This window comes from Ictidomys tridecemlineatus, chromosome 6, assembly GCF_052094955.1.
Source record: "Ictidomys tridecemlineatus isolate mIctTri1 chromosome 6, mIctTri1.hap1, whole genome shotgun sequence".
NCBI classification, from domain to species: domain Eukaryota; kingdom Metazoa; phylum Chordata; class Mammalia; order Rodentia; family Sciuridae; genus Ictidomys; species Ictidomys tridecemlineatus.
This window is the reverse complement of record NC_135482.1, coordinates 132,735,308-133,023,665: the sequence shown is the minus strand read 5'-3', so window position 1 is coordinate 133,023,665 and position 288,358 is coordinate 132,735,308. Positions and strand designations below refer to the sequence as shown.

Below are 288,358 nucleotides of genomic sequence, written 5' to 3'. Positions count from 1 at the left end.
TAACATTCCTATATTATTCCTATGTGCCACACAATAATGTAATCTCTACACAGCCTTATGAAGTTAAATACTATTATTACTCCCATTTTAAACATGAAGAAACCAGGGTACAGAAAGGTTAAGAAACTTGCCCAAGGTCACAGAGCGAATAAGTGGCAGAGCCTGGATTCAATGCCAGACTTTTCTGCAAAATTCGTCTTCTAGAATGAGAAGGGATTAAAGCGCTCAGATGGGAACAGGCACAAAGTAGGCAGGCATTCCTTATTGAGAGACCTGTACACACGAGAGAACAGTTTGCAAGGAACTGCGGTTTAATTGCTGGGTGAAGCTGGTGCTTTCATTTAGCTGCATCATAGCGGGTGGCAAAGTGCTGTAAGAAACTAAGCTGAAGGGATGGGCAGGAGCTCTTAGGGAGAACTTGCAAGATAGGAATGGGACCTGGGTCTCTCTGAGGGAAAATATAAGGGCAAGAGGGGGCTCTAATCCTGGGAGCCAGGGCTCAGTGCAAGTATCACAAACTAGCTATTTAAAACAGAACTCCCCCCACCCCCACCATTATTTCTTTATTGGTAAAACATCTCTTTCAGCTACTTTGAAATATAGATCATGAATAACAAAAGTCATCATGTGTGCTGTTTATCAGAGCTGATTCCTCCTGGGTAACTGATTTTGTCCCTGTGAACAAACAACTCCCTTCTCCTTAGCCCCACTCTATCCCACCTCTGGTCACCACATTCTCTCTCCTATGAGTTTAAACTTTGAGATTCCACCAATACGTGAGATCATCTGGTATTAGTGTCTCCATGCCAGCAATCCACCTCTTTGGGTATATACCCCAAGGGATTGGAATTAGTATTGCAAATGAGCTCCCATGTTCATTGCAACGTTATTTATAATATTCAACAAAGGGAAACAACCCAAACGTCCATCAGTAGTAGAAAGGATTTTAAGAAGCATCCTGTCCACCATGGGATGGTCATTTGTCTCATAGAGATGGATAGACTAGAAGGAAAAATTAGGAAGAGATGTGGAGATGGTAGCAGAGGGCTTGATGAAAGACTTTGGTTTCGGCAGAGCTACTGGTTTGCACTTGGCAGATTTTCGGTGAACCTCATATCCAGGGATTAGAGGTAAGTGAGGGTGTGGTCTGTTCTGCCACAACCTTGCAGGTCAAGACGTTGTGCTTTACCAAATGGCTCGCCATGGCATCAGGGGGTCGTCCTTTTTTCTACTCCACTACCATTTTCCTAGTTGCACCCCGCTTGAGGGCTAAGCCGTGACGGGCCTTTTACATTTCACCAGAGCAGCACTTCAGGTCCCGCGCTTCCGTTGTGTTACTGAAGACTGATGTATTAGCTGGGTTGTCTCCCAGAGCGGATCCTGAGACAGGTGGTTAAGTTGGAGGTGCAGGAAATGTACAGGTGAGGTGGGGGGAATTGAGAGATGACTGGGAAGGAAGCAAAGGGTTATATAGTTTACCCCAGCGGGCAACTGCCAATAACGCCCACAAGGAACTTCTGAGAAATGGTAGGCACACCTCAGAACTGTCCCATTCAGGAGTGGAGGTATTGGTACACCACCTCTCGTAAGGGGAGGGTCCAGGGATGCCCCTGATGGGGAGTTCCTGTTGGATGGCAAAGCTGCCTTCCCCAGTTCAAAGCAAGCTCTCAGCTGGCTGACAGAATCTTCCACAGCTCTCTAGGTCAGGGTGGGCCAACTATGGCCCATCCTTCAAAAATCCACCTACCTCTTGGTACAAGCTAATAATGGTTCTAATTTTTATAGTTGTTTTTAAAAAATATTGTGGAGGAGGGGCAAGATGGCAGATGGGCGTGAGGCCGCATTTCTCCTGGCTTGGCTACCCAAAACTCAAACAGCAGAAATGCCACATCTCCCCAAGGCTCAGAGGGATAAATCCTGAGACTGGAGGGGCAGTCTGCCCTGGCCAAACCAGGGACAGTTTGACTCATTAGTTGGGTATTTAAAAAACAAAACAAAAAAACAGAAAAAACTCTCCCAGAGTTTATAGCTGATCTGGGAGCAGCATCTTGGGACAGCAAGATGGAAGAGCCATGGAAACTAGAAACCCGTATCTATGAGTTTGCAGCTAGGTCTGTGTGTGCCTGTCTGAGCCTAGCAAACCTGTGGAAAATCAGAAACTGGGAGCATTTCCCCCCAGAGATCACAAGTTCGAGAGGCTGGAGAGAGCTGGGCTCGCCCAGCTCCCTGAGTCTTGTAGCACTCAGGGACTGTCGGGTGGGCTACAGCGGGTCAGAGGTTGGAAGAGAGGATGGGACAGTAATTTGCTGTCAGCCCGCCCAGCCCCCACTGGGTTCCTGGAGCCCCCAGACTGGCACTCAACTGCGTCCCAGCACCAGTGTGGTCCTGGACTCCCTCCCCAGTCCAGCATCCACCAGTCCCCAGGACATGCTAGGTCTGACACCCAATAGGGCCCTCTAGCTCCCTAGTCCCCAATCTCCCAACCCTGCCCTGGCCCCCAGCCCAGCCCATTGCTCCAAGACTAGGCCTGCAGCTAGCACCAGCCTATAGCCCTGTATGCCAGGTCACTGCTTCCCCGCCAGACCCACCTAGTCCAGCACACAGCTTCACCGGCTGGCCTGCCAGACCTGGTGCCCAGGCTGGAGCCACCTGGCACAGAAGACCTGGGCTCCCAACATGGCCAGGCCCCATCTTGCCCCACACACCACTTAGCCACCAGACCTGCCCAGCCCAGCACATAGCCTTGCTGTTGGTCCCCAGGATCCAGTGCCAGGCCCTGAATCACCTGCCCCTGAGACATGGTCAACTGCTTTGCTGCCCACCCACAACTCAGTTTCTTATGCACTTCACTTCACCTCCAGGCCTGCAGCCCAGCCTGCCCACATTACTCTTCCAAGAAGTGAAATTAGGAAGTTATAAACCCCAAACTTCAACATAGTGAGCCACACAATAAAAGGAAGGATGCACAACCCCCTGTTCATACTCCCAAGCTTAGATCATACCTCAACAAGAAAGCCAGATGGACAGTCAGTGAACACATATATTCGCTCACTATTTTGTCCACCATAGTAGATACAACTCCTTAATTTCTTACCATTTAACCAAGATTTTTCTTTCTTTTCTATTTTTTTTTTGTTGTTGTTGTTGCTTGTTTGTTGTGGTAGTAGTTCCGTTTTGCTTTTTGATTTTGGGTTTCCATATTGGATTTTTGTTTTATTTGAATGTGTACTGACTGATTCAAGGACTCCTACATGTATTCATATCTGTCTCTCTCTTCATTTCTAGCCTTGTTTTTCTTTTTTTCTATTTTCTTTCTTTTTTTATTGTTGTAGTTTGTTTTTTTTCAAAGGTGTTATTTTTTCATGCTCTGTATTTTGGAGGGCTAGGGCTTATAATGATAGAATCCATCAACAGTGCAGTAGATGAAATGTCAGAGAAGGAGTTCAGAATGTACATAATTAAAATGATCTGTGAATTAAAGAATGACCTAAAAGAGCAAATACGGGCAAAAATTAATCACTCCAGCAAAGAGATAAGAGAGCAAATACAGGTAGCAAAAGATTACTTCAAGAAAGAGAGATTTTGAAAAAACAAACAAACAAACAGAAATCCTTGAAATGATGGAAATAATAAACCAAATAAAAATCCAATAGAAAGCATCATCAACAGACTAGATCACTTGGAAGACAGAACCTCAGACAATGAAGACAAAATATACAATCTGGAAAATAGAGTTGACCATACAGAAGATAGTAAGAAACCATGAACAACAACAACAACAAAAATTCCAAGAATTATGGGATAACATCAAAAGACCAAATCTAAGATTTATCAGGATAGAAGAAGGCACAGAGTTTCAAACCAAAAGAATGCACAATCTCTTCAATAAAATAATATCATAAAATTTCCCAAACATGAAGAATGAATTGGAAAATCAAATACAAGAGGCTTACAGGACACAAAATATACAAACTACAACAGATCTACACTAAGGTACATTATAATAAAAATGACTAGCATACAGAATAAGAAAAGAACTTTAAATACCACAAGAGGGAGGCATCAGATTACATATATGGAAAGATCAATTCAGATCTCAGCAGTTTTCCCAGTCCAGACCCTCAAGGCCAAGAGATCCTGAAACAACATATACCAAGCCATGAAAGAAAATGGATGCCAATCAAGAATTTTATAATCCAGCAAAAGTAAGCTTCAGGGTTGATGACAAAATAAAAACCTTCCATGATATACCAAAATTAAAAGAATTTACAACAAGAAAGCCTGCACTACAGAACATTCTTGACAAAATATTCCATGAGGAGGAAATAAAATACAACAATGAAAAGCTGCAAGTGGGGGAACTACACTAAAGGAAAGGCCAATCAAAGGAGAAATCAAGTCAAGTTAAAAACCAGAAATAAACCAAAATGACCAGGAATACAAAACATATTTCAATAATAACCTTGAATGTGAATGGCCAAAACTCATCAATTAAAAGTCATAGACTGGCATATTGGATTAAAAAATTTAAAGACCCAACAATATACTGCCTTCAAGAGACTTATCTCACAGGAAAAGACATCCACAGACTGAATGTGAAAGGATGGGAAAAACATATCACTCACATGGACTGCATAAACAATCAGGGGATTCCATTCTCATATCAGATAAAGTGGACTTCAAACCAAAGTTAGTGAAAAGAGATAAAGAAGGACATTTCATACTACTCATGGGAATCATACATCAACAGGACATAACAATCATAAATATCTATGTGCCAAACAATGGGGCATCTATGTATATCAAACAAACCCTTCTCAATTTCAAGAGTCAAACAGACCACCACACAATAATACTGGATGACTTTAATATACATCTCTCAGCACTGGATAGACCTTCAAAACAAAAACTAAACAAAGAAACTATAGAATCAATAAAACAATCAATAATTTAGACTTTACAGACATATATAGAATATTCCATCATCAATGAGCAAATACACTTTTTTTTCTCAGCAGCACATGGATCCTTCTCTAAAATAGATCATATGTTATGCCACAAAGCAAGTCTTAGCAAATACCAAAGCATAGAGATTCTACCCCGCATTCTATCTGACCGCAGCAGAATGAAATTAGATATCAATGATAAGATAAAAAATAGAAGATACTCCAATACCAGGGGACTAAATAATATACTACACATGGATAACAGAAGACATCAGGGAAGAAATAAAAAATTCTTAGAGGTAAATGAGAACTCCAATACAATTTATCAAAATCTCTGAGACACTATGAAGGCAGTGCTAAGAGGAAAGTTCATTGCATGGAGTTCACCCGTTAAAAGAAGAAAAAGTCAACAAGAAAATGACCTGACATTGCAGCTCAAAGCCCTAGAAGAAGAATAACAAACCAACACCAAAAGTAGTAGAAGACAGGGAAATAATTAAAATCAGGGCTAAATCAATGAAATTGAAACAAACAAACAAACAAACAAAAAATTCCAAAAATTGACAAGACAAACATCTAGTTCTTTGAAAAAAAAATAAAATTGACAAATTCTTAGCCATCTTAAGGAAAAAGTGAGAGAAATCTCAAATTATTAAAATTCGTGATGAACAAGAAAATATTACACAGACACTATTGAAATACAGAGACAATTAGAAACTATTTTGAAAATTTATAATCCAGTAAAGTAGAAAAGCTTAAAGACACCAACAAATTTCTAGAGGCATATATGATCTACCCAAACTGAACCAGGAGAACATTTACAATTCAAACATATCAATTTCAAGCAAGGAAGTAGAAGACGCCATCAAAAGCCTACCAACCAAGAAAAGCCTGAGACCAGACAGATTCTCAGCCAAGTTCTACAAGACTTACAAAGAAGAATTAATACAAATACTCCTCAAATTATTTCATGAAAGAGAAAAGGAAGGAACCCTTCCAAACTCATTCTATGAGGCTAGTATCATCCTGATACCAAAAACAGACAGAGATACAGCAAGAAAATTTCAGACCAATATCTCTGATGAACATTGATGCAAAAATTCTCAATAAAATTTTGACTACTTGCATACAAGTATATATTTTAAAAATTGTGTACCATGATCTATGGGGTTCATTCCAGGGATGTAAGGTTGGTGCAACATATGGAAATCAATAAGTGTAATTCATCATAATCAATAGACTTACAGATAAAAATCATATAATTATATCAATTGATTCAGAAAAAGCATTTGACAAAATACAGCACCTTCATGTTCAAAACACTAGAAAAACTAGGGATAGTAGGAATATACCTCAACATTGTAAAAGATATCTATGCTAAACCCAAGCCCAACATTACTCTAAATGGAGAAAAACTGATAGCATCCACTCAAAAAACTGGAACAAGACAGGGATGCCCTCTTTCACCACTTCTATTCAACATAGTTCTTGAAACTCTAGCCAGAGCAATTAGACAGATGAAAGAAATCAAAGGGATATGAATAGGAAAAGAAGAACTCAAACTATCATTATTTGCCAATATCATGATTCTATACTTTGAGGATCCAAAAAATTCCACCAGGAAACTTCTAGAATTAATAAATAAATTCAGCAAAGTATCAGGATACAAAATCAATACCCATAAATCAAATGCATTTCTATGCATCAGTGATGAATGCTCTGAAAGAGAAATTAGAAAAACTACCCCATTCACAATAGCCTAAAAAAACAAAACAAAACAAAAACAAAAACAAAAAACCACCTTGGGATTCAATTTAATAAAAGAGGTAAAAGATCTCTACAATGAAAATTTGGAACACTAAAGAAATTGAAGAAGACCTTAGAAGATGGAGAGATCTCCCATGCTCCAATATAGGCAAAATTAGTATTGTCAAAATGACCATACTACACAAAGCGCCATACAGATTCAATGCAATTCCAATTAAAATCCCAATGTCATTCCTTATAGATATAGAAAAAGCAATCATGAAATTTATCTGGAAAAACAAGAGACCCAGAATAGCCAGACCCTTAGGAAGAAGAGTGAAGCATGAGGTATCACAGTACCAGACTTTAAACTATACTACAAAGCTATAGTAACAAAAATGGCATTGTATGGGCACCAAAACAGACATGTAGACCAATGGTACAGAATAGAAGATACAGAGACAAACCCAAAAAAATACCATTATCTCATATTAGACAAAGGTGCCAAAAACACACATTGGAGAAAAGATAACCTCTTCAACATATGGTGCTGGGAAAACTGGAAATCCATATGCAGCAAAATGAAACTAAACCCCTATCTCTCACCATGCACAAAACTCAACTCAAAGTTGATCAAGATCCTAGGAATTAGACCAGAGACCCTATACCTAATAGAAAAAAAAAGTAGGCCCAAATCTTTATCATGTCAGATTAGGCTCTGACTTCCTTAACAAAAGCATAAGAAATGAAATCAAGGGCTGGGGATGTGGCTCAGGTTCGATCCTCAGCACCACATACAAACAAAGATGTTGTGTCCGCCGAAAACTTAAAAATAAATATTGAAATTCATGAGAATATCATGCTCATAAAGAAATTCTTTCTATCTCTTAAAAAAACATTTAAAAAAAAGAAATGAAATCAAGAATCAATAAATGGGATGGATTCAAACTAAAAAGCTTCTTCTCAGCAAAGAAGCAATCAATGAGATAAAGAGAGAGCCTACATTTTGGGAGCAAATTCTTGCCACACACATGTCAGATAGAGCACTAATTTCCAGGATATATAAAGAATTGAAAACACACACACACACACACATACACACACACACACACACACACACACACACACAAAAGCCCAATCAATAAATGAGCTAAGGAGCTGAACAGACACTTCTCAGGAGAAGATATACAATAGATTAACAAATATATGAAACAAAACGTTCAACATCTCTAATAATTAGTGAGATGCAAATCAAAACTGCTGTAAGATTTCATCTCACTCCAGCCAGAATGGCAGTTATCAAGTATACAAACAACAATAAATGCTGATGAGGATGTGAGGAAAAGGCACTGCTGGTGGGATTGAAAATTGGTGCAGACTGGAAAGCAGTATGGAGATTCCTTAGAAAACTTGGAATGGAACCACCATTTGACCCAGCTATCCCACTCCTTGGTCCATACCCAAAAGACTTAAAAACAGCATATTGCAGTAATAAAGTCATATTAATATTCATAGCAGCATAATTCAGAATAACCAAACTATGGAACCAACCCAGATGCCCTTCAATTGATGAATGGATAAAGAAACTGTGGTATATATACACAATGGAGTATTACTCAGCAATAAAATAGAATAAAATATGGCATTTGCAGGTAAATGGAAGGAGTTAGAGAATATCATGCTCAGCAACATAATCCAATCCTCAAAAACCAAAAACTGAATGTTTTCTCTGATAAGTGGATGCTAATTCACAATGGGGGTGGGGGCATAGGATGAGTGGAGTAACTTTTGATGGGGTAAAGGGGAGGGGAGAAAGGGAGTGGGGGTAGGAAAGATGGTGGAATGAGATGGACATCGTTACCCTAGGTACATGTATGATTGCACTAATGGTGTGGCCCTACTTTGGGTACAATCAGAGAAGTGAATAATTCAGCTTCATTTGTGTACGATGAATTAAAGAGCATTCTGCTGTCGTGTATAATTGATTAGAATAAATAAATAAATAAAATATTTCGTGAAGAAGAAATGAAAAATAAAAGTGAAAAGCAGCAAAGGGAAAAGCTATGCTAAAGAATAAGAGATCAAAGGAGAAACTAATTCTCCTAAACTAAAATCAAGAAATAAATAAAAATGACAGGAAATAAAACTTATATTTCAATAATAGCATTGAGTGTAAATGGCCTAAACTTATCAATCAAAAGACAGAGACTGGCAAATTGGGTTAAAAAATCAAGACCTACAATATGCTATCTCCAAGAGACTCACCTCATAGGCAAAGACATCCACAGACTGAAGCTAAAAGGATGGAGAAACACATCATTCACATGGATCTCATAAACAAGCAGGCGTTTCTATCCTCATGTCAGATAATGCGGACTTCTAGCCAAAGTTAATCAGAAGGGACCAAGGAGGTCATTTCATACTGCTTAAGGGAATTACACATCAACAAGATAGAACAATCAAAAATATTTTTGCCACTACAGTGGAGTACCTATGTACATCAAATGAATCCTTCTCAATTTCAAGAATCAAACAGACCACAAAATAATATTTGGTGACTTTAGCATGCCTCTCTTGTCACAAGATAGAGCCTCTGAACAAAAACTAAATAAAGAAGCTAGAGAACTAATGCATATAATTAATAATTTAGACTCAACAGACACATATAGAATATTTCATCCATCAAAGACTGAATGCACTTTCTTCTCTGCAGCACACTGATCCTTCTCTAAAATAGATCATATCTTAGGCCAGAAAGTAACTCTTAGCAAATACAAAAAAGAGATAATACTTTTATCAGATGATAATGGAATGAAATTACAAATCAATGATAAAATTAAGAAATAGAATCTACTCTAATACCTGGAGACTAAATAATACACTATTGAATGATCAATGGATAGTAGAAGAAATCTGGGGTGAAATTAAAAAGTACTTAGAGATAAATAAGAATTGTAACACAACTTATCAAAGTCTCTGGGACACTATGAAGGCAGTTCTAAGAGGAAGGTTCATTACACTGAGTGCCTGCCTTCTTTAAAAGAATAGAAAGTCACTAAGTAAATAACCTAACATTACATCTCAAAGCCCAGAAAAAGAAGAACAAATCAACACTAAAAGCAGTGGAAGACAGGAAATAAAGTCAGAGCTGATATCAATGAAATTGAAAAAAACAACAACAATAAAAAATTCAAAAATAGATGAAACAAAAAGTTGATTAAAAAAAATAAGTGAAATTGATACACCCTTAGCCAGGCTGATGAAGAAAAAGAGAGAAAACTCAAATTGCTAAAATTCATGATGAAAAAGGAAATATCATCAAGGACACTGTTGAAATACAGACGATAATCAGAAACTATTTTGAAAATCTATACTCCAATAAAATAGAGAATCATGATGACATCAACAAATTTCTAGAGACATATGACCTACCGAAATTGAACCAGGACGACATAGAAAATTTAAACAGATCCATTTCAAGCAATGAAACTGAAGATGCCATCAAAGGCCTGACAAAGAAAAGCCCAGGACCAGGTGGATGGATTATCAGCCAAGTTCTACCAGACTTCAAAGACGAATTCTCATCAATACTCCTCAAATTATTCTATGAAATAGTAAAGGAGGGAACCCTTTCCATTCTATGAAACTACTATCACTCTGATACCAAAACCCGACAAAGACACATCAAGGAAAGAAAACTTCAGACCAATATCCCCCATGAACATAGATGCAAAAATTCTTAATAAAATCCTGAAAAATCATGTACAAAAACATATTAAAAAGATAGTGCACCATTATCAAGTGGGGTTGATTCCAGGGATGGAAGTTTGGTTCAATATAGGGAAATCAATCAATGTAATCCATCACATCAACAGACTCAAAGACTATCTCAATAGATGCCAAATTATCTCAATTATCTCAATAGATGCCAAAAAAGCATTTGACAAAATTCAGCATCCATTCATGTCCAAAACACTAGGAAAACTAGGGATAGTAGGAACATACCTCAACATTGTAAAAGCTATCTATGCTAAGCCCAAAGATAACAGCATTCTAAATGGAGATAAATTGGAAGCATACCCTCTAAATACTGGAACAAGACAGGGACACCCTCTTTCACTACTTCTATTCAACATAGTCCTTGAAACCCTCGCCAGAACAATTAGACAGATAAAAGAAATGAAAGGGATAGGAAAAGAAGAGCCCAAATTATTCCTATTTACCCATGACATGATTCAATATTTAGAAGACCCAAAAACTCCATCAAAAAGCTTCTTGAACTCATAGCCGAATTCAGCCAAGTAGCAGGATGTAAAATTAACACCCATAAATCATTTGCATTCTGGTACCCCAATGATGAATCAGCTGAAAGAGAAATCAGGAAAACTATTCCATTCACAATAGCCTCAAAAAGAAAATAAAATACTTGAGAATCAACCTAACAAAAGAGGTGAAATGAAATGAAATGCAAGGAAAACTACAGAGCACTAAAGAAAGAATTAGAAGACTATGTTAGAAAATGGGAAGACCCCCCATGTTCTTGGATAGGCAGAATTAACATCATCAAAATGGCCATACGATCAAAAATGCTAAACATGTTTAATGTCATTGACTTAAAAATTCCAATGACATTCTTCACAGAAATAGAAAAAGCAGTCATGGAATTCATTTGGAAAAATAAGAGGCCCAGAATAGCCAAAGCAATCCTTAGTGAGAAAATAATGCAAGAAGCATCATAATACCAGACCTTAAATTATACTACAGTAATAAAAACAGCATGGTATTGGCACAAAATAGAATTGAAGATCGATGGAACAGAAAAAAAGACACAGAGACATACCCACACAAATACATTTATCTCATACTAGACAAATGTGCCATAAACATACATTGGAAAAAAAGATAGCCTCTTCAACAATGGTTCAGGGGAAACTAGAAATCTGTATGTAGTAGATTGAAATATATCTTACCCTGAACAAAACTCCACTGAAAGTGGATGAAGGACCTGAGCATTAGACCAGAGACCCTGTGCATACCAGAAGAAAAAGTAGGACCAACTCTCCCACATATTTGCTCACAAACAGACTTCCTCAATACAATTCCTAAAGCACAAGAAGTCAAATCAAGAATCAATAAATGGTCTGGCCTCAAACTGAAAAGCTTCTTCACAGCAAAGAAAACAATTAAGAACACGAACGGAAAGCCTACAGAGAGGGAGAAAGAGCATGAATCTCCAGGATATACAAAGAACTCAAAGAACTTAACACTAAAACAAACAAACAGACAAAAAACAACAAATAACCCAATTAATAAATGGGCAAAGGAACTGAACAGACACTTTACCAAAGAAGAAATACAAATGGTCCCCAAATATATGAAAAAATGTTCAACATCTCTAGTAACTAGAGAAATGCAAATTAAAACTACACTGAGACTTCATCTCACTCCACTCAGAATGGCAATTATCAATAACACAAGTAACTATGAATATTGGTGAGGATGTGGGGAAAAAGATTCTCTCACACAGTTCTGGTGGGACTGCATATAGGTACAATCACTCTGGAAAGCAGTATGGAGATTCCTTGGAAAACTTGGAATGGAACCACCATTTGACCCAGTTATCCCACTCCTCAGTTTATACCCAAAGGACTTAAAAACAGCATACACTACAGTGATGCAGCCACATCAATGTTTATAGCAACTCAAATCACAATAGCCAAACTATGGAACCAACCTATCCATTCATCCATCCGTGCCCTTCAACAGGTGAATGAATAAAGAAAATGTGGTATATGTACACAATGGAATATTACTTGGCCATAAAGAAGAATGAAATAATGGAATTTGCTGGTAAATGGATGGAACTGGAGAACAATATGCTAAGTGAAAGAAGCCAGTCCCCAAAAAACAGGGGTTGAACGTCCTCTCTGATATGTGGGTGCTAACCCATAACAAGGAAGGATAGGGAGGGGAAGTGTAGAAGTTCAGTGTATTAGACAAAGGAGAATAAAGGGAAGGGAATAGGGATGGAAATAGGAAAGAGAGTAGAATGAATTGTACACAATTTTCCTATGCTCATATATGAATAGATGACCAGTGTGACAGCACATATGTTCAACCACAAGAATGGGATCAAAACTGTAACGGGTTACACCCCATGTATGTATAATATGTCAAAATATGCCCTACTGTCATGTATATCTAAAAACAACAAATTAAAAAAAATCATCTGACAGACTATGTGACTACAAAGCCTGAAGACTTATGTGACCATTTACAGGAAAAGTTTTCTAATCCCCGGTGTAGTTGCAATAGCAACCCCCAAATCTCAGGTTAAAAGCAACCATTTGTCACTCATACTATGTTCAACAGAAGAGGGTTTTACTCCCTGGAGTCATTCCTCCCCTTACGATGCTGCTCTGTGACAGTGCTTAAAACTCACGAGGGCAGCAGGTAGAGACACAGACTTGTGCTTTAGACTGAAGAGGACATGCGTTACCTCATGCCTATTGCCAAGCCGGTCACACAGGCAGTCTCTGCTGCGGAGGTCGCAGGAGCATTAAGTTCTGTGTCCAGGAAGGGGGCACTGGGAACCCTGGTGAGCACTGCTCAGCTCTACACCTCCCCCCCTCTGCTTCCCCCGGAGCATGAAACAAACTATGGCTCCAAACAATGGCCACTGATTTAAGATATTTCCCTATATCATATAGCATGTGAATATAAACATATATTTCCATGTACTGCAGTGTTAGGAAGTGTCCTGGATTTCTCAGAACCTGCAGCTGTTTGCTACATTCTCCACAGCACTGTGAAACACTTCTCTTCCCCAAAGTCCAACTTACCAGAAAATCTCCCAGTTCCATTATCATCCGAGGCTTTCTTCCAGTTGTAGAATGGCTAAGATATAATTACAATAGCTCCATTGTTTTTCTTTTTGGACCATATTCAAGGGACTTATCACTCAACACTGTGCATGCCCAGGTGTCTCATTTACTTTGAAGTGCAGACGCTTTCAGTTTTAAGAATAGTTCAAAAACCATACACCCAACTCTGTCCTTTGTACTGGGTCATCAATAAAACAAATATTAGAAATATTAGAAGATACTCTCTTCTTCTTTTTCTATTAGTTGTTCAAAACATTACCAAGCTCTTGACATATCATATTTCATACATTTGATTCAAGTGGGTTATGAACTCCCATTTTTACCCCATATACAGATTGCAGAATCACATCAGTTACACATCCACATTTTTACATATTGCCATACTAGTGTCTGTTGTATTCTGCTGCCTTTCCTATCCTCTACTATCCCACTCCCCTCCCCTCCTCTCCCATCTTCTCTCTCTACCCCATCTACTGTACTTCATTTCTCTCCCTAGTTTTTTTTCTCCTTTCCCTTCATCTCCTCTTATATGTAGTTTGTATAACGATGAGGGTCTCCTTCCATTTCCATGCAATTTCCCTTCTCTCTCCCTTTCCCTCTCACCTCTCATCCCTGTTTAATGTTAATCTTCTTCTCATGCTCTTGCTCCCTACTCTGTTCTTAGTTGTTCTCCTTATATCAAAGATGACGTATGACATTTGTTTTTTAGGAATTAGCTAGCTTCATTTAGCATAATCTGCTCTAGTGCCATCCATTTCCCTGCAAGTGCCATGATTTTGTCATTTTTTTAGTGCTGAGTAGTACTCCATTGTGTATAAATGCCACATTTTTTTTTATCCATTCATCTATTGAAGGGCATCTAGCATCATCAAAATGGCGATATTACCAAAAGTTCTCTATAGGTTTAATGCAATGCCAATCAAAATCCCAATGACATTTCTTGTAGAAATAGATAAAGCAATCATGAAACTCATATGGAAAAATAAAAGACCCAGAATAGCAAAAGCAATTCTAAGCAGGAAGTGTGAATCAGGAGGTATAGGAATACTAGATTTCAAACTGTATTACAGAGCAATAGTAACAAAAACAGCATGGTACTGGTACCAAAACAGGCGGGTGGACCAATGGTACAGAATGGTACACAGAGACCAATCCACAAAATTACAACTATCTTATATTTGATAAAGGGGCTAAAAGCATGCAATGGAGGAAGGATATTCAACAAATGATGCTGAGAAAACTGGAAATCCATATGCAACAAAATGAAACTGAATCCCTTTCTCTCACCATGCACAAAAGTTAACTCAAAATGGATCAAGGAGCTTGATATCAAATCAGAGACTCTGTGTCTGATAGAAGAAAAAGTTGGCTCCGATCTACATATTGTGGGGTCGGGCTCCAAATTCCTTAATAGGACTCCCATAGCACAAGAGTTAATAACAAGAATCAACAAATGGGACTTACTCAAACTAAAAAGTTTTTTCTCAGCAAAAGAAATAATAAGAGAGGTAAATAGGGAGCCTACATCCTGGGAACAAATTTTTACTCCTCACACTTCAGATAGAGCCCTAATATCCAGAATATACAAAGAACTCAAAAAATTAAACAATAAGAAAACAAATAACCCAATCAACAAATGGGCCAAGGACCTGAACAGACACTTCTCAGAGGAAGACATACAATCAATCAACAAGTACATGAGAGGGGGGATAGTAGGGGATAGGACTGGGAATGTGGCTCAGTGATTAATCTCGCATGCCCACCCCCCCACACACAAAAAAAGAAAATGAAATGGATTTCATGAGCCATAATTTGGAAAGCACAGTCTTAATAGAAAAATTTTGTCTTAATAATGTGGAAACATTTTTCCTTTATAGAAAAAAAAACACCAAAATATATTTATGAAGATATAGTTATTTCTGAATAAATTAATATGGACTAAGCTATAGGTAAAAATGGACTAACCTACTAGTCTAAACTACACGGGTCAACAACTGTGTAAACTTCAAAGTTGAAAAACAACATTACAAGATAATCAGCAATACCACTACTGTCCTCATGAGGGCAGCACCTGCCCAAGGGATATTTGAGGCTTAACTTGAATATGCTGTTTTCTAGTGGGTAGGAATTCTGGTAAGTGAATTACTTCATAGCATACTAGTATAGGCAGAAAGTGGTTTATGTTCAGCAATTGGGCTTGTCAAAACAAAAAGAACTGTAATTTTTTTTTCTGATCCAAGAGAATTTGTTTGTTCCTAGCTTCTTTTTTTCTCTTATGTATATTTTCCCCCCTCTTGTCCTCTCTTCATCTCTGGACTATATTCTCAGCCAGGTGGTCCAGGGAGGGTCCAATGACCATGGGCCCTGAGGACAAGTGATCATCAACCTTTTATGTTGGCTCAGATCCATTGAGAAGTCTCTTTGAATTTCCACACTGACGCACTCAGGCCTCTTGCCACTCATGCTCACTGGTGGCCCTTGCAGCGTGAGCCCCTGTGACTCTTGATCAGTGTGCAAGAGGAAGTCCTGCCTGCAGAGGAGTCAGCATGTTCTCTTCCAACTTCCAGGTGCTGGGGAGAGGCTTTTCCTACCCACAAACAACAAAATCAAGCTGACCAATCAAACGGTCTTAGACTGTGGACTTTTTTTCTGGCTTAAATCTGTGACGATGGGAAGGAAATATGCTATTTTGAATCCCTTCTATTCTGAACAATAGAGGCATAATAACAAGGCAAAATCTCAGCTTAAATTTGTGCTCTGAGTTGACATCACTGGGTGGCTCGATCAACAGGAAAGAGGCAGCAGGGCTCAGGCAAGCCAGTTAGATATGGAGCAAAGACGGACCCGCCCTTTGATTTACTTGGGTCTCTCTTGTCACATGATAGCCCTGGCCTACATGTGTATTGGTTTCAAATAATTCTGTTTGGGGAGGTGTTGTGTTGATGGGATCATGTTGCTGCATTTTTAAAGGGACTGAGGTACATGGAGATGTGATTGTTTGATGGGAAGAATGTCCAATGTGAGTGAGGTGAGGTCTGATAAATGGGGAATGTAAGCTGGTGATGGGCCCACGTAGAATCTGAAGACATCTGAAGAGGTCTGGAAAGGTGTGGCTTGCAAGTATAGCTGAATGCTTGGGCTCTGGTAGGAATGGGTGCAGGCCTTCACCTTGTTTTGTTTTGTTTTTTCTCCTGGTTGCCCTGGTCAAGGGGAAAGCACAGTCAGCCTGAGGGCTCCCTGGGTGTGGGAGGAAGTGCAGACTCAGGAGGGCAGCCCTCAAGAGCATACAGCTCTCCTTCTGTGCCATGTGCCATGTGCTGGGCTGGACCCTGAGTAGAATGTGAGAAGGAAATAGCTCAGATTCTGGAGGAGAGGAGGAGTACCACCCTGACGGTGGAAAAACCCAAACAACACGTTTGTTGGCGCTCTGCGCTCCTGGTTCTGGTTTTATTCCAAAATACATGCTTTATTTTCTTTTTTTTTAAAAAAAAAACAAAAAACTTATTTTTAAGAACTCTAAATCTCTCATTAAGAAAAAAACTATGGTAACTATTCAGCATCACATTCCTTTCTTCACATACACGCTTCCAGATCCCTTTGCCTTAAAAAGCAACCTCAAACCATCATCTCTGCAGCTGCTTGAGGTCTGGCTTCTGGAACAACCCAATGGGATCCAACCTCAGTATCACGTCTTTCCTAGAAGTGACTAGAGCCACTAGGGTGGCTGTGGCCTGGAGTGTCTGAGCAAACCAGGAGCCAGACTGTTACCCCAGAGCTCGAAAAGAAAGTGGTCCTGTGTTTGTTTGGAGGGAAGCAGCTCTGGTCCTCCAAGGCTGTAAACAGCAAGTTGCATATGTGTTGATATTTAGAATCCCAGTATCAAGCATCATTTTTAGACAACTTAGAAAAATCTCTTAATTTCTAAATCCCAGACTTAAGCCACGTTCTAAAACTTGGCTAATTTCTTTGCCTTGAAGGCAGCTACTCTCCCATTTGGTTATGGAATGGCAAACCCTTGGAAATACAACTCAGTCAGTGCATCAATGAAATCTGGGTTGCTTTGCTGCTATCGTGGAGGATACTACAGTTAATGAAAGCACATCATGTTTTTATTTTTTTTTCTCATTCAGAACAAATGTTTGGTAAGGCAGAGAAGGTTCCATTATGGCCACACAGTGGGCCTAGAATGAGGAGCTAGTTGAATGTTTCTCCTTTAGATTTCTTTTTTATTAGGTTTTTCATAATCATACCTAAATCATAGCTAAAAAAGCAAAGTGAACATACAATGTATAAAAGATCCAAGTATAAGGTCACTCACGGAAGTATTCATATAACAGTAGAAAATAGGAAGTAATTCCAGAGAGCTTCCAATAGTAGCCTGGGGAAAGAACCACAGTACACTGTTAAACCAAATAACAGTCATATGGACCAATATGGGAAAGACTTTTTTATTTTATGGGGGGGTATTAGGTATTGAACTCAGGCACTTGACCACTGAGCCACACCCCCAGCCCTATTTTGTATTTTCTTTAGAGACAGGGTCTCACTGAGTTGCTTAGTGCCTCACCATCGCTGAGGCTGGCTTTGAATTCATGATCTTCCTGCCTCAGCCTCCTGAGCTGCTGGGATTAGAGGTGTGCACCACTGTGCCCAGCACAATATGGGAAAATCTTTAAAACATAATTTTAAATGAAGAAAGCAAGTGACAAAAAGGTATGTGCATAGTTAGAGCATCTAGGAAAATGTCAATATTGAAACAAAATTATAAACAATATATAATTATAATAGCACTTAAAAACACAAAAGGATAAATCTCAAACTCAGGGTATTGATTTTCTAGCATATGAGAGGGGCTGAAAATAGATGATTGACATTGTAACTGCAAATATAAGTTCATTTTTAAATATAAAATTCTGAAGCCAATATGGCAAAGTTTTAAAATTTATTAATTTTTTTCAGATGTGTCTTATTTTTTTCCTTTTGGTGGTCTTAAAATATAAAAATAAAATTAAAGCAATACAAGAGTGTAAGCATCCGAGAAATACACTCTACACAAGAATAGTTGTTGCAGGGCACAGTGGTGCATCCCTGTGAGCCCAGCTGTGGAGGAGACTGAGGCAGGAGGATTGCAAGTTCAAGGCCAGCCTGGGCAATTTAGCAAGACCCTGTCTCCAAATAAAATAAAGGAAGGAATGAGGCTGTAGCTCCATGTTAGGCCTAGCATGTGTTCAGTCCTGGGTTTGATCTGCAATGTTACCAAAAATAAATAAATAAACAAACACATAAATAAAAAGGAAAAAAAAATCAAAAGACTCAAAGGTTCAGCTCAATTCATCAGTTCTTCGCCTTTAAAAAACAAAAACCCTATTTCCTAAATATGTGCCTACCCAATGCAATACTTCTGTGAAGAGATTGCAAGAAAAAGAAATACATATAATAAATATATAAATAAATACAAGTCTTTGGCTACCAGCAGGCTTGTATTTTCTCCCAAATTGTGGCTCTTTGAAGGAAAGGAGCCTTTGATCTTCCTCTGACAGTCTAGTGCATCCAGCCCACAACTAGGAACACAAAGACAGCTAAAATGTACTAATAACAGAACTCGGTTGTTCTGAGGAGCTCAAAGCAGGTTCACACGGATTCCCTCCTGTTGCCTCACCGGGGTCCTGGGAATCCCATTCAGGTCACATCACCAACGCCACTGCCTAATCGTGCTGGTCTTGTCCTTTTCAGTATGGAACTGGAAGGGCTTTGTTCTATGAAAGATGACCTGGGGACTCTTGCTGAGATAGGTTAGTCCAGATTGCGTTTGCTTCATTACTGGATTGGTAAATGTGGAGAACAATGACGGTGTGTTTCTCTGTTGGGTTTGATTGAAAAAACTTGCATTCACTACTTCCGACTGACAGAGCCTTACTGTCTTTTCTCTCAGAGCTTGCCATAAGATCTCTGAATGTTTTCATGGTTTTCTATCCATAAAGCAGAGTTTCGCAGATTTTCTGTATGAAAGAAACAGTGAGTTATGTCTAAGTGATGAAGGAAAACTGGAAGTCTTTCTTTTATTCTTCTGTATTGATGCTCATGGGTCCAAGTTAGCCGTTTTCCCTAGGCAAAAGAACATAAGCGCATATGAGTGGCACTGTCCATTGGGGCTGGTTATTTATATCCCTGGTTAGCTATTGAAGCAGGAGCCAGAGAACACAGAACACACTGTTTACTCTGCAGAGGTCTGTAGCCGCTTACATCTTAATTTCTGATAGTTGCCTTTGATTCACAGGAAATGGCTTGGATTGTTTCCAAAGGATGAAGAAAAAGCCCTAGATATGATAATGCAGGTTTCATAACTTCCTGACACTGGTAAGTGGCACTCCAGTAAATATGGGTTCCACCCTAGGCCTCACTACCTCACCAAGAAAACAATTCTAAGAATACAAAGAAATTAAAGACATCACTGTGTTGATTATAGATAGCAAATTATTGACAAACTGTAAGCCCACGAACCAAGTCTGGCCCATCATCTGATTCTGTAAATAAAATTTTAATGCAACATAACATGCTCTTTTGTTTATCTTGTGTCTAGAGCTGAGCTGAGTAGTTGGCAAGGAATCCACATGGCCCACAAAATCTGAGGTGTTTGCCACCTGACCTTTTGCAGAAAAAAAACTTGCCCGTGAAATAGAAGTGGATGATTAAAGTTTTGAAACAAAAGCTTTGACCTTAAATATAAATTCATTTTTAATCACTGTTCTGCCTAGAAGCTAAATAAAGCCAAATTAGAAATGGATAGAACCCAATGTCTCATCTCAATGATCATAAGTCAACTTTTTAATTAGTACTGTGTATCTCATTACCTCAAATCTTTCTTATCAATCTTTTCTATGTCAAATAGGAGGTGATGAGCAGGCCAAAGAATCAGCATGGAAAATAAATGAACCAAATAGCCAATATTATCTCCCTGCCTGAGCTGTGACTTCTGGACATTTCTCTTTTCCTTTACCTCATCTTCAGGAACTGCAGAGTTTCAGCTGTCTGAAAGCCTTGCCTGGATCCTTAGTCCATCCTGACCAATTTGGCCTCATTCCTCCCCCCAAAAAGTGTTGGTCTTTGGAGTGATTTTAGGATTTTGTCTGTTTGAAGTCCAGATTTGTTCTCCACTGTCCCGGTGAGAAGAAAGCTGCAACCCCAGTCTACAAGACTAGGATCGTGACCACTTTTTAAACTCTCACCTATTCTTATACCTGCTGATACTCCATTTCAAAAGGATGGTTAACCTCCTTTCAATCAAAACTCTCTAGGATAAGGATCCCATGATCTGAAACAGTTCAGACCTCTTAACACGTCAAGTATTAACATTTCTGCTTGTCCTCAGTCAAACTCATCTACTCAGACCTCTGAGCAGTTCAGTAGCCTGGGGGACAAGTGCATTTCTACATATTCTCAGACATTGTGCCACTGGTCTACCGGGTAAGACCCTTTCCACAGGGTGAACTCCACCCCATTCTCTGCAGATCTATCCTCACTTCCCCGTTTCTGACAGCCCATTCTGGATGCACCAGTATGTCTAGTAACTAAACACATAAGGGTTTTGAATGTGGTCTTTCTAACTATAAAGTCCAAGTTTCAAATATTTGTAATAAGCAGGGTAACATTTAGCCTGTTAGGAGATAAATCAGTCACAACTAAGATATTTATCTAACGATTAAGCATTTTGCCTAAGAACATAGTTCCTCGTGTAAGTTTCTGAAAGATTTCTTCACCTCCTCTAAGACAGAGGAGTTGGTAAGAAGTCTGAATCTCCCATCAGAGAATGATCAGAGATGAATGGCTCCCTCCAGCAGTGACTCGTGAACCCACTGGAGATGGCCTTGCGATGCCACTTCAGGCCTCCTGTGTTCCCACCAGGATCCCTGACCCCACAGTCACTGTTTAGTCATGTGTTTTTTGTTTGGACTTCCTCTAGAGAAAACTAGGGTTTTAGTCAGCTTTTCCACCGCTATGACTGAAAGATCTGACCAGAACAACTTTAAAGGAGGAAAAGTTTTTTTGAGGGCTCATAGTTTCAGAGGTCTTAATCCATAGACAGCAGGCTCCATTCCTCCAGGCTCAAGGTGAGGCAGAACATCATGGTGGAACCGTGTAGCAGGCGGAATCAGCTCCCATCATGATCAGAAAAGAGAGAGAGTCCACTCTCCAGGTACAAATATATACCCAAAGCCATGCCCCCGATTCCCACCTCCTCCAGCCACACCCTACCACTTCAGTTACCACTCAGTTAATTCCTATCAGGGGATTAAGACTCTCATAACTCAATCATTTCTCCTCTGAAGCTTCTTGCGTTGTCTCATATGTGAGCTTTTGGGGGATACCTCACATCCAAACCACAACAACTAACCATCCCCAAACTCCTCTGGGATATAGACTTTGTAATTCTTAGAAAGACTCACCACTTGGTGGGGGACGACTTCAAGAAGATGGCTGGTCTTGGACCTGTTCTCCCTCCTTCCACTCTGGTTCCTCTAGTCAGGCGGATACCTCAACACAGAGGTCAGATTATACCCCTTCTCTGGTCGAAAGCCCTTGTAGTAACCTTAGTGCTATAGTGTGACTGTTGAATATCCCTGAAGGTCCACATGTTAAGGCTTGTCCCCAGGATGGCAGTACTGAGAGGGCTGGTGAATCTTTAAGAGGTGGGGGCCTCGTGGGAGGTCCTAAGGTCCCTGAGGGTGTGTCCTGGAAGGGGATTGTGGGGCCCTGGTCTTCTCCTCTTTGCTTCTTGGCTGATGAGGGAGTGGTGTTGTTCTGCCAAGTGTTCCCACCACAGAGTGCCACCTCGTCAGAGTCCCAAAGCATTAGGGACCACTGGATTCGAATCTCCAAAACTGTGAGCTGAATAAACCTTTTTGTAAGTTAATTATCTGAGTTATTTTTCTATAATGACGGAAAGCTGGTACACCTAGCAATTATTAGAGTTCATAGGCCCTGCACAGTGTGGCGTCTGGCTTACTCTCCACACCCTCCACCCTCCTGTCTACGCTCCAGCCACATGGGATTGCCAAGGTGAACCCATTCCCACCTAGGATCTTTGTGGTTCCTGATGCCTCTGGATGGAATGCTCTTCCCCAGGATTCTTGTGTGACTATCTCAATCATACCGCCATGTCTTAGTGAAAGTTTCACCTCCTCAGAGAAGATTTCCTGACCACTCTAGCTAAAATAGACACATCCAAGACCCATTCAGTTTCTATTCCATGACCCCACTTCACTGTCTTCATAGCCTTTATGACTATGGACTTATGTTCATCTATATTATTTACTTCATATTATTTGTTCACTCACTCATCCATCCACTTATTCATGTCCTCATCACCAATATGTAAATTCCATGGATTTCTAAGTTCATTTGTCTTGTTCACTACCTATGTTCCGAGACTAGTAGAATGCACCCTACATATATCTACACACACACACACATACACATACACACACACACACATATTTATACGGGGTGCGCCACCTTGCCCAACATCAATAAATATTTTCGCATAAAAGAAATGAAGAGATGAAGTATTAACCAGTTTTCTACACTATTTCATCTCCATTAGAGCCTTACGCACATCCTCTCAGTCAGGGCCCACATTTCATGTAAGCCTTCTTTAAAACCCCTAAATTGACTCTGAAGTCAAGGATCTGCCAGTTATCTATAGACAAATAGGACATTCAGCAAGATAGCCCTACTGTTTATTACAAAGTGCTAACAAAATAGTTTCTCTTTAATACCATCAAGCATGCCCTCAATTTTTTATGTGTCCCTGCCTATCAGACTTACTCTATTAAATGCTTGCCTATTCTTACAAATTGATCAAATTAAATAATGGGGGTGAGCAGGTTCTGAAAAGTTCATACTATTATGCAAATTGAGGCTATATGTGCATTTCAGAGACATCTTTTATTGATTTTAGAGAAATATGCAATCTTGAAAAAAACTATCTAGATATACAATGGTAGCCAAGAATCTTCCAAATTGTCTGAACTGTACATTTTTAATTGATTTCAGCACAATTGTCCATGCAGGTATATCAGCATAGGTTCAGTCAGAGAAGCAGAACCACACTAAGTAATAAGGTGAGTTCGCTATTGGGATCTGACTTCATGCAGTTGTGTTTTCTGGTCTCTGCTAAGTCAGCTGTAACTGGTCTTTGGACTTTTCTCCTCTAACATGCTATTAACATATATTGCTTCTTATCATCTCATCTATAATTATTTTTGTTCTTATTGATTAATAATATTTTATGAAGACATGAATTGGTGTGAATATACCTTTTATACAACCAGAGATATGAAAAATGTGCTCTATATGTGTAATATGAATTGTAATGCATTCTGCTATCATATATTAAAAAATCAATAAAAAACAAACCAAACAAAATAAAGAAATAAAAATAGATTTACTGGAAAGAACCTAGAAACTCACAATTTAATTTGGGGATTTTCATTTATACTTCTTAATAATAATAATAATAATAATAATTATTATTATTATTATAGAGAGCCTACACATACAGAGAAACATATTCTTTCAACCACATGTGAAACATCTACAAAAATTTTCAATGGACTGAGCTACTAAATCTCAAAAAGCATCTTCAGCATAAAGAATCTGTTCTCTGACCAAAGTGCAATAAAAATTAGAATTTAAAAACCAAAAAAAAAGAAAAAAAGAAAAAAAAACAGTTTTGGGGTTTGAGAGGGTATTGGAGATAAAGGGATTTATTTAATCCAAACCTGTTAGCTGGAAATCCCTGCTTGCATGTGCCAGCTCAGATCCCTGTATTCCTGTTTTCATAGATCTCATTCAGGAATCCTACATGGATCCACAATTCTTCCTTTTTTCCTCTACGTTAACTGACTGTTAATCTCATATCTCACATCATGCCCGCCTGGACTTGCAGCATCTGTCAGGCCCTTCTGCTGAGCCAGATTCCTATTTTTAGAATCTTTTGATCAGTCTTGTCTCTCATGACATGGGTAATGCTCCATTGGATAGAATTATTTTTGTAGCTTAATCGAATCACTTTGAGTGATTATTACCATCAAAAGCGTCTAGATTCACGGTGGAAGAGTGTACTTACCTGTGTTTAAAAGCAGTACCTTGACTAATTCTACCTTCTGGAAGGTTAAAATGCCCAAATCCTCTTTAAACAATATGAACAACTACAATGATTTTAGTTGTGTTTTTTTGGAGGTCCAGAAAAAAAGGATTTCCCTTTTGTTACAGGGGCCAATAGTTCCTTCTTGTCATCTCCTAAGTAGTGTTTAAAGCATAGTTGGAGGAGGGAAAGTCTTCTGGAGGTGGTAGCCATAGTTGTGCATTGCCCGAGAGCTTTGGTGGATGAGGAAAGCCAGGAAAAGGAGGAGCCAGGTCATTGGTAGGGACCTTGGTAAGTTTTTCAGGGTCCAACAGACTGGAGCTCCTGCCTCTTTACTATATCATTACCTATATTTGCAAGCTCTGACCACAATCTGAATTCTGTTGCAATCCACTAGGAATTGTGACCAAGTGCCAATTTGCAAAGTTGCACATAAATGTGTACTTTAAAATCTCTGCTTGGATTTGGACAGTGTCTTAATTATAAGGAGAGTGGTTTTGACTTAGGAATTAAGGCCAAATACTGAAATAAAGAAAACTCCCAAATTCTGTGGACCTGTTTTTGCCTGTTTACTTCTCATTGCAAGATCAGAAATAAGGCCTCTGACAATAGCACTGACTTGCCTTTCTTTCCTTTCTTTGTTTCTGCTCCTTTTCTGCTTCTCCTGCTCAATTACTATTATCTAACACTCAATCACATTTTGGTATTAGTGTTTTTTTTTTCTTACATTGAATTTTAACTTTATTCAATCAACCATTATCTATTCTTTCATTTCATGACTATTCAGAAATAAAGTTAAACCAGAGAATATGTTCTATTTCATGTATCATGGATAATTATATTCCCCAAGTGAAAAAATTTAAAAATCTAAATTTTAAGAGTATATGGGCTTTTAATACTATCACCATAATTAATAACACAGTAAATAGGTTTTCACAACATTAGAAGGAACCTAGAGTTAATAAAATATAATCTGTTTGTCATGTGTGATAAGACCTAAGAAAGAGGGCTTCCTTATACATTGTATTTCCCATGATATAGGGGCAGAGTCCTTAGGTATGTCAGGTACAGCAAAAGACAGACTTGAGATGGGAACAGATGGAACAGGAAGGAATACTGTATATCAGAGAACTTTGAGCTATGTTCATAAAGCTCATGGTTCTACCTTCACAATCCAGGAATGTTCCTATTCAGCCAATGGACCTTGGTACATATTAAAGTACAAGTGGGAGGTGGTAAAGAGAGTGTAATGGGTACTCTCCTTAACACATCCAAGAAGAAAGAGCCTCTCCATCTCATCCATCTTGTCATGCCTGTTGTCTTTCCAATCTTTACACATTTCAAAAGCCCAGTTCCGAGAGTCTTCCACATCCACCTCCCAGTAATATCTGCCAGTGGTAAAATCCTAAATACCCCAGGCAAGAAAGCATTCTGACTTTGGAGTGATCCAGGAGGCACCTTGAGGATTACATCCAACATTCATACTTCTCAACTCTCCATAGAGGAAGACTGTTGGCTCTCTTGGATACAGAGTAATATCAACTTGGAAACAGTTAAGCCTGTTGATTAGTCTAGTGATGGGCCCTGCACTGAGTTCTGGATTCACAGGCTGGGCTGCATACAGCTGCATGGATTCAAGACTCTGCAGTGTGTCTCCAGGGGCATGGAGTAACTCCACATCTGGTATATGGCATATGTCCTTCAGCTCCTCATACATTCCTCTTTTTTTTTTATTTTTATTTTTTTATTGATTGTTCAAAACATTACAGAGCTCAAGACATATCATCTTTCATACATTCGACTCAATTGGGTTTTGAACTCCCCAAATACATAATACAGACTCACTTCTGTTACATACTCACATTTTTACATAATGGCATATTAGTGACTGTTGTATTCTGCTACCTTTCCTATCCCCTACTATCCCCCCTCCCCTCCCCTCCCCTCCCATCTTCCCTCTCTACCTCCTCTGCTGTTGTTCAATGGTATTAGTGTTTGGTATTAGACATAGTTCCTGTCTTGAAGGCCCTTACTGTCAGTGCCATTATTTTTAATATTGAGATTATTGTTTGGTTCAGAAGAGGAGAAAATATTTCAACCAGATATTCATTTTCCATTTTCTTCTTCATTTAAAACTGCATTCTTCTATTCCCTGCTCTGCTTTACTTTGTGTTTGAGCAGAAACGAGGTCATCATCAAATTCCTCATTTTTTTTTATAACTCACATACCACCCACATTTGCTCAATTTCCCTAAATTTTTTTTTCAAAGATGTGTCATCTTTGAATGGGTGTGTTAGACCTTAATAGGAAGTCTGCCCCAAATCCACCCATCCTTTCCCCCAAAATACAACCGACAGCAAATAAACTCATCTGTTTTGTATTTTCATGTGCACGACTCATGGGGTTAGAGTTGGTTTCTCCCATTATCTTAATTGAATCCATCCTCTACATGTAAACATTTTTAAAGGAAATGTCAATTGTGCCAGTATGGGCTAGGCTATTGAGTTTGAAGCCTCTTTCTATTACTAATTGTTTGGGTATCCCACAATATTCATCATGTTTTTCCCTCAGTTTCCCAATCCTAGGAAATGAACAGAGCCAACAGAGGCAATTCCTAGGCATGGAATGTTGCCATTGCTGCTTAAAATATTTTGATTCCACTTTAAGAGTGTGCATTATCACAAATTATGCCTCCTTGTGGCCATAATCCTGAGCAAAAACATGCCGTGTTTTATATTTCTTCAATGTCTGTTTTGAATTTATTAATCAGTCACATGCCTCCATTCTTACTCTGAAAAGGGGGAAGTTATATTATTCGGCTGAGATAAAATAAGTCTAAGTGAATCCAGCTTGGGAAGACAACTTCCTTTGGCATCTACTTCCCTCTCTTGACCTTTCTACACCATGATTTGCTTCAATATTCATATATTATTTTCCACCTGTTTACCGGGAAAAGTAGTTTTAAGAAGTCTGAAAGTGAGTTAAATTTTTCTGCTTGCTCAAGCAAACCATAAAAAAATCTAGATTTCTAAGTTTACATGGTGGATACAAAGAATAAATCACTTTCTTATATTAAGATTTTTTTTTCCTTTTAAATCTACTTCATAACTGGAATTATTTTAGCTACTATTCCATCTTAAAAGGACAGTCTGTTTCCAAAAAAAGGGCAGCAGTTCCATTGCTCATGGATTATTTTATGAAACTGAGGATAACTGTCATGCCTTAAAAGTAAGGTTTGACTTATCGAAGTCTCACATGCACACAGGCCTTTAAGTCATTACCTGAAGTCATACGTATCTCCCCACAAAGCAGGCAGCCATCTTTTAAAACACAGGTCAGATGATGTCTTGTCCCTCTTAAGGTCCTGCAGAGATGTCTTATTGTGTTTAGAGTAGAATCCAAGCCTCTTACGGTGACCTATAAGCCTGGTGTCATTTGTCTTACCACTTCAGCAGAGTTTTCACTTGATAAATATTGGGTGGGGGGGTTACCTAATATCTATTACATATTGTTCTAGAAATACCACTGAGAATGAAGGCAGTGAAGTTCTTGCCTATATGGAGTTTACATCCTGGATAATGAAGAAACAACACGGATTTGTGATAAATCTAGTGAAACCAACTGTGGAATGTCATGTGGGCCAAGATGGAGAAAGATATCTGTGAAAGGCATGAGTGAAATGAGAGGATGAATTGTGAGATTAGTGGAGCAGCAGTCTCTGTAGAGAGAACAGTCAGGGAAAGGGCCCTGAGGTAGGAAGGAGTTTGGGAATTTGAGAGACAACAGGAAGAGATTGTAACTGGAAAGGTATGAGGAAAGATAAAAGGGAATACCATGAGATTGTGGAGGCAGGCAGGGAAAATCAGGTAAGAAACTGCAGGCCTTAGCAAGGAGTTGGATTTTGAGTGTGCTGGGTGTAGACTTTAAAGTTGGGAGAAAAGAAGTTGAGGATGGGCAGGGGGGTTGTTGCAGTTGGTACCTGAGATTAAGAAAAAGGGATCTGGAGAAGTATTTAGATTCTAGACACATTTTTTAAGGTTGGGGTCAACATTATTACAAGTGGATTTAATATGAAATAAAGGGCAGGCAACTGAATTAATAGACGTCCCATTTACTAACTTTGGAAAGATTGAGGGGGGAGGGATTATGTTATGCATGGGTTTTGTTTTGGGATGTGGCATTCTGAGCTACCTGTGTGACGTCTATTGTGTGTAGGATGTTTAAAATGTTTCTCTGAAGCTTGTGGGAGAACTTGAGATGGGGACAGAGAGATGGTATTCGAAGTTGAGATAGTGGATTAATTCAATTAGGGATTTGATGGGGATAAAGTTAAGAGGGCAGCAGCCTGAGCCCTGGGAAGCTACAGGAATCACAGGTTAGGAAGGAGAGCAATTCCCTACACAGACACTGTAGGGAATCATTGGCTGAAGCAGGAGAAACACTGGCTGATGAAGTATTCTGGAAACCAAGTGAATAAAGGTTCAAAATGGTGGAAACAATCCACAGAGTCAACTTCTGTCAACTGCGTTGAGAGGAGGATAGCTGTCACAACTGGATTTGCCAAGATGAGACCACTGGCCACCTGGACAGGAGTGACTGAAGTGTGGTAGGGGGGATGAATGGAGTAATCTAACATTACTGCACAACTTTGCAGTTGGCTAAGAAATGCATTGACTATAAGACTCCAATATTCTGATGCTTAACCATGTACTTAGGTTAAGAATAGAACAGCTGGGGTCCCCGAGTTCAAGGTTAGGTTTTATGAAGCTTGAGTTCATAAAATAAATGAAGGTGGAGATGAGATGGGTTCTTGAGATAAAGCACTTAGACCCACAGCTAGGTGGGATAAGGAAATAATATACAACGTCCAGGGCCATGTGGTTGCAGTTCACATCCTTGTTTTTTAGCTATTCACTAAATCAACCTCTTGAATTTGTCTGTGTACAAAGCAGGAATATGAATGTCCACGTCAAGAAACTGCTGCTAGAATTTACTGTAATCGTATATGCAAAGGGACTAATAAGTGGCACAGTTGTTTAGTTTTTCCTTCTCTAAGTTGTTACCAAAAAGTTGAGTGAACTTTACGTCGATGTCATTGAACATTGATGCTTACACCAGAGAGGGACTTGTGTCTCATTGCATTTCTTTTATCCTAGAGAATTATCCTGGAGGGATCATAGCAACTTAACAATCTCAGTGTATTGGTCATCTTTCTGTCATGGTAACAAATATCTGAGATAAACAGTTTATAGAGAGGAAAGGTTTACTTGCCTCACAGTTTTGGAGGTTTTGGTCCATGGTTGGTCGGCCCTATTACTTTTGGGTTTGGAGTGAAGCAGACAAGTGGGGAATACACAGTAGCAAAAAGAAACTTCTCAGCTCATGCCCAGACACAAAGGAGAGGGTAGAGACCAGGGCCCCACAGGCCTCTTTGAGGACACCCATCCAATGTCCTAAAACCTCCCACTGTAATGCTACACTTCTTCCAAATAGTACCTCGGGCTGGAGATCAAGCCGTTAACAGATGATCTTTTGTGGGTCCTTCCAGAGCCGATTACAGCAATCAGCTTCCACTTGATCCAAGTGGAAAAGTTGATGATAACCATGCTCAGAACCCTTCCTTGAAAAGAGCTATTTTTTTTTATATCTCCATCTCTGTCTTTTATCTTTCTCTTAATCTTCTGTAGATCCCTCATTTCTTCTTCCTGATTTTTATTACCTGTATCTTCTGACTTCACAAATAATAGTTGTTCATTTTAGGGGGAAAGGGAACTTTTTCTTAAATTCTCAAAAAGAAGGTTTAAACCAATGATGGCAGTTCCAGGTTACTTTTTGCTATAAATGTCCTACTAGGTAACTTCCTGACTCCTTTCTGATGCTCCAGCCTCCATTTGGTTGAGCGCAGGGAGAACTCATCCAGTTCTCTTTCAGCAGACAGTGAGTAAACATAATAAAAGACCCCTTGGGAAACTTTTTCTTAATTTTGTGATCTCTTTCAAATCCTCCCCTTTTCCCACCACTATCTTCTTTCTGCATTACTATCTTGGTAGCTAGGGGATTTAAATCCTCAACAACTATTTGATGACTGGGTGCCTACGCTTCTTGCCAAACTGACCAGATGTGGTTTAGCTCTGATGGTCCTTCATATCTGCCTTGGTGATGCCTTCCAACAGCTGGTCCTGTTACATAGCATGATTACTCCACAGTCATTGCTCAGAAGGGAAGAGACTTCCATGCTCGGTGACAAATGATGACATTCAGGAAGCTGATTCCCAGAGCGCTTGTGGAAGCAATTACTCTCCTGGAGGAGTTGGTGGGTCAGACTGCCTCTTTCATTTATTGTTTCATGGAGGAACATGAATCTGTAGAGACAGGATGTGCTCCAAGGCGTCCCTTGAGCAAGGTTACAACCCCTGTTTTAGCCTCCATGTGTTTGTGACGCTCAGCTGCTGCTCTGTGAAGAAAAAGGAGACAGATTTTCCTAAGGACTGGTTGAAGGGTGCAGAAGGAAGTAGGAAGTCCACACAGCCCAGAGCGGGGCTCTTTTTCTGTTCTTGGAACCAGGTGGTTCTTCTGTGCATGTGTTCCTGGGGAGCCTTCAAGTGCTTACTGAACCCAACAGGCACCTGTGATTTATGTTTTGAATGTTGCCCAAGTTTGTGCAACAAACTTTTGGTTTAGTCTGTGGAGGAGCTTTTGAACTTACTGTGAAGAGGCTATTGGAAAACCCAATGATGTAAATTGGTGTGCAATTGCTTTGAGTTGTTTTTAAATGAAATAACTATGATGTTCTAGAAACACATACTCAGCGCTGGAATTGACGTTCTTGGCCAGGGAGCAGAGTGGAAGGATAGCAGAAACTTGTGAACTCTGAAAAACTTTGTCTATCCAGCTTCCATTTTTCAACTGTGCCTTAAAGTATCTGCCATATAAACCAGAAAAGTCCATCAATGTTATTGAATGTGATAGCTCCTATCAGTCTCAGCTGCAGGGGTGAATCCAAATGGAAATGCTGGGTTTTAATTTCATAAAAATCCTATTAGACTCATCTTGGCAAAGTATATTGTGTTCGGGGAAAAAAAAAAACTTTTGTTTTATTCCCACAACAAAATTAACTAAAAATATTTTGAATTTTTAAAATAGTTTCAGCCTTTTACCAACAAGAACTTGATGGTATTAACTTCTCTTCATTTTATTAAAGAATCAACCAAAGGTATTCATTGTTCTAGGTGAATCATTGGATCATGTAAAGTGTATTTTTTCAAAATAATTTTTAGGTAGTATTAGTAACTTTAAATATGTCAAGAAAATTCACTCAACTCTGTTTAGAATGCTAGAGTTTTTGTTCTTTCTATAACCCCATGATGAATCAGTTTTCTCTGTCCTGTGTGAAAGTTCTAAAGTTTTAGAGGAGAATGTTTAAAGCAAGATTTCAAGGGTCACTCTGACTGATATTTTTCTACATAAAATGAACAACAATAACAACATCATAAAAACAAAACCAAAATCCCAACCCCCAACTATCCAGCAACTGCCAGATGGTTCTTATCTCACAAAAACTCATGCAGCTATCAAGAAATCACACCAGCTGAGAACCCTGTTTCTTTTTTGTCCTTTCTCCACTATTTGTTATCTTATCATAAATTTTTCCTGAGTGGAAAACAAATAATACCCTTCCCTTCACATTTGTATTTACTCTAGCAATTGAGGGAAATACTGTCATTTTTCTCATGAGATGGTAGAACATGATGGTTGGTGAAAAGAACTCAGTTGTAGATCATCGGTTCTACTAGACACTAGAAGCAGATGATTTGGGGTCCTTGAACCACTTCTGATGGAAGTGTTGGGCAAGTACTGGTCTAGGAAGTTCTTGGAACTGTCAGGAAGATAAAACCTTCTGGTGCCAGAAGATTAATCATCTGTGAAAAGTGACGCTGTTGCTTTGTCTATTCACAATAAGCCAAGACATGGAATCAACCTACATGTCCATCAGTGGATGAATGGAAAAAGAAAATGTGGTATATATGCACAATAGAGGACTATTTAGCCTTTAAAAAAGAATGAAATTCAGTCGTTTTCAGCAACATGAATGAATCTGGAGGGCGTTATGTTTAGTTAAATAAGCCAGGCAAAGAAAGCCCAATACCACATAATCACATAATCTCAGCCATATTTGGAATCTAAAGAAGTGGATATTTTAAGTACAGAGTGCAATACTAGTTACTAGAAGCAGGGAAGGTGGTGGGGAGGTGGGGTAAGGAGAAGTTGGTCACTGGGTATAACATCATGGTAGATAGAAGGAATAAATTCTTGTGTTTTCTTGCACAGTAGGGTGAACTATAGGTAACAATATTGCATTGAATATTTAAATAGCTAGGAGAAAGGACTTTGAATGTTGTCATCACAAAGGAATGATGAGTGTGTAAGGTGATGAGGATGCTAGATAACCTAAAGTGGTAGCTGCAATGTAGACATGTATCAAGACATCACATGATACCTAATAGGTATGTGCAACAATTATGTGTCAATCAAAAACAAGATAAATACAATTGTTGCTTCATTTTCCTTGGTTGAGATAAAAAGTTTTCTAACACAAATAAGTTTACCATTGGGAAAGGCCACTCTGAATGGCAGCAAGAAAAAAAAATCTAACCTAATTCTAGGTGTTTCTAACAGTTCAGTTATAGGAATTTGGTCACTAGAGTTTTCTCACTTAACAAACAACAGCCATTTGAGTATTTGAAGCTATTAAGGATGATAGTTGTAGTAAGTGCCTAAAAATGATCAAAAGGCTACACTACATATTTTTCCCCAACTCCCCTAGGATTATGTTAATTATTATGATAAATAGCTATTGCCATTCTAAAGGATTAATATGTGCAGAGTTCTCCAGACTTTCCCCCCCATCTATGCTCCAAAATTAGACTGGTTGCTGAAAATGGTATATGCAGCATGTAGCTATTTGGCCTTCAGAGTGAGTAGTGATTGTTTCCATTGGACTGTGGCAGTTTTCAGTTTTTCTTGTGTTATTGCCTTGGTAGTTATCAAGTACCTAAAAAGGGGAGGCAATATTATAGCTGTCTTTAAGCATTTTTTCCAAAAAGGCCAGGAAGGTGAATCAGCTCCTACTGAATCAGGACTGAGGATGAACCCTCTCCCGCTCTCAGAACTGGTTTTGTATCCTGATCAAGAGTCTGGCTCTTCACAATGTCAGGATTTTGTAATGAACTCTGGGGGGTTCAATCACTTTCTGCTTCCCAGTCATTGTTCAAAAATGGTGCAACATAATAATTGACGTCTATCACACACAGAGACTGACCTCGTGCCAAGTACAGAGCAAGTGTCAAATATATCTCCTCTCCTCTACCCTTCTATCCTCACTCACCACAGTCAGCCTCAGTGGCCTTTTTTCCCTTCTAAGATGGCAGCAATTACGTCTCCATCTCACAGCCCCTGAATTTGCTCATGCCTTTGCCTGCACTCTGAAGAGTTCTTTAGCTTCCTATAACTGATACTGTCCATCATTCAAGTCTCAGCCTAGTGTTACCTTCTAAATAAGACTCACAGGATCAACTTTTCAATCACAGCATTGATAGCATTGACTACTATGTGAAATTATTTTTTATTGGCTCACTTATTTATTTTTTGTCTCCCCCATGACAGCGCCCACTTGCAAGGAACAGGGACCTCTCCTACATTGCTTTCTGCTCTATCCTCAGCACGCAGAGCAATTTGTTATACATAGGATAGTAGCTACTCTACTGGATGAGTGCATGATGGTTCATATCATCTAATAGTCAAAAAATGTGTGAGATATCATCTTTTTATTTTAAAATGTGGCTCTATGACACACTTGATGTCACAGAGCCAGAAAATGGAGGGATTTTGCCCATCCCTGACTTCCTATTCTCTTCAGGTTTGCCAGAATCTGTATCCTCATTCTTACCTTCACCCTGTTCTACCATCACAAGAATCACCTTGGAGTGTGAACCACGAATGAGCTCAACCTCAGGACATTTAATTGTCTATTTATTTACCCCCTAACCTGCTCTAGAGAAATTTCACGTGGCTCAAAAATGCATACCTTGAAGCTTGATGTTATTCCTGGTTAAATAAGTGGCAAGGGGAAGCATCCCCAGAGTAGATGAGATTAACAATGTAGGATGAAGCCTGGAGTGAGACTAGTTCGCAAATGCTTATCAGAAGCACTCACAGTTTCTACGTGTGAGCTGCAAGTTTGACTTTATGTTATCTAGAAGAGAAAGACCAATTGCTTCTTCACAGTGTGCCCAAGACAAAAAAAAATATCCAGCAAAGTATTCTTGGCTTTACTCACACACAAAAAAATATTGAATGATATGAGAAACTATATTTTCTCTACAATGTCTGCATAAAAAATACCATCAATATTTTCATTTTCCTCAGTAATACGGTAATTCTTCAAAGCTCAAGTTAGTAAAAAAAAATATATCAATGAGGACTCCAAAAATAATTCTATGAAAGTACTCAAAAAGCAATTTTAGGAGGTCTCTGAAATGTTGCTGCTTGGTTTAAACAGTTGAAACTGAGGTGGCTTATCTCAAGGAGTATATACATCTGACATCATTTTGGAAGGATCACATTTATATCAGATCATAACTATTGTTTTCTTTAACCAGGCTGACCAGCATTTTGGGTAAGTAGAATGAAACACACATACACCATTTGCTACCCCTATCTCTGATGCTTGTGACCTCTGACAACTACCTGGAGTGCAGAGAGTCTAATACTGATTAATAGGCAGCCCCACGCTTTGATGGTGAAACTCAGATCAAACTGGAAGATCTGGCATAGATGCATGGAACTAAGGTAAGAAATCTTAGGGATTGTCCCTAAATTTATTAATTTATTAATTTTTATGATTTATTAATGTTAAATTAAGCTGCACAGTGGGGAGTATTTGTAGATACTGTAATTTTGTTTTATTGGACTCTTTTCTATAACTTTGTGACATAAACACTGGGGCCATCTGCTTGGCGTTTCAGTTTTGAACGGTTGCTTAGTCCTGCTATAGTTTACAGAAAGTGGAACGTTTAATCGTGAGCTTAAACTGACAGTTCATCTAATCTTAGGTGAATAATGATTTAATTTTGATCCAAATTTATTGAATCACCTGGATGACTCAAAGTATTAAATAGCTCTAATAATATTTCCATACACCAGTAAGTCATTTTCAACAGTGGATTGATTACACAAGATGGAAAATCTTTGGCGTGTCAAGCCTAAGTACAGTTGCTGGGAAATAAGTCAACGAAACACTAATCAGTTCATTTAGGAACTAATAACATCAGCCCCAAGGCTACAAGAACCATTCAGACGAGGCTTCCTCTGTGAGGGGCACATGGTCTCTCTGAACTAGTAGTAGAGTGGATTTCATCAGATAAGCTGTCAAATGCTTCATAGAACATGCCTTCGAGAATTAGGCTTCCACTGTTCATACAATTTTATCAGACACTGGCAAAGTAGATTTTCCAGTAAAACAGGAAATTGCCCTAAGGCCAGGCTTTTGAACATTTATTCAAGATGTACTTTAAATGCTGTTTCAGCTGTCACTTTTTGCTATTGGCAGAAATGTTTTGCTTTTGTTGCAGATGAACAGTTCTCTTTAATCACCAAAATCAACTAAAGTGCAGAGAAAATAAGAGCTATAAAATGAGAGTATTTGCAAGAAGGGGTGAGGATAGGTAGGTTTTGACGCAGAAGCAATTTGAGCTGATTTGGAACCATGATTAAGATCTCAATTGTCAACAAAGAAGCTGATTTTTTAAAAAAAAATAAAGTTAGTAAGATATACTAAATTATGATATATAAGGAGGCTGTATGCAGTGGTTAAAAGTATAGACTTTGGGATCAGACTGCCTAATTTCCATTGCCAGTTTCAACAATTCTAATTTTGTGGCTTTGGACAAATTATTTAACTACTTCATTCTTTAGTTTCCTCAGGAATAATTACATAACACACAGGGAAGAGAAGGATATTGAGAAAAATAGGTAGGACATTTAGAAAGCATTTTATAATTACTTGCTATCATTACTATAGCTCTTTATGAAAATAGTAAAAGATATCGACTATATGGTAGTTGAAGTATCTGAGTCAATAACTTCTGAAAGGTATAAGATTTTAAGAACAAATTAAAAATTTCCAGTTTTAAGAAGTACATATCTCAAAAATAGGGAATGCATGGTTACAGCAGGAAATGACCTGCAAGTAGTAGACATACTTGATTATACAGATATCCTTATCATAGCCAATAAATGAAAAAGACTCTGCTATTTCCCATTTTTTAAAATTCGTGAATCCAAACCAGAGTCTCAGGAAATGACTGGTTGATCTCATGTGGTATTCATGTGGTTCTCTACTTTCTTCTGTCTGAGAATAGAAGAGCCATTAAAGTCTTTTCCCTCAAGTCATTTTTGAGGAGCATCAGTTCATTTCCTCAGCAGAGTAAAAGAAATGAAGCTGCCTCCTTGACACTTGTCTTAAAAGGCAAACTTAATATTAAATTCTAGTCCAGCTTCGTATATATCTATATTTTATTACTGAAGAAGAAAACTGCTTCAGGACACATCATTGACCGGCATGGAAAACACAAGTAATGCTGACCTTTAAATGACCAGCTATTCGCATGAGTAGTTGATGCTATAAAACTACATTAAGAAGAAATTTATAAGAGACCCTTTCTTTTTATAACATTGAAATTTTTTTTTGTAGTTGCAGATGGACAGAATGCCTTTATTTTATTTGTTTATTTGTAAATAAACCACTGCTGAGGATCAAACCCAGTGCCTCATGCATGCTAGGCAAGCACTCTGCCACTGAGCTACAGCCCCAGCCCATAAAAGATCCTTTCTGAATATGTACATATACATAATTTGAAATGTGACTATTTTAGAAATGCTTTGTGTTCTGTTATTGATACATCATTTGAATGTACCCATCAAAGAAATAAATAGGAGGTATTATAAATATAGAACAATTGTGATTTTAAAATTTTAGATATTTTTGTATCTTACTAATGTGTTCTGGTGATTTTATTTTTATTTATTTATTTATTTATTTATTTTTTAAAGAGAGAGTGAGAGAGGGGGGAGAGAGAGAGAGAGAGAGAGAGAGAGAGAGAATTTTTAATATTTATTTTTTAGTTCTCGGCAGACACAACATCTTTGTTGGTATGTGGTGCTGAGGATCGAACCCGTGCTGCACGCATGCCAGGCGAGCGCGCTACCGCTTGAGCCACATCCCCAGCCCCTGTTCTAGTGATTTTAGTACTTCATAACAATCGCCATGGAGTTGAATCAGGAATAAGGAGATAACCAAGAAGTAACTGATTTTTGTTGAGCTTGAGCTTTTGGTCATTTTAGTCTTAGTGGTTCCATGAACTTCACACAGTTGTTTCCCAGCCTTATTCATTTCCTCTTCCTGGGCCCTCAGGAAGACTCTTTCCCAACCTCTGTTGCAGTCAGATGGGACCATGTGACTGTTATGATGACATGTGACCATATGATGCCTATTCCCTCTGGGTCTTTTAATAAACCTCTCTGCACAATCCTCCATGTTCTCATTTCCTCTTCCTGTGATTATGGAGACCATGTACTAGAAATGCAAGAATCCCCAAGTCATGGGCTGACCTGTATAGGGATAAATATTAACTCATGAAATTTCAAGATCTGTTTGTTACTTCAGTATATCGTAGCTTATCCTGAAAAACATACCATGACAACTCGATAAAAATTCAAAGCAAATATGCTTATAGATAACAATGAACAGGACCAGAATCTTCTTCCTACATGTTTTGAGAAAATTCCCTAAGAAGGTGAACAGTGGTTTTGGTGCATGCTGAGACTTTCATTTTTAAGAAAGTTTTTTTAAAAGCACTGGATTGTAACTCATCAAGTAGCTTATAAGGTGATATTTATTTTAGAATCATAGAATATTTTATCAGCAGGACCTCAGAAGTTATCTGGTCAGTGAGAACTTCAACCCAATACCTGAATCTCACCCACATCTGTCTTATACTAACTGCTTCTGTAATTCAGATTGCTGTCATATGTTCTACTTAGGGAAATTTGAGTGATTTTTGTAAATTTCTTCTTTTTGCTTTGTATTTGCTTGAACAGAAACAAGTATAATATTTTTTAAAACTTGGAAAAAAACAGCATGATAAAGAACCAAGAGAAACCTATGTACTATATAATTCTGCCTGGGATCCAGAAATGGGTACATGTGTATTTGTTTATGTTACATTGTTTTCTGTATAAATCCTTGTCAGATGAGAAGAAGGTAGAGAACATTCCAGTCAACATGGGTAAAGGCAAAGAGGACTGGAAAGATCATGGTAAATTTAGAGATCCTTAAGAGGGCAAGTCTGGATGAATTGTAGAGTTTCTGGATGGATTGTAGAAGGTGTCACAACAGAACAATACTGGGAAGTGAATAGAGGGAGCATTTTTACCTGCACTATAAAAGGAAGAGAGAGGGAAGAACCTGAGATGTGAAGGTAATAAACCTTGCATCTGTCTAATATGTGAATCAGTGAAAGAGCCATGTGAAGTGAATTTTGAATTCAGGCATGGAAATTGGGATGAGTGGTTGACTGTAACAGTCACTGCAATAGAAAATTAAGAAGCAGGATCAGATTTGCAGGTGTCTGTGTATACATGACAGGTTGTGTGCAGGGTACAAGTGTGTATCTTCAGGCAAAGAGGAGGACAAATTGAGTTGGGAACAAATTGATTTTGATATGCTTGTGGAAGGTCTGTGTGGAGACTTTCACAAGGGAGTTGTATATAAAGATGAGGAATCTTGGAAGGAGGTCTAAGGTGAAAACAGAGATTTGGACTTGAGAGTCACTAGACTGGCTAGATAACATCTCCCAATTAAAGCAAGAAGAATAAAGGTGTCATTCAAACTTTGGTGTAACACACACATTTAAGGAAGGGAAGAAGAGAAGACATTGGAGAAGTCTCAGAGTGACCACAGAACCAGGAAGAAAAGCAGTTAATAGTGATGCCAAAGAAAGAAGTTTTCAAGGTAGTTAATAATATAGTGTGTTACAAACAAATTGATTACAAAATGACTAAAATGGGATTTAGAAGTATGGTGAACTTGAGAAAGAGGAAGCTCAAACATAGATACAGAGACATTACTGAGTGGTGAGGAGAAGGGCAAGATGATGAGGGAACCAGGGTCTCAAGTATGGTAGGCAAGTCTATATGTACAACTGAACTACATCCCTACCCCAAGAGATTTTTTTTTTAAAACTGGCTCTCCTGCAAAGATTTCAGAGAAATATTTAGATTTCAGTTGAAGATAAGACATTAATATAATAGTCATGAGCCTACCATGTTGCATGCTTTTCCTACGGAAAGTGGAATGAAATTGACTCCCCCTAGGGTTGGAATTGCACTGGATGGATGAACTGAGGAAATGAAATAAGGGAGCTGAGCCTATTTATGAGGTGAAATAAGGAGGATGAAATGGATTCTGCATAGATAACTAAATAAAGGGAATGACGGAGAATAAGAAAATAGAATGTATTAGTGATGGTGGCAGGACTCTAAGAAATTTTGGGCAATAGAAGGTGGTGGTTAGAATCTAGGATATTAGAGCTTGTGATATTCAGTTTGTAAGCTGAAATGTGGTCCCTCAGAGATTCCCACATCATAATCCCTGGAACCTGCGAACACTCTTTATATAGGGTCTTTGCAGATGTGAATAAATTCAGAATCTTGAAGATTATCCTGAATTATCTGGGTGGCTCTAATCACAAGTGATCTTATAGGAAAGAAGCAGAGGGACACTTGACACAGACAGAAGAGAGAAGATGATATAATGATGTCAGCAGAAAGAGAATTTTGAAGATGGAGCCATAATCCAAGGAAATAGGCTAACTAGAACTCTCAGGCAGAAGATTATACACACACTCACACACACATGTATATATAAATACATATGTGTACATGTGTACATATAAATATGTGTGTACGAGTGTGTGCATGTGTGTGTGTGTGTATACACACACACACACACACACACACACACACAGCACTAGCTGCTGAAAAAAAAGAATGAAATTGATTTTGGACTTGTGGACTCCAGAGCTGTAAAGTGAGATAAAAAAGTTTTACTGCTTGAAGCCACCAATTCAATTTGTGATAATTTGCTACAGTAGCTATAGGAGACGAATTAACTAAGTATTTAAGAGTTTAATGTTGTAGAAGTGGTTTGGGTTGGTGTTATAGAAGCTGAGGGAGAAAATTCAGTGAGTCGATTGTGTGAATGGATTGTCCTCACTCAGGCTTCTTTGAATGCCCTTGGACAGTGGAAAAACTGAAAAACTGGAGAATATTTGGGGCCTGAGCACTGAAGTCTTCAATTCAATGTGGAATTAGTGTCAAAAGTTTTGGGGGAAGACTAGGATAAAGTGGGAAAGAGGCTGTTACTCCTAAGTTTTATTAGCCTCGAAGGAGCAGGAGAGTCAAGAATACCACCCGGGTGGCTAGTGGAGCTGCCTCTGCAGTATGGAGCACTGGGAGGAAGATCAGTCTCAAGGCCTGGGACCGAGGGAGAAGTTAAGCTGCAGATACTGACCCAGGTGTCATTTCCAAGCAGCAGGTGGAGAGCAGAAATCTTCCCTGATGTACATTTCAGATCATTTGCTTATTAGCATTCCCCGATATGGATATTTTCAGTATTAGAGTTTATGTCTCTCTTCACATTGCCTTTTTTATATCTTCCTTTTAAAACACCTTTATTATGTCTATTTTTCTGTCAAGCATGTTAATTTTTAATATCCTTATAAAAATGAAGTTAAAAGCCATAGAAACTCAAGACAGGAGAAGCTGTTACATAAACATGTTGCTGACACCATGTAAAAGCCACTTTCTCCCTTGTTTGCTTTGTTAGGGCCACAGAAGCAAGTTGGTGATTATGTTGTGTGAACAGCTGGCCATTGTTGGACATGAACAAATGAATGAGGAGTGAATTGTCTTTAAACATGCACAACTGGACCTGTATACTTTATACAGAAATGTTGACTTTCACTTAACTATTAAGCCTCTTACCGACATTACAAACAGATATGTTGACATAGCTCAGTCTTTGATATGCAAAGAATATAACTTTGTTATGAAGTTTATAAAAAGCTCATTCTTTAGAGCTTATCAGGATGGCTTTCATCTTCAATGGTCTGTGGAAATATTATCTAGTCTTCACATTGCACCTGTCTGGTAAGGAGACAACATGTTATCCCCATTTTAGAGACTGTAAAAGATAAATGGAGTAAACCCAAGGGATTTGCCCACATTAATTACATCCTAAAAGGAGATCATAGCCCTTATTTTTGACTTGTAACCTCGTACTATCATTTTATTTTTTCTTTGAAAGCATTGAAGGATGTGTTTTGATGTAAAGTTTGCTGCTTGTTTTCAAATCTAAATCAAGAATATTTCTAGACAGTATGGTAAATCAGCTCTGCTATAACACTTTGAAAATGTAAATTTGCTGCACCCTAATTAATGGAGAACAATTTGAGCTCAGGAGGGGGATAGTATGGAAGAGTCTAGGCAGAGGGAAAAATAAGTTGGCTTTTCGCCTATGCTGAGTTTTAAAGGTTAACAGTAGTTCATTCCATGCTGATGTTTGGAACTCAGGGAAAGATACAAAATTGTTGTTCTGGTTTACATCAGAACACTAAATTACATTGGCAGACACCTCCATCCAGGTCGGGTCAGTGTTCCCAAAGACTGAGTTCCATGTTCAACCACCAATGGACCAGATTCGTCAGCTGTTTCTGTTTTCGTGGGTCCTGATTTTTATCAGATTTTTTTCTAGAAAGTTAAAAGGGATATATAATTTTCTTAGAAATTTCTAGGAGTTTGAAGATAGCCTGGGGCCTCTACAATTTTTTGCCTTTTTATTGGTTTTGCTGGTTCTCCTAAGATTATGTGGTTATGCTGTTTCTTTCCTGTTTCCCTCCTTGCCAATCTATCTTCTTCTCTGCCCATCTTTGTATTTTGTCATATTTCTTTTCTTTTTTTTTTTTTTTTAAACCTGTAGTGCTGTGGATAAAACCGGGATCTTGCTACATCACCAGCACCTTCTGCTCTGCTTTGTGCCCCGGAAAGCGGACACCTGAAATCAGATTCCCTTTCTGAATTCTATTGCCAATAAAATAGGGTTAGCCAATGAGAAACACTGGTGGGAGATCAAAGGGCAGGAGGACAGACTATCAGGGATTCCATCTCCACTCCCTGGCTGCTTTGGTTCCACATCTTTGGCAGTAGCTGAAACACAACACTTGCCCTTCCAAGGAGGACTCTCCAGAGTGGCTACAGTTTTCTTTGCATTCTGATAGCACTATTTTCTCCCTTCTCTTCTTTATCCAGAGTAATAGTGTTAACTCCATTTTGTTTGCTGTCAGTGCCTTGTTGGTTCCTTTAACCTTGTCCTTTGCTCTGTAAACAGTCCCTTATTTTAAATTAAATTATTTATTTATTCTAAATTGTTATACATGATGACAGAATGCAATTCACTTTAAACATTCCCTTTGTTAAACTTTCTTCATTTAAACAATCTGGAAGGGTTGATGACTTGTATTTCTTGCAGGAACCCTGCCTCTTACAGTTGTCCTAAGAATGAACGAGTCTCAGTCCTTTCTTAACTCCAAGTGAGATCTTAGAGCCTATAAGAAGCCAGAATTTGAACATGAGATCACTCCTTCTACCGGTGGTTCTAAAACTTAATAATTTAGATCATTTAGCGTGCTCAGATCTATTATTTTCTTTCTTTCCTTTTTTGGTACCAGGGATTGAACCCAGCATATATCCTCAGCTGCCCCCTGCCCACCCCACACCACCTGTTTTTAAAGTTTAAGACAGTTTCTAGCTAAGTTGCTTAGGGCCTCACTACATTGCTTAGGGCCTCACTAAGTTGCTGAGGCTGGCTTTGAACTTTTGATCCTCCTACCTCAACCTCCTGAGTCACTGGGGATTACAGGCATGTGCCACCATGCCTGGCTATTATTATATTTCTTACTTGCAGGTTAAGAGCATCCCTGAGTATTCTTGATGTTCAAATATAAATTATATTACTTACAGTCATAATAGGATAGTGAAATATCTGAAAGATCTTTTCTCTGACATGTTTTACAATGATTTGAACATGGGAAAATTATTAATACACTTACTTTTTTATTTTTATTTTTTATTAGTTACACATGACAGTACAATGATATTGACATATCATACATTTGAATCAAATGGGGTATAATTTCTCATTTTTCTGAGTGTACAGGTTGCAGAATCACATTGGTCATATAGTCACATATATACATACAACAATACTAATGTCAATTTTATTCTGCTGCCCTTTCTACCCCCCCTACCCCTCCCCTCCCTCCCATCACTTCTCTCTATCCAATCTAATGTGACACTTCTTTTTTTTTTTTTTTTACTTTTAATGATATGCTAACAACCAAGTATAGACTTACTCAATATTTTTCTGTAATGGTTATTGGAAACAAGATATTTATCTTATTTTATCTAATAAAACAATAATCTCCCACCCTGTACGGTTATAGAGAACAGCCTGATTGATTAATGTGTTATTATTTATAGGTAGGTAACTTATTCTTGGGCTTTACCAAAAAATGATGTAACTCAATGAGTCAATCAATCAAGAATTATAATTATGGTGCACAAGAGCTGGGGCTCTATTTCTTTCTTTCATTTTTTAACCGTTTTTTGTTTATTTATTTATTTTTATGTGATACTGAGGATCAAACCCAGTGCCTCCCATGTGTGAGGTAAGCACTCTACCACTAAGCCACAACCCCAGCCCCTCTATTTCTGTACTATTATAATGTGTTGTTCCTCATTTGGAGATGCAGAACAGATGTTTAAAAGTCATAAGAAATTTATAAAAATGACTAAAACAGCAGAAGAACTTGCTGGACTTCTTAAACGAGTTAGCATTGTGTTAAATGAAAACTGAAGGATGAAGAGTCAATTAACAAACACGTTATCTGGTGACAGGTAAGGTTGATTCATCTCCACTGAGGAAGTAACCTGAGGTGGAGAATGTTTGCTCTCTCAGCCCCTCTCTGATCCCCTGCTGGAATTTCTCCTATCTAAATCATCTTTTTTTTCTCTCTGAATAACTCCTCTGGGCTAGGATGGTGACAGGGGGTGGGGCAGAGCTCATCCTGAGGAACAAACAAGACAGATAATCCACCTGCGGCATCAATCTGTGACTGCCATCTACCAACCTGACCACAGGCGAGGCCCTGGGCTACCTCAGAAAGCCAGAGAGCTCAGTGCTCAGGGTAGCAAGTTCTTTCCACAACTGGTCATACCTAACTTCCTATTTGCCCTGCCTGTGTCACCCCAGGGTAGATTTCTTGAGGCCAGGATTTAGGTCTTCATTTAATTCCCTAAAGCATCTCATAGGGCGCTCGATGCTTATATTATTCATAACTAACTTATAATCAAGTCAAGGTTAAACTGTAGACACTAATGCTGACATAAATTAATGGAATCTTTTTTTTGTTTGTTTGAGCCTAAGTCATCTTTAGTTTTATGTGATGAAGGAGGACTAAACTTTCTTTAGAATGATGTTTGAATGAGATTATTCAATAAGGTCTTTTCTAGTTCTAAGATTCCAGAACTAAGAGAAGCCCCACAATATTGATTGCAAAAAGAATTAATGTCTTTGATTTAAGATGCATATGTGGAGTAGAATGCATGTCAGATATTGAATTCCAGTCTAGACAGGCATTCCTTTTCCAGAAGTCTCCTGAGTAGTTTGCACATGGGTTGGGTGGGATTGGGCTTCCTAATGGGCACAAGAGGCAAAAAGTAAAGTCTTCCTTCCCAGGATTCATGTAATTGTTACCAACCTTCAGGGCTCACAGCAATAAGCCGGCTGTAGAGTTGATGAGGGGGCTGGTTGAAAGGCCCTATTAGAGGTGAACAGGGTCCTCTCCCTCTTACTCATTTGCACCGCTGGTAGAGTTAATGTTTTGAGTCTGAAGGACACTATGACTGTTATCAGTTTTATTGGACAAGTGACTATAAACGTAATTAAAGAGACCATGCCTAATAACCCAACTCTTACAATTTAAAAGTAAGAAAGAGGCCTGATAGGGTACCAGGGATATACCTATCATCCTAATTAAGTGCTAACAAGACAGTTGTCCTCAGTTTGGTAACTTTAGCGTATTCCCTGTGTTAACTGTGTCCATCCGGTGGATTCATCTACAATTCTTAATTCTTCTCTACAGTCACCCTTCTTCATTCCCCACACCAGCAACGTTTCTATTGGTTTCAGTGTTTAGCAGGTGGTGTCCCCAAAGCACTCACCCCAAATTGTTCATCCAGTTTATTCATTCGTCCACCTTTTCACACTTTCCCCCTGCAGTTCAGATTTGGTCAAATTGCCACACAGTTTGAACTTGTCATCTCTCCTAGCTTTTCTACTTTATTAAGCAAGCACATCTCATAAATGAAAACAAGAGGAGTTGCGAGGCAAGCCCTTTCTCTTTTTGCTTAAATTAAAAAATCACCTAGCCAACTCGGATTGCTTCAGGGAAGTAGGTAATAATAAATCAAATATTTAAATGAATCAGATGAGGATAGACAAATGAACATGCATAATCAAGTGGCAATTTTCTAAATCAGGAAAGCCTCTGGCTCTAGCTATATTCCAATACCTCAATATTTTGATTAAATGTGCCAAAAGGCAACAAATGTTGTTTTTTTAGAAATGTAGAACAAAGGTTTGTGATGTACAAGTCAAATAAAAATTCATGTTACCTAATTACCTACGACATACCAATTTTATTTGAAAATTTATATAGTTTCTTTTTTTTCCCCCTCTTTTTAATTATTTGAATTCTGGGACAGATCAGATGCACATCAACATTTTCTGTGAGGCATATTAAAAAAGTGAAATCCAGGGAGTCCAATCAACCAATATTTGTTAAATGTTAAATTCAAGAAAAAATGGACTGACATTTCTACACAACCATGGACCCAAGTGTAGTTACGTGGACATGGTATTGACCTCAATAGAGGGATCAGTGGTGAAAGAATGACATTCAGTCACACTTGTAGTTTGCAAAGTATAATTTCTTTTAAGTCTAATAAATTGTCATTGTATATAACGATGTAAATGGAGATTATGATTTTAAACACAGGAAATGATTCCTGTCTTCAGATACGTCTCACTGAAGCTACTCTTTCATTTTCATTGTCCACCTATATTTTCCTGTGACTTCTATATTTTAATTTCTTTATAAGAGCTTTAAAATAATTCTTCTATAATTTTTTGACTTTTAACATGTATAAGTAGAAATCTGTTTTAAAACCTTTCTAATATTTCACTGAGATCTTTAAAAGATACTATCTGAACAGGTCTGATATATTTCTTGGAAAACCAGTCTGCATCAAAGAGAAGAGGTATTTGATTCCATATGTGATAATTGCTTATGGATACAAAATAATCAGTCAAGATCAGCTATGCAGGGTACAGTAACAAGTGGTAGCTGGCTTGGAACTGTTGTTGATCAGTTAAAGATGATTATGGGATTTTCTGAATAAAGAAATGACATTTTACATTAATCTTTTCATGCAGTGTAATATAGAAGGAAGAAACTCTTTTAGTTTTTTGTACTCAAAATTAACTAAGCATGCAGAAAAGGCAAACCAAGGACATTTCTATAAGAAAGATGAAACAGACAATTTAAGATACTCACCAGTGATTGCAAACAAATTGCCAGGTTTGGCAAAATTTGTATTTGTTTTGAAAATACCTACTAAAATAGGAATAAATAGCTATTCCCTAAAATGATAAAACATGGTTTAGATAAAAAGCCAGTATGTTACTTAATGGCCAAACACTAGACTTTCCCACTAAAATTTTAAGTAGTACTATGCCCACTATTTCTACTATTATTTATATTATTTTGTGGCATTTGTCAAAAAAATTAGAAAAGCAAAAGCTACTAGAAGTTAAAGGAAATGACACAATCACTTCTACTTGTAGGTGACAAGAAATAGAGGAAAAAGTACTAGGCTATAACAGCCATCATAGATAGAAACAGAGTCCATGCTAAAAGTATGCAAAAGCCAACTTCAATAAGTACTTATTGTTTATAATTTTTTTATTGGTTGTTCACAACATTACAAAGCTCTTGACATATCATATTTCATACATTAGATTGAAGTGGGTTATGAACTCCCAATTTTATCCCAAATGCAGATTGCAGAATCATGTCAGTTACACATCCACAATTTTACATAATGCCCTATTAGTAATTGTTGTATTCTGCTACCTTTCCTATCCCCTACTATCCCCCCTCCCCTTCCCTCACATCTTCTCTTTCTACCCCATCTACTGTAATTCATTTCTCTCCTTGTTTATTTTCCCATCCCTCTCACGACCTCTTAAATGTAATTTTGTATAGCAATGAGGGTCTCCCTTCATTTCCATGCAATTTCCCTTTTCTCTCCCTTTCCCTCCCATGTCATGTCTCTGTTTAATGTTAATCTTTTCTTCCTGCTCTTCCTCCCTGCTCTGTTCATAGTTGCTCTCATTATATCAAAGAAGACATTTGGTATTTGTTTTTTAGGGATTGGCTAGCTTCACTAAGCATAATCTGCTCTAGTGCCATCCATTTCCCTGCAAATTCCATGATTTTATAATATATATTTCCATTACATGAAAATTATTTATGATATGTTGCCTAATATGAAAGGCTGGTTACTGAACACTATAGTACAGTACTATTTTTAAGAACGAAGAGTTTTACTCCAAATGTTAGCTGTGGTTATCTTCATTCTGTAGGATTACAACTAACTTAACGTTTTTCCTCTTGTTAATCTATTGTCTACAATAAGCATGTGTTATTTTTTAAAGGTACTAAAAATTATTGTGTTAAAATGCCTCCTTTTACAGTTTAAGAATTAAAGAAGATGTTATACATGAAAAAAAAATAAGTACTTATTGGCCAAAGACAGAACGATTTGAATATCAGCAAGAATAATGAGTCTAGATGACTGAATCAAATCAAATATACTTAAATTTATGAATTCATTATAATGCTAAAATTTAAAACCCCTTATTGGTCATCACTGAAGAATAGTGGAAAACAATTAACTATTGGAAAACTAGCAAATGGAAGGAAAGCATTTATTCTGCATTTCTTATATAAATTATAATCAAAAAGTATAAAAGAGGAAGTTTGTTTATAGAAGTATTTCAACCAACAACTAAAGAGAGAATAATAGAAGAATACCGTGTGTAACAACTAAGGAACTAATAGATTTAGGCATTAATCATCAATACCTTTACTTTAAAATATATTTTTTTAGTTGTTGATGCACCTTTATTTTTTTTATTTATATGTGGTGTTGAGAATCAAACATCAATACCTTTTAACCCAAAAATGTATGTAATCAGAAATTACAGGCCTCCTGATAGAAAAAATACAATGCCATTTATAAAGCAATTTTGCCATTAAAAAAATAAGCATGAAACTAATTAATTCTCAAAGCACTTGCTTATTGGTAGCAGCTGGAGAAGACAGAAGAACCTATTAAATTACACCACAGGGATGCCATCAGCAAAATTCAGGCTCAGAAATTCTACAGGACAGGGTGGGATTTAGCTCAGTGGTAAAGCACTTATAAAGCATCTCATATATGTTCAATACCCAGTTTCCAAAAAGAAAAAAAAAGACAAAGGAATTGTACATAACAAAGAGTTTTTTTCCAACTGAACTGGGGGATAATCTTGTGGATTAAATGAGTTTTATAGCTGGTTGCAGTGGTACATGCCTGTAATACCAGTGGCTTGGAAGGCTGGGACAGTAAGATCGAAAATTCAAAGCCAGCCTCAACAAAAGCAAGACACTAAGCAACTCAGTGAGACTCTGTCTCTAAATAAAACTCAAAATAGGGCTGGGGATGTAAATCAGTGGTGGAGTGCCCCTAAGTTCAATTCCTGGTACTCTCCCCCACCAAAGAGTTTTATATATCAATCAATTGCAATAAAGGTGTACATTTTTATCCTGTTTTAGAAAGAGAATAAAACCAATAATCCTATAAACATCATTTTCAATTTGAACATTAACTGGGTATGTTAGTATTTTAAAATTTATATTAGTTTTTTAAAGGTGTGTCGATAGCTTTGTGCTTATGTCAAAAAGTGAGTCCTCTCCTATTACGGACATATATAAAACATTTATGTATGATATTCGATATGCTAATGTGGGAAAATGGATGGAAATGTAGATAGGGCAGGATTGGTCATGAACTGATTTTGGCAGCTGACAAGAGAGGCTTATGAGAACATGGTAACCTGTATGTTTTTCTACATTAAAATTCCCCTTGATAAAATACTAAAGAAAAACTGCAAATCAAGTCTTTATGAGTCAAAGTTGTTAATTTAAAGCAGTTGATTCATCCTGACTGGTTTAAGTGGATCAGAAATTCATTAAAGGATATTGAGATCACAGATTCTTCAGAAGGATAAGATCTTAGAGGACATATGAGCAGTGGCATTACCCAAGTATCCATAAAATGTGATTTCTCCAAGACTTTATTGTCCTGCCACTGGATGAAGCTCACAAATGGTGCCTGGTCCTGAGACTAGATGCCACAGACCTTACCTCCCTCATCTGTCCAGAAACACATGGCAAGTGCAGGGTCTGCACCCTCACAGTGCCTCTTCCTGAATCTCTCTAGGAGAGGGCAGGCCCAGGTCATGTACATAGGCCTTCAGTTATAGGAAGGCAAGAGAAGTATCTGGCTCTTCTTAGGGAGAAAATCCTCATAATGTGGGCAATTTTCCCCCAGAGTAAGGCATTCAAAAGACTAGACAACACAAAGTGTGACAAATGTCCACTACTAAGTCCGTATTTTAAGAGAAGCTCATAAGAAAGGCATGATCATTGAAAACAAGCTCAGCTTTTAGCTCAATGTTTGGTTATTGAAGCTGGATTTCTGTCAGTTACCCAGAATTCTAGTTAAATTCAGAAAACTGCAATGGATAAAGGATAAATGAATGAAATACGAATTTTACCTTAAATGCTCTTTCTAGCCATCTTGATCTATACTGATATATTTTCAAATATGATCAATAGATGTTATGATTTTAAGTGTCTCAATAATTTTTAAATCTTTTAAAGTATAAACCAGTTTTTAGTTTTTTCAAAATGAAGCATACTGATGATTAGTACTGAAATATAATACAGAAGAGTTGCCTGCCATCTATTGCTCTGCTGGACTTTCAGTAATTTTTTTCTAGTATTTATGTCTATTTTCAGAATCATGAACACATGCTGATTTCACTCTTTAATTTTAGATGATAATTTATTGACCTTAATTATGATGAATTGGGATTTTAGTCTCCCAGTCTCTTTTTCCTCATTCTCATCTAATTCTCACAATATGACCATATTACAGTCTTGGGTTAAATTTTTATTTAGTGGTTTAAAAAAACATGATCATGTTCATTTTTAAAAGTCATATATAAGAATCACATTTCCATCATTCCCCTCTTTTTGTTTTTATTAGAGATTAGATTTCCCTTTTAAAACCTTTTTCTTAGTCTTTTGAATGTAAGCCTAAGTTTCCCAGACTCCAACTGCTCTGTAAAATGACTCTGAATTCAGTTCTGCTCATGGTCAAAACCACCAAATAGTCTGTTTACTTCTCTTCTTAATAAATCCCTCCTAGAGCATTCTGAAGCAGCCCGAACTGGTTGCTTTCCAGCGTGCTGCCTAGTACTATCTCATACTTGCTAATATCTCATACTTGCTAATAATAAACACATCAAAACATTGATGAGAGATGTTCATAGGCTGCACCCTATATAAAGGATTTGGCATACGTTACTTCACACAGTTCCATTTATTCAATTCATATTTGTTAGAATTTACTAAATACCCCATGCTGACTAAGAGGATGGAATGCATGATGAGTAAAACAGATGTAGTCCAGAGTCAAATGGGATGTAAGGTGTAGGAGGGAAAGCAGACATAAGTCATACCCTGGGATAAGTGCAGACAGTGACCAACACATGTCAAGAAGGGATCAGACCTGGTGGGGTATGGGGGGTTTGGAAAAATCTTTTTGAGAAACTGACGCTAGAGTTGGTATCTGAAGGACTTGTTGAGATTGATGATGCAAAGTGAATGATAAGAGAAAAGAAAGTGGAAAGGAATCTTCCAGAAATAATGACAGTCCCTGAACATGCCTCTGGCAGGTTAGAGTTCCTCATTTAAAGCCCCGGAGGCTTAAGGGACTCAGAGGCATGGGGTATAGCTGGACAGGTGGGGAGATCACTCAAGGTCTTCGGTACTATGTTTAGGATTTAGTTTGATATCTACATCTTGTTCCTGTAAATTAACCTCTTTAGGTTTACTGGACATTGGTCACCTTCTTTTCTCTTGCTTTGGACTTTGCTTTCTCTGCTTTTTGTACATCTGATGTTCTTGGGAAAATAACTCCATGCTCCAACCTTGATTGTTACATACCAACTTGCTGATCACCAGGCTGTGTACCCAGCTGTCTTAGAAACAGGGTGAATATCTGAGATCTAGAACATCTAAATCTAAAACACCTGATATCTGGCTGATGCTCTCCACTCGTGAGGTTAGTGCTTGCTGCCAGGATTCCAACATAAATCCCTTGGGATTTATGGCAGAATTTATGTCTATTCCAACTAGTAAAGCTCTCTGGTGAGGACTGGGGAAATGTAACAGAGGCAGAAATAGATGATATTGAGCTACTAACCATAGTGTGCTTTTCCAGAGATGAATTTAAGTGACTCCAAGTGGCCTGGGCCAATGACATCTTCTTACTCAAACTACTTGGTTAACAAATTGTCAGGAAGAAAACTCAAGCAGATGTAACTTCTTCTAAAAGAAGAAGGGATCAGAAGAGCTTGACTTGTTTAAATTCATGACAACAAGAAAATATCTGACTGTCAAAAATTCTTCTCGGTAAAGCAGTATTGAATCACAGTGCTATTTCTAAAGGCTTAGATCCTAAAAATCTTTTTACCCCTATATTTTTTTAACAAAGCCATCTGTGATTATTCCACTACAGAGAGAGTCCATTTGAAGAAAAAATGCAAACGCAATAAACATTTTAACTGTTGGAGTAGTGGACTCATGCTAAAAATCAATTTCACTTTGAAATTAAGCTCTCCTTTGTGTAAGTAATTGGGATTCTCATGGTCTATCGTTTGTAGGTGAGGTTTTCCCCCTCACTTTCTTACCAATGATGGTCAGTTTGTACGAAGCTTCTGCCATCCAGGTTGCAAGCCAAGTATGTGGTTTGTGGTTCCAATCAAAATATATGTTGTTTTAATCTGAATGACGTTTGGTAAAACGTTCTTTAGCTCGAGGAAAAAATAGTTTGTGCTCTGTCACACTTAATAATAACTCCCATATGTCTGAGTCACGTTGTTGAACACCTTCAAAGATTCGATGAAGAGTTTGTTTTTCTGTGACCATGGTCAATAATAGGATGCAGGAGGACAGCTAGACTCTCCACCTGAATTCTGACATTCTAAGAGAAAATAAGACTCTCACGGGGGAAGAAGAACTTACATCATGTTATAGCCTGGCTTCTTGCATCTTGGTTTTATTTCACTGTCTCCATGTGTCTTCTGGCTGTCTATATTGACTATCTCAAAGGACAGTCTGTTAGAAAGCAGGGACCTGGTTGATGTCATGCAGACCCAAGAACAAGAACAATGAAGCACTTATTAAAGCGATTAGATGTGGTGTCCAGAATTTTCAGTCTGGAAGTGCCAGTGGAAATGCTTATGGCTGTTTCAGCAGAGAATCTAGGGGCAGTTTAGTTTTTGAGGCATTGGAGCTTAAAGTTAGCCTTTAGATCCTACATCAGAATTTCCCTGATTTTAGAGGTAGGTTTTGATGGATTTACCCTAACTAATCAGATGATACCTATATACATGTCAGAACATCAATTTAATGATAGAAATTATACATTTCCTTTTTTTCCCTCCATCCCTTTGTTCTGAAACCATTTAGTAAATTCCTCCTATTTGTCCAGAACTTTTGATTCTCTTATTTATGAATGTCCCCATTTTATGTGATAAAGAAATTGATATTCAAAAATATGTGAAACACTCATGTTCAGGTATTTCATATACAGCAGAGCATAGTTACGAATGGAGGTCTGTATTGGCTTCAAATCTACTGCTGTTTTATTCATTTGTTTTTACTACATTGGAATACCTAGTCTTTTGGTTCGCTAACTGCCTTATTTCCCTATGGGAAAATTTTCATGGAAAACCATATTTTAGCAAGAAGTTTTCAAAATCAGAGTAAGAAATAAGTGGGATGATCCACTTACAGGACTACTGTAATTGAGCAGTTTCACTAGATTATTTTATTTCTTCTAAAGGATATATCTGTCAATGGAAACCAGAGTATAATTTTATAAGTCCAAATGCCTTTTCAAAAAGTGTTCGAGTATCTCAAAAAGCATTTGAGAAACCGAGAAAAAATTCTTCTTCTTTGGATTCTTTTTGTAAACCTGGTGACCTTCAGATAAGACACAATATTAGTACCTAGATGAGAAGAGAGATTAAAGACAGCCAGAAAATGGCAGAGCAAAGGAGCCGCTGACCCCATGTTGGTCCTGCCTGTCTCCCAACTGCTCATTACAAGAATTAGAACAAACAAACAAAAGCAACAACAAAACTATATTTACGGCTATGTCACTATTGAATTTTCTGAAACTAGAAGCTAAAAGTGTTCTGGAGACATTGCATTTTATAGAGGTGCAGAAGACTCTACCTAAATGAGTCAAATGCAAACTCTGGAAAACCACATTTGTGATGATTTTGCATTGTTTGCCTTTTTATTAGCCCCAAAATATGGGGTTTCAGGCTGAAGAATAAAAGTTTTTTTTTCCCCCAATACCTGGATTAGAGATATTCCCAATCCAGAAAAACTTGCTGCTTCTAGAAGAACATGAAGAACCAACCTTCCTGTCTCTGGATTCTCAAGAGGAGGCAGAAAGACCAGCTGCCTAAGCTTCTGCTCAGACAAAGTCTATGTTGGCTGGCAGCTTGGAGAAGATGTACTTCTTAATGATTGTGATTTTCTAAGTCTTAATGTCTTTAAATGGATGTAGCCTCATTAACATACAGAATTTTCATTGGAAAGAACTCAGGTGTTTTGGTTTGAATGTGACATGTTCCCCAGAAGCTCACGTGTGAGACAATGCAAAAAAGTTTGAAGAAATGATTGGGTTATAGCCTTCAACTAATCAGTGAATTAATCTCTGATGGAATTAACTGAGTGGTAACTGGAGGCAGGTGAAGTATGGCTGCAGGAAGTGGTTCATCGGGAGCATAATTATGGGATATATATTTTCTATCTGGAGAGTGGAGTCTTTCTCTCTCTGCTTCCTGATCATCATGTGAGCTGCTTTGCTTTACCACACTCTTCTGCCATGATATTCTGTCTCACCTCAAACCCCAAGGAATGGAGCCGGCCTTCTATGGACTAAGACCTCTTAGTGAGTCCTTAAATAAACATTTTCTTCTTTACAGTTGTGCTGGTTGGGTCCTTTAGTCACAGCAGTGAAAAAGCTGACTAAAATATTGGGCAAAGGACCAAAGTTCAGATTTGTTTCTGCCTCCATCTAACTTTGTGACTTTGAGAAAGCAGTCCTCCAAATCTCTTTTTTTTCCTATAAAAATTAGAGAATTTTCAGTGTTTTAGAAAAAGTAGTTAAACACCCCCTTCTTCTTTTCTCTTTAATGGTTTATTACATGGATCCTAGCATTTAGACGCATAAAAGTAGAGAGGCTCTGGTCTTGCTGAGGCCAGGATGAAGTGTACTCTCTGGCTTTACCCACTTTACCCCTGTTCTGCCAGCCCCGTGAGTTGCGAAAATCTGTAAATATAGCTTTAAAACCACCCATCTAAATGTTCCCTAGTTTTTTTCTAATTAAAACTCTCAATGACTCTACTGCAGGAGGAGTACAGAATAATAGCAGTAATAAACTGAATTCTGCCTATCAGGAGGAAGCACACTGGCCTCTTGCTTTCCCCACCTCTATTGTTAATGCTGACTGAAACCATTTTATTCATTGGCCCATGAAAGTAAAGAAGTTTTATCAAAGAATTAAATACATGAAGTCATATTCTTCAGCCTTATGCAAATTAGAATATGTAGCTCCTTTGAATGCAAGTTTTCAGACCATTCTCCAAAACTGCCAATCTCTCTTTACAAATGTTCACACACAAAAGTGTTTGCCTACTTTTCACATAATGAGGCTTTTTAGGCCTCATACAAATGATGCTATTCTTACATTGGGAAAAAATAACCTGCTCACATCTCTTCTTTTGTCTGACCTAGCCCTTGCCCTCTTCCTGAATGTGTGCTTTGAAATAAATATGTAAAGTAAAAATTAGAATTTCATTCCTAAAGATATATCTTTATGCTTTTTTTTTTTTTTTGGTTTTAGTTTCTTACTTTGCTTGCAAGTTAAAGCCATAAAATGCATAGACATGGCCTTTATTAAGCTTTGAAGATCTGGCATCCTTCTATGTGAATATCATTTCATCTGTAGCATTTGAATAGGGAAAATCCTTTGTGTGATTTCAACAACCTTTTGTCCAGAGAGTTAAATGCACTGACAGAGCTTTTTGACAGAGCCACAGAAAATTCTCTGCAGAATGCTTAATCAGTTCCTAAGCTGGCTTGCTTCCACTTTTTCTTCTTCAAGACAATGTAGCTGAACTCCTAGAGATTTTTACTTGTGACTGAGAGTTTAGACTTAAATAACTCTAGGCATAGTCTAGATTATTTTTATCATACACATTTAATATTTTATACAGCTAAATGGGGGTATGTGAACTTTTACACTTCTGAAAATTTGTTTATGTTTTTACTAATACATTTTTTAAAATACAGTAGATTATTCTTAATTACATAGTAAGATGATTATGATATCTGTAAATATTAATACAGACATCTAAATCAGATGAGATCCTATTTCTAGGGATCAAATATAAGAAGATGTTTGGGCAATGAAGAGTTCATCAAGTATTGCTATCATACTGAATAAAGAATGATGGAAGACAGTCAGTGATATTCGGGATTTTTTTTTTCTTTTTCTAATGTTTTACAGCAGCAATTGCCAGATTTGTAAATTAACTCTAGCAGATTTTGTAAACCAAGAAAATCCTCTAGGGTAAATTCTCATTCTTTGAGTATCTGGAATGAAGGGAGTGCACCTTGACTAGTTGACTGATTCCTGCTCCTCATCTTCCAAGACAATTAAATCAACCATATGTTTACTTACTGTAGTCTATATAGAAATAGGCTCCCCTTGGCTACCATATGTCTTTTGAAGAAGTGTCAAATCTTGCTAACATTCTTTTCTTACAGACATGGGCAATGATGATGGCCAATATCATAATTGGCCAATATAATAAGATCCAAATTCTTTCTTTGGATCTTAATTTTAATATGGAGAGAGTTTTTTGTTGTTGTTGTTGTTGTTTAAACGAAGACTAGATTTTGGAAAAACATTGCTTTGAGAGACACAACAGGCATTACAACATCATAATGTAGTCAGCCAGATGTCTGCAAGACAGAAAATCACATGGCCGAGTAAGCCGTGTGAATGTTCTTAAAGGTGGAAAAAAATAGAAAAGAGAAAATAAACATGTGTCAGAAATTTCCTTTTTGCATTGTATTATTCCAAATCATATGGATGGCTTATGTTTGCAATTTGGAAATTATGATTACCCCCTATGTAAATTAAACTCAGGATCACATTAATTTTACTCTTGTATCACTATCTTGCTCTATTTGCTTATATGTACTTAATTATATGGTTCCAAGAGAATACAGCATCCAGGGCTCTTCAAATATCTGTTAGAAAATTGTGATAACTATTTTTTGCCACTCTTGACAAAATATATGAGTTTGAATTTACTCTCTTGGAATCCTGGCCCATATATTTGAAAAGTATATGCACTTGAAAATTCTGAGCAACACTGGAATCATTTGAATTAACTTCCCCCCCACCCAGAGGTAGCAATTTCATGCTCAGTATGCCAATAAGTGTTCACTGAGTGACCACTGTATAGATCATAGTGTCTCAATCATACAGGAATGGTTGAGTTCCTCCAGGGATGTCTTTACTCAAAGATAAAGGATCAGAGCCCTTTTTAGGAAAGAGAAAGACAATGTCAGGTGGAAAAAAATGGTCATGAATTTACTGTCACTTTATTCTATTTTTAACAACCCAATCACTTGCCTTGTGGGTGTTGCTCAACACAATCTATGGCCTATGATAGGTGCTCAATGCATAATTCCGAAGGAAAGGATGGATTCAACCTCCCGGGCATGTACTTCATTTTCTCTGCAGCTACATCTTTGGAATAGCCACAGCCCATTAAGCTTGTTATTTTTATAATTTTTTCTTTGTAATTTTCTTAAGATAAAATATATTCTATACATATTTTAGTGATGTACCCCTGTTATTTAGGAAGTTTTGTATATGAGTTCCCCAAATACATTGTTTTATAAAACAGAATGAGATTAAGTTAAAACAAGTTCTAACATTTTATTTTTGCATTCAAGCAGATTATTTTGCTTACCTCCTTTGCTCACTGTATTCTGGAGACTGCAAATCATGGTAAATTATATATGGAGAATAGTGCAGTTCCTGCTTTTGGAGAGCTTACACTTTACCTGATAGACCAGCTGAACAAAGTATAGAACAAAGAGAAGATATTTTATGCCATGATGTTAGAAAAGGGTCCCTGTACATAATTTTGCTACAAATACAGAATTTAAAACATATTTCACTGTTTATAACCTTTGATTTGTAGAATGATATTTCTTATATTGAATTGAGTTCAAGAACACTGACCTTTTTAATAAGTATGCTCCATTTGCTTGGAATCATTCAGATCTAATATTAAGAATAATTTTCTGTACTTTAGCGTTTCCAATAATTTATTTCTGTCCTGAAAACCTGTCCCCCTGAAAATGATCTTCTAATACCCTAGCACAGTAACTTTTACTTTTATTTTTTTTTAAAAAAAAATTTTCTTAGTTGACAATGGACTTTATTTTATTTATTTATATGTGGTGCTGAGAATTGAACCCAGTATCTCACACATGCTAGGCAAGTGCTCTGCCACTGAGTCACAACCCCAGCCCCAACTTTTACTTTTTGGGGGAACTCTTTTACCTGAATTTTTTCTCCGAGAAAAGGATAGCATATGCGGTAGATATCTCATAAATACATTCTAGTTCATGCACTTCAGGCCTGCAGGATGATGTAGCAATGTTTATGGGTCACAAACATAAGCACAGAGATTCTGTAAATAATCCAATAACCTCAATTTTCTTGGCCAGCCATCTAGATACTGACATCACAGGAAATATTTCAGTTTGGTGTATACATGTCTCTTCATCATTTTCTGCCTGATGTTCCATCTTTTTTTTTCCATCCACACTTTGTTTTTTCTATGACTTTAGGTCATATTTATCTATTTTCATCAATTCAAGGTAACCATTGAATGGTAGAAAAGGTCAATTATTTTCAGTAAGAATACTATCCACATAAAAAGATATACAGTTGCTTAAAGAGCATTCCACCCTAAAAAGGGCTTAAAAATAATTTTTTCCAGGTCTCTACATATACCCAAGTGAGTTAGGTATAGAGTAAGAGTTATCTACTTTTTTTTTTGTGAAGAGACTTAACTATTTAAAATAGTTATGCTAACAGAAGGATTATAGTCTGCATAGAACTGAGAGGGGGAAAGGAGAACCTCAAGAACTACAATTGGTAAATACATCTCTAGGAGTAATTGTTCCAGGTACTCTAGGCAGCATGATAAGTACTCATCTCAGTAAATTAATATATTGGAATTTTAAATGCATCTTCTGTGAGTTTGCATAGTCATTTGAGTAAAGTCAGCTTCAGACCTACGATGCAGAGGGCCAAAACCAGCGTCATGATTAATCCACTAAGAAATTGGGTCTGAGGCTCCAGCTACTGCAATGACCTACTTTTTTAGCTTTATTAGTAACCCAGTACTCCAGATGTTGACTTCTATAGTAAATATATCATGTGATTAATTTATTTTATATATCACTTTCTGTCTGTGAATAATTATAGAATATTTGCCATGTTTCAGTTATGATAGTGCTAGCTGCTGTGAAATACAAATTCCCAAACGTTATGGTCATTTAACATGCTTTATTCTCACTCATGTAACACCCCGATGCAGATGTTCTTGGGGGCAAAGGGGTTGCTTTGCCTGTGCAATGTGAGGTCCAAGTTGGTGGGGGGCTGCTATCTTCAACACATGGCCTTCCAGGTCATCTTGAGTGTTGACATCCAACAGGAAAAGAGGGTTTGTGGCTAGGAAAGGCACACCCACTTCTTAACCACCTCAAAGAGAAGGGGCTTGCATCATTACTGTTCAACTTCCACTGGGACAAGTCAGTTATGTGCCCATCTGTAGATGAAAAGAAGATGGAATTAGGAAATGCCATCTCAGAAGGAGCCGTCACTTCCTTACAATAACTCCACAGTAAGAAAGGAGAACGTCGAGCCTGAAGGAACAGCTAAGCCCTCTCTGCCACAGCCCAGAGCATTGTCAACTGTTCCTAAGTACAGGAGAAACTTTCATTGAATTATCAAAAATCCTCCACTTTGCAAAGTTAAACCTTTGATGCAATGTTTTATCCGGAAGAATAAGGCAGACATCGTATATTAACAGTGAAAGTTTACATTACAGAGCACAGTGTTTAGACTGCTTTCAATATACAAAGTGATGGTGAGATCTAACAATTGCCTACGTAATTTCATCAGTGAAAATTTCAACTGACTCATATATATCCAATATAGCTATTTTAACCAAACTATCTAACTTAGTTTATTACAGTCTTAAATACTAAGTAAAACAATCTCTTCCCTTGTTATATTACAAAAGTGTGTTCTTTTTTCTTCCCCAAATCGTTTCTAATCAATTGAAAGAAAAATGTTTGAATTTTTCTAGATATGAAGTAGAGCAGAAAAATAACTCAAGACATTTTTTTTAAATCGTTTTAGGATCTGTTCATAAAAATATTTTATTGGGTGGAAAGAGATTCTATATGATTTATCAAGTTACAGAAGATATCATTCAAAGTTGAATACACTTTACTTAACACATGGTACTTAAGAAAAACAGAAATATTTAATGGACAAGAGATGGGCTGGAATAAATATAAAGCTACTTTTCCATAAAAGGACTTGAATTTGGTTTGATATGTAATCTTAGGTGTGCCTAGTCTTGTTAATGCAATTTTTCCTTGAAGTTTTTTTTGATGTTATTAATTCTACATTCAATGAAATAAAAAGCAAACACAAAACCAGACAAACTATTGTAAAAACAACTTTTGATTGCAATCATCTCTTCCTGTCTTATTTTGTTTTACAATTTGTGTTCTTCAAATAAACTGAAATGCTTTCAGTACTGTAGGTAGATCTGATTGTTAAAACATTGTGCTAAGATGTGGCAGTTTGGTCAGGAAGAAGAATCCTAAGGAAAAACCTCTGTGACATTTAGTTAAATAGGTGAGGGCTGCAGTGTCAGGTCGGAGGGGTGAGAGGGCTGTGCATGAGTGCAAGGAGACTACTGTAAGATTTATCTGGATGTTTCATTAATATACGATTAGCAGTGGGGTATAGGATAGCGAAACTGAGTGTGTTCCAGTGATCAGGGAAGATTCTGGGACTGCTTTCCTTTCCACACCTACATGTACTGAATGGCTAGAATTCCTGAAATAACTCAGTGGTGTCAGTTAGGATGTTAATGCAATGATAGAAATAGTATCAACTATTAAGTACCTACTACTAGGCACCATATTAGAGGCTCAGAGTATCAAATATCAGAATATCCCTGCAAACAAGATTTTATTATTCCCTTTTTTGCATATATGGACTCTGAAGTTCAAGGAGGCTGAATGACTTGCTCAAGCTCACAGGATCATTTGCAGGACAGGCTGGATTCAGCTCAGCTGTGCTGACCTCATAGCCTTCGCCCTTTCCCCTGGGCTAATCTTCCTCTCTCCATAAGGTATCCACAAGAAACTTTTTGGGTGTATAGGTAAGTTTACCGTCAAACTTTTGCAGACTTCACTTTTCCCCTTGCTCTGACATTAGCGACTGCCCCAGGCACCAGAATTTCACTGCACACCACAGCAATTATTTATGACTCCGAGATTTGCAGCCTGGGGCTGGTTTTCCAGAACTGTTTTGAACAAAAACAAAAGGAACTCTTCCCTTGGTTGCTCCAGGATCCTTTGATTCTTTGATCCAAAGGAACTCTGTCTTCTGTAGGAGACATGGAGGAGGAGTATACACAGAAGAAAGGCCTTTTCCAGGCCAGTGACCTTGTTTGTTTTGTATGAGTTTAACCTTCATAATAAATCTCATCAACTGCAGTAATTTCCTTGTGGTCACTAGAAACTCCCTGTGAGTGTTAGTATGAGATAGAGAGAACCCAGGGGTGGGCAGGGTGCTCTCTAGGCAATGGCTGGTGAAATGTGTACTACATTTCAAGTAAACATATTATAATTTCATATTATGATCACATCATAAATCTTTATCTGTGGAAGGTTGAGAGAAACGTACTGGTCATACACATGTCCCCATTCAGCTACCCCAAATGCCACACCCTACCTTTTTAGTTCTGACCCATTGTTTTAAGACTTAACTAATGCCTCAGTTTCTCTAGGAAGCTTTGCTATCTTTTTCTGCCAGGGTTAGATGACCAGGATCTGCTCCCATACCACTCTGTTATTGCATTTATCATATGAGTATTACAATTAATGTTTATTTCTGATAATAATTTATAATGTAGGACCGGGACTATTTCTTATGCATATTTGTACTCCTCGTGCCAGTTTCTAACACCCTGAAACTTCTCAGTAAGTCTTTCAGAAGACTTGAGTTTCACATTTTATTTCATAATTTCATATTTAGTGAACAGCTTCTATGTCCAGATACAAGGAGGAAGAAAATCAGAAACTTTCTGCCTTTCCTTTTTACTCCTAAAACCCATCAGATTTTACATGCTAGATTAAAATTTGTGTTGGAATTTGATATCTAAAGCCATTCTGACTTTATAGAACTGTTTTTTTCAATCAATTAAGCACAAGCCTTATAATATATCCTTATATAAATATCCCAAATGTGGACAACTGAGAAAGATGATACTCAGTAAAATAACATACTTAATAAATAATCAAAAGATAATAATTAATCAGTTATAACTAACATATATATGTATATATATGAATATATATATTTAAATATAGAACCACTGTAGTATATACAAACACACTTATGTATCAAGTAGAAGCAAGTGACTTCTTATGAATTTCAGATATTATCAAGATCTTCCCACTCACCCCCAAGTCTAAGGAGAAAACTTTCCAAGAACTTTTTCTGACAATCAAGTTTTTCATTATCTGGGAGTAACTCTAATGTAAATCTGATTGGCTGTATTAATCTCCTGTTAAAAATTCCATGTTAAATCACTGTCATAATAAATTTAAAACTTTTTTTGTTGTTGCATGGTATAAAAAGCCTCACATCCCATCCTACCCTCTTTGGGCCCTGTGAAATGAATCCTCTATTTTGTTCTTTGCATACTATAATAGTACCATGCTAAACCATTTATAGTCCCCCAACCAGCCAGCAGTTCATCTCTCCACACTTATGCAGTTTGTACGCTTCTGTCCTTGGAGAATCACCTAACCTCTTTCTTGGTCTTAGGAATTTTCCCTTGTCTGCACCTCAGCCTCATTCAGAGTTCAGCATCCAGTGCTTGTGTGTGTAAGGTCCTTGCTTAGTATCTGGATGGCCATCTTAAGTGACAGCAGCAATTTTAAGAAAAATTTCGCTTTCCCACCCAAGGGCGTTTCTGAGAAAGGCTCACCACTCCTTCATAACAACCCCACCCTTAACCACCTGCAGTAGGACCCGCTTGGCTCTAATAACCCCTGAGCCTGCCCTAAGTGTGTTTTGCCTCTCTCTGTTTAGTGAGAGATGCGCCTTTATTTGTCAGCTCTGAAAATAAACTCTCGTGTATATCTCTGCCTGGTCTCTATTTTTCATTTCTTGCTCTCCCATCTCCTGGTTCCTTGCTTTCCTTTCAGTGTGTACGAGTCTCCACTGCCTTATACACACCTCTTAATACTACACACATCCCAATTTTGCACTCTTTTTGTTTTTTGGTCATCTGCTTGATTTTAAGATCTAAGAAGATGAGGACCATGTCTTACCTTTGAAATCTTACTGACTGTTGACTAATGCTTAGATCATCCTCAATAACTATTTGTTGAATGAAAAAGTGCATTTTGATTTAGGTGTCACTTAACTATTTAAACAGAGAATATTAATATTCCTTTTGAGGGCTTTATTTTCTTATTTACTGAGGTAGTATTTTTAAGTGTATACAATATGGTATTGTTATTTATAAGCAAAATACTGTACAGCAGATCTCTGGAATTTATTCATCTTCTAGAACTGAAATTTTAGAACTTTCACTGGAAACTTGCCATTGCTTTCTGCCCCAACACCCAGTGAACACTATTCTATTCTTTGCATCTATGAGTTTGACTACTTTAGATCCCTCTCATAAGCAGAGTTAGGCCAGTATTTATTCTTCTGTGCCTGACTTATTTCACTTAGTATAAGGTCCTCAAGTTTCACCCATGTTCTTGCATATCACAAGATTCCTTTTTTCTTTAAGCCTGATTGCTTTTCCGTGTACATACATACATTTTTTTATCCATTCATCTGTTGATGGACATTTATGCTCCCATATTTTGCCTATTGTGAACAGTACCACAGTGAACATGGAAGTACTAATATCTTTTGAAGATATTTATTTCGGATAAGTACTCAGAATTGGAATTTGTAGGTCATATGTGTTATGGTTTAGATGTGGTTTCCTCCAAAAGCTCAAGTGTCAGACAATGCAAGAAGATTTGGAAGAAAAATGATTAGGTGCTGGGTTTCTGTTTTCACGACTAAAAGGCTCAGGGGTCACTCTAGTTAAACTGGGCGAACTGGGCTGCATGAAATAACTACCCAAGAGACACAAATACCTTTTTCTTTGGGGTCACTGTGACGGCTCCTCTGACCTTAAGGGTCCGAAGAAAGAGAAAGAGCGAGAACACTCCCTGACCCCTTTTATTGAGGGAAGCTATTCAAATGAGACAAGGGGTCAGGTTTCAGGGGGCTGAGTATCTTCATGATGTTCAATGTCAGCAGGTTGATGGACACCTGGGTAGGCCACACCCAAGGGCACAGTAAGAGAAGGGGACACACACAAGGCACTTCCATGGAAGATTCTATCCTAAACAGGGCAAGGGGTTATATTACAAAGGAACAGGTGAACATAGCTTCACCCATGGGGCTGTCGCAAGACACACCCATGCATGAGACACCAACCCTCACACCCAAGAAGGGTGGGGAAAGTTCTGCCACATTTCTGCAACTGAGCGCCTCAACACCCAGCCGGGGAGTATAACCCAATCACGTGTAAGGTTGGCCTCCCACAATTGGGTTATAGCCTTAACCTGATCAGTGAATTAATCCCTGATGGGATTAACTGAGGTTGACTGGAAGTAGGTGGGGTTTGGCTGGAGGAAGTGGTTTATTGGGGCATGCTGTGGGGTATGTATTTTGTGTCTGGAGAGTGGGGTCCCTCTCTGCTTCCTGATCACCATGTGAACTGCTTCCCTCTGCCATGCTCTTCCACCATGATGCTTTGCCTCCCCTTGAGCCTGGAGGAATGAACCTGGCCTTCTATGGACCAAGACCTCTGAAACGGTGAGGCCTCTAATAAACTTTTCCTCCTCTACAATTTTTCTGATCATATCTTTTAGTCACAGCAGCAAAATAGCTGACTAAAAAAATATAACTATTTTAAATTCTTTTAGGAATATCCATACCATTCTCCATAGCTGCTATATATTTTGCATTCTCACAGTGAACAAAGACTCAATTTCTCCTCATCCTGACTGACATTTCTTAACTTCTGTTTCTTTGATAGTTGGCATCCTAACAGGTGTGAAGTAATATCTCATTGTAGTTCTGATTTACACTTCCCTGATGGTTAGTGTCATTGAGCATCGAATCATATGACATTTGTATGTCTGAATTGGAGAAATGTCCATTCAAATCCTTAGCACATTTTCAAAATTGGGTTATTAGCTATTTTTGCTATTGAGCTGTAAGATATGTTTATATATAGATTTATATACAATATTATATTATCGAATATAATAATATTTAATTATAAATATTATTAATTATTATTATTTAATAATAATATAAAATTGTTTGATATATTAAATAATAAAATATTATATGATATGTTATATCACATATAATGTATATTATTCTAATAGTTGCAAACTATACATATACATAGAAATAAATATATATGATTATATATATATGAGTTCACTTTTTTGCATCTTTTTTATCATGAAGTATATTATGCTCAAGATTTAGCTACCTCAGGGGCTGGGGTTGTGCCTCAGTGGTAGAGTACATGCCCAGCATGTGTGAGGCAATGGATTCAATTTTCAGCACCAAATAAAAATAAATAAATAAAATAAAGGAATTGTGTCCATATACAACTAAAAAAATACTAAAAAAAGATTCAGCTACATCAGGAATATAGAGAAAGAGTGACTACTCCGTGCTCACCCTCCCCCCTCCCCATTTGCAGGTCTAATACTCCCACCACTTTCACAACTCCTGCCATTCTCTAGGGACGGGCTTCCATGGTAATAGTACTTTGAATGAGCTTAGAGCCAGAGTCAATCTGCAATATTCTCTACTGCTCACCATGTATTAGTTCTCCAACCTCCCTGAGCCTCAATTTCCTTCCTTCTATAATGAAAATAATAATGTCTTCTTCATGGAGTCTTTGTGCTTTTTTTTTATGTATTAGAGGGACCAGTGAACAGAAAATGCTTGGGCTGGAGCCAGGTTCCTGGGCACATTTAAAATTCTTATCTCTTCTCTTCTAGGTCTTTGCATACCCATCTTGTTTATTTTTTGTTGTATTTTTACTATAATGTTTGAACAATAGGCACTGAATGGAGTTAGGCTTTCTATGTACTCATCTCTAGAATACCTACTACTGATTAATGTAGTAAACTAGGATCTGGTTTACAATTGTCTCACGCCACAGTGTTGTTGTGAAGACTAAAGCAATGCCTTCCTCTTGAAGGAGTTGTCATTGCACTATGAATTTTTGCCCCTATACTTACATTTTAATACAGAGTTCAAAAAAGGCACAGTGGTGTGTTTCCCTTTTCAAATATATTGTTGTTTTTATTTTACTCTGGAATCTTAGAAAGGCTGATTTCTGAACCTTTCTTGTAAAAGAAGTTTTATAAATGAGCTCAGTAGTAAACTGTTTGCCTCACATGTATGAGGCACTGGGTTCAATCCTCATCAACACATAAAAATAAAGATACTGTGTGTTCATCTACAACTAAGTAAAAACATAATGTTTTATTTAAACCAACTTACTCCAAATATTACCATTCCAACTGGTTATAATTATAAAAGCTATGAATGGCATTTCTATGCCATTTGTTTATAGTAAGTGTTTGAAATTGTGCACTTTACATGTACAGCATTTATCAATCTGAACCATGCACATTACAGGTGCTTAATGGCTGTGGTATTGGACAGCACATGTCTAGAGAAAACCTCTAAACTTGGAAGGATGATCTGGAGACACAATGGAGACTAGGCAAAGAAACTAATCTGCAAGATTAAGCCAGCTCTTCAACAGGGAAAATAATAGAGGGGAATTTTGAGAGCTTCCTTAAAATCAGGGAACCAGAAACTAGACTCTCTTCGAAAGAGTCCACCATGTTGAGTTAGGCATGAATGGTGGTGATTACATGCACGCTGATCCTGTTTGGACAACATTTAATGTCTCCATTTAATTTTGGTGTGAACAAATAACTGATCATAAGCAACTACAGGAAAAACTAGAATGTTTTAAAAGTGGATTTCTTGCTTTGTGTATACTTAGGTATTTGGGAAGTATCATGGGAATAGGAAGTAAAAATTTTGAAATACTTGTTCCAAACGTGAGGATATTTGAGAAAAAAAATGTACCTCCTTTTTGTTTATTTAAGGAAGGATTTTGAACAGTCTATTAATAATAAAACACAGGACAATACTGCTCCCTGTATCCGTGGAGGAGCATCATAAAATAGAATGTTTGTTTACTTACCCTGAGTCTAGAAAAGTTTAGGAAAACAAATTCAGAGGTAAGAGAATAACTGTGTAGCTCTATGCTTGTGAAGTAACAACCAACAGTTTCAAGAAACAACAGTAACCAAATAATATGTCATCCAAAGTCATCCAGAGTAAAGACTCTTAATGTCTAGTCTGTATTGCCTTCCAATTAGCAATCACCCATGTACCTCTGCTGAAGAGTGACAACAATGAAGATGTCTTCAGAAACTCGAGTGAAGATATTTGAAAAGAGAAAACTGCCAAGACAAAGAATAGCAAGCTGTTCATGTAGGCAGCAAAATGGGGGTAATAGATTTGAATAGACTGGACAATTTGCAGTCATTGTATAAAAGCCTGAAGGTTTTATAAATCAGTACTAATAGGAAGATGGTGCATGCATCTGTTTATGGAAAAAGTTTACAATCTAAAAAAGCATGTGCCTGACTATAAGCTCTTTTAAGAGCTCAGAAACTTTTATTTAATAAAGTTGTATCAGACTGAACCATATGAAATTTTTGAGGTCACTAGTGATCCACTATCAGCAATATCATATGGACTTAAAATATCAGCTGTTAAAAATGATATATTGTCAGGAATATAAAATAATTTAGAAAATATTTCATATCTCAAATTGTTAATCTAAATAATCCAGATGAAGGAAAACAGGCTGGTTATTTATTGGGAGAATATTTGTGCAGTACTTTAAAAACAGAAATCTAAGGCCAGTCTATTGGCGTCCTGACTCTAGTAGTTATATGCCACATTTTGTTGGGCAGATCATTCAAGTTCCATTCTCAGCACCGCATAAAAATAGATTCATAAAATGGTGAGAGTAATAGATTATTTTATTTAATCTTTCAAAAATGGGATTTTAAATCTTCCACAAAATAAAACTTTCAAATGGGGGTTATTGAACTACCTAAAATGGGATTAACTTTTCATAAAGTGAAGCTTCATCCATTAAAAGGAGCTTTTAGTAAATGATTTTACATAATCTTCCCCAAAACATTATGAAAGTGAAAAATATAATTTATGCAAAGTGATTAACATTGTTATTTGCATTTAGTAAATACTCAGTAAATGTTTTTTTAAAGTTTTATTGAGGTTTAATTTACAGTGTAAAATTTAAGTGTATTATTCAGTGACTTTTCATAAATCCACAGAGTTATGCAATAACCACCAAGATCTAGTTTTGGAATATTTTCTTGTTGGCTGTTTGTAATCAATTCCTATCCCCATTCCCAGCCTAAGCACACTATTCTGCAGTCTCTATAGATTTGTAGTTTTTCAAAAATACATATAAGATGAATCAACAATATGCTGTCCTCCATGTCTGGGTCTTTTTACTTGGCTTAATATTTTTGAAGTTCAACTATGCTGACACACTGCTTTTAAAAAATTTACTCACCAGTTGTGATGGTTAATTTTAGCTATCAACTTGACTTTATTAGAGACACCTAGCAAATTGGTAAAACACAATTCTGGGTGTGTCTGTAAGGTGTTTCCAGAAATGACAGGCATGTGCCTCAGCAAGGGGAAAGACCATGTGAAGGTGGGCAGCACCACCCAATTGGCTTCAGGACCTAATGGAATAAAAAAGTGGAAGCAGGAGGGGAAGCCATGCGCATGCACTGATGCATGCGCATGCTCACTTCTTCTGGAGCACTGTGGTGTATTTCTGCTGCAGCCTTTGTCCATGGATCTCAAGACTCCAGATTCCTCAGCCTTTGAACCAAAGTTTATACCAGTGACTCTCCAGAGAGCTTTTAGATCTTCAGCTTCAGACTGAGGCTGTATCTCTGGTCCCTTTTGTTCTGAGTTTTCTAGCTTCTTGGACTAAGAAGCTACTGCTTTTCCCAGCTCTAGAGCCTGCAGACAGCCATATGGGACCCTCCAGCCTCTGATTGTATAAGCCAAGCTAATAAATTCCCTCTTACAATTATATGCACATTTTATTGGGTCTGTTCCTTTAGGGAACAATACAACAGTTGACCAATACAACAGATAATGGGTGAAGCACTTGGGATGTTTCCAGCTTGGAGATATCATGAATGAGACTGTTATGAATGTTCATGTCCAAGTCTTAGGTGAATGCTTGTGTTAATTTCTCTTGGGAATTGCAAGGTGAGTGGTAAGCTTATATTTAACTTTTTGAGAAATTGCTAATGTGGTTTTTTTTTTTTTTTTTTTTGTATCAGGCATCAAACCCCAGGGATCTAACCACTGAACAACATCCCCAGCCCTTTTTATACTTTCTTTAGAGGGTCTGGCTAAGTTGCTTAGGGCCTCCCGAAGTGCTGAGGCTGGCTTTGAATTCAGGATCCTCCTGTCTCAGCCTGGCAAGTGATTGAGATTAGTGGGGAGCCTCGGCCAGGCTGCTAAATTGTTTTCCAAAGTGACTGCATTGTTTTATTTTCCCACCCAAAATGTATAAAGGTCACAGTTTCTCCACATCTTTGTGAACACTTGTTATCATCTATCCTTTTGATTACAGCCTTCTGTGTGAAACAGTACTTCATTGTGGTTTCAAGTTTTCCTTAAAGACTAATGATGTTGAATATATTTTGATTTGCTTAGTGACTTTGTGTGTGTGTGTGTGTGTGTGTGTGTGTGTGTGTGAAATATCCATTCAAAAAGTTTGCCGATTTAAAAATTGGATTGTCTTTTTATTACTATGAATTTATAAGCGTTCTTTCTATATTCTGATACAAGTCCTTTGTGAGCTATAACTTAAAAATATTTTCTCCCTGTCTATGGTTTGCCTTTTTTATTTTTTAAAAATATTTTTTTTTTTGGCTGGGGTTGTGGCTCAGTGGTAGAGCTCCCACCTAGCAAGTGCAGGGCCCTGGGTTCGATTCTCAGCACCACATAAAAATAGATAAATAAAGATATTGTGCCCAACCATAACTAAAAAATAAATATTCAAAACAAAAATTTTAAAAAATATGTATATTTTAGTTGTAGATGGACACAGTACCTTTATTTTATCTTTATGTGGTGCTGGGGATTGAACTCAGTGCCTCACACATGCAAGGCAAGCACTCTACCACTGAGCCACAACCCCAGTCCTACCTTTTCATTTCTTTAATGCTATGTTTTCAAGAGCAAATTATTTGTAGTTATACGAAATGAAGTTTATCTATTTTTAAAAATATTTTTATTAGTTGTTGATGGGTCTTTATTTTATTTATTTATTTATTTTAAAGAGAGAGATTTTTTTAATTTATTTTTTTATTGATTGTTCAAAACATTACAGAGCTCTTGATAAATCATCTTTCATACATTTGACTCCATTGGGTTTTGAACTCCCATTTCTACCTCAAATACAGATTGCAGAATCACATCTGTTACATACTCACATTTTTACATAATGGCATATTAGTGACTGTTGTAATCTGCTACCTTTCCTATCCCCTACTATCCCCCCTCCCCTCCCACCTTCCCTCTCTGCCTCCTCTGATTTTTAATATTTATTTTTTAGTTCTCGGCGGACACAACATCTTTGTTTGTATGTGGTGCTGAGGATCGAACCCAGGCCACACGCTACCGCTTGAGCCATCCCCAGCCCGGTCTTTATTTTATCTATCTATCTATCTATCTATCTATCTATCTATCTATCTATCTATCTATCTATCTATCTATTTCTGCTGAGTTTCCAACCCAGTGCCTCACATATGCTAGGCAAGTGCTCTTCCACTGAGCCACAACCCCAGCCCAAGTTTATCAGTTTTTAATGGGTCATGCTTTTGGTGTCATGTCCAAGAAATTTTTGTCTCATCTAAGGCTATAAAGATTTTTCTTTTCTAGAAAAGTTTATCTTTTTCTAGAACTTTTATAATTTTAGTTTTCATATTTAGTTGTATGGCCTGTTTTGAGTTAATTTTTGTGTATGTTGTGAGGTAAGGATCTAAACGTTCTTTTTTCTCTTTTTTAGTACATAGATATTCTGTTGCCTGAGAAGTTGTTGAAAACACTATCTTGAATTGCATAACATCTCTGTTGAAAGTGAGTTAACTTTGAATATAACTATTTATTTTCTTTTGGCTCTCAATTTTGTTTTTTGATCATATTTCTTTCCTAATGCCAATATAACCTTAGTTTTTATTGTAGCCTTATAACTACAAAATGGGATTATTCTGATATTCTCCACCTACATTTTTCTTTGCAAAATCGTTTTGGCTATTCCAATCCTTCATATTGCCATAATTATTTTACAATCAGCTTATCAATTTATAAAAAAAAATCCTACCAGGATTTGGTCAGGATTATATTGAATCTATAGATTTATTTTCAGAGCATTGTAATTTTAACAGTATTTAGTCATTCAACTGATAAACATGAAATATCTTTTTATTTAGATATTTAATTTTTTTCAGTAGAGTTTTGTAGCTTATTGGACAACTCTTATAACTTTCAGATTTATTCTAAAATATTTCACTGACCTGACCATAAAGTTGTCCTCTTAATTTTATTTTTGGATTATTTGTTGCTAGTGTTTAAAATACAATTGATTTTTGCATAATTTTAACTTGTGACATTCCTAAGCCTGTTTATAAATTCTGATAGTTTTATTTTTTTTTCCAAAGGAGTATAGATTCCTTAGGGTTTGTAAATATATGATGATGCTATCCTCAAATAAAAAGAGATTGTTCATTTATTTTTTCTAATACATACATATCTTTAATTTTTTTCCCCTCATTGCTACAGCTAGAACTGTTAGCTGCTAAGCAAGGCAGGCTTCTATACTTAAGGGTGAAAAAGATGATACCTTGTTATAAGACTGTTAATATGTTTCAAATTTGTCTTTTTTCTTTTTGTTTCAACTTAGACTCTTTCGAGAAACTTATAAGGAAACAATCAAGGTCATTGAGTCACTCTGATTCATTCTTTTAGTTGAACTGGAGAAAACTTTGTTCACTATAATACAAATTCTCTGCCCAGAAGCATTTGTGTCTGCCATCTTTCTCTTTGAAAGTGTGATTTATGAACTTAAATTGAGCAGACTTAGGAATGTGCCCATCCCTACACGTGACCTCCTCTGTGTCTGTCTCCTGTGTAGGTTCCTCAATAAAATTCCCTTGCTTTGTTTGAGGAGAGAACTTCTTTGCAAATAACTCTACTGTTTTCTTGCTGCAGGTAATAAACTTCTCTCCACTCTTTTATCTTTTGGTTGTGCCATTGGCTTTCCACTCACAAAGAGGAAAACCCATTGTATTCAGTTTCAGAACCACAATTAGAACGTTGAATAGAAATGGTGAGAGTGGACATTTTGCCTTGTTTCTGAGGCAAAGCATTTGTCTTGTGCTAGTAAGTAAGATAATAGTTGTATTTTTCCTTTTGTATTTGTCCTTTACCAAGTTCCTTTGTATTTCCTTTCAGTTTTTTTTTAAGAGTTTTTATCATGCAATAGCTATTGGCATTTGTTAAATTCTGCTCATGTCTATTGGAAAGATGATGTGGTTTTATCCTTTTTATATTAGTATGGTGTGTAACATTAATTGACTTTCAGATTTTAAGCCTGCAAACCTGGGATAAATCCAGATTGTATTGTTGAGTTCTCTTAATATGTTGTTGCTTATTCCCATTCTTTGGTTTCACAATTGTGCGAAATCCTCTGAAAGCAATTAGACAGTCACTAGTTGATTCCTGTGGATGATTACTTCTCTCTAGTATGTTCTATATCTAAGAATGTTTGGGGGTACCAGGAATGTCTGTTTATTATTGTTAATCTCTGCCCCTTCTTCAAACCAATATATGCTCGGTGGCTCTTGTCTTACTTCTCAGTGAGGATTCCTCTGCATAAAGTTGGGGTAGAAGGAAATTTGAAACATTTTCTCCCCAAACAATGACTTGCTATTAGCAGCTGTAACTGAAAATTCAAGCCACTTTTTGGATCGTACCTTGATATCTTGTGTAATACATGAATAGTATCTTCACCAGTTAGCTGACTTTGTGGTTCGGCCGCCATTCTCCTTGATCCGGTAAATATTCTGACCATTGCTCATGGCATGTTAACCATTTGGAATCAACAGGCTACTCTCTGATATGCTCACACATTTTTTGTTCCCACTAGTTGAATTATAGGCTAGCGAGAGTCAGTTATACAGGGCTGAAAATGTAACTCAGAAGTATAGCACTTACCTAGCATGTCTGAGACTTTGATCCCCAGCACCACACACACACACACACACACACACACACACACACACACACACACAAAGTCAGTTGTACAAGTTTCTTAAACTGTTTGTTCCAGATGTGCTTGTTATTGTAATTGGATAAGTTAATTAAATATTTAAACTAATGAAATGCAAAAATAAAGAGTTTTGTGGGAAATTAGTATATTAAAAAGACACAACAAAGGGGAGTGATTTTTTTTTTAGAAATTATTTTGAATTTCAAGCCAATGAGGTTATTTTAAAATATTGTGAAAAAATTTTAGATTTAGGCTTCTGCATTAATTTGCCTTGTAAGCACATTTAAATTTTAGATTCACTTAAAAGAATTTAAAAATTAACCCCAAATTTTGTGCAGAAATCAAGTCTAGTCAGCACATCCAAATTAAAAAATCAAGATCTTAGTTCAATGTCATAAGACTGGAGAGTGATTGTGCAATATTAAGTTAAAAAATATTGTGCTTACGTGAAAAAATATATATGTATGTTTCATACATTAACTGGCTTTTTAAAATTAGTGACCATATGTAAATCCCACTTATATCAGGTAAGAGGTCTTGTACTAAACTTCAAATACCCTATCATTTGGAGGTTGGGACCATTACTTTAATTATTTCATGTCTAGTATAGTATTAGCATATAATGTGCCTTCAGATGAGGAGGAGGAGCCGTGATAGAGACAGGTGATTCAGAGAGAATAAGCTGTTTTATTTTATTCAGTGTCCATATTTTAATTTGAGAAAAAAATGTTAGGACAACTAACTAACTTACAGATTAGATGCATCTGTGGCCCTCTGAAGGGGGAATTGTTTTCAAGGACCATGATGAGCTATTTAAGTCTCTCTGTGCAGGCAATAGTTGGTGGAAACTGATGTAGAGAATGAAAGAAGAGAATGAAGAGATCTGAGAGCATCAACAAATGACGAGAGATAGGGTTAATTTTTAATTAGAAACAAGATTCGGTGAAAATAAATTGCCAACCAGCTGAAAGGGTCAAGCTACCCCATGGTAATAAATTACTCCAAGAAAAAGAAACTTGGCCTAAGAATCCATTTTGGTAGTCTTTCTGTATTGTGTGGAGAAATATTCATCTGTAGCCAAATTCCTATTATCTGTAGCTTTGAGTATTTGCTTTTTCTGCTGTAATTTGTCCAAAGGCTTTTTGGTATGTGTACAGACTTGAGAAAAAGACCATTCTGTTAGATGACTTCTTCCCATTAATTAGAAAGCAGCTATTAGTCTCCTTGTGATCTGATTTGGCTACTGTCTTAATATGATAAAGATAGAAAATAATTGTTAAAAAAAAAAGCGCCAAGTTTCTGGGGACAAGGAAAGACCCCCTTTCCCTTAGTTAAACTTCCATTAACAACGCGTGAAGGAGCAGTAACAAAGCACCCAGTGTCCCCTTCAGAGGGTCCTTAAGAGCCTGGTCTGTCCTAAGAAGCTTTCTTTTGCTAGTGTGGTCTGAATCGCTGACAAAGGCCAGTGTTAATGATTGGCTTCAAGAATCCACTCTCTGGAAGGGAAGCGTTTCCTTGGAAAGCTGTGTAATGCGCTTGTTAAACATTTTAAACCATTTAACAGGAAGAAGCATTGTGGTGAGGAGACCCAGCACTGCCAGTTCTCTAGATGCATCTGCAATGGGGTGATTCTTAAACTGTGTGAGTCAAAACGAATTGTCTAGACCTGGTTGCAAGAAGTAAATTCTCCAGAATAGATTATTCATATTTTGTTGCAAACAAACAATATCTCTTCTGGTTTAATCGTAAACTTCTTTTGGAAGGCTAGTAAAATCCTGATTGCAAACAGGTCTTGTTAAAATCTCAGAATGACACAGGAATATCGAATAAGAAAGCTGGATAGAATCTCCCTTTCTTTTGCCAATAGAAGATTAATTTTTCAAGCATTTCTTTCCAAGCCAAATACACTCAATATCCTGTTAGTTCCTGTCCATCTAGAATACTGAATCTAACACTAATTTATTCAGGGGATTAATGTACCTATTGTTCTGACTTCACAATGCCTTTTCTTTATGGCTGCCAAGTATTGCTCTAAGAAATCCCATCAACCACACTATGTATGATGATTGCTAGGTTCAGATAGGACTTGCCATAAAAGCAACACCCACTCCCCAAATCAAAGATGATATATACTTTTATCCTTCTTTTAAACACATTGAAAGAGAAAGGTGAGGGGAAAAAGATTTTAGATTTGCTTCTGACCAGGATTTCAGCGCACTTACTCATAGACCTGCTTGGTCACTCTGGTCATCCTCACACCATGTGCAAGAACTTGGAGGAGTGAGGTAGCATTATGACTACTTGCCTTTGGTCACAAAATGCATTATTAGTGTGGAGGAGAAAGGTGGCTGATGGTGGGAGGGGTAAGCTCCAGAGCCACCAAGTTTTCAGAAATGCTCTAATAAATATTCCAACTCTCTCTCTCCTCTTTTCTTTCTCTCCTTATTTTTCTTCTTTTTTTTACCATATTTTCTTCCCTTCTATCCTGGCTGTCACATTTCCTTTCTTTTGTTCTTAGTGGAATTCTGTCTTCCCCCCATGTGTCCTGTGAATGTTGCTTGGTTGTTGCCAACACTGGAGGCACAGTGGCTACTTACTAACCCTTGAGACTAGACAGATCTGTGCCTTTTCCATTTAATCTACTCCCTGTCTTATTTTTGTATGTGTGTGTGTGTGTTGGGGGGGGGTACCAGGGATTGAACTCAGGGGCACTTGGCCACTGAGACTTGTCTCCAGCCTGCTTTGTATTTTATTTAGAGAGAGGGTAGTTGCTTAGTACCTTGCTTTTGCTGAGATTGACTTTGAACTCGAGATCCTCCTGCCTCAGCCTCCCAAGAGCCGCCTGAATTACAGGCATGCTCCACTGCACCTGGCTCAACATTACCTTCTATCCTGTCACCATTCTTGGAACTGAGAGTCATAGGAAAAAGTGTTTGGAGGGGGGGTCTTAATTGATGTGTTTCTAATAAAACTAATTAAAAATGCTTGCAAATTATGTGCAATTTAAAAAGTATTAATGCAAAATCATTCACTAGCTTTCGCTTGTTTTCCTGAACTAGCATGTCAAAACAATTCAGTTGATTTTACTGGTGCTTGTAACCTTCAGAGAATAAGTCACTCACCCGTGAATATTTTATTTAAAAATAAATCTGAAAATCTCTTAACTTTAGTCTTCGGACTTTGTAGGAATATTCTCAGCATCCCAGGAAAGTGTCAAACAGGTGTTCCTAGAATTGGTTTACTTCACATAGGCAGTCCATGCATATTACTTGTAGAATGAATGAAATGCAAAGGTCCTCAATTTATGTGTTTTGGGGTAAGAGAAAACATGGAAAACTGTTACCCTGTCCTGTGTGCTTTTGATAATACTTGGCTCATATTCATGTTACTATCATTTATTATTCTAAAACTAGACTAAAATTCCCAAATACTTTTTTCAAAAGTGTAGGTGTCCTTGAAGAGAAAGCCTCCTGTCCCCGTCACCTGTGTGTCCTATTGGCTGTTTCTTATAGGCTTACCTCGCAAATCTTCTGTGTGTTTCTTCTTTAATTTGTGGTGCTAGGGATCAAACCCAACACCTCACGCACCCCACTTTATTTGCCTCTGAGCTAAACCCTAGCCCCTTCTTTTTACTGTTTTATTGGTAGCCTCTTCTGTTAGGCGAGGTGGCAGCTTGTGGGGTTGAGAGATGCCTCCTTCACCTCATGCTCCCAAAGCCTACAGTCCTGACCGAACAGACTTTAGTGGTTCATGAACATTTTATTTTTGGAGTCATCTCGACATGTCATTGTAAATGCATTCCAGTGCACCTATGTTCCAACTCCAAATTATTATTTTAATTTTAAAAATTTGAGTTCAAAATTTCTTGACTATAAATAGCACCATTAAGTTTATGATTGGCTAATATAAGAAGTCCAGTCATTGAGACTTCTCCGGAAGTTTTATGAAGCAAAGAAGTGCCAAAACCTAATCTGCAAGATTTTGCAAGCAGAATGAAATTTTTATAAGTACTAATTTACTTGAATAATTGATTAAGTCGAATAGGTTGTATAGGCATTTATTTCAATGTCTATTACTTCAACTTTTGTTTTCCTTTTTGCATTTTGGAGATTATAAAACTTTTTTTCAGATCTGAACATTGTTTTAGGCCCTTTGCAAGCTCACTGGCACTAGGCACTGAGTCCAGGGTTCCTAATGAATGCAATGGGCCCGCAACTTACAGCTCCAGAGACACCTGACATCCAAATAGCCAAAAAGGTAGAGCACTCATGAGTGGTTGCTGGTTTTGAACATTGCATTTTATGGGGAAACTTCTGTCTACAGTGCCTTCGAAGGAGGAAGATTTCAAAGAGAGCAGTTAGGAAAGGAGATGGAAACAGATTTCATTGTCTGAGAAGCACAGCTCTTGCTGAGCATGGACAGAATGTATAGGAAGGAGATCTCGGTTTTTTTTTTTTTTTTATTCATACCAGACAGCAAATCACATAACTGCATTTGAATGGTCAAATGGAAATAATATGTCTATATAGAGAAAGGACTGTCATTGCCCTCATTGTTTATTTTAGTGTCATCTGCTAGTTTCAAGGTTAGGAGAGCTGGATGGGAAGTTCAGACCAATGCTTTGCTATGCTTAGATACTATTGTATATAAGCTTGGTGACGAATAATTCACTGACTAGCTACAGAAATACAATTCCATAGTTTGGAATATCTTTTCCTCATATCTGTGATGTCATTTTTCCATTCTTGTACAAACTAATGATCCTTTTTTTTTTTTTTTAGAGTGAGAGAGAGGGACAGAGAGAGAGAGAATTTTAACATTTATTTATTTTTTCTTAGTTCTCGGCGGACACATCTTCGTTTGTATGTGGTGCTGAGGATCGAACCCGGGCCGCACGCACGCCAGGTGAGCGCGCCACCGCTTGAGCCACATCCCCAGCCCCAAAACTAATGATCCTTATCTCTGTGGTGCAATACTAATAATGTTAATAACTATCAGTGCTCACCAAGAGTTGGGCATCGCAACATGCATACTACATTTACTTATTTAGTCCTCACAACAAACTTGTGTTAGAATGCTCTCTGTTGTTATTAAAAAAGATACCTGAAATAAGCAACTTAATAAAAGAAAGCTTTTGTTATTTTACAGTTTTAGAGGATTCAGTCTAAGATTGAGTGTCCTTGTTGCTTTTGGTCCTGTGGCAAGGCAGCACTTTGTGGCAAGGATTGTGGGGGTAGAGCGAAGTTGCTTACCTCATGCCCAGGGTGCAAAAAAGAGAGAGAAGAAGAAACCAAGTTCCTGAAATTCCATTCAGTGACATGTCCCAGTGATCAGAGGATGTCCCAATAGACTCCACATTTAAAAGGTTCTGTCACCTCCCAATAGTGCCATGGGCTGGTGACCAAACTTCTAACATGTGGGCCTTTGGAGCACATTTATCCAAACCAGAGTATAATTTTACTGGTAGGTAAACTAAGGCTTAGAAATATTAAAGTAACTTAATAAGGTCACATAATTAGGAAGAAGAAGCAGTAGGTTAATTAGCATGTGGTCACATAATTCCCATTCCTTCAGCCTGCCTGTAATTTCCAGACATATTTTGTTGAAGGAACTCCTGTCTTGAATTATGTTGGTTGTATGAGCTCCTTCAAAATAAATTTCCTTTTCGTTTCACTTCTTGTTACTATTTAGGTCCTGTCTTTCTGAAAGTTTCTATTCTCAGATTCAAAAACTTGAAACTAAATTTTGGGAAATAAATACATGGAATTGCTTCTAGGATATTTAAAATTTATGTAAAAATGGGTATTAATGTAATTTCAGTAGAATTAAAAAACCATTTTCAATGAAATTTTAATATACCAAGATAACAAAATATCTTAAAATTTGGATTCTACTAATTCTAATTTCATGAATATTTCATCCAGATTGTTGGAATTTACCTTTGCTTAATTATTAAAAAATGCTGGATAAATAATGCAATGAAAAATACTGATACAATCTTTTATAAAAGAGAGTAAACTGTTTCAGTTATCTTTGATATAATTTATTCATATACTATTAAATGACCTATTATTAAACATTTTTCCTGGCAACATTCTCGGAGCTCCAAATTTATTAGCATCCAGATCAATTGCTATTTTTAGATGAAAACTCAGAAATATATGTCTTTGAAACATAAGTGTTATTCAGATGGATTTTCTATACATATTGCCCTAAAGTAGTCATATGTAAATCCATTTCAAGAGATAACTTTCAGTGAGATTATCTTTTATTCAGACTACTATTCTGGAAAAATAATTTACCAATTTGTTTCCTGAGAAACATCAGCCTCCCTCCTCCGTCAATCATCCTTGTGAACCTTCGCCCCACCACACTTCCCAAAAAACAAGCAAAAGTCTCAAAAAGTGTGCTTTTGTTCATTGGATATGTACAAAATTCAAAGAACACACTCTCTCTCTTTCTCTCTCTCTCTCTCTCTCTCTCTCTCTCTACTTAGGCTAATTCTGGCTCCTCACTCTAACTTCTTTACTAGTCTTCTGTTCAACAGTCTTCCCAAGGGTGCAGTGCACCTGGATCTCCTTTAGCCAAAGCATAAGCATGAGCTCAAACAAGTGTGGTCCAATGCTCTAATATTTGTGTTGAGGATACAGCGATGGAGGGATGGGACATCTTTAGAACTGATAGATCCCACCTGGGAGAAAGTAACCCTTAGTTTATGTCCCCATTCCTGCTGTTTCCAAATCTTGTCTTTTCTTGCTATTCTGTGTCCAATAAATTTCTTTTTTTTTCCCCTTGAAGTTATGTGGAGTCAGTTGCTGTTGCTTACAGCTAATGATCAACCCCTCATCTATTTGCTCTTTTGCTTCCCTTCCTTTATCCTCCTCTCAGACTTCCTTCCCCCTTTCTTACTATTCTCATGGTTCTCTTTTTCTTGCTTGGAGGCTTTTAAAGATAAACAAAGACTGAAAAAAGCTAATACAAAAATAGAAAAATGAAAATATTTGGAAGGTGTTTAATCATAATTGTTTTTCTTTTCAGTTTAAAACTGATGATATATTGTGTATCATTCCAAGTCTTATCTGAGAGCATATAAATACTATTATTAATAGCAAAAAAAAATGAAAAGGAAAAAAAAGCAACTTAATTCCCCTAAAAATTATGCAGTGCATCCAACGATGTTATAGTTTGGGCCATTAAAACACAGTTGTGGCTTGTCTAAACTAATTAGATGATTAGATCCATGCAGTATTTATTTTCAAAGGATCTGCTGCCAGATTTATGTCTTATGAAAGCAATTAACCAAGTTATTTTTGGAAGTAAGCATCTAAAATGTTTTCTCTGCAGCAGGCTGAAAGAATTTAAGTTTTCCTCTCCAGACTGAGGCTGTCATTAAAGGTAAATTCAAATACTGAGCTCAGGAGTGGAAGAGCTGCTGCTGCAAAGTTTACTTGAAAACGCGGTGAGTCATTTCATTGAGTCATTGGTCTCTTACACTTGCATGCAGGATCAACTCAAGTTTGTGTTCTGTCCTGAAATCCCTTCTCAAGATGTCTAGCAGCTGTTGCTTTCCTCAAACTGTAAACTCCATCTTCCTGTTTTACCTTCACTGTGTTTCCCAAACAGCCTTAGATGTACATAATGGCAAATCAAAATCTACAGTTTTTGTATCATAGCAGTTACCAGTCAGAATAAGGTAGGTGGTATTAGGAATCAAACCTGGCTTTACTAACATCAACACGATTAATTCAGGTAGTGTTTCCAAACATAAACCACTTTAAAAGAGTAAAATGAGCCTTCCCTAGAAATAGTCTTCAGAGGTGAATCCAGTGATTTTCTCATCTGAGGAGAATGTAGCAGACTGATAGCTGAATTCTGCTGAATCCCTTTTTATGTTAGCAAACTAATGTATATCCATTATATTGATCACAAAAGTTAATAAGTACATGTTTTTTTTTTAAATTTGTATAGTGTTTATTCTCTTTGAACTTGTTTTCATACTTAATATACTTACTAATCATGTTCTAAATATTCTGGCTCATATTTTAAGTTATTATAAAATAGTTATATTTGCATATTTAAAAGTGGGATATATAATTTAGATCTAAATGTGTACTTAAAATGAGGTCTTATATTCCCTTGCATATCACACTCTTCCTTTTCTGAAGAATGTGCTCATTGCCTTGGGGTATTACACATATTATGGCAAAGAGCATAAGAAAAAGCGATAGTCAGGGCTATTCCCTTCAGTCTTATAATAGCAATTGGACCTAAAAGAAAAACAAAAATCTTTAATTCCAAGATTTTTGATTTTCAATAAGAGGACTTTTCAATAGACATAAGGTTTTTGAGCAGTAAAGGTTTGGTTTTGAGATAAAGAGCAAAGTCCTGGAGGAATCAGGAAATAATTTAATAGGTTCATGAATATTTTTGGAAGAGACTAGAAGAGCCAGATAATTTTGCGTAAGATTGCTTATGGGAAGATAAGAGATAGGAAGGAATCCCTCATTGAAGTCCCCATCTCCCTTCCCCCAGGCCAGACAATGCACCTCAGGTGGCACTAGCAAAAATGGATACTGAAATCCTGAATGTGGAGAAGAGGAGGAAATCATGGTGACTTATAAAACAGGATAAAAATTCTGTGTTTTTTTCCACATTTCATACTTTTAACTCTGAAATAATATTTTGGAAGAGAATAGAAGAAGTTTCTTCACATTAATGTGATAATGTGGATTAAGATATAACAGGTTATTTGTCTCATTAACAGCTTATTTTTCTCATTAATAGAATATACCAAATCATATCATACTTTTGCACAAGTTGAGGAAATGTACAAATAATTGCTGAGCATTTTGTCTAGGGCAGACTCCTGAATTATCTATGCATTTTCCTATTTTTTTAAATTATTATTTTAGTTGTAGATGGACACAATACCTTTATTTTATTGATTTAATTTTATATGGTGCTGAGGATGGAACCCAGGCCTCAGACATGCTAGGCAAGTACTTCGCCATTGAGCCACAACTGCAGCCCAGCATTTTCCTATCTTTAAGTGAATTTATAACTTTAAGTTTTAGAAAAATGATATTAATTCAAGTCATGCTTGTCCAAAGAAATATAAATGGATTTTATCACAACTTTATTGTCCTGTGGTTACATGAGCGAATTTTGAATTTGCGCATTCATTTCAGCACTCTTGATTGCCTATGTATGTTTTTATGAAGGCCTTTTTGAATGAGTTGTTAACATCTTCCTAGTTCTCTTATTCATTGAGTTAAATATATTCTTTGACATGTTAATTTTTATCTGAGAGTTGCTTTTACCCTTTTAAGAATTATCTTTTAATGTTTATTTTCTAGTGAACAGAGAATTTTTGGAGATACTAATTAGCATTAATTTATTTTAAATCTCTGTGTAGAGATGGTGATTATAGGCATGTTCCTCAAAGGTAGAAACAGTTTCAACAATAAGTGGTAGTTTTATATTGTCATTCCTCCATCGTACCACATAGATGTTGTGCATCTATGGACAAGCTCCTTTCCCTTGGCTACATATTTTTATAGGGCACTTTCCATTGTAATACCCCCATGTCCCCCAGCCATTTAGGCCTCACTAGGGGAGGTGAAATGACTTATCTGATTGGGAAGACAGGAAGAAAGAGGCAGACAAAATTCCAAAGGAAGATAGCTCATTCCCCCCCAAAAAAACTCTTCAGAATCAGCAACTTTTACCCTAGAAATGTTATAGAAGTAGGCCATTTATCTGCATTCCAGTGAAGTTCATAGGACCAATGTATAATGTCCTTCGTTTTCCAAGAACAATGAAGAGGTAACAATAGAGCAAGATGCTCTTACACTGAATTCTCAAGTGGTTTAGAACTTGGAGGAGAAAAAAGCGAACTATTTATTAATCCCTCAAACTCTAGCTCCAAGAAAAAGAACTGTTCCATCAATCCTCCATATATTCATACCTAAATTTCTCTTTGCATGGCTTAACATGAGTTAATAAGATATGTTCCATAAATGTCTTAATAGAATTGGGGTGATTTCAGAATAAAGCTACATGACAGAGCAACCTTGTGGAACAAGACTGGTTGATTTTTTTGGTCATTCAATGTTAGAAGTGAAAAAACATATTTTATTTATATTACATCAGAATATATGTGATATTTTTTTAATAGTTTGTAAATGATGTTACCGGGTGAGTCCAATGCCCTTGTATACCTTCTGTAAGCAAAGTGAGTACTGTGGTTTAGATGTGGTCTTATTGTGTCTCCCAAAGATTCACACACCAGAAAAATAGAATAATATTTTAAGTTAATCAAGTTAGGAAAGTTGTAGTTTGCCGCAGTCTGGCTGGGCACAAATAACCAGGAGGTCACGAGCCACTTGTAGATTCAAGCAGAAATGAACTTTATTCCCGAACCCATGTGAACTCCCGAGAACTCAAGGAAACTTCACGAGAACTCAAAAGTAGCGGGCATCAAGGCAGCAGGAACCGCCCCTTCTGGCAAAATACCAGGCACCATCTTGACCTGGCTGTGGCTCTCAACTTTTTAAAATATAGTGATAATAGAAGAAGATTACTAGATAAAACAATTCAGGACTGAAACTATGAAGAGCCTCCAGCTTATTTTATATCCTGTAAAAAAGCAATCAGATGATTTTCTTTTTTTTTTTTTTAATGTAGTACATTTTAAGATTTCCTGTTGGACTTGTCTCCATTATCCATTTAAACACTGATGGGGAGTTGTTTTAATTATAAAAGCAGTTCATAAATGGGAATAACAGACATATTTAATATCATTGATTTTGTAATATAAAGTAAAATTATTTGAAAGTTTGCATTATCAATTTCAGAGTCAGTGAATTCTTGAAAAGACTACCAAAATAACCTGTTGATACAAAAGAGATGAGTTATTTTTCCTGGGGTTTGAATCCAGAGCTACATGCTTTGGGGGAATAGCATTCTACCACAGAGTTACATCCCAGTCCCAAAGCTGAGTTATTACTTAAGTAAGAGAGATTTCTTAAGTCTTTGTAGCTTCTTAGAAGGTAGGATATTTTTTAGATATTTGCGTTCTGCTTTAAGATCTATCTTTCAATGTAGTGAGGAAGACCTATTAGGATGACAAAATTTCTAATAAAATAGTTTAGAATTGGTGGACTGGAATGGTCAAAATAATTGTAAAAAGTAGAGTGCTTGGATTATTTATTTATTTTGGTGTTAAATTTTTTAAATTCTTTGTATATTCTGGATATTAATGCCCTGAGGAGTGGGTGGCAAAAATCTTCACCCATTCTGTAGGCTGTGTCTTCACACTCATAATTGTTTTCTTTGCTGTGCAGAAACTTTTTGATTCCATCCCACTTATTGATTATTTATTTTATTTCTTGTACTTTAGGACTCTTGTTAAGGAAGTTGGTTCCTGTACCAGCATGCTAGAGTGTTGGGTCTACATTTTCTTCTAGCAGGTGCATGGTTTCTGGGTTAATTTCTAGTCTTTGATTCACTTTGAGTTATTTTGTGCAGGGTGAGAAATAGGGGTTAAATTTCATTCTGCTAAACCTGGATTTCCAGTTTCCCCAGCACCGTTTGATAAAAAGGTTATATTTTCTCCAACATATGCTTTTGGCACCTTTGTTTAGTATCAGATAACTGTAGGTATGTGGGTTTGTCTCTGTGTCTTCTATTCCATTGTTTTTCAAAAACAGTACTAGGCTGTTTTTGTTAATATAGCTATGTAGTATAATTTGAGATCTGGTATTATGAAGCCTCCAGATTCGCTCTTCTTGCTAAGGATTGCTTTGGCTATTCTGGATGTCTCAATTTTCAGGACTGGTTTTTCTCATTCTGTGAAGAATGTCATTGGTACTTTGATGGGGATTATGTTGAATCTGTGAAGCATTTTTGGTAGTATGGCCATTTGACAATATTAATTCTGCCTATCCAAGAACATGTGAGGTCCTTCAATCTTCTAAAGTCTTCTTCAATTTCTTTCTTTAGTGTTCTATAGTTTTTATTATAAAGGTCATTTACCTGCTTTGTTAGATCTATTTGCAGATATTTTATTTTATTTTCTTTTGAGGCTATTATGAATAGGATAGTTTTCCTAGTTTATTTTTCAGCAGATTCATTATTGGAGTATAGGAATACAATTGATTATGTACCCTGCTACTTTGATGAATTCATTTATGAACTCTAGAAGGTTTCTAGTGGAGTTTTTTTGGGGGGTCTTCTAAATATAGGATCACGTCATCAGCAAACTGAGATAATTTGAGCTCTTCTTTTTCTTTCGGTATCCCTTTATTTCCCTTCCCTTGCCTGATTGCTCTGGCTAGATTTTCAAGGACTGTGTTGAATAGAAGTGGTAAAAGTGGGCATCCTTGTCTTGTTCCTATTTTTAGAAGAAATGCCGCCAGTTTTTCTTCATTCAGTATAATGTTTTCCTTTGTTTTGTCACATACAACTTTTATAAGTTGAGGTAAGTTCCTTCTATCCCTAGTTTTTCTAGTGTTTCACACATGAATGTAAAACTTTGTACTAGGTCAAATGCTTTTTCTGCATCTATTGAGGTGATTATGTAATTCTTTAAGTATATTTATGTTGTGAATTACATTTATTGATTTTCATGTGTTGATCCCAGCTTGCACCCCTGGGATGAAACCCACTCCATCATGGTGCACTATCTTTGTAATGTATTTCTGTATGCAGTTTGCTGATATTTTGTTAAGAAGGATATTGGCCTGAAGTTTTCTTTTCTTGATGTGTCCTTTTCTGGTTTTGGTATCAGGGCGACTCTGGTTTCATAGAATTAACTTGGTAGTGTTCCCTCCTTTTCTATATCATGTACTAATTGGAGGAGGATTGGTATTAGTTCTTCTTTAAAGGTCTTGTAGAACTCAGCTGAGAACCCATCCCATCCTGGGCTTTTCGTTGTTGGAAGACTTTTGACAGCTGCTTCAATTCATTAATTGATATTGATCTGTTTAAGTTTTCTGTACCCTCATGGTTGAATTTGGGCAGGTCATATGTCTTTAGGAGTTTGTCAGCATCTTCTAGCTTATTGTAATATAAATTTTCAAAATAATTTTTGATAATCCTCTGGATTTCAGTAGCATCTGTGATGATATTTCCTTTTTTATCTCTAATTTTGTTCATTTGAGTGTTTTCTCTTTTTTACATGGTTACTTTAGCTAAGGGTTTATCAATTTTGTTTTTCCTTTTAAAAAAACAATTGTTTGTTTCACTGATATATATATGTGTGTATATTTGGCTCTGATTTTAATGATTTCCTATCACCTACTGATTATGGTGTTGGTTTGTTCTTTCTTTAGGGCCCTAAGATATAATGTTAGATTATTTATTTGGAATCTTTTTATTCTTATGATGTATAAACCCAATAATATAAACTTTCCTCTTAGAACTGCCTTTATACTATCCCAGAGATTTTGATATATTGAATCACTATTCTCATTTACTTAAATAACCCAATCAATAATAGGAAAAAGAACTAAACAGACTTCCTGAAGTAAAAAAATACAAATGGTCAACAAATGTATGAAAAATGCTCAATGTCTCCAGTATTTAGGGGAATGCAAATTGAACTTCATTGAGATTTTATCTCATCCAGTCAGAATGGCAGAAATCAAGAATACAAATAATAAATGTTGGTGAGAACGTGGGGAAGAAGGTACACACGTTGTTGGGACCACAAATTAGTACAACAAGTAGATGAAGGGGATCGAGGGGAGGAAGGAGGGATGGGAAAGGGAACAAGTGTAATGAGTCTGACTGAACTTTCATATGTACATACATGAAGATAGCAAGTAAATTTCACATAAAGTATATTCACGAGACATCAATTTTAAAAAACTATAAACAAATCACAGAAAGATCAGTAGAGTAGAGGGTGGGGAACAGGGGGAGTGGGGGAGGAAGGGAAAGTGGTGGGGACTGACTTAGAAAAAATTGTATTCCATACTTTTGTGATTATGTCAAAAGGTCTCCTCATATTTATTATACATAACTAAAAAGAATTTTCGAAAAAGAAAAAAGAGTAGATTGATGAGCTAGTAGAGCAATCCAATGTCTTGAGGTTGTGGGTTTCCTTGATATATATGAAAAGTAAAATATCTGAAAAGTAAAAATGTTAAGTAGTCTCTATAATTTGAAAAAAAATGGATTTATGGAAAAGAGCCTCATAAAAACCCAATTAAATTATTTGTATTTCATCTTCCCAGAAAAGCGCCTACTGGTGGAATAGTTAAAGTCTTGTTAGAACAGCAAATTGCAAAGTCATTTTAATGCCAACTGTATGCTATGTGGTAGCAGATGATGTAGGTTCTCCGCAGCAAGACTTGTAATTTTCAGTAATATATAATTTTATAGTCATTTGTTGATTGTTTCAGAATATAAGTAACCAAAATTTATTGGGGTGGTCAGTTCAGAAAACATTGTTTAGATTTCAGGAAGAAATGGAAGCAATAAAAAAGGAGATTTATTATTAAATATTTCAAAATAATCCTAAAAAGGTGAAATGGGGATATGTTTTGATAGAATTGTTTTGCTAGCTATTTTCCTTGGGAGTAATTTGTAATCTGTGATTCATGATGGCTACCAAAATAGATGTCACCATTGGGGATGGTACTGGGGATTGAACCCAGTGGTGCTTAACCACTGAGCAACATCCCCAACCCTTTTAAAATTTTTTATTTGGAGTCAGGGTCTTGCTGAGTTGCTAAAGCTAGCCTTAAACTTCAATTCCTTCTCCCTCAGACTCCCAAATTGCTGGGATTGCAGGCATGCAACACTATGCCCAGCAAGATGTCGCTTTCATTGTACCTTCCTCAAAAAATCTTTATTGATGGTAAACTTATTTGTGCTTTTTTTTTAAATTCGTGTTTCCTTGTCAAGAGTTAACATACATAGATGACATTATTAGAGCTTTTATAAATTTAGAATTGGTATTATGGCAAGCCATTTAATTTTGAACATGGCTCAACTGGTTCTGTAATACCTATTGATAAATTGGCTAAAATTATTATAATATCTATTTCAGAATCCTGTAGGTAGTTTTGGTGTAAACATTATCTCAGAGAAGTGAAATAAGATCTGTGAACCTCAGGGAATAATTTTAGCATTGTTTTAACTGCACAGCAGGTATTTCTGGGTCATGTTCTGTCTCACTTCCCTCTTTACAACTTAACTTGAAAGCTTTAATTCCTTTCTTCTCACTTTATTGAGTAGCCTAAGAACCTAGCTCTGCTCTGCCCTTCTCTCCCTCCTTCCCTTCCTTCCTAATTTAGGTGGGAAACATCAAAAACTTAGGGGATAATGAGTTTAATAGTAAAAATACATACTCTGTGTTATGCTATTTGTTTAACATTTTACTGTTCATCATTTTCTTTTATGTTTTCCAGTTGTTACTGTTCAGACGCTAAGAAATAATAAGCACATAAAAATAATCCTGGGGATGATGTATGTTGCTTTTGAAGCTTTCTGGGGATTTGGGCTGAGTCTCAGTGATGAGGAAGTAATGCCATAATACCTAAACAAAAATCCATATTATTTTCACAGAAGACAAAATATAGCCATAGTCAAACATAGGCTCAGTTTTGGTAATCTTTTGAGTCAATCCCCCATAAGAAGGGGGCTGTTAGTTTTTAAAGAAATCAGGAGTACTAAAACTGAAGTAAGTGGTTCAGGGGATGAACTACATGAAGAATTTAGATGCTACACGACTTATAAATATTGTTGGTTCTGAACTTTTGGGTCAGTTCAAAATCTGGATAGTGAGATGTGGATCCAGAAGAGAGATCATGATGTAAAGAAATGGATTCTGCCAACAGATGGTCTAAATCATTGGGTTTGTCAAAAGTATGATCAATCCATAAGGCCCACACTCTCACCAAGAAAAATGAATGAGTTTCCCCTTTCTTTCCAGGCTTCTGTTATGAGATATTATATTTCTTTCTGAGATGAACATTTATTGTAATTGTAGTTTGATTTCTTGATATTTTAGATTTGCATTCACTCCTAAGGATGGCCTAGTCTTTAAGCTAATTTCAAATTAGATGTTCACTCAGGATTTTCAATTTTCTATAAAGCCTCCAACTATATTAATGTGCTGATACCAGTTCTTACTCTCAGTGTATGTTCATTCAGCTATTAGTTTGGCTGTATCCCATATGCCTAGTCTGATAGGTGCTGAGGCCAAACGGCACCCACATCCATGGAGCTTATGCTCTGGATGAGAAGACTGGTATTAAACCACTGTAGTCAGATTGATAGTGTTCCAAGGTTAAATGTGGAACGTGATCAATATGAAGAAAAACTGTGGTTCAAGTATTGCCTGCCAGTTTTATGTCTAGTGATGGGCAATCTCATTTGATTTTGCTTATGTGATATAATGAGAAGAAGATACTTATTATTGGGTGGAAACACAGAAAAATATATTTACTTTTGGTTTGACAAAGCCACTTCTCCTGTTCTTGGTAAATAGTGTAGAAGCTACTGAGAATTTGCATACAGGTCTAAGAATCTTCAGGGAAGGTGAAGGATTCCTTTTCTGAGACTCAGTCCTAGAACTTCGCTAATGAATCAAGATGTTTCTGTCACAGGCAAATGCAGAGCTGAAGCCCCAAGCTGTGGTTCTTATGTCCCAATCAAAGAAAACTTAAAAGTTAGACATGAAAAGCTGAGCAAGAGAATTTTACTATAAGTGAAAGTAAAGCTCAAGCAAAGAACACTCTCAAGAGAAAGAGAGTGGATTATCTCTGAAAAGAGAACAACAAAGGAAACCTAGGGCTACTTCCAAATTCATTATTGTTTGGCATTATCCAGGAAAAGTGGGGTGCACCTTCTGCAGTCTTCACCAATACAGAGTTTAAACTCCTCCTTCACTTTGGGTGGGGGGAGTTTTTGACCCTAGTTGGTCTTTTCTTGAACTGTCATGGAGACCATTCCATTAGGGTTGGGGCTTCATCTACAAGTCAATCCTTCCTTCATGTGGGTGGTAGGGTCAGTGACCAGGAAGACTTTTCTTAGGACACCTCTGCTACCAGTGAAATTTTCCCTTCTAAAATATGTTAAAAAGATTGTGGCCACAAATCCTAACTTTACAATGATCTCAGGAGACCCTGTTAGGATTTGGCCCCATGGATCTTTCCTTTTTGACACTTTTCTTAGTTGGCTCCCTTTGTTTCCACCTGTTACGCTCAGAGTTGTTTGTCTACAAGTTACTGATTACTCCTTAAAGGTAATTGAAAGAAACCTGGGCACCCTGCTGCATTATTGGTTTGCATTCCACAGCTCATTATGACTGGCTTCCCATGGCAGTCTTAGGAGCACCATAGTCCTCTTCCTCTGGGGTGAAGACTCTTAATCAGTGTAGAGAATTGTGACCTAACATTCATAATACTTACACACATAAAATAAAGTAGTTTCTGGAAAGGGCCTTAAGAGCCTACAGAAAATGGAGACACATTTATTCAAGAAAACCTGTCTCAGTAAGAATAGTAAGAGTCTGTGGCACTTGAACTACAACCTGTTCCTTCTCCCTGAGTTCCTCAACTCTCGGTAGGTGTCATCAGGAAGAGAGGCCACCTTTGCTGCTCCCAGCCCCAACTCTAGTACCAGTCATTGTGTTTTTCCCAGAAGGGATAGTCCATAAGCATTTTTTCATTCTTCCCAGTGCAGAGGTTGAAACTTCAGCAAGCTGTAGCTGAAAGGTTGAAGGTTCACCTTAATCTATATGGTCAAGGCTCTAAACCAGGGATGGCAAACTGGAATACTGGGTCTCCTAGGACCCTTGCCTAAACTTGCTCATAGGATGGAGCAGACCCCACTGGAGAGGCAAGTAGAAACCAAAGACTACAGTGCTGCGTACTGCCTTGATCATGAAGCAGGCGTATCTCTGAGAGCAGCAGGCACTGTGCCAGCCTTGAGCTCTGGTGCGTCAGAGATTTTGCCTAGGTAGAGAAGTGGTTTGTAAAACAGAGGGGGCTGACCGTCTCCCCCAAAGTGATCGATTTAGGTAAAACAGGGCAAGAATTCAAATCTAACAGCGATCTTGAAAACAATGGACAGTTTGATGGTAAACAGGAGGAGCCTGTTGGCTTCATAAGAGCAACAAGATAGATTTTAGGTTAGCTACTTTATTAGAGGGAACCAGAGAAAAAGGTAAGGGCTCTTCTAAGGAGGGAACAAACATAAAAAGCTAGCCTTAAAAACTGCCTCTGCAAAGGGGCTTACATTTAATTGGATCAGACTAGGGAGAAATTTATGCCCCAACATGTCATCTAAACAGCAGAGCAATCAGTCAGCAACTAGAGGAGCCCAACAGAGGCAAATAGCTTAACAAAGAGATCAGGAGAAAAAAGAGCCCCTAAAACCACCATCATTTCGGTTGCGTCTTGCCTAAGGCATTATCCTCTGAGGAGAAATGTCAGAGGTTTCAGTGTGGGGCAGCAGACTTCACTAAAATAGTATAGCCACATCAATTAAAAAAATAACTAGGCTAGCAGTAAAAAGCACTTGGGGATCATTACCCAGATTTGCTATAATTATTACCTAACGTACTCACAATCAGGAATAAAGCAAGCAATAGGATCCACCTGTAAGAAGCATCAGTTGTTGGATTTATCAGAAACTTCAGAGCAGCCATTATAAAATTGGTCTAAAAATGAAAAGAAATCATGCTTTAAAAATGCAGCGGAGTTAGACTAGTTGTGTTTTCATATCTGAACATAGGAAAGTCATGTCTGATTCATTCTACTGCCTTTCCTATTCCCATGTACAACCACAAGAGTGGGAAGTTATACTCCACATGTATGTATAATATATCAAAATACATCCTACTGTCATGTATAACCAAAAAGAAGACATAAATTAAAAAATGCAATGCAAGGTATGATGATAATGTCTCATCAAACAGAGAATAACAATCAATGACAGATTTTTTTTTTTTTTTTTTTTTTTGGGTACAGGACCAAATGGAAATTCTCAAGTTGAAAGGTAGAGTAACTGAAAAGAAAGATCCTTACAGTTGCTTAATAGTAGATATGAACAGGCCAAAGAATCGGCTAACTTAATAATAAATCAATAGAAATGACATAATATGAAGAACAAAGACAAAAAAAATCAAAGAAAAATGAATAGACTCTCAGAGAAGTGTGAGACACTAGTAAGCATACTGTCCTACACACATGTAGTAGAAATACCGGGAGAGAAAGAAAGGAGCATAGAAAATATTTGAAAAGAATTAAAGGCTGAAAAATTAGGAATATACCCATGAACTCCCCAGGGAAACTTTTCATGAGGGAGTCAGACTTGGACTGGCATTCTTTTTTGTTCTTTGGTACCAGGGTTTGAACCCAGGGGTGTTTTACCACTGAGCCACATCCCCAGCCCTTTTTATGTTTTATTTTGAGACAGGGTCTTGCTAAGTTGCTGAGGGGCTCGCTGAGTAGCTGAGACTGGCTTTGAAGTTGCAATCCTCCTGCCTCAGCCTTCCCAATGACTGGTATTACAGGCATGCACCACCATGCCCAGCTCGGACTGACATTCTGGACCCAAAACCAAGTCTTGAGAAGGCTGGCTCAAGGCTCAGCATGATGGATGCTGGCAGTTCTTCTGACTTGGCTTCCCTTGGTATGGGAAATAGCTCACATCCTAGAAGAAATGACATTGAAAAGGAGAGCTGAATCACTGGGATGCAGAGCAGGATTTGTGCCCCCACTTTGGACAGAGGGACTAGGTGCCATTTCTCTGGAACAGAATGGAGAATTGTGTGAATGTAGAGAGTCTGGGGAAGAGAGTCCCAAGTGAGGTTGAGGATACGTTGATGTTAGCCCATGCAGGGATTTTTAAAAAATCTTCTCATTTGGGACAGGTCAGGCTCAAAGATGTCCTGTGCTTCAACCCCTTGAATGGGTTGAAGAAGGTTAAGACACAATTTTTGTATTCACTGGATTATCCAACCTTCTCCTGAGATGAAATTTGTTTTGTAAATGAACAGATACTATTCATAAGGATTGTTTTAGAATATGAATTTAAGAAAGAATCAAAAACTAGAAAGTATAAATGAAAGTTATAGGTATGGAAATATATTTTAGTATAGAAAATTAGAAGGTCAAAGAAATATTTCTGGATGAGAAAGTATTTTGTCTGGCAAAGTAATATTCTTGTGCTAAAGTCCAATATGAAAGAGTGGATAAAACTGAGAATGTTACAAGTTGTGAATGTCTAAATAATTCACAGAAGGTTTGTAATAGGTAATCTCAAAACGTTTGTGTTTGTGATTATATTGGCTATAATTAGCAGTCAGTCAAAATTATTTGAATTTTAATGTATTGATATGAAGCAAAAGTTTTATTACTTAGGAAAAATAAGGCTTAAAGGAATTAGGGTTTGTACCTGTTTTAAAGCCTTTTAAATGATTAATTTGTAACAAGTTAAATAAACAACTTATTTTAGGTTGTAACAATATAGTTGACGCCCTAAATATATGTTACTTGATGTATGTATGTCTCTGAACCTGTCTGTAAGCCTTGTCTAAGTGTTATGTAAAAGTTTATAAGATGAAAATCTATGTAAATTTACTAGCAAGATAACCAATAAGTGCTCTCTTTTATACATGATACCTTGACATGGAAGGGCTACACTGTCTTTTGAAGACCTGTCTTATATTTGTTTGCTTTGACTAAGTCCATTTCTGACCATTAACAGTGTTTCCTAAATGTATAATAGAGTTAAAGCTATCCTTTGGGGTTTTTAAAAAATATTTATTTCCTAGTTGTACACAATACCCTCATTTTTTATTTATTTTTATGTGGTGCTGAGGATCTAAGCCAGGGCCTCAAACATGCTAGGCAAGCACTCCACTGCTGAGCCACAACCCCAGCCCTATCCTTTGATTTTTGCTAGCACTGCTAACCCATGCAAACCTGTGATTTGTTGTTACCATACACTCAGTGTTCTAAAGTGTACTTTAAAAGTTAAACTTAGTTAAGTGTAAAGCTTAGGAGAGAGCATCTTACCAAGTAGCTTTTTTCCAAACTAAAATTATCGGTAGCAATAGTCTCAGATTTGAATAGAAATAACAGATTTGGTTGGTATTTATTCATGTCATTTGATGTTTCATAGCTGGATAAAGTAACCTGTTGATAAGTTATATATACAATTTTGTGTTACTTTTCACTCTGGTATAGGAATTTAAATGTATTTTTGGAAGCTAATAAAAACAGCCTGATAAGTTTAAAGGTTACATTATAAAATGTTTGAAAGCATTTGCCACTTTTTACACAAAAAGAAACTTAAAAGCTCTCTAGGCCTTTGTTTGATTTGTGTTTTAGATGTAATGTGTATTGTGTTATTTGTCAAGAGCCTCTCCTTACCTGAGGTAAGGCTTTGCCTTCCACCTTATTCCATGTTAGAATGGCTCCAAAATTGTCTAGACTTGAGTTCACTTAGAGTTGTGTTCAAAAGACCGAATTTTGTTGTAAAGATTACTGGGATCTCAAAATAACAGGAGATATAATACAAGACTAAGTAAAGGTCAAAGATTATAAAAATCATTTTACTTGGCTCATAGCTATCACACAAACTGAATATGTTTTTTTTTTCTGTTAATTTCATTTTGTATTTTCCTTATAAACTTTGTAACTGCTGCCTATTAGTGTTTTAATTTATTTTTATTACAGCATCATAGTTAAACTCTTCTTTAAATTTGTTCTAATTAGTTAGACATGATAGTAGAATGCATTTTGACACATCATACAGAACGGAATATAACTTCTCATTCTTCTGGTTTTATGTGATGCAGAATTATACCAGTCATGTAAATGCACATAGGGTGATAATGTCTGATTCATTCTACTATCCTTCCTATCCCCATACCTGCCCCCCTCCCTTTATTTCCCTCTGTTTAATCCAAAGTATCTTTATTCTTCTCTAGCCCCCTGACCCATTATTGTGAATTACCATCTGCACATCAGAGAAAACATTCAGTCTTTGGTTCTTTGGGATTGGCTTATTTCACTTAGCATAATATTCTCCAGCTCCATCCATTTATGGGCAAATGCCATAATTTCAGTCTTCTTTAAGCCTGAGTAATATTCCATTGTGTATATATATCACCTTTTCTTTATCCATTCTTCTGTTGCAGGATACCTAGTTTGGTTCGATAGTTTATCTGTTGTGAATTGAGCTACTATAAACATTGATGTGGCTGTGTCAGTGTAGTATGCTGATTTTAGGTCCTTTGGGTATAAACTAAGAAGTGGGATAACTGGGACAAATGGTGGTTCCATTCCAAGTTTTCTGAGGAATATCTATACCTCTTTCCATAGTGGTTGCACCAATATGCAGAAATTTATGAGTGAACCTTATCCCCTACATCCTCACCAGCACTTATTGTTGCTTGTATTCTTAATAATTGCCATTCTGACTGGAGTGAGATGAAAACAGTGTAGTTTTAATTTGCATTTCTGTAATTGCTAGAGATGTTGAACAGTTTTTCATATATTTGTTGATTGATTACATTTCTTCTTCTGCGAATTATCTGTTTAGTTCCTTAGCCCATTTATTGATTGGGTTAATTTTTTTGATGTTAAGTTTTTTGAGTTCTTTATACATCCTGAGATAAATGCTTTATCTGAGGTGCATGTGGTAAAAGATTTTCTTCCATTCTGTAGGCTGTCTCTTCACGTTATCAATTGTTTCCTTTGCTGAAAAGAAGCTTTTTAATTTGAATCCATTCCATTTATTGATTTTTGATTTTACTTCTTGCACGTTAGGAGTCTTGTTAAGGAAGTCAGTTCATAAGCCAATGTGATGGAGATTTGGGCCTACTTTTTCTTCTATTAGGTGCAGGGTCTCTGTTCTAATGCCTAAGTCCTTGATCCACTTTGAATTGAGTTTTGTATAGGGTGAGAGATTTCATTTTGCTACATATGGAATTTCAATTTTCCCAGCACCATTTGGTGAAGAGGCTATTTTTTTTTTCTCCATATGTTCTTGGCGCCTTTGTCTAGTATGAGATAGTGGTATTTATGTGGGTTTGTCTCTGTGTCTCCTATTCTGTACCATTGGTCTATGTGTCTGTTTTGGTGCCAATATCATGCCATTTTTGTTACTATAGCTCTGTAGTATAATCCACTCAGAGAGAAATTAGTAAAACTACCTCATTCACAATAGCTTAAAAAAAATTGTGAATCAACCTCACAAAAGAAGTCAAAGACCTCTACAATGAAAACTACTGCACACTAAAGAAAGAAATTGAAGAAGACCTTAGAAGATGGAAGGATCTCCCATGCTCTTGAATAGGCAGAATCATTGCTGTCAAAATGGCCATACTACCAAAAGCATTATACAGATTGAATGCAATTCTTATTAAAATTCCAATGCCATTCTTCATAGAAATAGAAATAGCAATCATGAATTTCATTTGGAAAAACAAGAGACCCAGAATAGCCAAAGCAATCCTTAGGAAGAAAAGTGAAGCAGGAGGCATCATAATATCAGGCCTGTTAGTATTTTACAGAGGCGCTACTTATAATAAAACAACCTGAGTCAATTTCAGATAATAATCCATCACCTATAGAACAGATAAGATATAATTCTGACTGACAGTGCTGATCCTGACCTCTGGGTGTTTAAAATAAAAAAACTTGGAGACCAAATTCAAGGAAGTAAAAGTTCCAAGGAAAAAGCAGTCAGCATTTTGGCCTTTGCCCTCTATAGTCAGCCAGGACCCAGACAATGACCCCTCTGGGCCCTCTCTGGGCCCTGCAGCTCTGGTGAGTCATCCCGTCTGCCATCAGAGGATTGAGAGGACCCTAGAGAACAGGAAGCCAACCAGGGCACATTCTGCAAAGAGGAGGGTCACCGGAGATGGAAATATCCCTGATGATTCCAAGAGAAGTCACATATGGTCAGCAAGACCCTGACCCCATTCTGGCAGATGGCACCACTGGTAGAGGAGAGCTAAAGGGACCAAGAGGCTTTACACATGTCCCCAAGAATGATCTCTGAGGAATCTCAGCTGACTTTTAACAGTAGATAGGAACAACGTTGGTTTTGACCAACTTGGTCTTAAACACCTGGTAGAAAAGTTTAGCCTAAGCACAGTCCTATATGGACATTTAAAAGGAAAAACAATGCTGTGTGTGCTTACTGTGCCTTAAAATGTACACTTGGGTCAGCCCTACCAAAAGTAAGGAAAGCTGGAGACTATAAAGGAAGAGTTCTTGTGTGGAAGTGCCTAATAATGATGAGTTGCAAATTTGTCCTGAGTTAATTTGAGCCTGATGTCATAGACTTACAAATCTTCCTAACCTCCTACATTGATAAACTCCATCTGTTTTTACTGGTATGATTATGAGTTACCGGTCTTCAGGTTTTCAGAGACTGGATGAAATACTAATTGCTTCTGTGTGAAATGATGAATTGTTCACAACAACATAATGCTTTGCCTTGTTTACTCTTGTCTTAGCATGATCCTTGCCCTAGGTATGCCTTGTCCAGTCATCTACCATCTGCCACTGTGGTCCTCTGGACTGCTCTGATGCTGAATACCCTTAACTATCCATGCCCCACATGATAGAGAACAAGTGCTGGCGAGGATGTGGAGAAAAGGGTACTCTTGTACATTGCTGGTGGGACTGCAAATTGGTGCGGCCAATTTGGAAAGCAGTTTGGAGATTCCTGGGAAAGCTGGGATTGGAACCACCATTTGACCCTGCTATTGCCCTTCTTGCACTATTCCCTGAAGACCTTAAAAGAGCATGCTACAGGGATGCTGCCATATCGATGTTCATAGCAGCACAATTCACAATAGCTAGACTGTGGAACCAACCCAGATGCCCTTCCATAGATGAATGGATTAAAAAAATGTGGCATCTATACACAATGGAGTACTATGCAGCAATAAAAAATGACAAAATCATAGAATTTGCAGGGAAATGGATGGCACTAGAGCAGATTATGCTTAGTGAAGCTAGTCAATCCCTAAAAAACAAATACCAAATGTCTTCTTTGATATAATGAGAGCAACTATGAACAGAACAGGGAGGAAGAGCAGGAAGAAAAGATTAACATTAAACAGAGACATGAGATGGGAGGGAAAGGGAGAGAAAAGGGAAATTGCATGGAAATGAAGGGAGACCCTCATTGCTATACAAAATTACATATAAGAGGTTGTGAGGGGAATGGGAAAATAAACAAGGAGAGTAATGAATTACAGTAGATGGGGTAGAGAGAGAAGATGGGAGGGGAGGGGAGGGAGGATAGTAGGGGATAGGAAAGGTAGCAGAATACAACAGTTACTAATAGGGCATTATGTAAAATTGTGGATGTGTAACCGACGTGATTCTGTAATCTGCATTTGGGGTAAAATTGGGAGTTCATAACCCACTTCAATCTAATGTATGAAATATGATATGTCAAGAGCTTTGTAATGTTGTGAACAACCAATAAAAAAAAATTTAAAAAAAAAGAAAGAAAAAAAAATGGACATGTTTCTTTCTCTTCCTCTCTTCCTACCCCTCCTTCATCTTCCCCCCAATCTCAAGGGAAACAGGATTACCTTTCTCCCCCATTTTAGGCAGATTATCTGTTCTTGCACACACCCACTATAGGAAGAAGTAATCCAGACTTTGGGGCTGGTACCAGCAGATCTCAGAAATGACCATCTTCCAAATTAACAAGTGAATTACAACTCCAACAGAGAATACATGGAATGTAGACTTTGAATCACCTCTTTAAAAGCCCCCTGTTCCTTGGAGAATCACAGCCTCAGGGACAGGAGTCCCTGTGTTTCTCCTTTGCTAGCAAAGCGATAAACTTTCTTTTTACTTCTTCTCAAAAACAAACAAACAAAAACCCCTTTTCATTTGGAGATAACTGTAGATTCACTTGTGTTTGTGAGAAATAACAGAAAACCTATTTACCCTTTACCCCGTTTTCCCCAATGGAAATTTCTTGCAAAACTGTAGTACATTCAGAATATTAAAACCATATCTCAACACTGATAGAGTTAATATATAAAATATTTCCCTTAACAAGTCCTTATATAGCTGCACCCACTTTCCTCTTGCTCCCACCTCTTTCTTTTCTTCAGGAGATACCTGGATTGAACTCCACATCCCCAGCCCTATTTTGTATTTTATTTAGAGACAGGGTCTCACTAAATTGCTTACACCTCACTTTTTGCTGAGGTTGGCTTTGAACTCTCAATCCTCTCGTCACAGCCTCCTGAGCCACTGGGATTACAGGCATGTGCCACAGTGCCCGGCTTCCCACCTCTTTCTTATCCCCAGGAAAACACTAATCTGTGCTCCATTTCCGTAAGAGCAATGGCAAATCATTGCAATGATTGCATTGTGAGATGGTAGAGTTTGAAAAGCAATTAATGTTCCAAGTAGATGTTTTGTGGTAGATAGAGATGTCAAAAAAAACTTACACAATTGGACCAATATTAGTTAAATGATATCAAATAATATAGATAAGTCTTAAAATCCAGCTGTCAGTAAATTAGAAAATTGAAAAAACAATAACGTGAATTGAATAAGTGAATTGAAAAGTGAATAAGTGAATTGAAAAGTGAATAAGTGAATTGAAAAGCAAAATTCATGAGTCAGTCCAAACTTAGCTAAAAAGATGTTTATATACCTCCTCCAAAGCTATCAGGAGGGGTTGCAAAAAAAAAATAAAAATATTTGGAAAAAATAAAAGAAAATTGAAAAGAGATGCACTCATTTAGTCAGATCTTAAGAGACTAGAAGCACTAGCAGTTTCTGTGGGCTTGGAACATACTCCCTGAGAAAGAAGGAGATACATGGTGAGGTGGGGAAGTGCCCCTGGGGCAGGCTTGAAGGGTACCAGATGCTCAGAGGCATCAGAGGCAAAGAAGGGCCGCAGGAAGCTTTGGTTGGAAACTGAACATCAACTTGACTTGTTTAATAATTTCATCCATGAACAGTGCTTGTTTTAAGACATTGATAGGAGGGGGGAGAAAGTATAGAAAAGTTAATTTTCTACACAGTAAGATCAGCTGATGAGATTTAAAAATTATCAGTGCCTCAATCTCAGAGATGATGACTTACTTGAATCAAGGTAAGGTCTGGGCAACAGGAGTTTTAGCGGTTTCCCACGTGAATTAATGGACTGGCAAGGTTGAGAAAGACTGCTTAGATATAAATCTGTCCAGTATTATAAAATTGATGGTTTATGCATTTATGGTTTTTGGGGATAAATAACTTAGTGTACAAATAAGACAACTGAAATTAAAATAAAGACCAAAATAATTCACTTACAAGTGGTCATTCAGCCTTACAGGTGGTTCTTGTTTTTCCCTTGAATCCCCTTGGAAAATATTTGAGATATTCCAGTACCTGGGTCCCAACCCTAGGCTCCATTGAAGACGTTTGAAACAGGGAAAATTTCTAATGTGCAACTAGAGTTGGTAGTTTCAGAAGCAACCTGGAGTATTTATAAGATGCTAGCAAGCCCTTAAACTTATTACTTTATTTGAATATTAAATTGAGTTCAAAGTCCTTGGCAAACACATGAGAAGGTTTCCGTTTTCTGGATGAAAAAGTCTATAAAACTCTCCTTTAAAAAAGATATATCTCTGGAACAAAAATTAAAATGGAAATCTCCCAGGTTGACCCTCAGGTAAGCTCTTGAAATAGTGACTTAGAGCTTTAGCCAAAGCCTTTCAGGAGACACTGGCTTACTGCTAAAGCAAACAGTTCTTGTAGAGACCTGTTATGAAAGCAGATGCTACATCTTTAAAGTAAGTGAAATAGTGTGTGGCTAGCTAAAAAAATAAGGGGATCTGAGAGAAGGTCTTTTATTGTTAACCTATTTTAGATAGAACTCAGTTACCCTTTAGAATTAGTTTTCATATCTAGCTGGGAATCATAGACAGGCCAGAATACTCCTGGGACTTCATTCACGCAGGTACTTCAGTGTTCCCGGAAGAGATAGTTATAATGATCTATCTCAATTTGGGTGAAGTTTCTTAGTTGCTTATAGTTCATTCATTGCCTGGGGAATTCTGATGGGAGTGCAGTGAAGAGCTTTAAGGGAAAAGCTATTTCTGAGACACAAGACAGGTAAGAACCTGAGTCTTGCTTTAAGGCATAAAGAAAACAGAGCTCAGAGGCCATCCGGAAGCCTGACACTAAACCTAGTAGGGCATATGTGCCTTAGAGCATATGTCTCTCATTGTGACCCATACAGAATGTCTGCTCTATAGCTCGCAGAAAGAGAATTCATTCATGAAATAACTTCCATCTTGAACATGTGTAGTGACTTATGTCTGGGCATAAAGAAATACCTGAGAAGCAGCAAGGAATTTAACAGACAAATTTATCTAGGCGTTATTTAGTTTCTCATGTTCTGTGCCTAAGTAGCTCTGTTGGGAACACTCTGTCAGCCTACTTACTCTAGGATTTGTATTTGTTTGTGCAAGAGATTCCTGAGTTTCTGGGTGTCTAGTCTCATTGGGATTCATGGTAGGAAGCTGTCAGACCCTTTTCTAAGGATGAATAAGAAATCAATAAATTCCACCACTGTTAGGGTTCATATTGTGAACCCTCAACTTTCTAGATGAAAGTTTGTAAGTGGCAAGTTACTTAACTTCTTTGTGTCTCATTTAGCTCATCTATAAAATGAGGGCAACACTTGTCCTAGCTGATAAGATATGGTTGTTTTAAGAACTCAGTGAGATAATGCTTGCCAAGGTTGCTTTGCACAACTCCTGATATACAGTAATTTCTCAATAAAAACTAGCTATTGTGGTCTGAATAGTTGCTTTCTTTCCTTTGGTTTTGTTTTGTTTTTGTACTGATGGTTAAACTCAAGGGTGCTTTACTACTGGGTCTTGAGACAAGATCTTGCTAAGTTGCTAAAGGCCTTGCCAAGTTGCCCAAGCCTTCAGCTTGCAATCCTCCTGCCTTCCTCCTAAGTCACTGGGAATATAGGTTTCCACTGCTGTGCCTAGCTAACATAGTCATTTTCTTTATCTTCACCATCACCATCACTCCTTGAGTTGAAATACCATGGTCTCTCAGGTAGGCAAGGGAGGTGAGAGGTGGAATACCTATACAGGGAATGTTAATATTACTAAGATATTGAATGGTTGGGATATAGAGAGAGACATTAAGAAAAACTTAATTGTGTTATGAAATAAATTTCAAAAATCACATGAAGTTTTAGGCTGAAATGCGACATCAAAGCAATGTGTACCTGCAGAGTTGCCCATATCTGTACAACTTTATGCTAAGCCTCAAAACTCTGGATGTTACCTATCCTTTTTCCACTGTTATCAGTGGAATTTTTCTGGAAAATTTGAAAAGTTCCATAGTACAGAAAAACTTTAGGGCCAATTTCTCTGGAAGAGTTGTATACTCTTGTAATAATGAACTAAGTAATAATGAACTAAGGCTGTGATGGTGGTATTGACATGGTAGTTGAGGGGTCAACTAAAGAAATGGCTGAAGCACTGGGAAACACATGCAAAACCCTGCATGTTGACAAGAACTGCTGTAGGGAGATGGCAACTGATTCTCTGTCTTCCTAAGAACAGCTGGGAGAAACCACTGAGCCCTGGGGCTCACCTCCAGGACAGCAGCTGCTACCCTGCTGGACCAAGTTGCCATGGGAAGCAGCAGATAGGGATTCTCCACATGTCTCTATTACTTCAGAATGAATCACTTGAAGGAGGAAGTGAGTATGCATGTGTGTGTGTGGTATATGTGCAAAGGAGGGGATGGAGGGAAAGTTAAAATTAATTGGGATTTGTGGGAAGTGATGTTTTCCTTTCATCCCTTCATCATTATTGAGAACAGGGATTAATCCAGTGGGACTGGATGCCTGGGAATTTAGGATGGACCCTTGATCCAAATTAAAGAGACCTAATAGTAACAGGCAACCAAAGTGCTGGTGTCTCAGGGAGGAGGACTCATTAAAAGCTAGAGTTGCTAAGTGATGCCAGGATTAGTCTCTCTCAACTCTCAGCTATTTGGAACTTCATCAGATGCTGCATAAGGTTGCATTCTCTTTCTGAGTTTGGTAGAGCAGATATTTTATGTTGATTTAAAGGTCAGCCATACTGAGAGGATGTCAAATTAATCCTTTACTTGTGACCCACAGAAGGATTGCTCATTTCTGCTGTGCTTAAGTAGAAGTGGATCTAGGATTTTTATCAGAGGTTTGTACTTCTGAACTACTTGTGCTCAGATAGGTATAATATAGTCTTTTAAAACACCAAAGTAGCAGCAGCCTGTCCACAGGCTTGTGTCCCTCCTTGAAGTCCTGTGATTCTGACTCATTTACATTATAGTTACTAGGGTCATCATTATATGAATTATATGAGTATCTGTTAAATGAACTTGTATAAATATTCAAGTTGCACTTTTTGACTTATATTTCCAATAAAGACTAGTAACTGAACGGAAAGGAAATTTAAGTCCACAAAATGCCATGGAAAGAAATTCTGATTTGCAGTGAGCTCTTTTGTTTTAGATCAAAAGAATCTGAGTAATATCCTGTTATTTTAACCACGGATTGCAACGAATGTCTAAAATGAAATAGGTAAATGATTTTTGGCTCAAGTGTGCTTAAGATGACTAGACAAAATATGAATTCCTGTACCCTAAGGCTTAACATGTGGGTCTCCTAGTATGAAATACACAACTCTAATAATTTTATCCCAAATGAAAATTTACTAGACATGAGAGGACAAAAGTCATTTTACAGTGACATGGATATTGTAAGAAAACCTCTCCTTACTTCAGTCTCAGCCATGCTGTTTACTGGCCCTTCCTCCATGATGTTCTACCCCAGAACATCTTGTGGCCCAGAGCAATGGAGTCAGTAGTGAGTAGGCAGGGGACTGAAACCTCTGAAGCTGTGTGTGCAAAATAAACTTTTCCAGGACTACGTGCTTCTTGGCAGGTACTTCAGTCACTGCAAAGAAAAGCTGACGAACATAGCAGGCGAGTGAGGACCTAGTGACTTTGTCCCTAACTGTGACGAGTCCAGGTGGGTCCCTGCAGGGCCATAAGAGACCTGAGCTGATTCACTCCCTGTGCTAACCCCACTTTTACTTCTTAGGGTAATTAATGAATCAATTTGATTAGATAAACAAGAAAATAAGTATTTCACAGATTTCCTCTAATTGTTTAAAACTGTTAGAAAAGAAAGACGAATAATGTTCTTGACCCTCCTAGAAAAGACTCTCCACTTTCTTGAATCCTCAGACTGCTTTTTCTCAAAATTAGAACTTTTTATTTGGTAAGTATTTCCCTTTTATCATTGTTAGCTCTGGAAAGTGTTGAGAATATAACCATTTTCTTAATCATTTAGCATTTTTAGAGGGTGCATATTAATTATGCAGAATGGTGGATTTCCTTGTGGTATATTATACATGTATAAAATCACTCCCCATATCTCCCCCACCACATCCCTTCCTGTACCTGATGGTTTCCCCTCTACTTTCACGGAACCCTTTGATTCCTTCTGGCTTCCACATGTAAGAGAAAACATATGATGTTTTTCTCTCTGAGTTTGACTGACTTTGCCCAACGTTATGATCTCCAGTTCCATGCATTTTCCATATATACCACGTTTTCTTTATCCATTTACCCACCTATTGACTGTCATCTATGCTGAATCACAACTTGACTATTGTGAATTTGCTGGATCTCTGAGTCTCTCCAAGTCTTTCCACTGACAGCATAATACTGTACTTCAGTGCATTTCCTCTGTCACCCATCTCCCTGAGTAGCTATTGTCTCCCTGTTTGAATTCCAGAAGAGCTGGGATCTGCAATCTGCTTCTACTCAGCATCTTCTCTTCCTTTTACCAAGTTTTTGACAATAGCTGGTTCAGTCGCGGGTAAAGTGCTAATGTTTATGTGAACAAGTGAATACATACAAGAATAAAATCTTTTAATGTTTGCAGCTCTTAAAGAAGTTTTTAGCCCCTTTAAAAGTTTTAGAAGCTATGCTGAGCCATATTCTTTCAGAACTTACTGTCTGTCACAAGGAAATTTAATAAACTCCTCTGTGCTACTATATTATATTCTTCCTGTTGGACAGTGGTGCCCTTTATTAAGGAAATTTTGAACTCTATCCAATAATTATATCTAAAACCTACCCCTACTGCAAAAAAAAAAAATCACTTAATACTGCAAATCTAGTGAAGGGGGTATATCAGGACTAGGGTGTTTTACATCATCTCCATAGGCTGTTTTCTCCCAATACATAATTCGATGACTTAATTATATGAACATTCAAAAGTCCATAGAAATGCAAATGAATTTTGTCTGGTGGAAAAAATAAATCTCTATAAATCTCATTCTCACGTGAACAGATTTTCCATATTTAACCTCTTTGCTCTTTGAGAGGTCTTACATCTAGTCTCAACCCATATATTCTGGAGTCACCATGAATGTTGGGAAGCTAGCTCCAGAGTAGTTTAAAAACAATTCCAAATCAATGGTAGAGATTGCAAGGAATAAGATGTGGTGGGTAAGACGCATTTGTGATAGGTATAGATACTGCAAGAGTGAGCAGTCTGAATAGTTGGCCTCTGAGCAGGGAGAATGATACTGTCTTCCAGACAAACTGGAAAGGAGAATAAACAGAGCATTCCTCTTCAGTAAAGTACGTCACTATGCTGACTTTTTTTGTGTGTAAGAGTTTACCAAAGACAATCTGGAACCACTAAATGCTGCTTGCTCAACCAGTACCCTGTGACTCTAACATCTAGCTCTTTAGAAGAAAGAAGGATGAAGAGTATTTTTAATTAACCGAAGTCCCTGTAAATAGCAGGCACATCAGTCAGTCTTGAAGGGAATCAATGAGGTTTAGCAAGTTTTAAGACTATAATTCAATTTTAAATTTTATGAGCATGCACATACTTTGTTTCCAGTTGTACCACAAAAGAGGTTTACTGAACTGTCACAATATTAGTGACTTCTCATTTTGTCAAAAGTCTCATAGGACATAAGTAACATTCTGGGAAAGTAGTAACTGCTTTTTCCTTTTTCTTTTTAAACACATTATTTGGCTCTTTGTCAAAATCAGTTCTGTGACTACTCGCTTTTTTTTTTTTTTTTTAATGAGAGTAAACAAATGTTGGATACATAGACCTTGGAGGGAAAATCAAGGACAGATACTTCCAGGCCAATGGAACTGATTTTACAAAGATCTTAACACATGAGAAATTTCTGTAAATTTATTCCAGTGTCCCAGTGTGGGATTTCTCCTTCCTTAGCCATCAAACATCTTTTCTATCATTAATACTCTTTAAAGATGCTTAATACATTGACCGTTGGCTAAATGAAAGAAGGCACTTTCTTATATATAGCTGTAAAGGAGCCACCAACCAGGGCCTGGATTTCTCTAGGGGCAGGATAACAGGTGGAGCTATGAATACAGCTCTAGATTCTGGGCTCCCTAGGGGTTGGCTAATTTGAATAATTTCAAGCTCCAGGGCATAGGATTTTTCCTAATTGTCTGGTACCTGGCCCTAGGGCAATTAGGGCTATTACATGAGGTGGGGGATGAGAATAAGAGAAGTGGTTGGGAAGTGGATTTAATATGGCCTGAAAACTAGGTCAATACAGATTAAAAAAACAAATATCTATGTCCAGCTTTGTGATTGGGCCTGGCAAGGTTTATGTTATAGAGATGTGTGGGAAGACATACTGCTGTGAAAGAAGCTCCAGTATAAATCTGGTTCCTGGCAGGACCAAATTCCCATTTACACACAGATGTTTTGCAAATTGCACAATAAGAGTAACCTTGGACTCTGGTTCAAAAATTCTGCTCAAGTAATCTTTTTCTAATATAACATTTGCTTTTTCCCAGCTTTACTTACCTTAAAGCTTATTTGAGCCTGCTCTAGATTACTGGTGCCATTCCAAAGTTTCTAGAGGCTGCATGTCTCTCTGAAAACTTTACTAATTTCTTGTGAATGTTTATTTCTTTTTTCTTTAAAAAAACAATTTTACTGTGATACAATGTAAATGTTATAAAATTTGTATGATTTAAGTATATAACTTAACAATCTTTTAGTAAATTAAAAGAATTTTGTGTCTATTGCTGTAATCTATTTTTAGAGCATTCCCATCATCTCAGGAAGATACATGTATCCATTGCCATACATCCCTTTTCCAAGTCCCAACCCTAGGCAACCACCAGTATACTTCTTTATTTTTTTTTATTATTCTTTATTTTATTTATTTAGTTTTATGTGGTGCTGCAGATTGCACCCAGTGCCTCATGCATGGTAGGCAAGCGCTCAGCCACTGAGCTACAACCCCAGCCCTAGAGGCGTCTTATTCTTTTTTTTTTTTTAAATTTATTTCTTATATACATGGCAATAGTGGAGTGCATTACATTCATAATTATCCATTCACAGCACAATTTTTCATAACTCTATAGAAAGTATGTTCACGCCAAATTATGCCATTATACATGAACTCTCTTATTTTTTTTGCATTACAATTCTTAATATACCTTTACACCACAATTTATCATATCTCTGTTTGTATATAAGGTATGTTGACACCAAATTCACATCTTCATACATGTATTTTGTATAATGATGACGGTCTCCTTCCACCATCCTTGTTATTCCCCTTGTCCCTTCCTTTCCCTCCCACCCCTATTCCCTGTCTAGAGGTAATCTTCCTCCCACGCTCTCCCTTCCTACCCCACTTTGAGTCACCCCCATTATATCAGAGAAAACATTTTGCATTTTTTGGGGGCATTGGCTAACTTCACTTAGCATAATCTTCTCTGATGCCATCCATTTCCCTGCAAATACCATGATCTCATTATTTTTTTAGTGCCTAAGTAATATTCCATGTGTATAAATGCCACATTTTTTTTTTTATCCATTCATCCACTGAAGGACATCTAGGTTGGCTCTACAGTTTAGCTATTGTGAATTCTTTTTTTTTTTCTACATATATTTGCCTTTTCTGGACATTTCATATAAATGGAATTTTATAATAAGTGGTCTTTGTATCTGTATTTTGTGTCAGGTTTGATTAAATCTAATGTTGAGATTCATCCATGTTGAAGCATTAAACAGTACTTTGTTCCTTTCCATTGATGAACATGTTTTCACTGCCTGGATATATCACATATTTTTAAATCTTTTGAGCAGTTGATAGACAGTTGGGTTGTTTCCAGTTTGGGGATTTTATGAGTGAAGCTGCTATGAATGTTTATGTACAAGTCTGCTTCTGTGTGAGCACTTGAGTAGGTACATAGAAGTAGAATTACTTAGACATATTTTACATGTATGTGCAACTTTTTAAGAAAGTACTGGACTATTTTTTCGGAGTAGCTGTGTTATTGGCATCTTAGGCCAGAGGCTTGACTCTGGGAATCACCAGCTATTCAGGTCTAGTGACTTACCTCAAAAAAACATGCAGAAAAGGGCATGGTGAGGAGCAGGAAAGAAAATGATAATCAATATGGCGGTATTGGGATGGCAAAGTGAGATCTATCATCTCAGCCCTGTCTCTGTAGAGGCAGTAGAGAGATCTAAAGTGTTACCTGTGGCACTAATGCTGGCCAGGAAGAGAGTAGGACACATAGCTCAATGCTCCAGAAATATTTGGAGTCAAATGGATAGGAAAATGGGTTTTATCCAAAGCCACCTCTGAAGGAAAATAGAAGAAACTTATATTTTAAAAAAATTCTGTCTTTTCCCCAAAAATTCCACCAGAGAACTTCTAGAATAAATGAATTTAGCAAAATAGCAGGATATAAAAACAACATCCATAAATCAAAGACATTTCCATATATTAGTGACAAATCCTCAGAAAGGGAAATAAGGAAAACTACCCCATTTACAATAGCCTCAAAAAAAAAAAAAGAAAGAAAAAGAAAAAAAAATGACAACTACAGAATGCTAAAGAAAGAAATCCCTTGCTCCTGGATAGGCAGAATTAACATTGTCAAAATACCATACTACCAAAAGCACTATACAGATTTAATGCAATCCCAATCAAAACCCCAATGACATTTTTCATAGAAATAGAAAAAACAATCATGAAATTCATCTTGAAAAATAAGAGAACCAGAATAGCTAAAGCAATCTAAAAGAGTGAAGCAGGAGACATCACAATACCATTCCTTAAACTGTACCACAGAGCAATAGTAACAAAAAAAGGCATGGTATTAGCACTAAAATGCACTGTAGACCAGTGGTACAGAATAGAGGACACAGAGACAAACCCACATAATGACAGTTATTTTAGCCAAAGGCACCAAGAACATATATTGGAGAAAAGATAGCCTCTTCAACAAATGGTGCTGAGAAAAGTGGAAATCCATATGCAATGAAATGAAAGTAAACCTCTATCTCCCACCATGCACAAAACTCAAAGTGGATTAAAGACCTAGGAATTAAACCAGAGACCCTGCACCTAATAGAAGAAAAAGTAGACCTAAATCTCCATCATGTCAAATTAGGCCCCAACTTCTTGAATAAGACTATAATAGTGCAATAATTAAAATCAAGAATCAATAAATGGGATGGATTCAAACTAAAAAGCTTCTTCTCAGCAAAAGAAACAATCAGTGAGGTGAATAGAGAGTCTACATCTTGGGAGCAAATTTCTACCACATGCATATCAGAGCACTAATCTCTAGGATATATAAAGAACTAAAAAATCTTAACACTGAAAAAAAAACCACAAACAACAATAACAAAAAACAAATAACCTAATCAATAAATGGGCAAAGGACTTGAACAGGCACTTCTCAGATGATATACAATCAGTCAACAAATATATGAAAAAACGTTCAACATCTCTAGCAATTAGAGAAATGCAAATCAAAACTACTGTAAGATATCATCTCACTCCAGTCAGAATAGCAGTTATTAAGAATATAGACAACAATAAGTGTTGGTGAGGATGTGGGGAAAAAGACACACTCATACATTGCTGGTGGGACTGCAAATTGGTGCAGCCAATATGGAAAGTAGTATGGAGATTCCTTGGAAAACTTGGAAGGGAACCACCATTTAATCCAGCTATTCCACTCCTTGGTCTATACACAAAAGACTTAAAAACAGCATACTACAGGGACACAGCTACATTAATGTTTATAGCAGCACAGTTTACAATAGCTAAACCTGTGGAACCAACCTAAGTGCCCTTTAGTAGATGAATGCATGAAGAAAATGTGGTGTATATACCCAATAGGATATTATTCAGCATTAAAATAGAATAAAATCATGGCATTTGCAGGTAAATGGATGCAGTTGGAGAATATAATGCGAAGTGAAGAAAGCCAATCCCTCCCCCACCAAAAAAACCCACAAATGCCAAATGTTTTCTCTGATATAAGGATGCTGATTCATAAGGATATTGGGTTGGGGAAAATGGGAGGAATAGATGAACTTTAGATAGGGCAAAGGGGACAGAGGGCAAGTGTGGGGGCATGGGGATAGGAAGGAAGAGGAATGAGAGGGACATCATTAAGTACATTTATGAAAACACAAATGGTGTGGCTCAATGTTGTGTACAACCAGAGATATGAAAAATTGTGTTCTCTATGTGTAATATGAATTGAAATGCATTCTGCTGTCATATATAACAAATTAGAATAAATTAAAAAAATTTTAAAAATTCCATCTTTTGAATCTCTTAGGGTGAGCAAAATTTTTAAAGGGGAAGAGACGGTAAAGTAAGACAAAAGGTAGGAAATATACCTATGCAGATTTAGTTAGCCCTATGCTAGGCAGGTCTGGGGAGGGGATAGTCTCCTCTCTCAGCTTCCATGATTCCTGAAAAGACAGGTGGGATGGGGTGGAGTTTGTACTCTGTCAGCCTTTGAAGTTGCTCTCAATTTTAGGCGGGCAGGCACCAATTCAGTCTGTCTCTGGAACTTGAGGTTAAAATAGAGGAAGAATTGGGTGGTGCAGTATGCATAATTAAGCCATCTTTGCCAAACTGTGGTCTAGTTGATTATTCTCTTCATTCTGGTTCTGTGAGGTGGCTCCAGAGGGGTCCTTATCACTTGAGGGGACAGTTTCCACTTGCTGCTAAGACTTGTCATTCAGACCTTTGATCCCGTAGGGGGCAATACCTGGAAACTTCTATGTACCACTCCAAGGGTCCGAAACAGGATGCTACAAATCTTGCCTCAGACTTCCAGCAGGACAAGATAGGTTAGGTAAATTTAGGGATAATAAGCCTTGCATTACTAGATTTTTTTAAAATTAAAATTTAAATTTTTTGGTAGTGAGGATTGAATCCAGGGGACTTAACCACGGAACCACATCCTCAGCCCTTTTTAATATTTTATTTAGAGATAGGGTCTCACTGAGTTACTTGGGGCCTTGCTAAATTGCTGAGACTTTGAACTCCATGGTCCTCAACCTCCCAAGCCGCTGGGATTATAGGAACGTACCCCTATGCTTTGCTCTTATACTAGATTTTAGATAAACACTCCTTGAATAATTAACATGCCTTAAATGATTAACATACCAAAGTGCAGAGCTGAGCAGTGTCACAAGGTTTAAGATAATGAAGACAGATATAAAGTAAAGGCAGAGTTACCAGGCTTTGTCCTGCCTTCAGTGACCTACAGGGCATCTGCAGGTCTAGGTAAAGAGCCAGTGCTGTCATCAAAGGCAGCCTAAGTTTCACTTAGGATCCCTGCATCAATCTTATGAGGGTTCTCATTTTTCATATCTTTACTCATACACATTGTCATCTGTCTTTTTAGCTGTTTTACGGGGATGTGTGAACAAATGTTGGTATTGATAGTATGTTTGCAATGTATCTTTCCTGCAGGTAACATCAGAGTGAATCTTCTATATCTTGAGATGAAAATATTTCCCCCTATCATGTTCCCCAGTTTTAAGCAAAGCCATTTGATTCCTTTTATTAGGACTAAGGAATCTGAGAAAGGGGATTGCTTCAGAACAGCTAAGTTCTACTTGTGGGACAACTGAGAAGGATTTCCCTATGAATTCCTTGGTCTAGCAAAAGGTAGACTTAGACCATATTATTTGTGTTTCAAAATGTATTTTTTGAATGGGAGGGATATTGGTGTAATCAAATGAATTTTGGGTTGGAAGTTAGAATACTTGGGTTATTGTCTACATTCAGGTACTTTAAATACCTTAGACATAGAATAAAATAGAAATGGTAAAATAATCAGAGAATTTTACCCCACACACACACAATTTTTTTTTTTTAAGTAGAACTCATTTACTTAGAGCCCCAACATATTGAGGATTTGCTATGGTGGAAATGGAATGCAAAGAGGACTCCTAAAATTTGGTTTTCTCTTGATGGCTATTTCCCTTTCTCATGATTTCACAACCAGATTCTTCAGGAATCTGCAGTGAGGAAATCATTGACTATATCCTCATTCCCCATTCAGTAACGTGGAATGTATCAGTAAATCAGTTTTTGGTTCTAGGAAAAAATGCAGATATTTCTGCCGGGTTTCTATTCTCTCGACAAAAAGGCTCAGGGGTCACTCTAGTTAAACTGGGCTGACTGGGCTGCACGAAATAACCACATAAGAGACACAAAAACCTTTTTCTTTGGGGTTGCTGTGACGGCTCCTCTGACCTTAAGGGTCTGCAGAAAGAGAGAGAGAGAGAGCAAGCGCAGACCCCTTTTATTGGGGAGAAGCTATTCAAATGAGGCAAGGGGTCAGGTTTCAGGGGGCTGAGTCTATCTTCATGATGTCCACTGTCAGCAGGTTGACGGACACCTGGGTAGGCCACACCCAAGGGCACAGTGAGAGGAGGGGACACACACAAAGCACTTCCATGGAAGATTCTATCCTAAACAGGGCAAGGGGTTAGATTACAAAGGAACAGGTGAACATAGCTTCACCCATGGGGCTGTAGCAAGACACACCCATTTCTGTGACTGAGCGCCTCAGCACCCACCTGGGGAGTGTAACTCAGTCAGGTGTAAGGTTGGCCTCCCACAGATTTCACCACTGCTAGTAAACCCTTGGTATTCGGGAAGCTCTAGGCAGTTTATTAATAATATTTCACATAGAATTTATAAAGAACTTAAATGCTACTGGGAATCCAGAGTATTTTGTAAGGCAGAAATCATACAATAAAGGGTGAAGAGATTTTAGCCCAACTTAGTTTGGGATAGAAATGTCTAGTTTTTGCAATAAAATCTCTCTGGAGGAGAGTATAGGAGAGACAGGAGAGAGATCTGAGCACTCATTCTGGATCCTGGACAACAGTATGTAATTGACCTGGAACCTAATAAGCACATAATAAGCAGTTGGTGAGTAAATGGGTTAACCCAGTCAATACTTATTGCATATCTTTATATTCTAGGCACTGTTTGTGGTTCTGGGTTTGGAGTCGTGAGTTGAAGATTCATAGTTTCTGCCCTTCATGGAATTGAGATTAAATCTAGTGGAAGATAACAACAACAACAAAGAAGCAGATTCATAGAGGTACAGTTCTGATAAACAGGAAAAAATGAAGCAGAGGAATGGAGATAGGAAATACCAGGCAAAGAGGGATTGCTCTTTTATATAGGGTGGTTTGGGGAAGTTGGTATTTGAGTAGATTCCTCAGAGAAGCAATGGAGAACAATCAAAGACAATAGGTATAAAGGCCTTGCTGGGAAAGAGTGTTGTGAGCATGTTCAAAGAACAGGAAAGAAGTCAATGTGGACTGAGTGAGGAGTGAGTGAGGAGGGAAATTGAAAACATGGAAATAGCAAGATGCCAGGTATTGCATTGCCTTGTAGAATGGAAAACTGAGCATTGGGTTTAACAATATAGTGGTCATGGGCAACGTTAATAAGAACAGTCTTAGTGAAGGTCAAGGGATGAAAATTGTATTTTGGCTTTTACTTTGAAATAGATCGAAAGCTTTTGAGGTCGGAAGCAAAGGTTTATGCAGAAAAAAGAAAAGAAACGATCTGATTTACTCTTGACAAGGGGTTCTAAAGGAATAATAATTTTTTAAAAAGCAGAGCATTTAGTGTAGAAATTAAGGGGTAGAATGACAGTATTCTAGACCACGGTAGTAGGAGTGGATTTAGAAAGGGGTGGTCATTGGATTATAGATATATTTTGAAGATAAATTCAATACTGATGGAGATTATGTTGGGTGAGAGAGAGAAAGAGAGGACACAAACATGATGGTTTTAAGACTTTTGTCTTAAAAAAAAGCAGCTGAAAGAATGGAGTTGTCATCACTGGAGATGAGGAAACTATGGAAAGGACAGGCTTTGAAGGAGAGCTGGATAGGCAATATCTGGAGTTTGATAAACATCCATGTGCCCTTGTCAGATAAGAAGTTGACTATGTGAATCTGAAATTCTTACAAGCCATTCAGGCAAGCACTAGAGCTTTTGGAGTTACCAGTACCTAGATGGGATTTAAAACCAGAGCAGGAGATTACTTAAGGAGTAGAGAGAAAATAATAGATTGGAGTATTGAGTTCTGGAGTACTCCAGTGTTTAGAATTTAGAAAGATGAAGAATATCCTTCGAAGGAAAATGAGAAAGGGAAGAGAGAACAGTATCTTTAAAAACTAAGGGAAGACAGTGTTTTGAGAAGGAGGGAGTGATTGTTTGTGGCAAGTACTTCTTATACTAACCTATCTAAGAATAATACAGAAAACTGACCAGCCATAGATGACCTTGGTAAGAGACATCAGGGGGCAAAAAAAAAAAAAAAAAAAAAAAATTCTAACTAACTACTAGACACTGTACAAATAACATTATCTACAGTGATGTTTATATTCTTTTAGTGTGACTATAATGAATGTAATTCTGTACTTAAGAAATTGCTGTTTAATTGGGAGACATTACATAAGCATTCATATGATTGAATGCTACCATAGAAATAGTTACAAAGTACAACAAAAAAAATTTTTGTTTTTTGTTTGTTTATTATTTTGAATTTGTTGATTCTAAAAAAATTATAGTTGTAGATGGACAGCATACTTTTTTATTTGCTTATTTTTTTAATGCAGTGCTAAGGATCGAACTCAGTATTTCACTCATGCTAGGCAAGCACTCTGTCACTGAACTTGTTGATTTTTAACCTAGTTAGTATATTTTGATTCATTGCAGTTGTTATTTCCGCATTGTTTAAATGTCATTTTTTCTAGCCAGTAGGACCCCCTTCAAGTTTTTTCCCTATGTCTTCATATAACCTTAATCATTGTCGTTTCCTTGTTCTCAGGTATTAAAACAGGTTCCAGACCTATCTTGTACATTTCTTGTCCCAGAGCTAGAATCCTCCATTCTCCAAGGGGGCCTGATTCTTTCCAATGGCTAGTGTTATTTAGAAACCAAACTTTGGGGAAGTTAAAGTATATCTTGCTACCATGTTGGCCATTTGTCTTAGGTCTTTTTAATGGACAAAAGTAGAAAATACATATTTTTCAGAGAAAACACTTTGTGGATTCCTATTGATATTTTCAATTTCCATATAGGAAGACAGAGTTTTTAATTCTTTTTTTAAAAAAATTTTTAGTTGCAGATAGATACCATACCTTTATTTATTTTTAAGTGGTGCTGAGGATCAAACCCAGTGCCTCACACATACTAAACAAGTGCTCTACCACTAACTGAGCCACAATTCCAGCCCTTACTTAACTTCTTTAATATCTATACTGATGAAAATTCTTGGTTTCTAGTGACATTCACAGTAGGGAATGAAGAATCCAAGTTGTAAAGTAGAGCTAAAAGGGCCTTCTTTCTACAAGTCACTGAGAAGTTTAGGCTTCTGGGGCACCCTAGGGAGCCCAGCCCTGTTTGGCATGCAAAAGGAGACAGTGCTCTGAGTGTGGCCAATAAGAACAAGAATTTTAAATGACACAAGTCCAGATCAGTATGAGCTTCTTCATGTGATTTAGATGCGAATGCATTCTTATGCAAGTATAATTGTAAAATCTCATGGATTACCTCAAAAGAAAGAGCCTTGATTTGAATTAATGGAAACTAGGGGACATTTACTACTTATCCTGTATTGGGGGTTTTACAGGATTTTCAAGAGGTATTTTTATTTCAGAAAACCAGACTGAAAAACATGCTGTAACCTGTTAGATAAAGGAGGCTGCTGCTGTGGGGAAGGAATGGGGGTTTTAGTTTCCAATCCAGTGTTGAGTTTTAAAAATGCTCTCTGGAGTTGGAAATGGGGAGTCTGTTTATATGTGAGTGTTTGTATGTGTTAGGCTAGAAATAGGGTGGAAGAGATGGTTAGAAAAACTTCCCTCATTGCTCAACTTACAAGTAATGTGATGTAAGTACATGATTATATGTAGACCCTGGCTAGAGATTGTATACAGTTAATACTTGGGTGAGGTCAGTTTATTCATATTTGCACATGACCGAAGGGACTGATTTTTTCATACCCACCACTTATCAGCTCCATTTCTGTACTACGTATTTATTAGCAATCTTTCAGTAGGAATGAAAGCATGTTATATTCTGATTTTGTTTTCTCCTTTTGATAACTCCCCTCACCCCAGCTTTTTCAAACCTTTCCTTTCATATTTTTTAAAATATCTTTTTGGTTGTAGATGGATACAATACCTTTATTTTATTTATTTTTATGTGGTACCGAGGATGGAACCCAGTGCCTCACACTTGCTAGGCAATCGCTCTACCACTGAGCTACAACTCTAGCCCTTTCCTTTCATATTTTTAAAGAACATTCTTTTACTGCTATTTCTTATTTTTTCTCTTAGATTTGAGTATTATACTTCTTGTATTTTCTTTACTTTTTAAACTATGAAGTATAACTTATACAGAGAAGGGAAAAATCTATATAGTTAGACTATTTTAAAGGTTTAATCATATAAAATGTTATAATATGTTAATATAATTATATTTCATATTAATGTATTTGTTAATATGCAAAATAGCTACATAAATCTTTGTGTATGATTTTATTACTTTTCCTTACTTTGGGCACAGTTTCTTAGGAAACACAATATTTGGAAAGACACACTAGAAATCCTTCTGATTTATAATTTTTTAAGTAATAGAGTTAAATATTGCATCTGGATTATTTTCTGGAAGCACTTTTTCAGAGATGCTGCATTTTGGAGTGAACATTTAAGAAAAGAATTTCGGGCTATCCCCCTGTATTGTCCGTGTATGGTCATTTGTGTTAGAGGGAGTTTATTGTGACACAGTGGTGAGTTCTTTGGTGGAGACCTTCAGGATCTGTTTGTTAGCAGTTGCTGTTGTGAGCTGAAAGCCTGTGACTTGTCTGGATGTGTTGAGGACATCCTCTGCTCTGGGCTGTGCACATGCTGTCTTCTGCCCTGGGAGGAACTTCTCTGCTCTTGTCCTCCTCTCTGGCTAACTTATTCACTCTGACTTTAGCTTAAACGTGACTCACCTTGGGAAACCTCTTCTAGGTGGCATAGATTCTAGATACCACTGTGCTATTCCTGTCAGAATTCTTACCACACTCCATGTTGTATGATTAATTTTTGCTCTGCTCATGGGAATAAATGAACATTGTCACCTAATCCCAGAAGTTAATGGCTTTCTCCTCAACTTTTTTTTTTGGGGGGGGGGGGGTTCGGGGAGGGGTTGTAGTGGGAGTACTAGGCATTGAATCCAAGAGCACTTTAAAACTGAGTTATATCCCCAGGCCTTTTATTTTTTATTTTGAGACAAGGCCTTGCTAAGTTGCTGAGATTAGTATTGAACTTGAAATCCTCTTTGCCTCAGCCTCCTGAATTCCTGGGATTATAGGCATATGCTGCCATGCCTAACTTAAAAAAATAATTTTTCAAGTCCTAGCTGTAATATCACTAAACAAAACTCACTTTCCACTACCCATAATTGTTTTTTCCTCTGATTTTTGCCAAAAATTTTAAACTTTCAGGAATTAATTTAGTAAAGCATTTTTAATTGACTTGGTTATTGTATTGAACATATCATGGTTTTAAAATCTTCTTTAGGGTTTGCTTGGATAATAAATCTTTAATTAACATTTCTTAATGCCTCTATATTGCTTATTTGGTAAAATAATCTGCTTATACTTTTCTCAACTCAAAAGAATCAGACACTCAGCATCATTATAATTAATAAACACCATTGTGATTAAAAAGCAGGAAAAATAATCTAGCCTGGATGAAAATGTGACCACATGCCCCACTCCACCACTATTTTCTATTTTCAAAGTTACTTTTTTAATATTTATTAATCAGATATACAAACACACCCTTAGTTCAGTGCAATGAAGCTCATCATGAATAAATAGCATCCTCCTGGCTCACCAGCATTGGCTGTCATGAATTCCACACCCTGAAAATGATAAATTTCTTTTTTTTCTTTGCTTTTTCATGCTTTCCTTTCCATATTTTAAAATAACATGCTTTTACTACTATTTCTTAATTCTTCAATTATAGGTTAGCTTTTTTACTTTCTATGTTTTGTTTATTTTTTAAATTGTGAAATGCAAATAAAGAAAAGGGCATGAGATACATATATTCAAATAAAATATATGCAGCACATACATATACATATATATACTTGAAATAATTATAAAAGTTCAAGTATGATATAAAATATGTTGTATGATATATTAGCATAATAATGCTTTATGCTATTGTGAATATCTATATGTAAAATAATTATATAAATAAATAATGTAATAAGTAATCATTATTACTTACAAGAATACTTCTCCAAGGCCTAAAGATCTTCATGCATCTCTTCCAAGTCCCCACATTCCCTTGTCTCCCAAGAATGGCAATTATCCTTGTTTGCAGGATAATTTCCTTGCTTTCCCTTATGGATTTTTATCAACTATAATTATTCCCATAAAATATAGGTCAGTTTTGCCACATTTTGAACTTCATATCGGTGGAATCATACTGAAATACAGCAGTTCTCAGTGGGAGTGCTTCCTCTCAGGAGGTGTCTGACAATGTCTGGAAACATTTTGATTTCCACAACGTGGGAGGATGCTTTTGGAATCCAGCAGTTAGGGGCCAAAGATGTGGCTAAATATCCTACAATGTACAGGACCATCCCTACAACAAACAGTTTTCTGGCCCAAAATGTCAGTAGCTCTGAGGTCTACTAGTAACCCATAGAAGAACTTGCCACTGTATGAAATACTGTAGAGCATTCCACCAAATTTGTTATCTGTTTTTCTGGCTGAAACAAACAATGTTTCTGTGAACATTTTAGTATCTATGTGCTGGTCGCATCAGCAGTTTGTCTACAAATAGAATTTTTTGGTCTTAGGTGAAGCATACCTTCATCTTCCCTGGATTAGTTCCCAAATATTTTCCAAAATGGGTGTTAGAATATTTACTATGGGAAAAACAGATTTAGTTGTTTTGCCCCATTCCCATCAAGCACACTTTGCCTTCCAATTTATGTGCATCATGGTTTTGGTTAAAATAATCTTATTTAGCATAGATATGAAACATATCCAAGTCATACAGCTATGAACATATCCATCTATTTATCTATTTATATATGTGTGTGTGTATATATATATATATATATATATATATATATATATATAATACAGCTACATATTCCCACGAATATGATCCAATGTACCAGGCAATGTCTGTTCTGTTTTCTTCTTAGAGATAGACTTCCTCTGCTTTTCTGCTCCTAGCCAGACTGACAGTCTCATAGGCTAAAGAGAACTTTCCCCTGTCATCTTGGGAACTGATTTTGATTCTTTCCTCCACTGGCCTCCCCTGTTTCCTGGATTCCTTAACTTCCTTCCTTGTGTGCTGAAGCACACTTTGGTAGAGTAATTTCACATTCTAATTTCCTCAATTTTGACCTTTGAAAAACTTTTTTATCGTGTTTAAATTTGCTGCCCCAAGCACATTTTAAGGTTTTAAGCAGCTTCTTGATTCTGGAGTGCTTCTTTTGTTCATTCAGCATCTGGTTTTGCTTCTTGTTTCTTATTGCTCTGAGAAAATTAATGAGAGTTTTGTTGATTTTTTTTTTTTTACAGCAAAAAGTGAGACTTTATTTTATTTTATTTTATTTTTTTTTTATTGGTTGTTCAAAACATTACAGAGCTCAAGACATATCATCTTTCATACATTTGACTCAATTGGGTTTTGAACTCCCCAAATACATAATACAGACTCACTTCTGTTACATACTCACATTTTTACATAATGGCATATTAGTGACTGTTGTATTCTGCTACCTTTCCTATCCCCTACTATCCCCCCTCCCCTCCCCTCCCCTCCCAACATCCCTCTCTACCTCCTCTGCTGTTGTTCAATTCTCTCCCCTTTTTTTTTTCCCCCCACCCCCTTGCCCCTCATAACCTCTTATTATTTTGTGTATCACTGAAGGTCTCCTACCATTTCCATATGTTTTCCCTTCTCTCTTCCTTTCTCTCCCCCCATTCGTCTTAGTTTACTGTTAGTCTTTTCCTCATGCTCTTCCTTCCTGTTCTATTCTTAGTGGCTCTCTTTATATCAAAGAAGACATTCGACATTTGTTTTTTAGGGCTTGGCTAGCTTCACTTAGCATAATCTGCTCTAATGCCATCCATTTCCCTGCAAATTCTATGATTTTGTCGTTTCTTAGTGCTGCATAATACTCCATTGTGTATAGCTGCCACAATTTTTTTATCCACTCATCTATTGAAGGGCATCTAGGTTGGTTCCACAGTCTAGCTATTGTGAATTGTGCTGCTATAATCATTGATGTGGCCGTATCCGTATAGTGTGCTCTTTTAAGGTCCTCAGGGAATAGTCCAAGAAGGGCAATAGCTGGGTCAAATGGTGGATCCATTCCCAGCTTTCCCAGGAATCTCCATACTGCTTTCCAAATTGGCCTCACCATTTTGCAGTCCCACCAGCAGTGAACAAGTGTGCCCTTTTCCCCACATCCTCGCCAACACTTATTGTTGTTTGACTTCGTAATGGCTGCCAATCTTACAGGAGTGAAATGGTATCTTAGGGTGGTTTTGATTTGCATTTCTCTGATTGCTAGAGATGTTGAGCATTTTCTCATGTGCTTGTGGATTGATTGTATGTCCTCCTCTGAGAAGTGTCTGTTCAGGTCCTTGGTCCATTTGTTGATTGGATTATTTGTTATCTTATTGTTTAATTTTTTGAGTTCTTTGTACATTCTGGATATTAGGGCTCTGTCTGAGGTGTGAGGGGTAAAAATTTGTTCCCAGGATGTAGGCTCTCTATTTACCTCTTTTACTGTTTCTCTTGCTGAGAAAAAACTTTTTAGTTTAAGTAGGTCCCATTTGTTTATTCTTGTCATTAACTCTTGGGCTACGGGCGTTCTATTAAGGAATTTGGAGCCCGACCCCACAATATGTAGATCGTAGCCAACTTTTCCTTCTATCAGACGCAGTGTCTCTGTTTTTATATCTAGCTCCTTGATCCATTTTGAGTTAACTTTTGTGGCTGGCGAGAGAAAGGGATTCAATTTCATTTTGTTGCATATGGATTTCCAATTTTCCCAGCACCATTTGTTGAAGATGCTATCCTTCCTCCATTGCATGTTTTTAGCCCCTTTATCAAATATAAGATAGTTGTAACTTTGTGGATTAGTCTCTGTGTCCTCTATTCTGTACCATTGGTCCACCTGCCTGTTTTGGTACCAGTACCATGCTGTTTTTGTTACTATTGCTTTGTAGTACAGTTTGAGCTCTGGTATCGCTATACCTCCAGATTCACACTTCCTGCTTAGAATTGCTTTTGCTATTCTGGGTCTTTTGTTTTTCCATATGAATTTCATGATTGCTTTATCTATTTCTACAAGAAATGTCTTTGGGATTCTGATTGGCATCGCATTAAACCTGTAGAGAACTTTGGGTAATATCGCCATTTTGATGATGTTAGTTCTGCCTATCCATGAACAGGGTACATTTTTCCATCTTCTGAGATCTTCTTCTATCTCTCTCTTTAAGGTTCTGTAGTTTTCATTGTATAAATCTTTCACCTCTTTTGTTAGGTTGATTCCCAAGTATCTTATTTTCTTTGAGGATATTGTGAATGGAGTGGTTTTCCTTATTTCCATTTCAGAGGTTTTGTTGCTGATATACAGGAATGCCTTTGATTTGTGCGTGTTGATTTTATATCCTGCCACTTTGCTGAATTCATTTATTAACTCTAGCAGCTTCTTTGTAGATCCTTTTGGGTCTGTTAAGTAAATTATCATGTCATCTGCAAATAGCGATAATTTAATTTCTTCTTTTCCTATTTTTATGCCTTTAATTTCTTTTGTCTGTCTAATTGCTCTGGCTAGTACTTCGAGAACTAAATTGAATAGAAGTGGTGATAGAGGACATCCCTGTCTTGTTCCAGATTTTAGAGGGAATGCCTTCAGTTTTTCTCCGTTTAGGATGATGCTAGCCTGAGGTTTAGCATATATAGCTTTTACAATGTTGAGGTAAGTTCCTGATATCCCTAGTTTTTCTAATGTTTTGAACATAAAGGGATGTTGTATTTTGTCAAATGCTTTTTCTGCATCTATCGAGATGATCATATGGTTCTTGTCTTTAAGCCTATTGATGTGGTGAATAGCATGTATTGATTTCCGTATATTGAACCAGCCTTGCATCCCAGGGATGAATCCTACTTGATCATGGTGCACAAGTTTTCTGATATGTTTTTGTATTCGATTCGCCAGAATTTTATTGAGAATTTTTGCATCCAAGTTCATTAGAGATATTGGTCTGTAGTTTTCTTTCTTTGAAGTGTCTTTGTCTGGTTTTGGGATCAGGGTGATGTTGGCCTCATAGAATGAATTTGGAAGAGCTCCTTCTTTTTCTATTTCTTGAAATAGTTTGAAAAGTATTGGTATTAGTTCTTCTTTGAAGGTTTTGTAGAACTCCGCTGTATACCCATCAGGTCCAGGGCTTTTCTTGGTTGGTAGACTTTGGATGGCTTCTTCTATTTCTTCCTTTGTTATTGGTCTGTTTAAATTGTGTGTGTCTTCCTGTCTCAATCTGGGCAAATCATATGCCTTAAGAAATTTATCGATATCCTCGCTATCTTCTATTTTATTAGAATATAGGGTTTCAAAATACTTTCTAATTATCTTCTGTATTTCTGTAGTGTCTGTTGTGATATTGCCTTTTTCATCCCGTATATTAGTAATTTGAGTTCTCTCTCTTCTTCTTTTTGTTAGCATAGCTAAGGGCTTGTCTATCTTATTTATTTTTTCAAAGAACCAACTTTTAGTTTTATCAATTTTTTCAATGGTTTTTTTTGTTTCAATTTCGTTTATTTCTGCTCTAATTTTAATTATTTCTTGTCTTCTACTACAATTGCTGTTGTTTTGTTCTTCCTTTTCTAGGTTTTTGAGGTGTAGTGTGAGTTCATTTATTTGTTGGTTTTTTCTTTTTTTGATGAAAGAACTCCAGGATATGAATTTCCCTCTTAAAACTGCTTTCATTGTGTCCCATAGATTCCGGTATGTTGTGTCTGTATTATCATTTGACTCTAAGAATTTTTTTATCTCTTCCTTTATGTCTTCTGTAACCCATTGATCATTCAATAACATATTGTTCATTTTCCATGTGGTGTAGGATTTTTCCTTCCTTTTTTTATCATTGATTTCCAATTTCATTCCATTATGGTCAGATATGGTGCATGGTATTATCTCCACACTTTTATATTTACTAAGATTTGCCTTATGGCATAATATATGGTCTATTTTTGAGTAGGATCCATGTGCTGCTGAGAAGAACGTGTATCCACTTGATGATGGTTGGTATATTCTATATATGTCAGTTAGGTCTAGGTTATTGATTGTGCTGTTGAGTTCTATAGTTTCTTTATTCAGCTTTTGTCTAGAGGATCTGTCTAATGGCGAGAGCGGTGTGTTGAAGTCACCCGTAATTATTGTGTTATGGTCTATTTGACTCTTGAACTTGAGGAGCGTTTGTTTTATGTAGATTGCAGCTCCATTGTTTGGTGCATAGAAATTGATAATTGTTATGTCTTGTTGGTGGATGGTCCCTTTTAACAGTATATAGTGTCCTTCTTTATCCTTCTTAATTAACTTAGGTTTGAAGTTGATTTTATTTGATATGAGTATGGCCACTCCTGCTTGCTTCCGAGGGCCATGTGAGTGGTATGATTTTTCCCAACCTTTTACCTTCAGCCTGTGTATGTCTTTTCCTATCATATGAGTCTCCTGAAGGCAGCATATTGTTGGATTTGTTTTTTTGATCCAGGTTGCTAGCCTATGTCTCTTGATTGGTGAGTTTAGGCCATTAACATTTAAAGTTACAATTGATATATGATTTGTACTTCCAGTCATGCTTCTTTATTTATTTATTTTAGTTTGGCTAGTTTTACTTTTTTGGTTATTTTCCTCCTCCTTTACTGAGATACCTCTTGTTGTTAGTTTTGGGCACTATTTTTCAATTCCTCTTCTTGTAGTATATTGCTCAGAATGCTTTGCAGTGCTGGTTTTCTTGCTGCAAATTCTTTTAGCTTTTGTTTATCGTGAAAGATTTTAATTTCATTGTCAAATCTGAAGCTCAATTTTGCTGGATACAGTATTCTTGGTTGAAATCCATTATTTTTCAGCGTTTGAAATACATTGTTCCAGGATCTTCTCGCTTTCAAAGTCTGTGCTGAGAAATCAGTCGTTAACCTAATTGGTTTACCCCTGAATGTAATCTGTCTCTTTTCTCTGGTAGCTTTTAATATTCTCTCCTTGTCCTGTATGTTGGCTATCTTCATAATTATGTGTCTTGGAGTTGGTCTACTATAGTTTTGAATGTTTGGGGTCCTGTAGGCTTCCAGGATTTGGCAATCCATTCCATGTTTCATCTCTGGGAAGTTTTCTACAATTATTTCATTTAATATGCTGTCCATTCCTTTGGTTTGAATCTCTGTGCCTTCTTCTATCCCGATGACTCTCAAATTTGGTTTTTTAATGACATCCCATATCTCTTGAATAGATTGTTCATGGGATTTAAGCATCTTTTCTGTGTTGACTATACTCTTTTCAAGTTGATAAACCTTGTCTTCATTATCTGATGTTCTGACTTCTACTTGATCAAGTCTATTTGTAATATTCTCGTTTGAGTTTTTAATTTGGTTTATAGTCTCCTGCAATTCTAGGATTATATTTTGATTCTTTTTTAAGATCTCTATCTCCTGGTAGAGCTCGTTCTTTGCCATTTGAATTTGTTTGTTTAATTCATTTTCAAAATATATTTTTATTGCTTGGACTTGCTGTCTCATGTCTTCTCTAATATTCCTTTCCATTTGAGTTAGGTATGCCTTGAGTTCTTTCCCTATCCCTGCTTCTGATGTTTCTATGTCCTCTTGTAGAATTAAGTTGTCTTGCATTGTTTGTACTCCTTTTTTCCCTTGTTTTCTCATGTTGTCCCCGTTGCTTTCCAGCTCTATTTGATTGTCGTGTTTCTACTCTCTTCTATAGATTTGTTTTGGTTCTGTATTACTCTGATGCCTCTCCTTAGTGTTGTTAAACTATGCCTGCTGACGTGGATTCCACTGTGAAGGAAGATCCGACGTCCGAGCTCCAGTGACGACACTACTTTGCTATGACCGGCCCCAGTTCCTTGCCTGGGTATCCTGATGAGGTGGTGTGACTGGACTGTCTCTGTTTGATTTCAGCTCCCAGTCGCGGCAGGCAGGCGGTCTCTAGCCGCCCAGTATCACAGGCCGAGGGCGGGTGATCGGTCACCTGCGGCCGGGTGTTCTCCTACCGCCCAGCTATGCGGGCAGTGGGTGAACTGTCGCCGGCGGGCCTGCAATTTCCAGCTGCCCAGTCTTGAGGGCCTTGCCTCTAGCCTCCTGGTTTCTCCTGCTAGCCTTCTGTAGCCGCAGGGCAGGCCTCACGAATCAGTGGGCCTGGATCTCCGGGGTCCCACAGTTGGCGATTGGGATCCCAGGCACTCTGTCCTTTGGATTTTCCTGCTTGCCCCTCCCCCAGCTCTAGCTAGACAGGTTTCCTTTTGGCTGCAGATGGGTAGGGGGGGTTGCAGGTCAGGTGCCTCTAGTTCCCCCCTAGTCTTTATGCAGGCTCACTCTGATTCTCCCTCCCCCCGGCAAGCCTAGGAGAGAATTTATGCGAGTTCCCGATGTATGGGGGATGGGCTGAGTGCCACACACCTGTTTTGTTGTTGAGATCTGTCGGAGAATGACGGTGGATATATCAGCTGTTCAAGATGCTGACTGCTGATTCCCTTGGTGGGGTGTCCGCTGTGGGGGATGGGACTGTACCGCTTCCTTCCCCGTCTAAACTCCCGTACTCAGCCCGGGGGTCAGTGCGGGCTTGGCTGGTGGGATTCCACCTGATCGCAGCCGAGCCTCTCCTTGATTTTTTTTTTCTTTTGCTCCAGCACTTTTTCTGTTTCCTCAGTTTCCCCACTTTTTCCCCCCTGTTTGTTTCAGCTTCTGTCTTCCATTTCAAAGTTTCTCTTGGCTTTTACCTACTTATTTATCTTTAAAAATGTGGCATTAAGAGGCAACTTGGAAATTCTATGTATGTGGGTGGAATGGGACAGAGCATATAACTCATTTTGGTGAAAATTCCCCTTATCCTCAGTGTTGATATCTGTAGGATTTTTTTTTCCCTTTGGGTTTTTTATTTCCTTGGAACAGAATCTTCATTTTCTTGCCTGGGACATACAAGGCTACTAATCATTGATGGTATGGATCAGAGCTGGAGATCTCATTGTCTATGAGTCAGGTCTTTGCTTATTCCCTGGTTCCAGTAAGGGGCCACATTTCTACCTTCTGCTCTCCTTGCTGTGACCAAGTCCAATCATACATAATCTTATCTGGAAATTTAAAAAAAAAAAAAAACCTGTCTTTTTTTTTTTTTTTTTTTTAGTATATGTTAAACTTTTAATTAAGTCCTTTTATTTTTGACCCCACTTCAGTCTGGTGTGTTCAAAGATGTCTGCTGCATCTGGTTCCTGAGTGCATTCTGGATCCTGGATCATGTTAGCCTACCTCACAGGTGGACACCTAGGAGAGGGAAGCGGAAGCCAGAAGAGCTGTCCCTTATCTATCTGGTTGTCCTCTTACAGAATTTGGCTAGCATTTCTGCTTGGCCGGTGTCTTCTCTTTCATCCCTGTCCTTGTGAATTCATACCTTTTACTTTTTTCCCTCGTTTTAGTGGAGTTATAGCAGGTGAATAAAAAAATATGTTTAATCCACTGTCTTTACAGAAGTTAATTCTTCTCTAGCACTAAGGTGACACATACATTCATGCCACATGTGTACCGCACAATCTGCTCCAGGTAAGGTCCCCATTGTTTGTCTAGTCACCGCCTTCCAACGTCACATTGCTGCTACCATTGTACTCAGATTCTCAGCCTACACCTTTGATTTGCTTCTCCTTCCCCCTTGGCTTTAATGACACTGTTCTTCTTTGTTCCTTCTAGTCTCTTCTGAACTCTTCTCTGTCCATTCCTTTTGCATTTGTGATCTATAATATTTTATTCACTATCTCTTCTTTCTTTCTTTCTATTCTAGCTTTTCTTTGCGCCTCTCTCTTGGATTTTGGAATACTTGCATATACATAATACAATATCTTGGGTTTAGGGCCCAAGTTCAAGCAGGAGACCTGTTTATGTTTCATTTACACCTCATACACATAACTTGAAGATCATTTTATAGTAGCATAGATAGTAGTATATTTGGTGGTCTGAGTTTTGACTGCAACCTGCTACATGAGATCAAGTATGGAGTTTTCCATTTGTGGAATGATGTCAGTGCCCCAAAAGTTTTGGATTTTGGAGCATTTTGGATTTCAAATTTTCTAATGAGAGATGCTTAATCTGTAATAATTTCATTCTGCTTTGCATACAGTAAACACTAAAATAAGCTTTGGAAATGAAATGGATAATCCTCAAATATAGTTTCAGTCTTTCCCATTTGTTTATGGTACAATAATGGTTAAAGAGTGAAATGCTCCCAAATTAGCAACCAGAGAAAGACAGACATTAAGAGGCCATGGCAGCTACCATCCAGATAATTGACCTTGGGAACTTCAATGTCTATCTGTACATTTGGCTCTTCACACAATGAAACATACCAACAACGTAGTCTAAAGACTAGAAATGTAGCATTTTAATAACTTTCATATTTCTTTGATAATTGTATGTTTAACATAAATAATGTCCACTGTTACATCTCTATTTCCTTTAAATACTTATTCAATATCTAATGAGTTAGTGCCTGCACAGTGAAAGATAAGCTATTTTTTTAAACAAATTTTATTGGTTTTGTTTACATAATAAGGAAACAGCAACTACAATAGTTGCCACTTTAAGTGACCACAGGGGGGGAAAAACAAAATATATAATTATTTTACATGGTTATATTACAATTTTATAAAGTTAGCTACAGCATACTCATGTTCTGCTATAAACTGTATTCCTTTGGCCATGTGTAAGCTGTTAATATTAAAAGGTGTCTGAAATTAAACCCATGTTAGCAGTGAGTAATAAGGAAGAAAACAGGTTAAATCACTTGCAAATCTTTTAGCTATAAGATCCATATTAACACCATTTTTGTTGTTATATTAAATAGTTTTTTGTACTAGGAAATTTGTTTTAAAGTTAAAGAGTAGCACTTTTCCATCTTAGCTTTCATCATGCAAAGAAATCGTGATTGTTTGTAACCACCCTTTATCAGTATGTCAAAATTTTGAACAATTTTTTTTGAAAAGCTACTGAATATCATTTTATTACAAATAGTGCATAAGTCTTCTTAGTTTCAGCTTTAAAATTTGGCAAGATGATACAAACCAGGATTCTGACATAGAGAAGGAACAGCATTGGAGTGTAAACGAGAAGGGTATTAGGATATAAAATCTCAGTAAATGGTAATAAAATGATCTAAAATTGCAACAGGAAAAAAGATCTATTCATAAACTGTGAAGACAATTAAATGGTCCAAAGCTGATTTAAAGTTGAAAATCTGAAATGTCTTTTATGATGACAGGCATTTGAAAAAGTGATTGAGAAGAAATCAATAAACAAATTTGCAAAGATAATCCATGTGGCATTGAACTAATTATTTAATTATTGCCCCCTCTTTTTTTTTGCCACATTATTGAGTTTCAGCTTATTGTATTGTCACATTGGATTCTGGCAGAAAACAACATTCCTAGCTTATTTCCAACATGTGGCCTGACTTCCTAAAAGAAATAAATTGGAAATTCTGTTATATTTTAAGACAGAAAGCTCTTGGGCCCAATTTGTTCCTGAAGTCGCTCTGAGAACACTGAACTGTGTTCTGCTGGAACAGAATCAGGACCTTTTGCATGGATGTGACGGGGCCATGACGAACTCCAGGCTCAGAATGGGAGAATCGGTCCCCATGGGTTTCCTCCCGCCCCATCTCATTTCCTCTCTCTGCCATTTTCTCTTGTACATACTTTCAAACGCATCTCATCCCAGATTAATCTAAGGCACTTTGCTGCAGAGATTAAAAAATTAGATCAGAATGCACAAAGTGAAGGTTCTTTTACGCTCCTAAAAAGAAGTTTTGCCTTCTGGTGATAGAAAATCACCACGTCAAGAACACCTTTCTGTTGGTTATTAAAAAAAAAAAAAATTTTTTTTTTAAAAGTTAGTAATAAGCCTCACAGGTAGCTGTTAAATTGGTTAATTTGTATGATTTTAGAAAGTAGTATTCTAAGTATACTTAGAGCCAGAGATCATTTTGACTACAGCAAGGAGGGAGGGTGCACCTTGCTCTTTTGCTGTGTGGACACTGCACCAGGCAATTCACATTTTGTCCGTTTTGGGGTCACTGGAATCTCCATTGTAAAGCTATGAACACAGGGGCCTGCCCCTTGTTTAATCATCTACATGTAGTGTGTGTAGTTAAGTATTTACAGATGACAAAAGTAAACAAATAAACTACCATACCGAAGGAAGAATATGCAGTAATCCTGAAAAAAAACTGTAGGTGGTATATTCTTTGTAGATCATGTGATAGGGAGATTTTAAAGTCTTCTGTGACAACAGTTCAGCCTTCTCTTTCTTTCCTGACATTTGATTTCATTTCAATGCAAAGAATGTAATGATTTTTAAAAACTGACCCTTGATCTCTCTCTCTCTGATACTCTCTCCTGATCTCCTAAATGTTTCTATCATGCAAAAAATAAACTAGCTAAACTCTTTTCATTTTGCATTCACTTACAGTTTGACCACAGATGTGATGCCATTCATTGAAAAGTTGCTTATTAAAGGATTTTTAAAATTTTCAAATTGAGCAATTGAAACTTTACTTAAAAATATGTCTTATTATACATAATAAGTGGCACATTTTTCCTTTATTCAGACTAATCTGATTTAAAAATAAACCTCTTTACCAGGAATTATGAGTGAGCTCATTTTCAAATCTAAGGTGTGTATGAATACACTAGAAACGATTAATAAGAACTACCTTGAAGTGCTAACTGTAAAAAATTAAGTGCTTTCACCATGAGGCTTTCCTTAATTCTCACTGGTTTTCTTCTCGTATTGTAAACAGCTCATAAAATGTCAGGTGTAACGATGAGTGTTAAAATAACCCTGCTTACATTTTTACACAGTTTTGTACCAACATACAGATTTTTGTTTTGTTTTGGCAAATGATTCATTTCGTTATAATGACGTCTGTCCAAAATCAAGAAAATAAGATTAAGTGAATATTCATTCTTTCAAGATGAGCTGTATTTATTACTGGAACGGAAGTTGTCATATCCATGATCATTGGCTTTGAACTTTAAGCACGACTGCTTTTCCTCCAAGGACTGTTTTTCTTCAAATGACTGGCACCAGCAGCACAAGCATGACTACAAAACAAAGCAGCTTGTCATATGTGCACATGACTCTCTGTCCCCACTCTTCCTGGTCTCTAGGGTTGGACTTTCTCTGCAGAACTGGGAGTTCTGGGGCCCTTTATTTCCATGCTCTTTTAATTCCCCCTTAATGAGATATAATTATATTAGTGGACTCTTATAAAATTTTTCATTAAAAAATATAAAGGAAAAAAACTATATAATCAAAATTCCTCATCAAAAGAAAACTACTCTTAATTCTTGATATATACTCTTGATGACTTGATAAACACAGTATTTGATAAATGTAGAATTTAAAACCTTTTTTCCCCTTACAAACAGAAATATTATCACATACACGACTGGATGCCGGCAGGTGTTTATGAGTGTGTATTTTGTTTTAATGAGATTGTACTATATGTGTACTCCATAACCTGCTTTTTCTTACTTGACAGTATCATAAACATCTTCCTAAATCAATAAATTTAATATTACTTTGTTGTTTTTTTCAGTTGCATATCCTCAAACACTGTTTCTTTGTTTTTTAATATTTATTTTTTAGTTGTAGTTGGACACAATACCTTTATTTTATTTATTTATTTTTATGTGGTGCTGAGGATTGAACCCAGGGCCTCATGCGAGTTAGGTGAGTGCTTTACCGCTGAGCCACAACCCCAGCCCCCTCAAACACCTTTTCAATGTTGTTACACAATAAAGCTATGAAGTTGCAGGCATCTCAGTTGTATTAATTTAGTTTTGTTTTCCTTGGACTTTTAAAAAAATCCAAAACTTTGTTCCTTCTCTTTGTTTTCTGAGAAACTATATGTATAAGAAATTGTGTCGACTGGGCATGGTGGTGCATGCCAGTAATCCCAGTGGCTTGGGAGGCTAAGGAGGAGGGATTGCAAGTTCAAAGCCAGCTTTAGCAATTGAGTGAGGCCTAAGCAATTTAGCAAGATCTTGTCTCAAAATAAAAAATGAAAAATAAATAAAAAGGGATGAGGATGTGGCTCAGTGGTTACACGGAGGAGAAAGAAAGAAAGGAATTGGGAGATTGGGAGGTTCACTCTTTTCTGTTCTGTATAATGAGGGAGTTGAGAAAAGTTCTTTTTCAGATCTAAAATCTGAGTGGCCAAAGAGTTTTATAGACTGCTTGATTGTTTACAAGGAAGCCAAATTTTTGGCTTTCCAAAATGAAATACCAGGGACAATGGATCATGCCCATCCAAGAGGAGGGCATTTTTCATTGTTGTTTAAGGAGTGAATAGATGAGTGGATGGATGTTATAGTGCCAGCAGCTACGTTAGGAACAATGAGACATCCCAAAGTAGCAGCACATCTCTGTTGTATAAAACTGGGGAAAAGAAGAGTTGGAACTTGATTCCGACTTCTTTGTTTGATTTGCTATTCTCTTAGCCCATATAAAAAAGTGACTAACATATCATAATATGAATTATGTCTAAATAGTCCAAAATCTACCAAGAATAGAAGAATGGTACATTTACTCATATTCAGCTTTTATTTATCATGTGACACCTGTCCCACATCAATGGGTGTAACTTTTATTAATTTTCTGAGCAATTCCATGAGAATAACTGGCTTTGGCAACAGGGAGTGTGGCTGGCTAGGATTTAGAGGCAAAAAATTGACTTGAGTGACTTATAAGCCAAATTCATATTTTAAAAATCACCCTTGGGCTGGGGATGTGGCTCAAGCGGTAGCGCGCTCGCCTGGCATGCGTGCGGCCCGGGTTCGATCCTCAGCACCACATACCAACAAAGATGTTGTGTCCGCCAAGAACTAAAAAATAAATATTAAAAATTCTCTCTCTCTCTCTCTCTCTCTCTCTCTCTCTCTCCTCTCTCACTCTTTCTTTAAAAAAAAAAAAAAATCACCCTTGATGTAATGCAAGGGAAAACTAAAGACAATTTGCTAGATGTCTCCAGATAGAAATATTGATGGTTTCAAAGGGTTATACTTGATGTCATGTTACAAAGAGCTTTTTCTTTTGAAATAGTCTCTTACCTTAAAGCAGTTTTTGAATCTTTTGCTCACCAAGTACAGAGCGATGGGATTAATGCAGGAATTCAAGGAGGCCATGTTGATGCCAATATAATCCAATACCAATAAAAAGCTGCAAACAGACAAAAACCCACAACATGTCTATGAAAGATGCTGCTCTGAGTATGTGTTCACTGCAGACTTTTGTGTTTTTGTGAGGGGAAAAAAAATATTGCCTAGATCCAGTGGTTCTGAATTTGTCACTAATTTGCTGGTAACGATCGCCGTCCCTTGCCTCTGTCACTTGTTCGGTCTCTCATCTCCACTGCCCTTCCCCATGGTCCCCTCCCATGCCCAACTTTCCTTTTTTAAAATACAACTTCATTGGGAAGTGCTGAGGATGGCCGAAAAGAAAGCATTTCCAAGTGTCAGGGAGAATCAGCTCTGACACTGCCAAGTCTTGCCACTCGCTCATCATGCTGTGTCTGTGTGTTCCCAGGGTTGTCCCAGGCCCCCTTAACTCCTCCCCCTCAAACAGGAGTGTAAAATGGGGAGTCTTAATTGCTCCCTATGGACTAGAAAAGTGGTATTTTGTGTGCCTATGAAAGGGATCGATGAAAACACTCCTGCGTGGCATTTGTTTACAAAATGATTTCCATTCCACCTTTCGTACCTCAGAAGTTCGCATCTGTTGGGATCATTCTGATCGTAAATAGTGAGCTTCAAGATCCTGCTGAGGTGAAGGGGAAGCCAACAGAGGGCAAAAACAAGGACCAGGCAAAACACTGTTTTGGCCACTTCTCGTCTCTGAAATAAAACCAGTCAGACCCTTAAACATGAGCCTTTTATATAGACAGCATCCACTCTTCCCAAACAGCATATCTGACACCCCTCCACTAAATATTTAGAACATTGATGCTTCTTTTGAATAGTTAATATCAATTAGAACTAAAATGATGAAGGATTCATCTTTCAAAAGTAATGGTTTCTCTTCTTTTAGATCATATAGACTACTTCTAAATAGATACAATAAAAACATTCCTTATAATAAAAAATACCTGAAGGAAGAAAATGGTTACGCTCTCTGGCATGTAATTTTAGTTTATTCTCATCGAAATCAGTTTTCATCTCTCTAGTGGTAATGACAGCCACAAGCCATCCAACCTGGGCACCTTCTTACCTGCTTTAGGTGGTCATTCAATGCGATTTGCATGCCGCTCTTCTTTCTCAACATTTCACAGGTCATCAGGGTGTAAAACAGCGCAGTGATGGCCAGTGGCAAGCAGAAGTAGAAACTGAAGAGCCACCAATCTTTAGCTGTCTTGTAAAACTATGGGGAAGTGGGAATTTTCTATGGTTAATATTCCTCTTTAAAAAAATATATTTATATATATATATATATATACCAAAAGTTAAACCTAAGAAGTAATTCATCAAGGGGTGATTATCTCCTAAAGTAGATCCATTTTATAAATGCTATATAGAGTCTCTGAGTCCACAAATAATTAAGTAATATATTAAATGAAGCTCTTCTGAACAATATTTCAGTTCTTTGGAAACAGTACTGTGTGATTATGCATAAAATTTAAACAGCTGGACCAAATTTGAAATAAATGGTGATTCAGTGTTTCATCTTTACATAGATTATTATAAGAGTATTATTTGTGTGAAATATTATACCTGAATGTGTAATGATATCCTAGAATTTAGGGGAAGTTTTCACTTTTTATTGTGTTAAATGGGAAAAACAGACATGAAAAGGTCTATATTAACCATTTCGGTAATAAAATGTATAAATCAAAGCTCTCAAAAACTCAAAGTGCTTATGAAATGTTTTTTCTCTTGTTCTTTTTCTGCTCTGTTATCTTTTTAAAAAAAATACTATTACTCCACATATATCTGTGTTGGAGAATATCTTATGTAACTGATTCAGCACTTTCCCCTCTTTTTACTAATAAATAAGCAATAATCTTATTCTCAATTTCACATTATGTCCTTTTAAAATTATTTTATTTACTATGATGGTTACAATTTATCTACACAGTTAGATAAATTTTATATAGTATTATTGTATGTAAAATAGAAAATAATATTTGGCTATGGTTAGATGAGCCCCTTTGCATATTCTCTTAATCCATTCTGTTGAACAGGGTCTTTATATTTAGGATCTGTCTTTTAGAGACTGGTGTCATCAATCTTTTCCTATTTCCCAATCAATCATTCTTTAAACTGGGTGTGGTGGTACATCCCTATAATCCTAGTACTCAGGAGGCTGAGGCAGAAGGATCACAATCCCAGGCCAAGCCTGGGAAACTTAGTGAGACCTTGTCTTAAAATAAAAAATAGAAATGGCAAAAGGGCTCTGAATCTTTAGCTCCATCGAAGAAAGCGTAGGCCCTGGGTTCAATCCCCAGGAGTGAAAACTACAACTACAAAGCATTCTTCAAAAGTGGCCAAGATGAAAAATTCTTTGCAAAGGTAGCTTCCCTTTAGCATCAAAGACAGAGAGCAGGTTTGCTGTTCATAACACACCCGTATCAGGCATCTTCTTTTGGAACATTTGCAGAATCATCCATTCCTCCAACGCTTATGCAGATATGTAAAGTGGTCAGTCCTTATATGGTTTTAAGTAGAAACACCATAAACTCACATCAATTCTCATGTGAACTTGGTTTATTTGTATCTCTGAGATTTAGGGTGTTCTGGGAAAGTACTGATCTCATTCATTCTTGCACTTGGGTCATTAGTCAATGTTAACCCACAGTACTGGGATCTATACTCTTAATTAATGCCCAGGACAGTCATAAATCAATAACTGCTCAAGGAAGGGGAACTGGGGAAAAATATCCATACATTTTATAAGGCCGGAGCAGAAAGTGGGGGTGGAGTAAAAATTACCTGCATGAAGGTTGTTTTTTGAATGGGATGAAGCAAGCAGATTCGCAGACGACTCCCTTTGTAGTCCATTGTAATCAGATCAAAACCTATGGCTTCGGGGATAGCCAGAACCACAGAGATCACCCAAATTAAAACAATTTCTACTGCTGTCCATTTTGGAACTCCTATTCCTTTAATTCGGCTCCAAGAAGCAACAGCTCGATATCTGAAGATGAAAGTGGAATTGTTTTTCAAGCTGGTTGGTTTTATGGAATTACATAGTTTATTGTCTAAGTAACTTAGCCAACGGTATTATGGTGTTTAGGATAAACCTGACTTAAAAATAAATTCCTACCTGTCAATACTTAGAGCACAGAGACTCAGCACAGTGATTCCCACGGAGGCTTTCTGTATGAAAGGCACCAGCTTACACATCTCAGCTCCAAATGGCCAGTCCTCTGCCAGCAGCTGCATGGGGGAAACATGGAGCTCTGTTAGGGAGGCTTTCACAGGACTCCCTCTGAACTACATTACTTAGCGCAGAGTAATTAACATGCAAGAGGAAGATAAGACATCTCAGCACTCATTCTTTTTCTCAGGGACTATGCCTTTGAAAAGCACTCGTGTTTGATATACGGAAGGGGAGAATGTGTGGGGAATAATGAAATGCAGCCAGCTTATGAGAATTCATCATGCATGCACAGTCGCTTGGTCTGAATCCCCTCTGCAAGGCCAACTGGGGGCCCTTACTTAAATTTTCCTTAGAAAATTGAAACGGCATATTGTCATAGAGTGTCAAAGCTCAGGTTATGGCCAATTAAAATACAGGTTAATTAAGAATAATGATAAATTTTCTTAAGCTGAGGAGGCTAGACTACCCCCATGGAAACGTACTCTGGAGAATAGTGTGTTCATTCATGCACTTGTTCATTCCCAGTGACTACTCACCGAGTATTCACACTGTTCCTTGACACATCGGGCACAATCCTGCCTACTTCAGGGTGTTTGCTCTAAATCTTTCCTTATCCTGGAAGGCTTTTTCCCCATAAACCCACTTGGCAAAATCACATGCTACCCTTGCCCTGCTTTTAGGACCTGCCCTTTTCAATGTGACTGACCCTCACTACACTATTATAGTAACCAGCTGGGCCTCCCCACGTCCCTTACCTACTCCACTTTTTTTTTCATCTGTAGCACTTCCCAACTCTTACTACATATAACAGTTGCCTATATGTTTCTTTAGTTTTTTTTTCTGATTCCCTAGAGTCTAAGAATATCAGTTCCATAATTGCCTAGAATAGTGCCCGACACACAGCAGACGCGCAGTAAATATCCTTGCCTCTAAAATATGTAGGCACAGCAATACAATGAATGAAAAGACATAGTTTTTGCTTGTGTGTGTTTCTCTTTATTCTAACTGTAGACTATGTAACCTTCTATTATTAAATGTGGTTATTTTCTTTCTTAGGTTATATGGGTGTGTCCCCCCGCTAACAATTGAATCACTTTAGGTAAACATCTGGACAGAATATTCACGAGGTTTTGAAAATAAAGGAAAATATTTCAAATCTATGAGGTTTCTTTTTTTTTTTTAAAAAAGGTTTTCTAAAATAACCTTCTGAAAGTGAAAACTGTTTTGAAACACAATTGGTTGTTTCTGTCTTTTCAACAGTTAGGAAAACTCAACTGTGTTTGTCAATCGAGGTTGATTGCTCTTTAACTGGAATGGCCAAAGGCTAATATGCATGTCTAATTATGAATATGGCTTGAAGGTGGAATACAGGATTAGTTTCATTTCTAAATGAGATAGGAAAGATTACACAAATACATGGGACAGATGTTGGAGGACTGACCACATATGTGCTTACTGTAGGCCCGGACAACCTGCAGGGCCAGGCAGGTTAACACAAGGCAATAAAGAGAGCCAGGTGTAAGCATGCCATCAGTGTCAGGAAGGCAACAGGGAGTAGTGGAGTCTGGGGTAATCCAGGTCAGAAAGGAGCGACTCTAATAGACAAGCTCTAATAGGTCCCTCTTTTCTAACGACCCACCAATACAAAAATCTATTGATTTTTCAAAAGAAGCCAGAAGTAGTTGTAATTTTTATATGAAATTTCACAATTAATAAAAGCTGTCAACTAATTCCTAATTTAAACTAATATGAAACACTGTTACACACTGTTGTATTAACAAAATAGAACCGTGGGCCAGACTATTTTCCATCTTATGACTTTTAGATTAAGCAGTTGACTCATAACTCTGCTTAATTCACTCAACTAATATTTATTGAGTATTCACTATAAGCCAAAGAGCATTTGGAATTGAGGATACATATCAGTGATTAAGGCAAACCCCCTGCTTAGTCTGGGGAGGGTGACAGACAAAAAAACCAAATACTTGATATGGTGTTACACAGAAGCTGTCATATCAAGAGGGTGGTGGTGGGATTTGAGGTGCTTTATTGATAGGCTTCCTAGTAAGGTCTCTTGGAGGAGATACCATCTGAGTAGGGACTTGACCAAAATCAGAGAGTAACACATGTAAAGGGTGTGCTAGAAAGCAGACAGAGCATGTGCAAAGGCCCTAGGGGTAAAACAAGACTGATGGACTGAAGTGGAAGCAACGAAGGTTCTCAAGGCTGAAACAGAGTGACCCAGGCCAAGTATATAAGAAATAAAGTTAGAGAGAGAAAAGGAGTTGTATTTTTTTTTTTAAACTGAGGATTGAGAACAGGAGTGCTTTACCCTAAGCTACAACCCTAGTCCTTTTTCATTTTGAGACAGGGTCTCTCTAAGTTGCTGAAGCTGGCCTCAATCTTTACAATCCTCCTGCCTTAGCCTCCTGAGTTGCTGGAGGCCTATACCACTACATCCAACCCTGAATGCTTTTTCGAGGAAATTCATGATAATGTTCAGAGTAGGGAAAAGCATTACATTATTTCCCCTTTTTAAATGGTCACTGTGACTGCTTAGTATAGAAAAAAATGTAGAGTCAAAAAAGAAGCATTGGTGGCAGGCTGGACCATGTGGTGCCTTTATAACTGAGCCCCCCAAGTGAAATTAATAGAAGGTTTTCTTTCTTAAGAGGCTTGGTCCATTCTCCCTCCCTAGTTAATGAATCCCCAAATCATATTCATGTGCCCAATGTATAGCAAACACCAAACATCAAACACCAGGCAGAGCATATTCCTCCTTTCCTCAGCTGATCAGACCTTGAACACATACTCTCTGTTCCCATTCTTATCAATTATCAATCATCATTGACAAGCTTGGTATCTTTACTGCAGAAGAATGAGCTAACAGGGTCACAGAGTGATTTTATAAACTTGATTTGCCAAACTATAGATTGCTTATCGGTTCACCAGACGTCCATTAGAGTGAAGAAAACTACACACCCTGGTTTTATTGAAACTTGTGAAAGTACCAGTTTCTGCCTTTTGTGCTCTTTTCCCTTGTATAACCCACAATTACACTTGCTGGGGGAAGGTGGATCTGACTTTCCCTCAATCTTTTTGATTGATACCTTCTCAATTAAACTTTCTCTACCCCAAACTCTGGTGTTTGATGTTTGGTGCTTGCTATACATTGTGCACATGAATATGATTTGAGGGTTCACTGACAAGTTTGTTGAACCAGCCAGGAGTGTTGTACCCATGGTGAACTGACCCTAATACTATGGACATCTGGAGAGCCCCTGAAGAGCCAAGGTACTGTTTGTCCGGGGGATTTCTCCAGACTGTCTTCTGTAACAACCAGTCACTTTTGGTGCACAACACTTGAAGCAGAGAAACTCATGAGTTTCATAACTTTTGTCCCTTTTTCTTTTCTTTAAAAAAATTTTTTGTGTGTGGTGCTGGGGATGGAATATGAGGCCTTATGCATGCTACACCCCCAGCCCTTGGTTTCAATTTGAAACAGTTGAATGAGTTGCCTTGGGACGTGTGGCTACAAAATTCTTTCTTTCCATTTTTATTCAATTTCTTGGATTTCATGTATAAGGATCCCCTGGGAAAATTTAATAGAGGAACCCTTGCTTCATAGGCTTTAGGCTTAGGAGAAAAATGGCCCATAAATAGGACCCTAAGTCATTATACCGCCTGACAATTAGAAGTATTTTGTAAGAGAGAAGGCAAATGGGAAGGCTTCCTGTTACTTTATCAAAGTGGACCTGCTTGGTGCAGATGTAAAATCATCATTCAGCAGGCAAAGAAAAACTTAAGCTTGTCGTCGCTGATACAGAATGGGAGAAAGATAGAGAAAAATCTTTAAATGTTTTAAGTCCACAAATGGCTCTGCTACCACAAGCTCCTCAACTGGTGGTTGCAGACACTCCATCCCCTAATGGGAGCATAGAGTAGTAGAGAAATTATTCAGAAGGGAGGAAAAGTCTATAACGGTTTTCTCTCCTATACCCATCAGGGCACATAATTTGGCCTAACCCACACCTAACGCTGGGGATGTAACTCAGTGGTAGAGAACTTGCATGTGTGAGGTCCTGGGTTCCATCCCGAGCAACACACACACACACACACACACACACACACACACACACACACACACACACAGATTAAGAAGCCCACGCTCTCCCTCCCTTAGATTTAACATGATTTTTCCTTATATCACTAGAGGAGCCTTAACTACAAATGACAGGGAGGATCAAATTAATCTTACAGATAAAAGAAGGAAACCTATTCTGAAATTAACACATGCCTATCTCCTGATTTAAAAAACCATATGATTGTAACTGGCTATATCAGGGGAAACCTTTTTCGTAGCCTTTGGAATGTCACTTTGGCAACATGAACTTCAAGCACAGCTTTCTATCAATGCCAGAGTGCCTAGCAAAACTGAATGTACAGGTAACTTTTCTCAAAAGATGGGCTAGAGATAGCTGTTTCATCTAAACATGCCTGATATTGATAACTGGCTGGATAACCAATTTTTGCTACAGAATAACTGAGGACTCCTTGGAGGTACCAGAAGGTAGCTTGAACTGGGTATGAAAGAGGAAGTACAGGTGAACAGGAAGTCAGAATCTTCCTGGATCACACACATATCTGGGTGTTCCTAAAGAAAGACCATGAAATAACTAATTTCAAATATATCCCTTACAAAAGAGGAAAATGTAATGAGATTATTTCTGATGGCCTTTTTAAGTTAAGGTCTAATATGATCATGCCATTCCCCACATAATATGCCTAACCTTCCAGTGAAATGGCCAAATTCTGAAGAATGCCTGTAGAGGCTCTCAGGCCCTAAAATAACATGGTACAGAATCTATACTCAGTTGTTCCCAACCCTTGCATTCTCTTGGTTCACTGCACTAGGCTGAAAGGATACCTTTTTCTACATCCCACTAGAAGAAAACTCTCAAGAGGTATTGGTCTTTGAATGGCAAATCCCAAACCCCATGCCAAACAAAAAATTTGTCAGGCTGTGCTTCCACAAGGGTTTAAGAACTCTCCCACAATCTTTAGGGAAATACTAGCCAGAGACCTAAGGAACCTTCAGCTAAAAGAAAGGATCCTCCCATAATATGTAGCTAACCTTTGGTTGTAAGTAAGAACAAGGCAGCTTTAATGGAAAATGTTGTTCAGATCTTAAACCTCCTGGCTGAGAGGGAATATACAATTTCCAAGAAAAAGACCAAAGAGACTGTTAACACTTAGAATTTGAGCTCCTAAAGAAATTAGCTCCACAATTAAAGCCCCATGACCTACTAATAACTGTGTGGTTTTCTGGAGATGGTCAGATTTTGTCCTATCTGGATTCCTAACTCAGTGTTCATTGTCAAATTTCTTTCTGGGCTTTAAAGGGAGGACACCAAGAATCCTTACAATGGTCTGAGGGATGACAATCTGCTTTCTACCAGATAAAGTATAAACTGCTTGTTGGTTTAGCTCTGGGTTTCTCCAATTTAAGAAAGACTTTGAACCTCTTTGTACATGAAAAGCAGGGACCAAGACTTGGGGTACTAAGTCACAGTCTTGGTCCTTCTCACCACTCTTAGCTTACTTGTCAGAGCAATTGGATCAAAACTGCAAGAGGATGGCCTCCTTGCCTCTTGGCAGTAGCAGCAACTTGTGATGTTCTCCAGGAAGCTGAAATGTTCACTCTGGGGCAGGCAGCACCATGAACCCCACCCATCTACCCACCCACAGCCCACATGGTGTCCTTCCACTGTTAGAATAAAAAGAGGTCACTGACTGACTTGAGGTTGATTGGGAGGATATCAAGCTATTCTGTTAGACAGCCCTAATAAAAAATTAAAAGTGGTTCCCACCCTAAATCCTGCCACTTTATTGCCCATTGGCTTTGATGATTATGTTCAGTCACTGAATAAATGTTTTCCATTGGACGAGACCTGACCAACAAACCACTGGGAACATCAGACATAGGCTTTTCACTGACAGTACCTTTCATGGATCAAGAATAGTGCCAGATCCAATGTGTCACTGTCACCTTTCAAGAGACCACTGAAGCAAAGGCCCTGCCCTCTGGCACCTTAGCATAGAAGGTTGAATTCATTGCCCTCAGAAGAGCTCTACACTTGTGTATAAATAAGGTGGTCAATATTTATACCAACTCCAGTTGTGCATGCTCCGTGGTTCCTATCCAAGGGGTGATCTGGCAGGAAGAAGACCTGCTCACCTTCAGTAATAAGGATATCAAACACACTTCAGGAATTTTGGCTCTATTATAAGATATTAATGAACCAAAGAAAATAGTCATCATAATTCGTTGCCGGGGACACCAATAGCTGAAGAAAACCCACTAGCTGACCAACTTGCTAAAAAGGCTGCACGAATCTTGAGTTGTGAGGATCTTTTGACCCTACCAGTGTCACAAACTGATTTAAATCAATACCAGCTCCATTTTGCCCTTTGAGACTTAAAAAGACATAAGAGTGGGTGTCTGAGATGTCTTTCTCTTGTGCCAGAGGCTATACTAAAAGACCTCTTAAGATAATTCCACTGGAGTACCCATTCCAGTGGAATAACACCCTGCAGTGGGTCCAGAGATACCAGATAGGCCCCAACAGACAGAGTCCTGTCCAACGAGATGGCTCAACAATGTTCAGTCTATGCCAAAAGTACCTCAAAGACTCAGCCTCAAACTTGTGAAAGGGAATTCAACACTAAGGGTGAAGTCTTAGTGAACACTGGCAAACAGAGTACCCGTGTTGCAAGGGCTTCTAGAAATTTTAAATATCAGTTCATTTTCTCCCATACATAAAAGGCTTCTGAAATAACTAAAGCCTTATCAAAAGAAATAATTTCTAGATATGTGCCATTTATGTCTATACAAAGTGATAATGGGGCTTCCTTTGTGGCTAAAATAACTCAAGTATTCAGTCTTGGGCCTCAACTTGGAAAATACACGCTTCATGGACATCACAATCTACCAGAAAGATGGAGAAGATGAATCTCACTTTAAAAAGAGCCACTTTAAAAATGTGCCAAGAGACCAACTTGACTAAGGTGTTGCCTATTGCTTTGCTTTGAGTAAAGGTGGCATCTAGAAGCAGACTTTGGTTCATCCCATATGAATTAATATGTGGGAGACTAGTCCAGGCCCCCCACCAGAGGGAGACTTGACTCTAGAAGAGGAATCACAATCATTGGTTATTTAGAAACCTTAAATGAGGTCTTGACTTCTATTCATGAGTTTGTTTCCATCAGGTTGTTGTTCCCCACAATTGTACCTCTCTACCAGTTCAAGGCTAGAGACTGAGTCTTTCTCAAATCCTGGAAAGAAGAATGATCTGAGGATATATCACACCCAACTCAAGCTAGTCATACCCTAGTCTGACTCCAAAGAACCCAAAGACCAGGGGACAAAGAACTTGATCACAGACTTAAACCTTCTCTTTAAAACAACTGCTTTTAAAAACTAACTGGCCAAGACAAAATGTGATTTCACGTGTATCATTACTGGCATTATTTTCCTTAGCTACATTTTGTCATTTCCTTGGGAACTAGCCAATATGATTTCTATTTATATTATTGTTTTCCTCACCCTTGTTCATATAGAAAAAATAACTCTGATGATCAGGATCTCTCAAACTCTATAAGGCAGGACATTTAACTGATTATTGGATATATTACTGAAATCCCTCTTGGTTTATGACCATAATCACGACCCCTTGGCTTTACTTAACTTCCCATGGTTACTAACTTTACTGTGAGATATCATAAAAGACCCTCCAAAGTGATATGTAGAGCCTAGGTGACAATCCAGGATCACATGTACCACCTCTCCTGGTATTTTCTTAATCTCTCCATGCTAAAACTTGAGTTTTGTCAAATACTCTGAGGTTATGACCTATCCTGAGCCTTTCAGTACTACCAAAATTAATAGACCACTTAGACATCCTCTTAACCAGGAACAGTTTAGCTAAATTCTGTGTAAGAGAAATCCCTGATTACTAGGCTCCTGTCTCTGATCAAGTCTGCCAACAAAATAACCACACTCTTCCTCTTTGACCTATGGAGGGCTCAATATTCAGGATGCTCCGAGTCTATACTCCTCCTACAATATATTTTTAAATATATTCTCTGTTTAAAAACTCCAGACTCTTATCTTGATTTTCAATAAATAAAACACCAATCAGAAGTTCAAAACCCAGTGGTTACAGATGCATGGTTTGATCTAGTCAAGGAAGCCTTGCCCTGAGACTCAAAGCTCAATTTTTAAAAATTATTGTGGATTTTACATTCTCTGACAGGATACCTATTTGTCTGTGGGGACTCTTTGAAGAAGTAAATACATGATTGGAATTGGGGGGAGGGTTGTCTACTGGGATATCTGGTCACCTGTCTTTTTATCCACTTGTTCCAAGAAATTAAGCACTTGACTAACTCTATAAAATTATTCTCAAGATCTAAGAGAGAGTTTTATTACTATTTACTGGATAATAGGAAGATGGATTTTGGTACACATTTGGCAGAACCTTCTTGCCCTGATGGGAGTTAGAAGCCCATGAATACATAATTAGAAAGCTGTCTATTACCCTGAAGATTATAGCTAATGAAACTGCTAAGGTCATTTCCCTTCAGCAAAAAGGAATAGATTCCTTAGCTAGAGTAGTGCTTGATGACCACATTGCTCTAGAATATACCCTAACCAAGTAAGGTGGGGTTTGTGCTATGGAGAATCCTTCCTACTGTGTTGCAAAGTAATGCCTTTGGTGAAGTTGAAACTCATGTTGAGAAGTTCATAAACAGGCATCCTGGCTTCAAAAATATCCCAGAAGCACCAGAAATTAAAAGGCAGGTACCCAGGATTGTTTCCCTGGACCCCCTACGGCTATGAATCTGTATTTTCTCAGATGCTTAAATTCTCAGTGTCCACTTTACTGATCTTATTTGTGATTTATGCTATAATTAAATGTGCTTCAAAATGTCACAATAAAACATTTGTAAAAAAGAGCACAGTCTTTGGCTTTTACACAGTCTTGAATTTACCCTTGGAACTTGTAAATATTTTGAATTTTAGGTGCAACAATTTCATTCCTGTATCCCCTATCCTCCACTCCTTCTCAGCAATAAGTACCAGATGGGTCATCATCTGTCGTCCTTCAAGATTGAGGAATAATAAAATGGACAGAAGGGATTTGTAACAGTTTCTATAAGGGAATTAATAAAATACTTTCTCTTATAAAAGGCTTGGATCATTTTTCCTCCCTAAAGTTAAAAAACAACAACAACAAAAAAAACCCAGATCATATTCTTTCTTCCCACTCATTAAGCTGACCAGACTTGCACACATACTTCCTGTTCCCATTCCTAAAAGTATCAATTATCATTGATAACCTTGTTATCTTTATTGTAGGAAAATGAGCTAACAGCAACACATGGTGATTTACAAGCTTGATTTGCAGAACCATAGCTTGCTTGGTGGTCCACCAGATGTCCACTCTTATCAAGAAGTCTGGGAACCTTGATTTTATTGAAACTTGTGAAACTACCAATTTCACCCCTGCATTCCCTGTTCTGCAACCTTTCCCCTTATATAACCCATACTAATGCTTGCTGGGAGAAGGTGGATTTGAGGCCTTGTCCCCTGCCATCTTGGGAGATACCTTCTCAATTAAACTTCTATACTCTGAGCATCAGTGTTCAGTGTTTGCTGTGTATCAGGCATAAAAGATATGACTAAGGTTCAACAGTGTGCTGGCCTGGGGAGAACAAGTGATGAACCATGTCTATTTTGAAGGTAGAGCTAGCTAGCAGAACTTGCTGGTGGGTTCAGCATAGAGATGCCAATCATCAGTACACTCACAGAGCTATATCATGTAAATAGGAAAGCCATTTACAGAAATGGAGTAAACTCTGGGACCTACAAGTCTGAATAATCTTGGAACTTGCTTTAAAAGAACAGCCAGTTGCCCTTGGAACATAAAAATAAAAAGATTCCAACTGGTTTCAGGGATACTGGGAGACCTGGTTTGGTATAAATTATTCAAACAATATTCTGTCCAGTTATTCTTATTGTCTTTAGATGAATAAAAAAAACCTATACTTACATGCCACCAATGTTGGTCTAGGCACCATACAAAGCACTTTATATATACCGTATGATCAAATTCTTAAGGTAATCCTGTGAAGCAGTGCTACTGTAATCCCCGTCTTATAGAAAGGAAAGCTGAGGCACTTAGAAGTTTATTCGTTTGCTGTGTTGGTTTTAAATATGTCCACTTTTATATATTTATATATTTCTTCCTTCCAATGACAAAGCCTAATTTCTCTTTCTTGACTATGGATTGGACTTGAGTGATTTGCTTTTAACCAATAAGATGTGGCAGAAGTGATGATGTGCAATGTCTGCGAGTAATTTGTGAAAAGCATCATGGCATCCTCCTTGCTCTCTCTGGATCACTCAGTGTGGGTGAGGCCAGCTGCTATGTCATGAGGCCACTGCTTGGGAGAGGCCAACATGCAAAGAGCTAAGGCCTCCTGAAAATGAGCAAGAATTTGCCTTTTGTGTGAATGAGAGGATCCTCCAGTCCCAGTCAAGCCTTCAGATGACTCTAGCCTCAGCCAGTAGCTTGAGTGCACCCTCAGAAAGACCCAAAGTCAGGACATCCAACTAGGCCACTCCTGAATTCCTGAATTACAGGCACAGTGGGAGATAGTGAATGTTTATACTGTTTTAAGCCACAAAACTGTAGGATGATTGTTCCTCACTGGATAACAATACATCTGTCTTGGGTCACTCACTTCAGTATTAGATACACATGTGTACCCAGCTGGTTCGACTCCAGAATCTACGCTTATAACCACTGTGACACCTGCAAGATAGTGTTTTTAAGAACTTATCTTACAAAAATAATACTTGGAATTAAGTAAAATATTTTAAAACCCTTAGCTATGTGTTAAAAACAGTGGTACAATGTCTAAACTCAGAGTTAATTTTTTCTTCTAATAACCTAGTATGATGGTCAACTTTATGTGTTTATTTGACCAGCCTCTGGGGGCCAAGATTATATATTTTTGGGTATGTCTGTGAGATTAGCATTTGATCTGGGGGCTCAGTAATGGGACTCCCCAGTGTGAGTGGGCATCATCCAATGTGTTGAAGAATAGAACAAAGAAGGGGGCAGGAGGAATTGACACCTTTGGCTTTCCACCTCATCTCATCTTCTCTGCTCCTCAGAACTGGGATTTAGACCATCAACTCCCCTGGTTCTCAGATGTTTGGAGGTGGACTCAATTATACTGGCTTTTCCTGGATTCCCAGGTTGTAGATGGCAGATAGTGCGACTCCTTGAACTCCATAATCTCTTGAATCAAATCCTCATTATCCACTCTTGCATTTATCTATTTATTGTACTGGTTCTATTATTTCTCTGGAGAAATATCTAGCTACTCTACTTATATAATATCCAAACATTTGGTTATTTTTAAAAATTATATTCCTTCTCAAATTGTTTCCAAATATGTTAATGTTGATATCATGTAGGTACAGCCATCAGAAGAATCAAAACGCACGAGTGTCCAGGCCTTTGTAGGGGAAGCAGGCCAGCCAATGAAAATGAGTTCTGCACTGAATCCCAGCTCTGTTTCGAGGTTGCTATTGTTTTTGGCTCAGCCTAGAAACTGGATTACAGCTCTTCATACCACTGGGAGGCCTGCAGCCCAACCTCTGACCCAAGCTATCACAGAAGATAGGGAAACATAAACTGAAAATTGTAACAATGCTCTTCAAATTCAACACAGAGATAGTAAGAAACCTACTCATAACTGAGAGATTACAATTTTCCACTCTTAAATATTGAAAGGAAAAGGTCTATCCAGAAGGCACCATTATCCTTCATCAATTTTCAGTATTTCATGCTTTTGATTCAAAGCTGGATGCTACTGGTTCTGAGAAACCGGGAAGACAGGGTAAGAGTTTGCACTGCTGCTTCCAATATTTTGTAGTGAGAAGGATATTATTCTACTAAAAGCTCAGCCTTTGCCTCTCTCTGATCAGAAGGCTCTGTGGAGACACAGCACAGCCTGATACCCTATGACAGAAAACATGCCCACCATGATGATGCTCATCTTTGTCACTGAAATGCCACTAGCAAGGCAGTCTCTGTGCATGGCTTTGGAATTTATTTAAATGCAAAGACATCAACTTCTTATTTAATGTAAAACCAAGTCCTGGGTATGGGAAAGCTGTGAAGTTTGGTAAGAAAATCATTCTCACCCAAGATGCCATCTTGTAATATTTGGTGAGAGAATGTTCTTACAGACTTTTTATGATTCCTGGACATTCACTCTTTCACCAATCACTAGAAAAAAAAATAACAGTAGTCAACATCTATAATTTAAAATCGAATAAGACAACTTCCCCCTCTGCAGAGGAAACTGGTTTGCTTTATTGCAAGAGGAAGCAACTTCAAACCCAGCGTTAACACATTTCTTAGTCCCTATTTTTAGTTTTTTCTTTGGACTTTATCCCATTAACTAGATAACTTAAGGGCAAGGTCTAAATGCCAAAGACAAATCAAACATGTAAACAAAAAAGTCAGTCCCAAGCTAGGGGACAGCTCTGTGGTGAGTGCATGCTTAGCATGCATTAGGCCTTGGGTTCAATCCCCAGCACCAAAAAAGAAAAAAGTCAGTCTGACCACTAAAAGGAAATTGGAGTTCAGTATCCTTTCCCATGAGTTAAATTTTTAGGTTCTGATTAAAATTAAGTTTGAAAAATCTGTTGCCTAATATTTACCAAATGTGAACTAGTTAGCAGATTCTCCCGCAACTGACACTGATTTTCACATCATGCTGTCTGATCTAACTGAATAGATTTGTTAGGGTTAAGTCCTCCTTGGCAGTGCTGTGTTCCCATGACAAAGTGGTAGCTTACGTTAGTCCTGCTCCCTTTTCCCCTCAGGCTTATATTGTTCCCCAGCACATTTCTTTTGGATGATAAAAACAAACAAATAAATAAACATAGTGGTTCTAAGGTTCCTATTTGAGGCTGGCCACCATTTCATAACTTTATGTTGGGATGACCAAGAAAGAAAAAAAGGAGAATTTAAATAAATTACTTTTATATTATATCATAAAATTATTTTTATGTTACATAATTTTAATTTTTTTTCTAAAAGGATAAGAAGCATGAATAGGAAATATCCTCCTTCCTTTAAAGATACTGTAAAAATATGAGATCTCTCCAACTGAAAGATTTACATTTTCATTTCTCCTTTAATTAAAAATTACATTCCTAACAAATAAAAAAAAAATCTGTTAATACATACCCTGTTCGTGCCAAAAGGAATTAAGCCCCCACAGGAAACTCTAATTGTCTTGCACTAGTAAATGTTCACTTGCCTCATTAACCAAACATACCACTTGCTTTTTCTAATCTTTAAATTTGAGAGTATACACTGAGCTTTAACTGTTTCAGAATATTCTACAGATTTATAATGCGTAGCACAGTGCCTGGCACACAGAGGCACACTGAGTGCTTTTTGAGTAAAAATGAATGAATGAGTGAATGAATGAATGCATTTGAGCACAAGGCAAAACCAATGATAAACATTTGTCAGAAGCCCTTTAATCTCATTTTCTGAATATATTCTTTGGAGAAATGCGGTGACTGTGCATTAGCTTTTTGCATTTTCTGGTCCAGGTGGATGATCAGGTCTTCCTGACATGCAGAGGCAGGAATCTGGGATCAGGGCTTGAGGGCAGGCTGTACTCTTGTTGGACTTCTGTCCTTCCCAGCAGGCAGGAAAAGGTGAAAGACAAAAATTCATCCCCCACTCTCTTTCCTACTCGAACTTGTCAAGGAAATGACTGATACGAAACAGATCCTACTGTTTCTCACCATCCAATGTGACTTGGTGAGGAACTTCTGTCCCTGGGGAACTGTAAGTGTGATGAAGGTGGCTGCTATAAACATGGACACTGTAAGAGATGACAATTTAGAGGGTGGGTGAGCGGCTCATCAAGGAGGACACTGGTCTGTTCCATCTTGTGATGAATTATTAGCAGCATTTGTTTCAATAGACCGGTTACCGAAGTGTTTTTACAAAGAGTCGGAAGAGGAAAATAAGGGAGTGCTTGCACATCACGGCCCGGGAAAGGGTGTATTCTCTTTTTATCTAGGTTTCCTATAGCAGATAAGTTTTTCAGTGTTTGAATAAGATAGGACATCCCCATTCAAGGATTTCCATGTCAGAACTCTTTTTTTTTTTTAATTCATACATAGAATTCAAAGGAAGCTACGGTCAAGTGTATAGAAAATTTTTTTGACATTCATTGTATTCGTGCCCTCGGGGGAAAAATATAAATTACAAGTTCTACTCTGCGAACATCAAAATGCACTTAATCACTCAAAGATGGTGATATGTGGGTTAGAAATATGTGAGTCAGAAATAATGGCAACCTGTCCCCCAGGGGCTCCATTTAAATAGGTCATGATGCATTCAGTACCCCCTGGAGTTGTGCCAGGCAGAGTTCCTGGGGAGTTTCTTTCATACACACCCATAAAACATAGGGTGCTCCATTGCTCTGGAAAGATTCCTATGACTTACTGAAATAGAACAATGGTTTTATGTTGGCGAATTAAAGTTCTTCTAACAAAACCTCGCAGAGAAGCAGAGACAGAAAAGATATTTTGAGTATATTTCTTAGGAGAAATTGAAGTGTACCTCAAATATATTTCTCTCTAAGTATCACAGTAAAATTTATTTCTAAGTCTGTAATAGACCAGTAAGAAACTGGATTGCTACTCCCCTATTATCTGAACTTAAAAGTATACCCACAGTTTATGCTTAAAAACTGTCATTGAGCCAGGTGTGGTAGCTCACAACTGTAATCCCAGAGGCTCAGGAGGCTGAGGCAGGAGGATCATGAGTTCAAAGCCAGCCTCAGCAATTTAGCAAGGCCCTTAGCAACTTAGAAAGACCTGATGTCAAAATCAAATGTAAAAAGGGGGTGGGGATGTGGCTCAGAGAGGTTCAGTTTTCAGTACCCAAAATAAACAAACAAACAAAAAAACCCAACAACTTTCATTGACTCATTGGATATCTTGAAAAGATCCAACCAAGCCATTAGATTCATTTATCTGAGGTAGATCTTCCAAGATCAGGGGACACCTGAAGAAACCTATGGCCTTGGAATAAGATTCTCCAACTGAATGAATTGAAAAATCCTCATTAAGTAATTTCATGTCGTACTTAGACCTATTTCTGTCGGTGGGATATATTAATGAACATTGATCAGCTCACTGTCAGAAGATGTCTATTTACTATGGAATTTTAAAACTCTTAAAATAGTTTGTAAACACCAAGTGATGTGTACAATGTGAACAACCCAAGAATAGTTTTCCTCCTTTCATGAAACTGAGAGAAAAGTAGAGACGGGAAACAGATCCAAAAGCCTGAGTACGGTTTGGAGCCTCAAAGAGGAGAATTGCTAGAAAAATGCTTCAGTCAGCTTTGATAATAAATTTCTGAAAGAATGACCTTTATATCCTCTTCTTCTGTTCTCTCTCTCTTCCTCTCCCCACTCCTCTACCCGCTTCCTGCCTTTTACCACCACATCTGGTCTATTTTCTTATTCTTTTATATTTTCACTGGAGGGTCTATAGATAAAGAGAAATAACTCTAATACAAAATCCTTGGGAACGAAATTAGACAAGTTGTTGGCCAAGGTATACCCATGCCCACACTGAGCTTTCTTTCTCCCAAACATAACCAACCTCTTCTTTGAAAACTTCGAAAAGAAACTGTTTCACATCATAAATTACATCTCATATCTTATGTCAGCTCAGGCTTTATCTGTCAACACCCTTGAAAGCACTTAATCACTTATTAACATTTGACATGTTTCTCTAAAAAGAATCAACTATAGCTTATGAGCCACTCAGAGAACCTTATACGGTTTTCTTTGTGAGACGAAGAAGAACATGGCTGCCTGGTCTTGAGACAACAGAGTCTTGGCCATGTTGTCTGTTTGTACAACTATGGAAATATCTACAATCTTGAACAACTCACTTTAAGTGTGCAAAGAAAAAAAAATGTAAATGCTTTGATAGGTAAGTCTTGCACTATTGAAAGAAAATGTTACCTTGACATTTTTAGAGACTTGGATTTATGGAGTGACCAAGTGTCAGATCAAAGGCAAATACAACGAATTCCATAGAGTCAACCTAGGGAAACTTTCATTGCCCAGGATCCGATGTTTGCTAACCCTTTGTCACAGGAATGTATGGCTAACATAAAAAACAGTGCATTGGAAGCATGAAGTCTGGAGTTTTCGTGTTATTGAATTCTGCTATTGATCTGTTATTTGGTCATGACTAACATACCCTCATACAGACGGGACCAAGCTTTCCCCCTGTTTTCTTTTGAATGTTTGTGAAAGTCTGAGTAGAAAAAGTCCATAGAGTTATATGTTGTATATAACAAATTTTTTTTCCACAAGTATTAATCTGTTATCGACTATTCTAGGTACTTTGTTGGATGGGTGTTGGGAGTATTTATTTGTTATTTCAGGTCATCCAGAGCTAATAGTCTTATTCTTAACACATTTTAACAAACATAATACTTTGTGTTTACTTGGTGCCTCTTATTTTTTTTTTTTTTTGCTATCAATAAGTAAATCTCAAAGACATATAGTTTCCATTTTTGGCATAAAATGCTTCTGCCATTAAGATATCTTTAAATGTCACTAAAATGTCTTAGTTATTGGACTAATTATAATATTATTAAATTAGAAGAAATTAGACTCCCTCCCTAATGATACCTGTGTGTCTTTTATTTCTGCATATGCATATACTGCAGTTGATTGATGAGAAAATTATAACTTCAACAGTTAAATTTGATGGTGTTTCATCAACTTCTCCTTCTAACTATGAAACTGTTTAATTATGAACAAACTTGTTAAGTACTAGAAGTAGTCTAAGACAGGATGAGAAAGATGAATTTGATGAGAAATTCTGGCACAAAATATCTGATTACCTGCCAGGTTCACTTCATTGAAAACTCATTTGTGGGCTCAGTGAAGCAATTCCACCACATGCCAGCATTTTAATGTTATGTATATTCCATCGTAACTAGTTAAACGTTAAAGATCAGCAACTTGGCCTTTCAGAACTGAGAAGGCGACCTCCTTACCTCTTTAGGCAGCCTGCAAAGTCTTAACAGCAAAACCATCTAAGAGTACTCCAATGAGTCACGAGGCTGCTTTAGCTTTTCACTGGCATCGCACACCTGATTACATTTGGATTCTTATCAAGCTAGTTAATGCAATACTGATAGCTGCCTTATTAGTTTACAGATTATTTTTCAAATTCAATTTGCTTACACATAAAAGAAACTACATTTGAGAATTTTATTGACTCAATTATCCATATAAATATAGTATAAGGAGAGTTATATTGTTAAATAAAATCCAAAAATAATTTAAGAACTCATTATTTGCTCAAGAATTTTAAATTTCTTTCCAACCTGCAACCAAGTCATTTTAAATATCGCTGCTAAAGCAAACTAAGCAACAACATAGAAATTGTCCCAAATACACTCAGTACACAAGTATACTCAGCTCTTTTGCTTTCTTCATAGCTTCTTGACCTCTGAGTGACCACAGTTTAGTAGTCAGATAACAGGTTTTAAGTGGAACAAACATCTAGATGACCCTACTCATTTTAGCACATGTAAGAAGAACACAGTGAGAAGCTTGTGAACAAGGAGAGAGTCACCCCTGCATTAGATAGTTAAACACTAGCCACTGGTTCAGATGTATAAAGACCTCGTAAATACTGGAAATCAATGAAGATTCATAGACATTTTAGAAACAGATATTAATATACATACATTTATGTGGAGAGGTTATATAAAATAGTGACTAGTACTAAGAGTATAATAACTTTGAAATGCAATGTGTTAGTATCCATCAAAATCACAACTGCATACAACCTCTGAAATGGTAACTTCACTTTTAGAAATTTACCCTCTAGAAGTAGTCATCTATGTGTGCAAAGCTATATGTACAAACATGTTATTTGTAGTTATATTTGTAATAACAACAGCTAAAAATAATTTAAAAATCAGTTTCCAGTCTTATTCAGACACACACACACACACACACACATTCTAATAACATTTATCATTTGGTATCTATATGCCAGGCCCCATGCCAAGTGATATTCATCTATCTACTTATGTATCTGTACATTCATATAACATTGAATATTTCATGTATGTATGGGTGTGTACACACATATCTATATTTATTTTGAAATATCCACTTTGGATGTGTGAATTTTCCATTTTCATCTGGATTGTGTTGTGCAATATAGGCACAGCCTTATGTGTACTCATGTGATGGGTAAATGAGGCTTATGATTTTCAGCATGTTCACTAGAGTATTTGAAGTGCTTCAATAGCCACAATTTGTTCAGTGTTCTTAGACTCTCCCTGATCTTCAATACAGGATTTCCTGGCACCGGAGGCTGGAGAGTGGGCTGACTCTACCTGAACATTTCTAGGGACCCAGCTCCTGTAGGGAGGCCAGGCAGGGCAGGGCAGTCATGTCTCCCCAGGTTGTCAGCTCCTCATAGCAGCACCCCTGTGAGAAGTCCTGCTCCATTTTATAGCTGCATCAAGGATTGTGGCTTCCAGCAAAAAGTGACATTCTCTGGCTTGCAAATTTATTGAACACAATAATTACTGAACTTCAGATTAGTGTTAAATAATCATGCAATCCAATAAATTAAATTAATCAACACTAAATAAATTAAATCAGCAGACATTTTTGCACCCACAGAATGTATCAACAAAAGCTATGGGGGACTCTATGAACTTCCAGAAACTGTGTAAGTTGGATTCTCAAAGAGAACTATAGCACTGCACTACCCCCTCCCACTAAATTAGAAATTACTTGCTCAGAGATTCAAGTTGCCCACTTTGAGATACATTTAAATGACATTCATAATTCACTTAAATTAGAAATGATTCTCTTTAGAAATCATTATAAATGACTACTCTGAAATTCTAAATGCGTTTTAAAAGAACTTACTATAGTGCCACAATTATTTACAGGAATAGATGACTTTTAACCAGTCCTGGGTTAAGCATTTCGTGGAATAAAGTCTTTAGAGTAACATCCACTGATATTATTGTCATTATACACTACAGACTATCTGAAAGGTATTTCAAGAGATAGAAATCCTCAAACAAATTAAATTAATCCTAGTACTTGTTTACCAAGTATTCTACTTGCCACGTGTCACATAATTCCACTAATATACTCAGATGAAGTCCTAACAATGCTCATTGGAAGCCATGCTCTGCCTGATTACACTTGGTGCAGTGGGATGGGGAGGACCACAGGTTCTAGGGCCAGATGGCCTGGGTTCATGCTCAGTTTAATCACTTTTTAGTGCTGTGACATCAGGCAAGTTACTTCACCTCTCTGATATGTAGTTTTCATTGTTCTGAAACAGGGATGATAATAATAATACCTTTTCCATAAAGTTGTTGCAGTGATTTAATGAGAAAAAAAAAAACACTCATCTAGTACATAACGAGTGTTGGATTAAGACTTAAGTTAAACCAAAGGCAACAATGTAGGTTGGTTCCATGTTATTCAAACTTAGCAATGGGACCTAATTTATGTAATGGATTTGTTTCTGCCCAATGTAGAGAGCTAGATGGTTAGATATGTAATGACTCATTAGTTTATTTAAAAAGTGAAATTTTGATAGACTGGATGGCTTCAGGGAAAAGGATGTAACTGCCTAGGGAAGGAGTAAAGTAATTTGAAATGAAAGGAAACCTAGGTGCTTAGTTAGATAATAATTTCCCCACTTACGGAAAACACTCATTTGATCAGACAGAAAGTAAGATGGTCCTGGAAGAACTGATTTACATCTGATCTGGAGGTAACACAACAGACAAAAATATTCTCAATCCCACCTTTCACACTGTACTTCAGCTGCTGGCTTTTTTAGGGAGGTTTCTAATGGGACTAGATGTGTGAGTTTTTAAATTAAGATCTTCCTAAACAGAACTTCCATAAAATTCTGAGCAAACCTAACAAAACTAGATTATAATCTCCCCTTTGTTAGGGATCTTGTTTCACTTTTTAATTTCTCACAATACCTTGTATTGAAAGTTTCTCTGTTCCAGTTTGATGAATTGAATTGAAATGCCTCTGCCAAATGGTGTGGTATGACTTAGACTGTGGGACTCCTTAAAGAACAAATGGGTCACCTCTTGTCCTACTAGAGTTGTGACTACATATTAACAACTATTTTCATTGCACACTTCTCCAAAAAAACCTGTAGAGTTCATCAGAACCAGTTGCCATCTAGGATTTTGGGATTTCTTCAATTTATACCCTATTTCCTAAAGCATTTCCCTCCAGATCCTGAATCATAACTTGAGTCTCATCTCTAAATCTCAGAAGTGTGTGGAATTCCTTTAAAATATGGCTATTAGGGTTAGGATTTCCATTCATGAAGGGAAATGTATAAGTCTGCCTTATGGTAACCATTTCTGCCACAGAGGTCAGAAAAGAGTATCCCTTACAGCAAGTCCCAGCCCTATAGTCCATTTTTCTGTCTTGTACTGAGGCTAGGGGTGACCTTTGGCAATTTCAGAAAGTGCATTCTCATTTCCTTACACTTTGGTTGTGCTTTTATATAGAACTTCTATTGCTGCTGGTGATAAGAAGGTTGGGTTTTAGATATCTGCATAGCTCTTTAAAATTTTCCATCTTTTTTCACTTAGATTGGTTCTCTTATCACCACAAATCCATAGAAGGGGGCACTAGCAGCCTTATCGTAGAGTTGTGGAAACTGAGACCAGAGGTGTTGGGATGCATCCAGAGTTCCAAAACACCCTGGAGTCAAACAGTATGGGTGCATATGTTCTGCCTGGTTCTTTAAGCCTGTTTCCTTTGATATGTGTATGGTAATCACACAGCAATATTAACTACTGAAACCATTGTAGACTTTAAGTGCTTCTTGGTCCCTGAAATAATCAATGGGGTACAGTCATATGTCATGTACTTTGGAACCTCACAAATTTTTGTGATCTTCTGGCTTATTGTGAGACTTTCAACATCTTATCATTCATCTGTAAAAAGTGAAAATATCTACTTGAGGGTTGCAGGAAGGAGTCTGGGAAGTAATATATCTAACCCAGATATGTTGTGACCATTCAACTAAGAGCCACTTGCAACAGATGAAGTTTTTCCAACTCACCTGCCTGGGCTTCTTTCTTCTTGGCCATCTGTTTCCTAAAAACCTACTTCAGCTCCCCCACTTTCAGGGTCCTTACAATGGTTCCCAAAGTTAATATGCATATGAATCACCAGAGCACACTATGATGCAGAATCTGATGAAGTCTGAGGTAGATTTGCATTTCTAACAAACTGTCAGATAATGTCAACGCTGCCAGTTTGTGTACTACACTTTTGAGCAGAGAGGATATACTCAGATAACTGGAGTTCAGAACTAGTGGTTTTCAAACTTTACAGTTTAACATAATCACATAGACAGCTTTTAAAAATACAGATCATTCTGCTCCACCCCAGAGTTTCTGATTTGGTAGGTTTGGGGTGAGTAGAAAAAAAAAATCTTCTTTTCTAATAAGTTTCCAATGATAGTAATGCGGATGGTCATGGGACTACACTTGTCTTAATAAGTTTAGCAGAAGTTTACTAGACCAGAGAGAATTTTAGATCAGAAGATAATTTGGGTCCAAAGCTACTGTTAGGTGGGGAAGAATATTCTTGAGGAATCTTTTTCTAAAGACTGTTTCATGTCCCTCTTTCCAGATAGGACCCTCCCAGAAGCCCGCCAGGATATTAACAAGGAGCCCGTTCTTTACCTTGTAGACATTGATAGGAATGTCAATGACGATGTGCAGCAGGTCTCCCAGGGCCAGGCTGGCAATCAAGATATTGGGACCATTTCTCATGCACTTGTTCTTGTAGATGATTCTCAACAGTGTGGAGTTCCCGATGATGCCTAGCACGAACACTAGGCAGGATACAACCGTGTTGATGTATTTGAATGTCTCCTTGATTTCAATGTTTCCTTGGCATGGGGGAAGGGAGGGAGTGCGTGGCAGGGGTCCTGCCACTTTCCCTCTTTTAGGCTTCTGTGCAGGTGCTAAGGACTGTGACAGGCTGGAGTTGGAATTTCCCGACCAGGAGGTCTTAGTAGGCGGCGTCATTATCTCTCGGGTCCCCACAAGCCACGAAGTGGCGCGGGCTGGCGGGAATCCTCTCTCCTCTCCCCTGACCCCCGCTACGCCGCAGGCAAGAACCAGCGCCATCAGGGCGCATCCGCACAGGCTTGGCGGCGTCAGCATGCCGCTTGCTTCAGTGGGCGTCCGGTGACCGCTGTGCTGCTTTTAGTCTGGATTCCGAGAGGAGAATTCAGACAGGACACTAGGATCAGCTACCACAAGCCCAACTCTGCGAACGCTAGCGCAGAACTCAGAAGCGTCTCCACTACCCGCGCGCAAAAGTAACTTAAGTTTGCGCGCCAGTGGGGGGAACTTTGGCTAGCGTCACCCGCCCGCGCGAGTTGAATCTCCTTCCCGACTCCTCTTCCAGTGTTATTTCCTAAGTCCGGCCAAGGGGTAAATCACTGGCAGTGGGGCGGGGCATTCTGGAAGGGGTGTGACGGGGAGGGAAGGATGTGTGTCCCAAGCAAAGCTTGCAGCTCTTCGATGTGCGGGGAGAAAGACAAGTATGTTTTAGTTAAACGTGGGGAATAGGGCATCAAAGCGGCACGAGGCCAAGGGCATATGCTATTTGCCACATTTTGCTGTGTAAGGGACCTTCAACCACCCAGCGTCTGAATTTAAAGACACCCCCGGGCGTGCGAAAAGCCGCTACTCCCTGGTGGACTGCAAAAAGGTTACCCCTGGCATCGCCCTGGAATGCTCCTGTGGACTAAGAAAAATCTGAGACTTCTCAGCTCAGTCCAATTTAGGGGAATATCCGCTTTGAATTGGAAGGTTCTGCCTCTTCCAAGTGGCTTCCAGCATTCACTCACTCGCCTTTACCCTAACCTCATTTTAATTTGCTGTATCTATAAGTTATGTGGATCTAATTACTTAACCGCGCCCCCCAAACCAGTAAACCAAGCTGAAGCCCCAGATCTTGTCCCTGATATTAATTAGACGCTAAGCCAGAACGTTTACCTTGAAGAACCGACGCCCCAGGTTCATCCCAGACCTAGCTGCCCAGACGCAGAAGGGCCGCGCTCAGCTCGCAGCTAGGTTCCAGCCGGTTCCCAGAGGAGACCACGCCTCCCTGTACTGCAGGCGGGCCTGGTTCTGACGAAACAGGGAGAGAATGCCAGACTCCGTCGCTTCCACGGCTTGCTAAGGGTCTCTATTGTCCCCAGACAAGTACTTTAATTCATTCGTCTCTTCCCCATCCATCACCGCAGACTCCTCCCGCGCCTTCCGACCGCGCGGCAACCTTTCCCCTTGGGCGATGCCTGGACAGCATCAGCGGGGAGCTGCTGGCTGGAGAGGGCAGTCCGCGGCCAGAGACGCATCCTAAAAGGTTGTTTACTTGTCATAGTACTAAGTTCTTGCAAAGAAGAACTGAATCACGAGCAAGTAATCACGTACGCGTGATTCTCTGGGACTCCAGACTGGAAGGAGCTTTCTGCATTAAACGTGTTAACCTGGACTTTAAATGCCGAGTTGAGTTTTCTTTCAGATAAATGTCCTGCGGTCATATTGAGTTGGTTTAGGGGTACTACTTTTCGCGGTGTTTTTGTTTTATCCTTAAGTTTCAAGTCCACAGACGCTACAGCACGGAAGAGGGCGATCCTTTCTTCCCAGGCCCTCATTACACCAGAAAAGGCTCTCTCTTTTCGTTTAGCATAATTCTTTCTCTCTGAAGTCCTGAAGTGTCACTACCAGGGATTTTAATATTGCACCTGTGAGGGATCTGATACATACAGGAGATATGAAAATAATCAGAAAGCTATCATGTAAATTCAACATAGTATTTATTTACCAGGCAGAGCAACAAAGTAGATTCTGCCTGCCATCCTTACGCTCCATTTTTATGGCACAGAGGGAAATAATACTGACTTGACAGATCTGCCCAATCCTGTCTAAAATTCAGGCTGTGAGGTGCAGTGGATGATACTCCTTTGTTCTCAACAAAGTCCTTGCAGAATCTGTGAAATTTCAGGCCCCAAAGGAACCCTTCCATGTAGCAGTTTGGCTCTCAACTAGGTGGCTTGTTCTTGGCTTCCTAGCTAAGTAATGGAATGAGTGGAAGGAGAATCTTGGATTTGGGGCTCTTGTGAAATGCTTTATGTGAAACTAGAAGTAGAAAATCAATTTCTACTTTAAAAGGTGAACTTTCAGTGTGAAATATGGTTAAGAACATGATTAGAGTAAGGTGGAAGGAATGAGAAATATGGTCTGAGGTTGTGAGTAGTAATTCCAAATCTGGCTGCTTTGAGCACAGCCCTTATCCTCCCTGTCTCAGTTAAAACAAGGTCAACATTCAGTTGTTTCATACCAGAGCCCAGCAGCAATATACAGCCTTGTGTGGATAGGGATTGTATGGGTGCTTTTGGTGTATGAATATTTTGCTCAGTTGGCTCCACCAAGGGCAGTTTTGTACCTGTCCTTTTTAGGCAGCCTTGTCTGCATACATCACACCCTTGTAGGGTGGCTTTCTCTTCCCCATTCCCCCCTCATCTTTATCACCACCTCTATTCACATGTCTTCTACTGTTTCCAGGATGGTCTTTCCATTCCTCACTGAGGTTTACCTCTTCCCTTTTCTCATTGCGCTTTTTGACTGTTAACCACTGCTTAGCACTCAATCATAGGGACTTCTGTGAATTATTATTCATTTAATGTGAATTAATTAATTTCTTTTTTGTTGACCTCAAGAAATGTGTTCTACAAAAAAAAATAAAGAAATGTGTTCACAGATTGACAATCCCATTTACAATATTTAATTGTACTTTTAGCAGTTCTAGTTGTCATACTCAAGAACAAAGCCAAATAATTTTAAGGTAAACATATATTTCTAATGTGGAATTGAATTGTATGGGAACTATCATCTATATTAGGCACCTCATCCATAGAAGCTCATTTACTTCCTTAGAGTAGTTGTTGAACTGGATATTATTTTTCATGATTTGATAAATGGTGAAATTGGGTCTCAAAAATTCACTTAAGATCACAAGACTAGTTGTGAGACCAGGACTTGGAGCTAGGATTTGAATCTACATTATCTGATTATGGAAAATGTAGTTTGGATTAACTTAATTACAGAGACTAAATCTTTTTTTTTCCTTATTTTTTTTTTGAGAAAGCAGTGTTTTAAATTAATAATAGTTCATTGAAGTTTAACCTTAAAAATTTTACTTTAAAGTGTAAAATTAACACTTTGATCCTCATTATCAAGTCATAAGAAATTGGTATCACTTTTCCCTTTTATAAAAAAAAGGAAAGGATTAACTTGTTTCCTGCTCTAATTAATCAGTCAGATTGACAAATTGACCTTGAAAGACTGACCTTGAAAGAGTACAGAACAGTGGGAACAGAAGTGTCTTTGGCCAACTTCCTTTTTCTTTTTACATTCTATTCTCATGCCTTGGATAGTACTGGTATCACACAGGTGTTTTTCACCCTATGATTAAAAGTTTCTTACTAATCAACTTTATTTATAAACTCAATAGAAGTTAAATACTTTGCAAATTTCATTTGTATATATAAGTCAAATATTGTATCAAAGTTTAAGAAGTCTTTCCTGAAAACTTGTGGATTGTAGACTAATTTTGCATTTCTGATAATTTTACTTTGGGGGTGCTACATAAATGTGGAGTCGTTTACAAACTTGCTTTTCTGAAAGTGTTCTAGGAAATCTGTCAAAATTCCAAACTGATTCAGACTACCTTCCAAAGTCAGAAAGGTGCTGATGGACAATATCTCAGTATCTCCTTCAAATACTTTTACCAAGAAGTCCTAAGACAGGCTTGAATGTACTTCAGAATTCATTCCCCACAGAGGCTTGCCATGGGGAGCTCACCAAAGCAAGCCTTTTCCCCTGGTGAGAGAAAAAAGAAAAGCCCTTTTAGCCACAAAAAGGCTAATACTTTCATGTAATCCTCTTGATACGAATGTGCCTTTCTAAACCTACCTTGAACTTGCTAATTCATGAATGCTGAGGGACAAGGTGTGTGAAAAATGCAGAGAGAGTCGATTCAATTGCTTTTCCACACATTCCCTGAGGATTAGATCCAATGATCAAACAGTGGTAGAAGTGAGAGCATAAAAAAGATTTAAAGTGACTGCACAAATCAATAGCAAACAGCAGGAACAATTCTATTTCTTGGATTTTTCTCTTATATTAGGTGACTATAGCTATGTGGGCCTTATGTCTAAGGAATTTTTTAAAAAATTAAAGTATAATTTATGTACAGCTATATGAACAAGACTTAAGTACACAGTTTGAAGAGCTTTGGCAATTGTATACAACCCCATGACCCATAGCTAAAGGGCTTTTTGAAAATGCATTTATTTTTGCCAAGTAACAAAATCTGAATATTTTGGATTTGGCTACTATTTCTACTAAACCTTTCACTAAGACATTATTTCTGCTTTACCAATTTATTTTATGTACATTATCAACTTCTGTAATTAAAATCTGGCTCATAAATTAGAAGTATGCCTAAAATGAGAAAATATATAAGATTTGAATTTTATCCATGATTAATTGATAGTACCTATAATCCACATCCCTAATGTAATGATAGACCTAAAAGTAATTAGAAATGATGCATAATTGCTTTTTTTTTTTTCTGATTGTAGAGAATATGAGGATCAGGAAGGCCACACTTCCTTTTTTGTCTGTGGAAAAGAAAAACAACATAGTTCAGCTCTTGAACAACATAGTTCAGCTTCTTTATGGTCTATTTTAATTAAAAGATAATGATTTTCTCCCCTTCTATGTAAGTAATTTTTTATTTATTTTCTGACATATTTTTCTATACAAATCTCAGTAAAAGAAAATAAGTATAACTGGGTCTACGAACTTAAAACTTTTCACAGAAGTGTTTGGCACAATTAAAAATATATTAGAAATTCCAATATAAGCAGGAAGTCTGACCTATACTTTCACAGATGGTCAATGCATATGATATTTGCATAGTTTATTTTTAGATCATTCAGTCATGGAGTAAACACTGTGGTAACTTTGTTAGCACAATCCTATCTGTGTAAGGCATTCTTCATATAGGATATAATTTATGATGAGTGTATGCCTTTCTTCTGCAATTGTTTTCTTTAATTTTCCCTTTTCCCTGTTTCCATTCTATTGATATGCAAATGGAATGTCCAAAGAGATGTGAAAAATTAAAGGAAGTTAGAAAGAAGAAAAAGAGAAACTTAAGACCTTAACTGTCCAGTGGGGAGTAGAGAGTTGCTGTCTTTTAACCAAAGAAGAATCCTTTGCAGTATTCCACAGAGTATCCAAAAAGACACCAAAAAGGAGAATTCCCACTGTAGTCTTTTTCTTTTTAACAATTACATTTTATCAATGAGATAGTTCTATGTCATTTTTGCTAATTATTAAATTTTAGTAATGAAAATCTTTTCACATAAAAGTTTCCAATCATGCCAGGTATGGTGGCGAATGCCTGTAATCCCAGCAGCTCAGGAGGCTAGGCAGGAAGATCATTAATTCAAAGCCAGCCTCAGCAATTTATTGAGGCACTAAGCAACTCAGTGACTCAGTGAGACCCTGTCCGTAATAAAATACAAATTAGGGCTGGAGATGTGGCTCAGTGGTCAAGTGCCCTTGAGTTCAATCCCCAGTACCACCCCCTCCCACCCGACCAAAAAAAAAAAAAAAAAACTTTCCAATCATGTTTTGAGATTTTGTTGTAGGGGAAGAGAACTACTTAAACCAAAATTTAAAGGAAACAGGATTTTTATGAGAGTTTATTTGCTGTACAATGGATGATCCCTGTGTTCTCCAGACCAATCTAAAATGATTAGTCCAGAGTGACAACACACCTTTGTCAAGAGGAGGAATTATGGGACTTTCAAAGCATGCCCAAAGTCATAAGGTGGTTTTTGATCTCTCTCTTAGAGATAAGTATGCACAGGAAATTGCCTCTTCTCTTTAGTTTAGCCTTGCTAGGAAAAAACAGCTATCACTACCTGCAGAGAAAGCGATTCTGAAATGGTTGTATCAGCAGCTGGGTATCCAAATGAAAGTACTCCAATAATCTCACAGGAAATTCACAGTAGACTTACTTGCTCTGAGAGCAGTCAAGCGATGCAAGGCAGGCTTTTGAGAGAGAAACTGCCCAAGTAGCAGGTACTAAGAAGCCTGCAGAGAAGGAGGCAGGATACAGCAATAGAGAATTCAAAAGATGGTTAATCCTTTGAACAATGGCATAGTGTAGATACTGTTTTTTATTGTGGTTAAAGAAAAAAAATGGAGGATTTACCATGTTAAGCATTTTTAAGTATGCCATTCAGTAGTGTTAAGTACACCAATGCTGTTGTGCACCAGACCATAAGTATTTCATCTTGCAAATATAAAACTGCCTACTGAGGGACAATTCCCTATTTCTCCCTGCACCAAGTCCCTTGCATTCATGGTTTTAAATTTTGTTTCTGAGAATCTTATTATTTTAGATACCTCATATAAGTGGAATATATATAGTCTACATTCTGTACAGAAGGCATTCTGTACATTTTCTAGAAGGCATTCAGGCAAGGTGAAAATGGTGTTGGAGCGGACTTTTCCAGAGATGGTTAGGCAGGAAAGAGATAGTTGAGAGGAGTATGGTGATGGTCAGTACCGGGCAGAAAGAATTTAGCAATTTTAAGCAACTTTGGCTATGTCATAATTTCCATGAATGAGGAATCCAGGTGTTCCTTAGCTGAATGGTATGCAAGACTATATAAAGTCTTGGTCTTTTGGTGATTGTCTTATTTCTCTTAGTATAGTGCTGTTATGGTTCCTCCATACATGGTACCATTTCATGGGATTTCTTCCTCTTTATGACAAAATAATCTTCCATTGTTGTATATACTACATTCATTTAGTTTATCCATTCATCCATCAATAGAAAGTTTTGGTTTCTTCTGCCTCTTAGCTGTTATGAATACTGCTGCTTTGAACATGGGTGTGTAAATATCTCTTTGAGACCATGCATTTGATTCTTCTGCATGTATACACAGAAATGGAAGTGCTGGATTATATGAGAATCTACCATACTATTTTCCATAGCAGTTACACCATTTTTCAATTCCACATTTTTTTAAAAAAATGACAATTTTTCAATTAAATTGTTTATACTTAAAACCAACCATCTTTTGTTTGTTTATACTTAAAAACAACCATCTTTCAGAATTTAAGTAGCTTTTAATATCAAGAATAGAAAAATATGAATAGTTAAATTATAATATGTCATGACACACCTCTTTATATATTTGGATTTAAATAACTATTTTAGTGCCCTTCCCTCATTCTTAGTCTGATATAGTGGAGAGTACTGATAGCAAGTGAACAAGCAGAGAAACAAATAATTTCTAATGTAAATTGCAATATTACAAATCCTAAATTGCAATACTATAGTTCCTCTGGAGTTTACATAAAGAAAAGAAAATTTTCTGTTCCTTGCAGAGGGAAGGGATTCCTGTGGGGTGGGGTGGAATATGCTCAGCTATATGATATAGTAAGGCATGGGGACTTCTGAGAAGCCTTCTTATGACCACTACCCAAATGCATACCTTCCCTTTGGCTACCTTGTATCTGAAATTCTACAACCATTAACAAGTGTGCTCATGCTCCTTCCTTAAGAGCAGTCTTTTCCTATTTGGAAAGCAGAGAGAATCATCAGGATGAAACAGGCCCAGAAAATATGTATTCCACTGTGGCCACAGTCTCCAGAAGGCTGTCAGGCGAGGTGAAAATGGTGTTGGAGAGGAAATTTCCAGACATGGTTGGACAGGAAAGAGATAGTAGAGTGGAATATGGTAATGATCAGTACTAGACAGAAAGGATTTAGCAATTTTGAGCAACAAACTTTGGCTATGTCACAATTTCCATGGGCCAGGAATCCAGGTGTTCCTTAGCTGAATGGTGCTACCTTAATATATATACCGAGGCTGCAATCAGGGTTCAACTGGAACTACAGTCTTCTTGAGGCTTGAATAAGGGAGCATCTGCTCAGATTTCTCAGGTGGCTTCAGAAGATCCATTTTTCAGCCTGCTCACGTGGATGGTGGCAGGCTCTTGCAACTTACTGGCCAGACATTATTTTCTTTCTAATTGGGTTTCTCTGTAGTATAGCTCACAACCAACAACTAGATTCCCCCTGAGCAAGCTGGAGAATGAGAGGGCAGCAACCTATCACTTTTCCCATATTCTATTAATTAAAATTAAGTCATGGTGTTAGCCACTTGCAAAGAGGGGATTACAAAAAAGGTATGATATCCAGGAGGTGGGGATGACTTGAGGCCACCTTAGAATCTACCTACTAAAAATCCTGAAAGAAGATTAAAAAAAAAAAAAAAGGGATTCTAAAGGCTGTTACTGTAGAACTGAAGGACAGTACCCAAGGAAGGTGAGTGACCTTGACCCAGTCAGCAGACCATGGCTGGTGAGCAGAAACCTCCTGTTGGGGTGATGGGCTGAGGCTGGTATGTAGAAACCACAGGTTGGGTCTGGAAAGCAGAGAGCCTTGGTCCAAAACTGGTATAGAGGTACCTTTTGTTGAAGTGGGAGCCATTGGTATCCTTCATACATGCTGCTTCTGGCAGATGTCTTAAAGCAGGGTTGCAGTAGATATGAGAACTCATTGCCTCTTGGTTAATATGGTAAATATCATGTTATGTCTTAAGAGACAACACTTTTCAGTCTCAACCCCAAATGGGGGAAATTTACATGGGTTCTCACCTGTGTGTCTGGCTTTTGTCCTCCTAGGTATTCAAGACTGGAAAAACAAGTTGCCTATGCCTAGAACTAGATTGTGAATGGCTGAGAGCAGTAAAGGGGGTTTCAAGATGACAGTGTCATTTCTCTGGACTTTTATTCTTCTGGCAGCTTGGCAATAACTTTTTTTTTTAAATCAACAGATAAATCTGTATTTTTTTTTTAACCATAGAAGTGTTCTGAAGTATACATATGCTGTGGAATGACTAAATCCAACTGATTAACATATGTATTACTTCATATGGCTTCATACAGATTAAAATACATATGTATCCATGTAGGTGTATGTGTATATGGATATAAGATAAATGTGTATTTGTTTATCTATCTATCTACCTATTTTTCTATCAGTAGAGTAGTTATTCATAACAACCAGGTTCTTCACTACTGGTAGTAGAAATCTGAGGTTCCAGGATCACTCTGGGAGCATGGAGCCATTAGGTACTAGATCTAGGAGCTGGAGTAAGTTCAGAAATCTTCAAATTGAGGCAGGTTGAGGGCTGGCTTGAACTTTATCCTGCCTTGTTCTATATTGATGAAGGTCTTGGGCAGTCCATCGATTGCACAAAAAGAATGTGAGCAGACCCACTGGGAATGTGAAGACTGAGGAAGTCTGTGTCGAAGAACTAGGGCAGAGGCAAACAAGGGGAGCACTCGAGACAAATCTAAGTCATTTCCTCTTTTTGACAATTTGTCAAGAAAGTACACCTGGCCTTTAGGTGAATTTGACCATCAGGAACTTTGTACATATGTTTTCCTGATCTTTTTCCCAATTTTTTTTTTAATTACAAAAGTATGTGAATAACTATCATCCCTGGGATGCTTGGAACAAAAATTATCTTCAGCATGACATGTAACATATTTAGATTGTCACAATCTTCTAGCACTTTGAGCCATCCTCTTGTGTAGGCCTTAAGTAAACTTAATAACTATACAAATAAATGTATAATTGGGGACAGGAGGAAGGTTTGGGTATTATTAAATTAAGCATTAGAAATATTTTAGGAAATGCTAAAATGTTATGATCAACCTAAATAATTTGGTGAAAATGTTACTAAGATATTCATAAGGAACAATCCTTATCTTGTTGTTGAATATTTGTTGGAAAAGCATTTATTGTTATTCAGGTATATTTAGTCATTTATATGCAAACAGATAAGCAATTAAATCAATCTTTCATAAAAAATTAAACAGGATAAATACTTAATGTTACATTTTACTCTATATTTTTGAAGCTCTAATGTCAATCATTGTCTTGTTTCAAAAGCCATCTGACGTTTAGTTGTCTTGATTTATACAAAGGAATATTCTGAGGAAACATTTCGTCCTTTTTGTTTACCACAAGGTGGTTTCAGTGTTGTTACGAAATGTTTTATATATTTTTTTTTCACAATAGAGTTTTTAGTATAAAATTAGCTAGAGCACATGGTGTTTTTAAGGAGCTGTGTTTTTGAGAGGAATGCCTTTCCTGAAAATGTTTACCACTGGAGGCATGGACAGTGTGTTTGGTTTAAAATTAGCTCTAAAAACAACATATTTAAGTTATTTATTCTGAAATATATAAATGCAAAAGGATTTGCCTGGAAAACAAAAGTGGCCTTTTCCTTTGGAATTTCAGACACAACACAGCTTCTGGAAGTAAAGACAAGGTTGAGTCTGAGCACAATGCTATTCTTACCTCAGCCCTAGGGAAACATTGAATTTGTTCTGGGGCAAAGAAGCAAAGGCAAAATGTCATTGTCTTCGTAACATTTTACCAAATTATCTAAGAACTTCCTAAGTATTTTCTAAAATATTTTTTAATGCTTAACTTCACAATAAGGAAAACACATCTTTGGATCCCCAATTTTTATATTAATTTTTAAAGTTATAAAAATTAACTTACGGCCTAGGTCATGAGTGAAAGATGAAGTAGGGCTGGGCATCTGGCTCACTCCTATAATCCCAGTGGCTTGGGAGGCTGAGGCAAGAGGATGGTGAGTTCAAACCAGTCTCAGCAACTTAGCAAGGCCCTAAGCAACTTAGCATGACCGGTCTCTAAATAAAATACAGAAAGGGCTATGGATATAGCTCAGTGGTTAACACTCCTGGATTCAATCCCAGGTATTAAAGAAAAAGGAATTAAAACCAAGAATCAATAAATGAGATGGAATCAAACTAAAAAACTTTCTTCTCAGCAAAAGAAACAATCTGTGAGGTGAACAGAGAGCCTACATCCTGAGAGCAAATTTTTACCCCTCACACATCAGATAGAGCACTATATAAAGAACTCAAAGAGCTAAACACCAAAAAACCAAATAACTCAATCAACAAATGGGCCCTGAATAGACACTTCTCAGAAGAGGATATACAATTAATCAACAAATATATGAAAAAATGTTCATCATCTCTAGCAATTAGAGAAATGCAAATCAAAACTACTGCTAAGATTTGATCTCACTCCAGGCAGAATGGCAGCTATTATGAAGACAAACAAGTGTTGGTGAGGATGTGGGGGAAAAGGTACACTCATACACTATTGGTGGGACTGCAAATTGGTGCAGCCAATATGGAAAGCAGTATGGAGATTCCTTGGTGCCACAGTCTGGCTGGGCACAAATAACTGGGAGGTTGAGCCACTTGTAGATTCAAGCAGGGACAAACTTTATTTTCAAACTCACGCGAATGCCACCCACGCGACCCTCTAGGAACTCAAGGAGCTCGAAAATAGCGGGCACCCAAGGCAGCAGGAACCGCCCCTTCTGGCAAAATGCCAGGCACCATCTTGACCTGGCTGTGGCTCTCAACACTTAGAAATCTGGAAATGGAACCACCATTTGTCCCAGCTCTCCCTTTATACTCAAAAGACTTAAAAAGAGCATACTACAGGGACACAGCCACATCAGTGTTTACAGCAGCACAATTCACAATAGCTAAACTGTGGACCCAACCTAGGTGCCCTTCAGTACATAAATGGATAAAGAAAATGTGACATATATATACAATGGAATTTTACTCAGCAATAAAAGAGAATCAAATCATGGCATTTGCAGGTAAATGGATGGCATTGGAGAAGATAATGCTAAGTGAAGTTATCCAATCCCAAAAAACAAATGCTGAATGTTTTCTCTAATGTAAGGAAGCTGACTCGTAGTGGGGTAGGGAAGGGGAGCATGGAACTATCTAGTAGGTGAACTCTAGATAGGGAAGAGGTGTGGGAGGGAAAGGGAGGAGGCAGGGGATTAGCATGGATGGTGGAATGTGATGATCATTATTATCCAAAGTACATTTATGAGGACACAAATTGGTGTGAATATACTTTGTATACAACCAAAGATATGAAAAATTGTGCTGTATGCGTGTAATAAGAATTGTAATACATTCCACTGTCATTTATTTTTTGAAAAAATTAATAAGAAAGAAGACAAAGTAGGGTCCAAAGCAATACTGGTGGTTCAGGTGTAGGCATTTTTAGTTGAAAAACTTTTTTTTAAAAACATGTGTGAGCTTTAAGTCTTAGGTGCAGACATTGATGAAAGTCAAAAGGTTAGTGATTCACTTCCTGTCCTTGCCACTGCTGCTTGTTACAACAGATTTCTGGAAGTGACCGACAATAGGAATAATCATGTGAAGGTCTAACTTGTGGAGTGTGAACTAATGTATTTCAGACTGAAAATCAAGAGTTGTTTTGATTCTCAGAAATCCTCATAGCATGTGAGTCAGAGGACCAAAATGTACAGGACCCTATCTTATTTATTTATTTATTTTAGCTATGTACAACACCAGGATACATCCTGACATGATCACGAAGGTATGCAACTCAACCAACTCCAATTCAATCCCAGCACTGTCCCCACTCCAACTCCCCAGACACCCCCTCCACTCTACTGATGTCTCTTCAGCAGGACCCAGTCTTACCAGTCACAGATTTTATGTGGAAGGAAGAGGGCAAGGTAAATATATAAAATCTGGTGATGGTAGATGCACACTTTTGGTCCATATATACAAGAAAATTCTTTGATATTTAGCAATGTTATACGGGATTCAGCTTACTCTAATAATGAACTTCTGTCCTCTTTAGGTGGCCTCTTTTCCCTCTATGATTTTAATAGATATTCTCTTCCATGGCTAATAGTTGCAATTAATTTTTTAGACTAAGGTCTTAGAGGAATGAAATTGCAGCTTTTTTAGTTCTCCTGAGGTCATTGGTCAAGGCCCTGAACACTGATGTGTACAAGGCAGGCATATATTCCCACACTTTTCTGATAACAACCTACCATTTAAAACCTCTGGATTAGAAATAAGAGAGAATATAACCCTTTTGCCAGGGGTCTGGAAATGAGAGGAGCATAGACTTAAGCAATTCTGAATCTTGGCCTCTTACTTAAGAGTCCTTATGTAAATAATATGACCTCAATATATCTCCTAAGTAAATGGAAGACTAAGAATTGTGTCTGCCTTGTGAGATTTAAACTCTGCATTTGGAAAATATTAAGTATAGTGCTTGGAATGTAATGATTATCTAGGAAATATCACTTTTATTAATATACTTTCTGGTTCCTGAAAGGTAAATATTAAGATGAGGACACTGTGAAATTGTATGATGGAGTCTCTTTAGCAAGAGCATTAAGAGAGGCTCACTGTATTCATGAGTTAACCCATAGCTAAGTCTATTCGATCACTGGCATTGCCAATCGTGCTGCATTGCCTTCTTTTGATGATCAACTATATTGATGACCAGGAAATGGGTGGGACTGACTGCCTCAGTGATTGGCATACTTCTCATCAAAAAGACACAGTCAAGGTCTTCATGACAATTCCACAATAACTATTTGAAAATGCACCAAGAAAACGGAAACCAGTAAAAAAAAAATAGGTTAGTAAACAGCAGGCTTTACATCAGGTACAGAACCATAATGATTCAGATAATTTGTTTATTTCATGCATAAAGTGTGTTCCCAATAAGGTACTCTCAGGAGGGATCTATTAATAACTAACTCATGATGGTATCAGTATCCATTTTTACTTTAGAACACCCCTTTTTAAATTTGTACTTCATATTAGTCAACATCTGTAATTGGTAACACAAATTAGCATGATTGATTTCTTCTTTTCATGTTTGCTTTCAGGAAGGCACTAGTGTTGGGATTGAGAAGCGGTTTCAGATAGAAATTGCCACAAGATGGACATAAACCAATCACATAGTGCAGATCCAAGACCAACATCATGTCAGAAATTTTGATAGTTTGTAACATACTAATTTTTCAAAAGTACATTCAAAAAGCTATTTTTAGAAACTCAGCATTTATTGACACATCTGTTATGTGCTAAAATAGAACTGTTAACAACTCTGAGATGCTCTCAGAAATAGGGAGACTTGGCTAAATACTTGCATGCCCTAAAATTTGTTGTTTTTTTTTTTTTTGGAAGTATAACAGGCACAGCTGGGTCTTGTTATTGGTGCCAGTGGAATTTGTAGCACTATCTATTTTATGACAGTTCCACACCTACTTTTTTTAACCTTATAAGGTAAAGACACAAACTCTAAATGTGCATTATACATAGAACTATATTTAGCAGCTAAATATGATTTTTGCAAGCCAAAGAGAAACAGGAATTCAGTCTCCAGATGCTGTTTTTGACAAGCAGCATCTAAATAGTTGCTGCCCAATGTCATGATAATGTTGTTGGCTAAGACAATTTCAGCCTGTTTTTCTAAAGTCATCACATAAAGCCAGGTCTTTTTTTTTTTTCATATGACATATAAAATACTTAAATGCATAATTGTGACAAAAATAAAATGGAACTTCAAATATTATAAGAAATTGATGAAGTGGCTCAGTTTTACTTTAATATTAGAGTTTATATTTAAAGTTATGCCCTCAAATCTGCCTTTCCTTGCATTGTAGAGGAGTTTCTCAAGTTTTATATAGCAAGTCTTTTAAAGGGGTGGGCAAGAGACTTCTAATCAACCTGCTTATTATTGATTATTGATACTCTTGGGAAAGCTGCTCCATCCTTGGGTATTTTCTCTTTCTCTGGGAATTGTCTTGACCACACAAGGTTGGATCCTATACCCTACCAGGTGGAAGGCAAAGCATGCTGGACTGAGAGGCAGAATACCTGGGCTCCTATATTTGCTTTAATCATTAATCTTTTCTCGACACTGGAGCAGATGACTCACTGCCACCTGCAGAATGAATGGTTTTGGTCTGTGCCATCAAGCTTGGCACTCTCCATGATTAGCACTACCCTTTGGTGAGGTGCTTTTAAGAGAACTTAATCTGTGATACACACTGCCATGTGAAAAATGAACTTTCCTATGAGGCACTATGAAAATGGAGCCTTCCTAGAAAAGCCCTAGTTCAAAGCCAACAGGAGGGTGCTGAAGTCCAGGGCATCTCACCCAACTAGTTCCTGCCACCTCAGGGGAGTCACTTTGTGCCTCTGAATCTCAGAGGGCCTTCCTCATGTAAGTCTCAGAGACAAGGATACCTTGATCACCCCATTTTCCAGAAAACTCTGCTCTCTTAACACTTCACAAAAAACCTGAATCTTGTTTCACTTAGATATTCCTGGGCTGCCATCCTTCAGGTACTGAGACCCCATTTTTGTTCGTATGACCCAGTATTACTGGCTTTAGTTGATGTGGGGGTACCTGCCGCAAGTCATTCTGTCAAAGCCTTTCTTTCAGGTTATCATTTTTGTTGTTGTTGTCTTTGATGATTGGTTTTAATGTAGACCAGGAAAGCAAATTTTCATGAGAGATATTGGTGGCTTGCATCAAATGGAAGGAGTCAGCGCACAATCAGAATAATGTAGCCATCTAGTAAAGAGGGCTAAGAAGAGCTCTGTTGACTTTGAATTTCCTTATCTCTTTTTTGAGGGTTGAAATAGTGGAATATTTGAAGAAACCCTCTCTTATTTTCAGTGGGAATCTTTCAATAGGCATTGCAATCAAAGTAGTTATGACTGACCCCAAAACCGTGAATAAGATCTACACTAATTATCTACCTACCAAAAATAAACCCTACTCTATCCCTCTCCCTGTTACAGTCCCTCTAGTGCACTATTCTGTTTGTCTTTCTCACTTCACTAGAACATAAGTCTACGAAGAATATGGCAGAATTCATGGTATGTTATCCCAAGGTTACCTCATGAAAGATTATTAGATCATCATCTTTCTTCTTTCTTCCCTTGCCCTTCCTTTCCCCCTGCCCTGTACTATCTAAGGAATATCCGCTGCCACTTCATGAGCTTACCTGTAGAGAGTATTCACATGAAGTAGCTGAGGCCTCTGGCCAATAGTCAATAATGAACTGAAGCTTATTAAATCCATTTTGTCCCAGAGTCCCGGATGTTACACTTGCCCAATGTCCTTAAATAGGACATGTAAAGGATATATTACATTGTCCTCGTGTCCTATTTATAGGATAATCATTTTAATTAATAAAGGATAAATAAGCTCTATTTTTAATTCACCTGTGTCAGTTTCATTGAAATATTTGCAGAATTGAAAATTTGGGACTTAATGAGCTGATGTTCATGAGCATGAACTGGGGAGTAGTGGATCTTCAAGACTGAGGCAAACTTCACCTAACTAAATCCACATTCAAAAGCTTGACTACAGCCTGTTGAGAAACTCTGAGTCAGAACTACTCAGGTACATCACTCCAGTCTTGAACTCAGATATAAAAGTTGTGATAAAAATTGAATGTTTTAGGGTGCTAAATTTTGTGTAATTTTTTTTGCACAGATAAATAATACTTAGTAAATATTTATTAAATATGTGAATTAAATTATATACTTACAAAGAATGAGAGAGCCATTTTAAAAGTTACTGAATTCATGGGAGCTTTATGTCATGATGTGTGGTCCCAATTTATGGATATGAAAAGAAAACTACTGTCACATAAAAGGTTTAAGAAACATATTATCTATGAACATCATAGGTATTAATAGCATACTTGAAAGAATTAGAAAATTGGCATAGAATATAGTTTATAAAATTGAAGTGACTCTGACTTAGGTTAAAAGAGAAACCATTCCTTTGTGTAAAGTGGTTTATTTTTTACATAGCCATGTATAAATATAACTTATATACTCACACGTATGTGTATGTATATATTCATAGATTCCCAAATATTTGACTTACTAGTAGAAATCACATTGTTGAAGATAAAATGTAAACTAAAGTCCGGATGACATTAGATGAAAAATATATTACATATTAATGTTTGTTTTTTCATTAGAAGCTATGTGGTTTCATTAAATCCACCTATTTACAGCTTAGTGCTTTTTCTTTTTTCTTTTTTTTTATTGGTTGTTCAAAACATTACAAAGCTCTTGACATATCATATTTCATACATTAGATTCAAGTATGAACTCCCATTTTTACCTCAAATACAGATTGTAGAATCACATCTGTTACACATCCACATTTTTACATAATGCCCTATTAGTAACTGTTGTATTCTGCTACCTTTCCTATCTCCTACTATCCCCCCTCCCCTCCCCTCCCATCTTCTCTCTCTACCCCATCTACTGTAATTCATTTCTCTCCTTGTTTATTTTCCCATTACCCTCACAACCTCTTATAGGTAATTTTGTATAACAATGAGGGTCTCCCTCCATTTCCATGCAATTTCCCTTTTCTCTCCCTTTCCCTCTCACCTCATGTCTAAGTGCTTTTTAAATACATGAAAACAAAAAATCAAGGCGCGTTAGACAAACTTCTCCAACTCGATCACATGATTAATTAACGAGTCAATGATCCTGATGAGGGTGAGGGGGAGAGAGATTTAGTAAATAGCAATACATCAATCACCAGAGAAAATTAGCAGAAAAATTATTGCTTTTCAGTAATTTAGGGAAGCTTTCATCATGACACCTGGGTTTGCTCTGCAGGGATGAATGCTCAGATTAGTTTGTGGTTTTGTGAGGGTATCTTTAGTTTCAGCTCAGGTGCTGGGCTGCCCACCTTGGTGGGGGGCGGTGTCAGGAGATGCAGCAGTGATGGCATATGGATGCTTGGTTACTCATTTTAACTTAAACACATGGAGAAATGGCCTGCCACACTTTTGTTTGTGATGTTTCCTCTGTGTAATAAATAATTCTTCTTGATACTTGGATTCCTAATAAAATTGTTGTTGAATCCCATATGATTCTACATTCATTTTACTCATTCACTCATTCATCAAAAAAAATTTGAGTTTTAGCCAGACTGTACTTGTGAAGCTGTCCCTAATGAGATAATGCTTCTATATGGTTTCCTTTCACATTGTTCTTTCTATGTGCTCTAGGTTAGAGTACACACAGTGTCATTTGGAGAAGTCATTTTTTTTTTTAATCTGGGAAAACTCAGCTTGCAAGAAGATTCTACCTGGTTCTAAGTATTTTACACAACAGCATGATAAGGAAAAACCTTACAAACAAAACTAAATGCCAGATGATTCCACGATGTAGAACTGGTAATTATTTAAAATTATTTAAAAAAATCACTCTTGTTTTCTGAACTTTGGCAATGTTCATAGCCAGTGACTGGATGCAGTCATCTCAGACTACTTCTCCCCCACCTTTTTTTTTTTTTAATGGGTTCAGTAAATACATATTAACTAACCATGAGCACAGTAGTAACCACAAGCAATGCTGCAGGCCAGTCCAGGCTCTCTAGGAGTACATAGTGCAGTTCTATTCATCATTCTTGGGCTGTGTCCTCATAGCTCTTTGGCATTGTGTGTTGGACCACTTCCTTCTTGGTTATGAGTTTGGAGACTTCCAGGGCACATAGCTTTTGTTCATTGCATAGGCATCACTGGATTTTGAAGTCTTTTACTGCTGGTTATAGGATTTTGGTACATGTTAGGATAGAGGATAGGTTCTTCTGGGTCTGAATTCTGTGTGTTCTTGACAGCTTCCTACAGCATGCTGATGAAAAAAGTTTTTCCATCTGCAAGAGAATCAGTTTACATGATTCCAATTATTCTCATTTGGGATCATCATTGTTTTCCCCTATAGTTAAAATTTTTCCTTGATATTTTCAGATTTTGAAGATTTTATCTGTATTTTTCTGCTCTGCTTGTGATGGAAAACCATGTCCATTCCTAGTTTAGTGCCTTTCATCAGAGTCCACCCAGAGGAGTGGGTGACTATGTGCAGGGTGAAATGAGGGGACAGAGACTTGACCTGCTACATTTTTAGGATCTAAAGTACCTGTAGATGATCTGCCTGCAAGAACTCTGTAGAAAATTTTACTGTCAGGAACTCATGGCAATGGCTTGCATTATACAATTTTTAGATGGAATTTTTTCTTATTTTAAAATTCAATTTTGAATTCTCAACATGTACTTCACAGGTTCTATGACACACAACATGGGGAACTTGACTCTTTTCAGATATGAAATGCAACAATAAACTTTCTTCTGCTTATAAAAACTGAAAAATTATTTAAACATCCAAATGAAGAAACACAAAATAGCATAGAAAATCATCTTAGTAAACAAATAGTTTTTTTTTTTTTTTTTTTTTTTTTTTTTTTTTTTTTAAAGATAGAGTGAGAGAGGAGAGAGAGAGAATTTTTAATATTTATTTTTTAGTTCTCGGCAGACACAACATCTTTGTTGGTATGTGGTGCTGAGGATCGAACCTGGGCCGCACGCATGCCAGGCGAGCGCGCTACCGCTTGAGCCACATCCCCAGCCCAACAAATAGTTTTAAGAAATAAATATCTAAGCCATGTGTGGAACCTGGTCACTAATTCCTAGCTTTTAAACAATGGCTTAGTCATGACTTTATCCTTGATTTTCAATCAGTATGTTTAATAATTCACTGTGAAATATGTTTGAATCCTATCTTTGCCATAATTAAGAATAGGTTCCATGCCTTGAGAACAATTTAGCATCAAACACTCTTCAAACTGTTTCCCTCAGCTAATATGATGTGTTTGTTATCCTTCTTGGACGGTCTATTATTTGAATGGATGATTTTCTCTTTGCACTTATAAATATCTACTTTTAGGAAAACTGCACTGGAAACTCAATATCTTTGGTATCTTTTCTCTTCTGGGAACTAAGAGAAAAAATGAGAAAAAGGGACCATGTAGAATTTCTTTAACCTAAAAATATAGGATGATTATCTGTGGTTGCTTAATGTGAAATTAATTTCCATGCTCTTATTAAATATACTGCTCCTATTACCAGTTATCTCCAGCTAAATGTGATGATTCCTGTAGTTCGGATCATACAGTAACAGTTCTCTTCAATGAGAAGTATTCATCAACAAATTAATTTTTGGGAGGCAGTACCAGGGATTGAACTCAGCCACTGAGCCACATCCCCAGCCCTAATTTTTTATTTTATTTATAGACAGGGTCTCACTGAGTTGCTTAGAACATTGCCATTGCTGAGGCTGGCTTTGAACTCAGGATCCTCTTGCCTCAGCCTCCTGAGCCACTGGGATGACATGCATGTGCCACTGTGCCCAGTGACAAATTAATTTTTATACAATCCTTTGCCTTAGGATTCAATTCTCTTTCTTATATATAAACATAAGACAAAATAGTATCAAAATAATATCAAAATGTGATTTTAATAAAGATCTGGGTGAATTACATTTTAAGAACAAAGCAGAGAAAGTTAGTTTGTAGGAATAAATCCAAGAGTGGAGAAGAGAGAAGTCCTGTGCTTTGCAAGCTCTCTCTGAAGAGGAAGGCTGAAAAGCATACAAACATAAGGGATGAAACCAAGACTGGGGACCAAAGTTGCTCCGAAGACACTCTCACCTCTTTTTTCAACCTTTCTAGTGTCTCTCCATGGAATGACTGGATCAGAACCTCTACATAGTGACATGTGGAAAAGAATACAAAAAAAAAAAAACAAAAAAAACACATTGGTTTCTGTTTATCTAGTAGGGTTAATATTAAAAATGATAATAATGGAAATAGTTTTCATCTATTCAGTGAAATCACAATGATGTATCACTTATTTACTTTATTAAATGACTACTGAGGCTCAGAGAGGTAAGTCTATATCTGTGACCAGAGCACAAATACATGACTGACAGATCTGAGACCTGAGACCAAGTCCATCTGATTGCAATACCAAGCTTTCACTCATATATTTTGGTCAGGCTCACATTGAAACTATGTGTCCAGATCCACTCACATATCCTTTCTTTGCCTGCCTTTCATTGACAGACTTGCTGAAATACAACCTGAAACAAAACATTAAGTGAATCTTTCCAATAATTGGCATTTGCAAAAGCAGTTTTTCTTTTAATCCCCTTTTAGACAGAGCTCAACTTTAATGTTTTAATTATACAACTTTCAAGTTCAATTCCACTAACTCTAAGATTAAAACCAATGAATAAATCAGGAAGCATAATGACATTTGGAGAAAATCCAGTAGTAATAAATCTGTCATGACCAAGCAAAGGATACATCACATTAAAGAAGTAAACTCTTGATGTTTGGCCAAGTATCAAAACATGCAAATTTTCCTCATGCTTCATTATGTATGTTTAAGAAATGGTGATGACATGGGCTATTTTGAATTGAAGGCTCTGCAAATATCCTTTTTTGGAATTGCTTCTTAGCAATCCTAAGATACTAGCAATTCATATGTTCATTTTAAAACACCTATGAATATAACAGATAGGTTGTACTTAAAATTTAACTTGTGGAAAATTTCTTTTGCTGAGAGGAGAACTAGGCTAGAGCTCTGAATTTGTCACTTTTAGCTTGCTTGATATTCAGCAAATTATCAAATTTCTCTGAGCTTTGGTGTTGTCACTAATACATTGGTTAAAATAATATCTCCTCTATAAATTTGTTGAGAAGATTCAGTGAAATCATGAAAAAAACTGCTTTGCAAATTGTAGGCATTCCATTGTGTCTATTTTAAAGAATTGCTGTGTAAATTAAGTGATATAATGCACATTGTGAGCACTCAACAAAGGCATACAACTCTCCTCCCTAGACATTCTTTTACATGTGGTAGCACATTGGACTTAAAATTCTTATGTACAGGCCATGTTCTTATGGAATCCACATCGTGTTGAAATTTACCACTCCTGCAGCTGTTCATTCATCAATTTGTTTGGACATTCACACAAATACTTGTTAATTAGCCACTGGGTTCCAGGCACAATGCTAGATTTTTGGTAGTTGGATGTACAGAGGGGAATCAGATATAATCTTCACCATAAAAGGGTTTCATTTTAAGTATTTAATAGAAATTTTCATAGGAAAGGTATGTTATGGTTTGAACATGAAGTGTTCCCCAAAAGTTCCAGTGTTAATGCAAGAGGTGAGATGAATAGATTGTGAGAGTGGTAACCTAAGCAGTCCATTCTAGTTGGAATGTATTAACTGGTGGTGGCTGTAGGCAGGGGGAGCATAGTTAGAAAAGGTGGGCCATTGGGAGCGTGTCCTAGAAAGATTCATCTTTCCTACAGTCCTTTCCCCTTCCACTCTCTGCTTCCTGGCCACCATGAGGTAAGAAGCTTTTCTCTACCATCAACCTTCTGCCATGATGTTCTGCCTCACCTTGGGCTCAAAATGATGGAGTTGGTTGACCACAGATTAAACCTCTGAAACCATGAGCCCCAAATAACCTTTTCCTTCTCCAAGTTGTGCTTGTCAAGTGTTTTGGTCACAGCAACAAGAGGCTGACTAACACAAGATCAGAATGAAGCTGAGCTATAAAAGATGAACAAATGCTCTCCAGGCCAAAAAAAAAAAAAAAAAAAAAAAAGCAGGGACTTTCAGAAAAATAGCCTAGCTTGATAAAAATATCACCTGTAAAACCCCTGAATGTATCTAAGGGATTTCAATCTCAGTATGGCTAGAATGAAGGGTAGAAGAAGGACACTCAGTGCAATAAGCCTGGGAAAACAGCCCAGACTTACTGTATTGAGGGATCATAGAGCAGATCTTGAAGGTTTTAATGTATCTTTGGCATGTGATTTACAGCAAAGGTATGAACAGATTAGATGATCAGAAAATCTTACTCAAAGCCAAGAAGAGGGTGCATTGGGTATGTGTGTGTGTGCGGTGTGTGTGTGTGTGTGTGTGTGTGAGTTGTGATGCACAAAGAGCAATTGGACTAAAATGATCATAGTCCATGAATAAGAAGTTACTTTGGCTTCAGATATTTGAAAAGGGGGTGGATGGAGGTTGAATATGTTATTTATGACTCAATTCAAGATGTGATCTCTGCAATATTCAAGTTATGGAACCAGCCCAGGTAACCATCAACGATGAATGGATAAAGAAAATGTGGTCTATATACACAATAGAGTTTTACTCCACCATAAAGAAGAATGAAAATATGGCATTTGTAGGTAAATGGGTAGAACGAGAGAACATCATGCTAAGTGCAATAAGCCAGACTCAGAAAGTCAAGGGTCAAATAATTTCTCTTATTAGGTAAAAATTAGAGAAAAATAAGGGGGGGGGGGAGAAGATGGGAGGAGGATCCCATGAAAAAAGAAAGGAAATCAGTGAAGAGAAGAAGGGGATTGATTGATGGAGAGGGAGAAAGGACGGGAAAAGGAAAGAACGGCAGAATGAATTTGATCAAGTAATGCTAGGTAAATAATGAATGTACCACAGTGAATTCCATCTTTATGTATACCTGTAAAGTACCAATTTAAAAAATAAATAAAAAGAATGGTAGAGGAAGAGGAGCAAAGGGAGGGAGGAAGGGAGGAAAAAAGGAAGTACTGGGGAATGAAATGGAGCAAATTATATTCCCTGCATGTATAATTATGTCAAAATGAACACCCTATCAAGTATAACTGTAATGCACTAAGAAAATACTTTTTTTTTAAATGATGTGATTTCTGTATGTGAACTGAGGGAAATGAAAAGAGAGATCTCTATGGTGTTATCTGATACTATTCATTAAGGGAGGAAGCCTGGGAATTTGGGGAAAACCGATAACTTCGGATTTGGATTAGCTTAATTTATGATGCCTGGAAGATATCCAGGTGTGATGTCTGGTTGAGAACTGGAGGTGTGAGTCCCGAGCTTAGGATAAAGTTCTAAAATGCAGACACATGTTATAGAGGTATCAGTAGTTAAATGGAATGCTGTGATCCAGGGTTAGTACCCAGAGTGAGTGCTGAATCCAGTCCCCCCCCCAAATAACCAGGAAGACACACTCAAAGAGGAAAGGGAATCAGAGAGGCCTAGGAAGGAAAGAGATCTGAGAAGCAGTCCAGCGATTCAGAACTGAGATGTCCATTGGATAAATTTTTGTTTGTTTTTACTTCTCATAGACACTCATAGTTATTTCTAGAAGAAAGACTTACTAACAAGGCAGAGATGGTATGGGAGGTTTGTTTGTTCTCTATTCTGAGGAAAATCATGTCTGAAAATGACTGTTGTTCACAAGGAGCCCCATCTGCTTTGGCTGCATGGTTAATTAGTTGCTCTATCACACACAGAATGTCAAAATTCCTTTAGTGTTGTATCAAATTGCTAAGGTTTGCACGATGTTCATGACTTTTCCCCTATTTGCTAGTTCATTTTTCTCACCACAACCTTATGTCTATTTTATAAATGTGGAGATTTATCTTAAACAGGTTAAATGAGGGGCACATGCCACCAGAGTTGGGGTAGAAAAGCTGGAACAGAACCATGGTTTAACACTTTAAGAAAAGGATTAGAGATGCTGGTAATGGGAAGCCTAGTGGGATGGACAGTAGGACAGGGACAGTTGTTTCACATGCTGCAATCCATTTGGCACCTAATAAATGCTCAATCCATGTGAACTAATGCTCAAATAAAGCACCATGGTTACACACAATGCCATCTGAATAAAGAAGTATAGAGTAAGTTTAGTATTATGTTGTAATATAGTAAGTATCAATGAACAGACGTAGAAGTCTGTCAATATTCTAATTGTAATCAGGCACAGTTTTAAGATCACTGCATTTATGCTTCATTACATGACCAAATCTTGTTTCTAGTGCTCTGTATTATCTCATTTAATCTTCACAACAACTCAGGGGCGGCTGATTCCGGAGGAGGAATTTTAGAGAGAGAGGTTAAATATCTTGCCCAAAGCTATGTAGACATGAAGGTGATTTCGAAAACCCCAGAAAGAGGGTTTCTTGAAAGAGAGTCTTTGAATTAGCCATTAGATTATACATACTTCTTGGTTATGTCAAACAGACTTTTCATAATGTTTCTCCTTTCTTTGATCACATTTCACAGATTAATAAAGGAGAAAATCTTAATCATTTTCAGCAATGTTTGTAGCAACTGAAGACCAATTAGCATCATCATATAAATAATTAATAATGCACCTAATCTTAGAAATGACTCTATTGACTCATATCTTACATCTAGATATCTAGTTACTAAACTATCAGTAAGCTTTTCTCTATTAATAGACAATGTCTAGAGGATTAGCAAGAGGCCAATTCAAGTCAATAGAAAAATTTGAGAATGGTGGCAATTTCAGAGAAAGTATTATCATGCAATCATTGCTAAGTTATACAAACTTTCTCTTACCAGATTTAATTATTTAAAAATTATCTTATATTTCCTTGTACTAATGGACAATATTAATTCAGGGAATATTATGTTTGTGTAAAGGTCTGTTTAATATATAACAAATTGTTATTACTACCATGAAAGTTCTTTCTTTGATGGAAATGGTTAGCCTGCCATTTAAGGCAACATCAGCCTAAGGTAAAAATCAGTTTTTTTGACAAGTAGGAATTACTGAAGAGAGGCTATGTGAAAAATTAGATAGGGTAAGGAAGAGTTTCTGTAAAGCAATAGACAAGTTCCACAGATTATAAAGAAAAAGAAGGAATCTGTGAATAGTGCATAGGAAAGTCTGTTATAATGGAGATTACCCTAATATTTAGACTTTTAAAATGCCATTAGTTTTAATGATGGTCAAGACCCTATATGGATGTTTAAGCCGGTGAGATAGATCAAATCTAATAGGTACAAATGTTTCTGTATATCAGAGCTAATTAAGGCAAGTCATTGTTCTCAATTACCATATCAACCCAGGAAAATATTGCTCTATAGAACAAAGTTTTATACATCTTCGGATAAGTTAAATCAAATAATAACTTTTGTAGGAGGAGGTGATAGTATTTGACTATATAAGAACTACAATGAGCAACAATTGCTTAAGAGGAACTTCATAAACAATACTGCTTTTGATTTCAATCAAACTTTAAAAGATATTTCCTAGTTTTATTGTCTTAAAATTGGTCACTCAATAAGATTTGTTGTATTAAAACACTTAAAGACTTTATACATTTTTATTATTTCCTCCTCTTAGTCTTTATCATCATGATTTATGAGATTTAATTGGCTTTGGAAGCCTTAATTTCCCTTTCATCATCTTAGTTTCTCTTCCATGAACACTTTTAGCTTCACTATTTGCTTCCTGACTTTAGAGATCAGAAATATACCCACTATTCTAAGTTTAGAAGCCATATTCTTTGTTTCTTAAATAAGTAAATGGATCTTTCTAGAACATTCTATCCTACAAAGAAAGCCGTCATACATTTGCTAAATATCTTTAATATCGTCCATTTATTTTACACTGAAACAAATTCAGGAGAGTCATAGGAAATTTCAGTAATTCTAAGAAAATAAAACTTCAACACTGGGTTTGGTTTAATTCAGGCTACATTATTACTTACCAGAATTTAAACTGAAGTTTATGAGATGATCTCTTATTTCACACTTAATTAAAAAGGCTAGAAGACAGACTGTGAAGTGAAATCTTTAAAATATCACTCAATGATTTTTATGATGCTAAAATACCAATCTTATGGGATATTTACCTGGCTGTATGACTGGACAGAGCCTCAGCTATGAGCTATAATATTCTAAGGGAAATGCTGCTCAAAGAGTGTTAGAGGATTCTTGGCCCTGAATATTAAACTGAGCTAACATAAGGGCCTAATTATCAGTAGAATCCATTTGCTGCATGCATCCATCTACTCTACTGCCTTAAATGTGTGTGACTGCTGTCAACTCTGAGATTATATAACTTAATGAATTTTACAGGCTCACAGTTCCCAGCACAAAGTAGATCTCCTCTCTTCGTGCATTATATTGACAAATTTTTATCATGTATAAGGGGCTATATATAATCTATATCTTAAAAGAAATTAGAGCTCATTTCTTACTAGAGAAGATGAAGTAGGTACATCCAAATTTAAAGTATATTAAGTGCATTAAAAAAGCATTAAAGAAAGCCGTGCAGTTCAAAGACAGAAATCCTCACCTAGAATTGAATAGATTCATGAAGCTGAAATCATTAATTAAAAGATGAAGAGAATTTCCAAAGGCAGAAGGGAGGCAGTAGTATTTTCAGAGTGGAAGCAGCCAAGGAGTCAAGGCATATTTAGTGAAAAGCGAGTCATTCACTTTACCTGGATGCTAGGAGATGAGTACTTGCAAGGTGGGCAGGAGCCAATTCCAGAGTAACAATGAATTCCATGCAACTTCTATGAGACTGGATGAAGAAATCCAGCAGTAAAATACTTTTGCTATAGATACTTGGGATAAAGAAGTGAAAGAATTGTTAGATAACTATGCTGGCAGGAAATTTTCCAGTGTGCAGTCTTGGAGATGTAGCTGTTGTATGACTGCATCACTTTATTGGGGTTCTTGTGAGCACAATGCCTTCTGTTGCAGGAGGGTGTAGGTTTTTAGGGATGTATGGCTTTGTTGACTCTGTGAATGTGCATTTTGTTTTGTATAGCTGATTTTTATGTTTGAAAGTGTATAAAAGTCTTCCTTCTGTTGTTAAAAAAGCAAAAAATAATGAAACACATTTCCCCAAACAAAACCCAAAAACTCATCTAAAATTCTTGGAAGATGTTGGAATGATCACTTGTATTTTTTTTGAGTAAGCAAATAAATCTATTTGCTGATTCCCAGGGAAATAATGTAGGCTTTTGATTCCAGCTCCAAAAATTTTTAAAGTGCTTACAAGTCATCCTTCTCATCCATATGACAAGAAAAAGCTGAACAACTGTTCCGTGTTGGGTTTTGATCTATCAGAGAACTGAAATCACAGGGAAAACAATAAAATCCAGAGAGTCCTAGCTGATTCCTACTTAATTTGGATCAGAAGCTACATAAATTGAGCTCTGGTAGAACAGAGGTTAGAGCAGAGAGAGCTGCAAGACTCAGACTCTCACTGAGGAGCAGGACTTATGAAATCCCCAGGTCAACACAGGAAGCAAAAAACAAGGACATCAGAGGAATTCAAAGCCTCTGGAATGTGCAGGTACGCAAATATGGAACACAGCTCATCTCCCAACTAACCTCACACTAAAAGCCTATTTTCCTCAGCTCTTATTATCTGATACATTATGTCTAGCTTTCAACAAATTACGACAAGCCATCCTAAAAAGCCAAGAAAAAAGTATAATCCAAAGAGACAGAGCAGGCATCAGAATCAAACTAAGGTATGACATGGATGTTGAAATTATCAGACCCAAACAGTCACGTTTTCCCACTATTTGGCATCCTTCCTCATTCCTTGAGAGATTTCCTATGCCACAGATCCTGACTCATGTCTGAAACACCAATAACTAGAAAATAAAATCCCTGAAAGCCAAAATCTGAACAATTTATACATGTAGAAACATCACAAGAAGCAAATTCAGAAATACTGCAGAGCAATTGTATACTTGCTTCCCTGTACAACAGTTGTTATCTAAAGAAAAGGCTAGACATCTCCCCCCACCCCAGGATAAGCCAGTCTAAAGTTCTAGGATATAATCTTATAGAGTTTGCTGTCCTCAGCCCTTTTCTTAAATGGACAGGGTGGGCAGAGAGGAGAGAGGGAAGGAAATGATGCACTTGGCCTGTTATAAAGCTGGATATGTCATCACTTTCAATGATTTAGAAACTTGAAACAAATACAGTTATCAACACATAGGAAAGCGTTTATATTTAATATCGTTTCCTTTGGAAATCTCTGCTTTTCTAGCTAAGATTTGCCCTGCTGCGAGGTTGTTTTTGGTTCACTCTGATTTATTGCAGTGTCTATCAATCATTTGCCTCTTCTGTTCTAAGAAAAAAAAAGATCTTTTTTTTTTTCCCCATTGATTTCAGGCCTATGTCAGTGGCTGCATGTAACACTCTAGATGATAACCTCAGCCATCAGAGACTGATGTACAGAGCACAATGACAGGAATTCAAGTGAGTGTGTAACAGAGCTTCTATTTCCCCAGAGATAGCTGTGTGGAAGACAAGGGAAATACACTGACGTTATTAGTGATGTATTTATAACAGTTTGTTCCCCCACCCTCAGTTCCATTGTTGAACTGCCATTGTTAGTTCCATAAAAATCACACTAGGCAGTTTCAAGTTTACACGAATGATTTATTTCCACACTTGCAAGGGTGAGAAATGGTCATTTAAAGCAAGCATTTACTTGAGAAAAATTTCAGTCAGGTCCCATGGGGATACAGGAAGAAGACTACAATCCAAGTCTCTCCTTATAAAGCCCCCAAAATAATTAACTAAGCTTTTCTAAATCCTAAGATAGATACTGTATTAAAGTTAACTTTGCCTACAATTCTGAGTGTAACAAATTAATCAATGTGTATTTATGCTGGAGATTTATTTGAGTCCCTTATTATAATGACCCACATAGAAAGTCATAATAGCACTAACAATAATTTCTTTGACCTTATACTGTGGGCACATTCATCTAAGGATAGACGTTGTTTTATTAGATTTTCTAATGTGATAGACAAAAATCTTCTAGAAAGGTGGAACAGAGATTTGTTTTTGATGGATGTAGATTTTTTTTTATGGGTTCAAATAGGAATTTAAAATCTATAATCTATGGTGCTGTGGGGATAAAATGCTTATGTTTGGGAGTCAAAGAAACTTGGCTTAGAACTCTGCTCTAATAAAGGGACCTGGCTTGGATATCCACATAACCTCTGTGAGGTCCACATCTTATTTGAGCTTTGGGAGAACTACGCAGTGCAGCCCTTGGCATGTTGTAAACTGGTCAAATATCTGCCACATCCACAATTCTTTATGTCTTCATATACTAATGGTTTTTAAGGGGCTTTTCAAATGGATGAGAGATGATGAGGGTATCTGGAATTCCCACCTGACAGGTGGCTTCCATTTCCTTAATGAAGTGGGAGCTTACCCAAGAATAGCTCATGGGTTGAACATGAGATGAAGGTTTACAACAGTGGTTGTGCCTCTGACCTCATGAGCTTGGTATCTTTATTATAAGAATATAGATATTCTAGCTTCTTTTGTTTAAATGCAAGACTTGCATCAGCCAGTTCTCTACTTTCATTGCTAAGAAAACCACAGGCCAATAGTTGGTGAGGTGAAATTAATAAAAGGAGAAGTCAGAGTAGAAAACATACTTTCTTTATGATTTATATTATCACAAACACTTTTGTGAGAGATCACTGTACTGTTTTTCATTGACTTCACATATTCCTATTTTGCAAATGTTTGTGGAGCATCTATCTTGGGATATTAATATAAATACGATAGTGCTTATACGTATAAAAATAATTTATCACTTGAGTTTTATAATTTTGTTTATTTTTAACATATGGAGGAGGAGGAGAGACAGGAAAAGAAGAAGGGACAGAATTATGCAGTCTATGATATTTCATGGTATGCAGTCACGCTGATGTGTCTCTTAGATTTGTCTTCAAGATAAGACTGATGACAAAGATGGAATTTAGATGACAGCATCCAGTTGCAACAAATTCCGGATGTGTTACAGCATTTCAGCTGACCCTTTATCCTTAGTGGATAGCCCTCAACAAAGACTGAACACAGCAAGGGAGGTAGGGCCAGACCACTGCCCAGCGCTGAGCTCTTCTATGGCAGTCTGTGATGGAACACTGTTGGGCTGGCTGGGATTTGGCACTGCAGTTTAAGAGTCTGTGTACTCAGTCTTCCTTCCTTCACACTCTCTCCTCTTTCAGGCTTTAGACCTGCATCACAGTCTACAGCCCCTCCCCATTTCTCCTGCTCCTCTTGCCCTCTATCTTCTAGAGACTTGTTCTATAGTAAATCTTCCACTTCAATTCAGGCTTGGAACTGAACTGATACACAGGGTTCTAATGATAACATGGAAACCGAGCAAGAATATCTCACTCTGTTTGGGGAGGTTAAAAAAAAAAATGACTGAAATAATGTTTGAAGTCCTGAAAGCAAGGTAAGAGCCATGTGGCAGACAAAGAGGAGATGGCAGTCCAGAGTTGGTTCAGCAAGGTAAAGGGCCAGATGCAGAGCATCGCATCCATTGGGAACTGCAGGTACTTCAGGGTATCAGGAAATGAGAGTGCCTTTGAAAGAGAGAGAGGGGAGAGTCAAAAGTTCACCAGATATATTTGATTGCATTATGTTTAGAAAGCAGCTGCTGATGAAGCCAAAAGGAAGCAGAAACTGGATTTGAAGAACTTTGTTAGCCACAGAATTAGAACCTATTCCACCATGTGACAGAAGTCTTTCTGAGAAGACTTTTAAAATGCTTAATCCTTGACTACTCCTAGACATATGTTGTTTTCAATTTTTCACCATTTTTAATCCTGATGTACAGACCAATTTTATGCATACTTTACATTATACTTTTCAAAATAAAATATTATTTAATTGTGGGAACTTTGTACAATACAGAGAAAAATAAAAATTATTTTTATCTCAGTAATACTATTAAATATTGGTCTATTTATCTTCACTTTAACATATTTTTATCCATGTCCTTTAAATTTATTTTTCTTTATTAATTTTCAAGAGTAATATACATATTATATTAATATGTAATATACATATATATCTATATATACACACACATATATATATTTACTTATATATATAGTGAATAGTATGAGAGAATGAGTCTGTTTTACATATTCCTCTAGTTTGCTTTTTGCCTTTTATTTTTCTTTTTGTTTGGGCTACCCAAAATCTAAACTATTACTCAATTAAATCTTTCAATATTTTCTTTTTAAAATTTAAACTTTAATTTTTATACTTAATTAACTCTTTCATAAATGTAACTATTCACTGACAAATCATTAATTTTTTCATTTTCTCCTGTTTGTAGCTTATTATACATCTTTCTAACTGCATCTGAGATTAATTTTGGTGACTTACATAAGCGAAGATGTAACTTAATTTTAGGGCATTTTCATCCCTAAATATAGTCTTTCTTTCTTCTGAAAACAATTCATTGCATAATCTTGTTGAACCAAATTTTAAGGAAAATCAAGTGTGAGTTAGAAGAAATCTGGTAAAACAAAAGCAAGAAAGAGACAGACTAGAAGTGAAGAGGTTCTCTTCCCAGAAAAGAGACTATTATGGTGCAGATATTAGGTATGCCCTCAAAGTTCATGTCTATGAGCCAGGAAGCCAGCCCTCACCAGACATTGAATCTGGCAGTGTCTTGATCTTAGCCTTTCCAGACTTGAAAATTGTGAGAAATAAATTTCTGTTGTTTCTATGTCACCCAGTTTATAGTATTTTGTTACAGCAGTCCAAATAAATGAAGATAGAAGCTGTAACTTATAGAATTTCTTGTCGTGTGAAGAAATATCAACTGTATTAAGAGAAAAATGAAGCCAACAAGTAGAGAAATGTAGAGAGAATCCAGGTGACTGAGTCTCATTGTTCCTAAGTCTTGGCTGTACCCCAAACCTTCTCACACTTCGGTGGTTCATTGCTTCCTTGGGTTGGAGTAAATCAATTCCTCTTTTGTGTAAGGCAAGTCAAGTTGAGTTTTCTTCCACTTGTAACTAAAATGATCTGATCACAACTAGATGCTTGTAATTTTCTAATAAACGAAAGACAGACAGGGTGAAGAGCGTGTTTTATTTAAAAGGGAAAGGATTTCAGCATGTTTATGCTAAGAGGGAAAGCCAGTTGAGAGTTGAAATCCAGTTAGGGATAGAGTAGAATAATGTATGCGGGTGATGGGGAGGACCCACTGAAGGCAAGAAGAGTAAAAATCTGAAATATAATAGAGAGATCTTTTGGAAAGAAGGAGAGACCCCTCTTCCATGCAGACAGGCGTAATTTATGGAACAGGGAGTTAGGGAATAGGAATAAATGCTAACGACGTTTACAGGTGATGAGAAAGGAAGTTGATGGAGGTCTTACTTGCTGATCTTCACTTTCTCAGGTGACACTGCTTTATGAGTGTAAAGATATGTAGTATAATTAGAAAACCTCAAAAGAATTCCAAATTTGGCATAGTTGGGGAGAGGAAAGTGAAGAGGAGGTGATCAGGGGTGTGTAGACACACTGGGTGCATAGTGGATATGAGATGGTAAGTGTCTAGAGGCTCTGTGGATGTGACAGCCCTCAGCTGCATTGATTTAGATTTGTTATATTTAATTAAAAATTTTTAAATTAAACAACTTGTATTTTTTTAGAGCAGTTTTAGGTTCAGAGAAAAATTGAGTAGAAAGTGCAGAACCTACCCATATGTCATCAAATTCTACCTCTCTTTCCCAGGCTCCCTCACCACCAATGTACCCCAATTGAGAGGAATGTCTGTTACAACTTATGAACTACATTGATATACATTATTGCCCCAAGTCCCTTAGTTCATCTTAGAGTTCACTCTTGATGCTACATTTTATGGGTTTGACATGTATCTGTAAGAGGCTGCTGCCCTCAGCAACTCCATCTTGCTTTATTCCTGTCCTCCTTCTCATTCTACAGATACTGCCTTTACTCTACATTCTGGGGCATCATGTTTTCAAGAATCAGCTGTCACTAAGAGATTATTATCTGTGGTCAAAATACCAGACTGCCTGACTAAAGCTCTTGGGAAATGCTGTTTTCTGCACGTATCCCATAACTTCATCTCATATGAATATTTCCCTATCTTCCCAAAACCTGGAAGGAGTATACCTCCCTCCAGGTTTCTAGCATCCTCCATAAAGCCTACTTCCTTTTCCCCAACACTCATCTCTTGGGTTAACTTCTGAACCTGGATTTGATAACATGTCTACTATTGTACGATCACATAAGAGTAACTGCACTGTCCCCAAAGTCTTCTGTGCTTTGTCTGTTCATCCCTCTTTCTTTCTAAACCCCTGGCAACCATTAATCTTTTTTACTGTCTCTGTAGTCTCCATAGTTTTTTGCCTTTTCCTGAAAGTCATATAGTATTTGGCCTTTGCAGATGATTGGCTTCTTTTAGTTAGGAATATGTATTTAAGGTTCCTTCATGTCTTTTCATGGCTTGATAGTTCATTTCTTTTTATCATAATATCGTATCCTTTGCGCCACAGTTTGTTAATCAATTTAGGAGATCTTTTAGTAATTATGAATAAAGTTGCTGTAAACATCCTTGTGTAGATTTCTGTGCCGATGCAAGTTTTCAACTCATTTGGGTAAATACCAAGAAGCAGGATACTTGTACTGTATAACTGGACATACAGTAAGATTATGCTTAATTTTGCAAGAAACCACCAAACTGTTTTCCAATGTGGTTAAACCAATTTTGCATTCCCACCAGCAATGAATGAGAATTCCTGTTACCCTCTGTTCATGTCAGCAAGAGTTGATATTTGAGAAAGGTTTTGAGGGTAAGAGAGTATTTGAGGGGTGCCTCTGTAGATCACTGCTGGCAATGAAACCAGGAGAGAGTTTGTTGGAAGAAATGGGGCATTTGGTATTTGGATAAGGTGGAAAAGCAATTGAAAGAGAACACTGAGAACAAGCTTGTTGGGCACATGTCAAAGACTAAATTCTAGAAAAATCAGCATGAATGGGTGGACTGAGAAAGGAATTTGAAGTTAAAAAAGTAAGAGGGGTACAAGAAGAGTAGTGTCAATGTTCTAATGTTCTCCCAAAAAGAGTGGCTGAGAAATATTTACTAAATTGCTTTTAGAAGTCATTCTAGGGCTACATAAAGGTTTTCAAAGTATCCTACTCACAAAGATTCCAAAGTTTTTTTCACAAATTTTGCTAGTTCTTTGTCTATTTTTGTAGCAGGCTCTCAAGGAAAAAAAAAAAAGGTTATAAAGCTCATATACAGAAAGCTAATTTAACTCAATAGAAATTAAGATACTGTAATGTTTAGGGGTTATAGAATAAAATTATCTGGATGAAGAAAAAATTAATGGAGCTAGAGACTATAAGATAATGCAAGTGTGTTTTGAAAGTAGAAATCCAACTTTACCCTAAATCTTATAACGCTCTTGTCCTGAGGTGCTGTTTATCCTATCAAGGGGCCCTTGTATTGCTGTGTAGATTGATATTGTGCACCCTGCTACATCCAGATTTTCATGGATGTGCTATAGAGGCCTTGGCCCCAGGCAAGCTGCATTCCTTTGGGGTGGATACAAGCAGGCTTTATGGAAAGCATTGTACATGGGACAAAGGGCCCGAGTAAATGCTTACGGAGTCAGCCTGCTCGCCAGTTTTCGGGCAGCCTCATCCTCTGCAGGCACAGGCAACTCAAAAGAAAGAAGAACAACCATCTTATGTTTTTCAAAATCTTTTTCATTTGTTTGTCTTTACGGATACTTTGAAATAACCAAAAATTATGCTCCTTGATACCCCTTAGCAACACTTCAAAGTGTAGAAGTTATTGAATTTGGTTTATATTTAATGCCAAGAACTAATTTTGAGAGAGCAAAGCAATTTATTATGTCCTTTCATTTAAATATTTAAATCACGAGCTTCTGAGTAACTGATCCTATTAAATTCGTCCAATGAAGTAAATACCACAGGCCTATTAAGATGAAAGACATGCATTATGATGCTGTATTTTTAAGATTTAGATACATAAACATAAATATATATATGCATATAAATGCAAATACATTTATTTTTTATCATTCTTTAATTTCAGTATCAACAAACAAACATTCAGAGAAATAAATAAATCTTATGTGCCTGTTGAAATAAAGATTAGTGTGGTGGTGGTAAAGGCATAGAGTTTGAATGATGTTGAAGTAAGAGGCATTAGGTGGGACTTGATTGCAGGAATCTAGGGACCAAGTAATAGAGAATTGTATTTGAATGACTGTAAAAGGGAAGAGGGAAAGGAGGAGACAGATATAAAAATCAATGTGTAGGAAAAAAATCAGTTCTTTCCAAGTATCCTTTAAATTGGCATCAAGTCAAAAAGAAAAATATGGTATATTTCCTAACTTGCAGTGTGTGTGTGTGTGTGTGTGTGTGTGTGTGTGTGTGTGTGTGTAGTACTGGGGATTGAACTCAGTGCCTTGCACATGCTAGGCAAACAATCTGCCACTGAACCGCATTCCAAGCCCAGCTGTAGTATATTTTAGACTTATTTTATGGAGAATTCTATCAATATACAAAAGAAGATTGACTACTACAATGAATCCAATATAGCCATTACTGTAGTCAGTGTTGCCCATATCTGTAGCTACATCTAGTTCCTCATTATTTTAATATAACATTTATCACTCCAATATTGTGAATCTTTGTTTTATTTTATGATAACAAACAACATGGGATCTATCCTATTAAAAAATTTAAGAACATAACACTTTATTGTGAAACTATAGACACTAACTTGCACAACAGATCTCTGGAACTTATTCATCTTGTATAATTGTACCTTTATACACATTGAACAACAACTCCCATGTCCCTCTTCTCCCTTTCCTGCTAACCACCATTCTGTTATCTATTTCTATATCTTGACTATTTTAGATGCAATGTAAGAGGACTCCTGTAGTGTTTGACCTTCTATGACTGACATATTTCACTTAGAAGAATGTCTTCCAGATCTGTCCATGTTTTCACAATTGGTAGGATTTCCTTCTTTTTTAAATATTGAAGAATATTCCATTGTACGAGTATACTCCATTTTTTTTCTATCCTTTTATCTATTGGGGACAGTTGGGCTATTTCTACATCTTGGTTATTATTTACGCTGGAATGAACATGGGAGAATAGATGTCTCTTGGAGATCCTGGCTTTCTTTCTTTCTTTCTTTCTTTTCTTTTTTATCGACACCCAGCACTGTAATTGCTAGGTCATATAGTAGTTCTAATTTTGATTTTTTGAGGAATCTCTGTACAGTTTTCCACAGTGACTGCACCATTTTACACACCTACCCACATTGGACAAATATTCTAATTTTCCACATCCTTGCCAATGCTTGTTATCTTCTGTTTTCTTGATAATATCCATGCTAACAGGAATGAGATGATATCTCATTGTGGTTTCAATTTGCATTTCTGGGATGATTAGTGAGATTGAGCACTTTTTCATATACTTGTTGGCCTTTGCAAATATTTGGAGAAACATTAATTCAGTTTCTTTGCCCATTTTTAAGGTTGGTTCTTTTTGTTGGCTATTGAATTTTAGGAGATCTTTATATATTTTGGACATTGAACCCTTTAGAGGATATAGGATATACAGGTATTTTCTCCCATTCTTTTTTGCTTTTTTATTTTGCCGATTGTTTCCCTTTGCTTTATGAGAGTTTTTAAAATTTAATCTAATCCCACTTGTCTATTTGGCTTTTTTTGCCTATTCTTTTGGTGTCATATTGACTATTTTTGTTTTATCCTAGAAGTCAATGCCATGTACAAATGTATAAGTTCTTGTAGGCATGAAAATTCTATGAAGCCAGCAAGCAATACCATCACATAAACTTCCTAACCTTATTTTCCCTGTCTGTTATTTAGTGACGATAATAGTATCTATTCTGGAAGGTAGGTATGAGAGTTAAATTTTTAATGCACATGAAATTCTCAGAAAATATACAATGTTTGTTCAATAAATTTGAGTTGTTGTTTTCATTTGCTAGTGAATAATCCTGGTTGAAATGCCATGGATATAATATCATGGGTTTGTGGTTGTTCTTTCATGCTTTTTTTATATATATTTGATGGGAGAAAACATATATTTTAGCAGCTTACATTAATTTAAGTAATTTTGAAGGCCTCAGATCACAATCTGGAATATCTGCTTAATAACAAGTAGAATGTTGGTCCTACAAAAAAGAAATCATGCAGGAATATTATAAATTAATTCACACCAAGGTCACCATTTTGTTTTTCTGTGTTGTTAGGGCCTGTGACAAATTCTTTTATGAATTTTGAGGAGAAGACTCAATTTTGGAAAAAAGTTAAGAGCCATGTGCCAGACATTCCATTGAATAGGGCAGTGACTGACATTTTGGACCAATGATAAAGTGTGAATGTGGAGTAATGAAGTCTTAACCCCTTACCATATATTAGAATCAGCTGAGACGTTTTGGAGACCGCAATTGTGTAGGGTACCTATAAGCCAGGGATGCATACTACAGTTGTTTGGGAGCAGAGATCAATATGTGTCTTTAAAAATACAGCTGATACTGATGGATAACACAGAGTGGGAACCACTGCTTTGTTAGTACGGTGAACTTGGAATCCTCAGACTGAAATATTGGCATCAGTAATTTTAAAAATCTTCCCAGTTTGTTTCAATGTGCAGCCCACACTGAGAACTTTTGCTTTATGTTAATGAGACCAAAGCAGATCTGAAGAAGTCCTACAAAGGTTTTAGGAAACGAGCCAGCCTGAGGTGACTGCTGTGAGGGGAGAATGTCCAAATGAAGGTTCACATTCAAGTGCGTTTGCTCAGATACTACATCATCTTGCTTCTACTGCGTCAGATCTGGGCTATTTGAGTTGGATGCTGTATAGAATGTGGGTTTACAAGACTTTTGAAAATTGCCTGGCCAATACATCATTCCCATGGTGGCATGGTATTTGGAGAGAAAGTGATAGTGGAGGGGAGGAAGGAGAGCACAATCTTCCACAGGCAGCTTGGATTACTGAGGTCACAGAGGGTTCAAAAAGAGTGTGCATAGGGCTGGGGATGTGGCTCAAGCGGTAGCGCGCTCGCCTGGCATGCGTGCGGCCCGGGTTCGATTCTCAGCACCATATACCAACAAAGATGTTGTGTCCGCTGAGAACTAAAAAATAAATATTAAAAAATTCTCTCTCTCTCTCTAAAAAAAAAAAGTGTGCATAATACAACTCCTATTCTTGGTGTCATTCTTTTCTGTCATTCTAATTAGGATCCCAGTGAGGGAGAAAGATGAGCATTTGATGTGACAGTACAGTTTGTGTCATTCTTTTCTGTCATCCTTCATCACAGTTGGAAGTCATACAGATTGTGCCTGATGTTTTCCTAAATTTTGGTTCCTGGACTTGTTCTCATGAGTAGTAAAAGATAAAGGACTAAAATCAGACAGAAAAAAATAAGCACGAGAGAGAGAATTTAAAACTTGATGAGAAATAATCAAGTGCCACTACTTCTGATTAAATAATTCATAACCTTCTCTTGCCTTGTCTTAGACTTCTCTGAGAATTCAGTGAGTGCTATTGGCCTTTCTTCAGAGAAACACACACGTCTACATATACAAAAAAGGTTTGCATACCATTTTTTTTTAACAGATCTTCTGGAGTCATCACTTGACAAGTCAGTATTACACAAACAGAAATAACTGGCTATGTCTTCCCAAGGTCACTCTGCTATAGCTGTAGCTGTGTGAAGTGTCAAGAGTCAAGAATATTTCTATTTTTAATTTTTGTGAAATGTAAGCATGATAGATAAGTATGAACATTAGTTTAAAAATACACTTTTTTGGGGGGTATTCATTTAAATCAATCATTTCTTGAGGCAATTAGAGATGCCCAAGAATCCTGCCATTTTGGTATGGACAGAGTGATCAGCATTGAGAACAGGAGGAGAAAACAGTGAAATGTGAGAAGAAAGAGATGGGAATCATTAAAGAATGGTTGTAACGAAGGGAAGCAAGGATTGGGCAGGAATAGGAAAGACAGTGGATTGAATCTGACTTTACTTTCCTATGTACATATACAAATATACCACAGTGACTCTCCACATCATTTACAACCACAAGGGTGGGATCCTAATTAGAATAAGATTTACTCCATGTTTGTATAAAGATGTCAAAATATACTGTCATGTATAACTAAAAACAACAACTAAAAAATGAAAATAAATAAATAAATAAAGAACTGGTTATAGGCTTAGTAAGTGTAATTCTGTTATTGTCTGGAACTCTCGAGATTCTCGATCATTTTTGTTCATGTTGGAGGTTCTGGCAATCTAAGTTACATTAGTAAGGCAAATCTGAATTAAAATTTCCCTTCTTAAGCATCTTCTGTCCTTTTAGATCCTTCTGTGAAAAGTAGGAACAATAAAGAATAGTCAAATTTTTTCTTTTAGTTCCACATTTATGTTTTTGAAAATAATGTGGCTGGAATTCGTACACATGTAAGAAAAACAGGAGGGAGGGAAATAGGAGTATTTAAATACTGAAAATATAACAAAAAAGAAAAGAAAGAAAGAAAGAAAAAGCCCCAACATCTATGATCAAGCAAGTAATGGTATTTTTTGATTATTATGATTTTTCTACAGATCAGTAATAATCTACCCTTCAGGATATGGGATCATCCACTTTCCCCCAAGAGTAATTACAGTGGCATGTTCTCCTGTTCCCAGCAACACATTTATTACACAAACTGTACCGTCACATCAAATGCTCATCTTTCTCCCTCACTATGTGTGAGCTTCTCTGTGCTTCTCCCAGTGCTCAATAAATGCGTCTATTGAAGGAAATTGAATTTATCTGAACTAGATTTTAGAGGCAAATATGACGAGTTCTAACAAGCATTTCTCAGAATGTTATTATTCATAATGTGCGTAATGACTAAACTCGAGCAACAGAATGCTAATTTTAAATAAAAACGTGGGAGAAATGTCCCATGGATGTCCTTTTGGATACTTTTTCTCATAGTCTCCTAAAAATAAAACTCGGAACTTCTTTTACGCAATTGGTCTTTCTAGATAACCATGGATCTATCTGGGGTTGTTGTCAGAGTAAAATAATTTTTTTTTCTCTCTCATATTTATGTGTTCTCTGAGAACGTCTAAATGAAATGGTGACATTTGTGCAGTTTACTAGTTAGTAGTTGGCTACATATGTGTTGGAATAGTATTATGTAACCCTAAATAGTTTGAATTCCCAAAAGGACAGCAAGTATTTTTTTGGATGACATATCTTATTATTTAGGACTCTGAGGAAATCTTCTAAATAGTCTATTCACAAACAACTGCGACTTAAAAATCTTAGTTTATATTTTATTTTTCCTTTCCAACAAAGTAATAATTTAAAATTTTAACATCCAAAATACAAAACCACCTAAGTGGAAATCATTCATGACAACATTTGATGAAGTCCCTGTTACTTTAGATAAAGGTCAATTGATGGATAAAAGAAACTAAATCTCTCTGTATAATCTCTTTTAGTGTCATTTTGGAGTCAGACACAATAAAAATATATGCAATCATGATGAAAAGAAATGTGGTAGATACTATAGACTGGTTTATCCAACTTCCTCTCCTCAACCCATTTAAAAAAATTTTTTTTTATATCTCCTCTACAGAAGCTAAGTAAGTTTCCTTGTCTCTTGGGGCTAGAAGTGTGTGTGTTGGCCTATGAGCTGTAAGCAGAATCCTATGGCAGGTGGTGAACTTTCATTAGCATTATCCCTCTTCTTTCTTTAAACCTTGAATTCTCAAAAGAGGTGACACTTGTCTTATAAAACGCCAAGAGAAACAGCGATTGCCACCTGGACATTTCCAGCCACTACATTTTTGCCTGCCATCAACTGCCAGTAGATTTCTTTCCACAAATATGTTTTCTTATCATTAAAATCCTGCATATTCAATTATCTCTGCTTGAATTTCAAATGGCTTCTGTTCCTTTTTTTTTTTTTCAATGTACGTTTAAAATTCTCTGTTTAAAGCTCAGATTTTCTAGTTTTATGGTTTCCTCAACCTTGCTTTGCTGTCCTCATTCAGGACATTCTGCCTGGATATTTACTCCTTCTCTGGAGTAAATGCAGATGCCCACTTAATATGGCAATCTGAACCATGTCATCCTTTAAGTGAGCTGTTTCTGCCTAAAGGCACCCTCTCCTCTCTGTTTCACCTCTGATGCTTCCTCTCAGCCTCACTTGGGTGGTTCTTTCGGACTTTCCAACAGCAAAGACAACCAAATTCATTTGTCATAAAATTGTGTAACCAAAAGAGTATACCATCCACAGCTCAAGTTCATTCCCTAAACTAATGAAGAATTGTGTCTGTCTCAGATAAAAGGTTGCCTGGTACGTAGTATTATAGTAAATTAATTATTATCCAATGAAAATATAAAAATATAGAATTTTCTTCCATGTATTTGCATATATAAATAAATTATTGTTTTTTAAATGTGAAGATTAAGTTCATACGTTAGAAGCCTACGTCTGACAACTCTGTAGGATAAGTTAACATTGAGATTATTTGTCGCTTTGTTAAGAGGAACAGTTGCTATTTTCTCTAGAATTGGAAGGATTTTATGTTGAATAAATAATAAAAGCTCATCTTAATTCTCTTCTGTACTTTCTTCACAAAATACTTAGAATATATGGTCTCATTTGGCATTTAAAAAAATTAATAAGCAGATGAGATTTCTTGCGACTCATAGTTGAGGGAAATGAGTTTAAACATTCATTCTTTCATTCATTCAATAGACACTTGTTGAATTTTTATTTTATATAAACACTAGGTCCTGGGAGATAGAAAGTTGAAGAAAACAGACACATTTTCTGTCTTTATATAATTTGTGTTTCCATGTACGTTGAACAAATAAATAAGAAAGTTAAATAGGTTTTTTAAAGTTCTGTGCAATAAGTAAAGGGTATACATGCTAGAGGATGAAGGGCATCAGAAAGTTTAAAATAGGCAATCAAGTCACATAGTGAACTAGTCACTGGTAAGTCAGACCATACCCATGTCTTCTGCCTTTTGAACTCATACAGTGACACATCTCACTGGTCCCTAAAGTAGGAGAGTTTTGTTTCAGCCCGGTGGCGCCAGGATCTCTATCAGTTGTATAACAGTAACCCATTTAGGTCTTCTATGTCATCATCTCTCTTTTAAAATATTATATCTCATTAAGCATTTTTCATATAACAAGAATATTTTTGAAGTGAGAGTAAAAAAAGTATTTATTTCAAAGGTTAATTCCGTAGCAAGGTCTATGGTGGAACTGTAAAGTTTAAAAGCTAAATCTGCATACCCAGAATTGCTGTTTGCAAAGTCTATTTTTTTTTCCAACAGATTAGGGAAAGCAGCTGAGCAAAATGAAATTCCAGTATTTCTAGAGGGTTGTTATAACGGCAGGAGTTTGGTACAATAATGTCTATTTACTGGTCCCGACACTTGGTTACCTCCCTCGTGACCCTGTGGAGCCTGAGGAAATGCATTCTGCATGGTAGTTCGGGTCTGAGAAGGTTCTAAGAACTTGCTGACAATTATGCATTGTGTTTCATTATTTATCACACTGGGGTAACGTGAATCTCTCTGATGTCCACTGCAGTCTGATCTGAGGCCCTGTTCACAAGGAAAGTCATGAGGAACCTTTATACTGCTTTCAAAGCCTTCCCCGCCCTCTCTTTTCATTTGATTCAGTAGGGCTAATGTGCTTATGATGGGAAAGTTCCATCCTGTTTTCTAGAGCGCGACTCTGTTTTAACCTAGTGCCTTTGCTGTATATAACATAACTCATGTTATCACAGATTTGGGATATTTGCTCCAGAAAACTAACATCTTCAAAGTGTAATTGAGCAGCCAGAAATGTTTCTACAAGGTCAGCTGCATTCCACCAACACCAGAAGCCTGCATATATCTGGTGGTGTAAATAAATGAGGCACATGATGTTTGGAAAAAAAAATGTGTTTTTTCTTGACCTGTGCAAAATTGATTGGGATGTTTCCCTAATATTCCAACTTGCCTTTCCAAACTGTAGATAAATGCGAAATTCCAGGACTTTTCAGAAACTCTCGTCTTGATTTCCTAAGTGGTTTGTGTAGCTTGTTAAGTTTACTTGATCAGGAGGCTTAAGAAAGAATATTTACTTTCTTTATAACATTTCTAAGATCAACACTAGAACAAAATTATATTTATATGCATACTTACAGAACTCAGGTTCTTTCAACCATAGAGTTTAAATTCTAGATCCACTGGAAAACAATGTTAAATGTAAGAAGTAAGGAAAGATTCTAGAATATTCCAGGGCCCTGGTGGCATTTTCTCAGTAAAAGCAGAGCTATAGAGTGTGTTCCTGTAGGTGGCAGCTGTGGGTGTGTGGTTGCAGGAACTGGCTGAGCAGTCCCCTGTTGAGTAGAGCCAGAGGTGATAATAGTCTTTGTCTTCTTGTGATTGAATTTTAGGAGTTCCTTTTGTTTCTGTATATTAACCCTTTATCAGATCTGTGGTTTGCAAATATCTTCTCCCATTCTCTAGGTTTCCTTTTCACTCTGCAGATTGTGATTGCTTACTGTGCAGAAATTTTTCAGTTTGAAAAGTCCCACACTTTCCATTGTTCCTTTGGTTGCCCACGCTTTGGGTGTCATTTCAAAGAAATCATTGCCAAGATTAATGTCAAGAAGCTTTTCCCCTGTGTTTTCTTAGAGGAGTTCCCTGTTTTAGTTCTTCTGTTCACATCTTCATTCATTTTGAGTTAATTTCTGTGTATGGTGAAAGAGAAGATTCCAATTCAATTTTTCTGCATTACAGTATGCAGTTCCCAGCACCCCTGTTGTGTATTCTTGGAGCCCTTAGGGAAGATCAGTTGACTTCATACGTGTAGGTTTACTTCTGGGCTCTTTATTCTGTTCTGTTGGCTTGCCTATCTGTTTTTATGCTGGTTACATACTGTTGGATTACAGTAGTCTTGTAATATGGATTGAAATACGGAGTGACGATGCCTCCAGCTTTGTTCTTGTTCAAGATTGCTTTGTCTATTTGGGTTCTCTTATAGCTCCCTATGAATTTTAGAATTGTTTTTCTCTAAAACAATATCTTTGGTATTTTTACAGGAATTAAACTGAATTCTGTACATTGTGCTGGGTGTTAGCAACATTAATCCTTTAAATTTAAAATCCTTTAAAACACAGAATGTCATTCTATTTGTTTCTGCTTTGATTCTTTCATCAGTATTTTATAGCTTTCACTATGCCAGTCTTTTACTTCCTTGGTTAGATTTATCCCTAAGTTATCTATTTATTTATTTATTTATTTATTTATTTATTCATTCATTCATTCATTCATTCATTCATTTTGGGGGTGTATAAGTGGGATTTTCCACCCTGTAGTTTTCTTTTCAGGGAGTATATTATTGGTAGTTAAATCACTTTCTGAAATTGTGTTATGTGTGTATTAATGACACTCTTTCATAACTGTTTTCTTCAAATCTGTAGTCCTGGTCCCTAAAACAATACCCAGTACATGGTAGGCTCTTGATAAATGTTTGGTGATTCATTAAGGGAAGAACATCTGCTGAGATAAATGATAAGGGGAAGCAATATGGTAAATTCATTCAGGATGTTTGTAGCAAAGAGAATCATAAGAAATTAGATAAGCAATGAGATGTAGAACAGGAAGAACGGTTCAAGAAGTTAAATTTTGGAACTAAATCAGAATTCATTTTAGACTGGGCTAGAAATAGGAGATCAACAACAAATTGTAGTCCTTGTTGGTCAATAGTAAGGAGATCCTGTCCGAGACTTGAACAATGCCTGGTCTAGCTGAATTTAACTTTTTTTTCCTAAAGTCTTTGCAATTTATCTGCTTTTCCCACATGAAAATTCATTTGTTCTGTGCATACTGAGGCAAAAATAAAAGGTGCCTTCTATTTATAATTGTGATAAAATTTGGAAAAGATCATATCTTTGGGTCTTTCTAATTTCTTGTGCAATTGCTTTTCTAAAAGGCGGTGGAGAGGGAAACGGGTTTCACTTTCTTCTAGTTAGTAAGGTAACTTTTAGAGACAGAAACAAGAAGCTGTGCGTGCAAGGCTGAGAGAGGATATATGGAAATAAATAAATATATGGAAATAAATAAGAATGTAGTAGAGACGTGAATGTGTCCATGACAACAGAAGATCAGTAAAGAGGTAACAAAGAAGCACACAAATTGGCAGCAAATTCTGAGGTCTGAAATGTTTCTTTTGAACAGAGGCCTGATAAAATGGAGTGACATAATAATAGATAAGGAAAAAAGTGACCAATAAATAAACTTTTACTTACCAAGAATTTTTAAAAAATTTTTTTATTTGTTCTTTTTAGTTACACATGATGGTAGAATGTATTTTGACATATCATACCTACATAGAGTATAACTTCCCATTTTTGTGGTTGTACATGATGTGGCGTTACACTGGTCGTTTATTTACATATGAACATAAGAAAGTTATGTCCAATTCATTCTACTGTCTTTCCCATTCCCATTCGCACCCCCCACCAAACTAGTGAGCCTCCACTCCCCGCCTCTACTATTGTGAGGCAGCATCCACATTTCAGAGAGAATATTCAGCCTTTGGTTTTTGGGGATTGGCTTATTTCACTCAGCATTATAAATCTCCAATTTATATACCAGAAAATGCCACAATTTCATTCTTCTTCATGACTGAGTAATAGTTCATTGTGTATATGTACCACATTTTCTTTATCCATTCATCTGTTGAAGGGCACCTAGGTCAGTTCCATAGTTTAGCTATTGTGAATTGAGCTGCTCTATAGTATGCTGATTTTAAGTCCTTTGGGTATATGCTGGGGAATGGGATAACTGGGTCAGATGGTGGTTCCATTCCAAGTTTTCTGAGGAATCTCCATACTGCTTTCCAGAGTGTTTGTACCAATTTATAATCCCACCCGAAATGTACCTTTTCCCCCACGTGCTCTCCAACATTTACTGTTACTTGTATTCACTTACAAAGAATTTTAAACTATATTTTTCTTTAATTATATTTTCTTCAAAATGCAATGAAGTTTTTTTTTTGTAAGGTAATGTACATATAGAAATTGGTGGAAATACCAATTGAAACTGTTGAATGAAAGTATATTAGAGTCTTTGGAACACTTTGGGGATTTAATTAATTTTAAATGAGTAAATAGAATAACCGTAGACATGAGGGTTCTTCCTTTAGTTTGTGCCACAGTTGGGAAACATGTCTCAGATGACTTTATCATGGGAAAAATTAATTGGTTAGCTCAAAATGAAAATGAGTAGTTGAAAGGATAAACACTTTGGAGATTTAAATGGCAAGTTACAAGCTAAAAGTCAGAAGAGGAAAATCCCATGTATTCTAGGTACTGGCGTATTTTAGAAGCCGAGTGTGATTGAGGAACTGGTGTTTAAATAGCTTCTGTGAACTTTTAAAGCTATGAGCTTTGGGACATTCCCGGGATGACTCAGCATGGGAAACTGAAGTCAGTGTAAGCATGCAATGTGTTGTCTCTGAGAAGTTGGCCCACGACTGAGCTTCATGGAAGAAAACGGGGATCATAGAAGACACTTAGTGTCTGAACCGGAGGAAATAAGAAGGATATGGAAGAGAATTTTAGAGAAGAAAACCTTATCACAGGGAGCTATTTAGCTATAGGAAAAGTTTTAGATCATCAATGACATACATTGTTGATATCAATTACTGAAGTAGAATGTATACAGGTATCTACGACTACCTAATATGATCAGAATAGAAAACCAATTGTAAAATCAAGAGATTTGGGGGCAGGAAGCGCGAGTTCGAAACCCAGATCTACTTGCTTGTTTTTATTGAGGTATCCCTGCAAAAAGCTACATAAGGGACAGTGCAGTTCAGTGACATTTCACAAGAGAGATATATACATGTAAGCAGCACTCACTGAAATTAAGAATCAGAATACTAGCACCATCTCAGAAAGTCCCCTTATAGTCTTCCTGTTACTGGCCCCCATTCTCCAAATTTCCAATACTTCCAATTCATTTTGCCTGCCTTGTTGTTATCTTATATAAATAGAATCATTCAATATATATACTCTTTGGTGTGTGGTTTCTTTTCCTCAAAATTATGTTTGTGTGATTCATTTAAGTTGTTGTGTCTAGCCACAATTTGATGGTTTTCTTTACCTAATTATGTCCATTGGATGAAATACCACAGTTTATACAATCTAAACTTGATGGGCATCTGGCTGTTTCCAAGTTTGGGTTAGTCTCAATAGTGTTACTAGGGAACATTCTTGTAGATTTTTTTTTTTTAAAAACATCTGAGTATGTCTGCTAGGGAAGCCATAAGAAAATAGCAATGACAGACATGAACGATCCCAGAGTTCTGGAGGATGGAGTGGAGTCCCAGCTTAAGGAGTCAGCAGGTTTCTCCAGAGACCTCTCTCCATGGAATGCAGATGGCTGACTCCTCACGGGGTCCTCAGACAGCCTCTGCATTCTGGAGCCTCTTCCTCCTTGTAAAATGACAACAGTCATATTGAATTAGAACTCCATCATTATTATTTCACTTAATCTTAATTACCTCTTTGAAAGCCCTTATCTTCAAATAAATACATTCTTATTGGGCATTAAGATTTCGACATGTGAACTTGGTAGGTACGAAATTCAGCCTGTAATAGCATTTCTGTGGATTCTGAATTTAGGAATAAATGCGAGGCTATTAGATTGGGTATATTCAGCTTTAGCAGACCCTGGCTGGTTTCCAAATTGATTAAACTGATTTGTAATTCCTAATAGCAGATGAGGTTTCTAGTTGCTTTGTGATCGGGTAAATATAGTATTGTCTTTTTCATTTTAGTCATTCTGGTAGCTACAGAAATGGTATATAATTATGTTTTAATTAGCATTTTCCTGATGATTATTGAAATTTAATACCTTTCATCTGTTATTAGTTACTTGGATATCCTCATTTATGAAATATCTGTTCAAGACTTTGGACCATTTTTAAATTTAATTATTTGCCATTTTCTTATTGATTTGTAGATGTTCTCATGTGTCCTAGAAGTCAAATATTGTTTTTTTTTTTTTTTTAGTATTTTTGGAGGGCACTAGATGAATCCAGGAGTACTTAACCACTGAATGACATCCCCAGCCCTTTCTAAATTTTTTTTTTTTTGAGACAATGTTTAGGGGCCTCACTAAATTGCTGAGGCTGGCTTTGAATTTGCCATCCTCCTGCCCCAGCCTCCAGAGCTGCTGAGATTACAGGCATGGGTCAACATACCTGGCTCAAATATTGTTTGTTGAATAGTGCATGTATTGCCTTTTTAGTCCTTAATTATGTCTGATTACTGTATATTCTTCATTTTAACAGAGAAGGTTAATTTATAAACTTTTTTTTAGATGGATAGTGCATTTTGTACCATCTTTGTTAAAGTCACTTTTGCTTGTCTTAAGATCATGAGGAATTTTTTGTTTTTTAAAAGGTTTTGTTGTTTTACTTTCATATTTAGGTCTCTTAAATGTGATCAAATAGTGCCCTCATTCATTCCTTATGTATTTTTTCATGAGTATTTATTGCATGCTTCTTGTTTGTCCATCAGGGCTAACTTCATGCTCACAAAAACTAGGCAGAGTTTACTCTAGAGCAGCTGACAGTCCTGGGTAAACAAGCAGGGTGACAAGCTGCCATAGAGGGAGTTGGGAAGTTCTACAGAAGCACTAAAGAAGTACATCTGCCCTGAATCCAAGAACCATGCTGAAGGATTATCAGGAGAATTGCAGAAACCATACCGGGAAGTCGTAGCAGAAACAGGACAATCATTTCATGAGAGGCTATAAACACAAATTGGGACAGGATAGTGTGAGAGAGAATTTGTTAAAAATATCTTTGAACTTTCAGTTGTAGCAAATAAAAACTCAAAAGCTCCTCACAGAATCCCGTCACCCCAAGTTGGTGTTACTTTAAACTCAAGAAGGTAGAGACTGGTAATACTGTGTGCTCTCTTTGGCCATGATTTAAGGAGTTTACAAGGACTAGGAGCCATAAACATGAGTAAACCATTGCTCTCCTGCAGGCTGGGGCCAGAGGGGCCTGTTTAGGTCACCAACAGGAATTTGTCTGGAAGCACTGGGATAAGACCTGAGACCTAACCAACTCCATTATTTATTTACAAAGCTGCTGTTGGAAGTATGGATTCTTTTGTTTTCCAGAACTATAAACAAACTTCTGCTCTGTTTGTTGGCATAAAAGATAACATTGAATTTTTTTTTTGTTTGTTTTTAATAGACTGTTAGGAGTAAAATACAGTTTGATTTAGGATTTGTGTTCATATCATGCATTTTCTAAGGGGGGCGATGGTGACCATTTACATTGGGACAGTCAGGACATTTAAGCAAATGTTAAAAACTAAAGTAAGAAATCAAAACTACACAGAATTGAACAGTGAAGATGTTTATGTCTAATCCAAATGAGAGACAAATGGATATAGTAGAAGAAGTTTTAAGCAATGAGTCAGAATTGGGCTCAGTTCTCACAGGTATTAGCAGCATTATCTTTTAGGCTCTTAGGTTCTGATACAAAGTGTTCTTATATGAAGTATTTTTAATTTATCTAGCAAATCATGTAACCATTTCATTTTTAAAATACGATATAAGTGAATGAATTCATAGGAAGTAGTAAGTTTTAGGGTCTCTCTCTTGATAATTTTCTCACTCTATTTATTTTCCTTAAATAAACTTCAACTCTTCTGTGGGATAAATTTTATTACTGCTGTTGACTCCCAAATCATAAGTGCATTCCAGATCATGCCACTGAACTCTAGATATGAATATCTGTATTTCCACTAGACATCACCAATTGTATGTTTCCACATTTAAATCCGACATGCCTAATCTAAACTGTTTGAATTTCTCTCTCTCTCTTAACTGCTTCTCCTCCTGCCTTCCTACTTGACTTAATGATGTTCAGTGACTAACCCACTTACTCAACGTCAAGTGGATCCCAGGTTTCTGGAGATACTGTCTCCTAAAAACCTCTGAGAAGCATTCATTTCTTTCTCTGTTCATATTCCCATAGTCCTTGATTAGGAAGCCTAAAATGGTCTGAACAGCTCTAAAAGCCTTTCAAATAGATGTCCCTGACTTCAGAATATTCCCTTTGACTCAATTGCATTGTTTCAGAAAAAAAAAGATCTTTATAAAATCTAACTGAAATCCCACCACTCTCTGCCTAAGATTTCACATTGTCCCAAGTATAATACACAAACCATTTAAGAAGGTTTAACATCTCCTTGAAGCTTTTGTTCTCCTTTCTAGTCTCTTCTCTCAGCAATTCTATCCCAAATTCTACCTCCAGCTAGACTGAGCTACTGTCCTTATGCTGCATGCCCTATTTGTCTGACCTTGAACCTGATGTTCTCCTTACCTAAATGATTCCTTTTTCCAAGTAGCACGGAGCTCTGTTGTTCACATCTTTGCCTCTTTGCCTGACAATATCCTAATCACCTACACAGGTTCAACTTAGAAATCATCTATTTGAAGACATCTTTTCTTTCTCCTCTAGGTCCTCTGTATGACTCAGCCACTCCCCATCCTATTCTCTTGTAGTACATTTCTCCCCGTGCTGTGGTGCCCATTAATTGTCTGATTCCCCCACTGGATCAGAACATTTGAGGAGTACATGAATATCTACCTTCCTCATTCACATTCATTCTGTGTCTATTTGCCTCGTTCAGAACCAGATTATTTATTGATAAACACATATAAAATAAAATTATCATGTTATAATATTAAAATGCTACAATAGAACTTTAAATGAAAAGTCATAGAGGCTGAGATGCTATAGCATTTAACTATGACTGTGGGGTGGAGAAAAAGGGACCGACCGGGACACTGAACGAGGGGAGTTCTTGTAAGACTTCAAAACAAAAAAGCTGTTTTACTTTTGTATGGGATTTCAGGAATGAACCATAGCTCAGCCCTTTCACTACTGCTATGATACATACTCTAGGGACAATGATGAAAGTTGGGACGTGAAAAAGGAGACTTTTGGGAAAAGGTCTTAAAATTTGGTGTATTACACAAGAGGATATGACATATATCTCCCAGTGAATAAAGTCCTACAAAAAACATCCAAAAAGAGACTGTATCTGCTTTAGCAGTTGAAGAGGTAAGTTTGACTTACCAGTATTGGTGTGCATATTTCATTAGTGCTGGTGATAAAGACAGTATTATTTTGGTTTCTACAAGGAGAGAGTGTTCTTATCTTTTTTCTCTTCATTTTTTACTCCTCACCGTGGAAATTTTCCTATAATGCATTAATTCCTTCAATGCCTTTTAGATGATATAAATTTAAAAATTGTCTTGAGAATCTGGTAATATTTGAAAAATGAGCATGTACTGCTGTAGTGTATGGTAGTGAACTTGTATTGCTCTACAGCTCTGGATCTTTCTGTTTCTGCTTCATGTTGCTTCACATGATTCTCAGTTTTATGTCTCACCACCTACCTCCATCTGTCTCCTAACACTATTTTTCCAGTTTCCTAGCTAATCTACTTTGGGTAAATAGATTAGATAAAGTAAACACATTATGAGTGATAATATAAATAAGTATTAGCAAATATATCTGTGTGACGACAGGATTTACCAGATTTGGGCAAATTACTTGACCACTCTGCCCCTTATTTTTTTTTTTTTAACCAATAAAATAGATCTCATAGGAAAGAGTACCATGTCCTGTTGTAAAGAGAATTAAATAAGCCAAAGTAAATAATCTCTCAGAATTGGCCTGGTATACAGTGAATGCTAGGTAAGTGTCAAATTATTGCTAATTTGATTCTGAAGCAAGAATTAGCAAAACAAGCGAGAAGTATTATTGTGATGGGTCTGCCAAAGTATTTGGGGTTCTCAGAGGGCTTCCAGAGTTGCTTTTGGGGCTGCATGAGAGGCCTGGGGTTGAGTTGCTGTAGTGTAGTTGCAAGAGAGATGACTCCTCAGCCCACAGTACCTCTGGACCTTCCTGTCTTTTGTGATCTTCTATATGATACTGAGCTCATTAAATCTGAAGTGCTGAGTGTGAAACATGTTACCACCGCCTCAGGCTGGAATGGGAATTCTGTGCTTTGAGTAGTGGGACTGAGATGACTGCCTTCCTAAGGGATTTAGCAGAGGGAAAAATGGAGAAATCTTTGCTATGGGCAGCCATTAGACCCTGGCTGCTGGCCACCACAGTTCTTCAGTGTGACCTTAATTTGTTGTCCAGTTTTTATCAGCCTTCAGTTTCTATGCCATTGTGGGCAAACTGGACTCACAGTGACACCTGGTGAGCCAGTGCACTCTGCAGGTCACTGCCAAGGTTGTGGGCTTTATGAGATGCTGCAGGGCACAAAACCTGGTCCAGGGTGCTCATGGGAAGAGGCATGCTTGGATCTGATCTGCATAAATACCAGTCCAGAAGGCAACCAATCCTCCCACCTCTAATGCTTGGAGCACACGTGCTCACCCCACTTTCATAAAGACATTTATGGCCTTTTGGGGGAGCTTCTAGGGCAAGAGCTAAGGTGGTGGCAATGGTAGAGGCTGTCAACAACCTGGGAGGGAGGGAGTGATCATCTAGCTCTGACATCTCAAAGTCTTGCCAGAGACCCGTACAGTAAGAAGTAAGTGTTTTTGTTTGTGCTGGGAGCAGAATCCCCCTTGTCACCCCAGAGAAGCCATGAAAAGGAGTAGTTCTCCCTAATGCACTTCAGTAAATGAGATTGCATTACTTCTGAAAGTTTGCAGCATTTTAACTTTAAGCAGGTAAGTTTGAATATTATAAAATGCACTTTGACATTTTAATTAATTTAATTTTATCATGGAAAAAAAAACCACATACCCATAAAGAATGCTTAATGGATTAAAAGACTGTATTTTTAGGGCTGTCTGAAATTATTATTTTTTTTTAATTTTTTACTTTTTTTATTGGTTGTTCACAACATTACAAAGCTCTTGACATATCATATTTCATACATTAGATTGAAGTGGGTTATGAACTCCCAATTTTACCCCAAATGCAGATTGCAGAATCACGTCGGTTATACATCCACAATTTTACATAATGCCCAATTAGTAATTGTTGTATTCTTCTACCTTTCCTATCCCCTATTATCCCCACTCCCCTCCCCTCCCCTCCCTTCTTCTCTCTCTACCCCATCTACTGTAATTCATTACTCTCCTTGTTTATTTTCCCATTCCCCTCACAACCTCTTATATGTAATTTTGTATATCAATGAGGGTCTCCCTTCATTTCCATGCAATTTCCCTTTTCTCTCCCTTTCCCTCCCATCTCATGACTCTGTTAAATGTTAGTCTTGGGCTGTCTGAAATTAGAATACTATAACTCTGAAATATCATCTAGTTAGAAAATAAAAACTAATGGTTCTGCAGTTGGCCTTTGACTTTATTTTGGTTCTGGATTAACGGTACTTTATTCTTTGCTGCATTTGAAAAATTGCCTAAAACATATCCCTTTAGCCAGGTGCTGTGATGCACGCTCACAATCTCAGGCAGGAAGATAGCAAGTTCAAAGCCAGCCTCAGGAACTTAGAAAGACCCTGTCTCAAAATAAAAAAATAAAAATGTCTGGGAATGTGGCTCAGTGGTTAAGCACCGTAGGTCAATCTCTGGTACCAAAACCAGAACAAAACAGAATGAACAAAGCACCCCCCCCCCCAAAAAAAAAAAACCCAACATATCCCTTGTTTTTTTTTTTTTTTGGTGGGGGGTTGAAGGGGTAATGGGAATTGAACTCTGGGGCATTCAATCATATTAGAGACAGGGTCTCCCTGAGTTGCTTAGTGTCTTGCCATTGCTGAGGCTGGCTTTGAATTCACGATCCTCCTGCCTCAGCCTCCCAAGCCACTGGGATTACAGGCATGCAGCACCTTGCCCTGCCATATCCCTTGATGATTAAATTCACTTGTATGCTATCACCATAGCTCCTGAATAAGAAATTTAATTTTCTCTCCTTAATTCAGTTTGGTGTTTTGACATATCCCTAGTGGTCCTCTCCAGAGGCAGGCATTATTTGTCTATCTTTCCTAGCCAGTGCTATCACATACTTTTGCTTAATACATGTTTCTTAGTATTTACATATAATCAGATGCCTGGGTAGCATTCTCAAATATTGTTTCTCAATGTTAGTTTGGAGCACTGGGAAAAATAATAGCATTGGGAAAATAAGTTTTAAAGTAAAAAATCTTTAAAATGCATATAAACATCCCAAAATAAGATTCTCAAGTACTCCTACAACAGGATCTTTTTCCATCTCTATGGTTTGACTTTAGAGCCCACAGAAGCTACCACAATTGTGCACCCACCCCCCAGTGCCACACTTTTATTATACTCCTGAGAAGTTAATGAGGAATCTCTTCCTTTTAGAAACAGAAATAAGCATGCTACACATTTGTACTTTTAAAAGCCAGCAAACTCCAATAATATGCCATAGGTAAATGTACATGAGAGTAGAATTAGCAGACCTTCCCTCTGTGTCTACTCAGCCATGCTCCATCTTTGCTTAGTTATCACTAATGTACTACAGCCCCTGCCAAGACAGGACAGGGGAAGGTGTGGGCTGACTGGGTGCCAGTTCATCCCCTAGACATGAATGAGAATTCTTTCCCATCAGGAATTGATTGGGTGTGTTTAAGGCCACATCGGACAGTGGCCTCTTCTGTTGTTATGGCTACATGGTGCACACCCACTCTCCTGTACTCTTAAGGAGACTCAGAACATGAGCAGAACAATTACAACAATGGATGCACACGACTGTGTCAAAACAGGTACATTTGAGGATTTCTCCATTTATTCTCTTTTAAGGTTATTTCATGTGACATGACGTCAAAACTGGCATCAATAGTTTAGAACAAGAGGCATGGAAGAAGGAATGGTGGAATTGAATGTTTTCAAATCTACTAAATGGGATAAATGCCAGAACATTTGTTTTGCAGTTGCTAAATAAAATGACTGAAAATTAGCTTGAAGGAAAAGAAAAACCTCTGAGACACACCTATTTTGCCTGAAAGGCCATTATCTATTTATATACTTGCAAAAGCTATTGTCTGCTAAATTTAAATAGCAAGAATGCCAGGAAAACTAGGTAGCATTCTAGCTATTGAAAATGGGAAATATTCGCAACATGTTCTTACATTCATAACATTAGAGCACAAACATAGTCTCCCACTTCCCTTGTCTTCCTTGACTTCGCAGCCACAGGAAACAATAATAACGTATAATTTTTATTGGAGTATGTGCTAACTTCAATGAAATTATGCACAATTTAATGAGTAGAAAGTAACCAAAATACTACTAAAGTCATCTCTATAATCAAGAAATTAAGAAAAAATCCAGTTCTGTCCTGTACTCATCTTCCATGGTGGTCCAACTAGGTACTTGCCCATGGTGATTGTTGACGGAAAGTCCTTTCATTTTTGGGGAAACCACAGTCACTTGCTAATTTTAGCTGTAAGAACTGCTTTTCCACCTCTCATCAGAAAGCTTAGGCAGAGCTCCACAAACTGTATTTTTTCCTGCTTGTCACAGGTTTTTTAATCTACTTAGGGAATAGGTAAAACGCAGGAGTCTACTTTGAGGATCAATCAAAAATCCTTTTGAAACTCTGATTTGTACAGAAAGAGTGCTGTCAGAAGAGAGAAACAAAATGGAAATGACAAGGATTGGGGGTTTTCCTCTCCTTCTTCAGCACAAAGCTTCTGGGCTTACAACCTTCAAAATTCCATTATAAAAGTAAGATGACCACATTATTAAAAAATGAAAGTAATGCAAATATTAATTCATGTTCCCAATAGATCACTCCATGACTTTGCTTTCAGGTTGAAAAATAGCAATTAAAAAAACATCATGTCCAATTGAGAAAAAACATAGAGTCATAAAATAAGAGGAACACAGGTTATGAACTTCACTGAAGCATTTTGAAAAAGAAAATTAACAACCACTGCTTTATAGCAAATATCAGATCTCATCAGCAAGGTAGAAAAGTAGGGAATTATCTTTGAAGAAGTCACAGGCAGACTGGCACAGTTAGTAAGAACATGGATTTTCTAATCAAATTATCTGTTTTTGAAACCTGACTGTATCAAAGAATTCTGATAAAACTGCATAAGATGGCTCTGTTTCCTTATCCATTAAATAGTAATACTCAAGGTACCTATTCCATCCATTATTTTTAGACCTTGATGAGGTAATATTGGGAAGCACTTAGAAAAGATTATAATAGTATTCAATACAATTAATTATTATTACTCTTCTCCACTCATATTTTTAAAGAAATTCTAACCACAAAGAATAGTAATTGTATTTCTAGTCTTTGAAAGGCTCATTAAGTAATAATGAATAATACATTCCTTTTTGAAGTGGGAAACCAAATTTAGTAAATCTCTTAGAATCATTGTGAAAAAATGTGTTTCGGAATTAAAACTCTTTCAAAAAAACAAACCTGTGCTTTTCTATGTTCTACACTATCACTTGAAAGGGGGTCACTGTTGTACCAGGAGTTGAAAACCACAATCACCAGTTGATTTACACTGACTGAAGATGTTATTGGTGAGAGGAAAATCCAAGTATATCTAATTTAACCACTAATAAATTTATGAGTGCTAATGGATCTGCTCTGGGTTTCAGTATAAGGAATGCTCTTTATGCAAAATGTTTTTGCTTGATTTTATAATTTCCAGCTTGAGGGCCATTCCTTATTCTTTGGAATTGATAAGGCAGCCAATTTCCTGCCCTAGAGATTTAGTCTTATTTTATCAAATACAACTCAAGACTCCTTTCAATTTAAGTCACGATGATAATTCTCCCTCTGCAAATCATCTGTGATTATCTGTGGTAAAAAGTACAACTTGTTTCTCTGGCAAAATATTCCATTTTAGAATTATTTCCTCTTTCTTCCAGAAGTATATAAACAAACACTTCCTATGTGACTATTTAGTTTTCTTCAAAATATACTAGCATTCATTTGTTACGGCTACAGTCTCTCTTCAAGGAGAGAAGATGCTGTGTACCTCTTAATTTAGCAGCACTTTTTGTTCAGATTTACAGATAAGGCACAATACAGGTTTAAATATAAAGAGAGGAGGCTGTTTCTCACAGAGCATGCTAGTTTTCATAGGATGAGAAACTGGCCCCGTGGTGTTTGATAAAAAAGGAATTCCTAGCATGGAGATATTTTTAGCACATCTGGTGAAACATCAGTTCCATCCACATTTCCTCAGCATGTTGTGCGATGTTCTCCTTCCAACATTCCAGGATTGGTTTGTTACCCAAAGTGACAGGGACAAATCACTTAGGGTTTTTCTCTCATCACAACCCGAAAATGAAAAGCCATTGTTATTATTACATTCACATGTGTTTTTCTGTTTTTATAGAAGTCACAACAGTATTTGACCTCTGCTACAAATTATTGCACGTACAAAGAGATGAACCCACCCTTCTTGAATTTTTTTGAAATTTGTTTCATGACAGTAACATCTGTATGTTTAAATCACATTTTTTTTTCTGTCTATTTCAGATACGGCTTCTAGTTTCTAAAAATCAGAAGCTTGTGTTTGCTTTACTAATTCTATTTCTTTTCCTAACAATAAGTTTTTGAATTCTTTATTCACTGAGATCTTGGTTAAAAGACTATGAATGTTTTCTCTTGTTTGTTTGTTTTTAAATCTGTCAAACAAAATCTTAGTCAAAATATAAACTGCATGCCTACGTATACAAAGTTTTATTATATTATAATGTTTCTCACACATGATTTGTAACATCTCAAGTTCTCCCAAACATTCCATTTTTATTCCATGGCAGGTTGATAATCTCTAGGCCAAAATTAAAATTCTTCTTCATATATAGGGTGATATCAAATTTGTAGGTGAATAATGTAAATTGGATGAAATTATTTTAGGTAATTTTCTTTTGACTAGAACCACTTCTGTCACTGTTCAATTAAGTGCTTAATAAACTCTTGTCAGATTTTATTTCAAAGGCATTATTAATAATAAGACACTTTCAGAAAGAAAATCTGGGTTATAGATATGAGTAGTTGGAATATAAATGTGTGTGTTTATACATATGTTTCATGCATGTTTATACATTATATAATAGAACTTGGAGATATGTTTGCCTGTGTGTATATGTATGTGTAATAGCATTTATGGTCACACTATAAAATACCTTTCTAAACTCAGGACTCTAAAAGTTGAATATCATACAAGAATACATCCTTTGAGTTACAAAAGAGTCCTTGAAGTTTGTAGATTTGAGATTTTAAGCTAAAAAATTTCAGTGGCATATTTAGAAAATTTCACAACAATTGCGCATCAGCTTTTAAAAAGGAGTATCATAATATTGCAAAAGTGAAATGACTCAAAACAAAACCTAGACAAAATAGAAATAAATGGAAAAAAATTAAATTTAGGTTTATTTCAAAAGCACATATCTTTTGCATTAAGGAGAAGGTGTAGCCCTAACAACCATCTTTGCCTCTCAAATATTCAGAGTACATTTTTAGGACATTGTGGCAAAACTGAAATGTCAGTGTCTCATTATTTTTGAAAGATGACCTCTTTTAAAGACATGACTGATACTAAAGAACAGATGCTGTTTTGTTCCTAGGGACTCAGACACGAAGTCTGTTTTAGGTTCATAGACGAGTAAGAAGTATAATGTTCTTCCATTGCTAGGAAGAGTTCAAATGTTCTTTTTGGAATTCTAGGAGGAATAGAAAATCAACTGCTATTTTTTTTTTTCCTGCTTGAGAAAAGTTACCTAAGAGCAAAGCACTTCTTCTATTATGACTCCTTTAAATATTTTTCTTTCCTTTTTTTTTAATAATACACCAGTTTCTTTCATTTATCTGAGCATTACTAAGTACTTCTCTTTCTGATTCATGGATAAAGAATTCATTTTGATATTAAAATGAGAACCGTGTTTTGTTCTCAATGAGAATGAGCCCATCCCAGGCATATATTAACACCTTGTCAGATATGTTAAGCCAAAATGAGACACAGGGAGATAGTGTCCCTCCTTCTGAACAGCATTTTTATGTGTGGGTTCTTGCTGAGGGTCGGGAAACTGCCTTGGCATGTACTTTTGCACCTTGTTGGTTTCCTTAGCTAAGTCAGGGATTAGGATGAGAGGTGTGGTTGGAATCTCTTCCTGAAGTTCATGATTCTGGGCCACAGAGGAATCAAGACTGACGGTTCCCACAGTGTAGCCAGAAAAAAAAAAAAGAAAAATTAATTAGGCCTGCATCTCTGACATTTAGGCATTCCCTTGGGTATTATATGTGGGGCCTGCTATATTTTATCTTCCTAGTTTAGGCTGTAGCTGTTTAGAGTGTTGAACAAATATTTTGTTCTTACTAAATACATACATATTTTTCTGAACTCTAATGATAGAGAATAGGAAAATAACCACATCATTTTGATCCATAGTCTACTGAGAATGTGCTTCCTCTCTCCTTGCTAGGTAATCTCCAGAGCCACACTTTCTTACAAACTACTTTTAAAGAGATTACAAAGTGATAGATTTGTAGATTTTTTTTTTCAAAATGAGGGTTTGTGCTAATGCTTTATTTAACCAAACCATTTGGGGGGATTTATTTATCATCATGGAAAGGTCAGAAAGAGCTTAAACTCAGGCAGAAGTTTATCTGTTCAATTCCACAAGATAAAGTGGCATCCATGATAAACAAGTCTGGATAGCAGCTGTTAGAAGTTTTAGAAATTTATTCTAATCTCTCATTTCTTCCTATAACTTGAATTTCAATGCATTTCAAAGTTTAAAATGCCATACCCTTGAGGAAAATATAATGGGGGCTTTGGAAGCAGATGAATCTGACCTGACTCTACTACTAACAGTTGTACAACCTGAAACCAATATCCAGCCAGAGCCTAGGCACCTGTAAAAGAGTGTGGTCACCAGTGGCCTGCAGCGGGGCTGTGGTGAGAGTTATGGCAACATGCACTGGGCCCAGAAACCCATGTTGCTCCTAGAAACATGCAGCAAGTGATAACTGACCTTATTTTCAAGCATTAAACAAGGCCAGACCAATATGTGCCCTTCACAGTAGAAGGATCTCAAATTCTCTGTACAGTTAGAATAGCTAAAGAAGTCATCCTTTCTTGAAAATATAGTTAATACTCTAAGCAGAGCTGAGTGTTGACTAAAATAAACAAGCCTAGTAGTTATAATAGAAATTCTGATTATATCACTTGGTATTCATCATCCTCAAGAGCAAGATCAATCCCAGACAGAAGTGAGAACTTACTTCAATCTCCTTTGCCATGTTCTCATCTCCCATTCAGGTGTCTCCAGGACTCACCCTAACTTGCCAGAGCCTCTTTTTCTGCCTCGATATGAGGGGTCTAATTTAGTAGGAAGCAAAGTTTCCCTGATACTGTTTAGATCCCTGTCAGCTCATCAGCTTCTCTGCCTTTGAATAAGGGTTTTAAACCCAGCGGTGGTCAAACCCAGAATCACACTGTTTCCTGAGGAAGATGCTCCTCTGTAGCTACCTTCTCCCCTAGAGAGCTCGTCCATTCTTGTGACATTACCTTCCATTTCTTTCCTTATGATTCTTAAAAATATGGATCAAGGCTGTAAGTGCTCCTCTCTCCCAGGCTCTGGTTCTGCACCTTCTTAGTGGAATTTTCACTTACTCAGCAGGTGCTTGCAAGGCATCCCTTATGGGCCAGGCTAGGATCAATACCTGAAATGTATTTAAAATAGTGCATGTTTCCTGTGCCTGCGGAGAGGTCCTTTTACTCTTCTCCATGATCATTTTGTGCTCTGATTTTTTACTGCTGTGATCTGGATGTAGTTTGTCCCCCAAAGGTTCATGTGCTGGAAGCTTAGGGCCAGAGTGTTAAGGTGGTAGAACCGCTAAGAGGTTGGACCTAATGGAAGGTAAGTAAGTCATGGCGACCTTACTCTCATGAATAGACTGATGCTCTCTGGAGGGACTGGGTCAGTTCTCCTGGGAAATGGGTTGTTCCCAGGCGAATTCGACTATCTCCCCAAGGTCTCTTGTACACTTGCCCAGGTATCTCATATACTTCCCCTTTCTGCACACAGCGGGTTCCCTTTCTATGTCTCTGCCATCTTGTGATGCAGCTGGGGATCCCTCACCAGGACATTTGTGCCATGCTATTTGGATCTTCCAGCCACCAGAATTGTAAGCCAAATAAACCTTTGTTTTACACATTACTCAGCATCAGATACTCTGTCTTAGCAATGTAAAATGGACTACGGTGGTCACTAAGTCCTATCATTTGTTCCTTTAAATAATGGTCATCATCTTGTATTTGGGAGACACTCTAACTGGCTAACCCAGAAACAAGACTCTTCCAGCTCCAATGTGTTGCAAACAACACACACTTGCTGATTACCTTCCTCTTCACCTCCTCCCTGGACCATAGGGGCTCTGGGTTTGGCCACTTTACAGCTCTTTAACTTTGAACAACTCATTCACTTTCCTCTTGGTTTATTCACCAGCAAAACACACAATTAACATCTGTTCTACCTTGTGGAATGGTTGTAATAATCAGTTGAAATGGTACCTAGGAAATCATGTTAGATACCATATAATATTTACATTTCACTAGTATGAATAGTTTTGTTTTCTTCCTCATTTTGTCTGGAGTCAGATTTGAGTTCAAGTCTCAAATACTCTCTTCTTAGTCACATGAACATTAGGCAACTTAACTTCTAAGAACCATCATTTTATCATTTATAAAATGGTAATATGAACCTCCCTACAGCTTAGAATACGTTTAAATTGACAAAATTGCTGGGAAAGTCCCAAAGAATGTGCTCAGAGTCAACTTTCATGCCTTAATGTCAGCTTTCTTCCTGTTCTTATTGGCTCCATTTTAATTTTTATAAGTCTTTTTTTTTTTATTCTCACTATACAATTTTATTTGTTTTTTGGACTAGCCTTCTGTTCCGTAGGCAGATTGATGAATGTATTTGTTTTCTGTGGCTGCCACACAAGTGACTAAAAGCTTAAAGACATAAAACCATGCAAATTTATTTTCTTACAGTTCTAGAGGGCAAAGTCTAAGTTCAGTCTCTAAGGAGACTGTGAATGTGCCTGTCCCTCCTAGAAGCTCAGGGGCAATCTGTTTCCTTGCCTTCTTTGGTTGTCTTTGTATTTTCTTCCAGATAACCTTTCTATGCATATAGAGATTAAACTTTTTCTTAACAATTAATATCATGTTTTATGAGCATTATTGTGCTTGTTGGTTTCACCTTCCCAATTGAAGTCTTTTTAAAAGTCCTCAGTTGGGCTAATAAAATTTTAATGACTAAAAGGTAAACCAATTCATACTATTTGGCATATGAAACGTATTCATAGAAAAATACAGACTATCTCAAGTAGATTTTTAAAGATCATTTTTATTAAGAAGTAGTTTATATGGGATAAAATTTATGTATTTTAAGTGAAAATTTGAGGACTTTTAATTTTGTACCAGGGATTTAAATGTAATTGTTTACCATTTTCTTATTGATTTGTAGAGGTTCTCATGTGTCCTGGAAATCAAATATTGGGATTTATTATTATTATTTTTATTTATATATGACAGCAGAATGCATTACAATTCCTATTTCATATATAGAGCACAGCATATCTCTGGTTGTAAACAAAGTATATTCACACCAATTTGTGTTTTCATACATGTACTTTGGATAACTATGTCCTTCACATTCCACCATCATTTCTAACCCCATGTCCCATCCCTTCCCCTCACATTCCTCTGCCCTATCTAGAGTTCATCTATTCCTCCCAGTTCCCCTACCTACTCCATTATGAATCACCCTCCTTATATCAAAGAAAACATTGAACATTTGGTTTTTCGGGATTGGCTAACTTCTCTTAGCATTGTCTTCTCTAACTCCATCCATTTACCTGCAAATGCCATGATTTTATTCTCTTTTATTGCTGAGTAATATTCCATTGTGTATATATGCCATATTTTTTTTAATTCATTCACCTACTGAATTGTGCTGCTATAAACATGATGTGGCTGTGTCCCTGTAGTATGCTGTTTTAAGTCCTTTGGGTATAGACTGAGGAGAGGAATAGCTGGGTCAAATGGTGGTTCCATTCCCAGTTTTCCAAGGAATCCCCATAGTGCTTTCCATATTGGCTGCACCAATTTGTAGTCTCACCAGCAGTGTATGAGTGTACCTTTTCCCCCACATCCTCACCAACACTTACTGTTGTTTGTCTTCATAATAGCTGCCATTCTGAGTGGAGTGAGATGAAATCTTAGAGTAGTTTTGATTTTCATTTCTCTAATTGTTAGTGATAATGAACATTTTTTCATATATTTGTTGATTGATTGTATATACTCTTCTGAGAATTGTCTGTTCAGGTCCTTGGCCCATTTATTGATTGGGTTATTTGGGTTTTTTTTTTTGGTGTTTAAATTTTTGAGTTATTTATATACCCTAGAAATTAGTGCTATATCTGATGTGTGAAGAGTAAAAATTTGCTCCCAAGATGTAGGCTCTCTATTCACCTCACAGATTGTTTATTTTGCTGAGAAGAAACTTTTTAATTTGAATCCATCCCATTTATTGATTCTTGGTTTTAATTCTTGTGCTATAGGAGTCTTATTAAGGAAGTTGGGGCCTAATCCCACATGATGGAGATTAGGGCCTACTTTTTCTTCTATTAGATGCAGGGTCTCTGGCTTTATTCCTAAATCCTTGATCCATTTTGAGTTGAGTTTTGTGCATGGTGAGAGATAGGGTTTTAATTTCATTCTGTTGCATATGAATTTCCAGTTTTCCCAGCACCATTTGTTGAAGGGGCTATCTTTTCTCCAATGCATGTTTTTGGTGCCTTTGTCTAATATAAGATAATTGTAATTTTGTGGATTAGTTTCTGTGTCCTCTATTCTTTACCATTGGTCTACCAGTCTGTTTTGGTGCCAATATCGTGATTTTTTTTTTTTGTTACTATTTCTCTGTAGTATAGTTTAAGGTCTGGTATAGTGATGCCACCTGCTTTAATCTTCCTGCTATTGAGTGCTTTAGCTATTCTGAGTCTCTTATTTTTCCAGATGGATTTCATGACTGCTTTATCTATTTCTGTGAGGAATGTCATTGGGATTTTGATCAGAATTGCATTAAATCTGTATAGTGCTTTTGAAAGTGTGGTCATTTTGATAATATTATTTCTGCCTATCCAAGAACAAGGTAGATCTTTTCATCTTCTAAGATCTTTTTTGATTTCTTTCTTTAGGGTTCTGTAGTTTTCATGATATAGATTTTTCACCTTTCTCTTTAAGTTGATTCCCTCCCCAAATTTTTTTTGAGAATACTGGGGATTGAATCCAAGGGTGCTTAACCATTGAGCCACATTCCTAGCCCTTGTTATTATTATTATTATTTTTTATTTAGAGACAGGGTCTCACTGAGTTGCTTAGGGCCTCATTAAGTTGCTGAGGCTGGCTTTGAACTTGCAATCCTCCTGTGTTACCCCCCTGAGCCACTGGGATTACAGGAATGGGCCATCATTCCTGGTTCTCCAAAACTTTGAGGATTTTTAACAAATGGGCAGTCATAGAGAGCAGAGGAATTGGTTAGTGCAGTCATGGAAGCTGAGGAGGACTATGATCCACAAGCTGGAGAACCAGCAAAGTTGATGGTGTGATTCAATGGGCCTGTAGGCCTGAGACAGAGTGGCAGAAGGAGAAGGGATGGTGGCATGAGCTCAGACTCTGTGAGAAGGAAGAGTGCTGAGATTTGAGGGTAAGAGATGCATATTTCAACCAGAGAGAATGATTTTACCCTTTCTGTTTCTTGGTTTATTTCAAGCCTTTAATGGATTAGATAATACCCCCCTTCCTCACATTGTGGAAAGTCTTCAACTTTACTCAGTTCACCAATTCATATGCTAATATCTTCTGAAAACACACTTACAGATGCATCCAGAAATACTGTTACCAGCCATCTGGGAATCTCTTAGCCAAGTCAAGTTGGCCCTTAAAATTAACCATCACAGTATATTTAGATTTACTAAAATTAAGAATTAAATTAAAATTTAAAAATTAAATACTGCTTTAATTTCTTATTGAAGTATTCTGTTATGCATTTTAATAAGCCTTCATTGAAGCTTAAACTACATGAAGAACAGGGGTAAATAGGAAGCATGCATTTAAAAAATTACCACAGATAGAAAACAACAATGTAATCTCTATCTGGGTCAAGAAATTGCTGCCATGTTTTTTTCTATACACTTGACTTGTGAGGCACTGAACAAGGCACGCAATTATTATCACCTGACCATTGTTCAAAGATGAAGATTCCACTGGGCACTGTGATGCATTCCTGTAATTACAGCTGCTTGGGAAGCTGAGGCAGGAGGATCACAAGTTCAAAGTCAGCCTCAGCAACTTAGCATGGCCCTAAGCAACTTAGTGAGACCTTGTCTCAAAATAAAAATTAAAAAGGGTTGGGGATGTGGTTCAATGGTTAAGCACCCCTGGGTTCAATCCTTGTTACCAAAACAAAAAAAAAAAGAAAGAAAAAGAAAATTCCTGGGTCTCTCCCAGAAACTACTAATCAGAATCTCCATGGTAGACACCAGCACCTGGGAAACATTGGGAACATTCTATCAAGTCACAGAATTTGGGACAGATGCTTCTCTCCAAGTTTTAACCATTCTGAGTTCTCTCTATCAAACATATTTTAGTAAAGTTGTGTTTCTTCAAATAAGTTTCATCATTGCTTTTGCTGTCCTGAAATAAGATGTGTTATATCTTGACCATATTAAAATGCAAATTCTTCCCATTGTCCCCAAAGTTGTGATCCAAAAGGAGAGTTAAATCTAATAAATCCTCTCCTTGAATATTTAATGCCAACTGGTGCCCATAGAATATAGCTTAAATCCCTCAACATGATACCAAACAATGTAATTATTTGGGCCTATTCTGCTTCCACTGAATCCTTCTCTCACCCTTTTCTTACTTGTCATTTTGCAAATACAGCTTCCTCAAATTCTTCAAAATGGTACATGAGGTCTTTGTCTCTTTGGGCCCATGTACTTCTGTTCATCATTACTTTGCCCCAACCACATAATAAAGCTTGTCATTCCTTAACAACTCACCCTTTCATTACTTGTGGTAGTCATTCCACCTGGAATGCTCTTCTCTTCTCTGCTAAACTTAACTTCACTATATTTTTGTGGGTGGGATACCTGGGATTGAACTCAGGGGGACTCAACCACTGAGCCACACCCCCAGCCCTATTTTGTATTTTATTTAGAGACAAGGTCTCACTGAGTTGCTTAGCACCTTGCTTTTGCTAAGGCTGGCTTTGAACTTGCAATCCTTCTTCCTCAGCCTCCCGAGCCCAAGGGATGACAGGTATATTCCACCAGGCCCGACTAATTTCACTTATTTTGAGTACTTCTCATTAAACACCACCTTTCCCATTTACCAGTGGGGATTATAATTATACTTTCACCTGAGTTTCTGCTGTCAGACCTTGTTCACTTTCTAACATTGTATCTGCCTCTTACCATAGTTGTAGCTATCTAATGGTCACTAGAAGTTTTTTGTCACTGAAGTTTCTAAGAGTGATGATCTGAATCTTGTTGAGGAAGAATGTCAGATAGTCTGTGGATTCGAGAATTCTTGTAATCCATTACCACCCAGTACTGGAAACTGGGTTTCAATCTTATTCTTAAACTTAGTTTTTGTTTGTGGAAATCAGATTCCAGTTTTGTTTCTAATATTCAAGGTCTTACTACCTGTCTCTACCTAGGGGATCACTCCTTGATGTTGCCAGGCTCACCTTTACCTAAGAGAGCCAGGGAGGCTCATTCCTAAATTCCATACCACAGGCTGGTTCTCTCACTTGAAGTCACCTCTGTGTTGCTTATGATTTCCTTTCCTAAGCAGGGAATATATTTGCTTTCTGGGAATTGGATCTCCCAACTGTGGTCAGCTTTTGTAGTCCTGCAACTGCACCCTGGGTTCTACTTTGACTGAAAGCAGTAACCTTCCAGAACTCATATTGAGCATTGTGAGGTATTTAAGAGCACTCCATTTATTTTGATATTTTATAAAATGTAATTAATGTGACACAAAGTGGAAATCATGTGAATGTTTTATTTTGCTCCTCAGTCAAAGCTGCATGCTGTCTGAAGGCATGCCTCACAGTTAATGCCAATTGAGATTTTGAGTGCTTTACATCTATAATCTCCAAGACTACTGTCCCCATTTTATATGTAGAGAAACAGAAGTATTAGTTATTCTCCAAGAGTCACAGACCTGGAGTTTAAACAGAATCACCATCAGGAACAACATTTATGCCACCTCTTTGTGACCATCTTGTGACCATGGAAAAAGGACTGTTTGAGGATGATTTGTATTTTTTATGAAGTGAACAGAAATAGGCCCTTTAATTAACACTATAAGGAAAGGAGACAGGAAAGAAAAATAGATTGGATTATATATTCATTGATTATATCAGCAGTGGGCCAAGAGGCACAATCGAGGCAGTTTTGTAGATTCCTATGTAACCACTTAAAATATAACTACTTAAAAATGTAAAAGGCATTCTTGGCTTGTGGGCCATTCATAAATGGGAAATGGGCCAGACGTGTCCTATACTCTGAGTTTACAGACTTGTATTAAATGAACAAATCAGCTTGATGCCCAACGTATAATGAGTAGTAGCTTATATGATTACCATTTTTACTTCAGGATCTTAACACTTAGGTAAAGCAAATCTTAAAAGTTAATTCAGAGGCTAGTTAAATTACGTATATAAAAATGATAAAGAAATTTAAAAAAATTTTTTTTACCAATAGAACATCTTCCTATTCCCTGATTCCCTAAATCTTATGAAGGAATTTTCTTTGTTTTGAAGGAAGACTTTGATGAGGTCTGAGTCAGAAACCCCCAAGAGGCAGTCTTAAGAAACAATAGATGATGCCTTTTAAAGTGGAAAGGAACAGCTAACTTCTGATTTCCTTTCCTTTCTTTTCCTTTCCTTTTTTAAACTTGTTGGAGTTTGCAAGCTCAGAGTCAAAGTCGAATTGCTCGGGACAACAGAAGAAATTACAGAGGTTGTGTGTGTTAGACAGACACAGAGCTAAGAAGTAGAGAAATTTGGATTGGAAAGGGACCTTGAGGAAAGAAATGTGGTTTTAAAGGAAATTTAAAAAATACTTTAGTGAAAAAATTGTCCTGCTTTATCATAAATATGTTATATGCTGATATTTTATTAAAGTAATCTCTTTTAGGATGAATCTTTAGGAAATGTGAGAGGAGAGCATGATGGACACAGGACAAAGCCAAGGTCAACCAGGAAGGACACCTGTCTGGGTTTCAAGCAGGTTAGTTCATTGTTTGAGAGCACAGGTTAGGAGTCAGACAGAAGTGATTCTAACATAAAACTCCTTTTTTAAAAAATTAGCAGTAGAATTTGGGGAAACTACTTGACTACAGTTTGAATAGTTTTATTTGTAATATAAATAAATGTAAAATAAATTATAAACTAAATAAATGTAAACCAGTGGGTCTGATTGCTCCAGACATATTGCACTGGTCTGTTGACACTTGGGGCCAGCTAATTATTTGGGTAGGACTGGTTTTGTACATTAGAGAGTGTTCAGTGGTCTCAAGGGCTTCTATTCAGTGGGTGCTACTAGCACCCCATTTCCCTCAGTTCTGAAACTGTTGTAAACAACATTGTCAATATCCCCAGGAGGCGAAAGCAACTCTGGTTTTGAACTATTGGTCTATGAGAGCAATTTTAATTCCTTCTGATGGCTTTCAAACCTGGACAAGGTGGAAAGATTGGACTTTGTGAAAAATCAGGTGGACAAACAAGCTGGGAAATGAGTCATGCCCAGAAGGATGAAATGCCAAAGGACACACATGCACTGGCCAATTGTCTATGGGGTTCCTTAGGGATGTGTGATTCCTGTTCCGTCTTAGCATACAATTGAAGATTCTGAACTGTAGACTTTGGCCCTAGAGCCTTCATATTGGATGTTCTTTTGCTGGAAGACCCCCTCCTGAGGACCAGTAGCCCACAGCTACCCTCTCTCGCTCCCCGATCTCCTTCCCCTTTCCTTGACCAACTTCTTTACAATGTTCTTACAGCCAAACATTACCTCGAGTATCTTCCTTAGCTGGATACTGCTTCTTGGGTCCCGAGCCACTTAGTCATCTATTCCTTCCTCTAAACAAAAATTTCTTAAGAAATCTCATCTTGTTCATGCTTGTATTCCCAGGACCTAGCATGGTATTTATCCCATAGTTAATAATCACAAGGTATCTATTGAATAAACAATTGCTTAGCAGCAAATAACCAGACCTTAAGTAATCATATTTATATTTTGTTTAAAAATCTCTATACTTCAGCTACTACTTGGGATCAAATACCACATTATATAGAGAGCACTCTTGAAGTCATGGCTGTTTCCTTATAACCAAAGAAAGTGATAACGGATTTGGAAGTAACCTGATTAGTGCAAAAGGATTGAGGAATGAAGCTAAAATCCACTATACAATGTGAAAATGAACAAGGGTAAACCTCACTTTGAGTTGAATATTGTTCTGTTGTGCAGTTTTTGCTTGGAAACAGTTTTCTCCATTTTAGTCCCTGATATTTATTGTTCTGCTCTGTGGGCATTTTGGTTTGTTTGTTTGTTTGTTGTTTTTAGATCTATGTGTGCCCAGTTTGCCCCGAGGGAAAGGATGATACAGAATTCTCATCTGTCTCTGTTACTACGTATTACTACTCAGGATACATCAAGACAAATGCCATATAAATAAATAAAACACTCCAGAAGCTTCAACTCTCACTGTGTTAAGCAGCAGAAAAGAAAAAGCAAATGTTTAAGTTTTAAGAGAGAGACTTCATAAAATGCTGCCATTGTCCACAGTATGGAAGAAAAGGAGTATTCTTCCCAAGCATATGTGAGTTGGCATTGAGGATTAATAAAACGTTATTGGGTCTTGCTTTGTTGTATATCTGTAACAATGCTTATTTAGTTTTATTGTAGCTTGGAAGTCTCAGTTCTGTTGGGCTGAGTGCACATATTCAGCCATCAAGCAATAAAATTAATCTACTGAAAGGAGTATAATATTTATTAGGTGGGGGTAGGCAAAGCTGATTCATTGAGTCTATTGCCTCAAGGACTCGTTTTGGTTAATCTCTTTCTGGTTTCTCCAATCATATGTAGTATAAGTAAAATCCAGTCAAATTTACCTTCTAAACTCCACAAGAGGAAACCCAGTCACTCTCACACACTAGATTTTGAATTTTAGATAATAGTCTTTTTGCCCCTCAAACCTCCAAGTCTAGCTCTTCACTTGCCCTGGCTGTATCCCGGTCCCTAAGGTTTCAGAGATTGCACTGAATATTTATAATAGTTTTCCATTATTCCTAATTTTCTAAGAGCAAGACTCTGACTCTTAACATCAAAAAGGCCTTATCTTAGCAATATTCTTTTTTCTTTCTTTCTCTTTTTCTTTTGGTAACAGGGAATGAATTAAGGGCACTTAAGCACAGAGTCACATCCTTTTTATTTTTCATTTGAGCCAAGGTCTTGCTGAGTTGCTTAGGACCTTGCTAAGTTGCTGAGGCTGGCCTCAAACTTGTGATCCTCCTGCCTTAGCCTCTGAGTCTTTCTAATTTGTAGCAAAGTGTAGATGCCAATTTTACCAGTAGCATTCCATTGGAGACATGAAGCTCTGATTAGATGAACACTTTGAAAGATAGGGCTCTTATCCTACTCTGTATTCATAGCTCATAGAGCAATGCATAATATAAAGTAAATATTCCATAAAATGTGTTTTAATCAAATGAACATGGAGGACTAAATGAAAATTTGGTATAACTGTGACATTCATTTGTGATTCCCCCAATTATTTATAGTAGTGAATCACTTTTACTTGTTTACTTATTTATTTACATCTTTAGATACACAATACTTTATCTTGGTCTTGAGAAGAAGCATGCATTTTGGCAGATAAATGGTAGATAAGGATACTTAAGTGAAAATTACTAAATACTCTCTTTACCTTTGTTTAGGGCATGGCCAAACAGCTGCTGGACGATTTTTAATGTTTTAAGAAAGTCTGGTTATCAATTCTTCGTTTTGTGCTTCCTTTTTGCTTTTCATTTCTGCAATTTTTTTTTCAGGTGACTGGATTGGAGGAACTTCAGTGATGCACAACTGACTCATTCCAACTGGACTATAATGTGTTGTTATGTAAATTAGACAGGAGGAGAGCTGGTGTTCTCATTGAACTTCTAACTTAAAGACAAGTGTGATATGATATGTCAAGAGCTTTGTAATGTTTTGAACAACTAATAATAATAATAAAAAAAAATGTAAAAAATAAAAAAGACAAGTGTGGAGATGCTAAGAGCCACAGCCAAGTAATAAGATGCATGGCATTTTTGGTTGAAAGGTGATGTCAGCTAGCCATTGAGATGATATGATTATGTTAAGATTTGCATTCATATGGATATTGGACTCCTGCTGTCCACCTCGGCCTGCTACGGGACTCCTGGAGAGTTCTCATTGGTTGGGGAAATGCGGTAGGAGGGAATTCCGGAGGAGGGACTTCCTGTTGGGGTCCGGGAGAACACCGCGTTGGGTTGGTCGGCAATCTCCCTGGGAGCCTATGGGGCATTGGCAGCAGTTTCAAAAATAAAGTTTGTTCCTGCTTGAGTGGCTTATGATTTTGTGCCCAGCCAGACTGCGGCATGGAGTTCTAAAAAAGAACATTATAAGCTACTGTCAAGTTCATGGTCTTTGAGTGTTTTCAGTTTCCATACACAGCTCAGTTCAAGTTTGATGTAAAATAAGCTGAATAGACTAGCTTTTCTTTCACCCAGTTGAGAGGTCATATCTTCCACAGAGAATAGTCAGTAATAACCAGAGCTCCCCATGTCTGCAACAAAATCACCCCTTCTTTTAGCTCAATTGTCATGGTCCAGAGAATTGGTCCAATTTTCCTGTGATACAGATCCTCATTGAATAGTGCTATACTCATATAAATACTGACTTTTCTGTAGCTAGTTGTGGAAAAAATACTCCTTCCATAGGAAAGGAATAGAAGGTAGAAAAGGTCAGGGTGGAACAACAGAATTGAACTTTATTTCCTGAAGTGTAAAATGTCATGAGACATTGATATTATCATCTACCTTGGTGCATTTGTTTGCTTTGACAAGTACTCAAGAAATGATGCATTAACGTACTTTACCAATCTTGGAAAAGGTGAAAGATATCTTATGAGTTTTGAGTCATTTTGTCCAAGAAATTCACAGAGACAAAAAAAATTTAGAGCTAGAAGAAACTTTAGTAGTTTTCAATAATTATTAATTTGTCATTAATATTAATATTTACTTCAATTCCATCTTACCCAAACATCTCACTTCATTTAATATGTGAGAAATAATGACTTCAAGATGAGTTAATATTAAAGTTAATTGAAAGTTAGTGGCTCTACTCAAACTTTCTGAGTATGTGACACTAATATTTCCTAGGTTTCTTTGAGGTTTGTTGACAGATGACATGTATACAAAATATATTCATATATTTACTTGAATTTGTAACATCAAATGTTCTTGAATCTTAGCATTTGCACCTTTGGGGATTAGTTCATTGCTCTGAGATCAGTACATGAATTAATTGTTGTAATTCGCATATTCATCTATGTTAGACTCTTACTCTGGTCTCTAGAGATTTCTTTTGAAAAATAATTATGTAGGAGATTGTGAAAAAATTTCACTGGAAATTGAATAATGGATAAATAGACCATTCAGAATATGCTCTCCCTTTTAATATTTAATGTCATTAAAAATAAAGTTTTAAAGATTTTTGGCTGAAGAAGTATACAAGGGGATATTTAGAAAAAAACATTTGGACTAAAACATTTTATAAGGACATTAATTTCAAACACATGAACTGAACATTTATCTCAGACAAAATCTAGAATGAATATTTAGTTATTGAATACTTAAGGACTAATTACTAGAATATCACATGGATTTCCCAGGATAATCAATTCAGACTAAACTTGTCCATCTTTCATGGGCTTACCTGACTGAAGAACCAGGAATGTATAGCACTTAAATGGCAAATGTGTATAGGCATTAGCAAAACATTTGATTTTTTTAAAGAAGTTTTAATAAAAGAGACTAGCAAATTATGGACCAGATTTAAAACACTAAATATATTTGATAAGAGTTGAATAACTTTATTCAGAGTCTTCATGTATAATAATCTAATATCTATCATGTATTAAGCACTTACTATGTACCACCATTGTCCTAAATACATGCATTATCTTACTTCATTTTTAATGTAACCTATAAGAAATATGTTGTCATTTTACATAGAAGGAAATTACAGATTAGAGATTAAATAAACTTTTCCAAAACACTCAAAAAGCAAAAAGAGATGCCAATATGTGAACAGAAGTTGTTTGACTCCAAGTTGTTTGACTCTCTGCCACTGAATTAATATAATGGAAACAGAAGATTGACTAATATTGCCCTTGACTTTGCTTTAGTTCAGATGACCTTCTTTCTAGATTGAAATATGGAGGGCATGCTTTAATGACATATATAATTTTTACTTAACCTATTGGTATGAAACTATGGATCATTTATATTACTGATAGTTTTGCTTATTCTATTAAGAATATTTTATTGGGCACTTAGCTTTAAATACCAGAACCATGCTGTAGAATAACATAAAATGGTATTATTAACTTGAAATGAACAAGATAAAATTTAAGGACAATAAATGTAAGAACTAGCCTATGGAGCCAAGAAAACAAAGTAAAAAACATGTGATAGAAACAATACATATGTCACAAATATTGAAAAAAACTTGGAGGCTTTAGCTCACAGTAAACTCCAAGATATATAACCTTTTGAAATTGGCGCTTAGGGAACGTCTGTGATCACAGGTTCATTCACAAAACCACAGAACAACAAAGGGCATGGTGCCTGCCTGTGCATAGATCAGAGCACTTGAATACTGTTTTAAGTTCTAGTTACCTTAAAGCAATCATAGCAGCAGATGTCCACTTGAGATTGCTAAAAGTGTTGAAATCATGTGATAGAAAAGAAAAAGAATGTTTGGTGGGTAGTGTGGAAGTAACTTTATAAATGGTTTTAATCACTAAAAATATTTTCAAGTTGAATACTTTCAAAGATTAGTATACAAAGTATAAAATTGGTGTGTATGAATGATTATTATAAAGTAAAGCATTTTGTTTTAAAATGGGAAAGATGCTTTTAATAGCCATAGCTGTTTCAAGATGTCAGGTGCCATGGCCACCTCATTATGAAATGAATGTTTAGCCCTACAGATATTTAAGCAGATGAAGAACAAGCAAATGTCAAACATTTGGTTAAAAAAAAAAAAACAAGTTATCTCATCCTTGAGAAAACCATTAATTTTATGGTAATCTACAACTTTGGATAGGGTGAATGGTGCTATATAATTTTGTAGACAATCTCAAAAGCAGCAAGAACAGACCAACTTCTATGTGTCTTTCTAAGCTGTTCAGCCTATTCAGTTTCTGGTGCAAAATATTTTGCATATTTAAAAATAGGGCTTTAGAAATAGTTGCCCAGAATAACAGTGCCCTACCCTAATGAAAAATTCCTAGACTTTATATAAATAGAGAAAACAGGTAACTTTGGAAAACATTTTGAAAAACATGGCCATGTCATATATCACCTAGTATCTTCTGATTTCCTTCTTTTTTACTTTATCTTTTTCCAATTTCTGTCTGAAATGAATCCAAACAACAACAACAACAACAAAAATCTGAAAGCGAATGTTGGGAACCATAGTTGTTTTCTTTCCATTTATACGTCAGATAGCCTTTGGTATATCAAGTCTATGAATATCCATGAGAGTGATGTCTTTATGGTATTCTGAATGAGTGGGTGCTCTCCAGTGTGACCCAATTCTTTCTCCTCTTTGGGGAGCACACAGTACAAGCAAGCATTGGAGAAAAGTATCAAAAAGCGGTTTGTCTTTTGACTTTTTGACTTTTCCTTATTCCCTTGCAGCAACAATCATCTTCCTCCTACCAGACTCTAGGACTTGAATATGCAATTACAGCCTGTTGTCTGCAGAGTAATTATAGTCCAATTTGACTTGTTGCACAGCCCCATGACAAGAGTGCTGACTGTCAGGCAGGGTCAGAGATCAGCCATTACACCATGGACGACAGGCCATGGCCTCTCTGGGAGTCTGTGGAAGGTTCTTCTCAGCTGTGGGGCGAGGCTGCAGCTGTCTGTGCATCGCTTCATATGAATTTGGATGAAAACGTGGACTGTTTCATGACACAAGTTCCCAGCATGCAGTTTGACTTCTTATTTTCTTATCAAAAACATGAAAATCATTCTGAAGTGAATGGAGCTATTTCTTTTGTTTTCCATAAAGAGGAATATATATATATATATATATATATATATATATATGCCAACATAAAAATATTATATCAATTTTCTTTATAAAATTAAAATATAAAAATGCTACTTGAAAAACATTAATATTTTTCATTAGGATGGAAATTGATGTCTGTAAGATATGAGAATAATTTGGATACAAACAAATGAATTATATTCACAGACAGAAAATCCTTATATATACTATAAAGAAAGAATCATAAAACATTAAGTAAAAAAGCTCATTGTATGTCAGTTAACCAAATCCTAAAACCAGGAATATTTCTTATATAATTTTTCTTCTTTTTGACTAGTCTAGATTTAAATCTCTGATAAGATATCAATTCAGATATATTTCTAGAGAAAGATTTGCTGTTATGGGAAGATTTTTCATTCCCATTTTCAAATATTTGAAATATTTAACATAATTGATCTTCTACAAACTTTGGGGGAGACTGCTGATGTAACCATCGGTAATTTGTTTTTTTTTTTTTCCTGGTAATTTAAATGAATGACACTAGGAGAAAGTATAATTGAGAAGCTGCTCTTCAAATTTGTAGATGTTACTAACTTAAGCAAGAGTGCCAATATTCTGGAAACCAGATGGTCCTGAGAAAGCTTGTTAATCTAAAAAGGATGACATTTAGTAAGGGCCAATATAAAGTAGAAGGGAATAAAAGAAGCTTAATGGCAAATATAGTAGGGAATAATGACCTAAGAAATTTAGTAATAGTTCACTTAATAGGTATTGTGACTAAAATTTAATGATTTTATTAAATATGCTGGTGCAATATCATGATCTATCCAAGAAGACAGACACCAAGAAGTGTTTCTAACTGCTGTATTCTCCATAAGGAGAATGTTGTGCTTCATTTCTACTACTCTGTTTTGTTATTTCATTCATGTCAGAGAGCTGGAGTGCACTCAGAATTTAGGCCAGGATTTTAAACTCTAGAAAGCCAGGTGGTAATCAGAGAGAAGTCCTTGACAGGGTACGAGGCTGAGGGAAAGACACTGAAACCAGGATGTAGCTTAATACTGAGCAAGCAAACAGGAAGTGGACAGTAAGAAGCATAGGCAGTCTGAGCTATGTTGCCATGGCAGAGTTGAGAAAGAGGAAATGAGACTCAAACCGTCAAACTAGAAAGGTTAGCACCTGGAGTGTGTCGGAAGCCCATAATCCAGTGCTTCGCCTGCAACAAGGGAATTTGAGACAGGAATATTTCAGAGTTCTGGTTGCATGCCCACCTTCACCTGATCCTGTATGTTAATGCTACACCATTTCCATCATTTTAAAAACGTACCTTTAATGAAGGTTTGCTATGTGCCACGTCATGTTATAGGGTTTCATTCATTAATTTCTCCATTCATTCCTTTTTTTAATTGATTTTATTTTTTTAAACACTCTACAGTGGGATGCATTACAATTCTTATTACACATATTCCATTCATTTTTTTAATCTATAAATATATATTGAGTTTCAAATGTGCCAGTTACTGTGATAATTACTAGGACACAAGAGTGAATTAAAACAAACATGGTCTTAGCTTTGAAGATGTTAATGATATATTGGTACAACTGAAATAAATGTACATATAATTTAAAATGTGGCAAGTGCTATTAATAGAAAGGGGTGCAAAAATCATTAAGAATCATTGGGTACACAAAGGCTCCAAAATACAAACTAAAAGTATGCACAGCCTTTTCAATGAAATATTAGAAAATGTTCCACATCTAAGGAATGAGAGAGAAGTTCAAACATAAGAGGCATATAGAACTCCACATATCAGAATCTCAATAGATGCTCTTCAAGACACATTAAAATGAAAATGTCTAATATACAGAATAAGAGTAGAATTTTAAAAGCTGCAAGAGAAAAGTAGCTAGTCCCATTTAGATGTAAACCAACATTTAGATTTCAACGGATTTCTCAACCCATATCTGAAAAGCCAGAAAAGCTTAAGATTAACATACCAAGCTCTGAAAGAAAATTAGTGCCAACAAAGTTTACTATACCTAGCAAAATTACCCTTCAGAATTGAAGATGAAATAAATACCTTCCATGATAAACAGAAACTAGAAGAATTAATAATCACAAAACCTGCACTACAAAACATACTCAATAAAATATTTCATGAAGAAGAATTGAAAACCAGCACAGAGATGAATTACACTAGAAAGAATAGTCAATCAAAGGAGGTCCAAATGTGAACCACACATGAATAATAAAATGGCAGGAAATAAAAATTATCTCTCTGTAATAACATACTGGAAAGCAGCATGGAGATTCATCAAGAACTAGGAATGGAACCACCATATGACTCAACTATCCCACACCTTGGTATATATCCCAAAGATTTAAAATCAGCACCCTACAGTGATGCAGCCACATCATGTTGACAGCAGCACAATTCACAACAGCCAAGCCTTGGAACCAACCTAGGTGTCCTCATCAGATGAATGGATAAAGAATATGTCGTACATATACATAAAGGAGAGTTACTCAGGCATAAAGAATAATGAAATTATGATATTTGCCAGTAAATGGATGGAAGTGGAGACTATCATGCTAATGAAATAAGCCAGACACAAAACGTCAAAGTTCGAATGTTTTCTCTGATAGCTAGTACAAAATAAAAAGAGAAAAAAAGAGAGAGAGAGAGAGAGAAAGCAGGTAAGGAGGTGGGAATTTCATTTAAATAGAAGAAAAATTGGTGTACAAGATGAGGGAGATTAAGGTAGAGGGAGGAGGGACAGGATAAGGGATGAACAGTGGAGTGAATCTGATCTAACGTTCCTGTGTACATATATGCGTATACCATGGTGAATCTCATCATCGTGTATATCCACAAGGCACTAATTTAAAAAATACTCTAAATAAATAACAGATCAGTAGAGCAGAGGGAAGAGAACAGATGGAGGGAGAAAAGGCGAGAATGGAGAAATACTGGAGGCTAAATTAAAGCAATTATATTCCATGTTTTTATAATTATGCAAAAATGTGTCCTAATGTAATATATAACTAAAACGAACCAATAAAAAAAGGGATGCTAGACACATAGGTTCACCAACTTGGTCTGAAAAGTTCTGTAACAAGAAGGGTGAACTGGAAAGAACTGAGAGAAGAGGAGAAAATGGTACTCTGGACAGCGAACAGCTCTTGAAGGACCTGAGAGTCAGGGAGGTTTTAGAAAGAATCACACAAAAGGGGATGGAGATATGGAAAGAAGTCAGATGGCACAGGGCCTGGCAGGGTATCTTGAGGAGCAACAGGAAGCTGTTGAGGGTTTTCAAACACTGATATAACATCACCCAATCTTTCTGAAGATCCCTTTGGCCATCTTCTGAAGAATGGATTGGAATGAATGTGTGAACTAATTGAGAGACCAATTGCTTGGACTGTTTAATAGGCAAGGGATGGAATTCCATTTAGGGTTCACAATCTGGTAGGATCTTCATTCTACAGAGGAGTAGACTTGCAGAGGTAAATCCTCGAAGTCCCATGCCTGCCACATGAAAGATAAAACTCTTGTGTTACATCTTCCTAGTCACACACTCAGTGAAATAAGTCTCCTACAAATGTATTCCTGGAACAGAAGGTTAGTTTCCATGTAGATCAACTTGTTGATTTATGCAAATAGTATTTGTTGAGTGGCAGTTCTAGGCATAGGAGATATAATATTGGAGACGTAAGACAATGGATCTTTTCGAATAAAGTTTACATTTTGGTGGATGAAAACAGCAACAGATTAACAAGCTAGCTACATAAATACCAAGGATAAAATGATAGCAAACAAAACAAAACAAAAAAACCCCCAAACAAACAAAAAACACACCCAGGTGTGTGATAGCCTATGACATAATGGCTCCTTTTGTTTGGTGGTACCAAGAAAAGCCTTCCTGAAATCAGAATAACACGAAGAAGCTGCTCTCCCAGGAGGCTGAGGAAATCCGAGTCTCTCAAGAAGAGGGGATCACTGGGACAAAAGTTCTAAGGTGGGGACAGCATGGCAGGTTTGAGGGACAGAAGAACCTCAGAGTGGTTAAGTATCAGGGACAGCAGCACAGGATGCATTTGGAGAAATCATTAGGACTCAATTATGAGGGACCTCGTAGGTCAGGGGTTTAGATTTTGTTCTGGTTGAATGAGAGTCCTTGGGAAAGTGATTAAAATCAACAAGGTGAAGAAGGCCGGCCGGGGTTTCAGTTTCAGATGATCACTCTGACTGCTAGGAGGAGGGTGGGAGGGAAGGAATAAAGGGACCCCAGCAGAAGGCTCTCTCACCTGCCGTCCAGGTAAGAGACGAAGGTGGCACTGAGGAGGTGGCAACAATGGAATTGGCAAAAGTGAACATTTTAAACAAGTTAATGTTTCTTAGCTGGGGATGTGGCTCAAGTGGTAGCAAGCTCTGCTGGCATGCATGTGGCCCAGGTTCAATCCTCAACATACAAAGATGTTGTGTCCACTGAAAACTAAAAAATAAATATTAAAAAAATTCTCTCTCTCTCTCTCTCAAAAAAAAAAAAGTTAATGTTTCTTAGATTGGTCAGCTTTTCATCACTGTGACTAGATTACTTGACAACAATTTAGGGGAGGAAAGATTTATTTTGGCTAACAGATTTGGAGGGTTTAGTCAGTGATTGGCCAGCTCTGAGGTAGTAACATTGTAGCATAAAGACATGACAGAAGAAAGATGCCGCGAGTAATTCAACCCTAACTAGAACCATATTGAACAGAAAGGTCAACCTGGCTCAGAAGACTTTTCCATATCTACCAGTATAAACTGGAGAGAAGGATGCCCCATATACACCACAGAAGGAAAACATTTTGTTTACTTGGGGACAAGGAAAGCTAATACTCAGAAGGCCAAACAGGCACTTTGATGACTTGGACATCAGGAGGAATTGCTTATTTTCGGCAAGGTGCTAATCTCCAGAAAGTTCTATAGTGGAAGGAATTAAAAACCCATTTTACTTTCATATGTAGAATTCTAACATGGCTCCCATGACCTTTGTCACCCTGTGTTACTCCTAGAATTATGTTGTGTGACAAAGGGCACTTTGCAAATGTAAGTAAAGTAGTGGATCTGTGGAGCTTCCTTAGGATAGGGAGCTCATCATTCAAGCTCTTGAAAAGCGGAGAGTTTTCTCCTGGCGGCTGAAGAGGAAGTCAGAGATATTTTAAGAATGAGAAACATTTGATGCAGTGTTTCTGGCTTGAAGAAGGAGGGGACCACAGGGTGAAGAAGTGAAGAAGTCAGTCCTACAAGCATAGGGAACTGAAGCTGACCAGTACTATGAATCGGTGTGGGAGTGTGTTCTTCTGAGTCTTCAGATAACAGAATGCCCTTGGTTTTGATCTTGTGAGTCTCTAAGCAGAGAATCTGAACATACTACCTGGACTTCATACCTATAAAACCAAGAGGCAATGAATGGGTAGTGATATAAGCATAGTGATATAAGCATATGTTAGAAAGCATACAAGGAGAATTATTCATGGACCTTGCTTACAGGGTGAGGCCTTGAATGGTTCAATCATTCATCTATGTACAGAGAAGAGGTAGAACTGGGACCTGTCTTGAAGTTCAGCCAGAACTTTTCTTTTATGTAGCAACAGCCCCACTTCCTTCTTCCTCACTTCTCCTGTATGAAGCAACACATACCTGGAAGCTACATGACTGACAGACATGCAGCCCTTAAATTCAATGTCTGTATCAATACAGAATCATTGATGACTTCAGCTGGAATGTTGTATGATGAAAAATGTCTAACATTTGCTTAAGTTCATTTTAAAAAAATCCAAACTTTGCACAAACAAGTGCAATATTATACAGATATAATAGCTCAGTGTTGTGTTCTTAATGTACAAATATAAGTATCAGCTGAGCAGATAGACCTGTTAGGGTCTTATTTAGTGTTTAATGGAGCATGGTACACCTGAGTTGTGGTAATGTTCTTGTGTGCACTTATTTTAAATCAGTGAATATGTCTACTTCGAAATTATTTTTTTAAAGTGCCAACACAGAGCAATGAACTTTCTTATTAACAATATAATTTTGATAAGAAATATGTGCATATGGGAGTTAGAGAAGCTTTTGTTGAAGGATGGATTCAAAATGAGCAAACTTGGTGGTGCACATTGACTAACTCTTGTCTCTGAGGATTTGGTATTAGTCTAACACACTGAGTGAGGGGACTACTTGAAATACTTTCAAACTCTCTGTCTGGATGAAGCACTATCATTTCACCATCAAGAAGTGACATAGACTTTTAACTGGTAGAATCAAGCCCCATTTAAGGGAATGCATATGTTCATGTTCTCCCTCTCCTTCCAGCAGACATAGCAACTATCTGCCAAATTTTTGTGCCTTTTCTAAACTTGTCACAAAGAGGCAGCTCTCTAGTCAAAGATTACATTTCTTAGCCCTCCTTATATCCAACTGTGTCCATGTGACTTGTTCTCATCTGCACACAATGTACCTCTGTTTTCTTTTTCTTCATCTGCTAACCATAAGTAGAGGATTCATATGCTTTAAGTGGACAGTGAAGCCTAGAGTCTGCATCCCCAGAGTACCCTGTGGAAGATGACAGGCTGACCAGAGGTACCTATGTGGGGCTATTGGGAAGTGTCAAGTAAATTCATAGTGTTAAACTAAGGTGTGTGTGTGTGTGTGTGTGTGTGTGTGTGTGTGTGTGTGTGTGTGGCATAAACTGCTAATAATTCTGAAAATTTGACTATAATGATCTTTATAATCAGAAAGTTTTATACATGTAATCAAAATTCTTTTCTAGAAGCATCAAGATGTCACTAGTACTTCAAACCCATGCTACAAACAGGTAGTCTAATCAAAATTATATCCAATTTATCATTTTTTAAAAAGCCAAAAAATATATTTTAAAATATATTTTTTAGTTGTAGATGAACACAATACCTTTATTTATTTATTTATTTATTTATTTATTTATTTATATGTGGTGCTGAGGATTGAACCCAGTGCCTCACATATTCTAGGTAAGTACTCTACCATTGAACCACAACCCCAGCTCAAATTAACTATTGAATAAAGAAGTCTGTTCTGATTTGACAATGATCATAAGAATAGTTTATAACAGCTGAAATATCAATAGCTGATTGGAAGGAAGAGAGGAGGCAGTTTACATTTTCAGTGTAGAAAAAAATTCTAATTGCTACACATGTCTTGAAAAATTTCCAAAACAAAGTCAAGCCATATTTACTGTTCAGTGATTTTTTTTTTAAAGGGATGAAAAGTGAGATTCAATGTATATACTGGTTACAACTAATACAACAGCTTGAAAAAAATCATGAGACAGAGCATACATATAAAAAGACATGATTTTCAAATCATAGAATCATATTATAGGAATCTAACTGTTACAAGTGGAAAAATACATTTAAGCCAGCAGTGTGTTACACCAGTTCAAAACAGAACTCATAAGGCGAACAACACTGATGCAAGTTGAGGAAAACTGATTTTAGGAAGCACATCCAGACAGATACAACCACAGAGAAATGCCAAGAGTGACTATGTGGTCCACTCTGGGAGTTGGCAATGCATCAAAGGTGGAGTGATGACTAGGTTAATGCTTAGGTTTTCTCCAGGGATTTGTAGTATTCCATCAGCACGGTCTAGGCCTTGGGTGCCATGAACCCTTCAGGAGGCTTCTGGCCTTCTTGGGCAAATTTCCGCATTTGAGTTCCTGAAATAAATTCAAAGTCTTCATGGCATTCAGAGTGATAGTAGTCCACGTGCTGCTTCTTGTTGCAAACTGCAAGGAGGTTAGGCCAGGGGCCATTGTCAGCACTTTGGTGCCCTGGGTTGGACCATAAAGATCCTTCCCTGTTTCCGCATGAGGCATGCCAGCGGGGTCTCCTCCAACAATGTGCATCTTTGCTCCTGCAACCATCTGTGCTCTGCAATGCCACTGCACCTCAGTCAGCCCAGCATACATCTGGGAGGTGGGAAGATGGCTCCCACTGTGCTTTCAGGATTCAGGACTCCTTCCTCCAGCACCGCAGCATACTGCTTTATGCACCACATCAAAGGAACATCGTTGTCCTTTGTCTAGCCACCAAAGGGGTGAAGGAGGAGGATGGGGTGCCAGTAGTCCCTCTCTAGAAGTTGCTTATGAGTGTCTTGCATTGACAGAGCATGCCCATTGTGAACTGGGTGACTACACTGGTAAAAATGCAAAGACAGCATCAGGATTCATATCCCTAAACTTCTGCTTCAGCTCAGTAGGAGTAAGACAATATTGACCAAGACCATCATTCCAATAAATTCAGTCCAGGTTTTGAAGATCTCCCCCAATCAGCCAATCTCCTGGCTCCATAAAAATCTTAATGGAGGGGTGGCTTTTGGGTGTTGCTCCCCACTTCTGGCACAGCACTCCTGTTTCCTGTGTTCAAAACACTCTGGATTGGGAAGAATTGCCACACCATGGTTCTCACACATCAGAGCAAATGCTGTCCAGCTGTCCAGCCTCTCCTCCTATTCTTGAGTAGCTGTCAGAACTATAGGCACTGACAAGTTAATGACACCCCCACCCAGAAGACAGACAAAGTGAAGGCACTGTAAGTACTCTCTCATGAAGCCGTTCAGTGGGGTTGTGAAACCTTCAGCCAGAACCTGCACCCACTGCATATCCACTTTATTAGTTTTCAATGCAGGTAATATTTCTGCATCCGTTTTTGCCAGATGAAGTTTATTTTCTGGTACATATAGTTCTTTTACTCCACAAGAGGCATCCACAGGAACAATATCCTGTTCCTGTAGAAGTTCCACAACTTGGTGGACACAGTTGTTTACATCACAGGAGTCTGTTTTCAACACCAATTCAGGGGCTTCTGGTTTTTCATATTCAAAATTGATCCCAGTAAAACCTTTAATTTCTCCTACCTGTGCTTTTTTTTTTTTTGTAGAGACCTTTGACATCCCTCTGTTCATAGACATGCAGGAGAGCATCAACAAATACTTCAAAAAAGGGTAAAATTGCACCCTCATGGATTAGCCTTGCATTGTTTTAATCCCTGTGTATACAGTGATATAAAACTTGTGATGCACACTAAGCCGGCATCTGCAAACAGCTTAGCAACTTCTGTATTGAGCTGAACATTCTCTTCTCTGGCTTTGAGAGTAAAACCAAGATTTTTAAGACCTTGACGAATGTTGTCACCATCCCAAGTGTAGCATGGAATGCCATGGCAAACCAAGTACTCCTCCAAAGCCAGGCTCACCGTGGTCTTCCCTGCTTCAGACAGCCTGTTAATATCCCACTCCAACTCAGGAACCAGAACAGCAGCCTATGTTTGCATTTTAATAGATCTGTTTGTTACAGTGTATGATTGTGCCTCATTCTTGTTAAGTACCAGGAGTTTAAAAGTTATTCAAAAACTTGTGCTGGCAGATCTCTTATCTGACTGATGAAATGTTTTGTGTCAATTTTTTTTCCTGCTCCTTTTTGCCTCACTGTGCTCCCCAAGATTCTACATAACGCCAACTGCATTTTAAAGCAATGACAGCAATGAAAAACACAAAACCATCAGTCATTGTCAAATACTCTATAAATGGAGACAGAGGAGGGGTTCAGATCTCTGTGCAACAAGGACAGAGGAGAAAGGTCAGTGATATATCATGTGGTGTAGGACTTCCCCCTTGAGCGATTTGCTAAGACTTGCTCCTATTGTATAAGCTTCTGTCTGATTAGAGACTTTTAATTCTAAGACTGAGCCTAAAGTTAAGATTGCAAATATTCAAGTCTCTCTAGAGCACTGGAGAGAGGGAGGAATGCATTGCAAGTGGATTTGAAGGAAAATTAATTTTTGCCATTCATGAAGACCAGGAACTAATATTAACAATTGTTTAACTTATGAAAAATTAATTAGATGACTTATAAATTATGTATGTGGGAAAAAGAAAATCTGTCAATGGGTGGTTTGAGGATTCAGAAGAGCACTTTAGTTGATAACAAAAGGTATTTTGTGCAGCAGGTCACGTTAGGGTGGGCTTTTGCTCTTCCTTTGTGCCCGACCATGGTGAATACAGAATTGTTCTTATGTAACTCCCTGGGGGTGGGAGAACTAGTCATGTCCATAGAGTGTTTATCATTATGTGTTTGTCTGCTGTTTAGAAACATAAAAAGCAGTAGGCAAAAATTTAATGGGAAAGAGAACTGAAAAGCTGTTGAAAGAAAGATATCTGAATACTGAACCCATGTGCTTAGCAACACAGTACAATCTCATAATGAACCCTTCTTCCGGATCACTTGAGTAAACAATAAATAGCAACCCTGGATGTCTAAGCCATACAGGTAATGTAAAGCAAATAGCTTAAATCCCAAATCAAGGTTAGAATTATTATTTTTTTAATCTTGAAACAAAACGCATGTTCTTACTGAGTCTGACTTTTAAAGAACTATTTAATTAATGATGAAGAGAGAAATAAGCTATAATTCAGGAAATAGCTTCTCTGAGTTAATGATGTACTTATTTTTCGTTCCCATATTTTAAAGTATGATTGATATTCTTAGTATAAATTAAATCATATTCTCCAATTAATATACAATACATGATTAAAGATCGTATGAAATAAATAAAATTCCTGGTACTAGCTGATTGCTACAGCTTTTTTCCCTTTATTTCTTTCCTTAACATCTCTTGAGAAAAAGATATATTATTCTCTGTACTTAAAGAAGATAGTTTAATCAACACTAAACTGTTGTGTCTCAAGTTAAATTTTAAAAAATTAACAAGTTTGACTGGAAATTGCAGAGACTTTTTAAAGAAAGTACAAATGCACCTAAAGGATAGTCTAAAATCCAAAGAATAATTTCCTGTATGTATTTCAGTAATCAGGTAGGCATTTATAATCCCAGCTGAGGGTGTTTCTTTTATACTAGGGAAGACTGACCAGGGTTTTGCTGCAATAAGGGGTGTAGATAGTATGCCAGTAATTTTTACAGTAATGCAACCCTTGAGGTTTTATCTTATACTTATGTTCACACAGAAGGAAAAAAAAGCATAAAAAATTAATTTTAGCTTTATTACAAAGACACCAAATATTAACTCAAAACTAAGTGACTGAAATGTGTCTCCTATATCCTAGGCATTTTCCGTGTCAAATCTATAGAGACAAGTGCACCCAGAATAATGATCAGACTACTATCAAACTGAAGTTTAATTATGTTCACTCACATTTTCAAATTATTCCCAACAAATTACCTTGGGTAGGTGACACATCCATCAAGGCAAGTCTAATTTCATATTCACAGTAATGTACTTCTGTAAACTGCTCTAATAAGGTTTTAACTAAGTTTTGCTCTTGACCTCACTAAGCTGAAATATTGCAGGCTGTGTGTTTTGCAGTCTCTCCAATTAATTTCTGACCTTGGTGCTGCCTGGGCACAATGAGGCAAGTGAAGGGTGGAGATCAGATTTAATTTTGAATTTCCTGACTGCTACTGGTTTGTATCTCAACTCCAACAGTACTTAGACATGTTATTTTTGGTTAATGACTTTTTATGCAGCACACTGGGCAAATGTAATTAAGTAGGCTAAGTTTTGTTCTCAGCTGTCCTCCAAGTTCTTGCATGGGAACTTGGAGTTTCAACAGGAAACACCTGTATGGTAGTTGTATACCAAACCTTCCCAGAGAATTAATATATAACATTGTTCCTGGGCCTCACTGCTCTTCCCCAAATAGAAAGGCTCAGCTGTATTTGCAGACTGTATTTTTAATTACTAGTGAAAATCCAAACTCTTAAAAGGGAGCCTTGTTTTTTAAGGTTTTTTTTTTAGGTTTAGCAATATCAAGGGTCAGATACATTATTCATATATTTCATCATTCAATATTAGACATATTTTTATTCAACTGACCTTCATTGAATGTCTACTCTGTGTAAAGATGGTGGAGGTACATAAAGAAATCAGACTTAGATCCAACTCCTAACAGATATTAGCAAGAAACACATTATAGTCTTTGAATAAAATCCAAATTAATTCCTACTTAGAGATGACCCACAGACATTTGGATAAGATGTTGGATTTGTGAAAATAAATTGAAAGTGTGCTGTTAAAATCCTCTATGACCTTATCATTTTAGCAAAATAGTGAGACATTAAACATTAAAAAAACACTCAACAAAAAAATCTGGAAATGAAAAACAAATGTAACAAAACTACACTTTGAATTTCATAGCTGAGCTCCTGGTGAAGTAGGAGAAATCCTCAGAGACAAACATACTCACAGGTTTGCTGCAACAGAAGTGGCAAGTCAAGCTGAACATGAGGCTGCAATTGCTCTGGTTAAAATCTGCACATTTAGTTTACTCAGAGATTTGGCTTCTAATAGCCTAGTGGCCTCAGGAAGTGAGCTAAAGTAGACATGACATTGGAACCAGTGTACTGGAGGCATCTATTGTGCCCCACGGAGTATAGCAGAAACAAATGCAATTCTTATCCATAGAGACATGTTCAACCTAAACCTCACAGTATCCCCATGGATAAAACATCAAGGTATAATAGAAGATTAGGACTTGCATCCAAAATATACAAAGAACTGTTAAAACTAAACAATAAGAAAACAAACAATTAAATTTAAAATTGAAAAAAAGCATCTAAATACACACCTCAACAAAGAAGCTAACAAAGAAGCTATGAAAAGATGCTTAATATTATCTATCTTTAGGAACTTGCAAGTTAAAACAATAACAAACTATTCATTCAAAGAAAGGTGAATGGATTAAAAAATCTATGTATGATGAAATATTATTGATAAAAAGAAATAATCCATAACTATGAAATGATATGAGAGAATCTTACATGCATATTATTAAATGGAGAAACCAATCTGAATCTATGATTCAAAATAAATGAGGTTTTGGAAAAGGAAAAAATAAAGACATGGTTGTCAGAAGTTGGCATAGGGGCTGGGGATGTGGCTCAAGCGGTAGTGCGCTAGCCTGGCATGCGTGTGGCCCGGGTTCGATCCTCAGCACCACAAACCAACAAAGATGTTGTGTCTGCCGAGAACTAAAAAATAAATGTTAAAAACTCTCTCTCTGTCCTCTCTCACTCTCTTTAAAAAAAAAAAGAAAAAATTCTCTCTCTCTCTCTCTCCCTCTCTCTTAAAAAAAATCTTTTTTTAAAAAAAGAAGCTGGCATAGGAAGGGAAGAACAAGGGTGGAACACAGGGGAGTTTTAGAGCAATGGAACTATAAGATACCATTGTGATTTAGATATTAGGTGTTCCCCAGAAGCTCATGTGTGAGACAATGCAAGATTGTTCAGAGGTGAAATGATTGGGTTATGAGAGTCTTAACCCAATCAGTGAATTAATCTCCTCATAGGGATTAACTGAGGGGTAACTAAAGGCAGGTGGGTGCAGCTGGAAGACGTCAGTCATTGGGGCCATGCCATTGGGGTATATACGTTGTATCTGATGTATAAAGTCTCTCTCTGCTTCCTGATCTTTGTGTCTTGATCCACTTCCCTCCACCACATTCTTCCACATTGATGTACAGCATCACCTCCATCCCTGAGCAATGGGGCTGGCTGTCTATGGACTGAGACCTCTGAAACTATGAGCCCCCAAATAAAATTTTCCTCCTCTAAAATTGTTATTGTCAGGACTTTTGGTCACAGCAGCAAAAAAGTGACTAAAAGAGATAATGTAATGTTGGAATATGATATAACACATTTATCAAAATCCACATAACTGGCTAACACAGAGTGAACCTAGTCAATTATGGACTTTAGTTAATAATAATAATGATGTGTCAACATTGGTTTATGGAGTGTAACAAATGTGTCACATTAATGTTCAACGTTAATAAGGAAAACGTTCAGGAGTGGAGGGAGATGCTCAACTTTTCTGTAAGTCTAACTTTGATAAAAAATAAATATCGATTTTTAAAGTTTATAAAATACATAAAAAATCAATTAAAGAGGAGGCTCAATTAGAGTCATTAAAAAGAAAATCACAGGTTAGAAATGTTAAATAATTAGTATATTGAATATTAACTATAAAATTGGAGCATTTGAAATATTTGAAGAGCCCACCATTTTAAAGTGAGCAAAAAATAAGAAAAATGAAAACAATAAAGAAAACCCCAGAAATATTTGAAAATCAACCAAATAAATATTCTAGAAAAAAAAATAATTGAAATTAAAAACTAAATAGGAACAGGATTTCTAGTGGCAGCCAAGATGAAGAAACAGGGACTACATTTACCTCTCTCCTGAAACACTTTAAAACACACACACACACACACACACACACACACACACACACACACACAGCAATGGTTTTTAAGACTCTAGATATCAGGTATCAAGGGACAATAAAACCTGTGAGATGAGAAACAAGTATGGTGAGTTCTGTGATTTCCTGAGATCACTGTCTTGAGAGAGTTTATAAGCCTTGATGAGGGGAGGGAAACCCAGACAGAACTTAGCAGACTTCCTGAGTTAAGGACACAGAGCAGATAGTTGTGGGGAAAACAGGTGAAGAGAGATCACAGGACAGAGAACCTGAAAGGAAAGAGCTGCCCAGTGAGAAAATTCTGGAGATCTGCAGGAGGTCACTGTTGAGTACTCTAGGTCACCCTGTGCTTTGTGGAAAATCAGTAGAGCCTGGAGCTCAGAAATATTAGGAGTAATACACTCAGAAATATTAGGAGTAATAGTGCCTGAAGCTCATGGAGGCCTGAGAATGGAGTCTGTTCATACTAAAGAGACTGGAAACTTTCAAGATTCCCAAGGCCTTTGGTAAAGAGAAGGGTCTCTTGCCTTAGAGTAGAGTAAATAGCTTTAGACCAAGTGCTGCTCCAGTCCTGCTCAACAAATCCTTAAGGCAAAAACAAAGTACTGGGCTATTTTCTAGTAATCTAACTACAGCTGAAATAAAACTAACAAATATTTATAGTAGTAAGAAACCCTAACACAACAAGGTTAGATAAAAAGTGCCTCAAATCCAACAAAATATTACCAGGCATACAAAGAAATAAAAAAAAGTCCAATCCAAATAAGAAGATAAAGTCATCAATTGAAGCTAACTCAGATTGGACATAGAGATTAGAATGAGAAGACAATAATTTAAAATCAAATATTATGGCTGTATTCCATATGTTCAAAAAGTTAAGAGGTACAAAACAAACAAAAAAGGTCTAAATCAGCTTCTAGTGATGAATTTCAATTTGCTAAATTAAATATATGTACATTGGATGCTATTAACAGGTGATTGGATGTTGCAGAGGAAAATACCCATAAACTTAAACACAGAGCAATAAAAACTATTAATAATAGGACCCAGAAAGAAGATAATTAAAAAAAATAAATAAACAGTCTTAGGAGCCTCTGGTCAACTTGAAGTGACCTAGTATATTCTAGTATATAACTAGAATTCTTAAAGAAGAAGATAAAGTGGAATATGGAAAAAATATACATCGAAAACTATAAAACATTGCTGAGAGAATTTAGAGACCTAATAAATAAATGTAGAGCTATATTGTGTTCTTAATTATAACTCGATGAGATGCAAATTGATCTCTAGATTGAACAGAATCCAAATAAAATTTCTTACACACTCTTTTGAAGAAATGGACAAAGTGATTCTAAATTTACTATGGAAATGCAAAAGATTTATAGTAGCTTGAGTGACTTTGAAAAAGAACAAAGTTGGAGTACTAAGACTATCTGATTTTTAGACTCCTTATAAAGCTAAATAAATCAATACAATGTTGCATTAAGATATAGCTGACCAATGGAAACTAACATAGAGTCCAGAAATAAAGCCACATGTATATGGACAATTGATTTTGGCATAGGTGATTCAATGGAAAAAGAATTTTTTTTTCAACAAGTGTTATTACACCAACTGGATATCTATATGCAAAAAAAAAAAAAAAAAAAGGAAAGGAAAAGAAACTGGCTTTGTTCCATATCTCACACCATAAACAATACTTAAAATGGGTCTCAGATTAAATGTAAATGTAATTATAAAACTATTAGAAGAACACATAAGAAAAAGCCTTTATGACCCTGGCTTAATAAAAAAAATTCTTAATTAAAACACCTAAAGCACACTCTATAAAAAAAAATAAATTGAACTTAATTAATACTGAAAATGTCTAATCATTGAAGGTACCATGAAGAAAATGAAAAAATAAGCTATCACCTGAAAAAAAACTTTTGCAAATCATACCTTACAATAAATTTGTAACCAAAATATATCAAGAACTTTGAAAATTTATTTAAAAAATCATCCATTTAAAAATTTGACAAAACATTTGAAGGCACATTTCACCAAAGAATATGTACAAATGACAGATAAGCATGTATGACGATGCCCACCATTAGTTCTCAGGTAAATGTAACTTAAACCACAGTAACATACTACTACATGCCTATTAAAAAGGCCAATTTTGTTTTAAAAACTAATCATATCAAAAGTATATGCAAGGATGTATAGAAAAGAGAATATAACCATATGGAAAACATTTTGAGTCTCTTAAAATGATAAGCATATACAGATCATATTATCTGTGTTAGTCTGCTTTTCCTCACTGTGCAGAAGTACCTGACAAGGATGAATTAGAGGAGAAAAGTTTATTTGGGGCTCAAGGTTTCAGTTCCTGGTTGGCCTTATTGCTCTAGGTCCAAGGTGAGGCAAAGCATCCATGGAAGAGTGTGGCAGAGGAAAGTAGCTCAGGAGAGGGTGGTCTGGAAGCACCTTGGGGAAAGGGACTACAGGGAAGGTGCATCCATCCAGAATGTGCTCCCATCGACCCACCTCCACCAGCCATGCCCCATCTGCCTACACTTGCCATCCAGGCAGTCCAAACTAGGATGAACGGACTGGATGACAGCTCCCATGATCCAATCATTTCACATTTGAATATTCCCACATTAACACGGGAGATTTGGGGTGACTTCTCATATCCAAATCATAACGTCATCTACCCTTTGAAAGCTTATGTCCATATAAAACTTGCAGGTTAATTTTCATGACAGCTTTGCATGCAATAGTTAAAAATTGGAAATAACCCATCCCACTTTGTGAATGGAAGAACAAACTGTTGGAATGGAATACTACTCAGAAATAAAAAGAAATAAACTATTGATATATGCTGCCACAGGGATTACCTTAAAAGTAGTTATGGCAGGTGGGGGAAGCCAGACTATAAGAGTACATATATTAAGATTCTATGGATATAGAAAAATTGGTTAACATGAGGATAATCATAAGTCATCATAGGCAATCATAAGTAATTCTCTGTTTTATAAAACAATATCAAGAACAATAAGCCAGGTACAGTGGCACATTCCTGTAATCTCAGTGGCTCAGGAGGCTAAGGCAGGAGGATGGAGAGTTCAAAGCCAGCCTCACCAACTTAGTGAGGCCCTAAGCAACTTGGCAAGACCCTGTATCCAAATAAAATATACAAAGGGGCTGGGAATGTGGCTTAGTTGTAAGCACCTCTGGGTTCAATCCCTGGTAGGAAAAAAAACAACAAAAACAAATAATAATACTAAAATGTCTAAATTGAAGAGTAAGAATTAAAATACTGGAAACAAATAACATACAAGAATGAATATAAGTTAATACCAATATTGTCAAGTTCTCTTTCCCAATGTATTTAAAACATAATTATATATGGAGGAGGCAAAGAATTGGATTGAACTAAGTTTGAAGTTTTTCAAGAAAAGTATGTCCTAGAGTGAGAGGTGCAAGTGAGTGGGGGTGTATAATGGGAAGTTATAATTAGAGATCAAGAAATGTAAGTTGAAAACATGAAAATTAAGATTTAAGGGAAATAAATGTCATTGATCTTGTAGAGCATCTCATTGTAGTCAAAGAATAATTAAAACTTGGTGGCAGAGATAGTGAGGTGGGAAGATGGACAGTATTAGTCAAGGAGTTCAACAGTCACTCCTGAGACCATGGAAGATGTTCAGTTATTGGAATGTCAAGCTTTAGGATAGAACTTTGGAGGAGAGAAGACAAAGAACTGAGCACTTAGGTGTTTGAAAAACCATTCATATTGATATTGAAATCACTAAGAATGAACACAATCATTTAGGACAGAGTGACAGTGATCTGCTAAAATAAACTTTTAATAAATGTCAGGAAGATCTCAGAGGCTTGTGGATATATGAGAAACAATATTAGTGTATCAAGAGCTTAAAAATGAAGCTTTTGAAAAATTTTAATTTCTTCTAATAAGTTATACGTGATAGCAGAATATATTTTGATTCATTGTACATAAATGGAGCACAACTTTTCATTTCTCTGATTGTGCATGGTGTAGAGTCACACCACATGTGTACCCATACATGTACCTAGGTAATGATGTTTCATCTCATTCCACCATCTTTCCTACCTTGGGTCCCTTCCTATCACTCCCTCCTCTTTTCCTAATCAAAGTCCTTCCATTCTCCCCATGCCCCCACATCTGATTATGAGTCAGCATCCACTTACAAGAGAGAATTTTTGGCTTTTGTTTTTTTTGAAATTGGCTTACTTCACTTAGCATGATATTCTCCAACTTCATCCATTTACCTCAAATGCCATAATTTTATTCTCTTTTAATGCTGAGTAATATTCCATTGTGTATGTGTACCACAGATTTTTTCTCCATTCATCTATTGAAGGGCCTCTAGGTTTTGTCCATAGTTTAGCAATTGTAAATTGTTCTGCTATAAACATTGAAGTAGCTGCATTCATGTAGTATGCTGTTTTTAAGTCTTTAGGGTATAGACTGAGGAGTAGGATTGCTGGGTCAAATGGTGGGTCCATTCCAAGTTTTCTAAGGAATCTCCATACTGCTTTCCATAGTGGTTGCACAAATTTGCAGTCCCACCAGCAATGTATGAGTGTACCTTTTCCCTCACATCCTTGCCAAACACTTATTGTTGCTTATATTCTTGATAACTGCCATTCTGATTCTGAAGTGAGGTGAAATCTCAGTATTTTTGATTTGTATTTCTCTAATTGCTAGAGATAATGAACCTTTTTTCACATAGTTGTTGATCGATTGTGTTTCTTCTTCTGAGAAGTGTCTGTTCAGCTCCTTAGCCCATTTATTGATTGAATTGTTAGTTATTTTGGTGTTAAATTTTCTGAGACTTTTACAATGAATACTACAGAACACTAAAGAAATAAATTGAAGAAGACCTTAGAAAATGGGAAGACCTCCCATGCTATTGGAAAGGCAGAATAAATATTATCAAAATGGCTATTCTAACAAAATCTCTATAGATTTAATCAATTCCAATTAAAATACCAACATCATTCCTTACAGAAATAGAAAAGGCAATCCTGAAATTCATTTGGAAAACTAAGAGACTCAGAATAGCCAAAGCAATCCTTAGCAAGAAGAGTGAAGCAGGAAGCATCACAATATCAGACCTTAAACTATAGTACAAGTTATAGTAACACAAACAGCATGGTATTGGCACTGAAATAGACTTGTAGACCAATGGTACAGAATAGAAGACATAGAGACAAACCCACATAAATACGGTTATCTCATACTAGACAAAGGCACCAAAAACATACATTGGAGAAAAGATAGCCTCTTCAGGGCTGGGGCTGTAACTCAGTGGTTGAGCACTTGTCTAGCCCATGTGAGGTACTGGGTTTGATCTTCAGCACCACATAAAAATAAGCAATTACAATAAAAATATAACCTCTTTACAAATGGTGCTGGGAAAACTGGAAATCAATACACAGCAAAATAAAACTAAACCTCTATCTCTCACCCTGCACAAAACTCAAAGTGGATCAAGGACTTAGGAATTAGAACAGAGACCCTGCACCTAATAGAAGAAAAAGCAGGCCCAAATATTCACCATGTTGGATTAGGCTCCAACTGTCTTAACAAGACTCCTAAAGTGCAAGAAATAAAATCAAGAATCAATAAGTGGGATGGATTCAAACTAAAAAGTTTCTTCTCTGCAAAAGAGACAATCAATGAGGTGAAGAAAAAGCCTATTTTTGGAGCAAATTTTTGCTACACGCACATCAGATAGAGCACTCATCTTCAGGCCATATAAAAAAAAATAAAGTTTTTAAGTAGTAAGGAAGGGCAAGCATTTGGAAATGGCAATGACCAGGAAGAGGTAATTCTCACCACTGGATCCAAAGGCAAGAGGATGATAGGAAGGAACAAAGCTCCGCCTGAGTGGGCTTCCAGGGAGGAGGATCTTGGGAGACAACCAGGTTTCCCCCAGAAAAGAAGGTGAAAGGAACATTCTGAAGAGAGGTTGACCACGTAGAGAATTTCAGTGGTGTCAGACTCTGAGTTCCAAGAAATGTTGACAAAATGCTTTAGGAAGAAATCTTGTTTATCTGTGGACTATGAATAGATTTTTGTTTTGTAAACTGTGTACTAAGGCAGATGTTTATGTGTAGATGGTGTTTGTAGTTGACTTCCTATTCAATAAAGACATTTCTTTGTGGTAATATCACTGACAACATCACAGATCTCATTTTGTTCTACTATAATGTCTATGTGTGTTAATAAATAGCTAGTATCTTTATTTTGGTTAAGCCATAGGTCAAAAATATACCACTGGGTAGAAAACAGAAGTCTCACAACATAATTAGCACAGGTCAGTGGGGAACAGGCATTCACCATAACTGGCCAGAACACTCATTTCCCCAGTTTCCTGCTGGCCTGGTTAAATAAGGATCTCTATATTGATATTTCTCAATCCTCGGAGTAGCCTATGTTCGTTAGGATTGGCTGCAAGGTGTAATTCTCTTTTCAGCAAATCCTGGTTCCCCATTGCCTCACTTGACACCATGCAGGGTGCCGTGCAGGTGCAGAGGAAGTGAAGGGGTGGCGTTAGGTTTGAGTCCACTCTGCCAGGTCACTGCTTCCTCCTCTTTTCCGGAGATTTGGAAGACAAAGGGAACTGCCAGTGCCAGGAGCTAGCTCTCGCATCAACAGCCCACCATTCATACAGGTGGCCTCCACAACGGAAGGCCGATTGAGCTCCAGCTGCAGTCCTGGCTGGGTCACTCCTCAGGCAGGCCATGGAGGCAAACATCTTCTGTATTGTCTTTCCATGCAAGAATATTCATAAGGGATGATTTTTCTAGTTATGAAGATAAGGATCACACTATCTTGTGTATGTGCGATCAGTAAACTCCTAAAATCTCTGCATTAAATAACTTAAACACCAGAGCTTATGCCATGTTCGAACTGAATATTATTTAGCCTTTGTCCAAATAAAGGATTTAAAAATCCCAGTTATGATACACCCAAAATTTTGATGTGACTAGGTTAAGCCAGTATATGAAAAAAATTTAAGGATTCTTATTTCAATTATGTCCTTATGAAACTTTTAAATTTATAAGCAATACAGTTAAATTTTCACAGTGCTTCTTTTCTGTTTTTATTAGGCCTGTGTAATCAGTGCCTATCACTATGACCAAATTTTGATGTGACTAGGTTAAGCCAGTATATGAAAAAAATTTAAGGATTCTTATTTCAATTATGTCCTTATGAAACTTTTAAATTTATAAGCAATACAGTTAAATTTTCACAGTGCTTCTTTTCTGTTTTTATTAGGCCTGTGTAATCAGTGCCTATCACTATGACCAGCTGTGTTATTCAAATTGATAAAACACGCTCATATTTTTCTTTTCCTAAGTATAATATTCATTTGTTGTTGTTTGTCAGCTTTCACCTTATGTCACTATGTGCTTCTTTTGGGAGGAAAAAAAAAATTGGTAAATTTTAGGAGGTTGATTTCCCTAAATCAAAGTTTTGTTCAAAAAGTATATAGTTACAAAATTTACGTTAGTGTTGCAGAAAGACTTTACCTAGTTTTCATAGTCAATGAATACAGTTGTTTACATCCAAAGCACTCAATAAATATGTTACCCAAGAGTGCTCAAATATCCGACGTTCTGGTTTCCTCCTGATAATCCATATAGCATGGTCTAAATAATTGTGTCTGGATCACCAGTAGGTTACCACCTACTCAGTGAAAGAGGCAATGTTCTCCACAGTGCTGTATCAGGCCTTCCATGAGGGACAACCCCTGCCAGTCCACTTGCTACTGGATCTCATCTTCTGGCTTTTCACCTGCTCGCCCTAGTCACAAGGACTGCCTTGCTTTTCCCAAACATGCTACACACTCAGATCCTTTGCCAATGCTGTCCTTGTGATCAGGGGTGCTCTTTCTCAGATATCCCAGGCTTCTCACTTTGCTTAAAGTCTCTCTTGCACAGGAAACCTTCTTAAACCACTCTGTGTATACTACTTCTCTTAAAACTCTCTTTCCTTCTTATTCTGCCTCGGTTTCCTTCATTCACTTGCCCCCACCAGATACACTGCACAAGTATTTGTGTATTTGTCCGTCTCATAGCACCAAGATGCAATATCCATTATGTCAATACTGCAATATAATATTCACTGACTTCAAATGGAAAAGAACATCTATTAATACATGAACAGCAGGGAATCCTTTTCTAAGTACACTGCTCATCCAAATTTGTTTAAAGTGGTTCAATATTCTTTTTCAATTGCTGTATCCTGGCAACATGGAAAGGATATTTAGTGTTATGAATAATCTATGAAGGGATAATTGCAAATATTCAAGGTTAAGTCAGTAAGGCATGGACTTGATTTTATTTAGTTTTTAATATACCATTTGATTTTTTTTGAAAGCAAAATGATGTCTTTTTGAAAAATAAAAACCATGTTAAATCTACAATATCTAAATAAAACATAAAGATATTTTAGGCTGTCATCAGGAAACTTCTCAGATTGTTTTTATATATATTGCCAGTATAATTTAAATACTGAGTTTGTTTTTATGGAAGTTCATGCATGAATCCAAAAAAACCAAATTGCCAATTGGTGGAGTAGGAGTGAGAGACAGAGTTAATTAAAGTTTCATCTAATGGTATACAGCATTCATTAACTGAAGTCTAGATTGAAAATTCAAGTAAAGATTGCTGGAAATAAAGGGATAGTTTGTTAGTTTTGAGAGGCTTTTTTTTGTTGTTGGTGGTAGTTGTCCAATAAGAGACAATCAGAGTTAGAAGAATGTTCATTGTATACAATCTTAAAAGTATATTCTGGAAAAAATTAGAACAATCAGAATATAATATAGTCATTGAAAATACATGTATAAAAGTTAGTGAGGGTGTGTAAGTTAAGATAGGTAAACAACATTTTTATAAATTCTTAAGCTCACTGAATTGTTTCAATTCCCTATGGCAATTTTTCTATCAGTGAAGCTAGATGTGTTTATTTTATTAATTTCATCAGGCAACTAACTTCTAATTTTCATTAACATCACATGCAATTTTTCTTCTATTTCTTTGGTTTCTACTCTTATTCTTTCATTATTTTTTCCTTTGGGTTAATGTTGTTCTTTTTTCTGGTTTTTCCAGTTGAATATTATAGAAAAAGAAAAGTGTGTTAGACTGCTGTTACTATAACAAATACCTGAGACAATCAACTTTTAAAGAGAAAAAATATTTATTTTGATGCATAGTTTTGGAGTTTTCAGTCCATGACTGGTTGGTCCTGTTGCCGTTGGTCCTGCAGCATTGGCAGTGCATCATGGCAGAAGGTCCATGGTGGAGCAAAGCCACTTACACACTCATGGCCAGGATGCAAAAGAGAGAAAGAGGGGTCCCCCAATTTTTTTTATCCTTGGTCATGTGACACCTAGAAACACTCCATTGCAAGTCGCAAGACTGAACCTAATGTCTCTGGGTTGGAACACATTCTTAAGTCAGTACAAGATCTCTTGTCACAGGACATGGGTAGAGGGAGAGAAGAAGAACCCACTGATTATACAGCAATCAATCAAAACCTCAGTACAACAACATGCAGATTGGTTGGGGAAAATAAAAGCTTGATGACACCAAGAAAATAAATCTAATATATGCTTAAATGAAGGACATTTTGTATCCGATTTTAAAAAATCACTGGACTTTATATATTGCTGTCATCCTTCCTGTTTTAGAAGTCCCCTTGAAACACACATCAAAAGTTTAATTTTACCTCTTTTAAAATTAGATGTTCATCCCAAAGCCACATGTGTGAATTTGGTGGTGAAGAAAACACCATTAAGTCACTATCTGTAATTGGATGTAGGGAACTAGTGGTTATTCCACTGTTAGAAAGAAATATCTTAGATTCTGTCTGATATTAATATTGATTATTTGGCTTTTGTTTCTTGATGCTTACCAGGTGGTAGGCACTCTTTTCTTTCTCTTTTTTTCTAACTTTTTAAGGCATTTCATTTTAGAAGTATTCATTTTTATAATCTGCTTCTTAATCATAAAATTTAATATATCAATTTTTATTGTACCTACTCATTTATTTAGAATTCTATCTACATAATCATTTTTTTCATTTTCTCTTTCCCTTCTTTGTCCTTGTATGTTGATTCATTTGGTTTTTTCCTTTCTTCTTTCTTGTTTTCTGTTAGATTGGTAATATTTTTCTTCTCTAGTCCTTCTACAATTTTGGAATTCATATGTTGTATTTCTATTTTATTTTCACATGCATGTATTTCACCATAATTTTCTCTAATTGAGAATTTATAATATATTTCCTGTTTTTCCTTGAATAAAATAAAACATTGCATTGAACTTCTCTCCTGTTCTGTATCCTCATTACCATCTGATTGGTGTGCCTTTAGATGTAATCTGCCTCTACTACTTTGGGGGATTTTTTTTCTTTGTTCTTGATAGCCTGCGTCTCCACCCTGGTATATCTAAACATAACTTTACTTTTATTTAACCCATTCATGGGCTAAGGGTGCATATCTTTCTTCAAAATCAAAACCTTTAGTTACTTCCCTCTTGATATTGTTTTCAAGCTATTCCCCATATTTTCTTTTTTTGGAGTGCCAATTATTATGTGGTGAGTCCTCTCAATCTATTAACTGTTTAACTCTTTCCCATGTTTAATCTCTTTATCCCTCAGCAATGTTCTGGCAGAATGTCTCAGTATTTTCTCCTTCTTCACTAATTATCTCTATTCCTGGAAACAATCTGGAGAGTTTCTGCTTTTATTTTATTTTTTTTTAAATTTCAATTACTGTATTATTTGTCATATTTTTGCTTCATCATTTTTGTTTTTACTGTTCATTTTGTTGTTGTTTTATATTTTCTTCTTTTTTCCCATGGTCTTGTTCCTTCATATGTGTTCTTGAGGATCCTTAACACACGTACTTGAAATTGATTTTCATATTGCTCTATTATGTTTTTATTTTATTTGTGCTAGATTCTTCTCATGGCAGTTAAATTGGAATTCTTCATAAATTTTGGAATACGGGTTTCCATATTCATCTTGAGTAGAAATATGTCATGCTATTTCTAGATCTCTTGTCACAGGACATGAGAGAGGCCCCCAGTCACACACACTGGGGGCCTCTCTCCTGCACTGATAATATAAATACTGCAATTCTAGCTGCCAATAATTAATGGCATAGTCATTGCTCTCATTTTTGAGTCTTATCTATTTCCTCTTGTCTTAGTGATGCAGTTTTATAAAAGCTCTAATTATTGGTTCACATAAATGGTGAGTGCCACTGTTCTGACAGTCCATTCATGTCAGGGAAAGTCATACTGTAACTACTCTTTCAGGCTTTGACTTCTAGCTTGGTCCCATCTCCTTTGGGGCACTTTTAGTTTTTAATCCCTAAACTGTGAACAGTCTCAATCTGCTTCTAGAACCAGGAAACCTTATCTACTTCTGTGTATTTATTTTCCATTTTTGATCAAGGACATGCATATCTTATCATTGAGAGTGATTTTAGCTAATTTCTTTGTTTTGCTTCATTTAAAATTCCTATATGAGATCGGTGTGAGCTTATAATACGCAGACTAGACATTGTTCATTTTGGGTAAAATGCAAATGGCAGATATTAAGCTAGTTTAATTAAGCTAGTTTATCCTCTGTATATTACAGTATTATAGTTGTTGGTTATTTTTTTTTCCACATTGCTCTTATTTAGGCAAGTGACTCAAGGGTGCTTGGATAAAGAATGAAATAGAGTTTGATGATATTTCTGTCTGTGATAAAAACAGGATATCATTTTTTAAAAAATAGTGAATTTATTGTATATGCTCTGTTTAACACCAGTATTTGTTTGCTGAATTTAATTACATTTTATTTAATTTTATTTGTTGGCAACCTGGGCTTAAAGTCTCATTGTCGCCTAAAGATCAGATGTTCTTAATATAACATTCAGGGCGATGGACAAAAATAAGCTTTGAATGCTTTAAACCCTGGTTCTAAAAGATTAAGAATTTTTCATTCAACGAGTACTTTTCTTTCTTCAAATGTTCATGTGATAGATAGCTTATCAATGTGTACTGTATGTTACAAATGAACTTGTCAGTAAAGGAATTATAGATATCTGGGCACCAGAGATAACTTAACCTCGGGGCCCATTTCCCATGCCCCACCCCTGGATAATGTGCAAGTTTTCTCAGAAAAAAAATTTTTTTCATTATTATTAGAAAATGATTATAATAGTAATTAGTTCCAAAATTATTAAGATTTTACATATCTAAAGGTTGATTATGCCTTTCTCTAGAGAGATACAAATTTAACATGTACAATATAAGAGATTGCTCTTGTGCTTCTGCTGTGAGAATAACATGTTTGAGGACAGGATTGTCATGGAAATCTAAGGAGCATGACTTGGAAAGCCCTCTAAATAGACCTGAAGGTAAAATGTCTGACAAATTCTTAACTGCATTGGGCAGAAGCAAACATCGACCCAGAGCAACTTCATATATACTATTTTAAAACATTGCTTGTTTTTCTGAAGTTGACAGTTAACATTTTGCATAGCATGTGAACCAACTTTTTCTTTAAACAAGATTTCAAACTGTGAAACAACTTGTCATTATTGTACAGAAAAATTTCCAACAAAATCCTGGGAAAAAGTAATGCATGGAGATAAGGTAGAAGAAAATAATTTACCATGACTGAAATTAAATCAAATTAGGAAACATTTACTTCATTTAATGAGCCCACGAGAAGAATAAAAGAGGACAGTCTCAAAATGTCCAAAGTTCTGTGCATGTCATGCTCATCAGGGAAAAACTGTGAGAAGAAAAGATATGAGAACCAGAAAAGGGAGCTTAGGATTTCAGACCTCCTAATCATAATGGCTCCTCTATAATTTCTGAGTGAAAGTGAGGGGAGAGAAGCTCAAAGCTATTTTGTATTACATTTTTCATATGATATAGAAAAGCATCAATTACCCATAGCCAAGATTGTGGAGAGGGAGGCAGAGATTACACGCAGATGAATCCCCTACTTCCTTCCCTTATCCAACGTGATCAGATATTATGAGGTCTAGACACTACGAACTTGGGACATCTAAAATAGGTTCTTAGAAGGTTAAAACAGAATAATAGGTCAAGCCACAGACTGTGTGGGCCAGTATCAGTGAAAATTGAGTTGAGGAGGTGGTTGCTTCAGTCCTAAGTGGTTATGATCAATGAGTTTGACTGAGAAAGCAATGAGCCCATTTTATGAACACTAAAATCATGTACCAATCACAACCAAATATATGAAAGGAAAAATGGCCAACAGACTTGTTTTCTTTTGGAGGGGTGGGGGGAGCGTGGTACCGAGAATTGAACTCAGGTGCACTCGCCCACTGAGCCACATCCCAAGCCCTTTTTGTATTTTATTTAGAGACAGGATCTCACTGAGTTGCTTAGTACTTTGCCATTGCTGAGGCTGACTTTGAACTTGTGATACTTTTGCCTCAGCCTCCAGAGCTGCTGGGATTGCAGGCATGCACCACCGCACCTAGTAACATGCTTGTTTTTGAGAGGCAAAGGGGTTATTGTTTAAATTCAAACTAGATGAAAATCGAAATGTTCTTTCCCAAAAGGGAAAGGATTTAAAATAAAATTGATGATAAAAAAATAAAGATTTTTATATCAGACATGAAATAACTCTCAGATAAATGAAATAATTTTCCAACAAAATATAGATTTTAAAAAATTCTTCTGGTGCAATGGTGCACTCCTGCAATTCCAGCCACTTGAGAGACTGAGGCAGGGTGATCTCAAGTTTGAGACCAAACTCAGAAACTTAGGAAGACCCTAAGAAACTTACAGAGACTCTGTCTCAAAATAAAAAATAAAAAAGGCTGGGGATGTAGTTCAGTGATTGAGTGCCCCTGACTTCAATCTGTAGTACCAAAACAAATAAAAATCATAAACAATTCACAACCAATTGCATGAAATCTTTGACTACCTGAACAGCATGTATATAAAACATCCATGGAAAATTTTGTAGACACCTGCCACTCATAAGTAATTTTGAAAATAATTATGTGTTTTAGTTTGTCTTCTTTGTTATAACAAAATACCAGAGATCGGAGAATGTATGAAGAATAGAATTTTATCTGGCTCCTGTTTCTGAAGGCCAGGACTTTAAAGATCATAACTCTGGCATGAGCCAACACCTGGTTAGGGCCTTCTTCCTCCATCATAACCTGGAGGACACCACATGGTGAGCAGGAAGCAGGTGTCTGCTCTGAGCTCTCTTCCTTTTCTTTTCATTTTTTTTAAAATTATTTTTATTTTTTTAGTTGTAGGTAGACACAGTATCTTTATTTATTTTTATGTGGTGCTAAGGATGGAACCCAGTGCCTCACACATGCAAGGCAGGCGCTCTACCACTGAGCTACAGCCCCAGCCCTCTTCCTTTTCTCATAAAACCATCCGTGCTACCATGGGCCAGTGGGAGACATCCTAATGACTTTTTCTAATCCTAATCACCTTTCAAAGACTCCTTTTCTGACTCCTCCAAATACTACCAACATAGGAATTTAGAGATTAAATTTCCAATACATGAAATATGGAAGACACAGTTAAACCATATCACTATAAAATAACTTAGATTCTGTTAATTAGGAAGTCAGTGGGTTTGTTTTAATAGCTAAGGATGTGGGGTTTGTCAGCTCACAGTATTACAATTTTTTTTCCGGTGGTAGGGACCAGCCCTAAGGCCTCACACATGCTAGGCTGGTGCTCTACCACTAAGTGACATCCCCAGCTCAAAAAAAATTTTAAATAAGTATCTTTTATTATATACAAAACTTTCTTTGTTTAAATATTGCCTCCTTCTCCCTTTGGGGGCCTATTCTTATCAAGGTACTATAGGTAAGGGAATACAGTATCATGGCCAAAAATCACAGGCTCTACAGACTGACCACTGCTGGTGGGACATTCAGCAAGGCCCTTAGCTGCTCTGTGTCTACTCTGTGAAATGAAGATAATGATACCAGATTCAATTTGTAAATATTGAAAGTTTTAATATACTTTTAAATATACTTAAGGTGATGAGTACACTTTAAATAAATAAGAGCTGCAAACAGAATTGAATGTTACCTGACATGATTTTTTTAGTTTTTATGAATATTTTTGAGTATACCATTGGTTGCAATATTGCTGTGAAGTAGACATCGTTGCTTCTAGTTTTCAAATATGGGATCTGAGCAAAAGAGGTGGCTCGGGGCCCCAGAGAGTCCAGGATACAATCCACTGTGCTTCACTCACCCTTGTCAATTGACTTGAGCGGTGCCCAGGAAGAAGGCAATTCATCAGAAGAGACCACCAGCTTGTTTCATATTATTTCTCATCACTGATGCTCCTCAACTTACCCTGGATTACATCCTGGTAAACCCATTGTGAATTGGAAACGTCATAAGTTGAAAATGTACTTATTTAGTCTATTGAGTACCATCATAGCTTAGCTACACAGCCCGCTGCAGAGGGGCAGCTGCTCCCCTTGTGATGACATGGCTGTCTGGGAGCGGAAGCTCACTGCCTCTGCCCACTAGGGTAGGTAGCACAGATCACTAGCCTGGAAAAAGATCAAACTTAAAAATTCAGAATGTGATTTCTACTGAATGCATGTGGGTTTCGCACCATCATAAAGTGGAAAAATAAAATAAAAAGTCAGACCATCCTAAGTCAGGGACCATCTGTATATTGAACACAGGCGTTAGTCAGTGGCTAAGGAAGAGACTCAATCTCTGAGCCTGTGCCAAGAGGATCAGGGTAGCCTGGCCATTGCTGTGGGTAAGTGGAGCCCCAGACCTGACACCCACAGGGACCAGCAAAGGAGTGACTGTTGATAATTAAATCCTCTGTAACACTTTCTCTTGTTTGGGTTCTTAGAAACAAATCACAGACACTATGAACAGAATGTAAATCGGCCTTTGTGGTTTTGCTCTCTACTATAATTAGATGCTCGATCTTAATGCAGAATTCTGTTTATATGAGACGTGCCAATCTATACTCTGGAAACTGCTTCTTCAATTCTCTGTGCTCCTTTTGTTGGAAAGGAGACACTTTACAATGCTGATAACTCCTGTGTTGAATCCCTAAATCCTGGAGTCCTCAAATTACAACAGGGATAAAAGAACATTGTAAGAACATTAGCAAATGGAACAGAAATTCAGTCAGTGGGGTTTTGTTGTTGTTGTTTTCTTACTAGGGATGGAACCTAGGGATGCTGTAATACTAAACTATAGTTTTAATACAGAGTCTCTTTAAGTTGCTGAGGTTCTCACTAAGTTGCTGAGGCTGGCCTCAAACGTATGATCCTCCTGCCTCAGCCTCATGAGTTTCTAGTATTACAGGTGTGTGCTTGCTTAGTAAGTGTTGTAAAGTTTCCTAAAGGAAAAGAATGCTCAGGAAGCTTTGCTTTGATTTACAGTCATGAAACATTGATAGCACAAATGAAAAAAAATTCTAACTTTCTTATTTAATAAATACAGTATCTTTTGAGGAAACAAATTGTTTCAAAATTTGAGGTATATAGAGGAGGGAGATAAAAAGAGATACACATGAAATGCTGGGAATCTTTCTCTAGGAGATAGACAAAGGAGGTCAGAGGGGTCGCTTTCAGAGGGAAGTGATAAAGAGATGAAGGTCCAGGGAACCATAAAGAAGGAAACAGTGGGAGAATAAACTGATAGCATTGTCACAGAGACTTATCAAAGCCTGGAAAGCAATGTTTTTCAATGTGACTTGGAATTAGAAGAGAGAGATGCTAAATTTTGCTTGGCTGCCCAAATCTATTCTGGTTTCGTATGCCAGAATCTACTTCCTTGAAAAAGATGGGATGCATTTCCAGCAGGTGTTCTGAAAGGTTTCTTTGCAATACAAAGATGCAGAAGTAGAACACATGTCTATCTGTAAGCAACCTGCTGAATTGTAGAAATTTATGTATGTATTCATGCACAAATAGTAAAATTTAGAGAGCAATAATTTAAAAATGTTAGCTTTAAAGATAGTATCACAGCCGACATGGTACTGCTAAAATATCAAGAGTAATATTGGCCCTGTGTTTTATTGTTTTATGCTCTTTTTTTTTCAGGGGTGGGAGGGAGTACCAGGAATAGAATTCAGGGGCACTCGCCCTCTGAGCCACATCCCCTGCCCTATTTTGTATTTTATTTAGAGACAGGGTCTCACTGAGTTGTGTAGGGTCTTGATTTTGCTGAGCCTGGCTTTGAACTTAAGATCCTCATGCCTTAATCTCCTGAGCCACTGGGATTACAGACATGTGCCACTTCCCCTGGTTTATTTTATGTGTTTACAATAAGATTTGTTTAAAAAGAAAAAAGAAAAGAAAGAAAGAAAGAAAGAGAAAGAAGAAAATTCAAACTTCAGGAAGATTCATTTTTAAATGTAGATAAAATGGTTAATTTTACAGAAAAATAGTCCTTATTCAAATTGACTGGATGGTTTCACAGACTTCTTGCTTTATCCTCCAAAGAACATTTTACAAATTATTTAATCGCAAAGCTCCTTAATTATTCCAGTTCAGAGAAAAGGATGCAAACTCTTTTGTCCCCACAATTTGACAGATTCTTTAAAAAAAAGAAAGAAATGAAAACTGACTTGTAATCTAATTTACTAATAACTGTGTAAAAATCTTACTATCAAATAACACATTTTTAAAATATCTACACATCATGACCAAGTAAAATTTATTCTAAGAATTCAAGAGTGGTTAAATATTAGAAGATCCATTAATAAAATCTAACACATTAATAAAGTTAGAATAAAAAGAATCTTAGGGTCATATCTTCTCTTCATACATGTAGAAAAGACATTTGGCAAAATATAAGACCTATCATGTTTTAGGAAAACAAAGGGCCCAATAAAGTTTTAATGATGCATAAATACTTAATATAGCAATATATTTATATATACCCCATACCAATAGCCATCATCTTATTTCATGGGGGAACACTTTTTGCAAAATCCAGAACAAGAGCAGGTGCACACTCTGATCAGAGATAAAAAGTTAATATCTGGAATACATAAAAAGCGTCTAAAATACCAAGGTAAAGGCCAATAACTCTACAAAAATTGAGCTAGAATTATCTATAGTTCTATGATAATTTGAGGTTACAATGGTATTAAATTAAAAGAATTTTCTATAATTTTAAAATGAGCTACAGAAGATGAGAAGCGAGAGCTGGCAGAGTAACAAGTTGTGTTTCAAAAGTTGTGAATCATGTGAAAAGATGCTGTATCTTACTCACAATGAGAAAAATAGAGCTTCAGAGCAAGACTGCTATTCCATTTCTCATGTTAGTTTGAAATTTTTTCCAAATTTGATAAGTCCCCTGTTTAAGAAATTATAAGTAAACATGCAATCTCATTTATAACTGGTAAGATTGCAAAACTACAAAAGGGACTTTTTTGTATCTAGAATCATTGCATATTAATTCATCCTCTGACCAAGTAACACTAACTCCAAGACTCAATAAAAAATATTAAAAGGCTTGTGTTAAAGCAATTTTATTTAGTGCTAGAGAGAAAAGCATATATACCTAGGAGTCTGATGGAATAAAATATGGTGAACCCAAACAAAAGAAGTATTATGCAACCATAAAATGGAATGAGAATATCTCTATACTCTATAATGAAGTACACACTCTCTCTCTCTCTCTCTCTCTCTCTCTCTCTCTCTCTCTCTCTCTCTCTCCTCTCTCTCTCTCTCACACACACACACACACACACACACACACAAACACACACACACACACACACATCCATATTAGGTTTAGAGACTGGCCAGTTTGGATTGGAGCAGGAGGATGTACAGATATATGAGAAGGTCTACAAGCACTTGCTATGGCAGATGGAGAATTCAGAATTAGCTTTATTTGTTTAGTTTATATGGAAAGAACAACAAACTGAGTTACAAAAGCAAATAGAATCAGTAACTTGCTGGCAGTTTAATCCATGGTGTTTATATTTACATAAACATATTAATGTAAGGTTCAATTATGTAATGAAATGTGATATAACTAAAATGGGAAGACACAATGCAATGTAAGGAGGGCAAGTTCTTAATATGTTAAATCAAAAGCTAACTAATCAAGAAATAATGCTGGAAACCTTTACTATGGGCAGGGGGAAGCCACTATGGAAGACTTTTTCCTCCACTAAGTTGGGCTGAGTTAAGTAAGCTTCTCAGCACTATGTGAATTTATCCAAAAAAAAAAAAAAATCAAGCCAATGCATTGCATGGATTTAACAAATAGAAAATAATTTTTAACAAGATGTTCAGAAGCAAACCCTTGAAGTCTTTTAAAATTGAAGTGCGCTGGTGTCCACACGGCCCCTGACCAGGCAAGACCTGGAGAATGAGACAAATGCCAAAGGACTTTAAGTGGCATCAATGAAGCATGGAGACCTCAGAGCTCATTCTAAAAGATAAGTTTGTAAAGAAAGGGAGGAAGTGCTGTTTGCCACTTTGTGAAGATTCTCTATTAGTTGATATTTTTTCCTCTGGCTTTAGATAGTTCAATGTCTCTATGGTGACTTGTTACTTTTTTTTTTTTTTTTTTTGCAAGAACCAACTTAAGAAATGCGATGTAATGCAAAGTACATACATTATTAATTTTATTACCCTGTCAATAAGATCCCACTTTGCTTTCCCCACCCTACTTAAAAAAAAATCATTTTCCCAATTCCTCTATGTGACTTATACACTCTTTACTCTAAAACCCTTTTCTTTTTGAAATTCTTTGAAAAATTATAGCCTCTTGCCAATAACTTTTAAATTACACAACAGTTGTTTGCAATTGAGGAACTATACCAGTATTTTGAGAACTTAAAATCAATATATCAGAAAAATGCTTTTATAACTTTATTTCAATTCCACAAGTAATTTAGAGTAAAAAGCAATAAGGATGTTGGTAGTTTAGTACCCAAGTGTATTCCAGTTGCTAGGATTATGTAAAGGCACATAATCTATCACTTCATTTCTCTAATCTCTTTTGGAGAAATGAAGATGAACTATCCTCTGAACGTAAAGACTCGGAATAGTCTTTTCCTTTCACTGAAGAACCTTTTTCCCTACTTCTTTCACTGCTTTCCAGAGTGATTGCCCCAATTTGCAGTCCCTCCTCCAACAATGTATGAGTGAGCCTTTTCCCCTACATCCTCACCAATATTTCCTTGTATTTTTGATAGTCGCCATTCTGACTGGAGTGAGGTGGAATCTCAGTGTAGTTTTATTTTGCATTTTTCTAATTGCTAGAGATAGTGAACATTTTTTTCCATATATAAGTTGACTGTGAGAGAAAAGAAAAGAAAACTGCACAGTCACCCAAGCAGTAATTTGCACCAGAGATGTCTCATTGGGTTGGCAGTGAGTTGGCTTGAAGGCCACTCTACAGGTTGGGGCATTCTTCCATCTGGGTGTTGGACTTTCAGCAATTTCGTGGCCCTGCTGGGCTCAGGACATAATACACCAAAGTATGACACTTGGACATGCTGGATATTTTGAGCTGAAGGAAATAAGGGCCTCAGAAGTAAGCTACTTCCCCCAGTTCTCCCTGGAAATGGGTCAAATAAACCTTTCTTGAAATCAAACCATAAAACCCAGAAGTGTTTCTCTCTGGTGCACCCCTTTGTCTTCTGAAGCCCCTCTGTGTCCCCAGGGGAAGGAGTGCTATGGGGAGAGGCTGAGGAGAATCTGATCAAACAGGCCTTGGTCAGTTTCTCCTGTTTGTTACTGTCAGATCACATCCTTTCTGTCCAATCATATTTCTACACAGCTGCCATTATTCATGGAACTTAAAAATACAGTTTTCCTTGGGTTTCTTGCTCTTCATTTCCGAAAGTGCTCATGTTAGTCAGTTTTTCATTGCTATGAACAAAATATCTGCCAAGAACAACTTACAAGAGGAAAGACTTATTTTTTATTTTGCATTTTTAATTCTTTTTAGTTATTCATGACAGTAGAGTCTATTTTGACATACTGATACAAATGTGGAGTACATCTTATTCTAATTAGGATCCCAGTGTGGTGGCTGTACACGATGTAGAAATTCGCTGTGGTGTATTCATATAAGTGCCTAGGAAAGTTATGTCAGAGTCATTCCACTGTTTTTCCTATTCCTAATCCCCTCCCTTCCCTTCATTCTCTTTGTCTAATCCACTGAACTTTTACTCTTCCTCTCTCTCCCTCTTGTTGTGTGTTAGCATTCACACATCAGAAAGACCATTTGAACTTTGTTTTGGGGGCTTGGACTTATTTCACTTAGCATAATAGTCTTCAAATCCTTCTATTTACTGGCAAATGTCATAAAGTCATTCTTCTTTATGGCTGAGTAACATTCCATTGTGTACATATACCACATTTTCTTTATCCTTTCATGTGTTGAAAGGCATCTAGATTGACTATATAGCTTAGCAATAGTGAATTGTGCTACTTTAAACATTGATGTGGCTGTGTCACTGTGGTATGCTATTTTTAACTCCTTTGTATACTGAGAAATGGTGTAACTGAGTCAAATGGTGGTTCCGTTCCTAGTTTTTTGAGGTTATCACCATACTGCTTTCCAGAGTTGTTGCACAAATTTGCAGTGCCAACAGCAATGTATGAGTGAAACTTTTCCCCCCACATCCTCACCAACTTTTATTGTTACTTGTATTCTTGATAGTTGCCATTCTGACTGGAGTGAGGTGAAATCGCAGTGTAGTTTTATTTTGTATTTCTCTAATTCCTAGAGATGTTGAACATTTTTTCATATATGTGTTGACTGTTAATATTACCAATACCTCATACTAGACAAAGGTGCCAAAAACATATATTGGAGAAAAGTTAGCCTCTTCAACAAATGGTACTGGGAAAACTGGAATTCCATATGTAATAGAATGAAATTTAACCATTATTTTTCAAGGTGGATCAGAAACTCAACTCAAAGTGGATCAAAGACATAGCTATTAGTCTATTCAAATAAAATGTAGCCCCAACACTCCAACATGTCTGCTTAGGGAACCCACTTTCTCAACAAGACTCCTAATATGCAAGAAGTAAAATAAAAAAAAAATAAGTGGGATGGTATCAAACTAAAAATCTTCTTCACAGAAGGAAACAATCAAGAGAATGAAGGGAGAGCCTACAGAATGGGAAAAAAATCTTTATCACCAGCATCTCAGATAAGGTACTAAGTTCCAGAATATATAAGTAATTCAAAAAGCTTAACACATACACACACACAAAAATGACCCAATCAATAATTGGGCAAAGGAACTAGACAGACACTTCTCAAAAGAAAGGTTTATTTGACTCATGGTTTCAGAGGTCTCAGTCCGTGGTTGGCTGGCTCCAAGACAGAAACATCATGGCAGAAGGGCATAGTAGAGGAAAGCTCAGCTCTTGGAAGCTGGGAAGTGGAGATAGTATTACCTCTTTACCTCTACAGTTCTGAGACTAACACCTGTCACATGTTGAATTAATTATGTCAGATGATTGAATACATGTCACCTCAGTGTTTGCCAATATCTTGACTACTTAAGTATATAACCTGTTCTTCTAAATATTCCCCACATACCACACTGAAAGTCACAGAGTAGCATCCTTTTGGAGAAACACCTGTCAAGGCTAAATAAATAACAGGGACTGATGGCAAATGTTTCTTATTCATGTAAGAGTGAACTTCACCAAGTTCAATGAACTTTAGCCTCACCAAAGTTAAAGCCAGACAAGAGGTTTTATTCCAAAGAAGTCAATGGGTGTTGAAGGAACATTTTAGTTAATGCGCTCAAGTAATGCGGTCAAAAGCTGAGCATCACCTGAAAATTGTAAACTTTTTGAACAAATGGAAGGACATGGAGATAAAGTGATGTTTCTAATTAAATTCAACTAACTAAAATCTTTCACTTTCCTTACTAGTCTGGTGCTCACAGTCACTGTGATATTTGTGATAAGATACCCATGAGTTCATAGCCACAGACTTGGGAAGATTTTACATGCCCAGGGCATGGCCCAGAGGCAGGGGTGTTTACTTCAGCCAGTAACAAACATGACAAATGATGTGTCATCCTGACATCGTCACCATTGGTCACTGGAAATGCTGGCTGAGTATCAGCTCCAAACCCAATTCCCACAGGTCCCTTGCCAAATTATTTAAATTATTTAAATAAACTTGGGCAAGTTTATAACCTTAGCTTTGGCTGAAAATTATCTTTCTATTGGCCTTCGAAATACGTTTCAGAGCATTTGAGGGTGAACTGTCCTCTTCTATGTTTAAAATGTACTTTTGAGTCTTTTTGAAATATCTTTGTTGAAATATAATTCACATATTATACAATTCACCCAAGGTTTTTAGCACTATAACAGTTGTGAAATCATGATCACAATGATTTTTAAAACATTTCATCATTCCCGAAAGAAGCCCTGTACCCCATAATAATCACCCTCAATCATCTCACCTCCTCCAAACTTCAGCCAACTAATCATTTTTCTAGCACCTTCTCTGGGACCTGTTTTGTTGTTATTTGTTGGCTATTTCTGCTTAATGCCATACTAGATCATTGTACTGGTACCTATTTCTCTTGAAGTGTGAAAACTTCGGTTGCTTTACTATTCTGAAAGGGTGCAGCGTGGACATAATTACCTAGAGCGACATGGGTGTCGCGGGGCTATTTTTTTTTTTCTTGTGTACAGTTGGGGATGGAGCCCAGAGTCATGCACATTCCAGGCAAGTACTTTACCATTGAGCTCCTCGTCTATTCTTGGGACAGCTCTCTTCCAGTGCCTCCTATTTCTGATCTTTTGCTTTTGGTATCATATTTACCTGTGAGGCTTCATCAATTACCAGCTGATTTCTCTACTGTTTTTGGCACTGCCTTGCAAGGGCATAGATTCCTCTGTATAACCCTCCCTTAGTATCTGTCTATGGGGGACTGGTTCTAGGATCCCTGGCAGACTTTCAAGTCCCTATGTAAAATGGCATAATGTTTGCATATAACTTACATCCTTCTAATACTTTAAGTTAATCTCTAGGTGTTATAATACCTAATACAATGTAAACACTATGCACAGAATTGTTTGTACTGTCTTGTTTTGGAATACTGACCTATGTGCAGTACAGACACAGTATTTTTTTTCTGAATGTTTTTGGTTATATCCATGGGTGTGAAACCGATGGTTACAGAGGGCAGACTGTACTCTGATCAGGTGAGTGTGGTTCCAGAGGACAGTCTTTGAAGTTTGCTCTGACCCCAGAAGGGCATTTCATAGCCATCTTTTTCTCTGTTTCTGTCTGGTGAACTCTCTGGCCTGTGGTTAACTTTTTGCTCTTTATAAAGAAATACTATTCACAAGCTCCCTTGGGCTTGAACTTCACCATACTCTGTTCAAATAAAGTTAATTCCTTTAGAGAGCTCTTCATATGTCTCTTTCCTCAGGGACCTCATCTCTACTTGAGCAAGGTGGCAGGATGAGCTAGCCTCTGGCTCTCTGGTCTTTTGAGCCTGACTCTCCTGGTGTAGAACTTCTACCCTGTGATGGAGCCGATGTGAGGGTAATCAAAATCCCAGTATTCTTGCCTGCCATATATGGAGTGGACCGTCCAGACTGAGTAACAGGTGAGCAACATTCACCCAGAACCGAGCCCTCTGTACTTGGGGTGAGGGTGGGGAGGATGGAGCATGGTGAGCACCCCCCACAATAAAGTATAAATCTTTAATTGGGACCTGAAGGTAAAGGGAATCTTGGCTACACCTCCCTGAATGGGAGCTTCTATCAGGCTGAAGAGGGGAAGCCACGGTGGGAAGGATGAGGAAGGAGATGGGGGTGGGGGTGGGGGTTTAAATGTCAGACACTGTTCTTATTGTGTTTTAGTCAATTTTCTTGAATAAATGTTTCCTCCTTCACCATTTGGATAATTTCTGGACACTTCCCTTTTTTTTTTTTTTTTTTTTTTTAGATTAAACTGCTATTCACTGTGTTTACTTGTTTGGCTGGAGAGGGTCAGCAGGGGCTGGAGAAGGTCAGCAGGGCTCCTCAGGATGTCATCCCAGCAGTGGAATGCTGATCCCTGTCAAGTCTTTCCTTCCAGTGTCCCTTCTTGTTGTTGATTAGACTCCACGTGTGACTGATGCTGGACCCAGGGGCAAAAGAATTTGCCGTTTCTTTAAAGTCATTCAAGTGGTGCAAATGATTCTTTCTTTATTATTTTTTTTAATAGATGAAGAGAAACTACTATTAGAGGAATTTTGTGGATAGGAAATAAGAAAATTGCAAAGAAATGAATATATATAATAATTTTTAGTGTACTAATTCTAGAACCACTTGGAACATTTAAAATTATTTCTTAAATTCTAAGGTGTTTAACTCTTTCTGTATAAAAACAATGTTTGATTTCCATAGTTTCAGCCTCAAAGTTGGAGGAAAAATACCGTAGCTGTCTATTGTTTCTCCTTCCAACACAGTCCAAAGTATAAAATCCTAGAAGGGTTAGGATATGATTTACATCTTAAAGAGCCATTAAAATATAACTTTCAAAGCTTTGCATGTAAAATAATTATATTAGTTAATTTTATATTTCAGGTATGGTGAAAATTAAAAGCTGAATGAATTTCACATATTTAAATTTCAAAAACCTGGTGCCTTGTTCATAACAGATATTCAGTAATTATTGGCTTACTTACTTTCCAGTGCTTTCTATAGAAACTCTCTGAAACATGAGATATACTTCTCTGTTGCCCTGAGATTATTCTAAAGCCATTAAACTGAGTTCATGATTGAAGGCAACCAATCTCCTTGCCATTTTATACTGTACCTGTGCTGAAGTTTGTCTTGCCTTGATGAAGATAAGACAGAATTTATAACTCTGTCCCTTTCTCTTGAATCTGAATAAAATTTTTAGGGCAATCTTGCTTTAAATTTCAAGATGCCTGATTGTCTCTCATCAATGATATTCAATATGAATTTACAGTGGCACTTCTTGTTGGAATACTTACATATGCACAGATCCAACCAGTCAAGTATATGTCAGGTGATGAATCTAATGTGAATAAGACACAGAGCTTACTCTGAGGATCTCCCAGCCTATCGGGGAAGCTAAGTACTGAGGCCTGTGCTGTGGAAGAGACATTTGTTAAGCAACAGGGAAAGAAGAGGGCTTAGGCTACATAAGAGATTAAGAAGTTAAAAAAAAAAAATCCTCCTTTTCTTATTTTAAGGATCAATTCCTAATTTACTGTTTATTTAAAGGAGAATGTAAGTTACATTTGCAAGAGCCCTTATAATCTAGAAGATCAAACTGTTCAAAATGGAGAAAAAATTACAATAAGCATATTCATCCAATCACCAAGACTTCTAATCTATTTCTAAAATTGACCTATTTCTGCTTATCTCTGTGGTCGTTATGTTAATTCAATTGACTGTTATCTCTTACCTTGGCTACTTTAATAGCTTCCCTACTGGTCTCTTGCCTCTCTTCTAGGACTGCTTCAATACATTGACTTCATTGTGGAGAAAATAATCTTAACAATGAAATCTTGTATATGTAATTACTCTGTTTAAAATACTTTCATGGCTTCCTTTTTTTTTAATCAAGATAAAATCCTAACATTCAACCTTTGACTATGGACCTCAAGATCTTGTATGATATGATATCTTCTATCTCACCAATCAATCATATCTAGAGCCATTCAGCCCTTCATTTCCTCTACTTTGGTCACACTGGTTTCCTTTTAGTTCTTTGACTATACTTCGTCTCCCTGTCTTAGTGCCTTTGTCAACACTCTGTCAGGAAACACCTCTTGCCCCGTGGCCAGCTAATTCTCATTAGTTCGTGGCCAGCTAATTCTCATTAGTTCACAAATCGCTTGCGTATGTATCACTAGTTCATTTGCAAATCCTCCAAAATAGCTGAGCTCTCCCAGAAGATGTTCTGTTAGTTCCACCATAGTACTTATCACAACTGTAGTTAGTTAGTGGTTTATTATTTGAATTCCTCATTCAAAAATATTCAAACAATAGTTGTTGAGTGAACGAGTCCAGCATCTGTATTGCTAGCTTAATCTCTTCCTTAGGGCTTCAGAGCTTTCTTCCCTCCTTTCCGGAATATATTCTCCAAATGTTCCTAGTCTTATAGGCCCAATTTCAACTAACAGTCTCATCATCTGCATTGTCATCCAAACCAGAATCAAGGGAGTCATCCTCCAATCCTCTTTCCTCTTCATTTCCATAGCATAACAATCTGCACATCCTGGTATTTTTCAGTTGACAGGGCATCTATTGCATCTATATTTTTCACTATCCTCCCAACCATGTTTAAGTTCTGCTTAACTCGTCCTCCTCTCTGCATATCAGTTTTAAAGGACTTGTTTGTTTGTTTTTCAGTGACTTATTTGGTTGAAAAATGACCTATCAAACCACGTATCCTTTTATAATTCCATTTTGAAATTGGATCAACAAAAACAGATACTATTTGGACAGCTTTTGTTTCCAGCTCATAATCAAAGAATTTTCCTCAATGGAAAATTTTGAAGCTATTTTGATGAAATCCATTTCAAGATAATGACTTCTTTGGGGCCAGAAAACCAAGGTTTTTCCTTTCAGATGCAAATGATTATAGAGTTAATTTCCAGACACAAGTTTCTAGTCAGTTTCTACTCCCAATTTTCCTGGATATTATTTCATTTTCGAATGGTTTAAAATGAACAGCAACAAAAACTTCACGAGAGACTGAACATAACACACAGACAGTGGCCAGACTATATATTAACTGGAACTCGGATCCACAAACTCTATAACCAAGCAACAGCCTCTGTGGCAATCAGCAGGAGTCAGGGACTTGCTCAATAATTATCAGCTTCTCTAATTTTTGCCCCTGCTTCCAGTTCAAGATCAACCAGAGAAAGCCAAATGTATTCCCCAAGATACTTACATAGGATGCTCTGTTTTTAGTTTACTTGCCTCCAAAACTTGCAATCAGAGCACATACCTGAGGCCCTCTTTTTTTTTTTTCTTAGTTTTCCCACTCCCCCTCTTGCCCTGAGTCTCTGCAAAATGCAAGTGATGGTGGCTGACTTATTACCAGAGCAAGTCCCCAATAAACAGCCTTTATTTTTTCTAATATGGGGAGTCTTCCTGTATTTCCATACCTGAAGGATACAGTAATCTTAAGTCGACCTGATCTACCTACATATATCTTATTTCAGCTGTAAAAAAATCTTGATTTCAACAAGAAGAGGGAGGATTTTACCTGAAACAGTATGCTATGTTTGGAGTCTGGCTGGACAGGCTGGGGCCAGAGGGGCTTGTATCCTGAAGGTCTGGCCACTTCCTAGGAGATTTGTGAGGCCCAGAGTCCCTTGTGTAAATTTCCTCTGCCCTGGCATTCTCTAATGAACTGAAGGGAACACCCATCCTCAGATAAGGCAAGTAAATAGTCCATTGTTTGCTCTAAATTTAAAGTATCTTAAGAGCTTTTATAGGTACTCTTATCTTCTTAATATTTCTAAGATGGATCCTAGCCTTCAAGGGTGGGAAATATAAACATGGACATTGTGCTTCCAGAAGGTCTTAAGGAGGAGGAGTTAGAAGCAGGGCAAGCTTTATTGGGAGGTAAAAATGTCCCAAGGCTTAAGCATAGGCCAGAATGCTTTTAATGACAGTTGGAATTTTTCCAAACTTCTGGCCATAGTGCTGCTTTGGGTAGAAGTGAACTGAAAGAGAGGATTCAATTTCTGAATGGAAACTACAGTATCATTTTAAAAGTAACTCAAAACATAAAGATTCTAACAGATGGCAAGTGTCAGTCTAATTGCCACATGGATATTGATTATATGAGGACCACTTGAATCCTGCAAGGCCTCCCACATTCTGATAGGGCCTGACAGCATTAGGATAGTTGAGACTGGCTGGGTTTCCTCAGGAAACCAGGGCGGAGTAGGTGGTAAAAGTCAGCCTCAGAGGCTGCCGGCAACTGAAGGGTCCTGACAAAAATGCATTGTTTTCCCTATACTCATTAGTTGGGTGGAAAATTTGCAATATGTTTTTTTAACTTGCAGGGAGTGGTTCTCATTAACCTCTGTATTGCTGTTAATTTTTTTTGTCTTATTAGATTCCTTTGTCTTCTTATTTGATCTTAATATTAGCCTCTCTTTGTCACTACAGATAGTATTTTCATGCTTGCTTAATCATTTGAGTTGGATATCTATCTTTCTTAGACTATCAGCCTTTAAACATGCCTATTTGCACACTGAAAACAGACACTGAGAAATTTCTGCTCTACTTAAGGAGAAATAATATTTGACCAAAATCTTTTATAATGTTAAGATAGCCTCAGAATTTTAGTTGTAAATTGTAGTAAATTAAATTCACGCAAAACCATTCAGAGCCTGCTATGGGTGACATACTCAGGTGAGTGGTTGTAGAGATTGCCCCTACTATGTATGCTGATAATCACAGAATTGTGCAGAGTTATAAGTGATGTCAGAGTTGTAAAGACCAACTGCTATGGAGGCCAAAACCCATTCCCAAGCCCTCTGGGAAAAAGGGTTAAATTGGGCCTTAATGCATGGTCAGATTTTGAAAGGTAGTGATGGGCAGTAGTACATCCACGATAGGAAGTTAGAGAAATGGCGGGGAAAGGAATTATAAATCAAGAGGAAGAATTTGAGCCAAAGTAGAGGGATGGAAAGGACCTGGGCAAGTTTGGAAAATAAACAGTTGTCCAAATTCTCTAAGATACGTGAACGCTGGGAAGGGGACTCTTAGGCCAGGGAGGTAGGTTTGGCTCAGATTATCACTGGAATGCCATGTTAGGATTTAATGTCACATTCTAGACATGAAAAAAAGTCAAGAAGATTTTTGTGTAGAGAAGCACAATGGGTTTTATCCAGCATAAAAATACCTTTTTATGTTTTAGGAAGACAGTGCTGTATTCAGACTCAATTTTTGATAGATACACAGGAGAGATTTTGGTAGATATGCAGTAATTTATGACTAGTGACTAGAATATAGTCAGGAGAAAATGAGGTACATCAACATAGATGCAAAGAACTCATAGACTTGTGAATACTCTGATTTTCTTTATTTGCTAGTTCACATCACAAGATTATGTATAATGCCTGATACCTGTGCTTTAAAAAAAAAAATACAGGGATTTTTGAACTAAACTTCACTGGATTGCTCCATGAATGGTTTTAAGAGAGAAAAACTTGAAGCATAACATTTTACTTTTAGCATTTGTTCATATTTCTGGAGAATTGGTGAATATTGACTATATGAACATATAAAATACATAAATATAAAAATCTGAGGGCTTTTGGCTCTCAAATTTCCCAGTGCTCATGCCTTTTCACATGCCCCAGAAATTGAGTAAGAAAAAGGGAGAAGTTTTCTCTTACTCAAGTAAAATGAAGAGAAAAATTGGACTTGGAATGAGCCCTAGGTTAAATAATTTTAAAATCAAGTGTAAGGAAATGCTTTGAGATAGAATAATGGAAATACTAAAGAAAAAAAGTAATACAGTGTGGTTCCTATAAATAACTGTGGTGTCATCAAAATACTGAGTTTCTCTGAATCACTAGGCAAGATGGCGGTGCTGTGGGCTGTCCTTCTTCACTTTCTTTGTCCGGCCTTCCTCACTGATCAAACTGGATTCTGTTGAAGTGTAAAGGGAGCTTTGGATCCTGTGAGTTTTTGAGCATTACTGAATAATCTGTTCTCCTGTTGAGTAATTAAAGGCATAAGGCCTTTCACAGGTACGCTTCATTCAGGTGTCTGGAAAGTCCTCTACTTGAAAGGAGGTTGGAATATCAAAAACCACAGAACAGTTTATAAAAGATGTATTTAACACGTCCCTGGCTAGAGTGATATGGAGATGTTATGATTCTGATGTTGGGTTCTCAGAGTTGCTAAGGACCTCCCTTTATTCTCTCCACTGAGCTTAGTTGTCTTTTCACTCATTTTCTCCCAGCTCCCAGTTCCATGAGCCATATGGCAAAGCATAGGCTAGATACTTGGTATATTTGAACTTTGAAACAGGGTTACCTCTCTCACTTGCTGCCTCCATTATATCTGCTTTTACTCTTTTGTTCATCCTTGAATAAATCTACTAAATGCAATGCAATTAAGAAAGCCACCTTTTATTTACATTTTTTAGTCCCAGCCTCAATGGGTATTAAAAAAAATGATTGATGGGAGAATCTCTATACCATCCATGGTATAATTTTGCTATGAATCTAAAACTGCTCTTTAAAAAAAGTCTATTACAATTGTTAACAAACATTGTAGCATTTTATTTATCTATGATATAGAGTTTTCATTTTATGACTTCGATGGAAATCATCCAGTAAACTAATATTCATGGCTATATATATATCACCATCTGTCAGAGGATGTTCTGGGAACCAAATTTCATGATGAGCATTTGTCTTATGTGGTACTTAAAAGGCAAATGGACTCTTTCAATGATCTGCCAACATCATTTAACAATGATAGCAATTTAGTGTTTTTCTTCCTAGTAATGTATAGAACAATAGGCTAGGAAATAAAATGTAATTTATAAAAAATATGAGGTAGGGATTTCTTAAACTACTTGAAAAATAATAACAAAATTCAGCTACTGGCAAGAAAGGTCCACCTGAACTGGTCAAATTCTGTTATTTTTCTAATTATGTCACTGTAGTTAAAATTATAAATATCTTTGAAGAGATAAAGTGCTAAGTAGAATTAAATCCTGATAATGATAAAACACTGCATTATTCATGTATCTAGCAGAGCAAGTCCAACTGGAGAATTGAAAAGAGACATCAGATGATTTACTGGTTTAGAGCTGATTTTAAATTGCATGAAAAGCTGTGGCGAAAATAAACACGATCGAGAGAAGGAGGAGCATTATTTTTGTTTTGTGTTTTTATTGTCTACATGAGAAAAACTCAGATAATTACAAAATGTGTAGACCTCACCAATGTCAATTCTACCTTGTGATGAAAAGATGGCAAGTCATTGAAAGATGTTCCTCCACTTTCTATTTTTAAGGTTAAGCTTAATCAGAGGCTATATTGTGTTTCAAATGCAAAGGGGATAAAGAGTCAAATCATATATTCATTTCTTCATATAAAAGACTATTATACTGTAAAAAGATTTCATCCTGTCAGATAGCATAGACGTTAGGAACTGAAAAGACTCATGAGGTCATCTGCTGGTCTCCGCACTGAGGATGGCATTGTTTGGCACAATGTACTCTTCAGTGTTTTCTGATTTCAAAATATTCTGAAAGACATAAATTCAAGCAAAAATATCTTGTAACCCTGGAGTTGCGAAGTAAATCAAAGTGATGGGAGATTGAATGACTTCTCAAAGCTCCAACTCTGCTCTAGAACTCTATTAACGTATGAAGAAATCACTGGAAAAGCCATTGTTAAATCAAGGACCATAAAACTCTGCTGCAGCAGAAAACTGAACTGGAGAAGGCAATGTGGAAATCACCTGGAGTCAGGAGAAACTCAAGATGTAGAAGACACGTCCTAGGGATAAACATTGCAGTTCCTTGGAGGAAATTAAAATAAAAAAGGAACAGTGAAATATGAAAGGAATTCTATAGGTATTATTGGGAGGGAGCAGGAGAGCAAAAGATACCCTCAAAAGGTTGAGAAGAGAGGCTTACATTTCCTTTTTAATTCCTTCATCTGCTCATGGGTGGTTGTTTAATTTCCAGATTGTGTTAGTTAGCTTTGTATTACTGTGACTAAACTATCCAGCAAGAACAACTGAACAGAGGAAAGATTTATTTTGGCTCACAGTTTCAGGGGTTTAGTCCATGGTTAACTGAGTCCATTTCTCTGGGCCCAAGGAGAGGCAGAACATCATCATGGAAGGGCATGGCAGCAGGAAGCTACTAATCTACTTATGGTGGCTAAGAAGTCGGGTGGGGGGTTAGGGTGTAGGGAAGTTGAACCCTTCCATGGCACAACCCTCCAGACATGCCCCACCTGTGTACAGTTACCATCCAGATAGTCCATTTAAACTAAGATAGACTGATTGGGTTATAACTCTCACAAGCGAATCATCTCATCTCTCAACATTCCTGAGGGGCTTTTGGGAGACACATCATATTCCAAATCATGTGAAGACAGAAGGATATAACATATGCATTTGTGGATTCTCCTAAATTCCTCCTGTTATTGTTTTTCAGGTTTTTACCATTGTGATTGGAAAGAATAGTTGATGTGATTTCAATCATCGTAAATATTTTAAGACTTTTTGTGGACTTACATATCATCTGTCTTAGAGAATGTTCTATTGTGTGCTTGAGAAGAATGTGTATTCTGCTGCTTTTGGAGGAACTGTTCTATAAATGTCTGTTAGGGCTGAAGTGCTATATTTTTATTCTTGGCATTTACCATAAACAGACATTATATTCCTTAAATGTCTTTCTTTTCTTTGTGTTTGTTAAGCTCCAAAGGAGCAGGAAATTTGTCTTTTTATTTCTCTTCTGTATAGCCTAGAACAGTGGTTAGAACATATGAAGCATTCAGTGAGCAAATGAATTAATAAACAAAGAACTAGAACTAAAAGATCAACCTAAATTCGCAAAATTTAATCTCTAATACTTTAATTTAAACTCAGTGTTCTTTCTATCATGTCAAAGATGTCACAGTATTTATTAATGTACTTTATTTAAACCTTCCTTGGGGCATGGGAAAAACCATTAATCAATAGTATTATTGAGAATTGAAACTCAAACCTGATATGGCTTCAAGTGATATGGCCTCAAGTGACTGTGTTCCATTTGCAGTGCCTAGATCCTAAACATCTACTAAGAAATGAGGTTGAAGGGGTCTATGGAATATATTGTTTGCATCTGAGTAATTCTAGCGCATATCATTTTGGAACTGAAGCTATGGGAGCAATATCTATGGATGTCAAGGTAACCTAAAAAAGTTGTTAGATAGTAACATCATTAGCAGATGTCACCTGTAACCTGGCGATAGACTTAGTGCAAAGGTAGGGATTTTACCTTCAAACTCCAGTCCTAAATATAATAGATTTTTTTTTTTTTACTGATGATATACAATAAGTTATCTGGATTTATAATTCATCTACATTGTTTGAATTGTAATCAAACAATTCCCTTATATCTGGCTTTTCACCATGAAAATATGCTGTTAGGATTGAAACAGTTGATGCTTTGCTCACATAAAATATGAAATCAGGAGAATAAAAAACCAGCAACATTCAGCTAAATATCCCATTTCCTGAAAATGGTGATTAACACTCTTGGGTGCAGAGTTGTGACTTAAGTACCTTTCCTGGTTCTCACAAGGCACTAAAATACATAATCAACTAATGCATTGTGCACAAATCCAACTTTGCTCATCCCAAGGGTAACTTTTCTCCCACCCTGAATAATTTTACTATGGTCGATTTTTCCCCTTTTTGGAAAATTCATTTCTCCCCTTTCCAAGCATTAATGTCAATGAGCTCATTTCTCGAATCCTGAAGTCCAGAGTCTAAGATTTTGCAGGAAAAAGATGATCCTTTTTGAGTCATTAAGTTAAATATAAGGATTTTTGCACATTCTAATGGAGTCAATATATAAACTTACATACATGTATTTCAATCTTTCATTTTACCACTTAAAGAGAGAAGTTTGTGTCAGATGTAAGAGGCAGGGACGTTATATTACACGGGTTTATGACTAAGTCAAATCCATATCCTCCTTTTAAATAAAATATATTATATCATCATTTGACAAGATGTGAAGACAGAAGGATATGTATCAAGTGAGTTTGTTAGCATATTATAGTAAAGTACACTGGCACATAAATAATTTATAAGAGAAAATTTACAGAACTCATACTGAGAAAGCTCAACTGATCTTCTTTGGATACTATAAGGAAAACAGAGTCAAAAGATGAAATGTAAATTGCAAAAGTTGTTGAGCTTCTGTATAATTCTACTACAGTTTATAGTTCTCTGCACACAAAGAGAAATACAAGCCATTTGGAATAGGCATATTAAAAATATATATACACAGACACATCCATATTTGCATATACATATAATATGCATATACAAATATATATACATATATGTATATACAATTTGGCTTATGTATTTTATGTTCTACAATAAAATGCATATGATAATCACAAATAGTTGCATTTTATTGAGAAATTGCTAGGGTACATATACAAAAAAATTTTAAACTTAGAGACTTAATTCACATAACTAGTAAATGGATCCCAGAGGACATCAAGTTTACTCCAAAGAGCAGAATAGCTAGTATTCCATTTATTGTTCACTAAGTATATAACAAGAAGCTCTTAGTCTTGAAAACAAGTCCACGAGGTAAGCACTATTAATGTTAGCAGCCTTGATTTACAGATTATCAGACCAAGGCTTAATATGAGCAGTTGTGCCAAAGGTTGCACAACTGGCCTGTGGTTCATTTCAAATTTGAGTCCAATTCTGTCAGAATTCCAGCACTTTTAGAACATTATTTTGCGTAGAGATTCTTCTATTTCCTTCCAATGACCAGGACAGCGGCAAAGATTAAGAGATGGGGGTGGGGGTGTGAGGATGGGGATGGGGCATTGCAGCCCCAGGGAGACTTCTATGCTGCCCTTACTGTTCCATGCACTCCCCCTGCGGCACCTTCCTGAAATTACCGCTGATGCTGCCCAGGGAAGCAGCTTAGAAGCTGGGAATGAACATTTCTGTGAATCATCATTTCTTTTCCCAAAGGCCAGGGTCAAACAGGCTTAAACAATTAATTAGAGAAAACAGAATGCATGAAATTACCCTTTTAATTCCACATGCATTGGCCACTGAAAGCTAACCGACTCACCCTCATTGTGCTTTCTTTTTTATATTTGCTTAAAGATTGTATTACAAAAGTTATTGCTCCAATCAGTTAGCCAAGTTTGTGGGAGTGCCAACCATCATATTCCATGAGGAAATTCTTATCTCTGATGCCATCTTTGGGAGAGTTTATATGAAAATCAGTGTCAGGCTCTGCAACTTTCCTTTTCTCCATGCTTAAAAGATAGAGCACTCTCTGCTTTGCATGAAGGTCTATTAGTATGTTTTTGCATAAGGAAGAAAAAATTTGCTCTAGTGTTTTCTTTCCTCACTCTTTGACATTATTTTTAATGTGTTCTCATTAAAGTCATGACAGAGTGCCAACTGCCAATCTACTTACTCTTCACGCTTTCCTTACTAACTAAATGCTGGTTTTTAACTGATTGTGGGACTACTTGGAATAGAGCTGAAAACTTGGGTAACTTAGGGCTGCTGTGCCCATCTACTTAAGACTGCCAAGAGTAGATGTATTGAGAAAGACTTCCAGGAAAAATCTTTAAAGAAACTTTACAGTCCAGCATCGCATTACTATAATGAATTTCCTGACATGCACTATGAAGAAGAGATTTATTTAGCTCACAGTTTGGGGGATGCAAGAGCAGGGTGCCTGCTGTTCTCAGCTACATCACATCATGATGGGATCACAAACAGGAGCAAGCAAGTAATTGCATCCTGAACTAGGAGCAGACAGAGAAGAGAAATTGGTGTCTCACAGTCTCTTCTGAGGTCAAGCCTTCAATGACCTAAGGAACTCCCTCTAGGCTCCACCTCTTAAAGGTCCATACCACATCCCAATACCCACACTGGGGACCAAGTCTTTAATCACAATGAACCATTGAGGGCACAAACCATAGTCAAACCACATCAGGGACTTAGAAACAATTTCATTTTGCCTTCTTTTATTTTTCTTTCTGCTCTTTGAAATGTGGGTGAATGGATGGAGCTTCATTATCTGTCTGCGATCATGTGGCTACCTTGAGTATGGAAGGAATACACCAAAAATGGCAGAGCAGAAAAACAGGAGAGGCTGGGCATTCCATGACTTCATGGAGCTGCTATAACAAGCTAGAACATTCTAGCCATGGTTTTCTTGTGCATGAGAAAATAAATCCTTGAGTATTTGAACCACTGTTATTCCTAACTGCTTTAAGATCTTAAAAATAAAAATAACTATAACTTTTAGAGGGAGGACCCTAGTACACTATACTGGTTTTGTTTTAAATAACCAACTGCATAAGCCCCATAATAGCCTTATGCAATAGTTAATGTAATCTCCATTTCATAATTATAGACAAAAGCCCCAGGAAAATCATGGTGAGTATTTAGTTAAACTAAGGTTACACAGCAAGTAAAAGAAACAAACAACAAAAACAATGAAAAACAGAGCCATAATTTAAACTCAAATCTGTACAATCAGATTCTATTTTCTATTCTTTTTTCCTCTTACTCTACTTACTACGCAGGGTAATTTGTTCATATATCTACTCTTCCTTTCTTCATTTGAATCTGCCCTGACTTTTCTTAGGTTGGGTCATTTAACTCTAAGCCTCAGTGTGCCTGCCTATAAAACAGGACTATTAATAGTGCTTATGGTTAGGAGATGGAATACATTGATTTGTGAGAAACACTTATCAAAGTGACTTATGCATATAATGTTCTCAGTGAATATTTTTATTGTGTAACTTCATCACAGTAGCATTGTATTTATTTATATGCCTGTTTTACTTTACAGATGTAAGGGTCTTGGTAGCAGGAAATATACTTGTGTGATCTCTTTGTCCTCCATAGATTAGAACAGTGCTTTGCAACTTTGTAAATGCTCAATAAATTTTAGTTAATTTACTTGAAACATGTTTTTTGGGGAGAGAGGGAAGACACATACTTTACTGGATGGTTATTTAAACTTTATGGCTATTTAGGTATATTTATTATCATTTTCATGATCCAGATGAATAACTAAGCCTGAAGAATATAGTTTGCCTGAGTGAAAAAGAGGTTCATTGTCAGTCATTCTCTAATTTTAAATTATTCATTAATGGGATTTAGCCATAAAAGCAGTAACTTACAATATTTTTGAGATATAAAAACTGTTTCCTGGCTAATATTAACCATTTTGAAATATTTACTCCAAATTTTATTTTAATTTCATCATTTACTTATAAGAAATAAAGAAATATGCTGTTACTTATATTTAACAAGAAAATACAAGAAAATCTTTGTTTTGTCCATGCAAAGCCATTTTAAAACTAACAAACTCATCCATTATATTCAAAGCTCAAAGTTGATGCCAAAGTGCGTCAAACTAGTTCTTTCTTGAAAAGCATGTTTCATAAGTGTATCTATCACAAAACATAAATAACTCAACAAAATTTGCAGAAATATTTATTTTTATTTTAGACATACTTCAATAGGACAATCTTAGAACC

The 288,358-nt window shown here is 37.1% G+C and overlaps 1 protein-coding gene, 1 long non-coding RNA gene and 1 pseudogene across 2 annotated transcripts; 1 reads left to right on the top strand and 2 right to left on the bottom strand.

Annotated features, from left to right (window-relative positions):
• Window positions 1-81,599: 81,599 nt before the first annotated feature.
• LOC144365034 (uncharacterized) lies at window positions 81,600-233,793 on the top strand. The gene is made up of 5 exons (XR_013423306.1): window positions 81,600-81,771; window positions 114,678-114,799; window positions 228,553-228,645; window positions 229,981-230,236; window positions 231,465-233,793. It is a non-coding gene; the product is annotated as an uncharacterized LOC144365034 (long non-coding RNA).
• Window positions 129,534-160,930, bottom strand: Ednrb (endothelin receptor type B). The gene is made up of 8 exons (XM_005324792.5): window positions 160,652-160,930; window positions 159,326-159,858; window positions 137,343-137,455; window positions 137,009-137,213; window positions 135,291-135,440; window positions 134,784-134,917; window positions 134,135-134,243; window positions 129,534-132,124 (listed from the first exon to the last, which is right to left on the bottom strand). The coding sequence occupies exons 2-8, from the start codon at window positions 159,809-159,811 to the stop codon at window positions 131,990-131,992; spliced, it is 1,332 nt and encodes a 443-aa protein (XP_005324849.2). The 5' UTR covers window positions 159,812-159,858; window positions 160,652-160,930; the 3' UTR covers window positions 129,534-131,989.
• A 9,559-nt stretch (window positions 233,794-243,352) lies between the features above and the next one.
• Window positions 243,353-277,319, bottom strand: LOC101974089 (bifunctional 3'-phosphoadenosine 5'-phosphosulfate synthase 1 pseudogene; annotated as a pseudogene).
• Between the last annotated feature and the right edge of the window lie 11,039 nt (window positions 277,320-288,358).

Coding starts and splice junctions, on each gene's coding strand:
- Ednrb (XM_005324792.5), bottom strand. CDS start 159,811: ATGCTGACGCCGCCAAGCCTGTGCGGATGCGCCCTGATGGCGCTGGTT. Junction 134,918..135,290: donor TGAATGACCACCTAAAGCAG/GTAAGAAGGTGC, acceptor GTTTTATTTCAG/AGACGAGAAGTGGCCAAAAC. Junction 134,244..134,783: donor AACAGATGCGAACTTCTGAG/GTACGAAAGGTG, acceptor GTCTGTTTGCAG/CTTTTTATTGGTATTGGATT.